The sequence below is a fragment of the Eublepharis macularius genome, chromosome 1, assembly GCF_028583425.1.
Source record: "Eublepharis macularius isolate TG4126 chromosome 1, MPM_Emac_v1.0, whole genome shotgun sequence".
Classification (NCBI taxonomy): Eukaryota; Metazoa; Chordata; class Lepidosauria; order Squamata; family Eublepharidae; genus Eublepharis; species Eublepharis macularius.
The window spans coordinates 99883049-100119549 of record NC_072790.1 but is presented as its reverse complement, the minus strand read 5'-3'; the positions used below and the strand labels follow the sequence as shown (position 1 = coordinate 100119549).

At 42.2% G+C, this 236501-nt stretch overlaps 2 protein-coding genes and 1 long non-coding RNA gene across 8 annotated transcripts; 2 read left to right on the top strand and 1 right to left on the bottom strand.

Annotated features, from left to right (window-relative positions):
• The first annotated feature begins 35671 nt into the window (after positions 1-35671).
• On the top strand, positions 35672-79752 carry TRAF3IP2 (TRAF3 interacting protein 2). 5 transcript variants are annotated; one of them, XM_054976358.1, is made up of 12 exons: positions 35672-35823; positions 40182-40326; positions 42250-42320; positions 49741-49785; positions 50176-50934; positions 54949-55138; positions 61068-61264; positions 62837-62925; positions 64335-64403; positions 73935-74051; positions 76141-76215; positions 79158-79752. In XM_054976358.1, the coding sequence occupies exons 4-12, from the start codon at positions 49770-49772 to the stop codon at positions 79302-79304; spliced, it is 1659 nt and encodes a 552-aa protein (XP_054832333.1). In that variant the 5' UTR covers positions 35672-35823; positions 40182-40326; positions 42250-42320; positions 49741-49769; the 3' UTR covers positions 79305-79752. The 5 variants fall into 5 exon arrangements, with proteins under 5 accessions (XP_054832333.1, XP_054832327.1, XP_054832339.1 ...); XM_054976352.1 differs by having other exon boundaries at positions 42217-42320; XM_054976364.1 differs by lacking the exon at positions 42250-42320 and having other exon boundaries at positions 50176-50910.
• On the bottom strand, positions 71644-105490 carry LOC129327616 (uncharacterized). Its single transcript, XR_008596843.1, has 2 exons — positions 105128-105490; positions 71644-71992 (listed from the first exon to the last, which is right to left on the bottom strand). It is a non-coding gene; the product is annotated as an uncharacterized LOC129327616 (long non-coding RNA).
• Positions 105483-228398, top strand: REV3L (REV3 like, DNA directed polymerase zeta catalytic subunit). Of its 2 annotated transcripts, XM_054976325.1 has the most exons (32): positions 105483-105880; positions 115707-115896; positions 117965-118039; positions 127520-127680; positions 142350-142434; positions 149396-149490; positions 151767-151871; positions 158515-158599; positions 158688-158839; positions 161254-161379; positions 167702-167939; positions 170018-170157; positions 170914-175030; positions 175664-176580; positions 177004-177086; positions 178447-178572; positions 187544-187742; positions 190832-190943; positions 199534-199649; positions 202856-202974; positions 203673-203791; positions 206966-207107; positions 207878-208122; positions 208888-208996; positions 211545-211751; positions 215665-215774; positions 217703-217817; positions 218757-218894; positions 219049-219239; positions 225040-225286; positions 225805-226014; positions 227089-228398. In XM_054976325.1, exons 1-32 carry the CDS (start codon positions 105742-105744, stop codon positions 227227-227229), a joined length of 9354 nt encoding a protein of 3117 aa, XP_054832300.1. In that variant the 5' UTR covers positions 105483-105741; the 3' UTR covers positions 227230-228398. The 2 variants fall into 2 exon arrangements, 1 of the variants encoding a protein (XP_054832300.1); XR_008596842.1 differs by lacking the exons at positions 219049-219239; positions 225040-225286; positions 225805-226014; positions 227089-228398 and having other exon boundaries at positions 105655-105880; positions 217723-217817; positions 218757-218799.
• Positions 228399-236501: the final 8103 nt, after the last annotated feature.

Below are 236501 nucleotides of genomic sequence, written 5' to 3'. Positions count from 1 at the left end.
TTCTGTTTGGAAAGAAATACATCTTCCCCCCACCCCCTCCAAGCATTGGCAATTAGAGCTCTATCCCAGTTGAGATGAATCAAAGCAAAGAGATACACCTCTCAAAATCAAAAAATAATCTAATGTAATCTAAGCAAAGAGACCTTTTTAAAGCATTATAAGACACTTTGGGGGTAGTTTGCTTGCAGGAGCGTTAATAGGGGTCACTGGAACTTCACTGGTGTAGAGCTAGTTTGGTGTAGTGGTTAGAGCGGCAGGACTCTAATCTGGAGAAGCAGGTTTGATTCCTCACTCATCTGCTTGGAGCCAGCTGGGTGACTTTGAGTCAGTCACAGCTTCTCAGAGTTCTATCAGCCCCTCCCACCTCACAGGGTAATTATCGTGAGGATAATAATAACATACTTTGTAAACTGCTCTGAGTGGGCATTAAGTGGTTCTGAAGGGCGGTGTATAAATTGAATGTTGTTGTTTTGTTGTTGTTAAAAATACCAGAAAAAGTTCCTTCTTAATATAATAACATTATTATGGACATCAGTCTCTGTAACATATTCTACAAGGCGCCTATCTTCCCGGAGGGAGGAGCAAATCTAAACCAACTTTCCCTCCTGGACAGTTAGTCAACACTATTACTGCTTATCTGATGGAAATGGAACTGTGTGTACATAGCCCCAGCTTCTGAATACTCAATTCATTTGTGTATTCACTTCCCCATCCAGCGGTGGATGGATGGATATTTGCATTTTGCACATATGATAAAATTATTGGGTTGTTTATATTTTGTATAGTATGTTTACTTTCCTTATCACTTCTAAATTTTCACATTAAAAATTTTGGGAAGTTGAACCATTTCAGGAAATATACATAAAGTATCTCTGTGAAATACAATCTGTAGGTTGATATTATTTACCTGCTGCTTTCATGATTTTCCCTTTCCATGTTTGTTTTTAGTAGGAGAGCTTAACAGTTCCTCCATAAACACTTTTCTTTACTAAGTAAATGATGCGAAACAATCATAGATACATTCTGCCACATAACATAGGTAGGATATTCTCATTGTTTAGCACTTTGTTTTCTGTGGAAGATTTTTAATTTGTCTGTTAAAAATATTTTTAATTTGTCTGTTAAAATATTTTTAATCCTCCTATTGTTAAAAGAGGGTGAATGAGACAATTCTTCTCAGAAGAGTTTCATAATTTTTCTCTCTTTGATGGAGCAGAAATTTTCCCTGCATTTCTATTTCATATCTTGCTTTTGATGAATTTGTCAGGAGATCACAATTGACTTAATGCTTGAGGTCATCTCTAGGACCATTGTATGTTTTTTGTTTAACGTACTGAAATTTCTAGATCTGCCACAAATGTAGATGATTGCATGTTTAGATCCTGCTTGATGAGAAAGTCTGGAATTATTCTGGTACTATTACTTAGTGAATGAAAAACTAAAAGCATATCTAAATGTCCGATGAATTACTGGTGGAAGATTAAGATCTGATGTACAGAACCTTATTCTATACTGGTACTTTCTCCCAGTTACACTGAATTAATTTCAATCCAATATGCTGTCATCCCAGGTTATCTACATTGTGACTTTAACACAGGGGAGGGAATAAGTGATCCAGATGGCAACTTCAATTGCACCTCTGTTGCTTCCTGTGTCATAATATGCCTGCTTTGTAAGGTATGATGGTGTATCATGCAATCCCTCTTTATTTCTCCTGTTTTACTACAGCAGTAGCAGTGAAAATGCAACCCTAGGATCCACAGTATTTTCTCAGTGTATGCTTAGGGCGTGTAGCACAGACTGTTGGAGGGGTAACATGGAACAATACCATTTATCTGACACTATGCTACCAGAATATTTTGCTGTGTATGTGAAGGTAAAGAAACTAGCAAACTCTGAAGACAAACTATATTAGGTCCCATAGAAATATCCTTTTCTTGGAGTGTTGACTTTTTCTCCCATTAACTCAGCTAAAATGGTCTGTTTTGTCAGGGTTACTCAAGTACACCAACATGTTCACAATTGGCTGTGTGTCAATTACACAACAATTAGACGTGCCCATCTCTATTAATGAGATGGGCACAAACTGAAGTACGAACCAAAATTAAGCACGAACCAGGTTGGTTCGTGGTACGTGAACCAGAGGTTTGTCAGATCCCATTTTTGACGAACCGCCACGAACTTTAGGCTGGTTTATTTGGTTTGTCTTTTGGTTCGTCACTGCAGACATCCTGGTCCCAATCAATCAGTTTCCTAGGCAACGGGATGGACTTCCTGCAGACCTTCTGCTGACCCGGAAGTGACCTTCTGCTGACCTGGAAGTGATGGTTTTCTGACCTGGGTGTGACTTTTTCATGAACCAAACGAACAGGTTCACGAACCAAGGGCGGCAGGTTCGTGAAAATCTGTGGTTCATGAAATTTGATGAACCACATGGTTCAGTTTTTTTCCGGTTCATGCGCGTCTCTAGTAGAGGCTTGTAATAGTCTCTCTGCATAGCCCACATGCACTCATGATCTGTTACTGGGTGCAAATGCAAGCCAGGTTAACATAAAAAGATTCCCAAAAGGGACTCAAAAATGCACTGGGCCCTCATTATGGTTGGAAGGCATATGAACTGCAATCTTGCTGAAAATAAACCCATCTGAGTTTGGTCAGTGATTGAATGAGAGTTGTTCTGGGTTCCACTTTAGTTCTATGATAAATGAAAGTGGGATATAAATGTAACAAATGAATTGTATGAATTGGTCACAAGTTTTTAGAAGCAAGACCATACAACTATTTAGTCTGTACAACTATTTAGATTTAATAGTTTATTTTAGCATTAGCCTTTGTATGCAACATAATGGTTTTCTAGCACTTGGGTTTTTGTACTTGAGTGACTGTCGCTTAAGTTCAAATTCTATTCAAAGAAGCTTGTTTGTCTGAGTGGTTATAAAGGCTTTCTTTGATTCTTACTTGATCAAACCAAAGTCTTCCTTTTGAGGAATGATACCATAGCTTTGTGGCACATGCAACGCCTATTCAGAATCCCAGATTCCTTTCTCAAGTAGCATAACTGAGAAGACCTCTGCTTGAGACCCTAGGCAAGCACTGCCAATGAGAATAGACACTACTGGTCTATATGGGCAATTATTCTCAGAGAACATGACAATTCTTTATATCTTCTTCATTAGCCTGCCTGATAGCTAAACTACTTGTAAACTACAAAGTCAAATGAAGCCATTCTTTGAGGCCCATTCATTGTGGGCCTCCAGATGCTTCTAACCTCACTCCCCAAAGAAGCAGTAAAAACAGGATGTTTTCTGGGCTTCTAGCAGGCCACAATGAATAACTGATAATCTGAGCTCAACTTTGTGGGTCAAAAGGTAACCTAAAGCAAGTGGGTAACAAATATATCTGATACCCCAAAACAAGTCTTCAAAGCCCACTATTGTTACATTCTCTGCAAAGAAGCGAAGATGTATCTTTAATAATACATGGAAAATGGGAGAGAGGTATAATTGTATTAAACAATTTCTCAGTTAATTGTTTGGAAAGCACCTCAAGCTGATGGAAGGCAATTTCCCCATTGATAATGAAATGAGTGCAAGTCCAAATCCCTTTGGTTGGAAAAGGAAGCTTTCATCTTCTCAGTCATGGCTCAGAGAAGACAATCAGTCTTCCTGTGATAATTAGAGAATTTTTCATAATGCTACAATGTCACAGCATTATCACAGTCCCACTAGAAAGCAATTAAACTTATGGATAATGAATAAATATACAGGGGATTTAGTGCTGAAAGGATATATATATAACGTTATCATTATTAAATTTTAAGCAAAGTTATTTTTGTATTGTTTACATGATCTCTGTTGCTAATAAAATACCTTCTGTTTTATTTCACAGCTGAATGGTATGATGAGGAGAGGGGTCTCAAGAAGGATTCCTCCACATAATGTTATTCCTGACCAAAGTTATTTCCAGGGGTAAAAGATCTCAAGTGGCTCTAGATGTAATTACCTCTAGCAAAACCCTTGTTCATCTTTGAGTACTCATGCAAGGACTGATGAATTATCCCAGAAGCCAGGGAGAAATTCCAGGAAGCTTGCATTTTGTATGAAGACCCCCTTTAGATGTTTGGGGTGGGGGACGCAAGGCTAATGAATTCAGTGCTGCTTTAGAAAACCTGAACAGACCATGCCAAAAAGAGAGAGAAAGAGAAGGAAATTAGTACAGTTCCCAGGTGCCTGCTAGTGGCGGGCAAACTCTCAGGGGTTTGCCTCCTTGCCCACCGCCCCGCCAGTGATTGGCAGGAGGTGGAAAGCTCCCAGAGCTTGCCCACCACCTGCAGGCACCCCAGGAACACATACTATGTGCGCACAACATCACTCCCAGAATGTTGTTGCGCCAGCCGCCCGAGCTCTCTCGTGCTCATTTGGGACAGATTTTGGCCCCAACCGAGCAGAATTGGCCCGCATGGAGCACAGGAATGCTCACGTGGCCAGCATGATGACATCACTTCCAGGAATGATGTCATCGTGCAGGCACTGAGGCGTGTGTGCACTCTGCACACAGGCGCAAAAGAGCACCAAGCTGCTGGCACGAGGTAAGTACCAGGTCCCTCTCCCTCCTGCCAGAAAGGTATAGGGACCTGGCAACCCTAGAAATTAGTAGTGTGCGCACACACACACACACACACAGAGCTTTAGGTATTCTATACTTTACCCAGGCTTCTACCTCAACAGCACCTTCCCTTTGGGGTTTGAATCCCACTGCTAACATCAACTGTGGCGTTTTGCCCTGTAGGTATAACTTATATATTGCTGTCTCCCTGAGTCCCTCAGTGTTCTGAAAAGGTTTTCACTGCTCCCCAAAGGCTTTCACTTTACATCTCTTCAGTTTAACTGGTATTATAGGAAGGCTTATTTATAGATGGTAGTATGAAGTATGGGGTAGCTTTGAGGTAAGCTTTGAGCTTATTGGTTTCAAAAATACTTACACATTTATAATACATAAGGTATATTCACAGACCCACTTACAAGGATTTACTTTTCACACAGATCTTCACTAACAGAATAAACAGTCTTCTCATCCACACAGACATAGATTCAGTCAGACCTTTCCACACAGCATGCCTGACCTAGATAGAATAACCTCTCTTGAGATAAACACACAGACTGATCTAAGCTCACACACCATTTGTCTGACATAGACAGAATTTCTCAGAATTCCACACAGATTCACTGAACTTAACAGAAAGAACACTTTTTCTCAGCACTCAGAACTCCAGTTTCTTATCCTCGAATAGAAAGAGCAAGGCCCACTAAACCCCAGACATACACACAAACCTTGTACTAGGTACATTCATTTCAGCATTTTTCATGTAGCCCGAGCCTAACTTAATTCACTGTCCAATATCTATAAAAGAACAGGTGGGCTTGCTTGATGAAAATTAGATCTAACAGCAGAACACAGTGAGACAAGGCACAGGGTATAGACTTTATATTTGTAAAAAATATATACCCCCACTCCCTTTTATATGAGAGTGTGCTGACCTAGCTATATCAGATCTCACAGGATTGCAATTAGAAAAAACAGAGATCCTATGTCCTTTTTTTAAATTTTGGAAGCTGGAAGCCTCTGCAGCAGGCAGGCAGGTAGCCTACCAGGATGAGGGGAGAATGGATCCACAGCAGAACTCGCTCTTTGGCTGCACCACAACAGATAACAAGCAAAGCCTTTGCCTCTTTTTCTGAAGATTCTTCTGGTATGGAATTAAGTTTCTATTCAAAAACCTGCCTCCTGGCCTAACTTCTACCATATTGCTAGCGACTATAAGTAAGGCATTTTCTAATTCCGATCATCAGGCCTGATAGACAGAATACCTCTAGCAAGAGCCCCTCTACTGATATAGAAGAGGACTCGGACCAGCAGTTTGAAGGGAGAAAAATGTGCTAAGTACTCTGGTTGGATGGCATGCTCGTCAAGCACATACCTGCTTAATTTCTCTTTGTTCTCATCACTCCTTCTCTACCACTCTATTTCTCCAGGGAAATAAATATAGGGCAAACAAGTCCAAACAAAATACAGTGCAGTGCCACTAGGAAAAATAGATGGTTTCTCTAAAAATCAGAGAAAGTGTTACTCAGATTACTTACTCTGCCAATGTTAAACAAGGCACATTCAGCTTGGATTTTGATTACTTTCTGAATGAACACCCATAATAATCACTTTTGTAACAGACAATAATGGCTGTGACCTACCAATACTTAAAATTCTCAGATTGTAAAAAGCACATAGTATTGAAATCATGGGCACCAGTAGGGCACTTTGATGGCTGGAGCTTGAGTGCAAAATCCTTTTACATTCTCTGGCAACCTCAAGATGTTCCCTTTGATTACCTACTATTCAAGTCTAGTGTACATCAACTACACTGTCTCTGGCTCTTACAGCTGCTCATCCTCCAATCTGATATATGCCCTCATGTGCCAACAATGTCCTTCTGCTCTGTACATTGGACAAACCAGCCAACCTCTACGCAAAAGAATAAATGGACACAAATCTGACATTAGAAATGGAAACGTCCAAAAACCAGTCAATCTACCAGGACATTCCACCAAAGACTTAAAGGTCGCTGTGGTTCAACAGAAACCTTTCAAAAACAAAATCGAATGGGAGGCTGCTGAATTGGAATTCATATGCAAATTTGACTCTGTCAAGCTGGGACTGAATAGAGACTATGAATGGTTATCACATTATCACAGGTAACAGATTTCCTTTACAGAGGCGTGGTCTGGGGGAGCCCAGTGACGCCTGGTGTGGGCTTTCGGGGACCACAGTTCTCTTTGTCAGATGCATCTGGCAGGGAGAGCTGTGGTTATCGAAGGCTTATACTACATAGGAATTGGACACTTTTACTGCTGCAAACTAACACAGCAAACTGACTCCACACCAAAAGGAGATGTTTACATTTACTAGCAAAGGAATATTTTGGTTGCCTCCCCGCTAATTGCATCCTGTTCCCTTCTGATATATGTCTCCTTCTCTCCCCTATCTCCCCTCCTCTTCTGTATTTGACCAGTTTGGATCATGCATCTGACGAAGAGAACTTGATTCTCGAAAGCTTATGCTACAATAAAATTGGTTAGTCTTGAAGGTGCTACTGGACTCTTTCTGATTTTGCTACTACAGACTAACACGGCTAACTCCTCTGAGTCTATTGCTGGTGTCTTTAACTTACAACAACATGCATTCAGACTGTTCCAGCTTTTACAAAACAATATACTCCTGTATCACAGTGCCCAGGATGTTCTCCAAGGCAAAGCAGGTCACTGTCTCGCTTTCCTTGAAATATGATCATAGTGTGCAAGTGATGTAAAGGTTATGGGGTCAACTGGGCTCACAACATCTCCTTTGAATGCTAGCCAGGAGCCAAGTAATCAGATTTACTACAGCAAAAAGGACATCTGACCTTGTCTGTTTCAGTCAAATGGCATGGGCACTTAGCCTTTCCTGCTCATGGCCTTAATCCAAGTCATGGGGCCACATGTCTGGAAATTAAGTTTAAAATATTGCTGGGAGCTCTGGGCACAGAAGTGTTCGTATATACATGATTTTGCACTGAGTAAGTATTTGAACCCAGTATTTGAACTGGCAGCATACCATCTCCCTGCTGATTCTGGTCAGAACTCTGACATCAGTTCTTTGCAGAGCACAGCCTCCTAAGCTTTGACACCTGCTGACATATGCAGCTAAGCGTGATCACCCCTCAGCCTATTTAGATCGAGACTTGGTAGAGCTTTAGTGTTTGATCTGGTTCAGTTCACATTAGCATTCTGTTTCAGCTCCAAGTTCCCTTGCAGGGCAACTGGCTAGGTAACCACCTCCTGAGGAGACCATTGAACCAGGCACAGGACAATTACAGCAGAAAAGTAATGAGCAGATGCATGAATCACTGGCATATCGGCTCTCCTTGCTTCCTCCTAACATGGGAAGCTACCCAAGGGCACGTTTGCAAATTACAGAAAGTGCAAAAACAAGATGTATGAGTCACTTGAGCCTGAGATAGACAATAGTTTTGTTCAGAAAGCTGAGTTAATATGAAAGATGGTGTCTGCACATCCCATTTTTGTAGGGTTTTAATATATTGTTTCAAAAAACCTGAAACCATGACAAGATTGCAATCAGACCACAGATCAGCTCCATCACATCCATGTCTGCAGCCCAGATGATAAAAAATTCTGGCTGCGATCTAGATACTTGTGTAGGCAAAAATGGGTGTACACGTAGTAGCCATGTTAATTCAGTCCCTTGGAAACAGGTAGCCAAAGAGATGGCACCCGTCATATGTATGGCACAAAGAGAAGAGTTCCTTGCATGTACCAGCATGCAACCAGTGCACTGCTGTGCACGCGGACATCTGGATTAAGACGAACCTCCACAAATACCATTCTATCTTGGATGCAATTCCCAGTTCAGAAAGACAAGAAGCCTATATCCATATATAAATCATCCTTGCTAGACTGGAGCACCCTCAGTATATAAAGTCTAATCTTGTATTAAACATCAGAATAGCTTTTCTTAAAGCTTCATGCACTTGATTATGAGTGAGGCTTTCCCCCCTGTGCAGTACATTCCCGGCTGCCTCAACCATCGTAGTGGTTCCATCTTTCTTTACTCTTGAAGCATGATTTCTAAGCAAGCCTCTGTCCTATTGTTTATTTTGCTCTACTTAATTGTCAAGTGTCAGCTGAATAATGATCAATGAACAGCTAATTAAAAGCAAGAGGGAATAAAGCAAGCATTCGTTCATTGCAGATCTTAATTAAAGAGTTATGTATTGCTGTGGGGAAAACTTTAATAAATAGTGAGAGGTTTTTTATCATTAAGAGAGAATTAATTGGGTGTTGCCTATAAATTAACATAGAGGCTTTGTTCATGCTTTTGTAGGTATTTCACAAACGTGCTTTGACTAAAATGAGAAGGGTTCGGCATTCTAGAAATTGTAGCCAAAACTGAAACGTTTTGATTTCTTTATCAATAGAAAAATTGTAAATAAGTGACAGAAAACAAATCATGCAGTCTCCTCTTTTTACTATGTCACTGATCCTTAGACTACTTATTTGGACATTAGACTTGCACTGCAGTGTGAGTATTTCCAGGTATGTAGATTCAGATTACAGCCCCTGTGTCCAGTATCCTCTAGAGGCTAAACACAGGTTCTCGCCATTTGGGGACCAGTAAGTAGAGTTAATGGTGCTCCCAGTTCCAAACAGTTGAAGATTTCTAGTCTAGGGAAGGTGATATTGTCCTCTGATTGCATACAAAAAGGGATCTGAGCAGAGGGCAATTATAAAGCCTGCCATATTGCCGTGAAAACTGGAAATTAACCAGATGACAGTCTTTTTACTTGGTGCCAGTGAATCTTCTGGCTCAGAGTTTAAACTTTCTGTTTTTGTTTTTTAAAAAAGCATTGTTCCAGGTTTAGTATATGTGCTGCTGAAGCATGCTTATAGTGTGCTTATCTCATTGTATTTTCTGCCAACATGTTATTTTATATGTAACGTTTTTAAAAGATATTTGCCACGATCACAGATACTTCAACATGGCTTTTCTTTAGCAGTGTTCTGTTTAATGTCATGCTTACTTTATTTGAATGGGGTGTGACCTAACCAGGAACATGTGAGAACCCCTGTGCAACTGTCTGGATCAGCAGACAGTTGTCATCATTAAAGTGGCTTGGTTTTGCAAGGGGTTCAAAGCAAACAATTATCCCCATGAAAAAGGAGTGGATAGAAAAAGTTAAGGATTTTTTAAAATGATAAAACAATTTTCCAAAGAATTGGGGTGGGGAAAGAGACTTGCATGGATATTTGAATAAAATGGATTCTGTGTAAACTCTTAAATGAGAATTGTTTCTGTATGTATTTATTATTTTATTATTCTACTTCTTTTTGTGTATAAAGATGAAAATGTAAAAAACAATATAGAAGATTTGCTAGTGCACCATGGGAATACATTAAATAATTGAATGCTTCTGTGCGCCTAAAGTACTCCATTCACAGAAGAGACTTCCCATAATTTCTGTACATGATTTAAAGTGTCATCCTAACCAGAGTACATCCCTCTAAATCCATTGAATTCCAGGGGATTAGAAGAGTGTAACTGCCTAGGATTGTACTGTAAGAAGGCTATCCTTACTTCTTGGTAAGTCTGTGCAGGGCTTTGGTATTTCTGCTGGGTCTCTTTAACAGTTGTGTCTGAGCCATTCAACCACATACTGAAATTAAGCTTGTGAAGCTTATCCTCTCATTTTAACCCTCATGCCAAGAACAGTTTCAGGTACTAAATTTCTGTGCACCAGCTTGTTAATAAAGGTAGAGATAAAGTCAATTTTAAAAAAAAACTTAGAATGTACTGAATCAGTCATATTAAAAAGCAGTCCAAATCAAATTCACTCTGAACATGGAACATTTTCTAACATTTTCTAATAATCAGGTGTGTGGAGGGTCAGTCATGACAACCTTCTGGGAATTGCAGGTCCCATGTTCATTCTGAGCTGACAGGGACCTATGAGAATTGTACTATGTTCCAAAACCTATTAATGGGTTTTTTTAAGGCCTAGAGGAGCAATGCTATTTATTATAACTAGTCATGTGTAGAGAGGGATGCTGACAGCTATCAGAGATCCCCAGAAAATTATTCCCTCTATACCCCTTCATATGACACAAGTTCAATTTAAACATCATGAAAACAAATTATATGACTTAGACAGCTCTATGGAATTGTTTCCTCTTAGTCTCCCTCCTCTTGGCAGCTCTGTCTATAGCCTGAAGTAGCCCCAGCTGATTAGGTATACAAAACTCAAGATGAGACCTGGAGTTCTCCTAAATTACAACTAATCTCCAGACCAGAGAGATCAATTGCCCTGGAGAAAATGGCAGCTTTGGAAGGCAGACTCTACAGCTTCACTTTCCTGCTGAGCTCTCCTCCTAATTCCACACTCCACAAGCACGGCCCCCAAATCTTCAGGAATTTCCTTAGATGGAGTTAGCAAGCCTACCACTCATGCAAAAGGCAGGGGGCAAAATACTTGGGGAAAATAACTTCAGACAGGGTTATATGCATATATGATCTAACGTAGTGTGTTCTATCCTTATCCACAGTTAGGGTTGTGAGCTCTGGGTTGTGAAAGTTAAGGATAGTTGTGGATTTTCCGGGCTGTATAGCCGTGGTCTTGGCGTTGTAGTTCCTGACGTTTCGCCAGCAGCTGCGGCTGGCATCTTCAGAGGTGTAGCACCAAAAGACAGAGATCTCTCAGTGTCACACTGAGACACTGTGACTGTCACACTGAGACTGTGACACTGAGATATCTCTGTCTTTTGGTGCTACACCTCTGAAGATGCCAGCCACAGCTGCTGGCGAAACATCAGGAACTACAACGCCAAGACCATGGCTATACAGCCCGGAAAATCCACAACAACCATCGTTCTCCGGCCATGAAAGCCTTCGACAATACAAAGTTATGGATATTTTGAGAGTGGAGCCTGGGGGAATTGGGGTTTGTTGGGGAGGGGACCTCAGCAGGGTATAATAACAAAGACTACACACTCCACAGTAGTCATTTACTTGAGGGGAACTGATTTTTGTCATTTGGAGATCAGTTGTAATTCTGGGAGATGTTCAACCACCAATATCTGGAAATTGGCAACCCTATTCACAGTGTTAGAAGATGAGGGAGGCAGGGACTTCTGCATTGCAGGAGAGATTAGCATCCCCGGGACAATGTCTCGGCACAACCCAGAAATGACATCACCACACCGGGGGGGGGGGTTACATTCTAGCATTCACCCCAAACTCTGTGGTTTAACCATAGTGTTTTGGGCAAATGCTAGAGAGTCACCTGCTGTTATAATATAATTTACAGGTCACACTGGGAGAGACATCACACTGGGGCCCCTAATTATGGCTCCCCCATTTTGTCCAGGCATTTCCTCCCCCAACCCAGTTGAGCTGCAGGAGGCAACAGGAGGTAGGGATAGGAAATCCCTCACCCCCAGTGGGAAGCTGGCAACCCTAATTAGAAGCCATTTCTCCATGGTGCAATCTTGTATTGCTGAGAAGTTAGGTGAATATGTTAAAACCATTGAGTCTCTATAATATAATATCTCCAGTAGGACCATTAGTATCGTCAGTCTGAATATCCTGGGAGAGAGATATTATGATTGACTCCCCCCCAACACACACACACACACACACTCTGTTTGTTTATTTATTTACATTATTTATAGTCTGCTTTTCTCACTGAGAATCAAGGCAGCTTATACAGTGTAAATTATTACAATAAACAACTGGGACTTTCAATAAATCATACAATAGAGTATGGATTGCAGAAATTTGAATATGTGCAGAAATTTAATACAGAGCCAAAACAGTGCTAAAGGAAAATATAAGCAATTAGCTAAGTATAAACAATTAGACACAGCATATTAAATGACACGGAAACAATTCAGTAGGTACACAGTAGTACAGTTCATAGCCCTTGTCCCTTAACCACAACCTCTCTTTCTGAACTATTTCCTTACAGTATGGCCTTCCTACTTGTATAAAGAAGCCCTCCTGAATAATCAATTTTTCATAGAACATGGAAAGTTAGTAGAGTGAGTTTTTTCCTGACCTCATCAGGCAGGCCATTAAGATGGAAACCACAATGGAGAAAGCATGTTTACTGACTGTTGTTGATTTTGACCATTTGCAGGGTGGCACCTGAAGAAAGTCTTGTTCAGATGAGCAAAGCTGATGATGTGAAGACATTCCTTCATGGTGCAATCTTGTATTGCTGAGGAGTGTGTCTGAATATGCTAAAACCACTGAGTCTATATAACATGAGTCTAGACTAGCATGTGGCTAGTATATTCACATAACCCTCCACAATAGCGTAGGGTCACAGCAGGCTTAAGACAAGCTGCCCTAAACTATGTGAAGTTTAAAAGTCCCCATAACTAGGCTTCCCATTCCACTGGTGGCTGGCAGGGGAAAGAAAGGTGTGGGGGTGAAGTGCCATGCTGCGGTGAAGCATGCTCCCATGTGCTGTGGAGCACCCCTACACTAGGCTTCCCAGTTGCCTGCTACTGGTGGGCAATCTCTCAAGGGTTTGCCCTGTTGCCTGACAATCGCTGGCAATCAGCAGGAGATGGCAAACTCTCTGGTGATTGCTCGCCACCAGCAGGCAACCCAGGAAACTGCACCTTAGGCATGCTCCTGGCAGGGTACAATGATGTCACTTCCCAAAGTGATGACATTGAGACAGCCGTAGGCATGCTCCCATGCTTCACTGGGGCCAATTTTGGCCCCAAACAGGCCAGAATTGGCCTCGCGCAAAGCACAGGAACATACCCATGGCTGGCATGATGACATCATTTCCTGGAAGTAACGCTGAATGCCAGCCTTTGCTATATTAGAACATGTTTTCTTTTTCATTCATAACTTTCTGGGTGCTGGAAAGTAGCATGTGTTCAGCCAGCTCACACAGTAAAAATACTCCTGCTGCTGACATGAACTGCCTAGAGATGAAGCTGATTAACAATTTATGATTTCAACAAAAGTCACTGAAGTGCTCAGGCTTCCCTCTAGTTGATCCTTTTAGGGGATCCTCCTGACATTGTTTACTTAGATTAACAAGGGTGCTCAGAGTTTTAATAGAGTTGTACAAGAAAAATTATTTCCAATACCAGATCTTAGCCACAAAATAAGTAAAATAATGAAAGAAGTAGGAAGGTATCTTTCTCCCACCAGTGTATAAAATGAGAACAGGAAATGCTGGTAACACTTTCTTTGGTAGTTTAAAATATTTTTATTCTGCATTCTTAGGCAATTGAATCTACTCCAAGAAGATCCCAGAGAGGCCATGCATTCCCCCAGTTACAGTTGCCAACTCCAGCATAGGAACTTCCTGGATATTCGGGGGTGGATCCTGAGGAGAGCTCAATAGGGGTGTGATGTCATAGACTTCACTTCTAAAAGTGCCAGTTCCTCCAGGGGAACTGATCTCTCTAGTCTGGAGATCTCCAGGTCCTACCTGGAGAATGGCAACCCTACCCACAGTGCTTCAGTCAAGTCCCAGTAATGTCTTTCTGCTGGCTTCTCTCTCAGCCTCTTCCATAACCTAATAATTCCTTCTTCATGCACAGACACACATCTACCACGTTCACAGAAACCAGACTCCAAAGCCACGACGCTTTCCACTGAGACGGGCATTCCCTGTGTTAGTTCCCCTCACCATAAATTTGTTGTCAAGTCTGGACTCTATCTTGCAAATAAAGCCTATGCTCTCCAAATCTATGATCTTTCCCATTAAAAAGCCAATGGAGCCATGAAACAGTCACAAGGACAACAACAGTGAATAGCATTCCTCTTTAGCTGGCATATTACTTCCCACAGAGCCTGGAAAACTTCTGAGAACTATCAGGGAACCAGCAGACAGCTGTCACAGTGAGATCTCTGCCTTGTATCATTCTCATTTTTATTGTTAGCGAAATTGCCTGAGAAATAAACATGTTAAGTTTGCACACAAAAAAAACCCCAGCATTTTTTGCTCTAGAATCAGTACATTTTCCCAGTTTCAGTAGAAGAGGTAAACTTAGCTCTCCTGTTGTAATTAATGGAATTTTAAAATGTAATCTTTTTATTGATTTTTGTTGTTATTATATTTGCATAGTGTATTGCAGCATGGTTTAAAAAGTTAAAGCCCAAAAGTTACATTAAATAGAATTTTCTCTCTAGCAAGCAAGTTTAGAACTGCAGCCATAATTTGCAGATGTGTGTACAGCTTTGTCTTTCATGACCTTTTGACCTGTGGTTTACAATTTTATTTCTAGCTCACACCTACATAGTCTGTGTGTATCTTTGCATTAAAGACAAATCATAAACAACAGAATAAAAAATCATAAACAACAGGATCAAATAGATTTAATAATGTAATTTAATATGTGGATTTCACTACTAGTGGTCAGTTCAGCCACACATGAATTTGGGCTGCTGAATTTCTGAAAAATAAAAATCTCCCACTTTTCCTCCCACCACCACCAGCATGTGTGCAAAGTTCTGGATCTGGACCTGGTCTGTTATACTGTTGGGGATGGTGATCTGGAGATGGGAAAGTTAAAGAACCGCTCATTACCTGATAGAGTTTAGACTTACTGCTTCCTCTTTCCTGTCTGAACTTCTAAGTGCAGTTTTTAACTTACAACACAGAAGAAGAAGTAACAATTCAACTTGTGGTGAGAAACAGTCTCTCTTCTAACTCTGATATGTTTGTTTCTTCTTGAAAAACATGACTTAAATAAGATAAATATCTACAGGAATTTTCCTTATATCAATATTGGAAAAAAGAAAGTTTTAAACAGACATTGGGCAACACTTTGCCATGTTTTGCATTTTTATATGTCAATAAGTACTTGGAAAATTGATCAGTTTGGCTTGGAGAAAGGGAAAATTATTATTACAGAGACTGACCTTGAATGAAGGATATAATATAAACAACAGCTGGGGGAAACATGCTGTAAAAAGTCTTCTGAAATACTGTCCAATCTTCTGAAATAAATTCAGATTATAGAATTTTGAGTTAATAGTGCCACCCACTGGACTTAAGCAAAATAGCATTCCAATGTTTTGCTTTTAAGCATTTGAATATAAAGAATTTTACTTCATTTGGCTAAATTAAAAAAAGATGGCTCGAGGTACACAATGAAAAAAACCCATAGATCTGTCACCCGCTCTAGATGCGATTCAAAAGATGTGTAATACTCTTTGCAGTAAATTGGACTTACTAGAGAATAAAATTTCATGGATTTGAAAGCTGAGCTGACACATCGAATGAATGAGATGGAGAGGGCTATTAAAGAAAATAAATTGCAGATACGAGCAATGGAGGAGAAAATTGAGATAATGGACAGTAAAGTAGAGATGCTTAACATAGACGTTGAGACACCGAAATAATTTGGCTTTACTCGAACTAAGAGAGAAGGAATTCTCAGTGAGACTAAAAATATTCTCATTGGGATCAAAGAAAGAAAAGATGAAAATATCAGACAAAGAGTGGCCGAGGCATTTTCTGGTCTTTTACAAATAGATACCAAAAAAATGGAAACAGAACTTGATAAGGTGCACAGGATTTCAACCAGATATGCAACCGAAAGAGCCCCATGGCACAGAATGGTAAGATGTAGTACTGTAGCCCAAGCTCTGCTCACGACCTGAGTTTGATCCTGGTAGAAGCTGGGTTCAGGTAGCTGGCTCAAGGTTGACTCAGCCTTCCATCCTTTCGAGGTCGCTAAAACGAGTACCCAGTTTCCTGGGGGTAAAGGGTAGATGACTGGGGAAGGCAATGGCAAACCACCCCGTAATAAAAGTCTGCCAAGAAAACGTTGTGATGTGACGTCCCCCCATGGGTCAGTAATGACTTAGTGCTTGCACAGGGGACTATCTTTACCTCTATGCAACCCAAAACAATTTAGCAAGAGAAGATATATTCCATTTTGTGACGAAGAGGGTCAGAGATTGAGTACTGCAGACACATTATAAGAATATATTGAATATGGACAGAGTGGGCGTGGCGGTCATGAAAGAGTTAACCAATTAGAATTCTACTCAAACGAAAGGATTACAAATTTTTAACTGATAAGCTGAAACAGAAGAATATCCCATTTAGATGGGACAAATTAGAAGGAGTGATCTTCATCTTAAAGCAAGAGAAATTCAAGTTGAACTCAGTTCCAAAAACGAGAATTCTTTGAAAGATACAAGAAAGAATAAGAACCAAAGGAAGAGCTACAGCATTCAGGGCCGGAAGGGGAAGAAGTGGAGGACCAAGAACTGGACAGTAAAGACGATCTGAGAGATAATAAACCCAAACATAAAATGCAAATGTAAAATGTGGAATATAAATGGGGCACCTGATGGATCCTGATGGTTTCCTGACAGCACTTGGGGATTTCCCTGCCTCAGCTGATGCTGATTCTGTTGAGGCGACTCCTGACTGCTATCTAGAATAAGGAGATGGCCTGGGCTGTTGACACAATGTCCCCTGAGAACTCTCTCTGCCAAGATGGAGCCAAGCAGTCTCACTGGTCTACTGGAGGAGTGATGGCAATGAAACAGGAGGGAAGATGGTTAGAATGCTGCTGGCAAAAAAATCAAAGGGAGGCTGATCGAACACCGCATAGAGCTTGCATTACATCTTATTCTATGGTGGTGGCTTTTCTGCCACCATTGTGTCTATGAGTAATCATCCAGACGAGCTGTTTCATGTGGTTCAGGGGCTTCATAGCCCCAGGAAATTGGATTTTGACTACACAGTGGCCTGCTGTGATCAATTTGCTACCTACTTTGCAGACAAAATCACCCAGATATGCTCTGAGTTAGATGCTGGCATGGATGTATGTTCAAATGATGTACCTTTGGCATCTGATTGTCCAGTTTATATGGATACCATTCAACTTGTGAATCCCAAGGAATTGGGCAAGATTCTTGCAGAGATGAGACCTACCCTTCCTGACTGATAAAAGCTGTCAGAGCAAGACTTGCTGAATAGATAGGGGAACTGGCTGAACTAGTAGGGGGAACTGGCTGAGTGGGTAAATGCCCTTCCTAAGCCCTACTATTTTTGAGAACTTTTGGCCAGTCTCCAATCTCTTGAGCAAGGTGCTACAGCGGGTGCTTGCTTCGAAGCGCCAAGGGCTCTGGGAAGAGACTGATATTCTGGATGCATTTCAATCTGGCTTCAGGCCAGGGTTTGAAACACATACTGCTTTGAGCACCTTGGTTGATGACCTCCTCTAAGAACTAGACAGGTGGGATGCTGGATCTCTCAGCGGTCTTCAATACTATTGACCATAATATTCAGCGGAGCTGCTTTTTAACTCTAGGAATAAGGAGTATTGTGTTTCAGTGGTTTGAGTCCTATCTGGGAAGTCAGTCCCCTGGATAGTGCTGGGGGATTCATGCTCTACCTCTTGGCCACTGGCCTGTGGGGTCTGCAAGGTTCAATCTTATCCCCTGTGCGATTTAATATCTATTTGAAGCTACTAGGAGTGGTCATCAGAAGGTCTGGGCTACAGTATCACCAATATGCAGATGATACCCAGTGATACCTTCAGGGCAGTTGCCAGGGTTTCTGGTGCCTGAGGCGAGATATCTACTTGTGCCCCCACCCCCGCTAACCAATTTTAAAAAACAGAAGAAATGTAGTAAAAATGAAAAGCACAAAACTTGAAACTTTTTACATTTTAAATTTAATTTTTATTTCTTAATTTAAATTTTAATTTTTTTAATAAGTGTGAGAATAACAACAATCTTTTTCATATTGAGAGCCAAAAATCTGTTTTGTGAGCAGAAACAGCAACTTGCATTGAAGTTTTGAGCACACCTCCTTTTGTGTGTGTGTGTGTGTGTGTGTGTGTGTGTGTGTGTGTGTGTGTGTGTGTGTGTGTAAAAAAGTTTCCCTCTCTTTTTCTTCCCACCTCTTTCTGAACCCAGAGACTCTTGGCAGTAGAAGGAGGGCTTCTCTTACAGGGCCTGCTTGGAGGAGAGAGATGTTTGGAAGGGGGACTGAGCTGAAGCCTTCTCTTTCTCTCCGACCCTCTCCAAGCCTTAAAATATTGATCACCTTTGACAGAGATCCCTTTTGGGAACTACCCTCCATGCTCATCCTTCTCCCCCACCCTTGGGTTTGAAGTGAATGGCAGCTGACAGCTAAGCATGTGGTGTATAAATATTGAAATAAACTATTAGGGAAGAGGGGGAAGGTGGGGTGATATATGTAAACTAGGGAATGAGAGAAGGACGGTGATAAAGAGGGAGGGCGCAGTGTGGGGCGCTGGTCTGCTGGAGTGAAGGGGGAGCAGCATTGAGATCGGAGAATAGCAAGGGGGAGGGAGAACAAAAGGGAGAAGGGGGGAAGGAAAGTGATAGAATTTAAAACAACTTTAAACCCAACAACAGTGTTTTGCTCCTACCTCTCACACAGGGACTGAAAGGGAATTGTGTGTGTCTCACCTCACTTTCTCCTTCCTCTGTGGCAGCCACTCTTTCCACCAAAAGCATCCCCCCCCCAAAAAAAGCCTGAGGAAAGGTAAGAAGTAGAATTGATGCCAGCTGGGGAGGGGAAAAGGGATGTACTAAAAGGAATGACAGGATTGCCCATTGGAAATAATGGGAGAGGCTTGAAGGCTCACTGGAGAAAATGGGAGCCAGGAATGGCAATTTTCTTGCATGGCCTCCATTGAAATGCATCACAACACAAAAATAGTGCAAGGGTCCAATAGTGAAGCTGTGTAGGTGCTACTGGACTCTTGCTTTTTTCTATTGCTACAGACAAACACGGCTACCCATCTTGATCTATCAACACAGGCCCCAGAGTGGAATGATAGTCCCTGGGAGAAGAATCAGTGGACTGGGAATGGAATTGCAGTGGGTGTGGAATGACAGGGGGTGTCATTCCAGTCCCAGAGCCCTGACCCTATTCCCAGGAGCAGTCGTTCCACTCTTTGACCTGTCATTCCAGTCCCTGAGCACAGGTTCTATTCCTAGGGGCTGTCATTCCACTCTGGGGCTGTCATTCCAGTCCAAGAAAAATTCTGCTACTCCAAGGGGCTGTCATTCCATTGTGGTGCCTGTAGTTCCACTCCAAGTATGCTTCTCTACTACCAGGGGCTGTCATTCCACTGTGCAACCTGTCATTCCCAACCAGAGCACAGATTCTGCTCTGGGGGTCTGTCATTCCAGTCTGGTGCCTGTCATTCCAGTCCCAGAACGCTGCTTCTACTCCCAGGGGCTGTCATTACACTGCACTCTGGGGGCTGTCCTTCCAGTCCCAGAGCACTGAGCCTATTCCAAGGACTGTCATTCCACTCTGAAGCCTGCCCTTCTGGTCCTGGAGCACAAACTCTACAGTTAGGGACCTTCATTGCACTCTGGGGGCTGTCATTCCAATCCTAGAGTATTTCTTCTGGTCCCAGAGACCTTTATCCATTCCACATTTTCTTTGCAACTTTTTTTGTGTTGTGATGCATTTCAATGGAGCCCAGGCAAGTAAATTGGCATCCCTGGCTCCCATTATCTCCAATGGGCCTTCAAGCCTCTCCTATTATTTCCAGTGGGCAATCCGCCTGTCATTCCTTTTAATACATGGTGGGGGGGGGGGGGAAGCAAGAAAGGAGGGACCGAGGAGGACAAAAGGTCAGAAGGGAGCTCACTGCTCCTCAGCCAGCTAGAGTGTCTCTTGCTCCCAGAAGCCTCGTCCAAGGCTTAAATGAGAGAGAGAGAGAGAGAGAGAGAGAGAGAGAGGAGGAGGAGGAGGAGGAGGAGGAGGGGGGAAAGGCAAAGAGAGAAATGTCCCTGCTGATGGGGCTGAACTCAAAGCTCCTCAGGCACTGGCTGAGCAGGAAGACAGGGCTGCCCTTCTGAACTCCAGAAGAAATGCCTTGCGCCAAGAAAGGAGAATTCCTGTGCAAGTGCACGAGAGCACGCACACTGCAGGGAACTCTGGTCGTTGGGGAGCCAGCACGGTACCTCCTTCAGAGTTCAGTGCCTAAGGCGGGGGCCGGCTCCGCCTCAATTGAAGAGCCGGCCCTGGATACCTTTCCCCCCCACACACACCTAATTCCAAGGATGCTATTAATGTTTTGAACTGGTGCTTGGATGGTGAACAAGCTGAAACTGAATCCTGACAAGACAGAGGTTCTCTGGGTTGGTAGAAAGGCAGACCAGGAAGTCGAGATCTCCCCTGTCCCTTGAAAAGCCAGGTTTGCAGTGTAGAAGTGCTGCTCAACACAGCAGTCACCATAGAAAATCAGGAGGCTGCAGTGGTTCAGAGTGCCTTTCCCAGCTTTGGTTGGTGTGTCATCTGCTCCTATTTCTGGCTTAGTCAGATGATCCATGCCTTAGTTATATCTATATTAAACAATTGCAGTGCTCTCTAGGGTAGAAAAACTAGTGCAGCTTTTCTACCCTTGAGAGCTACTAATATTTGAGCAATTACACTGGCTACCAATCCACTCCCAAGAATAATTCAAGGTGTTGGTGTTAGCCTTTAAAGTCCTCCATGGCTTGGGACTGGGGTATATAAAGAACCATTGTGACCCCTTTTCATACTGCCACCTGCCATAAACCTCCCTATACAGGTTTGGGGGCTTCCTGGGTAGTTAAGGGTAGTCACAATTTCACAAACCACCACTGTCTAACCTCTGTTTACTAGGAAGAGAACCCTAACACAAATCTACACTGGGTCCCCTCCCTCCTTTTCCCATAGGCTCCAACAGACAGGCAGCCAAGTCCCTATATCCACTTCCTGTCACCCAGCTGCTGCCAAGGACTATTGGGGAAAGGGAACTTAGTGTTCACTTTCCCTAATATGCTACCACCGTTTTATTAATTAAGGTATATTGGTCGTGACCAGAGTGGTTGAGGTTTGTGTGTGTTAGAGTTGCCAGGTCTCCTGGAGTCAAAACTGGGAGACAGGGAGATTTGAGGGGTGCACACATCAGGAGGACTTAATTGGAGAGCACACACAGCATGCATGCCTTCGGGAGCATTTCCTTGTCATACTAGGAATGATGGCATTCCTGGGTGACAAGCAAGTGAAGGCCCCCTGCCACAAACCCATGTCCAACTCAGGCTTAGGCTGACCTTTCCCTACCCTGAGGTAAAATTTCTCCTCTTGAAGCCTATGAAACTGTATACTGGGCTGGGAAGCCTCTGGTAGCGTGGTTGATGTTAAGCTTCAACTTTCCTCCTTGTCCCACCCTTAAGAAATATTAAAAATGGTTACCCAGCCAAGTCTTAGTAGGGGACAGATCAGGGGTTAGCGCTTCACTTTAGCAGAAACTGGCACACGAGGCTTGGGGAGGTTCAAAACATAACTGAAGGTTTATGTACAGAAGGTTAAAATCAAAAGGCAGGTAGGCAGATGTTTGAACTGACGTAACAGAAAGGTTTTTATACAGCAACTTCACTGGTGTGAGGCACAAAACACTTGGTTTAAGACTAGGTTGCTGGCTTCTTTCAGAGGTTGACACTGCTTCACAAATGTTTCCCTTTTAAAGCACAGACACAGCACAGCTTTCCACCCTCTCCAGACTTAAGGGTGCTCCACTGAGACAAACCCTTACTAGATACTGGGCAGGCATTATAATTATGAGCTATAACCCTGTTCCTGGCACTGAAGGGGAGACTCCTTTCTACCTACTTCCTTGGCCCACTATAATTCCTAGATCTCTCAAGTCTAAGCAGGAGTTAGTGCTGGTTTTCCCCCCACTTTAGTCCAAGGACTAACAGTGCTTCACAAACATTATTTCCTTTCACAGAGGATTCTCTGGCTGACCCTCTCTGGTCAAAAGCCAGGCTCCAACTCCCTTTCACTCTCTTGTTTACCCTCAAACTCCAACTGATGGCTTCCCCAACATTCCATCCCCAACTGCCATTTCAGGCTAGCCACATTTGGGGGGGGGGGAGACATGTCAATCATATGCTCATTGACTGGAAATCTCAGCCTCTGAAGCTGAGTCCGTCACACCCCCATGCAATACTTCACTGGATTGGGGAAATCCCTAGAATGCCGCAAATGTGGCAGCTGGAAGCATTGTTGTGGCATCTGTGACACCTTCCCACCCATTTTTCCCATTACATAATTGCTTGAGAGTGGACAACTGGCAGCCCTAATAATCTATGAGGGAGTGACTGTTATATTTCCAAACATACTGTAGGCCTATTAAAACAGATATCTGTTGAGAAGTGTCAGAGGCATTGGGCCTCCCCTCCCCAGATTTACTGCTGCCAGGTCCTCCACTGTTAAGAAGGGATGTCACTGGGCCAGGGCCATCTGAAGTACCAGCCAGAGAGGAGGACTTGGACAGCAAGCAATGCAGAAGAGGCCAGGGAGCCGCCACGCCATGCTGCCAGGAGAGCAGCTGAGGCCACCCGATAAGTCAGCGCCCATGGCGGCAGCATTCCCCACCAACAGCTCCAAGGCAGCGACACTTCCCACCAGTGACAGCAGAACTGATGGGGCAGCCCAGCTGACATGATGCCAGGAGAAGCCCAGCCAGTCCCGCCCTACAGGAACATGCAGATTGTGCCAGGGGGACAAAGGGGAGGGGATTCTCAGGAGCCATAGGTTGGACTATCAACCCCTCAGTAGGGAGGAGAGGGGAGTCTGGGGGAAGTGTGGGAGCTTTTCAGGGCAGCCCCTACAAAAGCGGGTCACCTGGGCAAGCCAAGAAGAACAACCACAAGGTGGAAATGTGAGAGAGAGTGAGAGCAGAGTGAGCGGTGGGAGGGAGGAGAGGATGCAAGGATACTGTAAACCCCCTTCCTCACCTATTTCTGAAGCCCATTGCGTGACCTGGCCAGAGCTAGCAGGCCAACCTAGAAGGCATTTCCCCTCAGGGTCCAACACCCCTAAGTATGGAAGAGCCTTATCGTCCTCGTGCTGAAGCCCAATCGGACAACCTGTTTTTGAATGGACTACCACAAGGTTAACAAAGTGGCCTGGTTTGATGCCTACCCCATGCCCTCTGGCATATCAGGCAGGACTGGCAGTGGGCCTTCATATCGGCCGACACAGAGGGCCAGAAAAACCCATCCAGGACCTTGGTCAGGCCTTCGTGCTGGCATACATCAACGACATCATCATCTTCAGCCCAGACTGAGCACCCCCCTGCAGTATCTGGAAAAGGTCCTGGGGGCGCTGCAACAGGCAGAGTTACAGGTTAACCCAAAGAAGAGCCATATTGCGTTTCGGGAACTCCAATACCTTGGCTTCGTGGTGGGGGAGGAACTGCTGAAGCCCCCACTCGACAAGGTGGACTCTTTGGCTAACATCCCATGGCCCGCCTCCAAGAAACAAGTCTACTGCTTCCTGGGCTTCTTGGGCTATTACAGCTGCTTCATTTCGTTCTTTGTCTCCAAAGCAGCCCCCCTGATGGACTGCCTAAAGAAGGGGATGCCAAACCACATCTGATGGACACCCAGGCAGGAGGTGGCCTTCTGCAAACTCTGCATCATTCTCACAGTGAACACTGCCCTGTGGAATCTGGAATTTGACCAGCCATTCATGCTGTACACTGATGCATCTGACACTGGCCTTGGAGCCATCCTTATCCAAGAGAGAGGGGGGTCAGAAGTTTCCATCCTGTTCCTCAACTGGAAGCTCCAGTCCCCAAGGAGGCACTACACCATGATGGAGCAGGAGGCTCTGGCCATCAAGTGGGTGGTGGGCACTCTGCAATATTACCTTACCAATAATTCTTTCATCTTCATCACCAATTATGCCCCCTTGTAGTGGCTCCACCACATGAAGGACCATAATCCCAGGATATTGTGTTACTACCTCTCCCTTCTCCCTTTTAGTTCTCAGTCAAGTAGTGGTCCAGCCCAAGACACAAGAACACAGACTTCATGTCCCAACTCTTTGAGGCTGACACCTCCATGCCCACAGCCATGCTGGGGCGAATGTCTGGGGGTATTGGGCCTCCCCTCTCTGGACTTAGGTTGTCAGGTCCTCCACTGCCAAGGAGGAACATTGCCAGGCCAGGGCCATCTGGAGCGACTGCCAGAGAGAAGGTCTCAGCTAGCGAGAGATGCAGAAGAGGCTGGGGAGCGGCTGCACCACCGGGAGAATAGCTGAAGTTGCCCGATGAGTCATGTCCCATAGAGGCAGTGCTCCCTGCTGATGGCTCCAAGCTAGCAATGCTTCCCGCTGGTAACAGCTGCAGGCTGGCCCACAGAGCTCCCTCTAAAAGTAGACCCAGTGCGGTGGCCCAGCCATTGGCACCAAGAGAAGTCCAACCAGTTCCATCCTACAATGACGCCTGGATTGGCCCAAGGGAGGGCTGAGGGTGGGGGTGGAGACCCTGGGAGCCACAGATTGGACCATCAGCCCCTCAGTCAGGGGGTAGGGGAGGGAGAAGACCATACATCAGAGCCTGGGGGAAGGGTAGGGGCCTTTCAGGGCAGCCCTATAAAAGTAGTCCACCCCAGCTGACGGGAGAAGAGCAACCACAAGGCAGAAACAAGGATACTGTCCTTCAGTCCTGTCTATCACAGCCTAATTATGTTTCTCATAAACAAGATCCAGTATGGTCAAAGAAACTTAATCCAGGTAATTGTGCATAGAAAGATAACCTTAGCTTTGATCTTCTTGTGCATATTTATTTGGAAAAAGAAATATGGACCACTAATGGACTTATTTTGTGTAAATTTGCATAGGCTCGAGAAGCAAAGCAGTTCAACTCTTACGGGGTAGTCACTGAGGTATAATGGTTAGATTGTCGGAGTAGGTTCTGGAAGATCCCAATTCAAATCCCCAGTCTGCCATGGAAGTTTACTGAGTGATCTAAGGCTAGTCTTACTTTTAGCCTAACCTCACAGGATTGTTGTGTGGACAAAATGGAGGGAAAATGAAGTATTCTACAGGTCTCCACTGGGGAGAAAGGCAGGATATAAATAAAGTAAGTTCATCTTCGTTCTTCTGTGCCTCCACACATGGGACTGCGCAGGCGCAGGCCAGCCGCCGGAGAATTTTCTAGAGCTTCCATGGCTCCGAAGGGGCCGTTTGTCGCGCGCCTCAGCGACCGTTTTCCCGCCCAAACGGTCACGTGATCCTCCAGCGACCAACGGCCCCTTCCCTCAGTTCTCTTCTTGCCGCCGCTTGGAGAGAACGTGAGCTTCGTTGCTCTGTGCTTTTGTGCTTCGTGCTTTATTCTGACTGATTGCTTGGCTTTTGACTTCGGACTTCGTGACCTCGACTATTCTTCGGATCTCGTTTGGACTTTGTTGTGGACTCGGTAATTTGACTCGGACTGTTTGTTGACCTTCCTTTTGCGTGCCCCTGAAGATGGCCTCAAAGGCTCTCTTCAAGCATTGCCTCCAATGCCACACTAAAATGGCCAAGACCGATGGCCATGAACTGTGCCTGTTCTGTTTGGGGGAGACCCATAATGTAACGGCCTGTAAGATTTGCCAGGGCTTCACCAGCAAGGCCCGACAGGAACGCAAGGCCCGTCTTAACTCCTCCCTGTGGCAGAAGGTCATGTCCGGAGGCGCCCCGTTGCCCTCCTCCAAGGCCGGCCCTAGCCACTCTGCCGAACGGCATTCCGGAGCTGGCTCAGTGGCCTCCGCGAGGTCGGGGTCGAAACCGCGTCCCCCGAGTGCCTCGGCGTCGAGAGCGGCCTCTCCAGCGCAGGGACCGGTGCGGCCGCCCCGTAGCGCATCTTCCACCAGGTCGGATCCGAGACCGACATCGGGACCGAGGATCCGTCTACCGAGTCCCCGATCGGAACCGACGACCGGGTCGATTCCGGTAAAATCTAAGAGATCGAGGCCGAGGTCCCCTTCGAAGGCGAGGAGCGCGTCGGTTCCGAGGTCTTCTTCGGAACCGGCGAAGAAGAAGAAGAAGACCAAACATCACCGGTCGCCGCATCCCGCTCCCCAGGAAGAGGTCATCGTGCTTCCTCACACGCCTTCCCCTCATCTGGATTCCCCGGAGCCAGAGGACATCTCCGTGCCGGTGCCGGATCCGATGGCCTTCGAGACGGTGCCCGCAGAATTCTCTTCGGGACCGGAGCCGAGCCCGCGCCGTCGGATCCGAACATCGCCTGCTCTTCGGTCGCCGAGGCTGGAACCGAGCCCGTCTCCTCGTCGGAGCCGTCCGTCGCCTGCCCGTCCGTCTCCACCAGCTGCCGGTCGTGAGCGACGTCGGTCTGGGGACAGTGTCCGATCGGTCCGGTCCACTGCGTCCCGACATCGACAGGCCTCCTACCTCCCCTCGCCATACCATTGCCAGTGGGAAGGGGCACCTGCAGGTTTCTCCGTGTCGGAACCGAGGCCTTCGACATCGAGGTCGACGTGGGCTCCCCCTCCGCACCAGGTTCCGGAATCCCAGCTCGGTTCCGATGAGGAGGATGTGGAGAGCTTTGGCGGCTACCAGTCGGAGTCCTGGTCCGAACCATCGCCAGCTGAAGAGCTTGTACCATCTGCGGACTCGCCATTCGAGGACCTCCGCATCTACGCCGACCAGATGGCGAGGATGGCCAAGGCTCTCGAGATGGACATCTCCTCGGCGGTTCCCCAGACCAAGGACAAGCTCCTCAAGCGCATTTATGGAGACAACCCGGCATATGTTGGCTTCCCCATGCTCGAGGGTCTTGAGGAAATCGTGGAGAAGGTGTGGCAGGTGCCCTGCGATCAACCTCCAACATCCAAGAGGATTGAGCAGCTCTACAAGATCAAGCAGGGTACCTGGCCGGCGCTGGTGAAACACCCTCCACCTTCCTCCTTGGTCACAGAGGAGTTCAACCCCAGGCGATCGGGTCACTCCTCGGTACCTGCTGATAAGGAGGGCAAGAAACTGGATGCCATGGGCAGGCGCCAATACATTGTTTCTTCCCTAGGTCTGAGGATTGCCAACTATCAGACCATCATGGCAGGGTACCAGCTGTACCTCTGGGAGAAGTTGGCATCCTATACGCGAGACCTCCCTCCTGAACAGAAGGCTGTGGTGTCCCTGCTGCAGACAGAGGCTGTGAGACTGTCTAAGCAGCAGATGAACGCTGGAAGCCACGCTGCTGACACTGCTGCTAGAGGAATGGCTTCGGCGGTGGTCCTCAGGCGCCACTCCTGGTTGCGGTCTACGGCCCTGTCCCAAGAGGTGCGTTCCAGAGTGGAGAGCATGCCATTTGAGGGGGACTCGCTCTTTTCCAAAGCGACCGACGAGACCCTGAAGAAAAAGAAAGAGGACCGGCAGACGGCGCGGTCTTTGGGCCTGGCTCCAGCGGACAAGCCCTCCTCCAGGTCACGGTACGCTCCCCGATCTGGTCCCTACCATTACCAGGGCAGATACCATCAACAGCGGCCAGGCTACCAGCAGTATCCTGCCTACCAACAGCGGCCTTACCCTCCCGCACAACAGCAGAGGAGGCGTCGGCCCTTCAAACCTCGTCCGGCACAACAACCGGCCCAGCAGAAGGATCAGCAGGGCACCGGGAGGCAGTACTGACGGGTCACGCCAGCCGTATCCCCGAACTTTTCGGACAGACTTAGTCCACTCCTCTCTGAGTGGGAGTCAATAACATCTGACTCATGGGTCTTAACTATTGTTGAACTGGGATACGGGCTGGAGTTCGTTGAACTGCCTAGATGCAGTTCACCCCTGACAGCTGTCAATAACACTATGGCCGAGCTGGATGCGGAGATCGTGTCGCTCTTGGCCAAAGGTGCTGTGGAAGAATTGCCCTATGAGGACTCTGTAAGGGGATTCTTCTCTAGGTTCTTCCTGGTCCCTAAGAAGGATGGGGGCTTACGTCCCATCTTGGATCTGAGGGGCCTTAATGCCTTCCTCAAGGTGACCAAATTCAAAATGGTTACGTTGGCGGCTGTGATCGCCTTGCTGAAACAGGGGGATTGGTTTGCGGTTCTTGACTTAAAAGACGCATACTTTCACGTGGGCATACGGAAGGAGCACAGGAAGTACCTGAGCTTTGTTTACCGGCAACGGGTTTTCCGGTATAAGGTGCTCCCCTTTGGCCTGTCCACTGCCCCACGAGTGTTCACTAAATGTGTGGCCCCTGTAGTTTCCTTCCTACGGGAAGAAGGCTGTACCATCTTTCCGTACCTCGATGACTGGCTCATCGTGGCTGAATCGGAGTCTAGGCTGGTGCAGGACATTGGCTTGGTACTTAGCACTTGCCAACGCCTGGGGCTCCTGGTGAACTTGGAAAAATCCAAACTGGTGCCCAACTGCAAGGTGTCCTACATTGGTGCACTGTTAGACTCTGTGGAGGGTAAGGCCCTGCTCCCCTTGGAGAGGGCTCGGTCCCTAAGGGGTCTAGTGTCCATGTTTAAAAGGAACCGGTTCCAGTCTGTGCGCACTATCCAGTGCTTACTAGGGCATATGGCAGCGGCCACCTCTGTGGTGCCTTTCGCTAGGCTGCGTATGCGCCCTCTACAGAACTGGTTTGTGCGGAGGTATGATGCTCTACTGCACCCTCCGTCCCTCAAATTCTCTATCCCGAGGGTCATCCTCTCCTCCTTGGACTGGTGGCTGTCTGATGACAACTTGTTTAGAGGGACCCCTTTCGGGTATCAACACCATGACATCACGGTTACCACTGATGCCTCTCTGTTGGGATGGGGGGCTTACTGTGGTGATGTGTCGGTGCAAGATGTCTGGTCTGACAGGGAAAAGACCCTCCATATCAATGTGCTTGAACTAAGGGCCATTCGTTTCGCACTTGTGTCTCTTACAGCACTGCTGAGAAATCGTCATGTCTTGGTGCAGACGGACAACACGACTGCCATGTACTACGTGAATCAGCAGGGGGGCACAGTGTCCATGGCCCTGTGCCGGGAAGCCACACTCACTTGGCAGTGGGCTATCAAGAACGGCGTGTCGCTCCGTGCTATACACGTGGCTGGGTCGGACAATGCCCGGGCAGATGCCCTCAGCAGGGTCCCCTTGCTGGAACACGAGTGGGAACTGAACGTAGAGTGCGTTGGGCCGATCTTCCAGATGTGGGGTCATCCAGTGATAGATGTGTTCGCCACTGCGGCGACCACCAAGGCCCACACGTTCTGTTCCAGGGCAGGGAGCGACCCCCTCTCTATTGGGGATGCCTTCCAGTTTACGTGGACGCAGGGCTTGCACTACATGTTTCCTCCGTTCCCCTTGATTCCCAGGGTCCTGTGCAAGATAGAGGAGGACGGGACGGACTGCATCCTAGTGGCCCCCTTCTGGCCACGGCAGGTTTGGTTCCCGAAGCTCCTGCGGATGTCCCAACGGACGTATGTGAGTCTGCCCCCTCGGCAAGACCTTCTCCTGAACGGGAGCCTAGTCCACCACGATCCCAGGAAGCTGCATCTAACGGCTTGGCGGATCGTTCCTCCCCGATAGGCTTTACTGACGAGGTGCAGAGGGTCCTCCTGAATGCTCGTCGGCCATCCACTAGGCGCGCTTATGCGGCCAAGTGGCGCAGGTTTGAGCTCTGGGCGCTTGCCAGAGGAGTGGTGCCCGAGAGCAGTCCCTTGGGGGTTGTGTTCGAGTATTTGTGCCACTTGCGTGGCCTGGGCTTGAAGGTTTCCTCCCTCAGGGTCCACCTGGCAGCGATATCAGCTGCTCACACCCGAGTTGAGGGTGCTACGGTGTTTTCTCACTCGCAATCCCGCCAGTTCCTTAAGGGCATGTACAATCTTTACCCACCTGTGTCTGCGCCAGTGCCTCGGTGGTCACTGTCCTTGGTGCTCTCACATCTCATGTTGCCCCCATTTGAACCTATGGCTACATGCCCCTTGGATATGCTATCCTACAAGGTAGCATTTTTGGTGGCCGTCACGTCGGCCAGAAGGGTCAGTGAGCTGTCTGCACTGCGGTCTGACCCTCCCTTTCTTGTGTTTCATCCCAACAAGGTGGTCCTGCGTCCCTGCCTTGAGTTCCTGCCCAAGGTGGTGTCCGCCTTCCACCTCTCGCAGGATATCTCACTGCCTGCATTCTTTCCTCAACCCTCCTCTAAGGGGGAAAAGGCCCTCCATACCCTAGACTTGAAGAGGGCCCTAGCCTATTACCTGGATAGGACGAAGGGATTCCGCTCCAGTCCTCACCTGTTTGTATGTTTTGGGGCCAAGGACAAGGGTAACAGGGCTTCCTCACAGACCCTGTCTAGGTGGATTGTGACGGCCATTAGCAAGGCCTATTCCCTAGCAGGGGTGGCTTGCCCGCTTCATGTCAGAGCCCACTCCACGCGGTCCCAAGCATCCTCTTCGGCACTCCTCAGGGGGGTGCCCCTGGTTAACATTTGTAAAGCAGCCACATGGTCCTCTGCAGACACCTTTGTCAGGCATTACGCCGTTGATGTCAATGCGGAGCAGGATGTATCTGTGGCCAAGGCTGTCTTACACTCCCTCTTTTCCTGAGGGAGTTTTGGTATGACTTTCTTGGCGTACCTGTTGGGTACCCTTGAGTGAAAGTGTGTATATATGTACCTGGGGGTGTGTATATATGTAAATATTGGGTATTTATGTGTCCTTACACAGTATCTTTACATAGATGTATATATGCATATCTATTTGTTGTTGTTCTTGTTTGCTTAATAAAATTGTGTTGGACTTCACCCCCGCCTTCCTTATTGTGTGAAGCTTGGTACACTCCCATGTGTGGAGGCACAGAAGAACGAAGATGAAAACAGGGTTAACATACCTGTAACTTATGTTCATCGAGTTCTTCTGTGCTGACACACAACCCTCCCTCCTACCCCGCTGTGAACTCCAATGCACAATACTGTGATGGCTGTAACGGATATTGGTGTTTTTAAGGTGTTACGGCTGAAGTGTGTTGGTCAAGCGGCGGCAAGGGAGAACTGAGGGAAGGGGCCGTTGGTCGCTGGAGGATCACGTGACCGTTTGGGCGGGAAAACGGTCGCTGAGGCGCGCGACAAACGGCCCCTTCGGAGCCATGGAAGCTCTAGAAAATTCTCCGGCGGCTGGCCTGCGCCTGCGCAGTCCCATGTGTGTCAGCACAGAAGAACTCGATGAACATAAGTTACAGGTATGTTAACCCTGTTTTACTTAGATACACTAAGATTGACCCCATCTTGGGACAGATATTATCTGTTTGTTGATTTTATGATGAACTGTTGTTTTATGAACTGTTTTTAATATTTGTATTATATTTTTATAACTGCTGTACCTCGCCCTGAGCCCGCTTGTGGGAAGGGCGGGTTAGAAATGTAAGTAGTAGTAGTAAAAAAACCATCTTCACAAGATTATGGGTCCAAAATCTGATTTTTTCAATTCTCAGATTGTTTAGTTCTACATGATGTAGTGAACTCCCAGCATATGCAGTGCAGTCTGAGAGCTGAGACATACTCAGCCCTAATGGTCATGTGACATCTCTAAATCCACGTGACAAATTTAGAAACTGCTTTAACTATCCCAACTTCTCCAAAGAGTCCCAGGAATTATGACATTAAAGCAATTCCAGGTACAATTTTCAGTGTTCCTTCATGGGAACCATGGCAGTTAAACACTATTGACATTGTTTGTATTTGTTGTGTGGCATTCTGGAAGATACTGTATACTGAAATAAATTCATTCAAACTAGGTTGCTTGGTATTCCAGTAAAGCCATACAGTGCTGCATGAATAATGAAGAAGTATGATGAAGGAATAGGGAAGTATTGCTAGATCTACATCCTCAGGATTAAGCAGGCAATCTCTCAGATACATTTGGAAAATAATGGCCCAGCTGATCTTCTGTCTCTCCCTGCATATTCTCAAGGAGAAATCAATAGTGCCTTGTAGAGATCAGCAGTCAGATACTGCCAGTCCAATATTTTGTATTATTGGGTTGTATTGGCAACATTCATACCACCTCTGCCCACTGATAATATTCCTAATTCTGATATTACCACTCTCAATAATACTGGAATTGGGAATCCTATCAGGGAGGCAAGAGCAGCTAGGAAGGAGGGAAACATTCTCAAACCTGTTGGTGCACACCTGCCCTTTAAACATTAAAATGCCATTATTTTGAATGGTGAGGTCAGATCTACTGCCTCTGAAAATAATGTCCCTTTAAAAGAAAGGTACGTCATGACCAGCTGTGGAGGGCACTCTAAATAATAGGTGATAGAACTGGTGTCTAGACTCCAGATGCCAGATCTACTACTCATTTCCTATGGCAGCCAAGCCTGGTGGAACTCTGTGGAATTAGGAAGTGGGGGTTTAGTCACCTGTGATGTCCATGGTGCCTTAACAGGCTTGGAAGTGGCCCCAGCAGTCAGGAGGGCACAGCATGGCTCCAGATCCCCCAGTGGGGCCATAAATGGCCTGAAGATCAAATGTGGCATGGGCTATTGCCCAGGGTTGATTCTGGACATTCTTCTATAAGCAGCAGACATGGTCTCCAGATGCCAGAGCCCAGGTCTACCATCCATAGGAAACAGTGACCATTTAAGTCATAGTAGATACTGGTGGGCAGAACTGGTCTTTACAGAACAATAACAATATGCCCAATATATTATTAAAATGATACTCATGCCCTTTCCAATTTTCTGAAATGAAATTAAAATAATATTTTATATGTATTATGTGTATTCCTTCAATACAGTTTGATACTGTGTTAGTACATGAATGGTATATATAGTATATGGTTAGTATACCGTATATCTATCCACCTCTTTTTGATCTTGCTGATTTCTTAGCTGACAATGCTGAGGCAAATCTACTGAGATCTCAAACTTCTGGCTTTGCAGCATTTTCTTCTTCTAATAATCCCCAGGCTGCAATGGGTTCAAATATTGCTGGCACTTGACTTCATACCAAAATTGAACACATGCAGTGTAGATTGAGGGGTGGGGGGAAGCTTTCATTTCTAATCATGGCCGCCTCCGTGGGATATCCTATTACTGGGTGAATGTGGCCAGTCTCCACTCACAGACTGCCATCCTCCGCCTGCATGTATTTGTTATCTGTTTTGCAGACAACATGTTTTACGTACCTTGGAGCTCTTGAATACAGAAGTAGAGTTGTGTGGAAAGGAACAGGAGGCCCACAGTGAAATCCTAAGCAGAGGTACAGCTTCGACTGGAATTAATGCTTTGACTGGAGTGCTTAGGATTTCACCACCAGTGTTGTAATACAGATCAGTTTTGATAACTAAATGCCCACCAAAATGAAAGATGAGCTTTCCAAGTTATCAGTGAATTAGATCCGTCCTCATTGTTAAAAGCACCAGGAAGTAGCAGAGTCTTTTACTGGACAAATAATTACTCAGTTGACTCTCTTAAGGAGAATGAGGGGCTGAGTAAGACCAAACTATTAGTGATGTGGTCCCTGCTTAGAAAACATTCCCTCAATTCAAACATGACCTTTTTCAAAGGATAACTTTCTGTTTACTTTAATAGTATAATAATTCCAGAGAAGAAGCTGTTAATCTGTCACAATAGTGATAAACAGGACATTTGTGTCACCTTTAAGACAAAGAATTTTTTATTCCAGCAGGTACCAGGCCCTGCAACAGACCCAGATGCCAGCTCTGCCCCTATATCTACCCAGGGAATACAATTACAGGACCCAATGGCATCAACTACACTGTCTCTGGCTTTTACAGCTGCTCATCCTCCAATCTGATATATGCCCTCATGTGCCAACAATGTCCTTCTGCTCTGTACATTGGACAAACCAGCCAACCTCTACGTAAAAGAATAAATGGACACAAATCTGACATTAGAAATGGAAACGTCCAAAAACCAGTGGGAGAACACTTCAATCTACCAGGACATTCCACCAAAGACTTAAAGGTCGCTGTGGTTCAACAGAAACCCTTCAAAAACAAAATCCAACGGGAGGCTGCTGAATTGGAATTCATATGCAAATTTGACTCTGTCAAGCTGGGACTGAATAGAGACTATGAATGGTTATCACATTATCACAGGTAACAGATTTCCTTTACAGAGGCGTGGTCTGGGGGAGCCCAGAGACGCCTGGTGTGGGCTTTGTTTGTCAATTATCTCAGCCTGAGTACGTGTGGGCTTTCGGGGACCACAGTTCTCTTTGTCAGATGCAGCTGGCAGGGAGAGCTGTGGTTATCGAGGGCTTATACTACATAGGAATTGGATACCTTCACTGCGGCAAAGTAACACGGCAAACTGACTCCACACCAAAAGGAGATGTTTACATTTACAAGCAAAGGAATGTTTTGATTGCCTTCACACTAATTGCATCCTGTCCTCTTGTGATATATGTCCCCTTCTTTCCCCTCCCCTCCTCTTCTGTATTTGACCAGTTCGGATCAGGCATCTGATGAAGAGAACTTGATTCTCGAAAGCTTATGCTACAATAAAATAAAATTGGTTAGTCTTAAAGGTGCTACTGGACTCTTTCTGATTTTGCTACTACAGACTAACACGGCTAACTCCTCTGGATCTATGACCAATAGGTGTGGTTTCTAAATAATTTATGTTACCCGAAATGACATTGCTGAGGCAGGGTTTAGGGCTTGTACCAGGGTTCCCTAAAAAATCTCAAGTTCTAAAAGGATTTCTCAGCACTTAAAGACTGGCAGCATTAAAATCCAGGTCATTTTTTAAAAATCATAAAGTTTATGTTGAAAAATAGAAACACATTGCTTGAAATATTCATAAAAATTTCAGAGAAAAATTAAGCATAAACATCAACACGATTTTATTCTTCTGGATTTCTAAGTGTACTTTCGTTGTGCACCATTTAAAGCCATACATGCTCATATATACAAAATAAGAACTTTTGATATACAATAAATATCCACTGAACCATGGCAAAATATCCTTCAGATATTTAGGTTTATTCAGTATAGTGATAAATATTACTACTATGGTTTGATGTACTTGCTTGACTTCTCTGTTTATTTCAAAGTTGGCTGAGGGGGTGTTTATATGTTTTGAAGTTTCAGAATTTAAAGTGAGTTCCTCTTCTCCCTACATGTGAAAGGATAACAGCTTTGCCTCCTCAGACAATTTCCGTCAATTTTTAACTTTCAGAATAGTTCTTTGTTATCGATTGCGCTTTCCTGATTGCCCGGCCTGTTGGCTTTTCAAACGGAGGCCCAATCTGTATTGGTGTGATTTGCATATGAGTTCTACTTCCTGGTGCAGAGCCTGTTCAGCAACTTACCTGACAGGGGGAGAGAGGCAGAGAGGAAGAAAGGAGAAGCAAAAGCAAAAAAAAGGGAGTGACAGCTCCACAGGAGGAGAAGAGAGACGGGACAGAAAAGTCGGGCTAGTCTCCGCTGACTCCTTGGTTTGCTTTTGGAGTCAAGGTAAGCTGTTAAAGGCCTTTCTATCCCACTCCCCGTGCGGGCTGTTGACCCACTTTCTCGTGTGTGTTTCCTTTTTGATTGCTAATTCTTTCCAGCATTGTAGTGGTTGAGTTTAAGATCGTAGTCTCACCCCCTTAATATTCTGCACTTATATCAGGTTATCAGTGAAGACATTTTGAAGATGCAAAGCATGGCATTCAGATCGTAATCTGAAACATGTCAACGAGAGGCCTAGCTGGGCCTCTTAGGTGATGAGACATTGGTAGCGTTGCCAGCTGCAGGTTGAGAAATTCCTGGAGATCCTGAAGAGGGTGGGGTTTGGGGAAGGGATGGACCTCAGCAGGGCATAATGCTGTAGAGTCTACCCTCCAAAGCAGCCATTTTCTCCAGGGGAACAGCTCTCTGTTGGCTGGAGATAAATTGTAATTCCGGGAGATCTCCAGCCACCACCTGGAGGCCGGCAATCCTAGACATTGGCCTGGATTCTTTGTTCTCACATGCTCCTTTGCTTTCGATCCCAATGCTAACAGTATTAGAAAGGCAGGGCCACTGTACACATCGTTTTCCTGACGCAATCTCTCTCACACACATGCACACACAGACCCACTTTTACTTTGCTGGGTCCACAGCTAAGCTGGTAGTACATCAGAGTCACTTTTATAACAGACCTCTGAAATTGGTCTGAATTACAGTCCCTTGATGTAATACTCAAAACAGACAAATGCTGGAATTGTGTCTTTAGTGACATTATGGAAATCAACAGAGGCAGTATTCAGAAATCACTAGATAAACAAACATGGTACAGTTATAGCTTTTATTGACTTGGTGAAGAGGGCATGCTTTTCCTTTTTTGAGAACTTTTTGTCCAATAAAATGGAAAAGTTGGTTTAGTCTGTGGTTCTGAGCAAGTTAATTCCTGTTGAACTCTGTGGAATGAATTCTACCTGTAATCAGGCCTGTAAATCTTTAGCATAAAGAGGGCAAATATATAACATGTTTATGGCTTTTAATGTGTAATGTGTTTAAAAAATGGTCTTAAGATGTGTTTTTACATAGCTCAAGAGTGATCATTAGGTTTTATTGCTACAGGATTAAAAAAGCTAGATAAACAGGTATGTCCATCTGTGTTCATAGCTACTGATCGTATGCACATTCATGGGGATGGTGTATGTAAGTCTTTAAAAAAATAAGATAGAGGGATCTGCAGTTGAACATATTAGTGCTTTTTCTAAGCTAAGTGCTAATTGTGTAAAGCATCTAGAACTGCATGGAGACAAATAGAATAGCAGATTAATAGGACTGTGAGAAAATGGCTTTCATTTAAACCTCTCCGATGCCACAAACACTACCCCCCATGTCATGTAGTCCGCTTTCTGGCTTTTTTCCTGAGCTAGTATCCTAGCTATGAGCTTGCCTCTTAGCAGTATTAAATGGCATGAAATATAAGCCCTTTTTGAAGTTGGAATTTATCTAGAATGCCATTCTTCACTGTACATTCTTTCTGTCTTTCTGCTGTCAGAAACTGTTTAATCAGAAACAGCTTAGTTTAGTTAGATCATTCTTTGGGGATCTGTATGTTGACACAAGTCTTTAAATAGAAAACTACATAGAATTCTTCGTAGCTAGTTTTAAATCTGTTAAAAACTAAAAATGGCTTGAGTACAAGGATTGAATTCTAAACCTATTGTGTTTAATTTGAGCTGTCTGTCTGGACTCATTCAAGATATATTAGATCACACTTTTTTCTCTCCCTGCTCTTATGAAGAGCCTATAATGGAGATAGTTTGGTATCCAGAATAAAACATTGAGGCAATAATTCTGTCATGAATGTTGCTGTATAATATGGGCAGGTGCTCCCTTGGCTCTGTGCTACGCTGTAGGCGAAATGTAAGTCTGGGTTTTTTATAGATCAGAGCTTGAAGAGTTTGATCACAAGAGTCTGCTGCAAAACAACTCACTTAAGCCATGAAACGTTATTTGCAGACCCAATCTGTGTTATGTAACTTGGTGCTTGAGACAGAGAAAGGGGGAGAAAGCAAAAGCACTATAACTGGTTTTCATTCCTGCTCACTTCCTGCTTGCTGCTAGAACACAGCCTCGGTTTCTTCTGCCCTTGGTTTCCCACATAGAGAAATGTATCTGAAGAGTTCAGCTGTGGCTCACGAAAGCTCATGCCCTACCACTAATTTTGTTGGTCTTATAGGTGCTACTGGACTCTTGCTCTTTTCCACTGCTACAGACTAACATGGCTACCTATCTTGATCTATCCCACATGGTTTCCTTAGATTCCTAATCTTCAGGCCATGTTTTACCATGTTGCATCATACTGTAAACTTTTACTGATGTCAGTTAGTTTTCTTAAGCTGCAGACTGCTTCCTCCTCAGCCTCTCTAATCATCCATTATGTGTAACAACAACCTAATCCATTCCAGTCCCTTACACAGAGAGTTGCACCTGGAAGATTTATATCGGAATTCACACCAAGCATCTCTCTACCCCAACCCCTCCCTTCCTCCTTCCTTCTGTAATTTCTCTTATGAAAATGTGAAAAAGTATTTCCTTTTAATTGCATCTGAAGAAATGAGCTCTAACTCATGGAAGTCCATGCTGGAATAAATGTTTTTAAAGGTGCCTCTGGACTTTATTTTTCTTCAGGCCACAGCCAACATTGTCCTATTTCCTTTAACTTCCCTTGCATAGCATACATAGAATTCCTCTTGAATTTATATTCTCTGAGCTATTTTTTTTAATTAGTCTCTTCTCTGCCACTTTCATCTGCCTCATTCTAGACCTTTTTTCATCCAGGTTGTTCTTTGTCAGTACCTTTCATGCTATTTATTCAGGCTTCTTGTCTCTGGACTTCCTGGCCCTCAGCTCTTCAGAGGAAGGGACCGCTAGGTATTAGTCTCAACCAAATTGGTAATTTTTCTTTTGTCACAGAATCTGCGCAATAACCTTTCAGATCAAGGGAGCATTCCATACCATCATATCATCTCAGCATAAGATGCAGAGTTGCCAGCCAACTGTTGGCACCTGATGGGAGGTGGGGGAGGCAGCGGCATGAGGGGCACTGTTGGTACAACATGTGCTATAATACTCTAATAGCAGAAATTGCAGGAGAAACAGGATCTGTTTTAGCATAAATAGATCCTAATGCATTCCATTTAAAGAAGGGTGTCAGACAAGAAGCCTCCAAAAGAGGATGAAAGGAGCAATCCTGATCATTAGTACAAATTAACAAATAAGTCCAGTTATATACACTGGATCAGAGAAAGCAAATCTTCCTTCATTAAGTGGAAGTTGCATCCTCTTTAAGGAAATTCAAGGTAGTGTCAATGGCGCTTCCACAAGGCAGGTTTCCCTGCCCCATTACCCCAGGAGCTGTCATTCCCCCCTCCTCAGGCTATTGGGACCTTTTTCAATTTTTTAAATCAGCAGTTGAATATCATTATAATGATAAAATGTTATAACGGATGTGTAACAGGTTTTCTGAATTCCCAGCTTTCATTTCCTTTTCCCTTATATCTAAATGGAAGGGGCTAGAGATTTAAATGTTTTAATTTGGAAAACCTGTTACACATTGTTAAAATATTTTATCGATATAATGATATCCAGCACTCTGTTTCAAAATTTCTTCAGCTCTGTGCTGGATTTCTGCAGGTTTTTTGAAATCTTTGCAAATTTGCATTTAGATACCTATTACGTGTTTTATTTAAATGTCTTTGATATGGAAGGGGCTTAGATTCTCCGTTAGATCCCCCCTTGTTTGCTTATTGAAAACATTTGCAATTCACTTCAAAGCTGTTAAAATAAGAACACAATAAAACCAGTAAAAATCATAGGTATAATTAAAAATGAACAATTGTGCAGAAGCATAGCATCTAACAAGATTAAAAGCAGGGAAAGCAAGAACAGTCAAACCAACAAATGCTACTTGTTATTGCTAGAATTACTGGGATTTTTATTTTTAATTTTTTTTTAATCTGTTACCTAAGTCTTAATAAGTAGTTGCTGAGTGAATTATTCTGGGCAGATTTTTAGTAACAATGTTATTTGATTGTACTGTTTGCTGCCAGCAGTTTTCTTCAGAGGTTGGATGAAACTCGGGCTAATAGTTTTGAGCTTACAAAACAAACAGCGGGTACATTTTTTTCAAGCAAGTCACCATGTTTCCTATAAGATTTTACTTAGGGAAGAATTTTTATCACATCTTGATGAGTTATGACTAGTTCTGAAGATGTGGAGATTTTTACAGTTAAAACCTACAAGACTCTTGATATATGCGAACACTTTTCAGAAGCTGAAGAAGTTAAATTTGTTGTGTTTTATATTGAACTTTTCCCTGTGTGCAACTGTAGAATGAGCAAGGCTTGGAGGGACACATCACATCATCTGTGCTGGAACACATTGTTATTCATCTGAACTTGGCAAGAAAATTAACTATGAAGAACATGCATTTCCTCAAATTAAATGCACGGGTTGTTGGACCAGAGAGCTGAACAGGTCAGAATGGAGAAACATTCACTTGTCAAAAACATAGCTTTATGGGATTGTCTACTCATCAAGGAGTTGAAAGACTGAATCAGAAATTGTTAATTCAGATTATTATGTTAAATTATTACATGGGCTGTGAAATTCAGAATAAGTACTATGTTCCCAGATCTGGTTCTACCTTGATGATGCAACACAAGCAATTGGTTTGGGTGCCAAATGTTTCCAAACTAGGTGCCAAAATGCTTCTGGGTACCAAATGTTTCTAGACTTAAAGGGGAGGCATCTCTTGTACATACAGGCTCCTCACTTTCACTGTGTGCCTTCTTGGTTGTGACTCTTCCTTTCCGGCAGTGCACAAGCACAAAAAACACACAGGAGGATCTCTCCTGCTTTTAATAGTTTGAGTTCTAGTCCCTCCCCAGGTATTCCTCCTTCCTGTTCCTACACTTCCCAGCGTACCATCTGCCATCCCCACCCAGTCTGTCATCACCATCTCAAAATTAACCAAGGTGTAGCTTTCTGAAGTCAATAGCTTGCCATGCACAGCTTTTGCCCATGAAGATTGGAAATGATCTCTGAGAATAAGTGTCAGGCCCTGTGGGAGATGATTTACTTTAAGCCAAAAATTAATTGAGGCAAGTCTTACCCTCGCCTTCACTTCGACAGTGCTGGACTCTAGATGCAGGCTTGCATTAGAGACGCAATTGGGAAATTGAAAAGCTGCTCTTAGAAATTTTGCTTGTATGTGCTCCAGTGGGACAAAGTGCAAGGAAGGGGGCCAAGTACTGTCCCGTACAAAAGTGGGGATATATTTTAAGAGCAGATGGTAAGTAATACCAGTACATATGAATTTTATTATGCCCCAGACTGATTCTTGACCAGTCCTGGCTATGTGTTCACAATGAGCTTTCCTGGACCTAGATGAGTGTATTACTACCCCCAAATATTTAAAACATTGCACCTGCTCCAGCCTATGCCCATTTATAGACCATGACCTTATTTTCCGTCTCTTGCCAAAGGATATTATTTTGGGTTTTTTATGTTTAATTCCTAACTGGTTGTCTTTGCAGTAACGACTGAGCGCTTTAAGCGCTATTCTTAGTCCCACTGGGGTTCTGGAAAAGTATGACCATATTGGCTGCATAAATCAATGCTGGAATCTTTCTGTTTGCTAGGATAGGTGGATGTTTGTCAGGTTTATTTAGATTGCTAACCAAACCATTTATAGAAAAAATGAAGAGTAATGGTGTCAAAACACAACCTTGTTTCACCCCCTTCTTTGATACAACAGAGTAGAAAAGTTGGCCTTTCTTATTACACCTATAGCTTTCTACAGTTCCCATCCATTTCAAATCCTCCCTCTCATTTTTGTACATTTCCCTTCAGAAGTAAGGCAGGTGGTAATGAAGAATGCGACCTCTTCAGCAGCTGCTCCCTCCCTCCCCCTTTGGAATGTCCTATTACTCTCCTTGTACCTCATACCTTCACTCCTTCACTGAGTATCAAGACCTTTTAAAAAAAATATCAGCTTGGTTTTCATTAATTTATCTGAAGATTGTTCCCTTGTTTTTGTTGTTGGTGGTGTTTTTTTCCCCTCCATCTCATTTGGTTTCAAAAGTACTGCTGTTTTTTTAGTTGATGATTAACATTTTTTTAGTATTTGTTGGACTTGATTGATTTTATGTTGGAGTGTTGTGGGACTGATTTTTTGTGGTTTTGTTGTTTATCACACTGTATATTGCCTTGTTCACATTATAGTGGAGAGTATATACAAAATACAGAAATTATACTCCACCTGCTTCATGTTTTCTGCCCTGCTTTTCTATATTCCTAACAATCTGTTCACCCCAAGACCTCATTTAATGTACTTTCCCATTTCCCCCAATCTCTCCTTCTCAGCTAAAGAGGATGTTTTCATCTCTGATGTTTCAGGCCATGATCTTAAGGATATTTGCAAGGAAGTTTGCAGAGATGGCAAGCAAGTTTGCAGAGATAAAATGGTGGTGAGTAGAGCCAGCATTGAGTTGCTCTCTTTTTTGCCTTTTCTGGGAAGAAGCAAAAATGGAATCAAACAACTGAAAATGTAAACGCTGGTAGTTGGTCAAATGTCAAGACCAGCCTGAAGATGTGTTCAGAAGAACTTGAAAGCTTGCAAACTGTTTTGTGTTATTACAATTTGAGCCTCTGGGTACTTTGGAAATGGATGAATTTAACTGATAAAGAGAAAGATTCTTCCCCTGAAGGAAAAAGGACCTGGGATAGGATTGTGCTTATGCTGGTTTTCCTAATACTTGGTAATATTATCCAGTTTGGCTCCGATTGACTTTTTCCCAGCACATCACATAAAATTAATCTGTAGTATTATTAATATTGCCCAGAGCTGAATAGCCCAGGCAAGCCCAAACTCATCAGACCTTAGAAGCTAACCTTGGTTAGTAATTAGATGGGAGATGGCCAAAGAAAACCAGGGATGTGGAGGCAGCCAATGGCAAACCACCTCTGTTAGTCTTTTGCCCTGAAAATCCCAAAAGGGGTTGCCATAAGTCAACTATGACTTGAGGGCACTTTCTACCACCATTATTAATATCACAACTATTGTGTTTTTCCTGTTTGCAACCTTTTAAGAGATCTTTGTGTTCCCTTTGGTGTTAGACATTTGATCAACTACTGGTTTTTATATTTTTATTTGGATGCTTCCAGTTTTGCTCCTTCTTCCCAGAAGTCCAAATGTGTCTTGCCTGTCACCTCTTCCACCCAGCACCATTATCTCTGCAACTGTGTTTGCTGTTCTATACAGAATGCTTACAAAAACCTTTTAGATCCTTCCCTGAAACATCATCCATCTGTCCTTTCCGCCAGCCTTCTAGTTGTAGAACATTCTGAAGTTTGCCTGTTCACTTTTTAGTTGGTCTTAATAATAGGTATTATGGCTTTTATTTTACTATTTCAGTACAGTTGTCAGGTCCTTTTACCCTCCCAGCGAGAGGGGGGAGAACTGGCTATTATCTTGTTCTTCCCTTCTTTATTTTATACTTGTGTGCGGTGTGCGTGTGCGGCCCCATGGCTAAGCACTGACATAACTTCCAGTGACGTCACCACGCAGGCGCAGGGGTACACACTTGCTTCATAGCAGGCTGATTTGGGCCTCAAAACAGGCCCAATTCAGCCCGTTCGGGGCCCAAATTGGCCCACAGCAAAGTGCGGGAATGCTCCTGCAGCAGTGCGATGATGTCAGTGATGTCATTGCGCCGCCCCGAGAGTGTGCCCAGGAGGCCCATTTCCATGCCTTCCTCCTCTGCTAGCCAGGTAAGTAGAGGGGGGGAGGGTGAAAGTGGGGGATCCCCCGCTCCCACTGGGGGAAAGGGATCCCTATATTTCAGGGATCTCATTTTTAAAGTATTGTTCTCTGTTGTCTTTAATACATCCAACTGTTTTTTATTGATTGATTTTTGTAGTTGGGGAGTAGGGTTGATTTTGTATTTAGGGCGGAATGACAACAATTCTGTTTATGAAACTGAAATTTTGATCTGTTCTATTCTGACCCAGTTTATTTATGGTATTGCGCATTTATGTATCTAGTATCTACATGAAGTGTTTTTGTTTCATTTTAATGGTTTTTAAGACTTTTAAAATTAATTTTTTAATCTCTTAGTTGTCTTGGTGGCCCTGATGAGGGCGGAAATGCTGAGTATAAACTTTGTAAATAAATAATGAAACCAGCATTTCAGAAATATCAGTATTTTCAGAGCCAACATGATAAAGCTTGAAGGGGAGCAACAAGTGTATCTGAAGGTATCTTAGTTTTTATGCATAAAGGGGTAGGAGTTCATTCATCCAAATTATTGTTTATTATGTGCTCTTGCATATGACAGAATAATCAGAGGGAAAGAAAAATGTGTAATTTAGCTTATGATATGTAAGTTTTGAACTCTGTTCTGCTGAACACTGTTCTCTTTGGGTTCATCAGCATATGACAAGTGGGGAAGGCAGCAAATTGTTTAAGGAAACAATATATGTTGATGGTTGTTGTGGGTTTTCCAGGCTGTATTGCCGTGGTCTTGGCATTGTAGTTCCTGACGTTTCGCCAGCAGCTGTGGCTGGCATCTTCAGAGGTGTAGCACCAAAAGACAGAGATCTCTTTTGGTGCTACACCTCTGAAGATGCCAGCCACAGCTGCTGGCGAAACGTCAGGAACTACAATGCCAAGACCACGGCAATACAGCCCGGAAAACCCACAACAACCATCGTTCTCCAGCCGTGAAAGCCTTCGACAATACATCAATATATGTTGAGCCTGCATTGTACACACTCTAACTGGCCTTTTCTGCATGGGTGATTTTTGCTGCTTTTTGGCACCATACCTCTTCAGATTTTCTTTCAAATTCCTAATGCTTAACTCCCCCTTGAGATTTCATTGCTGTATTTTCAAGATTTCTCTTCAGATTTTCCACCTGCACTTATTCCCCGATCAAAAAGAGTCCAGTAGCACCTTTAAGACTAACCAATTTTATTGTAGCATAAGCTTTCGAGAATCAAGTTCTCTTCGTCAGATGCCTGATCAAAACTGGGCCGATACAGAAGAGGAGGGGGGGAGAGAGAGAGAGAGGAAAGAAGGGGACATAAATCACAAGGGGACAGAATGCAATTAGCATGGAGGCAATCAAAACATTCCTTTGCTTGGAAATGTAAACATCTCCTTTTGGTGTGCAGTCAGTTTGCCGTATTAGTTTGTAGCAGTGAAAGTATCCAATTCCTATGTAGTATAAGCCTTCGATAACCACAGCTCTCCCTGCCAGCTGCATCTGACAAAGAGAACTGTGGTCCCCGAAAGCCCACACCAGGCGTCACTGGGCTCCCCCAGATCACGCCTCTGTAAAGAGAATCTGTTACCTGTGATAATGTGATAACCATTCATAGTATCTATTCAGTCCCAGCTTGACAGAGTCAAATTTGCATATGAATTCCAATTCAGCAGCCTCCCGTTGGATTTTGTTTTTGAAAGGTTTCTGTTGAACCACAGCGACCTTTAAGTCTTTGGTGGAATGTCCTGGTAGATTGAAGTGTTCTCCCACTGGTTTTTGGACGTTTCCATTTCTAATGTCAGATTTGTGTCCATTTATTCTTTTGCGTAGAGGTTGGCTGGTTTGTCCAATGTACAGAGCAGAAGGACATTGTTGGCACATGAGGGCATATATCAGATTGGAGGATGAGCAGCTGTAAGAGCCAGAGACAGTGTAGTTGATGCCATTGGGTCCTGTAATTGTATTCCCTGGGTAGATATAGGGGCAGAGCTGGCATCTGGGTCTGTTGCAGGGCCTGGTACCTGTGCTGGTGACTCTGCTGGCCGATTCATGATTGTAAGTGAGAAGTCGTTTAAGATTGGGGGGCTGTCTGTAGGCAAGGAAAGGTCTTCCACCCAGGACTTCTGAGAGAGAGGTATCATTTTCCAGGATGGGTTGTAGCTCACTGATGATACGTTGGATGGGTTTGAGCTGGGAGCTATAGGTGACAACCAGTGGTGTTCTGTTGTTAGTTCCTTTAGATTTGTCCTGGAGCAGACTGTTTCTGGGTACTAGTCTGGCCCTGTTGATTTGTTTCTTCACTTCATTTGGTGGGTACTGTAGTCTCAAAAATGCTTGTTGTAAATCTCTTAGGTGTGAGTCTCGGTCGAGAGCATTGGAGCAGATACGGTTGTAACGTAAGGCTTGGCTGTAGACAATAGACCGAGTTCCACCCTCCTCCCCCCGCCCCATTTTGCAGGCCACTTCTTGCTGATTGGTCTTGACTTCCAGAAAGCTTTTGACAAAGTTCCTCATCAAAGGCTCCTAAGTAAGCTCAGTAGCTATGGGATAAAGGGCCAAGTCCTCTTGTGGATCGAAAACTGGCTAATTAATAGGAAACAGAGAGTGAGTATAAACGGGCACTTCTCACAGTGGAGGGTGGTGAGCAGTGGGGTGCCACAGGGGTCGGTATTGGGTCCAATGCTTTTTAACTTGTTTATTAATGATTTGGAATTGGGATTAAGCAGTGAAGTGGCTAAATTTGCAGATGACACGAAATTGTTCAGGGTGGTGAAAGCCAGAGAGGATTGTGAGGCACTCCAAAGGGATCTGTCGAGGCTAGAAGAGTGGGCATCCATGTGGCAAATGAGGTTCAATGTAGCCAAGTGCAAAGTAATGCACATTGGAACCAAAAATCCAAAATATAAATACAAGTTGATGGGGTCTGAACTGGCGGAGACTGACCAAGAGAGAGATCTTGGAGTCATGATAGATAACTCACTAAAAACGTCAGCACAGTGTGCGACTGCCATAAAAAAAGCTAATGCTATGCTAGGGGTTATTAGGAAAGGGATTGAAAACAAATCAGCCGGTATCATAATGCCTCTGTATAAATCGATGGTGAGGCCTCATTTGGAGTACTGTGTACAGTTCTGGTCGCCACACCTTAAAAAAGATATCATAGCAGTGGAAAAAGTACAGAGAAGGGCAACTAAAATGATTAAAGGGTTGGAACACTTTCCCTATGAGGAAAGATTGAGGCGCTTGGGGCTCTTTAGCCTGGAGAAAAGACGACTGAGGGGAGACATGATAGAGGTTTACAAGATAATGCACGGGTTAGAGAAGGTAGAGAAAGATGTGTTTTTCTCCCTTTCTCACAATACAAGAACTCGTGGGCACTCTATGAAATTATTGAGCAGTCGGGTTAGAACAGATAGAAGAAAATACTACTTTACACAAAGGGTGATAAACACATGGAATTCGTTGCCACAGGAGGTGGTGGCAGCTACAAGCATTGCCAGCTTCAAGAGGGGACTGGACAAATATATGGAGCAGAGGTCCATCAGTGGCTATTAGCCACAGGAGATAGATGGTATTCTCTTTGTGGGGAGGTGGTGCTCTGTTGTCTTGGTGCTGGAAGGAAGGCAGTGGGAGGGCTTCTGGTGTCCTGGCCTCACTGACAGTCCTTTAGATGGCACTGGATTTCTAGCCACTGTGTGTGACAGAATGTTGGACTGGATGGGCCACTGGCCTGATCCAACATGGCTTTGCTTATGTTCTTATGTTCTTATGTCTCTCCATTCTCCTCTCAGCTCCTCCTTCCCCTTTCCTCTTCCTCCTTCCCTTTGTCCCCCTCCTTTCCCAAGGTGTTTCTTTGTTGTGTGTGTGAAGAAAACGTAATGATGTTACAACACTGTAATATTGTTTGGGATCAAACCAAGTGTTATAACATCATTATGCTTGTTTTTTTTTAAAAAAATCCTTATACAGGACAGCTGTGATCTGGGTAGACATTTTTGTTTATGATTTAAGACACACACATGCATTCTGTGGTCCAAACCAGAGAGACCCGCACAGGCTGAACCAGAGCTGGGAAGCAGAGGCTGGCACCAGGGTAGCAAACCAACACAGTGCCATAACAACCACGTTACAATGTTATAACGTTAAGTTTTCTTCACAGAAAAAGAAGTGAATCATAACAATATAAACTATGGTTAATTTGTGTTGTGGTTACATGAATCTCCTTTAGGTCTCTATGCTTTTTAGGTTAAAAGTTCTGTGTTTGCGGTGACTGTGTGTCAACACTGCATTCATACCATGTTGGGTTTCTTTTCTGGTATGCGGAAAGGTAGGTGGCCAAAATGAATCTGATCCTTGAGGAGTGAAGGCTCAAAAAGAGAGGTGTAAATTGCCAGGCAGAAAAGGCCACTGTCTTGTGTTACTGTGGTTTTTTAAATTTCCACATTAATGTTTGCACAGCTGCCTTTCCAAGATTGAACACAAATGGGATAAATGCACCTCATTATTCAGGGGATCTTCCTCACTTTCAGCTAATTTCCACCTTCAATAAATATATGTGAAAAATTAATTAAAAAGCTATTGCCCTTGAGTAGCTGTACATATTTGAGATCTCATTTAAAATATCTTTAAAATTCTTAGGTCAGCAGACTTGAGGATTTGTTGGAATGAATATGACACCTGGATAAAGATGCTTTACCGTCATTGGAAGTATTCTTGTTTCCTGTGCTTGCAAATATTTTGCAAATAAATTTAAACCCAAATTTAGTGGAGAGAAGGTTTCTATGATTGTTTTTAAGTCAGACTAATAATCTATTAAACTCTGCACTACCTTCACTTACTGGTGGTGGTTTTCGGGCAAAAGTCTTTCTAAGATCAGTGCTAAGATCTTATGTATTCATTTATTTAGCACATTTGTATCCTGACCTTCCTTCAGTGGTTTTAGGGTATCATGTGTTAGTTACCTTTCCTCCTTTTTACACTTACAGCAACCCTGTGAGGTAGGTCAAGCTGAGAGTGAGTGACTGGCCCAAGGTGACTTCGTGAGCTTTATGGCAGAGTGGGGATTTGAGCTCCCAGGTCCTAGTTCAACACAATAACCACTATACACAACACTAGCTGTTGTTCCTGAAAATGTCTAAGACCAAACCAGAATTGTTACAAAAGCAAAGCATCCATTCTACTACTGAGCAACATTCCTAGTTATTCTTGGGAGGGAGAACTTTTTCTGTTGCTGAGAATTATGCTCTGGTTCATATGATAGTTATGTTGTTCATTTTGTCAGTGCGTATGAAACCATACCTGCCCAAACCTGCCTTTTTTTGTAGTGTGTTTCCTGTTTTGTGACTGAGCCAGTATACCAGTGCTTTTGAATCTTTTCAGTCACCTTGTTGTTTGGTATAGTTTTAGACACATTTTATCCTAAAACACTTCCAAGCTTGTTTTGTCTGTTTATTGTCCTCCTCATTGGTTATCAAGAGAAACAAAATAACTTTTGCAAGATCTTAGATGTTATTTCAAATTGAAAGTGCCTCAATTCTTCTATAATGTTAAGAACAGCAAGGGTTATGCTAAGTGCCACTATTGCTGTTTCGAAATATAAATATTTTATGCCCAAACAACTTCTACTGATCTTACTTTTTCTTTGGGTTCATGAAACTGGATCCTTTGGGTTGGGGGACCATGGCAGTGGTTTCTGCATCTTGAGTTTTCAAATGTTAGCACATGTACTGTGTGTCATGTCTTGAGACAAAGGCCTGAATCTCATAATTGCTTTTGAGGTGCTTCGCTTTGGCTGGATTATGTTCCATCTTTTTTCTACAGTTCCATATTTTCATATTGTCTTGCTTCTTCAGCTGTGCTTCCCACAATAAGTGATAGCGGAGCACACATTAATACAGTGCTTTATCAGATTAACATTTCTCTATAACTGAAGCAGACTGTTCTTTGGGACAGAAGGAAATTGCACTTTTAGTACAATTTCTCTAGATTCAAGCCATTATTCTGATCTGTTGATGATAAAAACTTTTATCCATTTTTTTCCTCTCCAACATCTGGTGTCGTTCTCAGTGATAATTGTTTTGTCTTTTTCCTCCTGCCCTTTCACCTTTTTCAATTTATACAGACTTCCGAGAATTTCTTCACAATATTGAAATGGCCTCTATAACAGGTAAGTCCTTTTGTACCAGCGTTTTGAAATTCTTGAAATTTTTCAAAAGCTATTCAGCTGATGAAACACATCATGTTTTTATACCTCTTGTCTATCAAATCTTAAATCACTTAACTAGCCAGATTCAGAGTCTCTGTACACAAGACATCTTACACGAGGAGGGAGAAGCAATGTTAGCTCTGTCAAGGCTCTGTCAAATTAACAAATCATCTCAGGTGTGCTCTCTGTCGGCTCTGTGTAGAGAGGTTCTTTTTGAACTACACTTCCCAGCTAACATTGCGTCTCCCTACACTTGAGTGTCCTTGTGTAAGAGGTCTCATGTAGAGAGACTCATAATCTAAGAGGCAAATCAGGAGATTATATCATACCATATTTTTCCTCCTATTTTAGGAACTATGATAGGTCGAAGCATACCTGTTGAAGTTGATGAAACCGGAACTTGGTCCCCATTTCCAGAACACTCTTTGGAAGAGGCACTGGAACCTTCTGGTGAAAATACAGAGAACTTGGTACCCATAGGACCTTACCCTTCTGAAGTATCTTCTCATTCTCTGGCTGGGCAGTCACATTTTTACAAGTTCCCTAACCATATAGATTGTCACAATGTCATGCTAAAAACGTGTGACTACTATCTCCAGAAACAATGCCAGGATTCTGGAAGGCAGATACCACCTGTCCCATGCAATGAATCAGCAGCCTCATCAGAAATTCATATTTTATCTATGGACAAAACAAACCAGCTGCTGAGGTCTGAGTCTTCATCTGAGTCTCCTAATACCAGACACAATTCTAGTAGTTTGCAGAGAAGTTCATCTGATATTTGTCAAGATTCGTTTGGTGAAAGTCAAGAGAAAGCAAACTCAGGTCTGACCCAGGATAACAGACCACCACTAGATCTACCAACAGAAGATGCAGGATATGACTCTCAGCTTCTGGATGTAATGGGCATTAGGCAGCTAGAACCTCCATTGCCACTGACGTCTGTATTTAACCTGCAAGATTATCCAAGACCGCTGATGTCCAGAGAATTTCCACAGATGGGCCCTCAGCCATATCCTGTGTTCCCATTAATGCCCCATCCTAATGCTTCCCCACAAGCTCAGTGGCATCCTAGATACGTTCCAGGTGATATGTGCTGCCATAATCCTTGTAAGTTAATGTCAGTGTGCATTTTTTCTGTTTAGCAAATGCTCACGTTTTTGCAAAATATTTCTATTGTATTTCATTATAGGCACCATGTGTCGCTGATTTCTATTATGTATTGCTGGCCATCTTATGTTCCCAGATCTTTCCTAAGTAGAGGCAGAACATCCAGTTCAATAAACCAGTGCCAGGTCTCAAATGTCACAACTCAGTGTAAGGCAAAGACCCTCTGCTAATGTATGTAGTCTTGGAAATTTGCACTGTGGCAGTAGGCTTCCTGTTGTAGGGCTTCATCTCCTGATAACATGACTTCAGTAGCTTGCCTTCCTATTGCATCCTATCAATATTATCAGTCAACTTAAAAGTGCGTAAATACTAGAATAAGGCAATACAGAATTTTACAAATTCAGTTGTTATAATTTTTAGTTTGTGCGTGGGGGTTATCTATTGTTTATTACCGAGTTTAAGATTGCTATTAAAATAGAGTTCTGTGATTTCTGTTGTAGTTTGCTATCATGCACAAAGATAAAGTGATTGATAAAGCACAAGCTTTGCTAGACTGGAGGTTTTTCCCACTGGAGCTGAAAAGGAGTTTTGATTTATCCTGAAGTATTTAGTATGGGCATTTAGACTTAATACTTTCTATAATTCACAGTACACCCATCCTGACCCGTATTTTAAGAAATGCTGTGGAAACTAAACTCATCCCAAGCAAGAGAGGACCCTTATCAGCTTTGGGCCATTTCCCAACAGAACAAGTGTTCCTGTTTTCCTACCTCTCTGTGCTTCGTCTTGTCTAGAGTGGGTGGGTCTCATGACTTTTGTAGCCATCTTAGAAGGAGACTTTCTCAGAAGTGATATCAGATTGCTTGCTTTCCCCCCTGTGCTTGCTAACCCTCCAGGGCAACTGATCGGCCCCAGTGTGAGACAGGATGCTGGACTGGATGGACTACTGTGGTGATCCAGCAGAGCTCTTATCTCACCTCCCCTCTCTTCCCCTCCAAGCCAACTTGCTGGCTTCCTCAAGCAAGTTGTTTCTGGCTAAAAGCAATCCTAGCCTGTAAACATGACTCGTCAAGTAATTTGAACAATTTCAGTGGGAAAAATTATACAGTTGGTCATTCAGGCAAAGTGTCTTTGAAAAGTTAGGAGCAGGTAATAAGAAATGTTGTAAATTAGTCAAATCCTATATTGCCTCATAGGAGTACCTAATGTCTATTAATCCCTAAGCCTGGACAATTTGGTCTGGTATTTGTGAATAAAATATACTTCTATAGGAGTACTGGAAGTATGGACCCACATCACACCAAAGAGTTGGACTACGAAGTCATATTAAACTGTGGTATATTGTAACAAATTCTAGTTAGTCAACCAGATGTAAGTAACAAATTCTGGTTGGTCCTGATTCTCCCTTCCCCTCTGCCTCCCAGCAAGGAGGACATGCTCTTTTGTATTAATGTACTGGTGGCAAGGCAACTGCAGTGCTACTCAACAAACAGTAATTTAAAAAAAAACAGTCATAACAACAAACCACACAATTCAAACTGTGGCTAATAAACCAGCTACAAATCTTTGTTTGAAAGCCCAGTTTGGTGCCAACCAATTTTAGTTTGTTCTGTTGTTTGCATTCGGGTGTCATAACTATCTATGGCAGGAATAGCCAACCTTTTCTAGTCCCAGTGCCAAAAAAGTAACATCTACCTGTGACAATGCTGGCAGACACAATGGGGCGAAAGGGAAAATGAGGGTTGTACTTGGTTAGATGCATTTGGCACAAGCCACGCTCCAGTGGTGCTGCCAAGATCTCAGGGATTTGCCTTGGACTCAGCTGGTAGCTACACAGGCCTGGGAGCCAATGACAGGCAAAGTTATGCCTGAGGTTTTCTTCTGCACTGCTGGCCCCATCAGTGCTGCCATGGACCAACATCTGACCTTGAGTGCCAAGCAAAATGGCCCAGTGTGCTTCTATTGTCACATATGCTGTGAGTTGCCTATTCCTGATCTATGGTTTGGTCAAACCATGGTTTATAAACCATGATACTTTTGAGACTTCTGAATGTAGCCCAGATTTGCAGCACATACTTGAACCAATCACTTTGTCATTGGAGCTGGTGAAATTTACAGCATAAAAAACAAACATTAGTAAATCAGATCTAAATTCATATACCATGTCCTGCTTCTTCACACCCCTTTTAACATTTCTTGGTTTAACAGCACTGCTCTAACAAAGCTTTCTTTAAAACAAACCAGTATGTAATCTGATCTATATTTCACAGGGCCCCAAAATAAACCATATGATTAGTTCAGAACTGGAGGCAGTATATAGCTTTCTACCTTCCCACCATCCACATCGAAGCACAAAATTGCTTCCTGACAGCTTTTCACGTTTCCAGTGATTACTAGGCAATCATCACTCACAATAGGGTTTTGCACTTAGTGTTTTCTAATATGTACCTTCTAGACAGAAACAATCTTGTATGCAGTGCTCACAGTCAGCAATCTAGCCATGGACGCCTGCTCCCTGATATTCATAATACACCTGCAGCTGAATTTCAAAGATATTCTCTCAGCAGTATTTCTTAGGAAATGAGCGTTACGGTTGCAAGGAGGATTTCTGATATCAAACTCTGATATGTGAGTACTGCAGTTGGAGAGGGAGAGAAACCAGTGCTTACTCCCATTAAAATATTATGGTTATGGAAGTGTAGCATTATCATTTCTTGTGCATTTGTAACTTTTTGAGTGTACAATCTAGCCAAAGTTAAGCACTTTGAGTCTCACTGATTTCAACAGGGAATTAAGTGTATGCTGAACGCTCTCCCATTATAATCAGTCAAAGTGAAAAGTGCTTAGCTGTCTGTTTCATGTGCATAGGGGTTTCTTGAATTAAAAAGCCATAGTGGAACCATGAGACACGTAGGGCACAATCCAGCCAGAGCTACGCATGAGTCCCATTGATCTGAATGGAATGGTTAAGCATGTTCTTCAGTTTTTGCCTCTGAAATCAATGAGACTTGCTTTACTTTGGACTGGTTTTATACCTAAGATAATTTCACATGTCGAGAAACTTGATTGCAGTGTGTACTTTTAAAAAATTCTCTAGAGTTGCTGATCATAATGTTAAATATTTCATAGTATTTTGAACTCAAATCTCAACGTTCTTAATTTTAAAATGTCTCTGAATTCTGTAATCAATATGTCTTTGAGTGCAAACTGACTTATTGGTGTCACTCTGTGGAAACTGCCAGGTACTGTTTAATTTACTGTTAATCTTTCAGTGCAATCCTAAACTGAGTTACTCCAGTCTAAACCCATTGATTTCAGTGGGCTTAGACTGGTGTAACTCTACCTAGGATTGTGCTGTGAGTCATTTATTCAGGTGGTGAAGGTATTTTTTTAGCACACAGTGCTTCCTAAAGATGTCCTCAGATAATCCAGGGCAGAGTTATGCTTGCTTCAGGTTTAAGATTTCAGTGGGCTTAAGTGTTCTTAATTTAACTCTGTATTGGATGCAGGGGCGGCGCAAGGGTTTACCACGCTTGCGGCCGGCTGGCTGGCCGGGCGCCCCTGCGTGCGCGCGCGCGCACGCGTGCACCAGCCTGCGTGATGACGTCACGCGTGACATCATCACAGGAGCGCACGCGCCGCCGCCGGCCCGATTGCTGCGGCGGGCGGCCTCCGAGCTCTCCCGCTCGGTTGCCTGCGCCGCCGCAGATGCCTGCCTGCGGTGGCTGCGCCTGGCCGGGGGCTTGTGCTGGCGGCAGCAGCGGCGCAGGGTGGGAGGGATAGGAGGCTGGTGCTTTGTGGTGCGCACTCCTGCGCGCCACACCTCCTCCAGCGCTCCCTCTGGCACCCCGCGTCTGCAGCCACCGCCTACCTGGCCTCAATAGGCCCGCCACCCCTGATTGGATCACAGCAATTTGGTAGCATACTAAAATCTCTTGTGTGGCATGGTTTAACTAGGCAGTTGCTTGAGGGATTTTTTTTGGTTGAGTTTATTTATTCTTAATTTTATTCTAGATGGTCAAACACCCTACCAGCAGTTTGTACATCAACCTCAACTACAACATCCTATTCCTGGCCCTTATGTAAGAGGCATCAATCCTGCTCGACAAATTATCCCAAATTATTCCAGTCCTTATTCTCCCAGATGCAATGAAGAAAGACTTCCCCAGAGAGAAATCTCTTCTCCAGAAGTTCACAGATTCCAGTAAGTTTGTGCTACTGAGAAATCAATCAGTAATCTCTGCGAAGGCTGGAGCTGTAATTCCACATATTACAAGCGTATTATGGTGACTGAAGTAATCATCTCTACTATTGAATGTGGACCTGGTTTGCGTGACTGAGACCTGGATGAGGGAGGGCGAGACGGTTGCTTTGAAAGAACTAGCCCCCCCAGGTTATACGGTCCTCTACCAGTCCCGGACAAGTGGTTGGGGGGAGGCGTGGCTTTGCTCATTCGGGAGTCTTTCTCCTTCAGACCACTCCCCACCCCAAAAATTACTGGCATTGATTGTGTGGGCCTAGCGTTGGACGCCAAGGAGAGGTTGGCAATATGCGTGGTGTACTGACCGCCTACTGCACCTGCATCTTCCCTGTCTGGTCTGTTGGAGGCGGTGGCCAGCTGGGCCTTGAAATTCCCGAAACTTTTGGTTCTCGGGGATTTCAACGTCCATGCTGATGACGATGCCTCCATGCAGGCCTTTGACCTGGTGTCTTCCATGGCGGCCCTAGGACTCTCCCAGTTTGTTTTGGCTCCCATGCACCAAGCAGGTCACATGCTGGATTTGATTTTGGGAGCAGGGATGATGTTGGTCCTGGATGCCTATGATGCAGTGCTATGGTCAGATCACTTTGTTCTGAAGGCTCGTCTGAGCATGCCGCTCCTTTCCCAGGTGGGCGGTGAGCGGATTTACGCTCGCCCGCGGAGACTTATGGATCCAATTGGTTTCCAGGCGGCTTTGCGGGATCCGATGCCCCCTGGCAATACATTAGATGAGCTGGTGGATGATTGGCATGGCCGACTTTCCGAAGCCATCAACGTTATTGCCCCCTGCTGTCCTCTCCGAGCCCGCAAACGGGTAGCTCCTTGGTTCACTGAGGAGCTTTGCCAGATGAAGCAGTCTCTGAGACGACTAGAGCGAGTGTGGAGGCGGGGGTGCGACGAAGAGGCAAGAACATCTTATAGGACGTTTATGAAAGCCTATGAGGTGGCAGTGAAAGCAGCAAAGAGGGATTTCTTTGCTGCTTCCATTGAGTCCGCTAGCTCACACCCAGCTCAATTATTTCAAACAGTTCGGTCCTTGGTCTCCCTCTGTCAGGGAGACCACCAAATTCTTAATTCAACTATTGGCTGCGAGGCTTTTGCGAGCTATATTGCGGGCAAAATCTTGTCCCTTCGCCGTGGCCTGCCGCCCACTGTTGATACAGTAAGGGAACTGGAGACCCCTTGGCCATCTTCTGGGTCTGTATTAGATCATTTCAGGCTGTTCTCCCGGGACGATGTTGATAGGATCCTGCAGGGGATGAGGCCAACCACCTGTCCTCTGGACCCCTGCCCATCCTGGCTGGTGAAGGCCAGCTCAGAGGGGCTACAGGACCATTTGGAGGCCATTGTTAACATCTCCCTGAGCTCTGGGGTTTTTCCAGGAGCGTTAAAGGAGGCGGTGGTGCAGCCCCTCCTGAAAAAACCATCTTTGGACCCCACCGACCCATCCAGTTACCGCCCAGTGTCGAACCTCCCATTCCTGGGCAAGGTGATTGAGCGGGCGGTGGCGGTACAACTGCAGGAATTCCTGAATGATGCTGTAGTCCTGGACCCATTCCAGTCTGGCTTCCGTCCTGGCCATGGGACGGAGACGGCCTTGGTTGCCCTCACAGATGACCTTCGCAGGCATCTGGATCGAGGCGGGTCAGCGCTGCTCGTGTAACTCGATCTCACAGCAGCGTTTGACACAGTTGACTATGATTTGTTGGCCAGTTGCCTTGCTGACGTGGGGATTAGGGGGACAGCCTTACGGTGGCTGTTCTCCTTTCTCCAGGGTCGGGGACAGAGGGTGGCGCTCGGGGGAGATCTATCGCTCCGTCACCCTTTGGTGTGCGGGGTTCCCCAAGGGGCGATACTCTTCCCGATGTTATTTAACATCTACATACACCCCCTCACCCAGTTGGTGCGGAGGTTTGGGCTGGGCTGTCATCAATACGCGGATGACACCCAGCTTTTTCTATTGATGGACGGCCGGCCAGACACGGCCCCAGGCAATCTGGCCAGAGCTCTGGAGGCTGTGACGGCATAGTTGAAACAGAGCAGGCTGAAATTGAACCCAGTGAAGACGGAGGTCCTACAGCTGGGACAGGGGCTGCCAGATGTTGGGATCCAGCTCCCTGCCTTGGATGGGACACCACTGGCAACTTTGCCAGTGGTGAAGAGTCTGGGTGTGCTCCTAGATGCCTCCCTATTGTTACGTGCAAAATTTTGTACCTTTGTGGTTCGTTTTCCCTTTTCTGACCAACCACAATAAAAATTAAAATAAAATCCAGGAGTCCTTCTTGAATTGAAGCAAAACAGATGGTTTTTATTTACCCAGTGGATGAGCCCTTTTTCTTACACAGAAGTAGATGGTCTCCTTGTGTGTAAAGGCTCAACCCCTTACAATAGAAGCGTAGAACAATTAATACTTTCAGATAATCATAACAATATTACAGTATTCTAATATCTGTTATCTTATTGGCTCGTAAAGTATCTAGGGTTAGTTCTGATTTGAAGATGCAATTCTGGGTTGGCTCTTCTACTTGGGAGAATTCCAAATCCTGCAACCCCCTTATCTTGCCCTCAGTTTAGAAGGACATCCTCTAACCTCTTACCTACTTTCTTCTGGGCATAATACTTTCAATAACGCCAATGCGTCTCAATCTGGCAACATTGATACCCTCTGATAACTGAAGTCTGTTGGTAAGAAGGGATGTTTTTTTCCTCTGTGCCCTTTCCCCCAGTGGAGGCCCAGGTCATGGCGGTTGCCAAGTCTGCATTTTTCCATCTTCGTCAGATCAGGCAACTTGCCCCCTACCTGACGCCCCAGGACCTGGCTACAGTGATCCATGCAACGGTCACCTCCAGGCTAGATTACTGTAACTGGGCTACTATGCTGGGCTACCCCTGGGCCTGATCCGGAAACTGCAACTGGTTCAGAATGCAGTGGTGCGGGTCCTGACTGGTATATCTTACCAGTCACATATCACACCTGTCCTGCGCCAGCTGCACTGGCTTCCGGTTGAATTCCGAATCAGGTTCGAGATATTGGTTCTTACCTTTAAAGCCCTGAGCGGGTTGGGACCGGCATATCTTTGGGACCACCTCTCCCTGTACGTTCCCCGGAGACCACTTCGATCAGCGGATGTTTACTGGTGGTCCCCAGCCCTAAGGAAGCCCGCCTCGCTTCAACCAGGGCCAGGGCCTTTTCAGTCCTGGCCCCAGCCTGGTGGAATGCTCTGTCAATGGAGACCCGGGCCCAGCGGGACATATTATCGTTCCGCCGGGCCTGTAAGACAGAGCTGTTCCGCCAGACGTTTGGTGGTTGAAGGGGGCGATGTCATGTCGGCCTTCCACCTTTGGGGTGGGGGTGGGGGTTCTCCCCACCATTGCACTTGGTTAATTTATTTCATTATTGTTTTGTATATTGATTTTAGTATTGTTGTTTTCTTGTTTTTATTGATTTTAAACTGTTCACCGTCCAGAGCCCCTGGGGATGGGCGGTATATAAATTGAAATATAAATAAATAAATTGCCTACTATTTGCATGCAGATTGGGAGTAAAGCCTATCCTGTTCGGTACCTGTTTAAGTAATTTCACATGAGGACACTTTTTCCCCAGAGTTCTTTTGGTAAATTTTTTAAGGCTCTGCCCAGCTTGCATGAAGAGATTTATCGAAGAGTTTTAATTGCAGCATAGCAGTCTTTTTATGACAAATTGTTCCTGTGTCTTAATGGACTAGAACATCTTAGGCATTTTCCTGAAATAATTTTTGTAGCCTCCACTGTACTCTGCAATGTACATATGCCAGCCCTCCAGCTGTGTTGGAGAAAAATGTGTTTGTGTCGCTAATGCTAAAGCAGGGGCTGGGATCTTGTCCCTCTGAGCCCCAACTTCTCTCTGGCAGGCAGCATAGCCCCAATAGCCCCTTTGTCAATCCCTGGCAGTTGGGTCCCCAAGTTCTCCACAGTTAACACACAGGTGTTCCAGCTGAAGTAACTTTATTAGAGATCCATTCAGTACATGGTGCATCAACAGTTGAAAATTGGCAGAAGTGACGTATATGGGGCTAGCGATGTTAGTTATAGAGAATCTTCCCACCAAGGGAAAGAGGACTGTTAAGGGGGGGGGGAGGGGGTTGTAGTGAGACATCGTTTTAGAGCAGACAGTGAGAAAGGTGAACTTATCTTTGGTTCTCAGAAGAAGCGCCCTACGAGCCAGCTTCAGCTGGCGCAAAAAAGAGAAAGTAAACATATGTAGCATTGATAAGATAACCCACTGGCATGGAGCAATAAAGAACTTCCCACACTCTCAGAAGCCAGAGGCAGAACTCATACACATTCATGGCAGATATGCAGGAGGCATATGTGACACCCTTGCTTTGCTCCTCTTGCCCTTTGGTCCTTGTTTACCCTTCCTGTGTCCTGTATCATTTCTTTTTCCAGCTGACAACATCTGTCTATGCAGTAAGGCAAATTCTGTGCATGTCCCCTCAATTCAGCTTTTCCTGCTTGTGTGCCATCTTGCTCCATTTTTTCTTTTCTTATCTCAGCTCCCTGGACATGCCATCTTAGACTTCTGACACTGGAAGGACTTTCTCTGCCTGCCTGCTACACCATAACCATATCTTTGCCCTTCAAAATGTGACTGATCATCCCCCTTGGTGAAATTGGTGTACCTTTTATGTTTTACCTGGCTGCTTATCTCCAAAAGGCTAAGCCATTCAGGGTGCTTTGGTCCTGCAGGAAGATGCTAGAAGTTGCATGTTGCGTTTGAAGCTCTTCTCCATACATTCATTCCAGGATGGAAGGTCATTAAAGAAAAATTACCAAGGTTGTGACATTGCTTTAAATTCCTTATTGTCCATTTCTGTTCCCTGCTATATCAGAACTGTGGCGCATTGCTGGTGCAAGGGCCCAGCTTGTGGGAATGGTCCTTTATCCCTGCCTACTCTGGCTTGTATAAAATACAACATCTGAATCTGGAATAAATTCATTTTGAAACTGGTAGCTCACAAGACTCTTGAACAGATTAAGTAGTTCCCGGAATCATCAAGTCAGCCCTCACCTGCAAAAGACAACAAAAAGAACAAAACAGTACATTTCTTTCAGACACTGGTGGTCTCTTCTGGAAGTGGTGGCATAAACTTCCTGGGGCTGGTCTTCCCCTTAAGACACACAGGCGGCCCCTTAGATGGTGGGGGGCTGTCTGGTACACTCTTCAGGAGCTGATGTAAAAGATAGAGATAGAGAGAGTATTGTATTTCATATTCATTCTAACTGAAGGTTTCTCTACCTGTCAAAATGTACCTGTATGTGATAGTGTCAGATCATCATTTTATATGGAAATGGACAGACCCAGGTGTAAACATGGGTTTACCTCCGTCATATCTATGTAGCAGTTTTAACATGATGAAGGAAGCCATGGCCTTCACTTTACAAGACCAAAGCAAGGCTATCAATGATAGGACATTAATTCATTCACCATAAGTCGGAAGTGACTTGACAGCACGTAACATTCACATTTTATAATAATAATAAATAACATTTGATTTACATACCACTCTTCAGGGCAACTTAACACCTACTTGTTTTAATTCATGTGTTTAACTGTGTTTTTAATTGTGTATGTTTATAATTTGTAAGCCACCCTGGGCATTGTGGAAGAGGAAGATATAAATATTTTAATACATAAATCTAGTTTGAGCTTTACTTCTCTCAGTAATTTCATTACACTCTCCTATTAACCATGTGCTGAACTATTAGAACCTCTGTTTTCCCTCTCAAAATTTGTCTCACTGCTGAAGTGTCTTATTTTTTTTTAAAAAGACACCTATAGCACATCTTCAGCTTTAGATATTTTCCAGATGACTATTCTCTTTCTTCCCAGGGGCCAATTACAGAATCAGGTACTTGATGGAAGAGCATCATCCAATGCACATGGTGCCTATGAAGATATGAATAGGTACCCACTTGATTGCTTGGCTGGAATTAGCAAACCTCCATACCCAGCTGTTGTCCCAAGAACTCTGAGCAATTTTGCAGTCAGGGGAACACTGAGGACAAGTAACTTGCCAGAAGAGTTGCGTAAGTTGTTGCCAGTTTTTGTTTTTTACAAGTTATGTTTAATCTTTGAAAGCTGTATATGAGGTCATAGGATTTGAAAGAATGTGAAGATCTCTTATCCTCCTGGAACAAAAGTAGACCCACATTAGAACCACACCTAGTTGACTCCTTTTGCTAGCTGTGATTTTTCTAGGCATATCTCATTACAATATCTTTTAATAGTAGGAATAATCTGTGGCCATCTAAAGCTGTTTTCTGCCACTTGTTATGAGGTTTGATCTTCCCACTACCTTTTCCCTGAAAGCAACCTAATGGGGTAGGGGAGGTGAGAGGAGTCCAAACCAAATGAGAGGATCCATGATTCATCTGGTAGTATTCCAGATGGAACCTGCCTAGAAGCAACTTGTTTAGTTTTAGTTATTCCCCATGTTCTAAAGGAAATGTATCTAATGCATGCTAACATGGAGGAATGGATATACAAAGGTGGTGTGCAAAGTAATCTACAGGACCTTCCATGTTTATTGCCAATTAGCTGTTCCCTCACTTTTAGGGTTTTAATAGTAAAAGCTTGCATTTTTATAGCAGTTTCAGCATTCTGGTAAGGCTGTTGCCAGTCCTATAAAGTAGGCCAGTAATACACCTATGTAGTAGAGTAGGATCTGAGAGAGCAGCTGTCACTATCTAAGGGGAGATAAGATTTGAATGAGGGAACCCCTAGATCTCAGCTCATTTTCTTAGCTACTGTACTACACCAGATTTTCCTGGGGAAGACAAGGCAATATAACACCTTGAGCATTCTGCTTCGAATGGGGGTGAATAATGACCCCCCCAGCCATTTCAGCCCAGGAAAAGTGGGGAGGCAAGAGTCCCTCCTTCCCCCAGCACTAATGTCCTGAGCAGAATTGGGCCCCTGCAGCTATTTGAAAAGCAGTTCCCCATAGTTCCTCTGTGACTGCAGGGAATGTGTCAGGTCCAGATTTTTCAGTAAAAGACATAACATCTATTTTGAGTCTAATTCTCAGTCACTCTCCTCTCTATTCAGCCCTTGTCACATTCTTCTAAATATTGCAAATAATTTTCTGGATTTGGTGCATTTCTGATATTTGCAAATGGGCCTTGGGTCAGCAACGTTCTTAGTAAAGTTTTGACTGCATATTCCTGTTGTGTATCCTTTGGGGGAACAGATAGTTATACGAATCAGAATACTGAGTCGGATGAAGAAACTTTGTTATTTCCTTGGACCGTAATACCTCTCTTGTAGAAATTGCTTTAGATGCTACATCTGGGAACCATTTAATTAGTTAGAGGATCAGCAACACTTGACTATCTAACGTGCCCTTTTATTCCCAGGACTCATGGGAACAGAATGTGGGACAAATTAATGTATGATCCAGAGGGTCCCTGGGGAGGAGGCTTGCCATGATCATAAGACTACCAAGCCAGCTCAGTTTCATTATATCAATAATCAAATAAGGTAGAGGTTTGTGGTCTTCACAGTAAAAGTAAAGCTGGGAAAGTTGCCGCTCTTTTTCTTTTTTTCTTCCTAGGGTTGCCAATTTTGACTACTCACATTCATGTGAACATCTCTTCTAGGTAAAGTCTTTATAACCTATTCTATGGACACAGCTGAGGAGCTTGTGAAATTCGTGAAGTTTTTATCTGTAAATGGATTTAAGACAGCAGTAAGTACTCCATCCTGGAAGAATGAATTGCAACCAGGAAACTAGTGGGAGCTGGGGAAAGGTTACCTGTGTGCAGTGTTCTGGTTTTTGTACTGGTTAGTGTTTATGCCTGCATGGCTGTGTGTTGTATTTAAGAAATGTAGGGAGGAACTGCTTTGAATAGGATGTTGAAATCCAGGAGGGGGCCAGGGCAGAGGGAGAAGGCACAAGAAATAGGGACAGCCAGCCATCAGCCAACCAGACAGCTACCTTACCGGCAGGACAGCAGAAGCAGCACAGGGCCACTCCCCAAGCTGCAAACAGGGAGGAAGGGAGTAATAGAGACCAGTTGAGGCTGCTGGAAGCTCAGAGCCGAGGAGGCTTGGCAGCCAGCCAAGAGAGCACAGCTGTAGCTGTCCAACGCAGCCAAACTAGCTACCCCAGGTGCAACTGCTTGAGGCAGCCTAGGCCAATGCAAGGAGGTAAAAGAGGGGTGTGGCCTGGCAGGTGGAGCCTGTAATGAGGGACAGGATATAAGGGAAGTCCACCCACAGGGTGTGGTGGGTTGTGTAGGAGTGTGATGGAGTGGAGGAGCGAGAAAGAAGGAATGAACAAACAGCTGGAGCTTGGGAGCAACGGCTGGATGAGGACAGCTGCCATGGAAGGCAGCCGGGACAATGTCAGGTTGAGGGGACCTGCGAATGGACTGTGAGGGTGAGGTATACCCCCCCTCCTTCCACAGAGTGGGATCCTGCATATTCCCTGAAGGTCCTTTAAGGCAGAAGGCAGGCCGGCCAGCGTCTCACAGGGAAGCGCCTAGGGCAGAACCTGACAACTATTTCAACTTTTAGATTCTAAGGGCTAAACTAGCAGTGACAGAGAAATGCATCTGCTTGTATTTATTTACATGACTTCCTGTTGAGCTTTAAAATAGCAGTCAGGGCCTCTGGCTCATAGAAAATGGAGTACCTGGGTGAGGGTTGCTAAACTCTGCCTCTTTTCCTTCCTTACCATGCTGCAGTCCACTATTCAAAGCAATTTTTTTTGCTCTTAGCCACCTCCAGTACCGTAACTGAAGCAGGCTAAACGAAAAACATTTTCAGCAACAAAGTACAATGAAATAAGGATTGGCAAGAGTTTGGCTCTACTCACCTGTTTTTTCTTTTAAATCCAAAAGCATTCCTCCCATCTCCTTTCCCCACTTCACACTTGAATATCAAAACGTGACTAAATAACATGACTACCCCCCACTCACCATCATGTCTCGTTTACCCTAACAGGAGGGCAAATCAGGGCAAAACACCTGGAAATTGTGACAGATTTCTAGGTGTGCCCTTACATGTTTGCTACAGCCAAAATAAAATCTTGTGTCAACTTAAAGACTAGATGCTAGCAAGAGGTAAATCAAGTCTGGTTTTATTTTCTTATAGATTGATATCTTTGAGGACAGGGTTCGAGGTATTGACACTATTAAATGGATGGAACGATACCTGAGCGATGTAAGTAAAGATGAAATGTAATTGTGCATGATTATTCTCCCACACCGGCAGCTGAAACAAAATCTGTAAGGTTGCCAACTAAGATGCCACAAACTAATATAGAATTGACCCTCCCCTGTGGGTTAATTATTCATGTTTTCCTGCCTTGTGTTCTTCCCCTTCTCTAATTTAAAATATGAGACTTTGTGAGAGAGACAGCTTTCTTAGGTCAGTAAAATACTACATACCTGTACTTAAAAACGAAATAAAGTATACATGAATAAACATTCACATGCAATAATGTGTATAATTTTAGCCCTACTCCAGAAATACTTATAAGAAGGTATCTACTTCTCAGCCATTTAGTTAGCAGTGTCATTTTTGATCATACCAAGTCATCTGGAGGGGAAAGGACTCCATCCCCAAACAATGCCTTCCTCTGGGCATTGACCAGGGGTCACTGGGGGAATAGCTCTTAATTTCCTGGATTGTGCAGGGGATTGGACTAGATGGCCCTTGGGATGCCTTCCGACTCTATGTTTCTATGCTTCTAAATGCTCAGCCTTATCAGGCGCACATGACTGACCACTTGAAAACAAAATGCCTGACTAGAGGGACCTTTGGCCTTAACCATCAGGGCTTTTGACATATTGTTAAAGCTGACAGCCCATTGGCATTTGTGTTCCATTCCTTATCCAGTACCTGGGTGCACAGCATCTATGTGCTGTTCTGAGTCCTGCAAGAGACGTGTGCAAGAGACATTTTTTGTGTATAGCTCTCCTTTGAATTATCAAGACCTTCTGAGAACTATGGTGAAGGATCAGTTTGGCCCCATTTCCCCCCAGACGTAACTCCTGCATTTGCCTTTGTTGTACTTTTTTGATGTGTCTCAGCCATGTCTCCCACAGCTGGCCACAATTCTTTCTGAGGCTAATTACATTGCTCTTCTAATCTATCAACAATGGCTAGTCCTGTCCCAGCTTCCCTAACTCCATGAACTTTCTGCTCCTTCACTGCTATTTTTAAGTTTCACAACACAGACATGCTTGTACTTGGCACAGTAAAAGTCTAAGGACAAGAAATCCAACACAGCAATGAACGTGGAGCTCTCCCATGCAATATTAGATGTGGTAGATTTTTTTTTCATCCCTCCACTTGAAATTGTTTCTTTTCAGTTACAGGGAAGAGCTTTATGATTTTTGGAGGGAAGGCTGCTTGACACTAATTTAAAAGCCTTTCTGTTTGAAATATATAGATATTGTTACAAGTATAGATTTGAAATGCAGCATAAATATAAGCTGTTACAATTGGATCCAGAAGGGCTGAGCCTTTTTGTTTTCATTTACATTTCATTCAGTTTTGTTCATTTTTACACATTCCCATTGTGAATGAAGAAAATTCACCTCCTCTTTCCCCTCTCCCTCCCCGCTCCCACATCACTTACTGTACAGTAGTGATGGCTGTGATTAGTCTTGCTGCTGCAGCAAAGCAACTGAGACACAGAGCAGTGGCTGCCCAGATATTGGCAGGTTGTCCAGCTATCAGGAGGGCAAAGGATTTCTATCTTCCCCTCATCTCCAACCCTCTGTCTTTTGGCACCTCAGTATACCTTGGGAAAAGTAGTCTTCAGGGTATGTCTGACATAATATACCCAGAGTGTGCCAAAGTGCTGCTATAGGCAGGTGGGGGAGAAGCATCTGCCACCTGGCCTACCATTGTGTTGGAGGGAAAGGAAAGAATGAAGGAAACAGATGGGAGGAGTAACCATGAATTTATAAATGGTATTTGTTTGGTTTTCATTATTCCCTTTCATTAACACTCGCTCTGAGTGGGTGTTAAGTTGTCTTGACGAGCAGTATATAAATCAAATGTTGTCGTTGTTATCCAAACTAATGGAATGTTTCCCTATTCATTTTGAATGCTGGGGTAAAACAGGCCAGTAGCACCTCAGTGTTAAAGCCTGTTTGCCTGGATATTTCATCCCAACAGGGCACTTCACCTATCTGTACCTACACAGTGCAGCTGCAGAATGAACACATGCGTGGCCACACACACACATGATATTCTCATTTTATACAGATGCTTTTTGGAAACTTTAGTGCTTGATCTTAACAAACACTTATAGACCAGAATCAAAAAGAGTCCAGTAGCACCTTTAAGACTAACCAATTTTATTGTAGCATAAGCTTTCGAGAATCACAGTTCTCTTCGTCAGATTCTCGAAAGCTTATGCTACAATGAAATTGGTTAGTCTTAAAGGTGCTACTGGACTCTTTTTGATTTCGCTGCTACAGACTAACACGGCTAACTCCTCTGGATTTATAGACCAGAATGTTCCACTCAACTCAGCAGCATGTAGCACATACATTCCAGTGGTGACATATCTTTAGTCGTTCTGGCATCAAAGATATCATGTGACTAGGAGATGCATGCGATAAGGAGCAGTTAAACAATACTGCTTTTTACATAGTGAGAGTGGCAACATCTAAACCACCTTTCACCTCTTGACAATTACCAGGTCCCAGAGGAATATGGGAATAAAGGTTTATTCGTTACATTTATTACAATTACCATGAGAGAAAAATACAGTAACTGCTTTATTCATGATGATATTCATGAATACAGAGATTTGGGGATTTTATACTCTGAAATTAGAAATGTACATTTGTGACAAAATGACTCCACACAATTTTAGATGTTTTAAATATGTGTTTTAGCTTTTTAACATGTCCATTTAGAATGAATGAGAGGGGAACTGCAGTATTCACAAGGGAGGGAAATTCTGCCTGTCCAACCCCCAGTTTTCCCCTTCTACCTCCATTGCTGCTTTCTCCCCACTCTCCATTGTCTAGGGCATTAAACAATAAAAGGTTTAGAATCTGTTAATGAGATATGATACAGTTTCTCTAGCTGGTTGAGAAGCATGTATAACACATGTATGCTAACTCCTCAATCAATCACAGAATTCAGCATCCTGGATATCTTGTCTTCCTTTTTTTATAATAAGGATAACTCTAGACCCTCTGGTACTGAAAATAGGCTTGAAAGTATATATGCAACATCTGTTGAAGTCTCAGAAGACAAGAGAACAGCTGGGCAGGACCTTTCTTGAAGCTCTGCCACCTCTTCAGTTCCCCCATGGCTCCTTATACTACCGTAATGATTTGTAGAAACAAGTTAAAGTATACTAAAGTACAGAAAGTAATCATATTTATTTGCATATTTTTTTCAATTGGTCACAGAAGATGGGCTTACTTTACCAGAAAATTCAATGTATTTTTTTAACATACAGGATATGCTAGAATTTGTGTCCAACTAATATAGTGACAGAGGCTGGTGCCATGGGGGCGGGGGGGAGGGCACGAATAGAAAGCTGCAGCAAGTGGGATGGAGGCACAAAGGACAGCATTCATACACCCTATCCCCACATTGCTCACTGATGGTGTCGCCTCCCACCCATGACAAAAGCACCACCTTGAGGAAAATCTTGCTGAGTTTCCTGCAGCCTAGCAGTTCATCTTTGTTCTGTGCAGTCCCACATTGGGACTGCGCATGTGCAGGCTGCTGACTGGAGAAGTTTCTATCACTTCCATAGAGCTCCATTAGCGGGGTCTCTTCCCCTAGTTATATCCCAGCCTGTTTTCCTGCCTAAAAGGCAACGTGACTACCTGGGAGAAGCGACCCCTTCCCCTCAGTTCTCTCTTAGCCGCCATGAGAAGAACTTAGCTTGTGAGCTCCATCTTTTCATATCTTTTGTCTCCTGTGTTTTCGGTTTGATCTTGACCTCTGACTGTGTTTGACTTCCCTTTACGGTTTGTGATTGGGCACGTGTGTTTCTTGAATTGCTTCAATTTCACGTCACCCTTTGAACCTGTTCCTCAAATGTCTCAGAGGGCATTCTTTAAGAAGTGTGCTAGATGAGATGCTAAGATGACCCACACTAACGAGCATAATCTCTGTCTACTGTGTTTGGCAGTAGGCTATGATGTTGCAGCCTGTAAAATTTGCCAACAGTTCATCCCTAAGGCCAGAAACAAGAGGGCTCTCTGTTTGAAGGCCGCATTAGAAGAAAGTGTTATCTGGCTCTGACCTTCTGGCAGCTAAGTCATCTGCCATGAAGGAGCATCCATAAGGCTCCGATCCCCTGGCAGCTAAGTTATCTGCCATGAAGAAGCGCCCATTTAGGCCTGGATAAGTGTCCCCCTTGAGGTTGGAGTCAAGGTCAAATCTGACAGGCAGAAAATCCTGCTGTCCGAAACCTCCTTCGCATCTGAGACATTCTTCGGAACTACCTCCCAAGAGACCGAAGAAAACAAAACAAAGGTCTCACTCCAAGTCTAAGGCTTATCGGAGTTGATCTTCTGCTATGGAGACTGAGATCAAGGAGGTTGTCCCAGTCACCCTGAGGACTCCCTCGTCTCAACTGAACTTCCCAGAGCAGTCTTTCTCTGATGGCAAGACTGAGCTCCATGACTCAGCTTTATCACTCAGAACAACCTGAGGAAGAGGGCTGGAGACAGGGATCCCAACCTGCACCTGAGCACAACTGTCCCTGACACCATTTCTGGATCTGAGAACTTCCAGGGTTCAGACAGAGACCCCTTGATCCTACTCCCCATCCAATCAGAGAGATCATGGTCGCCATCAGACGGATCCACACCCTTCACTGGAACCGGCAGTGTTATCTTTTGCCCACAAGCATCACTGTTCATGTTGTATTCCTCCATCATATCATTGCCAGTGGCCAGAGGGTCCAGGGAGGCATGCTTCTGTGGATCCGATGCCTTCAATTTCATCGGGTCAGAGAAGGCAACCTCTACCCTATCCTTTCAACTGCAAGCCCAGTATGACTCGGAGGATGAAGATGAACCTGTGGCAACCACCTCTGAGGTCAGATCCAAGACAGCGTGCAGAGCTCCCAGCTACATCCAAGAAGATTGAGCTCATGTATAAGGTCAAACACAACACCTGGCCATCCAGTGCCCAGACAACAAATATGGTTTCTTCTCCAGGATTTTCCTGGTCCTTCAGAAAGATGGGGGCCTTTGGCCTATACTTGCAAGATGCCATATCTTGCAAGGTCACCCTGCCCCTAGGGCACAGGCAATTAAATCTATGTTAGCCATGTTCTCAAATCATTTGGAAGATACAGAAGTTAATGGCAGCTACCATGTCTGTAGCGCCAGTTTGGTGTGGTGTAAAGCAGCGGGACTCTAATCTAGAGAACTGGATTTGATTCCCCACTCCTCTACTTGAAGCTAGCTAGGTGACCTTGAGTCAGTCACAGCTCTCTAGAGCTGTCTCGGCCCCACCCACCTCACAGGGTGATTGTTGTGGGGATAATAATAACATATTGTCGAAGGCTTTCACGGCCGGAGAACGATGGTTGTTGGGGGTTTTCCGGGCTGTCTTGCCGTGGTCTTGGCATTGTAGTTCCTGACGTTTCGCCAGCAGCTGTGGCTGGCATCTTCAGAGGTGTAGCACCAAAAGACAGAGAGATCTCGACACTGAGAGATCTCTGTCTTTTGGTGCTACACCTCTGAAGATGCCAGCCACAGCTGCTGGCGAAACGTCAGGAACTACAATGCCAAGACCACGGCAAGACAGCCCGGAAAACCCCCAACAACCATCAATAATAACATACTTTGTAAACTGCTCTGAGTGGGTGTAAAGTTGTCCTGAAGGGCGATATATAAATCAAATGTCATTATTATTATAGTGCCTTTTGCAGACTGAATATGTATACTTTGCAAAATTGGTTTGTAAGAAAATTCAAAGCATCCTCACACTCCCCTAAACAAAAATTTTCTATCCCAAGACAAGTTCTCGGTGCATGGACAGCAATTTGTTTATGAGTATACTCTTTGGCACTAGGCAGCATCAGATCACTTTAACAACCAATGCATCATTGCAGGGCTGGAGTGTGCATTGTGTTGATGTTGCTGTACAAAATGAGTGGTCTGACAGGGAAAAGACATTGCATACTAATGTACTGGAACTCAGAGCCATATGATATGCTCTTGACTCATTCACAGCTATGCTCCAGAGCAAAGACATTTAAGTCCAAACAGACAACACCACAGTGATGTACTACCTCAACAAGCAGGGAGGCACAGCATTGCTAATCCTTTGGGCAGAGGATACTGCCATCTGGAATTGGGTGATTCACATTTCTATGCAGGCTTATCCACATTACTGGCTTAGGCAACACGGGAGCATATGTGCTGAGGAGGGCTCTAAGTTCCAGTCACAAATGGACCGTGAACAATATCTATCTACATCCAGTATTACTGCAGTGGGGCATTCCAGATGTGGATCATTTTGTGACTACAGCCAATGCCAAAGCACAAGTGTTTTGTTCTATGGCAGGGAGCAATCCCCTCTCTTTCAGGGACATGTTCTAACATGTATGGGCATGTTGCCTGTTTTACATGTTTCCACCAATCCCCTTGGTATCCAGAGTCATTCGCCAAATAGAGAGGGACAATTCAGATTGCATCCTCATAGCCCCCTTTTGGCCCAGGCAAATTTGGTTTCCAAAGTTACTCGCTCAGTCCAAACAGAAGTATATTCCATTTCCCCAGACTCCAGATGTGATTCAGTTTGGAACACTGTTTCATCACTTGAGATCCATTCATTTAACAGCATGGCGCATTTGACCATGAATTTTTTGGTGCAGGTACAACAAATTCTGCTGAACCCTAGGAGTTCTTCAGCTAGGAGGTCTTATAATTCTAAATGGAAACAAGTGGGCTCAGAGTAACGGCATGATTGCAGATAGTAAGGCCCCTCGTCCTTAATATTTGAGTATATATCCTAAGTTCAGAGGGTCTGGCTGCCATGTCTCTTAAGGTTCACCTGGCAGCCATATCTGCCTTACATGTTCAGGTCAAAGTCCATGTTCTCCCATCAAAAATCCTCTCAATTCCTCAAAGGAATGCTCAATCTATATCCCCTAAGGTCACCACTAGTTCCACAGTGGTCCTTGACCTTAGTGCTGTCACGTCTTATGTTAGCACCCTTTGAACACATGGCCACTTGCCTTTTGGAGTTACTATTACTGAAAGTGAGTTTCTTGTTAGCTGTCACTTCAGGTAGGAGAGTATGAAAACAGGGTGTTCCTCCATCCAAGCCTCTAGTTCCTACCAAAGCTTCTGTCTCCATTTCACCTGTCTCAAGATATCACCCTGACATACTGAACAGGCGTACCTTGCCTGTATTTTTCCCAAACCCACAATCCATGGCAGAAAAAGCACTACACTACAGAGAAAGCATTGTCATTTTATTTGTATAGAACAAAAAGAGTTTCATACAGACCCACATTTATTTGTCTGTTTTGGTGCTCCAAACAAGGGCAATTAGCCCAGACCATTTCTAGATGGATTGTATCCACCATCCAGTTGGCATACCAACATACTGCCGTCCAGAGCCCTCTTCATCTGACAGCTCATTCTACCCGATTCAGGCATCCTCTTTGGCCATTTTGCCAGATGTGCTCATAGCAAAGCAGCTGCCTGGTCGTCATCAGACACCTTTGTTAAGCACTATGCTGTAGACGTCAATTCTATGCGAGGTGCAGCAGTGGCCAGAGCAGTGCTTCAATCTCTTTGCTTAAAAAAATAAAAAATATAAAGTGGGTTTATAAACTATGCACTTTATAGCATTGTATATAATAGACCAGCACTTTTTTTCCAGCCAGAACAGGGTAGAACCGTGTTCCAGCACCTCTAGAAAATGGTCATGTGGCCGGTGACCATTAAGCTTTAAAATCCAGTCAGCTGGAGCAAGGGGGGAGTTTAGATTGTCCTCCACGCTGGCACATGTCTCCCCCATATTTGAAATACATCTCCCCTGCTGATTGGGCTGTCGCGTGTCCACTGGAGAGGCAATTGGTGGCTAAGTTCTGGGGGGAGACATGTACTTTTTGTGCTTGTTCCACTCATTTTTTTAAAGCCAAGCCCAGAAAAGGTTAAAATGCTGCTGCTTCATTCCTCCTGGCAGCTTCCCTGCTGCTTTGTTTCACAAACAGCAGTGCAAAACGTTTGGTTTTTTTCCCCCCTCTTTTTCAGGAGGGAGGGGAAAGCAGTCATTTAATCCTTTCCTGGGTTTTAAAGCCAGGAGGACTCTGCAGTTACAGCCCATTCCTGACTTTGAAAAAAAAAGAGAGTGTATGCATACCCTTGAGGGAGGAAGGGAAAAGCAGTCATTTAACCCTTTCCTACGTTTTAAAGCCAGCAAGGAATAAGCAGCAATGTTAACACTCTTTCCTAGCTTTGAAAAAAAAATAAGAGTGTGTGTGCGTACACGGGAGGAAGGAAGCCAATGGAGAAGCAGCCTTATGACCCTTACCTCACTTTACTGATAAAAATGGCAGAAAAGGAGTTCAGAGAGCTGGGGAGGATAGGAGTGGTTACCTGCAGACAGACCAATCAGCTCCCAGTGAAAGGAAGGGGGGAAGAGAAGCAGAAGGAGATTTTTTTATTCTTCATGGCCAGAACGCGTGCCAGCAGTGACTGGGCAGCAGCTTAAAAAAAAATCGCAGAATGTGCACAGCAGAAAAAAATGGGGGGCAGACAAAAACCGTTTCTGCTTCCCATGACTCCCTAAATATAGAGCAACACTGCACCTATATTGTGACTGTATATTATAATTGTGAACAAGGCAATTTAAACCCTGTATAGGAAAAGTAGTGTCATAGGATGCCTGACCAGTAAATGCACTTTAATTGTAACAATTATAGCACTTGGAGCACGTGACACTTTAATAGAATAATTACAGGACGTCTGAAATGCCTATATGATTGAGGTTGAGGGGGAGTGCAATATGTGGTACAGTTCTTGAATGTGCTAAGAGAGATAATTTGAAATACAAGTTGTTTAATATACCCCTTATATATTGGTGAATAAATAATTCTGGAAATAATATTACGCGCTTTATTGTTGATTGTGGAGGCATTATAGTACACGGGAATTTTTTTCTTGTCTGATCCCATGACTCCCTTGCAGGTGCAGAACTCAGGAGAACATGGGAAGCAGAATAGATTCTGAAATGCTGTAAACTGACTGTGTGGAAAACATCTAAGTCAGAACAAAAGAGATTTTTCTTTGTTCCTTCTTTAAAAGGGAAAGCCCTGGGAGCCCCACAGGCTGTGCTCAGTTGGCATTGCATAGAAGCGCCAATATAAATTGGGGCATGTTGAGGAACCAGCCAGAGTTTCAAGCAATTAAGGTGTACATGCAAAATCACACCAACACAAGCTATAAAGAGTAGCTTATTTTGAAAATGTTTTACATTATTAATTAGTAAGCATTTGGGAATAACCTGATCAACAACGAAATACACTTTCCATCCCTTTTTACATTTAAGTAGATTAAAACTTGTGGCATACAGTATACAGAGATTAGTGTTGCTTCATTGCCAAAATGTGCTGGGTTGGCTTATCCTTCCAGAGAACATCACATCACGTAAAAATACAGACTGGCAGGTTTCCAAGCTGCGTTGCCTAACCATACTGTGTTTTACTATTTCATAAAAGCATTTTTTCCTTGACAGAAGACAGTGATGATAATCATAGCAATCAGTCCAAAATACAAACAGGATGTTGAAGGGGCTGAATCCCAGCTGGACAAGGATGAACATGGCTTACATACTAAGTACATCCACAGGATGGTAAGTAAGGGGACATGTGCGTGCCATTTCAAAGGAGGCTTGCAGCTTTCTCTCTCCCAAAGAAATGCCCTTTGTGTCTTGTCTTCAGTAAATCTAACAGTTAAGCATTGATCTGTCAGTGTTTAAACTCTCCTCCCTGTTAGTATTGAAGGTATTCTATAAGCAGTTCTGTATCCTTGCTCAGAAATTCAGGCTGAAAGTGACTGTGTTTAACTTGCTGCTTCACTTTCTTTATGGTTTTTAGCTTAAATGTCTTTAAACCATTCTCAAGACCTTTAATATTATTTCATGCCTGCACTTCCTCAGATTGACTCTCTCCAAAATGACAGTAAAACCCAGAGAGGACAATAAATCTGTCAGACCTGAGAAATTAAACATGAGGCGTGGAAGGAAGGAAATTCACATCTGTGTATTTTCATGCATTTCTGGGCTGGTGATATTCTCTGCCTTGGTGTATTTGATTATGTCTCTCTCCCTCTGGCCTCTTTATTGCCACAGAAACTCAGCTTGCTAATACTTTAAAGAATTCTCTCTGGAGTTTCTCTTTTGATCAGACCTAATAAGCCTTCCTGCAGCTGGAGAGAACAGCACAATGCTATGCCAGTACCTAGGAGCTTCCTCCAGTTGAGGCGAATTTGAATTCCTTATGCATCATTTTTTAAAGTTTTACAAGCATAGAGGTAGGCCACATTGTAAGAAAGCTCAAGACCTGAGTGGCTTAAAGCATTGTCACAAAGACCTTTCCTAGAGGGGGGAAGTGTCTAGCCCACATTAATACCAATGGCGCATTGATCAGTCAAAGACGATATTGGACTAGAAGCAAAAGGCACAATCCAGAAAAACTTATTTGGAATTGTTCCATTCCATTGCTTTCAGTTTGATTTAGTCAAGGTTAAATTTTATTGATAAACTCAAATCTCTGCTTGGCACTACATTAATAATGTCTGAAGTGTCCTCCACCTAGAGGTGCCAACTCCAGTCAGAAAAGTCAGGGTGATTTGAGGATGGAGCCTGGGATGGGTGGGGCTTGGAAAGGGGAGGGACCTCAGTGGGTATAATGCCATAGAGTCTACCCTCTAGATGAACCATTTTTTCCTGGAGAACTGATTTCTGTAGTCTGGAGATCAGTTGTAATTCCTGGAGATCTCCAGGCTCCACCGGGAGATTGGCAACCCTACATCCACCATGCTTAGTTCTGTGCAAGGGTCTAAATACCATTTTGTCATCATTCCTGCACAAAAGGGACTGGAGAGCTCAGGTGCCACTGCAAGTTCGAGGCTCTAGGTCAGGCTCTTCCTGCTCCTCCCTGAAACAGAAGGAATGCTTGGGAGGGCCTACTAGGCCCCATGCTTAACTTGGGCCTTTGATACTCATGTGCATATATATTGCATCTGAAACACATTGTAATTGCCACTAATCTGGATTCATTTTCAATTGGCCAATGAGTCTAAATAGTCTGAAGTATAATCTAAACTTAATTGAGGGGTGGGGGCAGATCCACCAAATCCAGTCTGGCTTAATTTAGAATTCAAATGTAATTCTGTTTTGCATTATTTGTGCACAAAACACAGTTCCATAGTAAACAATTTGTTCTTTTAAAGGGGCTTTAAAATAATGTCTTTGGAGATTGTATTTAGTATATCTGAACAACTGTGCAGATGTGAATATATATACACAGACCACAATCTAACCCACAGACAGGTGTCTATGGATTTTAATCCAGAGAGAGCCACATGCATCAATGGATTCCTTGCACACTATGCTGTGATTCATACCTACGTGGCACCTGGGGTTGATTGCATTCAGTACCCACATTTCCAAACAGCTGATAGGCACTCTCAAAGTTGACTTCATTGACATTTGATACGGGCAGTGTAAGTAAGTTTTGATCTAGTATCATGTATGCTTCTGCAGTGTCATGTATGCTTGTGCATCATGGTGCTTATGCAGTACACAGTCCAGAACAGTGAACAGCCATCATTAGATTGGGATAATCCAGTACAGCAGTACAGAATTCTGATTCTGCATGTGGAACGCTTAGATACAGATATAATCTAGATTAGTTGTAAGAATTGTGCTTTTCTTTTAGATGCAGATTGAGTTTATACAACAAGGAAGCATGAATTTTCGATTCATTCCTGTGCTTTTTCCAAATGCAAAAAAGGTAAAACAAAAATTTATTGAATTAACTTGTTTTATTTTTAATGAAGGCACAAGCTGAGATACAGATAGAAAGCTTTCAAGCACGTTGCTGACCATCAAATAAGCACGAGCGCCCGACTTACCGGGCACTCGGTTTGCTGCCGCCGGGGTAGGGAGGTGGAGGGCGGGCGCAGCGGCTGCAGGGTCGGCTTGCCCGGCGTCCATTGGGCAAGCCGACAGCCAATGGATTCAAACCCCGGCCAGCCAATCCGCGGCGGCCGGGGGGGGGGCGGGGCTGGCTGCCGGACCTCGGGGAGGTAGTGTTCCCTCAGGTCCGGTGGTCTCTTACTTAACCGGCTCCCGGCTGGCCTCGCCTCATTCTGTTCCAGGCTGCGAGGAAGAGCAGTGAAGACGAGGAACAGAAGCGGCAAGGCAGCAGCGACAGAGGCGGAGGTTGGAGCAGCTGGAGCTGAGCCCTCACTCGACACCCGTCTCCGATGCCGGTCGGCTCCCTGCCCTCGGCTTTGCTCGGAGGCAGGTGGGAGCGCTGTGCCTGAAGGCCCGGAGGTCTAGCTGAGCCCTGGGCCCCAGCGCAGTGAAGAGGGCGAGGAAGACGCTCAACCCGGCAACAGCGACCACTGTGGCGATGCCATCCCGGAAGAGGGCCGGGGGAGCTGGAGGGAAGGCTCGGGGAGGGGGAGGTGGAAAGGCAGCTGCCCCCTCCAGGGCTGGCAGCAGGGCTGGGGCAGCCTCCTCCGGGGCCAAGGAAAAGAGGGGCTCTCAGCAGAGTAGCTCCAGGGACAGGATTCCCAGCACGGGGAGGGGGAAGCGGGCTGGGGGTGCCCAGCGGCGGGGGGCCTCCGGTGCTTCTCACCTCTCCTTGGGCCAATCTCAAGCCCCAGCGCGTCCTGGTGGGAGCGGGCAAGCAGGGAAGATCAAATAAAATTCTCTTAGCATTCAGAGCAACCTCTGACAGAAATGCTGTACAGCATTTTTAGATTAAAGTCTAGTTTGAATCAACCTAAAGCGTTATAGGTGCTGACATCTTTAAAAGCTGGCGCTAATTTTCACAAGCCATTGGATAAAACTGAATTTGAGACATTTTTGTCTAGTTTCCCCATATATCTTATTTTATAATTTATTTAAAAAATATTCTAGTGCAGACACTGATGTTGATGAAGGAAAGAACCTGGCGCAGTCTTTCCTTATTGCAGAGTTAAAGGATGGTTAGCCAAAACTAGGGTTTTGAATGCCCCAGTTTAAGGTGATAGTTGGTAAGACCTGGTCACCAATACTGTTTAAAGCAGGAGAGGCTTTTTGAGTTGTCATTATTATACCAAGAAGTTCTACTTCACCATTTCTATGTAGCTAGTATTTTGTTAAAAATAGCTCAAAAAATCAGCCAGCCTGCCTTAAGCCTTACCTATCAAGCGTAAAAGAATTAAAGATACTTAAATATTTGTGTTCTCATAAACTCTGTGAAAGTATTTCCTTTAAATTAGTGTCCTCTTCTGATTTACCTTACTTAATAGGCTTACCATTCTCCCACCACTTAGTGGGTCAGCAGGTCAAGGGGAACGGGGGGAATATTGTCAGCATCTCAATACAATGACATCGCTCCCTGCGCACCCGGAAGTGATGTCAGCAGATCACCAGTGGGACTTGGGATGCTCTAGTGTTTGAGGAAAATTATACAGTTAGACCCTAGAATTTTCTCCAAATGCTATAGCATCCCTTGTGTCCCCTAGCAATGCACTGTCACTTCTGTGTGCACAGGGATTGATGTGAGCACATCACTGATGATGTAATGACATCATTGGCAAGCTCCTCTGCAACCTGGTAAGACCTCTCCACTCTCTACAAGTTGCCAAGGAGGACCTGGCAACCCTGCTACTTAAGCACATCTAAGACTTAATGGGAGTTAAGTACATACTTTACTGTGCAATCCTAAGTGGAGTTGCACCTTTCTAAGCCATTTACTTCAAGGGACTTAGAAGGCTGTAACTGTTTTGGATTGCACAGCAAATCTCTGCTGTTGAAATCAATAGATATTGTTCAGCCAAACCTGTTTTATCCATTGCCTTTAGTGAGAGAAAGGTAAACGTGGTTAACTTTTCCTCTGAAATCAATGGGGTTTAAGTTTGGCTTACTGATGCCTGTTCTGGTGTTCTTTCTTGCATGTCAGTGTTAGTCAGACTTTTTAAACAAGGGGGCTGGGCTTCTAAGCATATGTTACCTTCCACCTCGACTCAGCCCAGATCATCTGTTGTACTGGTGACTATACAGACATCCTTGCATGCAGTTATGTGTGAACAACCTGCTGCGATGGTCAAGGATCTGGACTTGCATCATAACTCCACAGTGACATCAAAAGAAGACTAGACCAGAATATCTCTGACCTCTTCCTAAAGCCACATACAGGGAACACAAACCAGCCATTTTTGAATTCTTTCCTGCCCATTCTCCTTACGTGATTGGGAAGAAAAGCCACAGTCACTCCTACAAATACAGTGAGGGTCAGGAGGCATTCTACCATTCCAGTTTTTGGATGGTAGAGTAGGAAGGCACCATCCACTCAGGATCCTATCCTGCCCTAAAATGTCAGTTTTTCTCCAAGTGTTTCCCATAGTTTGAGAACCATGGGAATATGGTGCCACATAGTTTTTGCTGCATCTAGATGGTAGGAGTGGCTGGTGCATTTTAACAGATGGAAGTTAAAGGGAATTAAAATGTGAGTGATGGTTAATATAATGTGCTGACAAAATGTCACACCCAGGTGACTTCCACAGTGAATTATTCAAATTGCACCTTAAGCTTAGAGAGACTACTTGCATGTTGTGTTCATGCAAAGGCCCATGAAACAGTGGCTTTATGGATGAATCTCTGACTGGTAAGGAATGGAAGTTTCTGGAAAATAGTGGTACTGAAATAAAATTATTTTAACCTCCCTTCCCCCCTTCACAGGAACATGTACCTACCTGGCTTCAGAACACTCACATCTACAACTGGCCCCAAAATAAAAAGAACATTATGCTACGGTTGCTGAGAGAAGAGGAATATGTTGCTCCTCCAATAGGCCCTTTGCCGACACTCCAGGTTGTGCCATTATGAACATACATTAAAGTACACATGAAAAAATTGTTGTATGGCTCTGATGGCTGGCAGCCAGGATTCTCCTGGCTTCCCCTTCTGATTGATGAAAAGCATGTGCTCGCTGTCTCTCTCCACCCCTGCTAATAGAATTGTCCTGGATAATGCAAGCCCATGTGTTTTCTCTTATCCTGAATGTTTCCTTCTGTGACTGATCAGGCATGCTACTTCTCCCTCTATGTTTAAACAAATGGCAAATGGAAAGAATGTCCAATCATTTCTCTTCTGTTTCCAGCAACCTGCTTTCCAACTCTGCAGCCAAGCGAGCAAATACTGTAAATGATGTTGCAATAAGAAAAAAAATGCATTCTCTTGCTTGTTTTGGGTTTCTTTTGTTGTCAGCCAGATGTTCTTGTATTGTACAATGATCTCTAACAGTCAGTGTTCACAATAAAATATTTGTCTTTCATGTTGGCTGCTGTATTTATCACTGTTGAGAAAGACGTGGTGGTGGAGAGTGCCCTCAAGTCAGACTTACTACAGCCCCTGCTGGGGTTTTCATGGCAAGAGACTATCAGAGGTGGTTTGCCATTGTCTTTCTCTGCAACCCTGATCTTCATTGGAGGTCTCCCATCCAATTACTAACCAAGGCCAACCTTGTTTAGCTTCTGAGATTTGAAAAGATCAGGCTCACCTGGGCTATCCAGGTCAAGGCAAGAAATGCATAAGGGTGAAATAATTTCATTGTAGATAAACTGAACTCTATGGTTAATGTTTGGCTATGCACATTTGTAAGCTCTCATATTTGAAAAAGGCTTCTTTACAGCTATTTGAAAGCATGGCACAGTCATTTTATACAGAATTTGGACATCATCAGTGTAAGCGTCCCCTAGCTGGATATCTTACCGCATCACCCTTCTAAGGATGGAACTACATGTTATATTTGACCGAGGGTTGCTGCCAAAAATGCAGCCCCATACCTAGTTTCCCTTTACAATCTGGGAACACTAACCCTGCGATGTGAGTGTAGTATATGGAAAGGGTCCATGGCTCAGTGGTAAAACATACAGTTTGTGTGCAGAAAGTTCTAGGACCTTAAACTTCACATGGAGAAGCAGGTGGCAAGTTTTCAAAAAGGTATGTGTGCCGTGTTAATCCATGAAACCTCTATAATGATGTACCTTTGCTGGTAACTGTTCACTTCCCTCTGTGCAAGCGCCTTCCTTTTTAGGCTACATCTGGTACATTTTAAATAAGAAAGCCAAGACCTGTTACTGTATGGACAGCAAGATAAACAATGAAGATTTGCCCAAAGAGCAGCTTGATTGAAAAGGACCATTGTTCAAGGTCTAGCCTGCCTTATCTCTGGTGAGCACGACTGTGAGGGTAAAGCAGAATCAGGAATGTTAATAACAGGACTATTACTAACCACAGCCAAAGTTCAAAGGGAGACACAGTTTGTAGCTATGCAACATACAAATGAGACAGGTTGTTGAAGGGGAAAGATAATTACTATAATTTATCACATATCCACATTAATGAAGCTTGGGTGACTACCTGGTTTTAAAAGAAACAAAGCTATATATCCTTGTACAACAAGTTTACCATGGCAACACAGAGCAACTAACCTCTCAGTTTTCTATCTTTGTGGCGATGGAGCAGATTTGTTTTAACAGTTAAGAGTAAATATTAATGTACTCAATCTTGTGAGAATACAGAAGTATTATTCATATTGTCCTCCTTTCTCATCAGGCAGAATCTATTTATTTATTCCAGGATTGTTCTTTGTTACAAGGAAGCAAGCAGCAGGCTGCCTTGGGGCATATGGTTCTGATATTATTAAGAAGTCTAACTCACAGAAGAAGAGTCTTGCCTCAGATACCTACAGATAGTACTGCTGTCCACATTGCTAGTTATGGGGTTACATTCTGGTGTGTGGTGTGGTATGGAGCTAGGAATTTCTCCCAGATAGCAATAACCTATACACTGGTTTTGTACTCTGAATAGCTGGAACTGAAAGTGGAAACTGCCCATCTGCTGCTGTTGAAAGATTCCCTTGAATTGAACAGGAAGAGGAAAAGCAGCAGAGACAAATGTCTATTGTTCTTTTACTGTGTCTGTGCCATACAGGGCTTTTTATTCATTTCTGCTCACTTTCTAGAACTACAGAGTTCATGAACTGCACTGTAGCCGTACTTGTTTTTTAAAATAATATTTGTAGTCAAGAAGCAGTGACCCAGCTAAGATTTTTAGCACAGATAAAAAGTTCCCACTGGCTGTTCAGCAAGAAAGGTCACTTTCACCATCAATGCATAACAAAACTGTGTTTAAGCCAGTTGAGCAACCTGGTCTGTTATTGCTACTTTGCTGCTACAGTAATTGTTACTGTGATAATTGGCATTTGAACTAGGTGTTTTGCATTGTGCCAGGAATGCCACTGAGTTTTACTATATTACAATTGTGCAGCACAGCTGTATGCAGAACTTCATCATTCCAGTTTCTCTATTCCTGAGAGAATAGATTATCTTGTTTGACGCTTAATAATAATCATAATTTTCTTATAAATTCTTGGGTATTTTTCTGAGTCTATTCTAACCCATATACAAGATGATTATATAGGCTGGGAGAAATTTTGATGAAACCAATTAGATACCAACAAATAGTTTTATGAAAGTGGACATAGATTTTGAGAGGGGAAACTTTCTCTATATTAAGCTGAAATAGGTTATGATTCACATCTTGGTCGTAGCTAGCTATTTAGATTTCCTGAGCTGCTGGGAAAATGCGCATTGTTCCCGTTCTCATTTTTATGGAAAAAATATGATTTTTTGACATCAGTCAAAAGCACCAACTTTTTCTCAGCCTTTAATTTTCCCTTGCCACCAGAAAATATGAATCCAGGGGAACTCTGTCATTTAATTTGGTTTTTTTCTTATTCTGTTCCTTATTTTTTAATTTAATTCACTTATCAGATGAGCTACTTAGCTCAAACTAGAGCTACACTAAAGACAAATGGGTAGGCTACGCTTTACTTAGGCCACAGGGACAGGATCACAGTAGCTTTACAGTATTGCTTGCCAGCAGGTGTTCTTATATTCAAACTCAGATTAGGTGCCTTCTGTTTTTATGTTACTGTAACGTTTCTAATTTTTGTTTCCTTCTGGTGTTATCAATTGCATTGTGAAAGGCATCAATTACACAACCTCAGGCCACTAAGGAATGTCAGTTCATGGAGTGTGTTGAATTACAACCCAATAACAAAATGTGCTACATCAACATGTTTAGGATACAATGTACCAATTGCTGCAAAGCAGTAACATCACAAAGCATAGTGCTGTATAGATACTACTATGATACTGTGCACTGCAAATATTAAGAATGACAGGAAATGATACATGGATTTCTAGTGTACACTTCATTAAAAATGCCTTTTCAAGTTCTCTGTAGCTTCTTTGTGCAGTTCTTATTCTTTAGGAGCTTCCTCTCTGTTCTTCTGAATTAGACTGGAGGAGAATGAACTTCCTGCATCATTCACTTTGCTATAAAGGAATTCATTGTATAACCAAAATGATTGTACATCAGTAAACAGTTTGTGCTGGAACTCAGAAGACTCCTCTTAGAGAATAGCTTATTCTCCCAGATCCATTTGTCTAATGAAGTGGATCCTGTGATAAATGTGCATAATGAATTTTCTAAGTTGCCTAGCCAATAAAACATGGCAACTCACAAGCATTGCTGTGTGCATAAAAAGCTAATAATAAAGAGACCAAGTCATTCAACAGATACTTCCTTTTCTTAACTAAAATTAAGACACCAAAGAAATAGCTTGTTTTGCAACATTCTATTTCTTAGGCATATTGCCCAAGTACATGCACCCTCTATTAAGTGGGTGTTCAGTGGGGCTTTCTTTCTAACATGCTAGAAATTGGTTCTGAAAGGGTGTATTGCTGCCTAGACAAGAGGAGCCAATACTTTAACTGGACACTTTGCTTCATTGCTATGAAAATACTTCTTTTTTTTCTTTATTTCACTCAGAAATTTAGTTCCTTTATCCTAACATCCTTAGTGTTATACCAATTTTCTTCATTGGTGGGAAGGGGAATGTGAGCAGTGCTCATGAGTGCATTTTTTGTTCAGTGCAATGGCACTGTCTCCTTGCCAATCCAGTCATCAGAAGGGGAAGAGAACAGACCCCTCCCTCCTGCCTGTTGGCTTTGGAAACATTCCCTTAATTTAACTCCATGGAGGGAAGTTGCATCTTTTTAAAAAATCCCTGGAGGGAAGGTGCAGCTTAGTTTTTCTTTGGTACTACCTGGGCAACAGTATTGTCTCCCTGCTAATTTGGTCCCAGCAACATGACTGCTATTTGCCAAGCAGCTTCAAAATACAGGGATATGTAATATTTTTATTTAATGCCATCATTGCACTAAGCTGGTGAAGCACTCTTTTGCTTGAGCACTGCCCTACCATCACACTGCTGCTACCACTTTCCCAATCAGTTTCCTGCCATAGCATGTGCCCACCAACACTCGCCTTCATTGGGCTCCATTGTTGTGTGTGTGTGAGGGGGGAGTAGTGTACTTGAGGAAAAACTTGGTAAGTCATTGTTTTAGAGGGAGAATTGTGTTCTGTGCAATTTTGGTGCTGTAATTGCAAAAACGGTTGCCCCAGGGCCTCATTTCCCCAAACCTCACTTTAAAAGAATAAAGTGCATCTGTGCATGTAGAGGCAATTCTCACCTTGCATGTGCAACAAGGCTGAAATGTATGATAATGGGGGGGAAACAAATAAATTAGATCCAAACTGGCAATGGCCCAACAGAAACCAACCAATAACAGAAGTGTGTACATCCAGAAACCCTAGTGTTATGATCTTTACTTTCTTTAGGGTAGATTTTTCTTTCAATCTATCCCTTAACCCTCTGGGTAGTCTGCTGCCACCAGGAATATTTTATTCCAAGATATTTTATTTAAATTTTCCCTTTGGTAACGTTCCCAAAGCGTCAGGCTCCTTCGTGGTTCTATGTGGCCCTGAGGATAGGAATGGGATATAACAATGACAGCTACTCTGGGATATAACAAAACAAAATAAATTTTATTTTTCAAGAAGCGTATTGGTTTCATAAACATAGTTCCCGGTTCTTAAAGTTACTCCATTTACTCTCATTCACACAGATCTCTTCTAAGGCTTCACACACAGTTAGCCTCTTTCTCTAACTCAATATTTGTCTCATAGAGACGCTTAAAACTCCTCAGGCAGCACACAGCCAGCCTCTCTTTCTCTGACTCTCATTCACAGAAATATTAAACCTGCTCAGGCAGCACACAGCTGGCCTCCCTTTCCCTGACGGAGTGTCCTTTCACAAACATGCTCAGTTCAGGTTCCACACAGGTTATATTTTTCTCATAAACACTTCAACATATTCCGGCAGCACACAGCTAGCTTGCTTTCTTCTGACTGAAACTTTTCTCTCCCTACTGTCAGTCTCAAACTGCATTCACTCCACCCACACTCTCAGTCATCAACCAATCACATCACTCACTCATCCCTCTCTCACCCCCACTCTTCACCTAGCTCAAACCAAGCATTTAAAGACACATGCACCCAGTTCTTGAAATCATTACACCTAGATTCTGTAACAAAAAGTCTATAACAAAAATGTTCTCAGTGCACACCCATATTGGTGACCCAGTAACAACAGCCGCTATGAAGCATGTTAAGCAAGGTATTGTAGACATTCACAATTCAATACAATGATCCACTTTAGATGACAAAAAACAAGGAAACCGATGTAAATGTTGATTACTATTTTTCTTAGATTGCCTGTGACCACAGGTGCAGTTTTAGTCCATATTATGAGAACTCATGCAAATCACCAAGCTAAACCAGAAAATGTGGAAAATTCACCCACACGCCTAATCTGTAAGCAGTCATGGACTCCCCAAGGCTTTTGTCAAACATTCCTCACACTAAACATTTCTAAATAAACTTCACACTCTCTTATGGATTTGATGTCAGGCTAAATAAAACCAATTAGAAGGCAGAACTAAATATGGAAAGATGTAAGCAGTGGCACCTGTAAGAATCTTTTTTTGAAACTGCTGCTGTTAACATTCATAAAGGATCTGGAGTCAGCAGTGAACCGTAAGGTAGTCAAGTTCGCAGATGAAACCAAACAACAAGGATGGACAATTATATAAAAAAGAGGAGATCTCAGTAGAAACTCAAAAGGGATATTTACAAAATCAAGAACTACCGAAATTATCAGAAGAAGAAAGAAAAAGGTTAAATGAGCCATTTACAGTGATGGAAATAGTAGAGGCAATACAGAAGCAAAACAATGGGAAAATGCCTGGTCTATATGGACTTCCAGCAGAATACTACAAAGCATTAGAAGATATTATTATACCATATAAAAAGATGATTACCACAGCATTAGAGGAAACATCTTTACCTGAATCGTGGACAGAGGCAACCATCTCCTTAATACATAAAGAAGGAACAGACGCAAAAGAGATTAAGAATTATAGACCCATCTCCCTGCTCAATTGTGACTATAAAATATTTGCTACAATATTGGCTACAAGGATAAAAAAAATACTATCCGATATAATACATCCAGATCAGACAGGTTTCCTTCCCAAAAGACAACTGAGAAACAATATTAGAGTTGCTCTAAATCTACTAGAGTTTTATGAGGCTCATCCAGAAAAACAGATGGCGATGATATTCCTTGATGCTGAGAAAGCCTTTGACAACGTTAATTGGCAATTTTTTATTAAACAGATGAAAGAAATGGACTTTGGAATAGAATTTATAAAAGCTATTGAAGATATATATAAGAAACAGAAAGCAAAAATAATTTTGAATGACGACTTGACAGAAGCCATTTTAATAGAAAAAGGGATGAGACAAGGTTGTCTACTCTCACCACTAATAGTTATTTTGATGCAAGAAATATTGGCAAGAGCAATAAGAAAGGACTACTATAAAAGGAACATCGGTTAGAGGACAGATATAAATTACAAGCATTTGTAGATGACCTGCTATTTATACTAGAGGAAACATTGGAATCAATAGATCAACTAATGAAACATGTAAAGGAATATGGATCAGTGGCAGGAATGAAGATTGCACTCACTCACTCACTCACTCACTCATTTTCTCTCTCTCTCTCTCTCTCTCTCTCCCCTTCTCTCTCATGAGTCACAAATGAAAATAAAGCAGCAGAGCAGAATGAATTCAAAGCAGTTTACGTTCCTTTGGAGCCCAGCCCCACTCAACTTGCACTCACTCATTTTCTCTCTCCCTCCCTCTCTCTCCCGAGTCACAAATGAAAACAAAGCAGCACAGCAGGATGAATTCAAAGCAGCTTATGCTCCTTTGGAGCCCAGCCCCACTCAGCTTGCACTCACTCACTCATTTTCTCTCTCTCTCTCTCTCTCTCTCTCCCCTTCTCTCTCATGAGTCACAAATGAAAATAAAGCAGCAGAGCAGAATGAATTCAAAGCAGCTTACGTTCCTTTGGAGCCCAGCCCCACTCGGCTTGCACTCACTCACTCATTTTCTCTCTCTCTCCCTTTCTCTCCTGAGTCACAAATGAAAATAAAGCAGCAGAGCAGAATGAATTCAAAGCAGCTTACATTCCTTTGGAGCCCAGGCCCACTCAGCTTGCACTCACTCTGCTGCCTGCTGCTAAAGACAAGGACAGCCAGGAGGAAAAGGAATCACGTGGGCAGGGCCCAAACCACGTGATCTCTTTTCAGATCTACCGGAACGCTGTTCTGGTGCGTTTCGCTTCCAAATGAGCCCTGTGAAGAACTAAACAAGAGTATAAGCAAATTTATTTGGCAAGGAAAGAAACCAAGAATTAAATAGAAAACACTTCAAGGTTTGAAAGAGAATGGGGGCCTTGCTCTACCTGATTGGAAAACTTACTATCAAGCGTGTTGCTTAGTTGGGTGAGAGATTGGATTTTATTGGAAAATCCAAGACTTTTAGTTCTTGAAGGCCATGATCTACAGTTGGGATGACATGCATTTATGTGGTATGGAAAAGCAACTGGACATAAATATTTTAGAAATCACTTGATAAAGAAATCTCTTATAATGACATGGGAAAGAGTTGTGCTGCAAATATATGTGAAAATCCCACAATGGGTCTCTCCATTAGAAGCATTTACACAGCCAAATGTATTCTCCATAGATAAGATTATTAGATATAAAGAACTCTTAGATGATAAAGGAGTATTAAAAACGAAAGAGGACTTACAAAATCAAGGTATTAACTTAGACTGGTTGTCAAGAGCACAGACTGAATCTAGATATAATAAAAATAAGAAAATGGGAGGCTTCTATCTAGAACAAAAAGACTTTGAAAAACTTATGTGACTCAGATGAAAAACTGATTAAGAAAATGTATCTATTTTAATGCAAATGAAACTGAATTAGGGGGTGGAAAAGTGTAAAACTTTATGGGCTCAGAATCTAGGAGATAATATCAATTCAGCACAATGGAATAAGATATGGAAAGTGAATGTAAAAATCACTAAATCTGTCACATTTAAAGAGAATTTATACAAGATGTTCTACAAATGGTATCTAACTCTGGATAGATTGGCTAAAATGTATAAGAATATGCCAAATAAGTGTTGGAAATGTGGGACACGTACAGGGACATTTTTTCGTATCTGGTGGTCCTGTAAAGAGGTACATAGATTTCGGATAATGGTACATACTTTAATACAAACTATTTTACAGATTTCAATTACTTTTAAACCAGAGATATTTTTGTTAAATTGTATGCCAGATATGAGTAAAGAACAGATGTACTTTACAATTCATGTGGTAATTGCGGCTAGAATATTATTTGTGTTGTATTGGAAATGACAAACAATACCGCAGCAAGAGGAATTAACAGTGAAGATAATGGAAACTGCAGAAATGGACAAATTAACTTCTTTAATGAAAGGACAAATGGAAGACTTCACTACACCTTGGAACCCCTTCTACAAATGGATAAAGAACAAATATAGAGACTAAAATCTAGTAACAAGGCAATACTGTATGCTATATTAGAATTCACAGTTAAAGTTGTATTAGGATAAAATATAAATCTGGAGAACTAGAATGTGGATACATGCAAGCTTAATGAACTTTGCAAAATTGCTTTGTTTCTTTTTCTACTCTTTTACCCACCTTTTTTCTCTTTCTTACATTCTAAAAATTATATATATATACATACATATATATATATATATATACACACACACATATATACATATATACATATATACATATACATACACATACACATACACACACACATATATATATATTAAAAAGGATGGACAATTTAAGGCAGATTGGTTTTATTCCTCTTTTCAAATTTAAAACAGAGAAAGGTTTACAAGTATTTTAAGTACTTAAAGCTCCATAACAGAACCAACAATAAAACAAAAAAACAAGTACCAAAACATATGAGACTCAGCAAGAAAGGCGGACTAAAAATAACATAAATAAATAAAATAAATACAGCACTTCAATCAACACACTAACTACTCAGATTACAAATTCAAAACAGATTGTTAAAAAACCTCCAAAAGGTTCTCTCCAACTGCTCTTAAATTAACCAAAATATTTTTTAAAAGAGAGAGAAAATATAACCAAAATGGCCTGATGAGGACTTTGAATGTGCGAGGAGGCATGGGATATTAAGAGCAGTCAAAAGTCAATTAAGGGCAGGAGGAGATATGGTAAAATTTGCCTGCTCAAGCCCCTGAGACTAGGGCTTTTAGAATTAGAGTGCAGAAGGATTTATTCCCCCCACTCCCATGATTCCTCACAGGCCCCCAACACAGTCAAAAAGTAAAAACATAAGATGAACAGCAAATGAAAGTTTTTACCATGTAAGACCCAAGTAACTAAATGAAAATGGCCTCTTAAAAACAGGCAAAATTTAAATCTGACCCTCTGTGTGTCCCCATTTGAACTTGCAGGCCTTGCAAATCTGTAAAGGATTACAACTCTTGCCATAACTAGACCAATATGAGTGGCTATTTTTAGCATTTTAGAAATGCAGACACTCCTTATTTAGCTCTGACAAAACAAAAGGTTTGTGTTTTCGTTTGGTGAAATAATGCATTTCTTTTTTCAGACTTTAAGCAATGTGTGACTTATGGTAAAAGGCATTCCATGAAACCACAAGCAGGACAATTTATGAAAACTAAACAGTAATTATTTCCAGATAGTTCTCAACTACTTAACTATTATTATGAAAAAACAAAATTAACAGAACTACTTTACTGCCAGAATTGTTGATAAACATCCAGGCTTTTTTTGTTACTTTGTACAACCAGTTAAGAAATGGAACTTCTAACTAAATGAGGCAGCATAGTAGAATATTGAAGGGCTTCCATCAATTAGCAAAAATCTACCAAAATATTTTCATCTTTCAATGCAAAACTCATTCTGGGTGTTTTTTAAAAAAGTTTAAGCTCAAATAACTACCTTGCTTTGAATTCTGTTGAAAGGAAGAATAGCCCTGTGTTCTTAGCCAAGGTCAGTTACCATCCTAACTGCCATTCTAAGCCTTTATTAAAACATGATTATTCAACATTCTTAATATTAGCTCAATCAACAGAAAATCATACCATCCATTATAATTACATAGGTTATTAAAAGAGAGCAATTACATGAGTTCAAGAAAGTATCTTACCCCAAAAATAAACAGGTTACAGGAAAGGAAGCTGCTCCAAGAATAAGGTCCCAAGCAATTCAACTTCTCATATTTTTAGGGTTTCAGAATCATCTCCTAACAATAACTAACTGTCCCGCTTCAAAATTAGTCACTTGGCTAATTATTGTCTAAGTTCACCATACAACGTTTTGAAATATATTTGAAAGATTTTCTTAAAGTATATAAAATTATTGTTTCATTCTTGTTACTTTTTATATTAAAGTCTAGGTAAAATTAGTGATTACAAGTCTCTCCTACACAGGAATATCTTTTAGCCCTCAACCAACATACCAATCCTTGAATCATATCTTCACTTGTGTGAAGTTGGACATTCCTGTCATTCTCAGATAGGGTTTCCAGGTCCCCTCACCCTTAGGGCAGGAGGCAGTACACCTGGCAGTCACCGTTGGTGGTGTCTGTACATGCACTCCTGAGCTGCACAATGATGTCACTTCCAGGAAGTGATGCCATCACTCAGGGTATCGTGCTGCTCCCTGGAGCACTCCTGTGCTCTGCATTGGGCTGTTTACAGCCCATTTGAGGTCAAAATCGGCCCACTGGGTAGTGCAGGACTGGCCCTGGAGTGCTCCCACGTTCCACTGCAGGCCGATTTTGGCCCCAAATGGGCCCAATTTGGCCCATTACAGAGTGCGGGAGTGCTGCCAGGAGGGCCCTGGAGAGCTCCTGCACTTCACAAATGGCCAAATTAGGCCCAATTCAGCCCCAAACAGGCTGAAATCGGCCCACTGCGGAGCGCACTATGCTGCCCAGGAGCACACCCTGGGAGGTGCGTTCCCCTGCCTTTTTCCCTCACCAGTCAGGTAAACGGGGTGGTGGTGGAAGGGGGGATCTCCCACTCCAAGTGGGGGACTGGAAACTCTATTCTTAGACTCCCTCTGCACTGGGGCCTCAACACATAAATCTATTGAAACGGATCAGACAGCTCTTCTAATCTACATAAGGCCATACAACTGTGTCAATTCTTTATTTCATGGCCCTCACCACAGTTGTTCTGTTCTGGGCCTCCAGACTCCCTTCGTGGCATGTCTAGCTGTGGGGCCAGGTTAGTCCTGTTTCTGAGTGTAAAAACATCTTCTGTGATCTTGGTAAAATCCAGCAGCAGTTCCCCTATATTTCTAACTATATTCATGATAGTATGATAAAATCTGGTAAGAACTGGTACAGGATTAATCTATCATGAAACAATGTTTCAATTTTTATTGCGATTTGGGCTGATCAGTTAATACTGGCCTTGTATCTTTTGGCAAACATTAAAAACATGACTGTTTACAAATGCATTTTCTGCTGATTCCAGTTTGCTTCATTTTAATTTAATTTAGTTATACTGTTGAAATACTTTTTTATTTTGGGTTGTGATTCCTTTTCTGTTGTTTAATTAAAAGTTTTTATTGTTTCTAATATTGTAGACCACTCTGGGGGCAACTTAGAATATCAAGATGGCAAAGAAATACCTAAAATATTTATATCTTGCTTTCCCCCCAATCAATAGAATGCAAAGTGACTTACATTATTAAAACCAACTAACATTTCAATTCATAGAAATATGATGCAGAGAAGGAAGGAAGCTATTACTCATCACAATATCTGACCTCCTTTCATGAGCCACCAGCAGAAAACTTCTGCCTTACAAAGCCTCTAAATTTTTTGCAAGGCAAGGGGCCTTCCCTCACTTGTTCAGGAACCTCATTCCACAGACCAGGAGCGGCTGAGAAACCTCAAGCCAAAACAGCTTTCACTAACCTGACTGGAGGAGCTATTAATAATTCCCAGCATGATAATTGGAGCTGCCTTAAGGGCATATGTAGACTGAGGTGGTCCTTTAAGGGCATATATGCATAGAGGGCAGAGCTATTTGATCTTACTTGATTGGTACCATTTGTACATTCAACTCAGCTGATCACTGGGTGCTACACTGAGATGCTACTCTCAGTGTCAGTGACACTGAGAGATCTGTTTTTCGGTGCTACACCTCTGAAGATGCCAGTCACAGCTGCTGGCGAAACATCAGGAACTACAGTGCCAAGACCACGGCCATACAACCTGGAAAACCCACAACAACTAACATTCTCCGGCCGTGAAAGCCTTCAACAATATATTATGTAAACTGCTTTAGATCCCCATTGTGGAGAAAGACAGTATATAAATGAAGTAAATTAAGAAATATAGGTTAAGATGGGGGACACATAAAAGGTAAGTTGTTTAGTGATATTCAGGCTAGCAGGAGGAGAGAAAGAAGAAATAGTGAGGGGAAGGGGATACAAGGAAAAGCAAAGCACCCCCTGCAAGTTCTTGCAGGTTCTCCATCATGCAACTGGGCCATAGGGGAGAGGCTGCCGGGAGGGGAGGGGGAAAGGTGAAGACGGGAGCGGGGGAGATGAATGGAAAGAAGAGAAGGAAGTAGGAAAAGGAGAGACTATGGGGGTCAGGAAAGGGAACATGGAGGGGAAGGGGGAAATTATATGATCCCACAAGTCCTTGCAGGTCCCCACTTGTATCATGTTGCATCTCAGATGTCTCTAAATTCTAGTCCTATTACTTTGCTTATCATATGTCTTATTCTATTGCAGGGGTGGCCAAACTGCGGCTTGGGAGCCACATGTGGCTCTTCTAGACATATTGTGTGGCTCCCGGAGGTCTCTGGGTATCACCATGGCCATACATTTTAGTTTAGTTTATTTCCCTCCCTCCTTTCCCTCCCTCTCCTCCTTTTTCATGTCTTTCCCTCCCTCCATTTCCTTCTTTCTTTTCACGTCTCCCCTTTTCCTTTTTTCCTTCCTTCTTTCTTTATTTCCATGTCTTTCATATTTTCAATAAAAAAGTTGGGATTGTCGGGTCTGACTCAGAAATTACCTGGAGACTTTGGGGGTGAAGCCTAGCAAGAATATGACATCACTTTTGTGATTTCACTTCCAAGTCAAAGGTCAGGTGATGGCTCTTCCCAAACACCGCCCCTTCTCATGATGTCACTTCCAGCATATTGTGCCAAACCCCCACCTCTTCCTGTGATGTCACTTTCAGGACACTTCAATGCATCATGTCTTGCGGCTCTCAAACATCTGACGTTTATTCTACATGGCTCTTACATTAAGCAAGTTTGACCACCCCTGTTCTATTGAGTGCACTCTTTTGCGTAACATTGCCCAATATATTGTGCAATCCTCCTTGAATTTCAATGGAAAAATCTCAGTGGACTATAAATAACACAAAATAAAAATGCATGACTTAAGCAGAATAGTTTCACATGCAAATTAATCATACAACTCCTCTCCCCAATACAAAGACACTAACAATTTATCAGATTTTACTGTTCCTGTATCAGAAATCACACAGAATTGTGGGGGTAATAATGGCATACTTTGTAAACCGCTCTGAGTGGACATTAAGTTGTCCTGAATCGAATTTTGTTATTATTATTAGAATGAAGGATTTTAATTAGGTCAATGAAGAACCAATTTTTAAAAATCCAAGCAAAATCTAGCCACAGAAACTGTGGCACTGACTGAATGCCTTCACTGGGCAACATGTTTATCATGATCCACGCACCAACAATAGAGACTCTACTATATCTGAAAACCTCAAAAACTTTCCTGCTTTTAAAAATATCTTTTTTTAAAAAGGAGGGGAAGGATGAACATCATTCTGAATGTACAAGACTTGCTGAGTAATTGAGTACTATCCTAGGCAAGATAATTGGCTTCAAATTAGGAATCATTCACTCCAAACCTGAGTCCTGCCTTAAGGAAATTCTCAGCAATCTGTGCAAATGATATTTGCATGTTCTCTCTTTTTTAAATAATTGTATTAATTTTTCAAACACAACAACAACAAAACCCACAATCTAAACCACATACATAACATGCAATATTACATATAAGAATAGGGAGTGCGCATATAATACCACAAAAAAGATTAAATAACCAAAGAAAAATGAGAGAGAAAAAAATATGAAAAAAAAACAATGTTGAATCAAACTGTTAATCTCTTGGACGACACTTTTCTATTTTGTCCCTCCCATATTGTCAGGCAGGCAAGCCAACCTGCTTGCTATAACTGTGAATGCGTATATACTGGGGGGGGGGGAGATGGAATTTCTTCCTGTAGTGTAGCTTTCTGCTTTCGCTTTGCAGAGAGGTCTTATCAGTATGGGAAACCACCTTGAGAACGTAAGCTTTGCAGGACTTTTCGCTGACTTCAACTGACTTGTTTGGACTGGGGGGAGGGGACTGGGGTTATAACCTCTCGGGGAATACTTTGCTTCAGCATTCCAGCAATTTCTAGGTAACAGTGCACTTCTAGGGAGTTTTATCTGAATAAAGACCCTTAACTCATACAAACGTGTTGGATGAAGTGGAGAGTCTGAGAGACTCCTCTAGCCAGGCCTTAGGGTTGCCAGCTTCCAGGTAGTGGCTGGAGATCTCCTGAAATTACAACTGGTCTCCAGGCTACAGAGATCAGATCACCTGGAGAAAATGGCTACTTTTTGGGGTGGATGCCAAAGTCCTTTCCCTCCCCAAACCCCACTTTCTCCAGGTTTCACCCCCTAGATCTCCAGGAATTTCCCAACTTGGAGTTGGCAACCCTAGGCCTGACACATATTGTTAGCAGGGCCAGTGCTGGTGTGGCATAAAGAACTTGATGGGCCACTGGATCCTCTCAATAAGCTCCAGCAAACTTTCTCTCAAGATTCTCTCTCTTTCTCCCAGTGTACCTTCACCTGTGGTGTGACCAGAACTTGGACTTCCTCAAATTTCAACATTACTATGGTATCATGCCATGAAGTTCAGATTATCACTCTGTGAATCTAACGCTTTACCATCTTTACTACAACTAGTAATAGCTGATTCTTGTTTCAAAACTTGGCTTGCCCAATCGATTCAAAGCTTGCTATATTAAACCCAAGTTTGAATCATAGGGTTTCATTGAAAAAATCTTTGTAAGATGAACAAAACCAATTATCTAAGACTGGGCTATATTAAAATTCAAAGCTTATCAGAAATGTTCCCCAATTTATTTTCATCTATCCTGTCAGAAAATGTTCAAACTGACTAAATATTTCCCCTACTTAACAGTTCCAAAATATCAAAGCTCTTTCATGTTACTCAGATGCAATGCATTACTTTCTGCTGAGATGAAGGGTCATTTAAGTAGAATTCCTCCTGAGAAGCACTACTCTATTCATTGTATGGATCAACTTGATTCAATTGTCCATATCCTTTTAAATGACCCCTGTTACAATTTACTTCAAAATCAATATATTACTCCCTGGACTGAATGTCTACAGAATATTTCTGAACAACAGAAACTAAAGATCTTGCTGTCAGGCAAGGGGAAAATGCACATGTGATCTAATCATATTTATCTACAAAGTTATAAATCCTACCATATAAAAAGCTAAGCATGTTCCAGACAACTCACTTCCTACCCTGGTGCGCCATCAGAGGGCGCTGCTGTGGAGGGAAGACCAGGTGAGGCAGCCTGTCCCTCCAGAGAGTGCGCCATGGTGGAAAGACCAGGGATCAGGCACGGAGCACGCAGCAATGCCTGCCCCCTGCCTTCACGAAACTGGGATCAGGAGCAGAGCAGGTGGCAATGCTCGCCCCCAGACTTCACTCAGCTGGGATCAGGAGTGGAGCAGGTGACAATGCCAGCCCCCCCCCCCGCCTTCACTCGTCCAGGATCAGTTGTGGAGCAGGATGTAATGTCCAACCCCTCTTACCTGGCTGGGATCAGGAGCGGAGCAGCTGGTAGTGCCCATCCCCCCACCTTCACCCTGCTGGAATTAGGCATGGAGTAGGAGGCAATGCCCTACCCCTTCTCTGGCTGGGGTTAGGAGCGAAGAATGATGCAATGCCCGCCCCCCTTCACCTGGTCGGGATCAGTTGCAGAGGAGGCAATGCCTGCTTGCCTGCCCTTCCTTCCTGTTGTATTTTCCTCCCACAACGAGCTTTGTTACTAGTTACTTATAAAATACTTGATGTAGGGCTTGTAGGCTGTAAAGTTATAGGGAAAGGAAAAAATAACTTGATGTGTGATATTTTCTATTTCTATAAACATTTTACTCCAAAATTTTGATACTACAGGGCATGACCACAACATGTGTATATAATCGCCTGGTTGATTGCAACTCCTCCAGCAGTTTGTGTTACTTGTGTTATTTATTCTTGCGAAACGTACCAGGATGATATACCATCGGTGTAATAACTTGAAGGAATTTTCCCTGAGAGCTATAGATACTATTTTCCTGGTATGAGTTGTCCATAATTTTCCCCATATATTTTGTTCTATTTTTATTCCATTGTCATATTTCCAAATTGGTTTCAAACCATTTTATCTATTTCAATTAAATATAAATATATTTTGGAGATTATTCCTTTAGTGCTATTCATATGTTGTATTAAGATCTGTTCAAATTTTGTCATCTTTCTGGTCATAGTTTGCCTTACTGTAGAATTCACAATCAAATAATGTAATTAATAAAGAAGTATCCAATTAATTGGGATTCCTTACAAATTTCTTTTGGTTGTACAACAGTGAGGAGAGCTTCATTTTCGTAAAATCTCTCGTTCTGTGAATCCCTTTTTCCTTTCATTTATTACATTATGTAGGAAAAGTTGGAGTGTAATGTAAATGGAATTAATGGGGATATTTCTGGAATCAGTTTTTTCTTCTATTCCAGATTTTTAACGTGGTGTATAAAAAGGGATTCTCAGCCCATTTTATCTCTTACTTTTTCCCCTCCAAAAATAGTTTTTTCAATTAATTTCAGGCACTTTCTATTTGTTTCCATGCCCATCCATATCATATCAGGGGTACCCTCCAGATATGGTATCAATGTTTTCAGCTGGTTTACCTCATAGTATTTACTTATACTGGGTTCTCCCCATCCTCCTTAATCTAAACTTTTTTGTCTCAGAGCCTTTGTAAATTGTGGCCTTTTACTATGATAAATGAAATCAGTAAATATCTTTTGCCATTTTGCTACCTCTTTTGATTTGATTGCTATGGGAAATGTAATTTTGGCAGCGCTACCATTTTAATAGCATTGATTCTGCCCATGATTGTCAGATATATCTGGGACCATCTCTTAATATCTTTTCTTATTTGTTGAATTACTGGGTGGAGGTTCAGCTGCTGAAGTTTATATTCTCATGTTAATTTCAGATACAAATGAAAAAGGGGAAGGAGGAGGAGGTAAGGCAGCCTGTGCTGAACCTGGCCCCAAGACTCCTTTCCCTTTCAAAGACTCAATCCATCTGCTGCTTCTTAGCTTGCCCTTTCTTCAGTGGGTTGGAGGGCCACAAACAACTCCCTCTTTTAGCCACACAACAACCCCCCCCCCGTGCCGAGCTGTGCTTGAAGAGAGTGGTTGGCCCTAGTGGCACCCAGTGAATGGAAGGAAGGAGTTAGATCTCTGTCTCTCAGAACCTAGTAGCGCCCTAGCAGCACCCCATCAGGGGGGCACACTGCACATGTACAAAGGCCCCATTCTCTTCTCCCAAGTTACTTTAAGGCTATGCTTTTCTGCATAGTGCTTAACTTGGCTCTGAAATCCGTTGAACCAAGTGGGGCTACCTTGTGAGCAAAGGGATGGAGGAGCAGGAATAGAAAGACAGGAAACAGAGGCAGGATTGCTGGCTAACACTCTTTCCCACAGACTCCGTCTCAAATATTGCCAACCACATGTGTGAGAGACACAGAAAGAGAGAAAAATAAATCATGGGTTTTGAACCCCACCAGTGGGGAGGTTATCTGGAGTGGAGGAATGGCAGGTAGGAGTTAAGCATTTCTGTAGGTTCTCCCCCCTTCTCTTCCTCTCCCAAAGCAATTTTCCTTCAAATGGCTGCAGAACTAGTCTGCCCAGATCAGCAGCAGACTTTTTGCAAATATATGTCTCTCAAGAAACACATTTCAGGTGGGCAGCCCTGTTGGTCTGTAGGAAAGCAAGATTTGGGCCCAGTAGCACTTTAGAGAACGACTAACGAGAGCTTTCAAGAGTCAAGGTTCCCTTCATGAGACACATTCCCTTCATGAGACACACTGCAGCACAACTGCAGAGAGAACGTGTGATTTATCTGGGAATCTTAACAGGGAACTCACCGAAAAAAACGAAGTCGTTTATTGTATTTTCAATTGCAATAAATGAAAACACAGACGTTACTGATTTAGCACAGCTTGCAATTTTTATTCATGGAGTTGATGAAAAGATGCATGTTACAGAAGAATTTGTAGAAATAGTTCCAATGAAAGACAACCACAGGTGATGACATCTTCAAGAACATGGTAGGAGCTCTGGATAAAATAGGTGCCAACTGGGCAAAAGCAGTGAATCTGGCCACAGATGGAACACCACAGATGGGGGTGGGGGGGAGAGCTGGAAGCTGCTGCAAAAACTCAGGGGAAAATTGGTAGCTGCAAACCCACATCATCAGTTTTTCAATTTTCATTGCACTAGGAAATTCTTGCAGTAAAACACTGAAGATGGATATGTTGATTGTGGGCATAAAAACTGTTAATTTTGAGCCAGAGGTTTCAATCATTGACAATTTAAGTCTTCTGGAAGAAAGCGTGGTCAGACATGGGGTATCACATCATACTAAAGTGTGATGGTTAAGTCGGGGAGCTGTATTACAACACTTCTATGATCTACAAAGTGAAATATTTATGGATAAGAAAAGGAAGGCTGTCCTTGAATTACAAGATAATGAATGGCTTCAAGGTCTTGCTTTTATGGTGGATATAACAGAACAGTTGAAGCGTATCAACACAAAGATGCAGGGTCAAAACAAAATTGTGACAAGAGTTTTATGTCTTTGTGCCTTGGAGATGAAGCATCAGTTTTGGTAAAAGTAACTTCAAGAAAATAATTGGGTGTACTTTCCCACCATAAAATCTGTCTAGTTGTCATTTATCCACAGAAAAGAACATGAAAAAAAATTCTGAACTCAAAAATGAATTTCAAGAAAGGTTTTTCTGGCTTCAGAAACCTACTCAGAGATTTTGAAATTATCTGCAGTTCATTTTCTGTGGGTGTCCATGAAGTTCCAAAGGAGCTCCAGATAGAAATAACTGATCTGCAGTGTGATGTTGTGCTTAAGAAGCTTTCTGAAGTTGAGATTAGCAAATTTTACCATTTTGGGGGTCTGAATTGCCCCCAACTTAAGGCTGTTGCATCTAAAATTCTATGTCTGGGACGACGTTTGTCTTGAACAGCTCTTTTCTATAATAAATGCCAATAAATCAAAAGTATGTTCTTAGTGTACAGAGACACACCTGAAGAGCATACCCAAAATTGCTACAGCACTGACTTGACTTTAACTCCATATTCGATGAAATAGTTCAGAACAAGTGGTGTTTGTTATCAAAGACTATTAAATCAAGGAAATACTGTCAGAGTGTAAAATGTTAAAGCATGTTTGTATTTTGAGTAAAAAAATAATTAATTGGGTTTGCCAGTGTCCTTTATAAAGTTTATATCGCCAGTATCTAGCATTAAATTTTGTGGTACACATGGTCCTCAGCCTGACAAAGTGACATTTATGTCAGATCTGGCCCTCAAACAAATTAGTTCGACACCCCTGATCTACAGATTTAGCAGAACAGTAATTCCCCAAGTCCCCTTCCCACTGCAGGCCACTGAGTCTACCACCATTTTGTTTCTCAGAGTTAGTGGACCCTTAGGAATGCAAAGGGAGCAAAATGGGAGTCTAAAGCGGGGCAGGGGGGACTGGCAGAAATAACCACTTTTAAATACCCGTAAGTAATCAGATACGTGCTGCTGTTCTCCTGACACCTAAAAATGGAAATGAATAAAACATTATAAAGTCTCCAACTTCATAGCAATCCAGTTGTTTTAAAAAATAGGCTGAAAAAAATGGAGCTGAGCTAGAGAAGGAAGCAACAAATTGTCTAAGAGAATAAGTCCAAACAGTAAAAATTGTGTAAGATTCAATGATTATATGAAGGATATCAGCTGTTCCCTGAACAATCTTGTCTAAAGCCTAAAAATCAAAACATATGCAAGTGCTATATAAATTCTGAGCATTTGCTTTTATTGGATTAAAGCTTACTGAAATGCTAACACATTTATATAGTGCCTCACTTAGTACCACTCATTCTGCCCATGTATATTAGCAAAAAACAAATAGAACTGAAGCTCATCAGTCCAATGAGCTAGCCAATTTAGTACTATTGCACTAATGGCAGCTCCCAACCAGTGTTGCCACCTTCTCCTATCCTATACCAAAGCACAGCACATTGGTTTCCGGCATTCTAGTAACCAAAATGCACCAAACAGCATAACACCTGGAAACATCAGTTGGTTCAAAATGTAGCAGCATTACTGTCAGAGGGTATCGGATAGAAATATACCTTGCCTATCTTAAAATAGATACATTGGTTGCCAAAGTTGCTGGTTATGACCTTTCATGGCCTAGGACCCACATATCTTAAGTACTATCTACCAGAATCATGGTAGCGCCTTTTTATGGGTTTCCCCAAAGAAATTCAACTTGCATAAAATTAACTATCTTGTAGGGTCCAACAAGTCATTTTATTCTCTTATGCATTTGATGCACGAGCAGTTTTGACTGCTGCCTATTTTTATCTCTAGAAAAGGTTTTTGATCACAGCAACACAAAAACAAAAAGGGCTTTGTGAATCTCAAAACAGACACATCTTCCCAGTCCAATGGGTTAAAAAAGTGAACAGTGTTTAAGTATTCTTCTCTGACATACAAAATTATCATAAAATATCCCATGAAATTCAAAGTACTTGTTTGTTAACAAGGAGCTCTTAAGGAAATCCAGAATTGGGAATTTTGGATGCAGAATGAGCAAAAGTTTCTGGGAGGTACAGGGTCTATCTAGGCAGGTGAGAAGACATAGTGGCCTGAAAACTATACTAAATCCCCTTATTCTATTACTGAAATCTCTTGTGTACATTACAAACCCACAGTATACTACCTACCCCATGTAAGCAGAATCCCTCAATGTCACAGCATGTAACACAGTGTGTAATGCTATCCTGTTACTTTGTTAGGATCAGGTTCATTGGACTGTAAACATGTGGTCTGTGCCATGTCTGTTCTTCATCTAAAGAAAAAAACTGCTCTCATACCTCTCTAGCTTGAACTTAAGTGATTACTAACTTTAAAGTCGTTCATTTGAGATTCATTTGCCATCTTGCTTAGTGTGGCCTGAAAGTCCCTGTGTGCTTGGAGTTAAAATTTAACTGCCAACTCAAACAAGCTAATGATTTTATATGTGAAAGAAGACACTTGTTGGGGAAGTATCAAATCACCACTCCATTATTATGAGTACAATATCCTTGGCAATGCAAACTCACACTGTCTGTTAGCCACCACAGCCAACATTTCTAAAAATGTTGAAGGCATCAGTGAACAAACCCTTCACCACCCATTTTTTCTTAGAAAAACCCCCCAGAAATTTGAGGGTAATGAAATATATACGATACATATTTTCTTATAACCTTTTAAGGTTATGTTTAAGAACATAAAATGCACAATTTATTGCTTTATTACTATAGAATATTGTAGTACTGGGCATATTTAAAAGTATAAAAGCCTGAGACAGAGTCATACTGCTGAATTCTATGGATGGAAGTGAAGAAATTCCCCCTCCTCAATACAGGCTTCCCCAATCTCTGTGGATTTTATCCATAAGGATTCTGAGATCCCCAGTATCAGTCTTTCAGGGTTGCAGGTGGATAGTGACCAAATTCTGTTGGCAGGGTTAAACTCATACATCTTAGTTTTTAGCATCTGTGATGTATAAAAAATAATAAATTGAAAATAAAAAACAAATTTTGTTTTTAAAAAGGAACATTTATTACATGGTGTTAGCAACAGCCTTCATACAGTCACAATGTTAATGATTATCAGCACATTTAGATCCTAAGTTAACACTACAGCAAATGTTGACCATTTTGCAGTGTATCTCATCATACATACAGTATACAGCAAACTGTGAAGAAAATTAATAACATTTAAACAATTAAACTTAAGCTTGGAAATTATATACACACACACACACACACACACACACACACACACACACACACACAGTATACACAGAAATTACCTAGATATTTGTCATATTATTCAGTTCTATTCTGCATTTTGAACATTGAATTCATTCTAAAAGAAAACATTCCATTTTTCCAGTGCCATCCGTCCACTGGGAAAAAGTGTGCGGGATGGGGGGGGGGAGAACTGCCTAGTTTTTTCACTCTACTTTTCCCATTTCCCCCCTTGTTCTTCACATGTCTTAGCCTCAAAGGCCTTATCTTTCCTGGTCATTTGCTACAAAGCTTGAAAGAACTTCTACAGTAGACAAGACTAACTCATTCCTGTTGCATTCTCTTCTCTCATTCTCTTCCTTGTTTGACTGCATACACAAGAATTTTTATCTTCAGTCTTCAGCTGCCATGCTGATCACAGCTAAGGCATGTAACTTCTAAAATATAACTCTTAAAATGAAGCTAAAAGCCATATGAAGCTGTCTCATACACTATTGGCCCGTCTAGCTTTTTTATTGTCTATTGTAGTGGACAGCAATTCTCCAGGTCTTAGGCAGAGAAAGGTCACCTGTTGCTGAAAATGCCAGGAAGTCAATGTAGAACATCTTGCATGTAAAGCACAACCTCTACCTGTGAGTCCCAGATTTCCCCTTACTCAAAGCATCTACTCTTATGGTCTTGAAAGAATCACTCTCTCTCTCTCCTGATAGAAACTAGAAAAAGTGGTGCCCATGACCTAGAAGTCAAAAAACTAAAGTCCAGAAGCTTGCCACTGCTTACTGATAAGACTCTATAAGCTTGCTATCAGTGTTAAATGTTAATACATCTCAGTCTTGCAGGCCCGCCAAATGGATAGTAGTAACTCTTGGCAGGCCCATGTATCCACCGACAGAGAGTTCCACCAGGTTGGAGCAAAAAGGCCCTGGCTCCGGTCGAGGCCAGTCTTGCATCCCTTGGGCTCAGGACCACCAGGAGGTGTTTATCAGCTGATCTCCACACTCTCCAGGGTACATATGAGAGGTGGTCCCGTAGGTATGCTGGTCCCTGTCTGCTAAGGGCTTCAAAGGTCAAGACCAAAACCTTGAATCCCATCTGGAACTCAACAGGGAGCCAGTGCAGCTGCTGCAAGATGGGAGTAATATGTGCCCTGTATGGAGCACCAGTAAGGACACATGCAGCAGCATTTTGGACCAGTTGTAATTTCCGAGACAGACCCATTACTTGTAGCTTTACAGCAGGGGTGCCCAAATTTTTTGAACCTGCAAGCACTTTTTGGATAGTGGGCACAATCACAAAATGGCTGCCACAGATGACACAGCCAACCACAAAATGACTACCACAAGATGTAGAGCCAATCATAAAATTTCATGGATATTATGCATAAATCTAATAGTAACTTCAATATTTCAGGCAGAACCACTGTTTAACAGGAGGCCTTTTAAAATTTATATTTAAAAATATTTTCTTGCATACATACAGCTTACCTTGAGTAAAGCATTGAAGATGCTATGTTGGTATCTGCTGCTGACACAACCACACAGCCAATCAGATCTGCAAAGGCCAGTCAAATGCTCTGCTGGCTAAAATGGCCCCACCCACTTTCTAAAAACACTTTGGCAGACACCAGAAAAGGTATTGGTGGGAGACATGGTGCTTATGGTCACCACAATTGTTACTCCCTGATTTAGAGAGAAGTGTGCAGCTCTTCATAAGCCTAAATCTTACTTTGTGATTGAGGAAAAACAGATTATAAAGCGAACAAATATACCACCGTTGATGTCTAAAGGAAATTTGTGATTTCATACCATCGCTGATATTTGTTATATGACTATTTGTATGATGGAACAATTCATATGATGGACTTACTCGCACTGAGCACTTTTAGCACCTTAAATATATGAATTTGGGATAATTGTTGATTGCATTTTCCTAAAGGCTCTTTGTATTTTCTGCTCACCCCATGGGCAGCAGGTGCGAATTGCCACCATTGTGAACAGGCTGCTCAAGCTCTGGACACAATGGCAGCCTGTTCTTCCTCTTCTCTTTTTCCATTGGTGCAGAAAGGCTGTAAGTGGGTCATGGCCATTTTTGCCTCTGCTCCTGAACACTGGGTAGGGGCCAGCAGATTTGGGGTTGCTATAATCTAAACTGTAACCTAAAGACCAGCAATAAAGTAAGTTTTGTGTCTTTCACAGATTATGTGTCTAAGATCAGATGTGAAAAACCTTCTTCCCACCTCCTCTCTTTTAAAATTTTGTTACATCCAACCTCTGGAAACGTTCTGGTGACCTAAAAAGCTTACACAACGTTTTACATCAATTTGGTTTGTTCGAATAAAAACCACTCCATGGATTTTGTTACTGCGTTTGGATTCTGCATGGACCAATAACTCTGTGTAACTTTAAAAAAACTTTACGGATTCTGCGTTTCAATCTGGACTCTGTTTATCAATTTTCGAAGGGGCTGGGGAAGTAAAAATACACGTATGTAATACAAAAGGCACAGCGAGGTCTCTCGTGTTTTAGTACCTCACTCATAATTAAAATAAAAAGGCATGAACGCAACACTTCGGGGGGGGGGGTTTCAATTTTATCTACCCCACCCAAAGGCCACCAAAGCTTAACAAGCCATTCATAATTTCGAGCCCCCCCCCCCCGAACATCCTGTGCTGGACTCTGCCACACCACATAGGCCTCCGCAGCCTCCCATGAGAGCAGGTGGCCTCCAGAGCCAGGGGTGAGGAGAGCACACGCCAACATGCCCGCTTCTTTCGTTGTGCGTGTCAGGACGGGCCAGCAGCACGTTCGGCAGCGGCAACAGCCGCCGCCCTTACATAGGCCGGCCCTGCTATTCATTCATCCTTCTCTAGCCCTCCTCCCACCAGGGCTTAGAGCCAAAAGGAAAACGGGAGCGGGAAACGTCGTCCCGCGAAACTGTCGACAGCCCCGCCCCCTTTTCTCAGCTTCTCGTGAGCGTTACCGGCGCGAGATTTCCCTTTAATCACTCCCCCCGCAAACGCCACCCTCTTCCGAAGCTCTCCTAGGACTCACCTTTCCATGGCTTTAGAGGCAGCCCTGCCTCCGAAATGGCGGCTAAATAGGAGGAAAATAACCTCCCTTAAGCCCATCGGTGATTGGGCGTTCTGCAGCCTTTTCTCCTCAGCCCCAAGAAATTGAAAGCTGCGCTATCGATATCGCAGCTCGAGTACCAATAGGCGTTTCAATGCATTCTCGTAGAGTGGAGAAAGAACCTTCCCCGACAGTTCTCAACCAACCACCCCTTCCGTTACTCCACGCTCGTGGTTGGGTCCGTGACATCATCATCATGGCAACAACGGCTGCGCTCGAGAAACGACTGCTCTGGTCCTCCCGCTCTGAGGGAAAGGGGCGGTTTTTGACCGTGAAGCGCACACAGTTCGCCTGGTTTTAGGGCCCTGGCACGGCGGTGGCTGTCTCGAGGGCGCGCTCTCTCTCAGCCGCTCCCTCGACCCCCCCTCCCTTCCCCTCTCGTCCATGCGCGCGAGCGCGAGACGCGGCGGGTGAGGATAGGGAGGGGGCTGCGCTCGTGCTGCAGCGATAGCGGCAGGAGCTGGGGCGGGCGGAGGAGGAGAGAAGCTCCAGCCCCGGGGTGCGCCCAGCAGCTGCCCGCTCCAGCGACGGCGAACATGTTCTCAGTGAGGGTCGTGACCGCCGATTACTACATGAGCAGACCCCTGCCCGGCCTGGACCCCTGCCAGTCCCACTTCAGGGAGGCCCCGGTCAAGAGGGTGCCCGTGGTGAGAGTCTTCGGAGCTACCCCGTCAGGTAGGAGGCGCCGAGACCCGCCTCGAGAGGGGTGCTTCGTGCAGCGAGGGACCTTTCTCCCAGTCTCTGCTGGGTGCTGGTATCCTGTCGCGTCCCCCAGCCCTTTGGCTCAGGACTTGCCGTCCTTTGACTGGCAGACAGAGGAGCAGACGCGGCCCTCGCCTCCCTCCCTGCGGTGTTGGCGCGCGTGCCTCACCTACCCCCACCCCCGCCAGCCACTGCGGTCGAGTGAACTCGTCCGTGCCCGGCGCCCCGCCTGTGGGTAATGAGGAAGGCGAAGGCAAACCACCAGCGTGCCTGTGCCGTTCCGTGGACGCATGTAAGCAAGGGGCGAGTGTCTTCCCCTGGAAAGGGCCACGCCGCTGGCCCCTTTCGATGGCTCAGACGAGTGGGTGGAAGGAAGATATTGGGTGGTCGGTACTCGTCTGCTTTCCTGGGTGTGAAGCGTGTAATCCTTGTGCATACGCTGCTGGAAGCGGACGATCGCCCTCCGCTTTTCTCCCCCCGCCTCGCCCCCGTATATTATAAGCCATAATGAAATGCAGCTGTATAAACACTGCTTTTGTCCTGGTGGTTGTGCAGCGTCATGACTCGTCTTATTTTTCCACTTAAGCGCACACAAGATCCTCAGGTGTAGGAAGCTTGTGAACTGTACTTGAATGTTTCGGTGAGGGCTCTCCACAGGGAACATCCTAGAGCACTGGCAAAAATTGTTTTTAAACGGGTGTTCTCTAAAGCTTATGCATTTTTTCAGGATTATTTATTTCTACTTACAGGGCAGTTTGGTCCTGAAGAATCCCCAGAAAGGATATCATAAGCCCTAGGCACCTATTCCTTTCTAGGATTTTCTGTATTGTGAGTTTTTAAAATCTCCCTTTAAGCTTTCATGGGCTTGCATTCTTCTTAGTATGCCTCCCTCCCAATTAACACCTGTTACTGGTTACACTCCAGTCAGCACCTGTGTCTTCTTTGTTTTTCTTTCTGAAAGTGACCGCCATTGTTTTAACAAACTAGTTAACCTGTAATAAGTGTAAAGAGACTTGGGGAGCTACAATTTCTAGCTTTACAATATAATGCACATATATATGGTAATATTGATGGCATCGCTAAACTAAGGAATCATACAGAAAAGGAACACAAGTTGATATTAAGGGTTAGTGCTGAAAGTGGAAAAGGTTGATAACCCAAGATATGCTGATATAGAACAGTGGTAGGTTTTCTGTTACATTTTGCATGTATTTAGTATTTTACATGTTCTTTATAAGTGTATGTTAATATGTCATATTTCTGTAGTTTTCCAGCTACTTTTAGGAAAGGAGAATGTTCGAGTGTTACATAATGCTCTGGATAAATATTTATGTATAAATTATGCTATTATGAGTTTGCTGTTCTATTTCTTGAGCAGAAATGTTGTTTCTCATGAGGTGATTATTTTTAATTATTATAAATAGTGAGAAGAACTTTGGGTATGTACATTGTTCATATATTTAATTACTAGCAGCAAGTGTCTCTCCCAACCATGTATTCCACATGCCTTGCACGAAAGCTCTTATGAATTACAGAGAACTTGGGAGAAAAGGATGAAAGGTTTTTGCTTTAACTTTTGCAAAGCCTAACAGAAAGGCAGATAATCATGTCTTCTTTATATTAAATTCACTTTAGTTCATGGGTAACTTTGGGTAGGGAAGGGGTGTGTTTTCTCTTTCTACTGGTCTTTTACAGAAGGGAGAAGCAGAGTTGGTTTGCTTTCTAAAACAACTACTGTGAAGGTAGAGAGAGCATTCCAGTTCTCTGCATATATATCAGGGTTTTGAGGTGGAGTTAGTTTATTTCCACCTATTGATTGATATATTTACATGTGCTTTTCTGATATGCAAAATGAGTCATAATGTAAATTGGAAATAGACAAAACATTAAAACATCACGTTAAAAATATAGGAACACTAGTGAGGCAAAATAATTATCAAAAACACCTAGTGAATTCCTCAAAATAGTCAAGTCACCACTGACTTATGGTGACCTCTGCTGGGACTTTCAAGGCAAGAGATTAACAAAGGTGGTTTGCCATTGCCTGCCTCTGCATAGTGACCCTGCTTTGCCTTGGATGTCTTCCATCCAATTACTAAGACCAAGGTTCAGCTTCCAAAATCTGATGAATCTGATAAGATTGGGCTATCCTGGAGAGGACCAATACCACTTAACCCTGTGGAATAAAAAGAGCTTCGCTAGGCTTATAAGAAAGTGAAGGGAACTATACACTTCTGATTACATAAGGTTTGTGTAAGATTACCTGGGAGTAAGCATAATTGAATTCCATAGGATTTGCTATTTAGGAAAATGTGCATGGGGAATACATTAAAAGTCTTGCTGAAATGAATCAGAACTGACTTTAAGATTGGGCTGAACAAAATTGTTTTGGTATCCTGTGTATGATTGTGTCAAGTCTCATTACATGGTTTTCATATATTTGTACTGTTCTCATTTTTGTTAAGAAATAAGCTTTGTCTCATTAGCTTAATCAACATAGGCTGTGTTCACTTGACATTTATCATGAGATCTAACATGAGAACTTTGACCATCAATGGTGCAATTAAAAAAGCCCTTGAAGTTGCTAAGCCACAAAAGAACTGTTAGTCTTTTGAATGAAAGTTGGATACTTGTTTGTAGCAGAATGGTGGCCACAGAGGTGGGAAAAACCAGATCCTTTCAGTTCAAGAAACATTTCTCTGCTGAGTCACCTGGTCTGATGAAGGGAAAGCTTCCTGGAAATCTAGTTGGTCTCTAAGGTGCCACTGTACCTGAATCTTAATTTTCTACTGCAGACCAACACGGCTACCCACCTGAAACTATGGTTATCTTAATATAGATGGCATTTATAAGCTTGCATTTTGATTTATATTGGCCTAGAGGTTTCTATATGACATTGTCCCTGTGTTAACTGGTTCTCTGTAAAATGTAGTGTATAAATAATCCCACAGTGAATTATCACACTGTTTGAAATGATATTCATGTGAATGTAGTCAGAGACTTCTACATCAGACAGCTCATCTACATTCTAGCAAATACATTCCTGATAATATTGAATCTCTTCTACTAGTTGGGAACTTTTTTCTGATTAAAGGGGATATTCAGTATTACAGTTAATAACAACAACAACAATAATAACATTTGATTTATATACCGCCCTTCAGGATGACTTAACACCCACTCAGAGCTATTTACAAAGTATGTCAATATTATCCCCACAACAAAACACCCTGTGAGGTGGGTGAGGCTGAGAGAGCTGGAAGCTGTGACTGACTCAAGGTCACCCAGCTGGCTTCAAGTGGAGGAGTGAGGAATCAAAGCCGGTTCTTCAGGTTAGAGTCCTGCACTCTTAACCACTACACCGAACTGGCTCTCAGTGGAAATTATTATATGAGCAAACTGACTTAGAAGATTTTCCCTTGGTGAACTATGTTGCCTTCCAAAGTAGTCACTATAGCTAATTGCCAAGCACAAAAACAGCAAATCCAGGCCATCTGCAGGCAGGAGTCTGTACATATTGGGAAGGGGGCCCCTAGGTATGAAGAAAAATACAAATTAACTGAAAGGTTCCTTACTCCACACCCCAAAAGAATCTGGCCTGTTGAGGACTAAATATGCTCCAGGAGTACAGAATGCTGAGAGCTGATGAGGGTTAAAGGAATAAAAAGTGGGAGGGGAAATTAATCTGCACAAGACCCCAAGAATGTAATATAATCCCTGAGGGATTCCTTCACAGTTTCTTGTGAGCATCCTTCATCTTGTGAGGAAGTGTTGGTAAAACAAGCTTGTCCTGTGTTCTTGGGGAAAAAATCTTTAAGACTTTCCTGTTTTTACAGAGGTAACAGGCATAAAACTACATTAGACATAATATCAGGTTCCCTGCAGTGTTGATGTCTTGCTTGTGTTGCTAATTGTTCTTCATATTGACAAAGGTTTTTCTGGGTGCTTGACCTTGTTGCAGAAGGTGGTTTGAGTATAATACCAAACTGATGATTCTGTTTTCTTTTCCATTATCCCATTACCCTTTTCCATCTGGTAGCTGGACTTCTATCCGTTCTGTTTATGGTGAAGCTCTGCAGTATTGTATATTATATCTGTGGGTAATTACTCTGATTGACCATTGGAGTACATTGATTTTTTCTGAATGACCACAGAAATATATAGGAATGTGTTAAACCAAAGATGATTGCTTGTTTACATGTTGCTTTGTTTCTATATAGTTAAACAGGAAAAGTATTGATACTGAAATGCATTGAATTGGCTTGGAAAGATTTAACAATAATATTTCTAAGCAAAGGGCTAGGATAGTGAATTAAACCAAACTTATATCCAGAAAGTGGTTCAGAAAAGGCTTTTTTCCATTGAGTCAATCTGCAAAACAGACATTTACCTGGACATCTTCCAGTTTTTATAAAATGGTTTGAAGGAAAGTTTAAGCAAATGGCCAAGGCTTAAATTTAAGCAGAAGTGGTACACTGTATTTTAGCAGTGTATTCTGGGTTGTTCATCTTTGGTGATATATTGAAAGCCTTATCATTCTTTGGAAATGTTGGGAGTTTGGTACTGAGTTTCCAAAAAAGGGTATTCCAGAACTACGAAGGAGCCACATTTGATGTGCGTTGTTCTTTGTATTTGCTTTAGAGATTAATTCACTGAGGAGAGTACAGGCTTAGAGGCATGACAGTCCCCCCTCATCTGACTTTAAATTCTCTCCCCACATTTTTCTTCCTTAGCCAAATATTTTGCTGCTGCCTTCAAGGACCAAAGAAATTATTTACATTTTTATCTTTTTGCACACCTATGCACATGATTGCACAGCCTACTGCCGGTTTCTTGAGAGCCCTACACTGACTTCACTTCTTTTCTGATGCCATATGAATATGAAGAAAGAATTACTGAGCTTTTGGTTCAAACCTTCTCTTATCCATTCTATTGCTCTCTTGATTATTATTTAAAAGATTTTAACCTTGTCTTTCCACCAAATATGATCTTCAAAGAAAAAGGTTGCTTACAAAATTCATAAAAACAATACAACAATTTAGTAATTTTTTTGGAAGAAAGCAAAGTAAATAGCATCTTCAGTATGACTCCACAGGGATACACTCAGTGTCACCTTCTGTGTGCAATGGCTAAGAAGCAAACATTTCTCTCACAAATAGACTGCCAAGTTTATACTCTATGTAAGGCTGTATTCTGTTGTCATGATCATGCCAGAGTTGATTGATCTTTAGTTTGAATCTGGTTTATTCTTGTTTCTGCCCTCCTATTTTTTTACCTTTGTGCACAGATCTAGTATTAAAGACTTCCTGATTTGGGAAGTCTTCTATCTAGACTCAGTTTGCAGTGACATCTGAATTTAGGCACTTCAACAAAGTTGAAGATTTTATTTCTTGGCCACAGACATCTAAATCAAGGTCATGCTGCTGCCTCTATGTTGCAGAATCCACTTGTTCCTTCCTTGACAGCAGCCAAATAGTTAGTTACCGGGTGGTGTTAAATTCTGTTTCAGTAACTTCTCGCTGACTCCCAGGTCTTTCTGCCTCTGCTGCACTGGTTGCTCTTCTGCCTTTAAAGCTATGGCAGCCACACGGTAAGTTCAACCACTAATGCATACCCACTCCTGAAATAAGTTGCTAAGCTTACACTTGGCAGCCAGATGCTGTCATTCTTGCCATGGATCAGTTTTCTTCTTGACTGAAAATACTGTAGAACAGTTTTTAAAACCTTTGGGTTATCTTTGAATTTTTCGTCCCCTTTTCTCCTTAGCTCTCAGTAAGTATTCAGTTATGTAGCTTCTGGTTCCTGTTACCTTGTCTATTTGTGATATCTTTTTTTTAGTAGCCAGATTTTTTTGGCTAGAGTCCAGGTGGCTTGCATCTTAGCTGTGGTTGCATTTATTTTGTATTTATTATGTAGTTTATAGTCTGCTTATCTTGTCAAGACTTAAAGTGGATTACACAAATTAAAAGCTAGCAATAAACTTTAAACAAACATCAAAATCACAGCAGTAATCCTCTCTTCATAAAAATGCCCTTCTAAAAAGTTCTGTTTTACACTTCCTGCAGAATAACAATAACATAGGAGCCTTCCTAACTTTGTCTGATTACAGACAGGTTACTCCACTAGATGGAATCTTTATGGAGAACCTTAGGTATAGACAGTTACTGATCTTACCCAGTTGCAAGGCTGCACCTTCGAAAAGCCCTGCTCAGGTGAGCGATGCTGTCACAGTATAGGAACTAATTGTATGAGTTGGTAAAATTTCATCTCATCAGAACGTATTTGGTTTTTCTTCATTGTTTCACAGTATCAGCATAATATTTACAGTATGAGTCTGTGTTACAGATGGTGTATGTAGAACTTTGAACACTCAAAAGTGCTATATAAATGCTAAGTTTTATTAAACCAGCTGCTTAGCTCATTAGTATTAAATCAGCTGCTTTGTAGAAATGTTAGGTGTGTCCTTATGGCCCTCTTCAATGATTTGTGGTCCATTTTTTAATTGCAGCAGTAATTAATTTAGGTTTTACAAAGTATTTTATTTTGAATATTTTCCCTAAGTTGTTTGACTTTTAATAAACAAAGGCCATATAGTAGTATCCTTCAGTAAATCACTTGGCCCCAAAACCTTATTTATAAAATGGGTATGCAAGTCACCCAGGTTGTTAGTTTGATGTTTCTGCTTATCTCAAATGTGTTAGCAGCTTCCCATCAACAGAACTATGTTCTGTTCTAAGTGAACCATAATGGAATCTGTATAGTACATAAAAAGATGAAGGAGTTTGTCATAAAATTGTTCTGTGGTTACTAGTTTGTTAGCATTAGATTTGAATAATCTTTGTGTAATCTATGGCTGTACTGAGACTGGGATTCTAAACCAGAATTAAACTGTTTTGGAATTCCAGTTTTTTATGATCAAGATACACAACTACAGTTTATTAAAGGACACAAATTCAGGCTTCCCAACACATGGAGGTTAATCAGTCTGTGTCTTCCTAAACAAGAAACAATCAAACTTGGTTCTATGCATGAGGACAAGAGGGAGGGAGGAGTATATGAGCCTGAAAATAAGTCAGGTTCCTCATCACAAACAAACTGGAGCTTGTTTGACATCTGAATATAGCATACACATTCTTTAAAGATAGTGAAGAATAATGGAAAGTTTATGTATTACTGTGTTTTTAATTTCCTTTGGAAAGCTAGTTTAGGGCTCAGTTATTTATTGTTATTGGAAACTGCTGGAATTTTATTCTAGAAATACTGCTTTGTATTTGAGATAATAAAATAACATAAAATGAGATAATACAAATACAAACAACAAAAGTTAGAGTTGTTTTACCTGCTACAGTGTTAACATTCGGACATATAACATATTTAGGTATATACCTAAAACTCTTAAGTAGCATTTCTGCAAATGGATGCTTCCAACTGCGTGTGTAATACAAGTACATACACCAGGGAGCTGGGATTGGTCTCATCTGTTCCGTCTGCCCCCCCATGGTAAACATATACTATAGCTGCATAACATGAAATCAGCCCTTATTACAGTTTAATATTCTTTCCTCATGATAAGAACTGTTTTATTCCTAACCATTCCATAATATGCTAGTGGGTTTTCTATTTCAGCTTCTCTAACCTGTAATTAAAAAAAAAACAAGTACAAAAAAATTTGTAACACAAAAAACTTCATAATAAACTAATATTAGATTTCGTATTTTCTGTGTATATACTTTGACAAGTTTGCATTTTTCAATTAACAAAGAAAAAAAGAGGGAAGCACAGCCCCACAAAAAACGGTAACCAAAAAAGTTGGGACCAAACAAAATTAAATATTTATCAATTGTAGTACAATTAAAGTAAATAAATAACCAGTACAAAAATTTAATCAAATAGAAAATAGTACAAAAATGCTGTTAAAAGCTGTGTGGTTCACCATATTAGTACAATACCACTGTATATTAAAATAGACAGTTTCCAAATATACAGGTATTAACAGTATTACCATATGTATAGAACCAGATGCATTTTGACCTAAGGTCTTTCTCTGGTATAGTCTCATGCTATGCATCTCATAAATATAGCTGTTTAATGTAAAGTCTCTGAAACTAACATGGTGAACCACACTGTGATTGCTTTTGACCACATTTTTGTATTATTTTCTCTTTTATTAAATTTTTGCACTGGTTTTTATTTGTACTATGTTTTGCATATTTAATTTTACCCTCTCTTTTTTATTGCCGCTTTCATCTATATGATAAAATGCAAAGTTACCAAAAAAAGAGAAACAGATAAAAAACTGTTTTTACTCAAACTACATTCTAAAAGAACTAGTATTAATTTGTCATATTTATAATTTTCCTTTGCTTTGGAGAGTTAGTCAGCATACATGAGGCTATCCTTTTCCCCTTCCTACAACAAATGTTTAAATTAGGCCAGGTATGGAGACACTAACTTGCCCAATCACACCACAAGCTGTTTGTTTCTGTGATTAAGACTTATTTTCAAGCTTTTTGCGACAGAAGTATTTAAACTGAATTTTGGTTTGCCTCTGGTTTTGGGAGTTGCTGCAGCAGAATTTCTAGAGATACTTAGCTGAATGCATGAGAATCAAAACTGTTACTATTTACTTGAATTTTTTCCACTGGGAGTACTGCTATAATTGCTGTTTGCTCAGAAAAAATTGATCCCTTGATACTAACTAGCAGCCACTTGAAGGAAATGCATTATAATATGATATTAAGAAAAATGCTAGATACTCTCATTTGTGACTCCATTCATTTGAAAATTGCTTGAAGGCAAAAAGCAAAAGAAATCATACCAAAATACCAAGTATTTGTTATTTTGCCTAACTTATTTTGATTGCAAATTTGTATATTGGTAGAAGTTTCGGTTTTTTCAGACTATGAAATATTGAATAAAATTGGAAATTGGTTCATTACAAAATAAAACAAGACAGTGACTAATGCAATGAATGGAAAGTTTCTGTGAGAGATGATTCCCCCAACAGCTTTAATAGCCCTCCTTCACCTAATGTGAGAACATAGATTTCTAGATTCTTCTATTTCAGATAGCATCTCTAAAAATCATTTATATACATAAAACAGCATTATTTCTTGCTAAATGTTTATATGCTGTTCGGTTTCAATTTCTATTAGGGCTCTTTATTTACTAATCAAATCTAAAATAATAGTTATAGGGTAGACAGTTTAGAATTGCTCTAGGTAGAAAACACTTTGCGTTTTAAAAAAGAATATCATTATTATTCATTCATAAAATAAACATTCCTTATATCAATATATTTATGTTCCAATTTTTAATATTTTCCTGCATTCAGAATATAAATATCAAGGAGGGAAACTCTCAGGATTTGTTCTATTATTTATTTTTGTTATACATAGGAGTGCAAGAAAATGCAGCTGCCTTACACGAAGAAGGCAATCCCATTAGGTTGCTTTCGTCCACAGGTGGGATTTCTGCTGCCCCCAGTGCTGTGTTTCTTTTGGTTACCCTTGCCAATCTCTTGTACTACTTTTTCACATAGTTAAAGTAATTAATATCTTATTCCCTTGTGTTTTATTCAGATTGAGCGTACACACATTTGTTCCACATAGGAGCCCAAGTGAATCAGTAACAAGATTAGAACCAGGAAATGTTCCCATTTCCTGCTGTCCCCCCCATCCCTGCCCCCCCATCCCCGGTTTGCTTAGGCAGTAGAGTTAGAGAATAACACAAGTAAAGCTGATGGCTTTCTGGGTTTCTTGACTTTGACTCTAAAATATTGAACTTTTTTCTTTTGTAGGTCAGAAGACTTGTCTCCATTTACATGGTATCTTTCCTTATCTGTATGTTCCCTATGATGGTTATGAGCAACAGCCAGAACATTATCTTCGTCATTTGGCATTCAGCATTGACCGAGCACTCAATGTAGCTTTAGGAAACCCATCCTCTTCTGTTCAGCATGTGTTCAAAGTGTCACTAGTATATGGAATGTAAGTACTATTTTGTTATGCCTTTTTGACGGTGTGATTTTTTTGCTGCTGACAGTGTTGGAAAACTTACTTGCTGTTCAAGGTTTTAAAACATTGTTAGATGAAAAAGAGATGTGTGCTGGGGGTAAGGTAGTGACATGGCTTTTGCATGTGTTTATACTTGAAACATAGTTCTTCCCAACCACCTTCTGCACATCCAGTATCTTTTTCAGCGTCACAAGTGATCTGATAGAAAAATGATGTGTTTACGGTAATTTGGATTCTCTGGAAATATCTCAGGCTTCAGTATTGAGGGAACCTTCTGCCCCTTTTCTCTCTGATGGGGGTGGGGGTGGGGAGTTGATTGCCTAGATTTTCAGTACTGTTTGGATTTTAAACTTCAGTTCACCTAAGAAAAAAAATTGTTCCATGTTCTACCACAGAGTGAATTGTCCCTTAGTCCTTGTTTTCTAATTTGGAGGTTTGTGAGGCAGAGGGGGAAGGCAAGTGGCAATAAGACTGAAGAACAATGTAGAAAGCATGGTGGAGAAAGAGGGTATGTATATACACTTCTGCGGTTATCAGCTTGCAGGAACCCTTGGAACCTGAACAAGAAAGGTGGTGAGACAATGAGCATGGAGGAAGAGGTGAAATAAAGGGAAAACAACAGGAAACAATAAACTAAAGATTTTTGACAAATAAATACCTTCTCAGATTAGCAACAAGCACATACTTGGAGGTGGAATGCATTAACAGTGCAATCCTGTGCCAAGGTACTCCATTCTAAGCCCATTGATTTCAGTGGGCTTAGACTCGTGTAACTCTGCTTAGGATTGCATTGTAACTTTACCTGATCAGTTGCAGGACTGTTTCCTGTTAAGGTTTCTGCCCCATCCCACCCCTCTTAATAGTGTTGCAGTATATGCTTCCCAATTTCAGCCCTTTTCTGAATACTGATTATTGTGATATGGTTGTAGAGGTATTTCTTTCAGATCTGCAGAGGTAAAAGAATTAGCTGGAACCAGGTGAGAGTGTGAGCAAGAAGAGAAAGCACTTTGTTTTCTTTTAGCCAGGCCATTATGGGAGGAGCAGTCATGTGTTAGCTTAATATGTTCCACATGTCTAATGGCTCACCTTCTTCTTGCAATGTGTGGAAAGCTGTGGTGGTTGTGAACAGAAGAATAAAACATGATATTTATCTATTCCAGTAGCTAAAGTGTGATCATGAAACCTATTTATAACTCTGCTGGAATAAAAGGGCCAAATGTGTAGGTTTCCCATTCACTAGGAACTCTGTGGTGTACACTAATTATTTCGGTAAAAAGTGACACTACCCTGAGGAGGCTGCAAGCAAATTTAGCAGGTTCTTAAAAACATTATGATCTTCAGACCTAATTAATTTTGTTTCCTGTGAAACTGAAATGAAATAAACTTCATTTAATCTGAACTTAGTCTATAACTTTACTTCTCTCTGGTTCATTTTGAGCTCTTTTACTTTTATATAGTTTGTATGGTAATTGGTGGTATTCTGTTATTTGGCCCTTAGCTTAACTAGCAAAATACTATAATTTAAAAAAAAATTCTTTATCAATTTTACAATAACAGATTCAACAATAAGATCAATCATATTAAAGCACAATGATATTATTAGTATTGTTACATACCTCTTTAGTTGTCCATTGTATTATAATGTTCTCTCTGTTTTCAGATAAGCCTTGTGGATTGATGGTTTTAATTGATTTGTAGAGTTTTCAAGAATTTGAGTAGAATGGATTCAGATGTCTAGAGTTATAAGATTAAAAGTGACTGATAAAATTGATTAATTGGTTGTACATCTTTTTTGGTGATGTGTTCAAAGAAGGGGAGCCACTTTTCAGTAAATCCTGTAGTTCTGGGAAATAGACCAGCTTGAAAATACTGAAATTATAATGGACAAAGTAATTCTAGAATCAGAATTCAGTGGAAGGTGTGATGTGCAGGATTCCTGTTCATGTGTTGACTCTGCACATATGGGACCTACTAGGTTATAGTGACTGTCGAAAGAGAATGTATCCATGATATAACATCTTGCTGGATATTTGTTTTCTAGGCCTTTTTATGGCTACCATGAAAAGGAAAGGCAGTTTATGAAGATCTATCTTTACAATCCTGCTATGGTGCGAAGGTAATCAGACATTTCTGTTTTTATTAATGAAGAACATTTCTGCATTGATTTTAAATGGAGAGACTGCTATAATATGCTTTACTTGAGGCTGATCTTAAAAGCAGTTCAGAAGCTGTAAGCTGGTTCACAATGATGTAGTCTACCTGTTGCTGATGAACATAGATGGGTGAGAAAGTATGCAACAAGTTCTACCCCAGCAGTTCTGGATGCTGGTGAACTTCCAAACTAGAAATTCTGGTTATGACTAGAGGTGGGTGCGAACCGAAATACGAACCAAAATTAAGCATGAACCAGGCCAGATCCCATTTATAATGAACCGCCACGAACTTTTAGGCTGGTTCATTTGGTTCATTTTATTGGTTTGTCACTGCAGACAGCCCTGGAGCCAATCAATCAGTTTCCTAGGCAACAGGGGATGGACTTCCTGCAGACCTTCTGCTGGCCCGGAAGTGAACTTCTGCTGGCCCGGAAGTGATGATTTTCTGACCTGGTTGTGACGTTTTGACGAACCAAACAAACCAGTTTGCGAACCAGGGGCAGGTTGGTGAAAGCCTGTGGTTCGTAAAATTTGACGAACCACGTGGTTCTTTTTTTCCAGTTCGTGCCCATCTCTAGTTATGACCATTAAACCTTCAATGTCCTGAGATCAGTATAAATTAGATCAGTATAAATTAGAGTCTGCCTCTTTCGATATGGGGCTGCTTACCTTTAAAGTGGTGAATTCAAGAGCCTGATCTAGCTAACTTCCCCAAAGGAAGCTTGTCATCTTAAAGGCTTAGGGAATTCTTTGGCAGCCCAGGTTTTTTGGAATTATTTTCTTCAAGATATACTTTTGTTCTTTTTCCTTCTGCTATTTAGGCTGTTTTGTGTTCGAAAACCTGTGTGTATGGAGAAACCTGTTGTTGGTCTCTGAATGACTTATCCGTCTGTCTTATTTTATTAATTATTATTATTTAAAAGATTTTTATGCCACCTTTCTACCCAGTTCAGGGTCCCCAAGATGGGGAAAGTAAATATTAAAACAGTTTTTTAAAAAACAATTTAACAAAACACAAAACAGGAAGAAGTGTCACCCAAAGTCATTGAGGGATTGTTAGGTGGTCTAATGCGTAGTAGATGTCTGTTTTTATTTGGCTTTTTATATACGCTTATACCTATGTTGCAAGATGTCTTGTGTTGTGGAAATTGGAGTAAACGTGCTTTAAATGCTTGTAAACAGACATTTTGTTCAAGTGGGAGATGACTGATTGTGGGAGTGCAATATAGTTACATGTCTATAGTGTGGTCAAATAAGGCAGTGCTACATGTCTGGAGTCTGTGGCTCAGCCCCTGGACTTTCCAGGAGAAGGGGATAGGAGATAGCTGAGAGGCCAAGCCCCAGAGGGTCAGAAGGAGCAGGTGGAAGCCAGCCAGCCCCACCCTCCAGTGGAAGGCTAAGAGCCCTGACAGGGGAAGTAAAGACAGCCAGGAGGGGGCCAGGGCAGAGGGAGAAGGCACAAGAAATAGGGACAGCCAGCCATCAGCCAACCAGACAGCTACCTTACTGGCAGGACAGCAGAAACAGCACAGGGCCATGCCCCAAGCTGCGACCAGGGAGGAAGGGAGTAATAGAGACCAGCCGAGGCTGCTGGAAGCTCGGAGCCAAGGAGGCTTGGCAGCCAGCTAAGAGAGCCCAGCTGTAGTTGTCCAACGCAGCCAAACCAGCTACCCCAGGTGCAACTGCTTGAGGCAGCCTAGGCCAATGCTAGGAGGCAAAAGATGGGTGTGGCCTGGCAGGTGGAGCCTCGAATGAGGGACAGGATATAAGGGAAGTCCACCCACAGGGTGTGGTGGGTTGTGTGGGAGTGTGACGGAGTGGAGGAGAGAGAAAGAAGGAATGAGAGAACAGCAGAGAGGAGGTGGAGGAAAGGAGAGGAGGAGGAGGAGGAGAAGGAGGAGTGACGGCTGGATGGGGACAGCGGCCACAGAAAGCAGCCAGGACAATGTCAGGTTGAGGGGACCTGTGAGTCGACTGAGAGGGTGTGAGGGTGAGGTATACTCCCCTCCTTCCACAGAGTGGGATCCCTCATATTCCCTGAAGGTCCTTTAAGGCAGAAGTCAGGCCAGCCAACGTCTCACTGGGAGGCGCCTAGGGCAGAATCTGACGCTATGAATAAGACTATTTATTAAATAAACAACACTGCCAAAAATCACTCAGGAGATAAGAATATAATTTTATAGATATATCTTTGGAAAGTGTTAACTTGTAGAGTATGCCTGTACATCCATAGATACTGAGGAAAGAGTGTTCATACATAGAGCTGTGCCAAATGTTCTCTGGTGGTGAATTTTGATATTCACTCCAAAATAGCACATTTTATGAAGCTGCTGGAAAAAAAAATTATTTTGCCAAACATTTGCATTTGTTCTTCTTTCCACTGCTGCTTCTCGGTGCCATTTTTCCTTTGCCCTCATGGTTTTCTGCCTCATTTGTCAGCACTGCTTTTGAATTTGTCTGGTTGTTATGACCTGTATGATTTTGTTAGAACATCTTGATGATGTCACATCAGACATAGTGTAATGAAATGATTGAAAAATCACAACAATAAGATTGAATAATGTGAGCAAACAAGGCAGAGATCTGTCATATGAAGAAAACAGTATCTGCATATTCTCCCTCCAGGGAACTGATTGCAGTCAAGAAAATGGTGTAGAGGAGAGAAACTTAACTCCTTGTTCATCTTCGTTCTTCTGTGCCTCCACACATGGGGACTGCGCAGGCGCAGGCCAGCCGCCGGAGAATTTTCTAGAGCTTCCATGGCTCCGAAGGGGCCGTTTGTCGCGCGCCTCAGCGACCGTTTTCCCGCCCAAACGGTCACGTGATCCTCCAGCGACCAACGGCCCCTTCCCTCAGTTCTCTTCTTGCCGCCGCTTGGAGAGAACGTGAGCTTCGTTGCTCTGTGCTTTTTTGTGCTTCGTGCTTTATTCTGACTGATTGCTTGGCTTTTGACTTCGGACTTCGTGACCTCGGCTATTCTTCGGATCTCGTTTGGACTTTGTTGTGGACTCGGTAATTTGACTCGGACTGTTTTTGACCTTCCTTTCGCGTGCCCCTGAAGATGGCCTCAAAGGCTCTCTTCAAGCATTGCCTCCAATGCCACACTAAAATGGCCAAGACCGATGGCCATGAACTGTGCTTGTTCTGTTTGGGGGAGACCCATAATGTAACGGCCTGTAAAATTTGCCAGGGCTTCACCAACAAGGCCCGACAGGAGCGCAAGGCCCGACTTAACTCCTCCCTGTGGCAGAAGGTCATGTCCGGAGGCGCCCCGTTGCCCTCCTCCAAGGCCGGCCCTAGCCCCTCTGCCGAACGGCATTCCAGAGCTGGCTCAGTGGCCTCCGCGAGGTCGGGGTCGAAACCGCGTCCCCCGAGTGCCTCGGCGTCGAGAGCGGCCTCTCCAGCGCAGGGACCGGTGCGGCCGCCCCGTAGCGCATCTTCCACCAGGTCGGATCCGAGACCGACATCGGAACCGAGGATCCGTCTACCGAGTCCCCGATCGGAACTGACGACCGGGTCGATTCCGGTAAAACCTAAGAGATCGAGGCCGAGGTCCCCTTCGAAGGCGAGGAGCGCGTCGGTTCCGAGGTCTTCTTCGGAACCGGCGAAGAAGAAGAAGAAGACCAAACATCACCGGTCGCCGCATCCCGCTCCCCAGGAAGAGGTCATCGTGCTTCCTCACACGCCTTCCCCTCATCTGGATTCCCCGGAGCCAGAGGACATCTCCGTGCCGGTGCCGGATCCGATGGCCTTCGAGACGGTGCCCGCAGAATTCTCTTCGGGACCGGAGCCGAGCCCGCGCCGTCGGATCCGAACATCGCCTGCTCTTCGGTCGCCGAGGCTGGAACCGAGCCCGTCTCCTCGTCGGAGCCGTCCGTCGCCTGCCCGTCCGTCTCCACCAGCTGCCGGTCGTGAGCGACGTCGGTCTGGGGACAGTGTCCGATCGGTCCGGTCCACTGCGTCCCGACATCGACAGGCCTCCTACCTCCCCTCGCCATACCATTGCCAGTGGGAAGGGGCACCTGCAGGTTTCTCCGTGTCGGAACCGAGGCCTTCGACATCGAGGTCGACGTGGGCTCCCCCTCCGCACCAGGTTCCGGAATCCCAGCTCGGTTCCGATGAGGAGGATGTGGAGAGCTTTGGCGGCTACCAGTCGGAGTCCTGGTCCGAACCATCGCCAGCTGAAGAGCTTGTACCATCTGCGGACTCGCCATTCGAGGACCTCCGCATCTACGCCGACCAGATGGCAAGGATGGCCAAGGCTCTCGAGATGGACATCTCCTCGGCAGTTCCCCAGACCAAGGACAAGCTCCTCAAACGCATTTACGGAGACAACCCGGCATACGTTGGCTTCCCCATGCTCGAGGGTCTTGAGGAAATCGTGGAGAAGGTGTGGCAGGTGCCCTGCGATCAACCTCCAACATCCAAGAGGATTGAGCAGCTCTACAAGATCAAGCAGGGTACCTGGCCGGCGCTGGTGAAACACCCTCCACCTTCCTCCTTGGTCACAGAGGAGTTCAACCCCAGGCGATCGGGTCACTCCTCGGTACCTGCCGATAAGGAGGGCAAGAAACTGGATGCCATGGGCAGGCGCCAATACATTGTTTCTTCCCTAGGTCTGAGGATTGCCAACTATCAGACCATCATGGCAGGGTACCAGCTGTACCTCTGGGAGAAGTTGGCATCCTATACACGAGACCTCCCTCCTGAGCAGAAGGCTGTGGTGTCCCTGCTGCAGACAGAGGCTGTGAGGCTGTCTAAGCAGCAGATGAACGCTGGAAGCCACGCTGCTGACACTGCTGCTAGAGGGATGGCTTCGGCGGTGGTCCTCAGGCGCCACTCCTGGTTGCGGTCTACGGCCCTGTCCCAAGAGGTGCGTTCCAGAGTGGAGAGCATGCCATTTGAGGGGGATTCGCTCTTTTCCAAAGCGACCGACGAGACCCTGAAGAAAAAGAAAGAGGACCGGCAGACGGCGCGGTCTTTGGGTCTGGCTCCAGCGGACAAGCCCTCCTCCAGGTCACGGTACGCTCCCCGATCTGGCCCTTACCATTACCAGGGCAGATACCATCAACAGCGGCCAGGCTACCAGCAGTATCCTGCCTACCAACAGCGGCCTTACCCTCCCGCACAACAGCAGAGGAGGCGTCGGCCCTTCAAGCCTCGTCCGGCACAACAACCGGCCCAGCAGAAGGATCAGCAGGGCACCGGGAGGCAGTACTGACGGGTCACGCCAGCCGTATCCCCGAACTTTTCGGACAGACTTAGTCCACTCCTCTCTGAGTGGGAGTCAATAACATCTGACTCATGGGTCTTAACTATTGTTGAACTGGGATACGGGCTGGAGTTCGTTGAGCTGCCTAGATGCAGTTCACCCCTGACAGCTGTCAATAACACTATGGCCGAGCTGGATGCGGAGATCGTGTCGCTCTTGGCCAAGGGTGCTGTGGAAGAATTGCCCTATGAGGACTCTGTGAAGGGATTCTTCTCTAGGTTCTTCCTGGTCCCTAAGAAGGATGGGGGCTTACGTCCCATCTTAGATCTGAGGGGCCTTAATGCCTTCCTCAAGGTGACCAAATTCAAAATGGTAACGTTGGCGGCTGTGATCGCCTTGCTGAAACAGGGGGATTGGTTTGCGGTTCTTGACTTAAAAGACGCATACTTTCACGTGGGCATACGGAAGGAGCACAGGAAGTACCTGAGCTTTGTTTACCGGCAAAGGGTTTTCCGGTATAAGGTGCTCCCCTTTGGCCTGTCCACTGCCCCACGAGTGTTCACTAAATGTGTGGCCCCTGTGGTTTCCTTCCTACGGGAAGAAGGCTGTACCATCTTTCCGTACCTCGATGACTGGCTCATCGTGGCTGAATCAGAGTCTAGGCTGGTGCAGGACATTGGCTTGGTACTTAGCACTTGCCAACGCCTGGGGCTCCTGGTGAACTTGGAGAAATCCAAACTGGTGCCCAACTGCAAGGTGTCCTACATTGGTGCACTGTTAGACTCTGTGGAGGGTAAGGCCCTGCTCCCCTTGGAGAGGGCTCGGTCCCTAAGGGGTCTAGTGTCCATGTTTAAAAGGAACCGGTTCCAGTCTGTGCGCACTATCCAGTGCTTACTAGGGCATATGGCAGCGGCCACCTCTGTGGTGCCTTTCGCTAGGCTGCGTATGCGCCCTCTACAGAACTGGTTTGTGCGGAGGTATGATGCTCTACTGCACCCTCCGTCCCTCAAATTCTCTATCCCGAGGGTCATCCTCTCCTCCTTGGACTGGTGGCTGTCTGATGACAACTTGTTTAGAGGGACCCCTTTCGGGTATCAACACCATGACATCACGGTTACCACTGATGCCTCTCTGTTGGGATGGGGGGCTTACTGTGGTGATGTGTCGCTGCAAGATGTCTGGTCTGACAGGGAAAAGACCCTCCATATCAATGTGCTTGAACTAAGGGCCATTCGTTTCGCACTTGTGTCTCTTACAGCACTGCTGAGAAATCGTCATGTCTTGGTGCAGACGGACAACACGACTGCCATGTACTACGTGAATCAGCAGGGGGGCACAGTGTCCATGGCCCTGTGCTGGGAAGCCACACTCACTTGGCAGTGGGCTATCAAGAACGGCGTGTCGCTCCGTGCTATACACGTGGCTGGGTCAGACAATGCCCGGGCAGATGCCCTCAGCAGGGCCCCTTTACTAGACCACGAGTGGGAACTGAACGGAGAGTGCATTGGGCCGATCTTCCGGATGTGGGGTCATCCAGTGATAGACGTGTTCGCCACTGCGGCGACCACCAAGGCCCACACGTTCTGTTCCAGGGCAGGGAGCGACCCCCTCTCTATTGGGGATGCCTTCCAGTTTACGTGGACGCAGGGCTTGCACTACATGTTTCCTCCATTCCCCTTGATTCCCAGGGTCCTGTGCAAGATAGAGGAGGACGGGACAGACTGCATCCTAGTGGCCCCCTTCTGGCCACGGCAGGTTTGGTTCCCGAAGCTCCTGCAGATGTCCCAACGGACGTATGTGAGTCTGCCCCCTCGGCAAGACCTTCTCCTAAACGGGAGCCTGGTCCACCACGATCCAAGGAAGCTGCATCTAACGGCTTGGCGGATCGTTCCTCCCCGATAGGCTTTACTGACGAGGTACAGAGGGTCCTCCTGAATGCTCGTCGGCCATCCACTAGGCGCGCTTATGCGGCCAAGTGGCGCAGGTTTGAGCTCTGGGCACTTGCCAGAGGAGTGGTGCCTGACAACAGTCCCTTGGGGGTGGTGTTCGAGTATTTGTGCCACTTGCGTGGCCTGGGCTTGAAGGCTTCCTCCCTCAAGGTCCACCTGGCAGCGATATCAGCTGCTCACACCCGAGTTGAGGGTGCTACGGTGTTTTCTCACCCACAATCCCGCCAGTTCCTTAAGGGCATGTACAATCTTTACCCACCTGTGTCAGCGCCAGTGCCTCAGTGGTCGCTGTCCTTGGTGCTCTCACGTCTCATGTTGCCTCCATTTGAACCGATGGCTACATGCCCCTTGGATATGCTATCCTACAAGGTGGCATTCTTGGTGGCCGTCACATCGGCCAGAAGGGTCAGTGAGCTGTCTGCACTGCGGTCTGACCCTCCCTTTCTTGTGTTTCATCCCAACAAGGTGGTCCTGCGTCCCTGCCTTGGGTTCCTGCCCAAGGTGGTGTCCGCCTTCCACCTCTCGCAGGATATCTCACTGCCTGCTTTCTTTCCTCAACCTTCCTCTAAGGGGGAAAAGGCCCTTCATTCCCTAGACTTGAAGAGGGCCCTAGCCTATTACCTGGATAGGACGAAGGGATTCCGCTCCAGTCCTCACCTGTTTGTATGTTTTGGGGCCAAGGACAAGGGTAGCAGGGCTTCCTCACAGACCCTGTCTAGGTGGATTGTGTCGGCCATTAGCAAGGCCTATTCCCTAGCAGGGGTGGCTTGCCCGCTTCATGTCAGAGCCCACTCCACGCGGTCCCAAGCATCCTCTTCGGCACTCCTCAGGGGGGTGCCCCTGGTTAACATTTGTAAAGCAGCCACATGGTCCTCTGCAGACACCTTTGTCAGGCATTACGCCGTTGATGTCAATGCGGAGCAGGATGCATCTGTGGCCAAGGCTGTCTTACACTCCCTCTTTTCCTGAGGGAGTTTTGGTTTGACTTCCTTGACGTACCTGTTGGGTACCCTTGAGTGGAAGTGTGTATATATGTACCTTGGGGGTGTGTATATATGTAAATATTGAGTATTTATGTGTCCTTACACAGTATTTTTACATAGATGTATATATGCATGTCTATTTATTGTTGATCTTGTTTGCTTAATAAAATTGTGTTGGACTTCACCCCCGCCTTCCTTATTGTGTGAAGCTTGGTACACTCCCATGTGTGGAGGCACAGAAGAACGAAGATGAAAACAGGGTTAACATACCTGTAACTTATGTTCATCGAGTTCTTCTGTGCTGACACACAACCCTCCCTCCTACCCCGCTGTGAACTCCAATGCACAATACTGTGATGGCTGTAACGGATATTGGTGTTTTTAAGGTGTTACGGCTGAAGTGTGTTGGTCAAGCGGCGGCAAGGGAGAACTGAGGGAAGGGGCCGTTGGTCGCTGGAGGATCACGTGACCGTTTGGGCGGGAAAACGGTCGCTGAGGCGCGCGACAAACGGCCCCTTCGGAGCCATGGAAGCTCTAGAAAATTCTCCGGCGGCTGGCCTGCGCCTGCGCAGTCCCCATGTGTGTCAGCACAGAAGAACTCGATGAACATAAGTTACAGGTATGTTAACCCTGTTACTTGGATGCACCAGACTGTTTCCATTGACTGAAGGATTTCCACCCACCCAACCACTGCAAAATAAAAGGTCTTTAATGAAGAAAGAACCCTCAGGAGCAACATTTTCAAGGCATTTTGGGTTGCAGTGAATGGGAGAGGAAATATTATCATGCTCCATAGGCAGAAATCCTTCTGTCCTTGGAAATGCTCTAGATCGAAGCCAGTGGTTGCTGTTTCCTCTTAAATAGCAGAAGGATCTGATTTGCATATTTTCCAACAGTGCGATTACTTCAGCGTTTTACTGTATGATTTAAGGATTCTCTTTACATTCCCTTGAAGATCTGTACATAAAGATTGCCATAGTTCTTTCCAAAGCAGCAACACTGTCCAGTCGTGTGCACAAAATTACTTTAAACTAATGAAAACCTCTTATTTGCATATACATTTTAGAGACATATTAGTGATCTTAGCTATAGTGATCTTTTTTGTGTGTGTTTATAATCTGAATTTTATATTGGAGGATGTATGTCTTAAAAATATTAATATACAGTATCATTACTGAAACATTAATCCATTATTTAAAAACAAATGTTAAACAAATGCTAATAAACTTATTCAAAAGTGTTATTTCATCAACCAACGTGATAACTGTTTTATTTCTCACTGTTTTATTATGATTATAGAGTATGCGAGCTTCTACAAGGTGGAGCCATAATGAATAAATCTTACCAACCTCATGAAGCTCATATTCCCTACCTCCTCCAGCTCTTTATAGATTACAATGTATATGGAATGAATTTAATAAACCTGGCTGCTGTGAAGTTCAGAAAGGCAAAGCAAAAAGGTGTGTCCAGTTCATAAAAATATTCTAGATATCTCTTGGATAGATTTTACATGATATAAACCACTGAGAATAATTAACTCTGCCTTTGTAATAACTGATGTATATTCCATATTATGTTTTTTATTAATAAATGTCATTTGATATGCAGGATTGGGATTTGTATGAAAAATAAAACTGAAAAAGGAAACCGTTTTTTTAATCACATAACTGAAAACATTATGTTCCACTTGAAATCTGAGGTATTTTCAGGTGAGTTGCTGTGTTGGTCTGTAGTAGAAGAGCAAGATTCGGGTCCAGTAGCACCTTAACTACCAACTAGATTTCTAGGGTATGAGCTTTTGAGAGTCAGAGCTCCCTTCGTCAGAGATGAGGAGTGGAAAAAGCAGGGGGTCCTTAGAATCCAGGCAGAGGGTGAGAGTGGTACTGTAAATTAGAGTGTCAGAAAGCTAGCTATTAAATATGTTGTGTTTAGCTTGATAGAGCCTGGGTGTGAAGTGACCCTTGAAACTCATACCGTGGAAATCTAGTTGGTCTTTAAGGTGCCACTGGATCTGAATCTTGCTTTTCTGAGGTATGAAAAACATAAACCTTGATCTAACATAAACAAAGCAACTTTCCTGCCAGTGGATCATACCTTTCCTTGGAGTACATTGCCTATATGCTTTATGCAGGGGCCATTTTGTAGAAAAAGAGCTGCAGGAACTCATTAGCATAACTAATTAGCATATGCCACACCCCTTGCCATCACCAGAAGTGTGTCAGTAGCATAACTGGTTTGCATATGCCACACCCCCTGACATCACCTATCCTGGCTGTTTTGGACCCAGTCCTGGCCATTCACGGCCGAAATTGGGCCCAAAATGGCAAAAAGGGGGCTGAAAATGGCCAAAAAGGGGCCCAAAATGGTCAGGATCGGGCTGCTGCTGAGTAGGAGAGTGATCCACCACCCATCAGAGGCCCGATCCTGGCCGTTTTGGCCCCAGTCCAGGCCACAATGGGCCCAAAGTGGCCGAAAATCAGGTGGGCTGGGCCACCTGACGTGACTTCTTTGGAGAACTACCAGAACTGCATTCCTGTGCGTTCCCCCTCAAAAAGAGCCCTGGCTTTATGAAATCTGCCATTTTTTATCCCATTTGTGAAACATGAAACTATTCTTAATTAATTGTTGCTCAAAATGATCAAATATGTGTTTTGTACAATATGGATCAGTTATGACGGGCAGAATATTAATTGCATCCCCTCTCCCCAGTAGTTTCACTAAGCAATTTCTGGGCGACTGCTAGCATCATACTGTAAACGGTGAAATCAGCTTGAACCATCTAAGTGCTAGGATTAAGTTCAGTTCTCTGCCTATTTGTAACGTTTTGTGTTCCAGTCGATGAAGGAACAACAAAGTCACCAAATGGTAGTTTTGTAATCAAAACTACTTTTTTTTAATTAGGAGTTTTATATGATAAAAAGACAATACATAAAAATACAGTTACACAAGCAAAAAAAAGAAGCTACTAACCAACAAAAAAAATTACAAACACACAGAACAAAGGGAAAAACATAGAAAAAAACTATATAAACTAAAAGAAGGCTTCCGATTTTCTCCGTGACAATTATTGGCATTTTCACATTTTCTATTAATATATATAAAAAATAAATCCAGGAGAGTTAGCCGTGTTAGTCTGTAGTTGCAAAATAGTAGAGAGTCCAGTAGCACCTTTAAGACTAACCAACTTATTTGTAACATAAGCTTTCGAGAACCACAGCTCTCTATGATGCATCTGATAAAGAGAGCTGTGGTTCTCGAAAGCTTATGCTACAAATAAGTTGGTTAGTCTTAAAGGAACTACTGAATAAAAAACTACTACTATACTACTATAAAACTACTATAAAAAATAAAAACTCTCTTTTTTCTAATGCCCAAATTCCTTAGTCTATAAATCCAGAAATCATCAAGTCATTATTGTCTGTTTCATGTAAAAAATCTATTAGGGGTTTCCATTTATCACCAAATGAACTTACTGCCTTCTTTCTAATCAGTGAAGTACGTTTTGCCGTCACTGCAAGTGACCTCCAACACCTTTATCAACTAATCCTCCATTACAGACACTGTTCAAATTTTGTGCATATAATAGTCTTGCTGCCGTAGCCATATATAAAAAGAGAGTTCTGTGACTTCTTTCCAACGGAATATCCATCATTTTCAATAAGAAGGTATCTGGTTTCAATTGTATTTTAATCTTTAAAATTATCTGAATTGATAATTATATTTGTGTCTGAAAGGTTTTTGCCTTCTTTCCGCCACATATGGAAAAATGATCCTTCATGTTGAGCTCATTTCAAGCATAAGTGCAACGAACCCTTATACGTTCTAGCCAATTTCTCAAGGATCATATACCAACAGAACATCATAAAAATTCTACTTAAGAGTGCAACTTAATGTAAATTTCAACCTGCATATTTTCCAATTATTCCATTAATATATCATATTCAAAGTTTTAGCCCATTTAATTATACATTCTTTTACTTGCTCTTCCTCTGTCTCAAATTTCAGCACAGGTTTATACATTTTGGCAATAACGTGTTCATAATTTGTATACAAATCTCTGTCAAATCCAGTCGTAAATTGTTCGAAATCATATTGCTTCTTGTCAACTTTAAATCTTTCCAAAATTTGCATATAAATGCACCATTGGCAAGCGTGTCCCTTGATTAGTAAATCCTTTCTTGATTTTATTTTAACTTCACCTTGTGAGAATACTAATATATCTCGATACATTAACTGTTTAGATGAACATTTCCCTTCTTAAATAAGCTTCTTATGGTGATAGCCACAAGGGTATTTTCAAGCAAATCCTAATTTATATTTATTCCAGATTCTCAGAATGGCACGCCTAACATAGAGGTTATTAGATTCTGCATTAACCTTAGTTTTATCATACCACAGATAAGTCACTTCCTTCTAAATCCAATAGACTTCTTTTTTTTTAGCAAAATCCATTCATCCATACAAAACAACTTGTGGCAGAACACGATTTCAAATCCCAACCCTCCTCTTTCCTTTGAATCCTGCAATATCTTAAATTTAACCCTTGGTTTTCCCCCTTACCATATAAATACATTTTTCTGCCATTGTTTGAATGGTGCCTCCATTGTCAAAACCAGAATGGTCTGGAATAAAATAACTTTCTGGGTAAAACATTCATTTTAATCATAGCTATTCCCAAAAGCGATAAATGAATTTTCTCCCATCTTGCCAAATCTCTCAATTTCATTCCAGGTCTTAATGTAATTATTTTGAAATAACATGCAGTTCATATTTGTCAAAACAATACACAAACATTTTATCTTTTTCTCAGTTTTAAACCCTGTTTTTTTCCAGTTTCGATTGAGTTTTCATATTTTTGTTAACATTTTCGTCTTGTGTTTATTAACCTTAAAACCCGCTCCTATACCAAATTCTTTCAGTTTGGCCATTAACATTTTGATTCCCTTTAGATAATTATCCAAAACCAACATCAAATCATCAGTAAAGGCTCTTAAGTCTTTTTTTAACCTTTAGCCCTCCAATTCTTTCATCTTATATCTCTATTCAATACTTCAAGAACAAGTATAAACAACAGGGGTGACAATGGGCAGCCTTGTCTTGTTCCTCTTTGTATACCACATAGTTTATTCAGCTGTCCATTTACAATCATTTGTGCTATCTGAGATGTATAAATCGATTTTACCTACTTTATAAACTTTTCTCCAAAGTCCATATCCTCCAAGACTCTAAATATATTCCAATTTAACCTGTCAAAAGCCTTCTCGGCATTTAAGAAAATCAACGCAACTTGTTTTTTGTCGTTTTTCCAGATATTCCAAAATATCAATACTGTTCTGACATTATCTCTTAGCTGTCTTTTAGGCAGAAATCCACTTTGATCTTCGTGAATAATATCCTGATAGATTATTTTAAGTCTTCTAGCTAATCTCGTAAATAATTTGTAGTCATTATTTAATAATGATATATGCCTATAATTTCTTGTCAGAATCTGATCTTGACCCTCTTTTTGATTTTGCTACTACAGACTAACACGGCAAACTCCTTTGAACCTTTACACAAGCAAACTGATCCCTACACCAAAAGGAGCTGTCTGCATCTCCATATCAAAGGAGTTGTTTACATCCCACCTCTCCTCCTCCCCCCTCCCCTCCCCTCTCCTCCTCTATATTTGACCAGTTTCCTTCTGCCCTCCATGCATCTGACGAAGAGAACGTGATTCTCGAAAGCTTACACTACAATAAAATTGGTTAGTCTTAAAGGTGCTACTGGACTCTTTTATTTTGCTACTACAGACTAACACGGCTAACTCCTCTGGATCTATGACCCTCTTTTGGTATTAATATTATGTTAGCCTCTTTCCATGTCTCAGGCATCTTACCTCTCATGAGAATTCATCATGTTTTGTAAAGGTTGTAAGAGTTCATCCTCAGAACAGTTATAATAACTACCTGGGAGGCCATCAGACCCAGGTGCCTTCCCTGGCTTAATCTTTTTATAGCATCCACCACTTATTGATATAGGAATATTAATAATTTGTCTTTGTTGCTGTGATCCTGTGCAAGCTCTGTTTTCTGATACATTCATCTTTTTTTCCATTGGGGTATCTCAACTCTTATACGAAAGCATTATGATGAAATGTTTTCTGTATATTCAGGGTATGTGTCTTAAAGGTAAGGTTCTCTTAAGTTTAAGGTTCCGTTTCTCTTATGGTTAACATTTCTCTTAAGGTTTTTTGCGGTAAAATCTTGATTTGTGGCAAAACGTGTATATTTCCTGGGAATTTCTTTAGTTGTTCTTTAATTTTTATCTCATCCAAAATATTTTGTTTTTTCTCTGTTACTTACTCTTTAGTTTAACATTATGTTGTATTAAATAACCTCTAATAAAAGCTTTACTTGCATCCCAGACCACTCTCATATCCATACCATTATTCAAATTAATTTTTAAAAATTCCCTGAGTTTGGTTTTACAATCTTTTAACAGTCGTTTCACTTTGTAGCAGAACTTTTAATCTCCATCTAAAAGTACCCACTTTCTTCTTATAAGTCATAGTCACAGGGTAATGATCTGAAAAAATCTTAAGTAAAATCTCTACTTTGGAAATGTTGGTAGCTAAAATCATGTCTATTCTTGAGAAGGAGCTGTGTAATCTCTAGCATTACCATTTTTCTGTCTCCACTCTCCACATATTAATCAGTCCCAAATTATCCATCAGATCAGAAAGGGTTTTTTGGTAGTTTACACTGGAGCAGTTTAATATGTTTCTCAGAGCTATCATTTTGGGGGCAATCACTCCATTTCCATCCCTTATAAAACACTAACTTTCATAAGATAGATCTGTCAGGGAGTCCATAAGTTTTTTTTAAAATAAAATCCAGATTTGTCTTCATTTAGTGCATAGATTCTCACCACAAATGTTGTTGTACCATTAAAATCAACCTCTACATCAACATATCTTCCATAATTATCATTCAGTACCAACTTAGGTTTTAAATATGGTTTAATATACAAAGCTACTCTGTTCTTTTTAGTGTCAACTGAAATAAATTCTTCAGCCAATGGTTTATAAACCAGATATTTTGCATCTTTTTTTCTAATGTGAATTTCTTGTAGACAAATGATGTCCTTTTTTAGGTTTTTCAAATAATGAAATACTTTTTTTCTCTTGTGGGGGGAGTTTGCCTCATTAATGTTCCATGTGATAAACATTTGTAAGCCATATTGGAGTCAAAATTAAAAAATTAAAAATTGGAAAAAGACAAAAACACGGAAAGAAAGAGAGAAAGAAAGAAAGTTAATGTAATTTTCTGTTAAAGTGTTGCTACAGAACCTGCTCCTTTACATTCCTTCTTACAAAGTGAACCAGTATATCTCTTGAGACATTTCTTATTTTTGCAATCTTGGAATTGATTCTATATACTTTTATCAATTTCTTATTGTATATCTTCTTCCTCACTTTCTGAGAGGTTAGCCAAAGCTATAACTATCTTCTCCCTGATATCCTTACCAGCCTCCTCTGAAATTACTCTAAATCTCAACCCAAACTCCTTTCTCATTTCCAATAATGCTAAATTTTCTATCAGTCTTTCCATCTTTGTATCAGAAGTATCTATTTTGTTCTCAAGGACCACAATCTTTTCATTGGCTTGGCTCACATCTGCAGACACATGCTTCATAGAAGTGTCCAATTTTCTAATTTGATCTGATATTTCATCTTTTAGTTTATCAATCTTTTGGTCCATTCTTTTTTCAAACCTTTCCATTTCCATGGTTGTTGTGGGTTTTCCGGGCTGTATTGCCGTGGTCTTGGCATTGTAGTTCCTGACGTTTCGCCAGCAGCTGTGGCTGGCATCTTCAGAGGTGTAGCACCAAAAGACAGAGATCTCTCGGTGTCACAGTGTGGAAAAGATGTAGGTAATTTGTATCTACTCAGGAGGGGTGGGGTTGAGCTGAGTCATCCTGTAAGAGTTTCCCAGGGTGTGGAATGCTAATGGCGGGAGGCTTCACTGTATCCTGAGGAGGTTCTTTTGCATATGGATTGGTACTTGATGTGCTAATCTTCTCTGCAGGGCTATTGTCGGGGATAGAATGTTTTGTTAGCCTGGTGTTTTTCAGAACTGGAAACCATGCTCTGTTTATTCTTAAGGTTTCTTCTTTCCTGTTGAAGTTTTGCTTATGCTTGTGAATTTCAATGGCTTCCCTGTGCAGTCTGACAAAGTAGTTGGAAGTGTTGTCCAGTATTTTGGTGTCCTGGAATAAGATACTGTGCCCTGTTTGCGTTAGGCTATGTTCAGCCACTGCTGATTTTTCAGGTTGTCCAAGTCTGCAGTGTCTTTCATGTTCTTTTATTCTTGTCTGGATGCTACGCTTTGTGGTCCCGATGTAAACTTGTCCACAGCTGCAGGGTATACGGTATACTCCTGCAGAGGTGAGGGGGTCTCTACTGTCTTTTGCTGATCGTAGCATCTGTTGTATTTTTCGGGTGGGTCTGAATACTGCTTGAAGGTTATGCTTTTTCATAAGCTTTCCCATCTGATCAGTAATTCCTTTGATATATGGCAAAAACACTTTTCCTGTAGGAGACTGTTTTTCCTTGGTTGTTTGATTCATCCTGGGTTTGATTGCTCTTCGGATTTCTTTTCTGGAGTAGCCATTTGCCTGAAGTGCGTGGTTTAGATGATTAATTTCCTCATTGAGAAAGTGCGGCTCACATATCCGTCTTGCACGATCCACTAATGTTTTCATTATGCCTCTTTTCTGTTGGGGGTGGTGATTGGAGTTTTTGTGTAAGTACCGATCAGTGTGAGTTGGTTTCCTGTAGACCTTGTGACCTAACTGAAAGTTTGCTTTGCGGATGACCAAGGTATCCAGGAATGGGAGTTTTCCCTCGATTTCTTTCTCCATTGTGAATTGTATGTTCAGGTGGATGTTGTTGAGATGATTCAAAAACCCCATCAATTCTTCCTCCCCATGGCTCCAAATGATAAATGTATCATCCACAAACCGGAACCATACACTAGGTTTGTGGGGTGCTGATTCTAGAGCTGTTTTTTCAAAATGTTCCATGTAGAAGTTTGCTATAACTGGGCTGAGTGGGCTCCCCATGGCCACCCCATCCATCTGTTCATAGAATTCGTTGTCCCATTGGAAGTAACTGGTTGTCAGACAATGGTGGAATAAGGCTGTTACATCCTCTGGGAAAATCTGATTAATAAGTGCAATAGTGTCTTTTACTGGAACCTTGGTAAACAGGGATACAACATCAAAACTGACAAGTATGTCTTGTGGATTGAGTTTCAGAGAATTGATTTTGTTGATGAAATCTGCTGAATCTTTGATGTAAGACGAGGTTTTCCCGATGTGGTCCTGCAGGAGATCTGCCAGATGTCTAGCTAATTCATATGTCGGTGAACCAATGGCACTCACAATGGGTCGGAGTGGGACTGAATCCTTATGTATTTTGGGGAGTCCATATAGTCTAGGTGGCTGTGCTTCAGTCTTGCATAGTTTTCTGTGCGTGTCGGGATGTTGTGAGGAGTCAAGGAGTCAAGATGTTGTATCCCTGTTTACCAAGGTTCCAGTAAAAGACACTATTGCACTTATTAATCAGATTTTCCCAGAGGATGTAACAGCCTTATTCCACCATTGTCTGACAACCAGTTACTTCCAATGGGACAACGAATTCTATGAACAGATGGATGGGGTGGCCATGGGGAGCCCACTCAGCCCAGTTATAGCAAACTTCTACATGGAACATTTTGAAAAAACAGCTCTAGAATCAGCACCCCACAAACCTAGTGTATGGTTCCGGTTTGTGGATGATACATTTATCATTTGGAGCCATGGGGAGGAAGAATTGATGGGGTTTTTGAATCATCTCAACAACATCCACCTGAACATACAATTCACAATGGAGAAAGAAATCGAGGGAAAACTCCCATTCCTGGATACCTTGGTCATCCGCAAAGCAAACTTTCAGTTAGGTCACAAGGTCTACAGGAAACCAACTCACACTGATCGGTACTTACACAAAAACTCCAATCACCACCCCCGACAGAAAAGAGGCATAATGAAAACATTAGTGGATCGTGCAAGACGGATATGTGAGCCGCACTTTCTCAATGAGGAAATTAATCATCTAAACCACGCACTTCAGGCAAATGGCTACTCCAGAAAAGAAATTCGAAGAGCAATCAAACCCAGGATAAATCAAACAACCAAGGAAAAACAGTCTCCTACAGGAAAAGTGTTTTTGCCATATATCAAAGGAATTACTGATCAGATGGGAAAGCTTATGAAAAAGCATAACCTTCAAGCAGTATTCAGACCCACCCGAAAAATACAACAGATGCTACGATCAGCAAAAGACAGTAGAGACCCCCTCACCTCTGCAGGTGTATACCGTATACCCTGCAGCTGTGGACAAGTTTACATCGGGACCACAAAGCGTAGCATCCAGACAAGAATAAAAGAACATGAAAGACACTGCAGACTTGGACAACCTGAAAAATCAGCAGTGGCTGAACATAGCCTAACGCAAACAGGGCACAGTATCTTATTCCAGGACACCAAAATACTGGACAACACTTCCAACTACTTTGTCAGACTGCACAGGGAAGCCATTGAAATTCACAAGCATAAGCAAAACTTCAACAGGAAAGAAGAAACCTTAAGAATGAACAGAGCATGGTTTCCAGTTCTGAAAAACACCAGGCTAACAAAACATTCTATCCCCGACAATAGCCCTGCAGAGAAGATTAGCACATCAAGTACCAATCCATATGCAAAAGAACCTCCTCAGGATACAGTGAAGCCTCCTGCCATTAGCATTCCACACCCTGGGAAACTCTTACAGGATGACTCAGCTCAACCCCACCCCTCCTGAGTAGATACAAATGACCTACATCTTTTCCACACTGTGACACTGAGAGATCTCTGTCTTTTGGTGCTACACCTCTGAAGATGCCAGCCACAGCTGCTGGCGAAACGTCAGGAACTACAATGCCAAGACCATGGCAATACAGCCCGGAAAACCCACAACAACCATCGTTCTCCGGCCGTGAAAGCCTTCGACAATACATCTTTCCATTTCCCCTCCCAAATCCTTCTCCAAATGTCCATTTGCATAAAACCATCAGATCCATTGAAACTATTTTCTCTGCAGATTCATCAATAGATACTCTTCTTGCTGCATTCTTTCTCATGGTCGTTGTCAGGTAACAGGCAGCAAAAAGCCTATCCAGTTACACACTTTCAGTCCAACTATTTTCAACTTAAATTTCCTCTAACTTCAGATCTCATCTCCATGACAACCGAAGTCTCAGACTCACAGTTGCTCTTATATTTTATTGTGCAGTAGACAGTGTTCCCACTGCAGTCTGAATTTTTTTAATAGATGGCAGATATTTCACAGACACACTTCCTTTACCAGTAGAGTTAGAAATAAAAGTTCTTTGCAAATTTATTTCTTCCCTCTTCCAACTAAAGGCTTAAACTTTTTGCTCAAATTTCTTAAGTCCATGGATCTTTAAAATAATTTTTCAGATAACTTGTTGTAGTCCCATGAAAAAGGGCTTCTCACCAAAGGAATCACATCTTCATTTTGAAGAAAATTGCTCTTCATCTTTAAGGTAATTATTCCCATAAATCTTAAATAAATGAGGGGTGGGAGAACTTAATGTCCTTGTAAAGGCTTCATACACAACTTTGAGCACAGCTGGGTCCCAGGATTCGAGGTTGCTTGATTTGAGAGTAAAACAGCAGTGGCCTCTGCCTCTGAAGTACCCCCCCCAAGCAATCCTAAGGAATACTTATAGGTAATCTCATGATCTGACCTTTCTTCAAGCAGATTGGCCAGCTAGAGTTGCTCCCCCTCATTGGTAATTTGCTGTGATGTCCCTCCACTCTTGGTGGAGGAATCAGTTCTCCATTCTCCCCTCACCAGAAGCCCTGTAATCAGTTTCTTAATTTGTATCCTACATCCTAAGGCTTGCCCTGTTACTCCTAACCTGTCCTGTTCTGCCAACGTTATACCAAGGGGAAGGGATTAATATTGCTGCCTCTGTCATGTCTTTGGGATGTTACTTCAGTTTGAGTCCCTTCTCCACAGTGGACTGGAGGTAGACTAGGAGCAGCACCACATGCTGAAGCCAGACCTAGAACTTGTTGCTTAAAAATGGAACCCACATGCTTATTATATCCTTCCCACCTTGGAAGGACGCTCCTCATGAAATAACAAGTGATTGGAATGCAGTGTATTTCACATGGACAGAGAATTAGCTATCATCACTCTTTGTTTCATGATTCTGGAAAGGGTGTGCGTTAATGAGAGGGTTGGGGATTTTGTTCCCAGTCTTGCTTGCCTCCTTGTTCTTTGGACACTGCTGGTGAGTTCTGATAATCTCTGAGAAGAAATACTAGATCCGGCCCATTATATTCTGGAACTAATTGCTATTATACTATCATAATTCCTTTGTGTTAGAAAGCTGGAACTCTGATTCCATCTGTTATATTTGTTCTCCATACCAACATCCAGTATTCAGAGATATGAAAGGAGTAAACTCTTCATTATGTGTCCTTGTCAGGGCCGGCGCGCCCATTGAGGCCAGGTAGGCGGTGGCCTCAGGCGCGAGGGCACTGGAGAGGCGCTGGAGGGGGTGTCGGGGGGCGGAGGCGTGCGCAGCGGAGTTGGTGTGACTGGGCTGCAGCTGCTGCTGCAGCCAGCCAGCCCCATGCCACCACTGCCACCGCTGCCACACGCCCCAGCCAGGCGCAGAAGCCGCGAGCCGCTGCTGGGGCGGCGCACGGAGCAGCACGGAGCAGCCTCTGCGCGCCACTCCAGCAGCGGCTCGCAGCTTCTGCACCCGGCTGGGGCATGTGGTGGCAGTGGCGGCTCCGCTGCGCGCTCCTCTGCACCCACACACCCCAGCCGGGCACAGAAGCCATCAGGCTGCTGCTGGGGCGGCGTGCAGAGCACGGAGCAGCTTCCGCGTGCCACCCCAGCTATCCTGCGCTGCATGATGACGTCATCGCACGATGACATCACACAGTCCGTGGCGTGCATGCGCGCTCTGCGCGCGCGCGCATGAGTGGCCACAGGTGCCAGAAACTCTGGCGCCGGCCCTGGTCCTTGTTAAAATGCAGCTATCAGCTAATTAAAAATTCTTGAGGTCAGATAATGCAAAAGATACCGAACTATGTATCTTTTCTTTCTGGAGAAGAAAGTGACTGGGAGAAGCAATTCATAGCAGGCAAACTACGCACAAGGGAACCATTTAACACTCCCTTCCACCCAACCCTCTTTGTTAAAATTTGGATCATGGTCCTCCCCCTCATAAAGCTTCATTGAACAAACAAAAATGAATGTATAGAATCAGTTCACAATTCTCCCATTTTGGCTATGTTCTGAATCATTGTCAAAACAGAGCCCTATAATTATGTAGTTGAGCGTTTCAGCTAAAAAAGTTGGATTTCGAACAATGCATTGGGAGCAAAAATAAGAAAGTGCTAAGAGTGAAATGCTATTAACTTGAAAGATAATACTTTTAGCCTCTACTTAGTTATTCCCTTTTGAGATGTATAGATACTGAAATCTATCTTGTGAATGTTTGTGATTGTGATATTTAACTTACAAATGTGATGGGTGATAGTTAATATGAAACTTTTATTGGAGAATAAACAATTGCACAAGCCTCTTCAGTGAGGGTGCAGCAGCTTGTGCAATCTGTAGTAAGCATTTCTGCAGTATTGTGGGCTACAGTATGTATTCTGACTAGGGATGTGTGAATCAGGTTTCTGATTTGGGTAAAACACCTGAATCGGACCTGATATACAAATATTCGGGATTTTCAAATCGGGCTCAGGATCCTGGGCCTGATTCAGAAACCCCAAATCTAAGCTTCCTGAAGCAATTCATATGCTTCAGGAAGCTTCGGGACAGGGGTTTTAAATGCCCCTTTCCGTGCCGCTGTGCAGTGGCAGGGAAAGAGGCATTTAAACTGTGGATCAGCTACTTGGCGGGGAAATCCCCGCCAATCAGCTGATCCACGCCGACAGCCGCAGCGAAAAGGCCCTTTAAACTCCATCTGGGTCGCGGGGAGTATTAAGGGCTTTTTTTGTAAAAAGTCCCTTCCACGCTCTACCTAGGTTGCAGGGGGGTTTCCCCTGGGACCCAGATGGAGTTTAAAGGGCCATTTTTGCTGCCGGTTGCATTTCAAGCAGTGGCAAAAGGGCCCTTCCATGTTTCACCTGGGTTGCAGGGCTGATCCCCTGCGGCCCAGATGGAGTTTAAGGGGCCATTTTTGCTGCCATTGCATTCTATCTAGGTAACCTGACTCACAAGTATGCCTGATTTGGGGGGCTGTCCAGCATATTGGTTTTTTTAAAAAAGAGCTGTGATTAGGAATGTGCAATTTGGGTTTGAAATTCAGCAAAAATACCCAATTTTACCTGATTAGGTATTACAAAACTTAAATATGTATTACAGAATGAATTTGGTAATACCTTATTTAAGTTTACTGAATTTAATCAGTAAATTTTGGTAACCACAGCAGCACTGTTCTTTGCTGTTCTTTTGCTAAGGAACAGCAAAGAAACACTGCTATCTGCCTTTTTTACCAGATGGGAGGGGGAGGGAGTCAGAGGCAAAAGAGAGGAAGGGAGGGGGAGTGTGAGTGGCCAATCCTTGCAGCTGTTCTCCTTCCCTAGCCAATGGGATTCTCAAGAAGGAGAGTGCCTTTTTTTAAACCACTACGAAGAGTTAAATTAGGAGGCTTGTCTCAGTCAGTCTCCATTTTGTTCTGGTCTGGAGATTGAGAGAGACTGCCTGCTTGCTGTTGCTGGCTCTTTGCTTTTTCTTATGGCCTGCTTTGTACTGCAGCTGGATCTTGCTACCCAGTGAGTGGAGTGGATTCCTGGCTACTGCCTGGTTTGAGAGTTGTAGACTCACTGGGTTTTTTCTCTTTGGCAAGAGGAGGCTGGCCTGGTATTTGGGAGGGATAGAAGTGAGGGGGGAGGGAAAGGGTTTTTTTAGTTTGCATTTTAAAAACTGCTTTTTTGCTGTGTGGGGGGAGTGGCTTTGGTTGGACTGTTGGGTAGCGAGGGTTTTGATTTCTGGCTTTTGAAGTTGGTTATATTTACTGTTCATTTTGCTGCTTGTTCTTCTAGGGCGGTTGTTTTATCCTGTTGTTGGGCTTTCTTTATAGAAGTTTGGTTGATGGTTTTTGCTGGATTCTGTTTTCTGTTGGTACAGAAGTTTGTTTAGTCAGGTGTTCAGTTGTTGTTGGTTGTTCTTCTGCTGGGGCAGTGTTTGTTGGGGTGTTTGGTTCAGTTTGTTAACTTAACTAAGTGGTGTTTGGGTGTACTTTTGGGATATTCTGAGAGAGAGGTGAAATATGAACTTTTAAAAACTCTTTTTATGTTAGGCTTTGAACATTGGAAGTAATACTGTTGCTCATCAGCCTTCCCTTTCCCCCGTGATTTTATGGGGCAAGTTCACAGGGTTTCGGTTAGGAGAAAATTGCTTCTTGTCCCTATTACTGTACTCCTCAGGGTCTATGTGAGGGAAAGGGCCGCCTCCCATTTATGTTGTGTAGGAAAATGTAGCTTGAAATTCTAACAGTTACCTCACTAGGGTCTAATCAATAAATTTGCTTAAGTGAGTGATGAAGTAGCTAGGTTAGATGCCAGGAAGAAGCTTGCTGTAGCATGTACTTAAGACAATAAAAATTGTGATTTTGAACCTCAGAAGTATTTTGTCTTTATGAAAGTATTCCATTAATGCAGACAAAGTATCTAAATGAAGATCTTGAGCAGAAAACAAATCTGTTGATATAGTTCTCTTGCATGACCTCAAGCACCTCTACTTGAATAGAATTCTAAGAACATTATTTATTTTTTCCTCTAGGCTGGACAGGGTTCTACTTTCATTCACGCTGTGAAACTGGAATTTATTTCTTTATTTAAAATACCTACATACTTTTCTATCATGTACTTGCACCTATTGTATATTGAATGTTTAGTTCAATAGATGATACATGAATGAAATTTAAAAACTGCAATATTTAAAATAGTATTATAAATTAGAATCTAATTATAAGTACTGAAAAGCGCTTTTGTTTTCTCTTTTTAGGTGATTCACTTGATGAAACTGGATGTGTGAAAGATAATTTATCAGGACATTCCCTTCTTCGATTGGAAGATAATCAGATACCAAGGTTGGCACACCTAAAGACTTTTAGAAAAATATATGAGACTCAAAAACACATTTTTCTGTTGAATTAAACGATATAAAGTTGACTATCATAAATATGCTTGCAAGTTTCATCAGTTTATTATGGTCAAATGCTTTTGTTGGTTGATTAATCAGAGAGACAAATTTTAAACAGTGGGAAGGTTATACTTTATTTTTGAAGTCATATTGTCTCAGCTGTACAGCTATATAAAAAAAAAGATACTGAAAGTCACATTTTTTTCTTACAGTAGGTCAGTTAACTGTGTGTGACTGAAATTTATGAACAGAAACAGGATCGTATGCACCCTCCCTGCTGTGAAAAGCAATATTTAGCATTTTCAGTTAATTTTCATTGAAAAAGAGAAGGTTGATGGAGGAGCACAGAACTCTGTGGGCCTGCTCATGATTTCTTCTAGTGTAATCCTGAGAGCACTTTCCTGGGAATAAGCGTACTGAATAGACCTGGTAGGATTCTGAGTGGACCTGCCTAGGATTGTTCTTTTAGTGAGAGATCTTGAGCAACAGGACTTCTTAAACATGCTGCTTTTGTAGTAATATTAAGCATTCTTCTAACATAAAGTAAACACAAGGAACGATACCTACTATTTTGATGTTCAGTTCTTGGAATGCCTTTGGCAAAGTCTTTTACTGTGTTTATTCAGGGAAGCAGAGCATATAAAGAATAAATACACTATAAAAAAGTCACAGATATATACAGAAAATAACGTTTTCTCTTATTGCTCTTTCTGTTAATTCAAAGCACAAAACATAATACCAAGCAGTAATGTTTCTTTATATAATGTCAAAAGTTAGAAAGAAACATTATCATTAAATGAATACTGCAGTATACTATGGAAAACTGCTAATATAAAGTATTTAACAATTAAGTAGATCTGAGAGTCCTTTTATTTATTTTTATTTTATTATTTTAGATTTTTAGTCTGCCCTCCCCCTGAGCGGGCTGAGGGTGGAGCACATTTTAATTTACATTAAAAAGATAATTTACATAAAGATAATTTACATAAAAGCAGATAAAACATTACAATAATTTAAAACGCCACATACAATAAAAACTTCTCCTCAGATGGCGATGGAAGAGTTGCTTCATTTCAGACATGGTCCATATATCCATATCTTTAGATATATATAGGGTGGTGGACAGATCTTTTCAAGTCAAGTCAAGTATGGCCGGCGGGGGCCCAGCCTAGCCTCCACCATATGCCTGGTGGAACATCTCTGTCTTACAGGCCCTGCGGAAAGATTAATAAATCCTGCCATGCCCTGGTTTCATCAGACAGAGAGTTCCACCAGGCCGGTGCCAGGACTGAAAAGGCCCTGGCTCTGGTTGAGGCCAGGCGAGCCTCCCTAGGACCGGGGACCACCAAACGTCTTTTGTGTGTAGAACTAAGTGTCCTCTGGGGTGTATATAGAGAAAGGCGGTCCCACATTGGGCTTTATAGGTCAGCACCAAAACCTTGAACCGGACCCGGACTGGTAGCTAATGCAGTTGGCGTAATATAGGTGTTACATGTTCCCCTATTGGGACTCTTGCAATCACCTGCGCAGCTGCATTTTGAACCAGCTGTAATCTCCAGATCAAGCCCAAGGGAAGCCCTGCGTAGAGCGAGTTGCAGTAGTCTAATCTAGAGGTGACCGTTGCTTGGATCACTGCTGTTAGGTCGTGGTCGACAGGTAGGGGACAAGCTGCCGGGCTTGTCTCAGATGGAAAAATGAAGACCGGTCAACTGCTGCGATCTGTGTCTCCATAGTCAAGGAGGCATCCAAGATTACCCCCAGGCTCCTCACTCTCACAAGCGGCGCAAGCGGCGCTCCGTCAAGAGCAAGGAGCCAGAGTCCCATACACATGGACCCCAGACCCACATGCAGGACCTCCATCTTTGTGGGATTTCGTTTCAACCTACTCTGTTTCAACCACCCAGTCACAGCTTCGAAGGCACGCTCCAAGACATCCGGGGCAGAGTCGGGCTGGCTGTCCATCATCAGATATAATTGGGTGTCGTCAGCATATTGATGACACCCAAGACCGAAACTGTGTACCAACTGGGTGAGGGGGCGCATATAGTGGGGAGAGTATCGCCCCCTGAGGGACACTGCATACCAGTGGGTGGCGGGATGACAGTTTCTTCCCAAGCGCCGCCCTCTGTCCCCGACGGTGGAGAAAAGAGACGAGCCACTGTAAGGCAGTCTCTTGTATCCCCACATTTTTATAAAATGTCTTTATAAATGTCTTTATAAATGTCTTTTTATATGTCTTTATAAAAAGACATTTCTTTACAGTATTTTTGTAACAAAGTGATAAGATTAGTCCTGAGGTGGCAGAGTGTGGCCACTTATGTCAGATTAAAGCTGAGGATATGCTTTTAAAAGGTCCATCCTGTAAACATTTTCTTGGCTAGGAAACTAGCTTGGAAGGGGAGATGGAGAGAGGTTCTAGCCAGCCTGTCCTAATTTTCTGCTTGTATGGGTTTTTATATGACAGCATCCATAAATAATATCTGCTGTATGAAATGGTACAGTCCATTCTACCATCTCATCCTGTTGAATGTGTAGATCAAGCTTGAGAAGAGAGTATGTCCTTGTGAGATTTTATTGCTGTCCCACTGCTCTCATGCCTTTCTGAGCTGGATATGAATCAAGGTCAAACTAGGGGTGTGCGGGAGGGGGTTGATTCGGGTTTACCCGAAGTGGGGGGAAAAATTCTGAAATACCTTAATTCCAAAGCAGCAAGCTGCTTCGGAATTAAGGTACTTTATTCGCTTCGGTATGCTCTGTAAATATTCGGAGTATACTGAAGCGAGGGGGGCAACTCCCCCACCCCCTACCCCCACCCCCCGGGGCAACCCTTCACCCCCATCCACTTACCTTACCTGGCAGGAGGGTCAGCTGTGCTACATTGACAACAGCATGAGGCTGCAATGGCCTGGAGGTTCCAGGCCATCGCTGCAACCTCGTGCTGTCACCGCCTTAGCCTGCAGGGTGTTGGAGAAGGCCGGAGCTGCTTCCTCTGGCCCTTCCTACCCCTCAAATGGCCATGGTGGCACCAGCGCACCGCGGCCATTTGAGGGGCAGGAAGGGCTGGAGGAGGCAGCTCTGGCATTCCCCAATGCCCTGCAGGATCAGGTGGCAGCGGCGGAGGCGGCCGCTGCCGCCAACAAGGTTGGTGGGGGGGGTGGGATGATGTTTAAGCAGCGGCGGGGCCCTTTAAATTCAGCCCCGAAGCTTTCGGAAAGCTTTGATTCGGGATTTCCGAATCCTGCTAGCCCCAATTCGGATATCCAGAATCTTTCTGGATCGAGTCCAATTCGGGGAATTTACCCAAATTGGAAACCAGAAGTGCACAGCCCTAGGTCAAACAGGGATCAAAAAGCTTGTGAGTAACAGAATTCTTTCATTCATGCTGTCTTCTTACTACATAAGGAGCCATAGGGAGAGGGTTGGCAACTGATGGTGTTTGACTTTTATGCTTTTTTCCTCCCACTAGAGCTCACCATTTCACACCAAGTGCTATTCTTGGGGATCCACTGACATTCCCCATTTTGTGGGAGTACAGGGAGGGCCAGTACAATGTGAGGTGGGCAAGTTCCGTTCTGCTTACAATACTTGTTTGAATCCAATTCAGGTGTTTTTGTTATGAAGATACTTTCAGTCATATGGGGATACAAATAACATGGGAGGCATTTATGGTCAGTAATAGCCAGAGTGTTAATACACATACTGTATATCAGGAGTCCCCAACCTTTTTAAGCCTATGGTCACCTTTGGGATTTTGAGAGGGGAGCTGAGGAGATGGAGCTGTAACAATAGCAGTGAACAGCCAGGCCTGCCAGTGATTGCTGCCAGGCCTCTCCCTGTGAGTCTCCTTCTCAAAGGCCCAAAGCAGGACTGAAAAGAGCCCTGCCCCTGCCTTTTACTGACAAACTGGCTTGATGTTAGCAATACTGTGTGGTTGCTTAGCAGCAGGCTCTGATAACATGTGTTTTTTAAAGCTATAGGTGCTACTTTTTATTATTTGAGGGCTTTTAACCCCTAAGGTATTTTTAAAAAAGATTTCAGGGTTTTTTTTACAAACCTGGAGTGTTTTTCAGCTTCATAGAAAGATTTGTCTTATCTGTCCATGATTCTAGTCTCTGGATTTAATTATTCACAGATTTGGCCATATTGTTAATTTAGATATATTGATGACGGTGATACATTGTATGTGAAGTAGCACGGGTTAGGAAGAAGATTTATATTTTAAAAAATGAGTTATGACCACAAACATAGGAGCTGGGTTTTTTTGTGATGGTACTCACCTAGGATCCCCATTCCCTTGGTGGAGGCGAGGGATCCCCCGCTCTCAGCCTCTGTCTCTCTCCCCCCCCCCCACCTCTAACCTGGCTGGTAGGGGAAAGTGCGGGAATGGGTAAGCAATCCACTGGAGTGCTCCTGCATGCTCTGGAACATATCTGCATTGTGCCAGGAATGATGTCATTCCCAGTGTGATGCAGAAGCGTTCTGGAGTGTGCCTGCAAGCTGTGTGCACGCACACAATACCTGTGATGGTATCTTTTACTTACTTATTCAATTGACTTTTAATCCACTCACCTTGCAAGCAGGCTCTGAGCAGATTACAACCATATAAAAATGGTAACATAATAATATAAATAACATTAAAACAACAGCGCACATTTTTGCAACAACCCTCCAACATTGACAGAGCTTATGGGGCAAGGTGACCAGTCCTCATAAAGCATAACCCAAGGGGACTTGTGTCCCCCTATGGCAGGAGGCCAGTTTGACGGCTTGCCCACCTCAACCACCATAGAACATCTTGTCTTACAGGCCTGGAGGAATAATAGCAGATCCTGCTGGGCCCAGGTCTCCACAGACAGACCAGGTTGGTACCAGGGCCGAAAAATCCCTGGGCCTGGTCGAAGCAAGACAAACCTCCATGGGGCCAGGGATCACCAGTAGATGTTTGTCTGCTGAGCAGAGCACTCTCCGGGGAACGTATGGTGAGAGGTGGTCCCGTAGGTATGCTGGTCCCAGTCTGCTAAGGGCCTTAAAGGTCAGAACCAAGACCTTGAACCTGATCCAGAACTCCACTGGGAGCCAGTGCAGCTGGCTCAAGACCAGCGTTATATGTACCCGGAATGGAGTCCTGGTCAAGACCCACACTGCCTCATTCTGGACCATTTGCAACCCCTGGAGAAGGCCCAAGGGCAGCCCACAGTAAAGCGAGTTACAGTAATCCAACTTGGGGGTGACCGTTGAATGGATCACCACAGCTAGGTCAGAAGTTGAAAGAAAAATTACCCAAAAATAATCTTACAGAAACCTGTTGGAGGGCATGACAATGGGGCCCCAATGAATGGATTAAAGGAAATGGTTTATATATATTCTCATACTACATAGTTAAAAATTAATCCTTATTTCAGTATGAAAAACCTTTGGGCTATAATGTACCTTAAATAGAAAATCTAAAGATAATTTTCTAATTATCTAAACTTTTTCCTCAAAAAGCATTTTATCAAAAAAATCCAATTTAAATTTTAAAAATCCAATTTAAATTTAAAAATCTTATCTTTAATTTTTTTTAAAAAAAATCATTGATTTTTATCCCCCTTGGTCCTCCCAAGTCCTGATCCTCTTGTGCCAGCTTTCCCCACACAGCCAGAGGAAGGCAAAAATTAAACCCTCAGGAATAGCTTGCAGATCTGCGGGGCAGGGTGGGTGTGGAAATCAGCACAACCTTATATAAGATTACTGGCACTTAAAAAAAAAAACACCACTGTATAGGAGTATTAAATTTTAATCAGTTGATCTGTTGGAGAAAGACTAATTATCAACTAAATGTTCTTTACTTGATTGACACCTGTATATAATTTTCCTGTGTACGATACAGACAAAACTTAACCCCTATGAGTTAGTGGTGTCCATGTCATATAACGTGCACTGATTCGTGTGCTAATGAATATTTAAGTACGAAGCTTAGAATGGGAATTAAAATGTAGTGTTTTCTGTTTTAAAACTTAGTATTCTGTAAGTATAGTAACTTGTAGAATTTTGTAATTTATAATGTCAAAAAGTACAATTTGTTGCTTTTAAACATCTGCTTTCGTTTACAACTACTGTATTTAACTGAACCACTACTCTTAGACCCTGCATATAGTTCATTTTGCATAACCATATCCTTTGATTATAAGTATATTAACACACTCTTTATCCAGACTATGATGGGATCTTAACTTTGTTCTTCAGCTTATCCAATGTGACAGGATTCCATTTTAGCTTCTTTATATTCTTTTTCTTCTCTCACCTACAGGTCTTGATGGCTGTATTCAGATATCACAAACTGGAACTAGATGAGATTATACCTGGTTTATAAAGGCTCTCAAACTCTCATCAGTTTCCCAGTTGCATATGGAACTGAGATTGAAGATTTCCTAAATCACAAAGTCTTTAACTGTAATTTGTCATAATATTCAAATTAGAATCTGTCTTTTGCTTATAAAGCAGAATTCTAAACCAGGCTTTAATCCTGGTGTAGAATCTCAGTTTCTAAGTAAGAAACAAACAACATTTTTTAAAAACATCCAATGTGGTTAGTTTAAAAGTCTTCAAACTTTATTCAACACACAAGAGATATCTGAATGCAGCTTTTACCTCCTATTTTTCTGTGCTGCTGCATGTAAGTAGGAGCCTCTGGCTTGTTGATGAGGAAACAATGACATGTACGTTGAAGTATTTAAATGTATAACTGATGCCGTAGTCAGTCATCTGCATCTTTCTTACGAAAGGCAAGACTTTATCATTCTAACTATGGCCTAAAATGCTGTGAACCTGGACTGTTTATTTAAAATGTATTCTGATTTTAAAACTCCTAATGCATGTCAATAATAAATAATATACTTTAATAATCTTCCAATTCTAATTAACTGCAGCTCTTTAGTACTAGAGGACGTTGAACCACAAAGTACCTGTGAGTTGGAGGTGGATGCAGTGGCTGCTGATATTTTAAATAGATTGGATATTGAAGGTAAATGATATTTTTGTTTGTCTTTCAGGATGGTGACAGATACATATGTTATTATTTATACAACACTGTAAGTCTAAATGATGACTTAGGCAATGGGAAAAACAACAGGGAGATTGGTGAATGTGTGGCAGTTGATGTTCTTAAAGCTTAGTTGCAGTTAGGAGCAAGGGAAAAGAAGTAAAAATTGTTTAAGTAGTAAAAAAAAGTTGAGGATAGTAAAATTGAAGAAATGAAAACTGGGCAGGGACAAAATGAAGATGAATCGCCAAGAAGGAAAGGAGGACAGTGGGATAAGTCTATGGAGAACGAAATGCTAATAAAAGGGATACATGGAATAGTGTTATGTAGTCTGAGTAATAGGAGAAATTAACGAAGTAGAGATTTGGGTTGAAGTGTGAAAGGGAAAGGCCAGAGAAAAGGTTAAAATAATCAAAGCAAGAGAAGATCAGAGCATGAACAAGAGTTTTAGCCAAGGGGAGGGAGAATAATTATGGATTCTTAAAATGTATAGGGAGAATCAAGCAACTAATTGAGGGGGGAGGGTCCAGCGGTATAGTGAAAAGGCACATGATGCAACAGCCTTGCTGAAGTTAACAGATACACATCCAGTCAGTGCCTGGATGTGAGATTTCTTGGAGCCTATATGCCATCCTTGAGTTCCGTAATAGAAGAAAGGGGATATATAAATGCAATTCAATAAGATAAAGCCAAGGCTGGATGGTTGGTATTGAGAGTGGTGCTGACAGATACAGCAAATTTAATGAGCAGCCCATTTACCCCTTCATCCAGATCGTTGATAAAAATATTGAAAAGTACCAGGCCCAAAACCGAGCCCCGTGGCACCCCACTGGACACCTCCCTCCAATCTGATGAAACACCATTGACCACCACTCTTTGGGTGCAGTCCTCTAACCAGTTCCCTATTCACCAAACTGTCCTATAGTCCAGTCTGCAGTCTTCCAGTTTACTATTAGAATGTCATGGGGAACCTTATCGAAAGCTTTACTGAAATCCAGGTAAATCACGTCAACAGAGTTCCCACGATCCAGTAAGCTCATCACTTGATCAAAGAAGGAAACCAGGTTGGTTTGACAAGATCTGTTGGGGACAAAATCCCCAACAGATCTTGTCTGTTGCATGGTGTTAGATCGTCTGGAGTTAACCAACATGGTGGTATATGACTGACTGCAGCAATTGCTATATAAATGCCAATGAAGAAGTGAATGGACGAAACGGGATTGGACAACATATGCCAGCAAACCCGTAGGCGTGGCTTTTTGGAGTGCGATAGATGTGCAAGACTTCTGCAGGCAACTGATTTACAACAGAGATTCATTAATCGACTTGGTTTGAATGCCTGTGTGCATTTCAAATATAGTACATTTTGTATTGATTCAGGATTGAATATTTTTGTATAGAAATTGTATTGAATGTAGCACATGTATTTTTGTAATGAATCTTTATTGAATAATTTGGTATAGAAATCGATCTCAGATATTGTTATTTGCTCCGCCAGTTGGGTATTGTTAGTTAAATTGACTATATTTATATTCTGAATGAATTCACATATTCTTCGAGCACCTTTGCACTTTATACATAAAATAATTTATTAACATACTGTAATTGTGTACGTCAGGAAGGTTGATGTTGTTGGTTGTTCTCCCTTTTCCCGGAGCAGCTGTTTTTGTATTTACTCTCCAATTAGTAACAGTCCTCCTCTGCAATCAGCTCCAACTCAGGCAAAAAACAATAAGGTCACCCAAGGAGTGAATGTAGTGTTAAAATACCAGGGGATCAAGAATATTGAGACTTTCCCAGCAAAGATGGGGAAAGCAGAGGAGAAACTTCCCAAGTGTGCTTACTCCAGTTTAAGTTCTAGTAAGCAATCTCAGTATTATAATACAAATTGAATAAGCAGTAAACAAGCAGGATTGCAAATGCAATTAATGAAAATAATATTGTAGAACTCAAACGATAATGTTGGTAATGCCACTCATATTCTTGTTGGTTAATAAGGTATGGAAAAATACACATATTAGTAGTTCTTTAACCATTCCTAAGGGCATGATATTTGTATAAGAGGCTTTATATGTTAAAGTTAACATTTATGAATTCTTTGCCTCTGAAAAATGAATACTTATAATTATTTACTCTGTGTTACTTGCAAAGAAGGAGTTGATGGTTGTGAACAGCAGAGATTGTATTGGCTAAAATTAGTATTCAGTTTTAATAAGCTTCATATTCTGTTAATATTGCATTGTTTTTCACTTTTCCAGCCCAGATTGGCCGGAACCCAGGTTTGCAAGCAATATGGGAAGATGAGAAACAACGTCGTAGAGAGAATAAGGAGTCCTCTCAGATTAGTCCTCCTACTTCACAAGGTAAGCAGGGACAAGCTGTCTCTGTCTATATATTCACTAGATACCTTAAGCATTGTTCTTGATATAATCCATTTATTTTTTGTCAGGTTTTTATTGTAAATTGCATTAGGAGCCACTGTTACTGAAAGGTGGTCCATACATGGCATTCTCTAGCGGTTCTGTGAGTGGGACACATGGGCAGTGGTGTTCTGAGGGAATATTAATTAGTCACCAATAATCTCATTGACCTTTCCTCAGAGAAAGAAAAAAAGCAGGCAAATCTCTTAACCTTTACTTTTCCTGTTCGTTGTGGTTTTCTGTGCAGTCCCACGTGGGTACTGTGCTGCAGGGAAATAACTAGAGCTTTTAAGAAGATGTGAAACGTGTGCGCGCAGACGCTATATGCACCATCTTTTTTTGCCTTTTGACAAAAGTATGGAGGAATGTAGTACTGTCAATCAGTTCTTTCTCTGCCGCTATGAAGAAAAAATGCTCTTTGGTGGGCTCTTCTTTATTCTTTCTGTGTGATGCTTCAGTTATCCCACAGTTTGGACAAACTGAAATATTTTATTCTTGCATTAGCAAGAATCCAATACAGAGGTGAAGAAATACTGAAACCGGTGGTCTCTTGATAACTATTGAGAGATTTAGAAATATAAGATAAAACTTTGCCATAAACAACAGGGGAAAAGCAACTTAGACTAGAGATAGTTACTAGGGGGAAAGGGGTCAGAGTGCTGTTGGGAGTCAACAAGGGAAAAGGGGAGGGGGTGGGATAACATATATTAAGAAAAGGGGTATATTTGTTGTAAAATGTTTGTGAAATGTATGTGAACCCATCCAATAAAAATTTTATTAAAAAAAAAGAAATACTGAAACCGAACATAAGCGATTCTAGGACTAACATTAGACAACGTGAAGCTCGGGTAGCTCATAGGAGCACATATTTAAAGCAACAGGTAGTATGTAAGGCAACATAGTGGTGAAGTCTGTGGTCCCTAATTCATTAGCGAAGCATCTGTGACCCCCTTCCTACAATATAGCCTTCGTATCTGAGTAAAGAGCCTTTTTTGAATAATTTGATTTTGCATTGTTTGTGGAAAACCAGGAGAGTGGGTACTCTTCTGACCTCCTCAAAGAGGCCATTCCACAGGGTAGGGGCCACAACAGAGAAAGCCCTTGTACAGGCTGCTGTTGATTTCGCCCATGTGCAGGGTGGCATCTGCAGGAGACCCTGTTCAGATGACTGAAGTTGCCATGGAGGAACATAGGGAGGGAGGCAGTCATGTAGGCCGTGAAGAGCTTTGTATGTGATAACTAATACCTTGAACTGGGCACGGTAACTGATAGGTAACCAATGGAGTGATGCAGTATGGGAGTGATATTCATGCTCCTTCTCGGCCCTGATAACAGTCAAGCCGCAGCATTTTGCACTAATTGGAGTCTCCTAGTTAACTTAGATGGGAGACCTATGTTTACCACATTACAATAGTCAAGTCTTGAGATTCGGTTTCGTTTTCTCGGCCATGTCAGATGCTCCTCTCCGCAGGTCTGGGAGGAAGCGCCTGAGCAGCCTGACCGGGCGGCTGATCTGCGAAGATTAGCCCCCTGGACTCCCAGTGAGGGAGGCAGGGTCCGGGACGCGGCGGGAAGAGCCCCCTGAAATCGATGCGGAGGGTAAATTGCCCGTTTGTCCCTATGGAGGCCGGCAGACGTGCGCGGCACCTTGAGTGCTGCCGGGCCATGGAAAACGGCAAAGAGCAGAACTAGGCGGAAGCCTGTAAGTAAGCGAATCCCTTCTGTTATTACAAGCGCACGCGAAGGAGTGGTGGGATCTGAAGCTAAGAAGGCTCGTTCTTCCCCCTCGCTGAGTTTCAGAATTTGGTTGGCGGTCCCCCCCCCCCAAAATGGCAGCGAAAAAGCAGAGTCCCGCTTTGGGCAAGTCAATTTCGGCTGCCCTGCAGGGGAAAGGAGAGTTGCTCGAGGACTTGGTGAAGAGGTTGGTTATCGAAGCCATAAAGCCCTTTGTTGACAAGCTGAATGAAACAGATCAAAGGGTGGGCTTAATTGAGAACGAAATGAAAACCATCAAGGAAGCAGCGGGGGGGGCAGAGAAGTCTGCCTGGGAAAATGCGTCACTCGTGAGGGCAACGACTAAAGAGTTAAAGCTGGTGGAGAACCAGCTGATCGGGCTACAAGTGGAACGAACACAGACAATTTTGCGCCTCCAGAACGTGAAAGAGGAGGAAAATGAGGATTTATGGGGTCTGGCCTCGGAACTATTGGCAACACCCGCGAGGGCAACTAAAGAAGAGGTAAAAAGCGCCATTTTGGAAGTCCGTCGGGCTTCTTCAAAATACGCAACGAAGCGTCAGCTGCCTCGCGAGATCATCATCGATTTTTCATCTAAAAGGATCCGAGACACTATCCTATACAACTCATACAATACGGATCTGGACCTTCTGGGTAATAAAGTCAGGATACTGAAGGACGTCCCATTTTTAGTTCGGAAAAGAAGATTTAAGTATAAAAAGCTCGCAGCTCTTCTGAGGGAACGTGGAATAAAGTACAAATGGCTATTTCCGGAAGGTATCTGGTTCAGTTACAAAGATCAAGCTTACAAGATAACATCAGAAGATCAATTAAGGGATTTTGAGGACAAAAATCAAGCATTTCAGCAAGACACCAAGCAAGAAGAAAAGGCGAAGTCTGAAGGGGGGGAGGGAACGAGCACTGCGGCTGCAGTTGCTCAGAGAGAATTGCGTCCAAGGCCCGGGGGGGGGGGGGAGGAAGACTTAATTTGAATTGTAATTTGTATTTTGCAAGGTCAACCACTCCATCAATATCATACAAAGTTTTAATTCTTTAATAATGGCAGTATGAAGGGAAAGCATTATGTGTAGTGTAGTGTTGTTATATGTTGCTGTTTTTTTTTCTTTCCTTCCCCTGCCCCCCTTCTTTCCCTTTGTATTGTTAGTCAATGTAGTTAATAAAAAAAAAAAACAATAGTGAAGTCTTGATGTTACCGTAGCATGGATCCAGGTGGCCAGATCGGCCATGTCAAGGTTAAGAAGCCATCTCCCAGGCTAGAGTGATGTTGTAGAAAGCATTTTTTGCAGCTGCTTTAACTTGTTTTTCTAGTAGTAGCACTGGATCCAGTATAACCCCTAGGCTCTTATCCAAGTCTGCAAAGGTCAGACAAAATCCATCAAAAGTAGGAGGTATAATGTCCTTCAAGATCTCTGCCTTCCCAACAAGAATCACTTCCGTCTTATCTGGGTTTGATTTCAATTTGTTTGTTTTCATCCATTTCATCACAGCTGTCAGACAGTAATCCAAGATTTCTACTGCATCCTGTGGGGACCTGTATAGCGAGATACAGAGTTGGGCTTCATCTGCATATTGTCAGAGGAGTTAGCTGTGTTAGTCTGCTACTGGACTATCTGCATATTCGTGATATCTAACTCCACAGCTGCAAATGAGTTCTTCTAAAGACTTTATGTAGACGTTGAATAAAACGGGAGATAAGATTGCGCCCTGTGGAACCCGCAAGATAGCTCCCATTCTGGAGATAGCTGATCTCCAGTGGCAACCCTTTGAGTCTGTTTCATGAGAGATTATTTAAACGAGTCCAGGGCACTTCCTTTGATGCCCACTTCTGTCTCTAAAGGCCTCAACAGGATGGCATGGTCTTCTGTGTCAAAGGCTGCAGATAGCTCCAAGAAGAGTAATAAGGAGGCATGGGCTTTGTCTATATTCTGATGGAGATCATCCACTACTAGTGCTGCTGTCTCTGTCCTGTGCCCTGGTCTGAATCCAGACTGGAAGGGGTCAGAGCACTAGAGTTTTCCAAGAAGATCCGGAGTTGATCAGCTACTGCTCTCTCAATCACTTTGCCCAGAAAGGGCAAATTAGACACTGGGCAATAATTGGCCACATCATTTTTGTCTAGGGATGGTTTTTTAATTAGCGGACAGATAACCACCTGTTTGAGCGGCTGGGGGAAGATGCCCTGAGTTAATGATTGATTTACAATAGACCTCAGTGGTTCATTTATGTGGTCCCTACTTGATTTTAACAGCCAAGATGGGCAAGGATCGAGCACACAAGTAGTGGCTTTCATAGATGTCAAGATCCTGTTAAGACCTGTCATTGTAATTGGTTCGAGGCAGTCCAAATGTAAGCCAGATGGTGTATTAAGTATTTCTTCCATCTTGTCTGCATATCAGAGCATATTCGTGCTAATTTATCAGCAAAAAACTTAGCAAGGGCCTCGCAGCTGATTGTCTGTTCTTGAGACTGTAAAGGTTCAGATTTAGGGGTTAGGACGTGTCTGGATATCTTAAACAATTGGGGTGGTCATGAAGTAACCAACGCAATGGTTGCTGAGAAATAACATTTCTTTGCTGCTTTCATTTCCCATTCATAGGTCCTTCCTTCAGTGGGTTCTGTATAGCAGTGTACACCCCAAAAAGATTTGGGTAAACCTGAAGCGGGAAAAACCTCTGGAAAAGCCAGATCCCAAAGCAGCAAGCAACTTCAGTTTTGAGTATTTAAACTGCTTCAGGATTTTTAGGGAAGAGTTGGCCATTGTTTCCAATGGGAAACTCTGCTCCTGGCTTTCCGAGGGCCTAGGGGGACCATTTTCTTCCCTAATAATCCCAGATTCTCAGGGGATCTTCTCCTAACCCTCCTCTCAAAACTCCCAAAGTTTCAGGGAGATTGGACTTTGGGGGGGGATGTTATGCCCCCCCTGAAAGAAGGTGTCCCTGTCCACCGTCAATCTCTGTTGTTCCCTATGGGGAAAATGGGGGGGGAGGTCCTAGGTGGCTGGGGGTGGCATTTTGCAAGCAAAATGCACCAAACCTGCAGGGGACCCTCTCCTAATCCTCCTCTCACAACCACCCTTGGTTCAGAAAGAAAGGGAGCCTTTTGGGCCCTTTCTGCCAAGCCATTAAGTCCCTGCAAATGCTTGAGACAAGGAATCCAAATACAGCACCTTTGGAGGTTGGATGAGGATCCAGTGGCTTCAGGTTTCATAGAGGTATGTGTATGAGGAGGGATAGAACAGATGCAGGAGTGGGACTGAAGGAAAGGCCGAGGAAGCTGGGGGGGCATAAAAATGTGGAGAAGGGGTCTTTGACGCTTGAACCTCAGAAGACCCAACAAAATAGAAGCTAAGAAGAAGAAAATAGTGACTTTTATGTGGAAACCTTCCTGTTCAATGCTGTGCCCATTTGTCTATTGGAAACTGAATCCCATTCCATTAGACAGTTTCCACATGGGCTGGTTGCCCCTGGCTAGAAGCAGGGTTTTACCTGCTTCCCAGCAGCATCATGGCCCATTCACGCAACTCTTCCCAGAGTGGGTTTTCCCAGTATTCTCTGATCTTTCTCAAGCCTTCCTTTGGGAATGCTCATATCTTGCAACCATCTCTCTCCCTATGTTCTGCCATGGTAGCTTCGCTTATCTGGACAGGGCCTTCTGCAGATACTACTATGCAGTTGGGCAAAATCAACAGCTTCTTGCACACATGCTTTCTCTGTGGTAGCCCCCAACTTATGGAATGGCTCCAGGTTTTCTGCAAACTATAAAAAACGGAATTATTCAAAAGGGCTTTCTACCCAGATTATAGGGCTGTTTTGTAAGAAGTAGCTCAGAGAGATGCATTGGTTGGAAGAGGGACTATATACTACTCTGTTGGGCACTGTCTGCTGTGCTGTCTGCTGATGTGGACATGTGTCTACTAGGGAGTTTCCACGTTGCTAGACATGCCATGTAAATTAGGTATGCTTTGTTTCAGAAAGATTTCATCTCAGTGCTTGACTTTATGCTTTTTTTCTCCAAACTTTTCTGCTTCCATACTCTGTCTAAGTGTCTCCAAACTGCAGCTCATTATTGTGCTTTGAATGTCCTAACTGTTGAGTTTATTGTATTTTCACTTACATTGTGTAATCTGTCTTGGATCTCAGCAACAAATAAAACTGTCGCCTCCAAAAGGTGATATTCAGAAATTACTTGATCTCATGGCATCCACCACTGTTGTGATCCCAAATGCAAAGTTATGTATCAACTGGTTTATCAGAGCCTTCCACCCATTGCTTGCCCCTCAACACAAAAAATTTGGTTCCCAGATCCATCGTAAGGTCCCTAGGGTGGTGGGTAAGAATCAGTGAACCTCCTTGTGGGCAGTCTTTTTGGTATCACTGCCTCAGACAGAATGGTCAGAACTGATGCTTCTTTGCTGGAATGGGGAGCTAATTGTGGAAGATGCAGAGCAAGCAGCTGCTGGCGCCTAGTCCAGTGCAGGTTCTATATCAGTGTCTAGGGGTGTGCAACAAGAAAATCTGGGAAATCCAGATTTGGGATCCCGGAAAAATTTGGGATTCCTAATTCTCTGAAATATATTGAAATGGTCTAAAAGAAGTACAGCCACTTTGGACCACTTGAAACTTACAGACCATGTATTGCATGCCTGAACTTACATTATTAAAGACATTCCATAAAGGGAGATGATAGTTGCTAATTTTATTTATTTAGGAAATGTCTGTGCCTCTTCATCAGAGAACCTGCTCAACTATTAATTACCATCTAGTGAAGTTTATTTCTTTACAAATTCTCTCTCAGTAAACAATCCAAAATAACTCTCTTTTCTTATCTGAAGATCGTGGATTTGTGACTGCTACAGAGAGTGAAAAAATCTTTCAGAAGAGACTTAAAGAAATCCTCAAGCAAAGTGATATCTCTGTGTAAGCTTTTAAAAAAATATTTATCTAAACATTTATCATCTTTATTTGTGAATTTTCCATTCTGACAGTTTTCCATTCTGTTAATTAGGACATTATCTGGATCATTAAACTATGATAACAGTGGATCTCCGGAGTTCTCTGCTGAATTGACCCTACATTCTGAGGTAGAATCTCCAACAATTGTTCCATGTTCACCAGCCAATATGGTTGAAGTGCATAGAGATAAAGAACTGAACAAAGGTTGGTGTTATTTAGTACTGTACATTTTTAGCCTAGATTAGTCCTAGCTGTAATTATCTTTGTGAAGAAGCTGAGGAAAACATTGCTTTTATATCTGTTTCCTGCTAGGAGAAGTGAAATGGGGAAGAGAAACATAGAAGTATAAAGGAACAGTCTCTTTAATTTTTGTAATTTTCTCCCTATTTTCCTTTTTCTGAACCAGAAAATGGTTGGGAAAACAAAAGGGGCAAAATCGGAGTGCAGAAGATGTCTTCCTCTTCTGGCTCCTGATTTTCTCTCCCTCTGCCCACTTTAGGGAAAAGAGGGCTGCAGAGGATCACGAAGAAAAACATCCTTCTTGTTTGCTGTTCTGGATTTCTCTTTAAATTTCTGTTAGAAGTATGAGGAGATATGGACTGTGGCACTCCCCCTGCCCATGCCATTTCCTAGTGACAGCTCCCCCTTTAGCCACTGTTTCTCTTCAAGCTTAAACTTCAACATCTGTCAGTTTCTCCTTGTCTCTCCTCTTCTCCTTTTTCTGGCACTTTTCCAGCTGGGAAAACCAAAAGGGAAAATGACGAGAATCGTTTGAGGAAAAGATCTATTCATCTTTGTGCCTTCTGTGCAGGTGCACATGCAACTGTACATGTGCAGGCCAGCCACAGAGGTGATCCTTCTCAAAATTTCTAGCACTTTCCAAAGCACACAGAAGGCCACCCCTCCCCTCCGCTTGCACCAGTCTTTCCCACTTTAAGTGGCACGTCACGTGGAGGGGGGAGGGAGGGACTCCTCTCAGATCTCCCTTCACCACCATGGAAGTAGGATTATATTCTTTAGCTTTCTTTGCTTTCTGTAAGGATTTTATTCGATGTTTTCTGACGACTTTATTTTTTTAAAAAAGTGTACTGACAGTGGTACTAAAACAGCCCAGACTAACTATAAGAATTGGTGTCGTCGTTTGGGAGAGTTGCACAGTGTTTTGACCTGTGTCACGTGTAAATGATTTTTGCCAACAAACCGAGCATGAGAGGACTTCTTTCTTGAAGGCAGCTGTTTGGGAGAAGGCCAATTCAGGAGACTCAGCCCCATAGAGTGCCCCTCAGAACCAGAAAAATGGGCCTATACACCCTCAGAAGTGTCCACACCATGTGCAACCCTGTTTTCCTCATGGATTCTTAATGTCTGACACACCCACATACCCACCTTTGTGTTTACTTTTCCAAGTAAAAAATGGCAGAGAAAGGCAAAGGAGCCAGTAATTGCTAAACTACAAGAGATGAATTACACGAGGATGCTCATGTGAAGGGAATCAGAATGTTAGCCAGGAAGCCGAGTTTTAAAAGACAAATTGGAAAGCTCTGTTAATTTCCCCTGTCTACAGAGCAGCAAAGATTGCTCCTCAGAGGGTTTGTTTATTTTCTCTTTGCCTCCTAGAAGGGGAGGTGAAACTAACAGAGCCTTCAGGAGGTGAAGAGGAAATGAACAAACCCTCTGAGGAGCAATCGCTGCTTGCTCTGTAGAGAGGGGAAATTGACAAAGCCTTCTGATCTGTCTTTTAAAACTCGGCTTCCCTGCTAACATTGCGACTCCCTTCATGTGTAATTCGTCTCTTGTAGTTTAGCTGTAAGGCTAAGTCTGCTAAAGCCTAGCAGAATGAAGGGTTAGTAAAGAAGTTGGAGTGCATTTTTAAAAATTGTCCCTTCAGTAAAAATTAAAAAACCTCCCTGGCTTAAAAAATATTGGGACGTGGGGGGGCTCTCTAGATTCTCACTCTAACAAGGAGCTATGGGTAGAGGGCTAGCAACTGATAGCGGTAAATAGCAGTCTTCAGGGTGATGGATTGACTCTGGGAGTTTGTAGTTGCCAAACACTACTGTGAGGAGTTGTAACAAACATGGTTATAATAAACATACATCAGACATTAAGAAATGTCTTTCCATTATAATTCTCGTGTTCTCTGATCACTATAAGGAGTATGAAGTTACCCACAGAGAGCAGTTTTTTGTATACAACACCATGACTTTGGACCATAAAAGGAGGAGCTGAAATCCCTTCATTGCTGCACTGCCAATTGGCAGGGAAACTTCTAGGAGTTCCCTGGGGCAGCCCGAAAGCTTTCAACTTGAGAGGGAGGAGGAAATAGTGTGTTGGTACCTTTAGCCTTAAGCCTTCAACCTATATATATATTTCTTAAGTCTTAGTGTTAAGCTGTTTCCTTTTGTGGTTTGCATTATAACCTTTGAGATATATTCAATAAACTTTTAGATTTGGCTAAGCATCAAAAAAAAAAAGGAGTATGAAGTTAGTCCACTACATGTCTTTAACCATTTATTTTGAAAATCCTGTTCAAATAAATTGAATATGCTAGTGTGCTTAATAGGCGTAACCTGTGGTTTTTAAAAATTAATATGCTTAGTGTTTTATCTGATTTTTAGAGGAAAATAGTCAGAAATATAAAGAAGAAGAAGCACTTATTAATGAAGAAGCCATTTTGAATGTCATGGAAAGTAGTCAGCATTTTCAACCTTCATCTCGGAGATTAACTAAAACTCCAGTATTCAGTAAGTAGTCATTGTAACCTTTCCTGATTAAAAAGAATTACTGTTCACTATGCTGGCTGTTTTATCATGATTGTCCTATATATGATGTCTAAACTTAAGTTCGGCTACATTCAGACATCAAAACAAATTGTCCATTTTAGGTACAAGCATAGTTTGTTCTTATGTTCATGCATCCCTTCTCTAAACTCCATGAGCGCACAGTTTCCTAATGGGGAAGTCTTTCTCCTCTCCACAAACCTGAATGTTAAAATGCGATTTATTGTCAGTTTAGAATCACTGTTGTGAGGAGAAGATGAAACTCAGTTTATGTTCATTCAGATGCCATGGCAAATTGGAGTTTGAAGGCTTCCCAAAATAAGAAGTTTTCTGACACACTCTGGGCCAAACCACACATTTGTGTTTTTAAAGTGTTGGGTCTGGGGTCCCCACAGCCACAGAGCAGCTGCAGGATATGGATTTTACAAAAAATAAAGGAAAGCCCAAACAGGCTTGGAACACCATTGCGGGGTAGGGGTGGGGGTGGAAGAGCTCTTGCCTTTCCCACAGTCATTTCCCCACACTGAAACAGACCTTGTGGGGGTGGGGGGATTTCCTCATTTTTCCTGCTTCACATGGAGTATTCAGTGCATATGTTTAAGCATGATAAATTAGTTGTATGTGTTTGTGAACAAATAAAACATCATGTGGCCTGAATGTAGTCATCCTCTGCTACTCCAAAAATCAATTTTCTATAAAATTGTACTGTGTTCTCACTCTTCTCTGACAAAAGGGTTATTTAAAACTAGTACTCCTGAAGATTTTCTAGATCATGAGAGAACATCATGTTAGATGGGTGATTCTTCCTATCTACTTCAAAGAGGCAAGACTTGTAGAGGTTTCTGGAATTTCCTCTAGGGGGAGTTGTCATTTCAGACTTTTCACCTGTTTCCACTGGCTGCTGCTCTTGGAAGCACAGATTTTTTCAAAGGCTTCCCCCCCCCTTTCCCTTTCCTGATTGAATTAATCAAGTTAAGAGCTAGATGGAGATGTTTTCTTAGTTCCTATTTGAATTAATGAACAACAATAGTAGTGCCGCTCATCATAAAGGAGAAGCAACTCTAAGCCTGTCAGCAGGTTAATAAATCTCAGTCTGAGGGTCTGCCTGTAGGCCTCGGGACAATACAGTGCTTTAGGGCAACTCTTTCCTTCAGCTGAAGCAGCTTCCCCTTGGCTTTTTTCAGCTGGTATTTAACGGCATTAAGGCAACTTCCCTCATCTGCTTTGTTGAGAGTTCAGCATCCCTCAGATATATTTCTTCCTGTGGCACAACTCTCTTCTACCACTTATATGTGGCTTTTACTTTGGTTCTCGGAATACAAGTGAGAGACACCCTAATGCAGAAGGAAAGCCTGCCCTTCAGCCAAAAGGTTCAACTGAAGAGACAGCTGCAGGCCATGTGATTCAAATGATCTTGTTGTGCTCATGGTTGTAGCCTAGATCGAACCCCTCATGGTCTTTTAGCTAGACTCTGTTACTAGCCTGTGAATGTACACAGTATAGGGTTACACAACCCTACAACTCTTAAAGTTCTGCCCTTACGTATCTCTCAGAGAAACTTCCTGAATAGACTTGTAGATTTGAACCATCTTGGGTCAGAATATCCTCTTTCAGATTCAACCAAGAAGAGAGAGCAGCAAATGTTACCATTTAACTTCTCATAAATTATTCCACCATGAATGTATTGTGCCACTGTTAAGGCACCGAAAGTGCTGAATGAAACTAAATTAAATGTAGTGACACTGAAAGATCTCTGTCTTTTGGTGCTACACCTCTGAAGATGCCAGTCACAGCTGCTGGCGAAACGTCAGGAACTACAATGCCAAGACCACAGCTATACAGCCCAGAAAATCCACAACAACCATAAATTAAATGTAAGTTAAACCAAGTGGGATGAGTGAATCTGTCCCCAGGGTTGTCCTTTCAGGTCTCACTATTTCTTTTCTTGAAATGTTTGATCAAAAGCTAAAAGAACGGAATACCCATGTTCAACAAAGATCTTACTAATATAGCCAGAATATTATGGAAGCGGTTAAAGCTATGGAGGGGTCTATAACTGTGTTAGTTTCAAAAGCTATGGAGATGAGCAATTTACTTATTCTGGCAAAAAGAAAAATGAAGCCATGCTTTGCAAAACACACAAAGCCAATCTTTGGCTTATGAGCATCTTCAGCTAACTCTGGTTTTCGAGAAATAGCATCAGTTCTCTGATCTAGAAAACTCTTAGCTGAAATTCTGTCAGAATTAAAGCATGTTAGCGGGAGTGGGAAAGTAGGCTAAAGCAGCTGCATTTCATGACAGCTTTTAAAGTTCCAGACCTGAGAGCAAGTTCCCTTAGTAGATGTTGTATAGGTTTGATCTGAGTGGGAGGACTTACCCATGAGAAGTTGTCCACTTCCATGACAGGCAAGAACCCGTGCCATTAAGTCCTTTTATTCTGGTGGAATCTTGAACCATTAATGCAATCCATAATCTGTATACATAAAGACAAGTGTCCTGACTGATTCATCATCATCTAGCCCAAACCCCTGGACCTAGAAATATGAAATTTGAGAACATTCTTTTCATGATGTAAACACCCACTAAGAAAGGATTTTAAGAAATTCGCCCCCTAAAGGGGTTAAAAAGGGGTAAAATGTGTTTTTCCGTAGGGATACAGCTTCCCTATGTGGCTGGCAGGCTGCTACCTGCTTCCCCCCCTCCCCACGCCCACTGCCAACTTGGCCACTCTTCCCTGATTGGGCCAGCCTTTCAAGGTCATTTGCATTCTAAACAGTATGCAGTTGCTACTGGGAGTCATTGAATGTGTCCTGAGGTCAAATGCACCTCCCAGTCGTCCCCTAAAAGTTCACTAGGTCTGCCAGTCTCCCTGTGGGCCTGGCTTTCCTGCATGGCTGGCAGACTCCTGCCTGCTTGCACCCCCATCTCTCTGATCGGTCAGCTGTGGAACTCTGTGTTCTGAGGTAAAAATCAGGTCAAGGAAACTGCAGACAATTGAAGGAAGACAGTACAAGTCTCTTGAAAAGGAATTTTATATAAAAGTCAGTATGGCCACTGAGTTTTTAAATGTTCATGGGGAGATGGTGAACCTCTCACATGAACCTGCCAAAGTGCCCAACACACCACCCCTCCCTCAGTCCAACTTCAACTCAAAACTCTCGCAGCCATCACCTCTTACTGCCCCCAAGAAGCCTCCTGGCAGACGTCGTGCAAGATACACCGACGCTAAAAGGAGGAAGCAACTTAGAGATACAGCAAAGAAATACGCACTTCATACTCCTGCGGCGCACCAAGCAGCAGTGGCCAAGTACCAGCAAGATCACCCCGAGATGCACAGAGCAGCAGAGACTCTCTATGAGCAAAGCAATCCTGGAAGACAGTTAAAGAGGCACTCACTTCAGGGGAAGGTGAAGGCTCCCTCAGGCATGGTATATGATCCTTTGCTACCTTCAAGTTGCATCTTAACCTCATCCATGCAGAAACACCCCTGTTCAGCATCTCAAAACAAAGCAACATGGCCCAAGTGTTGTGGAGCTGTAATCTCATTGTTTGGGATGAGAGCAACATGGCGCACAAGGAGTGTTTTGAGGCACTGAGCATAACCCTCAAAGATGTCAGGGGCAACGAGAGTGATGAGGGGAGTCACTGTGCTGCTGGCTGGAGACTTCCGGCAGACACTGCCGGTAGTCCCAAGGGGAACTCGAGCTGACGAGGTTACCGTGCGTGTCAAGGCATCGTATCTGTGGCCCCTCATCTGGAAACTCTCACTAAGAAAGAACATGAGGGTCCAGTTGAGAGGAGAGGTGTCCACTGGGGAATTCTCTGAACTACTGAAAATAGGTGACAGAGAGTATCCTGAGACTGAGGGAAAGGAGACCATCCCTGCAGGCCTGGGAACAGTAGTGACAACCCTAGCAGACCTAACAACCACAATATACCCTGATATCACCACTGTCATGGAGAAGTCCATAGGCTGACTGTGCAAACATGCCATTCTGACCCCCAAGAATTGAGAAGGCTGCCATCATTAATGAAACACAACCTAACTCCCTTGAAGGGGCAGAAATGGAGTACAGATCTGTGGACTCAGTGGTGCAAATGGATGATGTGGTCCATTACCCCGTGGAGTTCCTCAACACGCTCAACCCTCGTGGCTTCCCAGACCACAAGCTTCTCTTCAAAGTGGGGGCTCCAGTGATGCTGCTCCGGAACCTCAACCCAGCCAAACTCTGCAATGGCACCAGACTGCAAGTGAAAGCCCTCCATAGGAACGTCATCAAGGCCACATTGTTCACCAGTAGTTCTTGGAGAGTGTCGGTGTTCATACCACGCATACCACTCATATCATCAGATAACCTCTCTGAGTTCAAGAGACTGCAGTTCCCCTTCAAGGTCTGCTTTGCTATGATGATCATCAAGTCCCAGGGTCAGACACTGAAGGTGGCAGGAATTAGCTTTAGGGAGGACTGCTTCTCACATGGGCAGTTCTATGTGGCCTGCTGCAGAGTGAGCTCACCCAGCAGTCAGGTGATCCTAGCACCTGAGGGGAAAACCACCAATGGGTTCTACAAAGAGGTCCTTCAATAGAAAAAAACAAGTTGTACGTATTTTTCAGTTTATTTCTTGCACTATAATCTTTTTCTTTTTAAAATCTCTTCAATAAATGTTACATTTCACAATTCACTTCGTCAGTTTTTGGCATCAATACCCTTCATTTTATTCAAACACCTATGCGAAACTCGGGTACTATGCTATTATATTACAAAACCAACTCAAAAAAACCTTCACAAACCAAAAAATGTTACATACCCATAAATACTATAAATGAATTTAAAGTAGTTAAATACAGTAGTGAACACGGGTATCAAGCTATTTTATATAAAACGTTTCTGTTATTTTTAAAAGTGATAAATGATCATTAGTTTCTTTAAATGGTCAGAAAAGTCAACTTCTTCTCCCAAAAAAAGAATTTGTGTAAAATTTGTCTAATATTGACCATTTTTAATATTGGCTTGGTTTAGACATTGGCCGTAACCATAATTTAATTCAACTATGAACAACAATTAATCTTAACTATGGATTTGTATGATGTGAGAACACAGATATTTCAGCATAATCCTGATTTGTTCCTCAGTGATGCCACTCCAGGCTGTGAAGAGAAGTCAGTAAAACTAGTGCTTGACAAAATAAACCAAGGCTCGTATGATCATCCAAGAACTGAATTCCTTGGTTCACAAACTAAGCATATTTAAAGTACAAAATAATTTCATGTGATGTCTTAACTGAGCTGTGTTCATCTTGCAAATATAAAGCATGTTGTCCACTTGAGAAAAAGAAGAAAAGTCCATCTTGGCCTCTCTTGGAAGCTTCTTGTTTGGAACCACTTTTTAAATGGAATTTATTATGGTCTACTTACGTTAAAATGGATTCCATTAATTCTGCAGTTTGAGAAGTATGGCACATAATATCACAACAGTATCAATTTGACCTATTCTCTTTTGCTAAACTAACATTATGTCCAATCCAGATTTAAAAATTGGGAGGAAATCTTTTTTGTGGAAGGCTTGGACAGACAAAGGAATTTTTCACTTTAGATAAATTGAAAGGCTATGTTGATGAGTTTTGTCATTTTCTTAGCTTAGGTCTATCCATGATTTGAAAACTTTTGCTGAATGGCATTATTTACAACTGCAGCATTTGTTGGTTTTCAATTATGGCCCTGCAGATTTATATGTTAAGCCTATGCTTTGGACATGTCCTGTTATTCGGTCCTTTTGGCAGGAAGTCATTACTCATATTAATTTTGTATTAGAATACTCATTTATTTGTGAGGATTTTTATGTACTTTTAAACTATTTGCCAGTCTCTAAGAAACTAACTGATTGCCCTTACATTTGCTAAAAGACTTACACTACATCAGTGGAAAGACAAAAGTCCACTTTCAGTAACTAATTGGATTGAGGACCTTATAAACCTATCAACATTTGAATGTATCGCATATAGACTTATTTTTTAGATAATTGGAGACCTTGTATAGAAGCTTATATTTAGATTTGCTAGCATTATTTTTGTTTTTCTTTGCCAGCTTTGTTTTTCTTTTTTTCCTTTTGTTTGTTTACACAAATAGTTTTTTTAAAAAAGAAAGAGAACAGAACAAAAGTATAGCAGTGTATCTCAGATCAAAGAAGTAGTCAGTGAACATTAAGGGGGAAAGCATGCAAAGAAAACAAATTTTGCTTAAAACTGACAAGACACATGCCTGAATTTATTCTTGTTTTTACTGCAGTGGACAGTAGCGCTGATCATGCAATGATGCATCTCTTGGCTGATTTGGAGGATGAAGGTTATGAAGTTGGAGAGCAAAGAACTTTATTTCAACATTTTTCTCCTGGGAGTTGTAGAAATCCACACAACAGCGATGATGAAGAAAATGAGCCACAAATTGAAAAGGAAGAAATGGAACTCAGTTTGCTAATGTCTCAACGATGGGACAGCAACATTAATGATGCGAGTGAAAAAATAAGGTACATTCTTTTTGTTGAATTTATAAATTTGGAGGGTACTAATATCTGATCACTCAACTACCCATACTTCCAAGAGAACGCCATCTTGGGAACCAGATTCAAACATGCTATGAGGACAGGAAAATAGGATATGAAATATATTCAGTGGCATGAATCTAGGTAGCTCAGACAAATAGGCCAGTTAAAAAACCTAAGAACTAGTAGTTAATCTGACCTTCATTGGACTGAGGTAGATTGGTCTAGGTAGAGTATGCTGGAATAGTTTCCTATAGCCAATATTACTGTAGGGACATGTTTGCTAAAAGAGTACGTATTGGCAAAGAATAACAGAGATAATGCATTTTTTATGTTCATGAGTCAAGATTTTTTGTATGCCACGTTTCTCCTTTTAAAATGATTTTTTTTCTTTCCTGTTTTGCATGAAAACAGTGATGTGAAGCAGGATCTGCCAGCGTTAACTATAATTTAGCCCTGTTTTGAGTGTCATAAAAAACTGGTGGAGGCAGCAGCGGCGCCAGGGTTTTCGATGCTCGCAGCCCGCCAGTGGGCTGGGCACCTGCGAGCGCACTTGCGCCTACGCGCACTGGCCTGCATGATGACATCATGTGTGACATCATCACGGGCACGGCACACCCACCGGCCCGATTGTTGTGGTGGGCGGCTGGGACGGCGCATGGGTGGCGTCCCAGCTCTCCCGCTCGGTTGCCCTGCACCTCCGCAGATGCCTGCCTGCGGCTGCTGCGTCCAACCCAGGGGCATGTGCTGGTGGCGGCGGCGCAGGAGGGTTAGGAGGCTGCAGCTCCATGGCGCTCGCTCTCGCCCCTGCGCCTCCTCTGCCGCTCCCTCCGGTACCCCGCACCCTGAGGCCACCGCCTACCTGGCCTCAATGGGCGCACCGGCCCTGGGTGGAGGTAGGGAGATGGCATGCAAAAAGAGTCCATGAGCATATGGCATGTTTCTATTCTGTAAACTATAAACTGTGGCTTGGGGATTGGGAGATTGGGAAACAACATGGGTTTGGATCTACCAGAGCATTTCTGTGGATAAAGGATTCCCCCATGGACTGTGATTCGCTTACCGCCTCCTGCTACAACCCGAAATGTCCCCTGAAGTGCAGCATTTCAGGAGGCATTGGAGGCTGCAGCAGGAAGGGGAGATAAGAAAATCATATAATGCGGATAGGAGTCCAGTGCTTCAGTCGACCCACTCCTGAGTTTTTCTAATTCTAGAATTTTAGTTTCTAGAATACAGATTGCATCCATATGGTGAGGATTCTCTGTTTCCTTGTCATTGCCGTCACAAATGCAGAGGCATGTGTACTGGCAACAGCACATCCACACTTGAGTTTTGTGTGCACTTCCTCATCAGCTGCCATTTTTCTGCATATTTCCCTGCCACATGACTAGAGGGCTCGTTGAGAGTTCTCTTCAAGATTACTGTTGTGCTATAGTACAAAACATTAAACAATCTATTACAGTTTGTCTGAATTCTCAGCTTCTTTTTTTTAACAAGTGTTTAGCCTTTTTGCAATCCAAAACAAAAATGGCGAAGAAGCTTTTTTAGAAAAGAAAGCAAGCAAATTGGGAATTCAGTTGAGCTAGTAAATCATTGGGCTATAGGGCAATCGCAACTACTGTTTTTTTAAGTACTCAGAAAGCCTTTTATTAGCATAGCAGGGAAAATGGCAGCTGTGACAGGTTTTTAGAAGGAAAATGGTTTATGAAAGCAATGTAATGTTCATGCAATGTAATGTTCATATAATAATGCTAGGCATGATGATGAGGAATTAAAGTTACGATAAGGATAAAAGTTATTTGGATTATAGAATTGTTTTACACATCAGCTCATATGAATCTACAAACCACTATAATTTGTGCTTGTACACAAAAAAAGGCTGTTTTTTCCACAGTATTTACACAGAATACTGTGTATTTCTGCACAATAAAAGGATATGACATAAATGAGAAGATAGCAATCACTGTTGGAAAAGCTGATTCTGGGGAATAGAGAGAGAAGAATGTTCCTATCAAGAGGTAGGCCAAAATGTTTTGTATATCTAAAATAGATTTCACTTTTAGGTCAGTAAGAAGAAGTAAAACTCAGAGCTCAACTGAAGACAGCTCTTCGGAAGATGAGATGGATTGGAGTGGTAAAGATGATTTACTTCTGTCAAGTTTGTCTATACCTCAGTTAGATGGAACAGCAGATGAAAACAGTGGTAAGCAAGATTTTAAAAACCTTTGGAGTTTCATTTCCTCCATTAAACAGGAAACTTTCATCTGTATTTAATATTTTCTGCAAGATGTTAATAGTTAAAAGATTTTAAGCCTGTATCATTTCATCTTTTTAACCTGCAGTCTGAAATGAAGATTGTTTATCTTGCAGCATATAGTAATTGAGGTAGGCTTATAAGGCTTAAGCTGTGGTTTTGTATGTAATATCAACAAGTATGAGATCTTGCTCCTGTTTCAAGTTTACAAAGGATATATATTATCCAATTGTCAGTTATCAGGCATCCTGAGATTTTAAAAATTGTGACAAATTTTGTAGAGGCAAACTTGAAAATGAAGCTTAGTAGTCATAGAACAGAGTTTCCTTGGGGTGGATCCAAACTACTATCAACAGAATGAAATGGCAGAGTGGGATTTCACCATCTCAACACTCCTATTGCAGTCTATTTAAATTCTGCTCTTGGGGGGTCACATAACCTTCAGAAAAATATGGGGGGCACAGTAGGGGGTCTGTAGTGAGAAAGGAAGTAGAAATTGTCCTCCTATCCATTAGTATTACCTCAGTAGAACCACCCATTTGGATCCAACTCCTTGTTCTGTACTTCTCTCATTGTACTTTTGGCTGCCCTTCTGATAGCTCACATCATTATTTGATCCAATATATTTTTTAAATGGTTAGTATCACATATAATATCTGAGGGAGAAAAACAGTAAAATATCTTCTTGTATTTATTCTGTTTCAGACAATCCTTTGAATGATGAAAGGTCTCGAACCCACACATCTGTAATTGCATCAAGCAAAACTTCTGTAAAGACTTCGGTTTTTCACAAAGATGATGCTACTCTGGAACCCCCATCTTCAGCTAAGATTACTTTTCAGTGTAAACACACAAGTGCCCTTTCTTCTCATGTTTTGAATAGTGATGATGACTTCGAAGGGCTTTCTCAGCCAAACAAGATAGACATAAGGCCTGACTTTTCAATCAGCTCTTTTACAAAAGACAACACTTACAATGTAAAATATCCAACATCCTTCAACTGCATCCTCCATTCTGAGAATTCACACCAGGAAAGTAATAAAAGTGAAACACTCCAAGTTTTGGGTGAAACCGCTTATGAAGAGCTCTCCTCAGCAAGCAGACACCTGCCTAGCAGGAAATACACTGGCATCAGAAAGGCTACAAAGGACATCACTTTGCATGTGAGCCATCCAACTGATGAAGGCATTTTGGTTAAAAATTCTGACACTTCCAATTTGGGCCACTCCAAAAATAAAATGTCACCTGAAGTAAATAATAAATCCAGTAGTACAACTATAAATAGTCTTTTCTCACCACCAGAAAATTGTGAATTAGTGCCTTGCTCTGAGGTTAATAGAACTATTATTCATTCTGCTATAAATAACACTGATGAAGACAGTCTTAATAACCTTAAAGTTAGATATGAAGAATTTCAGGAACATAAAGCAGAAAAAACAAACCATAGCCAACAAACACCACATTATATGTTCTTTCCTAGTGTTGTTCTTTCTAATTGTCTCAGTCAGCCACAGAAATTAGGCCCTGTGACATACAAGCTGCAACAAGGCAAAAAGCAGACTAGGTTAAAACTAAATAAAAAGAAACTGAGTCTTATTAATCAACAGGAGTCTGCAAATCTCAATGCATCCACAAAAGAAAGCTGCTATATACAAGGTAATGCTAGCAACAATATTCCAGTTAAGGATAGTTTGCTACCAAATGATATCATTCAAGTTCCTCAAGGTGCTTTTGTAAACAAAATGGATACTAGTAACTGTATTGACTGCCACTTTGGAACTGAAACTCGAGAATCTGAACAGTCATTTGGGCTGTGTGGAAATAAGTACACGCTCCGTGCTAAGCGTAAAATAAATTATGAGACTGAAGACAGTGAATCTAGCTTTGGCATGCACAGTTCAAAAACAAGCCTACCTCATTGCATAGAAAATGATGAAAATTTAGATGGGTCTAAAAAGTCTCAGAAACGAAGAAAACTTTCTAAAAAATTACCACCCGTTATTATAAAATACATTATTATTAATAGATTTAGAGGGAGGAAAAATATGCTTGTTAAGCTAGGGAAAATAGATTCTAGTGAAGAGCGAGTTATACTTACAGAGGAAAAAATGAATCTATATGAAAAGCTTGCACCTTTAAAAGACTTTTGGCCGAAAGTTCCTGATTCTCCTGCAACCAAATACCCTATTTATCCATTAACGCCAAAGAAAAGTCACAAAAGGAAAGCAAAATGTAAGTCTACTAAGAAAAAGATTGGAAAACTACAAAATATGAATAGTAAGACTATTAAGAGAACTCTGTATTTCAGAAAAAGAACATATGCTTTTCTTTCTCCACCTCTCCCATCATATAGTGCTGAAGCTGAAGACTGTGATTTGAACTATAGTGATGTTATGTCTAAACTAGGTTTTCTCTCTGAAAGAAGTGCAAGTCCCGTTAATGTATCTCCACCTCGCTGTTGGTCTCCTACTGATCCAAATGCAGAAGAAATTACGTCTAATCTAGAGAAAGAAACTTTGGTGTTCAAAAATGCTGTTTACAGCAGGAAGACGGTTACTCCCATGCATAGAAGACGTAGTCAGTCAAAAACTCAGGTTAAGAAATATAAAAAGCAATTTGCTGGTTCTACTGTAAGAAGTAATAAAAAGAGCAAGAACAATCTAACTAATAAACCAAGAAATGATGTTAAGAAAAAGCCTAGAGCAAAACTGAAACAAAAAATAGAAAAGGTCTCAAAGTCTATAGCAGCTACAGATGAAAAAAATAATATTCCTCCAGGAGCAGAAGTTAAACTTGTGCTGAAGCACCATGATTTACCTGAGAATGTTCAGAGCTTGGGGAACTCTCAGTCACTATTTACACAGAAAGATATTCCTCTCACTGGCTATTCAGCAGGACATCTACCATCAACACAGCTCCCACTAACAGCTAATGCTCAAGGAAATCCATTGATTTATTTCCATTCACTGTTGGAAAACGAAAAACCTGTAGGGTGCCAAGTTTCCCATCTGACCCAGGAGAACCTTCATCCAGCCATAGCTTCTGTGGTGTCTGGTAGGGAAAAAGCCAAAATAAACTTCCAAAGATCTAATAGTCAAAGCAGTTTATTTAGAACAAAAGAATCCACCTTGGTTCAAAACAATGTGTTTGATCAGTCTAACCACGTATCTCAGGTAGCACTGAATGCATACAGTTCTAAAGACATGATGTCTAAAAAAGCAGAAGAAATTACAAATTCACAAAGCAGACTTTTATGTCCTGCTGGTAAGGTAAATGAAAACATCACTGCTTCAGAAACAATAAGGACTGATCAGATTCATTCTAGTAATTTTTTGCACTGTAAAGATAGTCAGCAGCAGATACTTTACCTTCCAGAAGCAGCAAAACATGCTGATCATATTTCTTTTTTTAAAACTTCTGAAGAAAGCCATGGACCTTTTCAGTTGCCAAAAAAATGCTTTGTTGCTTCTTTGAGAAGTCCAGTTAAAAAACTAGGATGGGAGCAGAAACAGAGAGGGTTTATTTTGGATATGACACATTTTAACCCTGAAAAAAACATAAAGCAACATGGTCTATCAGATACAATCGCTCAAACAAAAACTGATTCCCAGTGTATAGGTAAGACTCTGGTAACGCCTGCATTTAGTGAGGGACATTCTGGGTTAGCTGTTTTAAAGGAATTGCTCCAAAAGAGGCAGCGAAAAGCACTTGTTCACAATATGCATGAACAAATGTCAGTTAAATCCCAATTGACTTGTGGTGTTTCTTACCCTCTTGATCAAAATAAACTAATCAAAAGATCACGTTCAGTCATGTCACCAAGAAAACCTCGAGCTCCTAAAGATAAAAAGTCTAAAGAAAAACCACTCAAGCTTTTAAAAGAGCCTGCAAAGCAGCAAAACAATAGTAAGACTGTCCATTTCATATCTGACAGTCCTGTTTTTTATTCAGACCCAGGTTTTGAGAGCTGTTACTCGCTTGAAGACAGTCTGTCTCCTGATCATAATTATAACTTTGATATTAATACCATAGGGCAGACTGGATTTTGTAGTTTGTATTCTGGAAGTCAGTTTGTTCCAGCAGATCAAAATCTGCCACAGAAATTTCTCAGTGATGCAGTTCAAGATCTTTTCCCAGGACAAACTGCAGAAATTGAATTTTTGAGTCATAATAGCAAAATGTCTAAAGAAGAAAATCACTATTCAGATGCAACAACATGGTTAAGATCTGGTCCACTAAGTCCTCAACTTTTTGAGAAAAGGCTTTTGGATAATAACGAAAACCATCTTCACAACGCTTGGAAAAATAATATACTTCCATCAACATCTCATCCTAGCTCACCAGTAGATGTACAACAGGCAGAAATGTGCCAGAAAGAACAGTTCCAGTTGGACAGAAATGCTGTGAAGAAAGGGATATTTCTTAATCTTTCATCACCAAATAGTGACTGGAGCCAAAACCATTTTAGAAATGAAGCCGCTTTTGAATCAAATCAGCCACTTGATTCTGTTAGTATCTCTTTTTCTTCTATATTATCTTCACCAGATGGTGAACTTATGGATGTGGCTTCTGAAGATTTAGAATTATATATTTCAAGAAATAATGAGGGATTAACACCAACCCCAGATAGTTCACCAAGATCTACAAATTCACCCTCTCAGTCAAAAAATGGAAGTTCTCGTGCTGCACACATCCTTAAACCTCTAATGTCGCCTCCAAGTCGTGAAGAAATCATGTCAACTTTACTGGATCACAATCTTGCAGAAACAATATATCAAGAACCATTTTGCAGCAATCCTTGTGATGCACCAGAAAAGCCCAGGTAATGTGGTTATGTGTTTCTTTCTGTGTTTCTGTAGTTACCTTGTATCTGTTGTTGAATCTGGACCTTTGGGGTGTAAATAGAAAAACCCGCTTGCTGGGCTAGGTACATAGGTCACAGGGAAAGAGGGGGTGGAGTGTAGGAAAGCCACTGCCAAGGGAGCATAAGAGAGAGGGAGGGAGCATAGAGAGACAGGAGAAGCATGATAAAAGGAGAGAATTCCCTCCTGCACAAGTCTCATGGGCCCCATTGATGTTTTGTATCAATATATTTTCTGAGCCTCTTAAATTTTGCAGTTAATATGAATTTCACGCACAAATTTAATACAGCCTTTTCCCATGCTATGAGAGAGTCTGTGCTGTGTAATATTAAAATAATTATTTTACTTTTTTGCTTCATTTTTGCAGGTTCTTAGGTTTGAATCACTGTGGGGAGTTTAACATATGTTGTTTATAAACTTTAGCCTTTGTTATTGGAAAAAATACTAAAATAAAATCAAACTTTACATGCCTATTTTCTAATCAGTGCCCACTTTCTATTCAGTACTGATTTTCTACAAAACTGCTTTAAAAAAACCAGTAATTTTTGGACTCCATCTTGAAGAGAAAATAACTCCTCGCCTTATCTTCACAGAGAGATCGGAGGAAGACTACTTACAGTTGAAACAAGACTTGCAAATGATCTGCTTGAATTTGAGGGAGACTTCTCACTGGAAGGGCTACGGCTGTGGAAGACTGCTTTTCTTGCAATGGCTCAAAGCCCTAGACCTGGATCTCCCCTTCGCAGTAGCCAGTCCAGTGCTGATAAAAAACAAAGAAATAGCCGTAAAACTAGTGAAGAAAAAAAGATAGTGATTATGCCTTGTAAATGTGCACCAACTTGCCAACAAGTTGAATCATGGCTTCAGGCCAAAGAAGATTATGAACTCTTCAGGAAAAGACCTGTCATTAAAGTGACCGAGATAGCAACAGCTACTGACAGCTTGAAGTGTATGTCTTTACCTAAAAATCTGTGTTATGAAATGGCCAAGGCAGCTGAGCATTCTAACATACCCATTGCAGAAATTAGCAAACCACCTATGCGTTCAGCAGTTTTTTGCATTTCATCAGATCCTACACCACCACAGACAATGGGAAACTGTGATACAAATAGTACAGATTCTGAACTGAGTAAGACTGCAATCAAAAATAGGACTCTGCCACTTGTCACTGCAGTAGTAGAGACAGAGAGAAATAAAGAGGAAGATTATGTTGATTATAGCTCACCTGATTCACCAGTTCTTCCTCCGTGGCAAGAAGTAGCATGTCCAGATTCCAAATGGCCTTACTCAGAGGATTCAGAGGATATATTCTCTGTAGAAGAAAGTGAAACACTAGCTGAGAAAGTACAGAAGTTTGACAAAGAGGAAGGCAAGATACCCTTCAGTGTGTCCTCATCAAAAGAATGCGATAGCAATTCTGAAACTGTTTGCTTCCACAGCACACCTATTAGGGAGAAAATGTGTCAAGAAGGAATACAGGAAGCCCTTGCATTTACTCCATTATTACCAGGTAAGCTTTAAAAAATGACTGGCGAGCATGGGCATGCATAAAAAGTGCATGAGTGGCATGCATAAAAAGTGTAAGAAATTTAATTTCACAATAAAGGAAAAATCAGCAAATGATTAAAATGGTTACTAATGTATCTCCTGTTAGAATATGTTGAGTTCTCTAAAATAAATATAGTGAGTAGTTAGTATGACTTGAGTGAAGGAAGAAAAATGACCACGCTTAGACTAATTGTCTCTGTTTTTCAGTACAGGCATTCTTTAAGACCAGCAATATAAGAAGCTGCAGTGCTTCAAGATTGTGCCTAATAGTAAATGATTAAGAGTGCAATAAAAAACAGTTTTTGTGCACATCGTTCACTGTATAAACATAGTTTGTTATTTTATTATATTAATACCAATTACCTATTTTCTACCCCATGGCCAGGATCAAAAATCCGGAAATTGAATCATAGAAGAGGAAGTAATGTTGATGCCCTTCGAAAAGTACTTTTAACCACACAAGTTAAGGTAAAAATGGAATGGGAACTTTTAATAATAATAACATTTGATTTATATACTACCCTTCAGGACAACTTAACACGCACTCAGAGCAGTTTACGAAGTATGTTATTATTGTATTAGGTTCTGTAGTTCTATACAATAATTCTCCTATTACATTTTCTGTTTTTCCAGATGTTTTACACTTTGTTCTAGCAATTGTGCATATTGCTACAAATACACATGTATGAAATAAGTGTGAATTGTTCTTGAAAGAAATAGGAAACAGAACAAGATATTCTGTTGATGGTAAAATACTGCCAAGTGGTAATGCTTCTATTTAAGGAGAGAAATCAGTTGATGTGGATTAAACAGTGGTTTCAGGGAACCATGATTGGAAGGAGAGTAATTCATAGCACTGTTCTGCACAAGAGCTTCTACAGTACTTTGAGTAGAGCTGTAATATGTACGTTCTATAGAAACTTGCATATTCTGCTTTCACAACAGCTTGCACAAGCAGAAGAACATCTTTGGATATAACAAAATGTCTGTGAGTGAAAAATAACTTTGGAATTTATGGATACAAATCCATAATTTGATGCCAACAATGAAAGATATGCTAGCACATAAATGAAGCTGTGCAGTGTTAAGTTATATAAAGGCATTAAAAGATGGTAATGAGGAATGTTAGTGTAATTATTTTTGTGCAAAATTTTAAATAGTGCAATAGGGTTGCATATCTTGCATCCCAAGCCTAATCTTAGTAAACCAGGAGTCCCCAACATGGTGCTGGCCATGTGTTTTTAGAAAGTGGGCAGGGCCAGGTGGAGCTTTTGAACAGCAGGAGTTCTGATTGGCTATGCAGATTTTTTAAGGTTACTTCAACAACACCTGCCAATGCAGCACAAGGATCTTCACTGCATGACTGAAGGTAATCTGTATGTATGCAGAAAAATACTGTAAAACAATATGTTCATTTTCAGAGGCATCCTATTAAACAGAGATTCTGCCTGAAATGTTGAAGATTTACTATTAGCGTTATTCATTTCGTGGTTAGCTTTTCCTCTTGTGGCAGCTATCATTTGATTGGCTCTTCCTTCTAGGGAAGTCATTTTGTGGTTATGCCCACCACCCTTTGTCAGAGTTCCAAAGGTAACCAAAAACAAAAAGGTCTCCCAATAAGCAATTAACAATGAGAAACAGGAGTCAGTGTGGGCTTCCTTGTTGTTGTTGAGATTTCCAAAGGAATACTGTGGTTCTTTTCTCAGAAATTTGTATGAGTAGTTAAATTTGATACTTTAATAAACTTGAATAAATTTGAATAATGAAGTAGCTAGATATGTAATATTTAATGGAAAGTTTATTTTTTGTGCATGCTTTCTTTTGACAGAATCAATTCACTGCCAGAAATGTCCCAAAGAAAGAGACATCTCAGATTGAAGGACCATCTTTAAACAATTCTTATGGTTTTAAAATAAGTATGCAAAATCTTCAGGAAGCAAAAGCTTTACATGAGGTACCAGGTTCTTATCACTGAAAATAATTTAGCATTTGGTTTCTTTCTCTGTTAACTTTTAGCATTCAGGGTTTCATTGGTACAAGAACTCTTGTAGTGATGGTGAAGTTTTGTCTTTAAAACAGAAAAACCAAGGTGATGTCTGAAACTCAGAAATCCTTGTATCCAAATGAACTTCCTTCATTTGTTATTTTATTGATAATAAAAATAAAACAAACATTAAGAACGTCTTGACTAAGAACAACATATTGGTAAAAACATTAAATTATAATAAAATTCAAAAATAAGTAAATGAAACTGATCCATCAAATGTTAGTGAAGAAGACAAAAGTACAATGTTGACAAACCAGTAAACATTAAAAATTGTCAAAAGATATAAACTTTGATAACTAGTAGTAAATAGAATCTTAACCATAATAGTATAAACATTAAATACCATTCATTTGGTATTTAATGGTGAGAAGAAAGCAATATGCACATTAATTCAATAGGTGTGTTAATAATAGACCAAATAACACTTTATCATATATTGTAGTTAAAATTAACTAACATACAAGATCTGCCAGAAATTATAAGCCAGTATCCTCTCTAGATATACTGTTAAATAAAATTCATTAATTCTGAAGAGATTAATATATGGAAACCATTTTTTAAAATTACTCAGTTTACCTTTTTCCTTTTACACTTATGAAATTGGTTGTCATCAGCATAGAATCCCACAGTTTACTTAAATGTTCTTAAGTTGGAAGAAAGTCTGTTTGACGACAGTGTCTTAAATAATTCTAGAGGCTAGTTCTTTGTCTCTGATACATTTCAATCACAGATAAAAAAATGGATCTAAATCAGATTTGTAGCCCAACGTTTTTTCATTAACTTCTGAATGCAGGGCTCGTAGCCTAGGGCAGCGAAGGAAGAGGAATGCCAGTCAGCCTATAACGTTGGGTCTGCCATGACAAGCATCAGCCCTGAAAGGCACCCCCCACCCCACCCCCAGTGGAGGGCTTTCAAGGACCTGCTCCTTCCCTCCATCATATCGGATGCCCTCTTCCTTGCCTCTCCTTCTGTGCAGGTATGGAGGGCATCCTCCTGCACTGCGGTTTGGGAGTTGAGAAGAATGGGCAATAGCTTCTTGCAGGCAGTCGCTTCCCACTCTGCTGCATGGTGGCAAAGAGGTGCATGTTGGCTTTGCACTTTGCTGTGGTGGGGGTTGAAGATGGTGGGCAGTCTGTAGGAGGCAAGGAGGGCAAGCAGCAGCTTTTCACTGTACCTTGCCTTGCTGCTGAAATGTAGGGGTAAGGTAAGTAGGGTAGGGGGAAGAATGAGTGGTGGTGTCCTCATGATATGGAAGTGGGTACAAATTCATTTGTTCCCTAGGGTGCCAAAAGTTCTTGGGCCAGCCCTGTATTAATGTAGCCTCAGAATATTTTAGCATGGGAGATCTCTATCAAAGGTAACAAAAAAAATCTCCTCTTCCATTCTGACTCGTAAAGAAATTTGCACTACAATTTTGGCTATCTTATTTTAAGATTTCAAATATAATAATATCACCATAGGCATCTAAAAGCAAGTTTTCTTACCCACATTAGGAATAAAACCCCTCTTTCCAAAGATGTTACCTGGTATATATACACTTTAGGATAGACTTCTATGCATCTTCATTCTTGCTTTCTTGTGTGTTTGTCGACCCTGAATTAGGTAGAAATAGATATAACTAGGGCTGTGCAAGCCCTGGTCGCTTCGGGTTTCCAGCTTTGGGTTTACCCGAACCGGGAAACAGCTTTGGGTAAAGCTGCTTTGGAGATACAGCTTCGTATAGCTTCGGGTTTGCCTCGGAAAAATTCTGGTGTCAATTTCACTTCCAGCTTTCGGGTCCCCTGGGGGGGGCAATTTCTTTCCGAGGCAAACTAAACTTGGTGGAGACCTTCTCTTACCTCTTCCCTAACAACCCCCCAAGTTTCGGAAAGTTTGGACTTTGGGGGGACATGTTATGGCTCCCCAAAGACGGTACCCCTATCCTCCTCCATTTGCCATTATTTCCTATGGGAAAAACAGGCGACCTTTCTAGGTTGCTAGGGGTGGCATTTTGCAAGCAAAAAGCACCCAACTTTCAGCGGCCCTTCTCCTACCTTTCCTCCCACCCCCCCACCAAGTCTCAACCTGCTCCCACTTTGGGGGGCCATTTTATGGCCCCTCAAAGAAGGTACCCCTATCCTCACCTCCATTTCCTATGGGGAAAAAATGAAGAGGCTTGTGTGGCTAGGGGTGGCATTTTGCATGCAAAATGCCCCCAACCCTCAGGGGACCTCCTCCCACCTGTCCTCCCACCCCCCACCAAGGCTCAGCCTGCTCCCACTTTGGGGGGCCATTTTATGGCCTCCCAATGAAGCTGCCCTCAGCCCCCCTCCTTTTCTCCATTATATCCTATGAGGGGGGGGGAGAAGAGGCTTGTCAGGCTAGGGGTGGCATTTTGCATGCAAAATGCCCCCAACCCTGAGAGGACCTCCTCCTACCTGTCCTCCCACCCCCCACCAAGGCTCAACCCGCTCCCACTTTGGGGGGCCATTTTATGGCCTCCCAAAGAAGCTGCCCTTAGCTGCCCCTCCTTTTCTCCATTATATCCTATGGGGGGGGAGAGGCTTGTCAGGCAAAATGCCCCCAACCCTCCAGGGACCTCCTCCTACCTGTCCTCCCACCCCCCACCAAGGCTCAACCCTTTCCCACTTTGGGGGGGGCCATTTTATGGCCTCCCAAAGAAGCTGCCCTTAGCCCCCCTCCTTTTCTGCATTATATCCTATGGGGGGGGAAGAAGAGGCTTGTGTGGCTTGCACACATTTTGTGTGTGCAAAATGCCCCCAACCCTGAGAGGACCTCCTCCCACCTGTCCTCCCACCCCCCACCAAGGCTCAACCTGCTCCCACTTTGGGGGGCCATTTTATGGCCTCCCAAAGAATCTACCCTCAGCCCCCCTCCTTTTCTCCATTATATCCTATGAGAGGGGGGAAGAGGCTTGTGTGGCTAGGGGTGGCATTTTGCATGCAAAATGCCCCCAACCTTGACAGGACCTCCTCCCACCTGTCCTCCCATCCCCCACCAAGGCTCAACCTGCTCCCACTTTGGGGGGCCATTTTATGGCCCCTCAACGAGGTGCCCCTATCCTCACCTTCTCCATTATATCCTATGGGGGGGGGAGAAGAGGCTTGTCAGGCTAGGGGTGGCATTTTGCATGCAAAATGCCCCCAACCCTCAGGGGACCTCCTCCTACCTGTCCTCCCACCCCCCACCAAGGCTCAACCTGCTCTGACTTTGGGGGGGCCATTTCGGAGGGGGCTAACCCGAAACCCCCAACAGCCCCAAAGACACCCTCCCCAATATTCCCACACTTTCCCCCTACCCCAAGAGCAGGCTGGTCAGCCATCTCCCATTGTTCCCTATGATGGGAACTTTTAAACTCTCTTTCCCAGGGCAATTATGCACATCCCAGGGGTGCTATAATGGAGGGCACAGTCCTGAGTGCAAGCTTGTCCCTGTGAAAGCACACCTGAACCACAGACACCCTCCCCAAAATTCCCCCACCACCTACAGAGAGGGCTGGCCGGCCAGCTCCATTGTTCCCTATGAGGGGAACTAACCTAATACCAAAGAACAAAACCACAAACACACTGAATAAAGTTTAAAATCTTTATTTTTCAACCTTAAAATACAGAAAAAAGGCACAGTAGTGTGACACAGCACACCATTCCCACACCCCACCCCAAAGGAACACAACTCACTACACACCAGAGAATCTGAAAAACACAGTTGCATGCAAAAATCTTTATTTCCTGTTGTGATTCAAGTTACACAGCATGAACACAACACAAAGGGCATCACAGCCGCCCGTCACCTCAAAGGAACACAACTCACTACACACCAGAGAATCTGAAAAACACAGTTGCATGCAAAAAATCTTTATTTCCTGTTGTGATTCAAGTTACACAGCAAGAACACAACACCGAGGGCATCGCAGCCGCCCCCCCCCCCACCCCAAAGGAACACAACTCACTACACACCAGAGAATCTGAAAAACACACACACACACACCAGGAAACACCCTTCCTCCCCCCCCCCCCAAACCCTCAAAAATCATAGCTTGGGGCAGACACACAGACACTCACACACACAGTAGGAAACACTCCTCCCCCCAACCCTTTAAAATCTTAGCTTGGGGCAGACACACAGACACACTCTCACACACACACACCAGGAAACACTCCTCCTCCCCCCCTAACCCTTTAAAATCTTAGTTTGGGGCAGACACACACACCCGCACCAGGAAACGCTCCTCCCCCCCCTCTAACTACACACACACACACCAAATGTAGAAAAAAATTGATTTTTTAAAAAAAATTCACTCCCACCCAGTCAAGCCCCTAATCCTCCCCTCCCCACACCCACCAAGACAATCCCCCCCAAGAAAACTTAAAATACTTTAAACAGGTACAAACCCCCTCCCCCAACCAACAACAGTAAAAATGAATCAAGAAAAAATTCTGAAAAAATGTAGAAAGATATTAATTTTTTAAAAAATATTCACTCCCACCCAGTCAAGCCCTTAATCCTCCCCTCCCCACACCCACCAAGACAACCCCCCTCAGAAAACCCTGTGAGTCACTGACTCGCTCACCACTCCTGCAGTCCAGCGATGGTCAGGCGACAGGCAGGAATTCAACGGGGGAAGTCCTCCTCCACAGCAAGACTGCAGAGACAAGATGCTCGACCAGCCACAGCAGCAGCAGGAGTCTCTCAAGTCTCTCAGTCTAGGAAAGAGCAGAATGGAAACTGGTTATTAAATAAGTATATTAACTGTTTAAAAACTACTTCTAAATTCTAACCCCTCAGTGCCAGTGTGTGGAAGCCAGAGTAAAAAACTAGGCCAAAGCCTTGGCACACACCAGGGAAGCCACCCACTGTAGAAATGAAAGGCAGGCACAGTAAAAAAAACTTTACAGAGCAGCAGTGGGCCAGCTTCAAGTTAAACCCCCCACCACCACCTAGGCCAGAGCCTTGGCACACACCAGGACTTGGCATGAGTCTGCCCCTGGGAAGCCACTGTTAAATTTAAAAAATAAAAATGAAATGCAAACTTAAAACAAATCCTTTCCCAAACCCATTGCCCCCCAACCATCCCCTCCCCCAAAGATCAAAGAATCTTGTGAGTCAGTGGGACTCACTTACCAGTGAGATGCAGGGCCAGTCAGCAGCGCTCTGCAGCAGGGTCCTCCTCTTCCAATTTCTGTCCAGGCAAGACGCTCTGTCAATGTCAGGGTAAATTGGAAGATTCCTAAAGGGAAGCCTCCAATTTATAGCCCTGCACGCCAGCATTTTAAAAAAGGCACTCTACTTCCAGAGAATCCCCATTGGCTGGGCTGGAAGGAGAGCAGCAAGCAAAAACTCCCGCCACTTTTTCAGGGATGGGAGGGGGAAGGAGGAGGTTAGAGTGAGTCACTCACTACTACTCCCCCTCCCCTCTCCAAAGCCGGAGCTGGAAGCCTTGAATAGGCTTCAAAAGTTGCCTTTTTTTTTTAAAGCAGGGGAAGGGTTTTGCTTGCTGCTGCTGGTCTCCATTGCCAGCTGCTTGCAATCGCAAGCAGCCGGCAATGGAGATCAGCAGCAGCAAGCAAAAAGCTTTATGTGCAAAAACAAAACAAAACACGGCGCTGGGAGCCCAAGCGACATGAATCACTTCGGGTTGCTTAGCTTCGGTATTTCCGAAGCGTGGCCATCTTGCTGGCCCCACTTCGGGAAATTAGGAAGCTACACGAAGCGGGTAGCTTCGGGTAACTTTACCCGAAGCAAAACCCAAAGCGACCAGCCCTAGATATAACTATAGGCATAGATCCAGAGGAGTAGGCATATAGGCATAGAACATCACATAATTTAAATCTTGTTCCTCAGTTTAACTTCCATCTGAAAATTATATACAATTTGTGACCTCACCCATTATTTATTATTTATTTATATACATTATTTATAGTCCACCTTTCTCACTGAGACTCAAGGTAGATTACACAGTGTGAGTCAGTACAGTCAGTTTCAAAGACATTTTGATAAACAATTTAATAGGGTATATAAATGCAATTTTGCAGAGATTTAAAACTTATAAAAATCCAATACAAAGTTGAAGAAATGCTAAAACAGAGCATAAGCAATTCTAAGATTGACCTATACATATGTAAAAACTATCGAGTAGGATCATACTTAAAGCAACATATAATACATAGTAATAAAGCCTATAGTCCTATCTTTTTACTTATGCATCTCTTTTGAGACCAATTCCTTACAGTACAGCCTTCCTATCTGAGTAAAAAGCCCTCTTGAATAATTCAGTTTTGCATAGTTTTCAGAAAGCCAAGAGATTGGGAGCTTTCCTGAACTTCTTCAGGTTGGTAGTTTGATATCTTGTCCCTTCGCTGTCGCCTGCCGCCCACTGTTGACACAGTAAGGAACTGGAGACTCCTTGGCCGTCTTCTGCGTCTGTATTAGATCATTTCAGGCTGCTCTCCCAGGACAAAGTTGACAGGATCCTGCAGGGGATGAGGCCAACCACCTGTCCTCTGGACCCCTGCCCATCCTGGCTGTTGAAGGGGGGGCTATGGGACCATTTGGAGGCCATTGTTAACATCTCCCTGAGCTCTGGGGTTTTTCCCGGAGTGTTAAAGGAGGTGGTGGTGTGGCCCCTCCTGAAAAAACCACCTTTGGACCCCACCGACCCATCCAGTTACCGCCCAGCGTTGAACCTCCCATTCCTGGGCAAGGTGATTGAGTGGGCAGTGGCAGTACAACTGCAGGAATTCCGGAATGATGCTGTAGTCCTAGTCCCATTCCAGTCCGGCTTCTGTCCTGGCCATGGGACGGAGACGGCCTTGGTTGCCCTCACAGATGACCTTCGCAAGCATCTGGATCGAGGCAGGTCAGCGCGGCTTGTGTTACTCGATCTCACAGCAGCATTTGACATGGTCGACTATGACTTGTTGGGGATTAGGGGGACAGCCTTACAGTGGCTGGTCTCCTTTCTCCAGGGTTGGGGACAGGGTGGCGCTCAGGGGAGATCTATCACCCCGTCACCCTTTGGTTCCGAAAGGGGCGATACTCTCCCCAATGTTATTTAGTATCTACATGCGCCCCCTCGCCCAGTTGGTGCAGAGGTTTGGGCTGGGTTGTCATCAATATGCGGATGACACCCAGCTTTTTCTGTTGATGGATGGCCGGCCGGACACGGCCCCAGACAATCTGGCCAGAGCTCTGGAGGCTGTGACGGCATGGTTGAAACAGAGCAGGCTGAAACTGAACCTGGTGAAGACGGAGGTCCTGCAGCTGGCACGGGGGCTGCCAGATGTTGGGATCCAGCTCCCTGCCCTGGATGGGACACCACTGGCAGTGCTCCTGGATGCCTCCCTGTTGATGGAGGCCCAGGTCATGGCAGTTGCCAAGTCTGCATTTTTCCATCTCCATCAAATCAGGCAACTTGCTCCTGACCTGATGCTCCAGGACCTGGCTACAGTGACCCATGCAACGGTCACCTTCAGGCTAGATTACTGTAACTCACTCTACGCTGGGCTACCCCTGGGCTTGATCTGGAAACTACAACTGGTCCAGAATGCGGCGGCGCAGGTCCTGACCGGTATATCCTACCAGTCACATATCACACCTGTCCTGCAGCAGCTGCACTGGCTTCCGATTGAATTCCAAATCAGGTTCAAGATGTTGGTTCTTACCTTTAAATCCCTGAGCCGGTTGGGACTGGCATGTCTTCGGGACCGCCGCTCCCTGTATGTTCCCCAGAGACCGCTTCAATCAGCGGATAAAGGTTTACTGGTGGTCCCCAAACCTAAGGAAGCCCGCCTCGCTTCAACCAGGGCCAGGGCCTTTTCAGTCCTGGCCCCAGCCTGGTGGAATGCTCTGTCAATGGATACCCGGGTCCAGTGAGACATATTATCGTTCCGCCGGGCCTGTAAGACAGAGCTGTTTCACCAGGCGTTCGGTGGTTGAAGGGAGCGGTGCCATGTCGGCCTCCCACCTTTAGGGTGGGGTGGGGGTTCTCCCCACCATTGCACTTTAATTTATCTGGTTAATTTATTTCATTATTGTTTATTGTATGTTGATTTTAGAATTATTGTTTTCTTGTTTTTATTGATTTTAACTGTCATTAACCGCCCAGAGCCCCTGAGGATGGGCGGTTTATAAATCGAAATAATAAATAAAAAATAATAAATAAATAAGGTGGGGGCCACCACAGAGAATGCACGTGTTCAAGCAGCTGTTGGTTTTGCCCATGTGCATTATTGCAGAAATGACTAAAATTACTATAGAGGTTTACTTGAGTGCAGTTCCTTGATTACAGTTCCATGTATGGCCATTTGTTAAATCTCTCATTATTCAATTTTGGCGTTCTGTCAACAGCTTCTTCTGAGAAGATAGTTTCAGGAGGGTAGCCATATTGGTCTGTAGTAGAACTGCAAGATTGGAATTCAGTAGCACCTTAAAGATGAACAAGATTTTCAGGGTATAAGCTTCTTGTTCTGGGAAGACAGAAATACGGCATAAACTTTACAAAACGTTAACATAATCTAATGCACCAAAGGACATGACTAAAGCTTTATTCTTATCAAATATCCTCTGCAATATCAGTATTGCCTGAAGCCTTTAAAAATAAGTTCTATACCAGTAAATCTTTTGTAGTGGAAAATGGAAAGAAGGTGATTTCAAATTACTGCTTTTCTTCCTTTTGACCTTGATTATCAAAATGATAAGAGTACAGCCACAATGTGTAGTCTTTACATTTCCACAATTGAGTCTTACAAACTTATTAACCTGTAAATGTGTAAAATAAATTGTTCTGCAAGCATTTTATTACTGTTTATATGCTTTCATTCATAATATTGTCTATTTCAAAAGATGTTAAAAGACTAACAATGCATAATTTTCTACCTAGGTTCAGCACCTTACACTCCTCAGTATAGAATTACATGCTCGAACAAGAAGAGACTTGGAGGCAGATCCTGAGTTTGATCCTATCTGTGCTTTATTCTATTGCATCTCTTCTGACACCCCAAGACCAAATACTGATAAAATGGAAATTACTGGTGCTATAGTGATTGATAAAGACAGAACAAGAACAACCATAAGCCAAGGTTCTTCTTTTTTGTTTTCTCTAGAAGTTTTTATCAACATGTTCATTTTATCACCTCCAGGTATTAACAAACAATATGATAAAATGTGGTTGAAAGGTTTTCAGTAGTGCTTAAATTCATGTCCTCTCATTGAATGAAAGGTCCATAGGAGGCATAACAGAGGTTTCCACCTTACATCTTCCTATGAACTTTTGCAAGGGCTATAATCTTGAAGTGTCAATTTAGTATATATTAAACCTATGTTTAGGGAGTAGGTGGCATGCTCCTGCAGAAGTCGTGAAGCTGTAAAGAGGAAAGTGTGTCTGATTCAGTCCATAAAGCCCTTTGCTGGAATGCTCTCTTAGTCTTCAACTGGTCTGTTCAAGAATTGCAACTGTGGTAATTTGACAAATTTGGTTTATATTGACATAGAAATTTAATTATATTAAATGTAAGGGTTGGTGGTTTTTTTTGGTTTTCTGATCTTTGTAGGGTCTAAACAAGGCCCTTATTGTATTGTACCTTTTTGGCTTTGTTTAGACCAGTGATACTCAACCTGTGGCTCTAGAGCCGGATGCTCTTGAGGTCCTACAGGCGGCTCTCGCAGTTTAGGCACCTGATCGGCGCTCCACTCTATCAGGCAGCGCGGGGAGCACTGACCAAAGGACCGGCAGTGTGGGAGTGGCTGAAGTACCTCCTCCCATAGGAGGAAAACGAAGGAGCTGCTGGGATCCCCCCACAGGTAAGAATAGAAATTGCCTCAAACCCAGCAGCGATGGAAGAATGGGGAAGTCTTCCTCTTTTTCCCAGCAGCCAACAGGTCATGAACATAGTGGTTCCAGAAAAGATGATGGTCATGTAATGTTTCATTATGTGATTTTAAGTGGCGGCATACCACCATCACACATTGGAGTAAAAATATGATGCAAAATTGCAGTGTTAGTACTTAATATTATGCAATGGTAAATTGTTGAAGTGGCTCTCCAGCTGTTAAAGGTTGAGTACCACTGGTTTAGCCTAGTTAAAATGTTAGATGTGATCTTGAGTAAAACATTAAACGGTGCGAAATTTATCATTAAACAACTGTATATTGCATATCATTAAGCATCTGGGCAAAATGGGGAACTTGGCATTATTGACAAAAGCTTTATCTCTCAGTTTTATTTCTGCAGATCAAGAAAAAAAATATTAACTTAAATCCCGTATCTTCCTTCTGCTTGTTCACCATGATCCTCCACTGTGAAGTGCATTCCTCTGGCACTAGGTGCTGTCTACTTCAGTGTCTAATGCTGTAGGACTGTGCTGTGCAAGTTGAAGGAAGGTATACAATCTGAGCCATTATTCTTCACTGTAATGTATTTGGGTAGCAGTTTTCCTTAATAGATATTTAAAGGTAACATAATAGATAATTTGTCCTAAACAGTCCTGCTAGCTTGATAAACTGAAGAAATGATTTATGAATCAAATTAGTGTAAATGTCACATTATATTGAACACAGTAATATTAAATTCTGCAAAATTATTCTTTGTGTTGGTGTTGGTATTTTTCTCTGAAGAATCTTGGGGCTAGGATACTGGATAGCAAAGTGACATCTAATTTTTTTAAAAAAAAATCATACCATGTAACTATTCAAATTCTGAAAGTATGGTTGGCTGTTCATGTTTTGCTATAACAAAATCAATGACCCAACTAAACAGATACTGAAATGAGGGGGAAGGTCTGTATTGACTTGACTTAGCTTTTGTCTTTTAGCATTGTTTCTGACTTATGTGACTGGGAGTTTTCAGCATTTTAATAATAATAATAACACAACCAACAACCACAGCATTCAATTGTATATACCGCCCTTCAGGTCAACTTAACAGAGTGGTTTACAAAGTATGTTGTTGTTATCCCCACAATAATCGTCCTGTAAGGAGATACCTAAATACTTTACTTGAAATTGTGAAAACACAATTGATAAAATCAATGATAATATTTGTTTGGATTGAAAAATAGCACTTTTCTAATGTTTTGAATATTGCTTACCTGTCCTGCTTACCCCACGTGCAAGAAGCAATGTAGCTTACTCAGTCTAGCATAGCCAGCCCCTTGTTCAACAGGTTGCCTCAATTCCTGTTGATGTAGTGCTTTGTATTTTATACAAGTTTCTATGCACTTTCTACTGTCCTTTCTTTTCTTTTTAAATAAAACTTTTATTATTAAAAAAAACCCAGGTTTCCTCAGTTCCTGGCAATTACCATTCTGTGTGCCCAGTCTTAACATGAGCATTCACTTCAAACACAGGCTCTCTCTCTCATACAGAGCATTAAAAATATCTTCTACCATAGCTGCTCTTCTCTTACTTGGGTCAAGGGCAGCTTGCACACCAGGGGCTTGAGCATAAAGCAGTCCCAACATGTTTCAGTATAAGAGGTAGGAAGTCTCTTTTTGAAGTGAACACTCAGGTTGAGATGGAATTTGCGCAGGAGCATTGTGGCTGGACTCCAAAGCAGCAGGGATGGAGGTAAGGTAGAGCTATATTAACATCCTAGTGTAGGCTTTCCTCAGCCTGTTCTCTGCGTATGAAGCAAGCAAGATTTGTACTTGTGTTTGTTTAATTTCGTAACTTTGTTTTAGATGAGTAAGTTAATGTATACTTATCTGTGTGATGATATAGGTTGTAGTTTAGAGCGCAGTCTTTAAATGTACTGGTCTCACTGTTGCAGTTGTCCATTCTTTTTGGGGTCACACAAATAAGAAATGGAAGAATGTTGAAAGAATGTATTTAATTGCAAAATGTGAGTGTTGTTGAAAATACAGATAATTTTAACATTTTTTCAAATGAGGTTGGTTGCTTTCTTAATGTGCCACATATCTGATTGTGAAATTACATAAACATGTGAGTATTGGAAGGTTCCAATCAACATTATTGAAACATACTTATGGTAAAAGAGAGCATATGTATAATACAGCTTATGTATTATGAATTTATTTAAATGAGATTTCCATCCATCGTCACATTCCATGAGTATTACAATCGGGAGGTGGTGTAATGACAAATTAGAGTTATTTCTCAAAAGAATATTGAATTTTTTCTAGAAATAAATATATCTTAATTTGCTTTTTAGGTAACAGAGAACAAGCACCTTTGCTTGCAAGATCTGGTATCTCAGGATTGGAAGTCACCTACGCTACTGATGAAAGAACACTTTTCCAGGAGGTAGTGAATATTGTTAAAAGGTAGTGCATTGTGTTCTCCATTTTGTGGTTTTTTCCAGCCTTGGAATTGTTAACTTTAGCTTTTTTTTTTTACTTCTAGCCACCCTTCTTTTTCTCCTTCCCTCCCCCCAGTGTAAATTTCTTGAAAAAGTTTGATTTCCCTGCTGACAACAAATATATTTAACTTCTGAAGGTATTTATGTAAGTCTCCAAACTGATCTCTCACATCGGTCTTCTTGAACTTGTAATACCCCTTTTTGATATCCGGAATACGTATCAATATTAAAACTAAAAGACTTCTGAAACTTAGCTCTTCTTACACTAGGAATGAAAAAAGCTCTAATAAGTAGGTGGAAGTTTCTGTCAGAATGTAGGAAAAATAATTCTTTGCAGTAATACAGATAAACATTTATAGGTCTGAAACGATCATCCTTGCACATATTTGACTTCTCCCAATGGGAAACTCATGCTTCCTCAGGTTTGGAAAACTGCTTGGTCTGCCATTTCCAAGTTTCTGACCTGTTTTTAAGAACTCTGAGGTCATGCACCTGTGAAACTTTCTTCAGGTCAACTGCCAAAGCTTCAAATTACCTAATTTTACCAAGAAAACTAAACTTTGAAACATCTGGCTGGAATACATTCTCAAGGAAAATGTGTACTAGGCAGAGTACATTTGCAATTCTCTCTCTCTCCAGCTAGAAAACTTCTGATGAGAATGGCATTGACAAAACCCAGGAAGCCAGAATACAAAAGAGTTGCTGAGAGCAACCAACACAGGGTGGGTCCTGACGAAGCAGCGGATTCCTGTTCAGAGAAGACAAAATTACAGGTAAGGAAATTAATTTTATCTTTCTCTTTTTTGGGAATCCGCTGCTCCGTCTGGCTTGGGAAACAACTAGGAAGTAAAAAGCTGCTGCTTTTATTTTATTTTTGTAAAATCCTCCACCATTTGGGAAGGGTAGGGGCAAACATCATTTGAGTATACATAAAAACATGCTAAAGAATAGCACTCTACAATTTGTTTTTGTTTCTGAAGATCACCAGAGAAGACTGAACTGCTGAAGGTTTCATTGGAATGAAGAAAGTAACAGGATTTAACATCTTCATGGTAGAAAGTCATAGCAACTGGGTTGCTATATGTTGAGTTGCCGTGCATCCAGTTGTCAATGTCTGTACAACTGCTGGAATGCAATTTGTTCCTACAAAGATTATGATTAGGAGATTTTTGCCTCTGAACTGGGAGGTTAATAACCCTGCTACAGAAATCATCGTGAAACATCAGTTTTTCTCCTCACCTGAAAAATAATGAAATTTACCCTTTTTCATTCTTTGTTAATTTCCACCAGTACTGATCCTATTTAGGAAGATCTCAGTTTTCTGAAACCAAATTAAAAGGCAGTGTTCAGAAATCCAAAATTCTATGTAGCTGTTTTGAAAGTCAACAGTTTCTCCTGCTATTATGTTTTCATATTAGTAATATTTCATGGTACTAAGTAAAGCGCCATGTTAAGCCAAATTCTGTACCATCATTTCCTCTGAAAATAATGAAATGATCCATTCAAGATTTGGTTAGGAGGCTCTGATATTTGGCCTTGATACTGAATGATACACAGTTTCAAAGCAGAAGGAATATAGGAATTGGGTCGAGGGGATGTCCTTTAACAATGTATCTGGTGCAAACTGATTTGTTTGCTGCCTGAAATATATCAGCAATAGGATGCAGGAACATAGTTCAGGAACTGAATATCTAATCAGTAGGTTAATTAATGGTATAAAATGCCTGATGGACAATTTTAGATGTCCCTATGGGTATCACTATTGATACCTTTCTTGGCTATAGCTGAATATGTCTGTTGGCACATTTTCCAAGAGTAATTTGGAGCAGTGTTTTATTTTAGCACAAAAGTAATCTTGAATGTTCCTGGATTCTGAACAGATTTTGTTAATTTAATTCAATTCGATTATATGTTATGGAAGTGACAAAGCAACAACATGCTAAACATTACTCAGGTTCCGGGTGCAGATGTGTATCTCCTCAATTTTGAAGGTGATGAAGTACCTTTAGTTGGAAAAGCTTTGCATTTTGATACTAAACTGTATGTTCAGTATTGTAATGAGGCAGTCAAATGATCCAACAGATTTGTATATTTTTACCAAAATGTTACCTAGGAAGAAGCTAACCTAGACATCCTTTTGTCAAAAACCAGATGTAGTTTGGAAAAAACACATAAGCTGAATAATGAATGGAGCAAATTGCAATAAAGTTCAAATGCTAGAGCCTGTTGACTCATTATTAAAACTAAAATTAAAAATTCTTCTTGAGGTTCCTGGGACATTAAATTGTAACGTTTTCTCCCAAATTGTCACGTTTAAGGCTGAATATAATCCCTCTACCTATTTGCACAGATATAGCAAAAGTGATTTAAGGCTGTTTATGATCCAAAACAATACAGTGGTTGCCCCTGGTAGTTGGAGTTACATATAAACCTGAACCCTATACCCAGGCAATATCTGACAAAGGTTTCAGTGATCCAGAGGGAAGAACCAATTTCACCTTGAACTTCTTTTTGGCACATGTGTAATGAAAACAGAACATGTTCCCAAGAATCCAAAATAGTGGAACTCACAATAAAAATGGCAGTATTCAAAGATGCCAACCTATCAGCATTTCTGTTATGAATTCTTCATATCGTGATGAGAAAAACTAAAGATGACAGCATCATAATTACTTGACTATAATTATTCATTTTAGAATAGTACAAAGGTCCCAAAATGTTTTGAAATATCCAAAATACCCTAAAGTTAGTAGTAAAAATCTCACCAAGTAATTTTCTATATGGATGTCTTGTTGCCGCTTCTCCTGTAAAGTGCAAATCTCTGTGCCTGTTCCAGAGATGAAAAGGCATCTGACCCATAGAAGAATGCCAAGAGAAGAGAGGAGAAAAATAGAAATCTGTGGGAATTACGATAACCTACTCAAGTGGTTCTAGGATTCTGAATTGTTAATTGCAGATCCACAAACATGTCTGTGCCTATCAAAGTTTTCATTATAACAATCCAAAAATATCTAGCGAGTATAAAATTTGTCATCCCTCCCAATATAGTCAGAATTATGATAAACTTGGATTATGATAAAGTCCATTTTCCCCTGTACCCCCCTTCCTCATACTATTTTCTCTTGGTCTTCTCCTGGAAGCCCCCATATCCTCACCCTTTTCCCTTCTTCCTTCTCTTTTTCCCACTCACCAACCAAACTTTTATCTGTTTTCTCCCAGTCCTCAGCTTTATAATTTATTTCATGTATATCCCACTTTTCCCCAAATGGGAATCTAAAGCAGCTTACATTTTCTCCTCTCCTCCATTTTATTCTCACAACAACCCTTTGAGTAGCTTAGGCTGAGAGTGTATGACTGGCCCCAGGTCACCCAGCAAGCTTCCCTAGCAGAGGGAGGTTTCAAATCTGGGTCTCCCAGATCATAGTCTGGTACTTTAACTCTACACCACACTGACTCTCAGCTTTCCCTCCTTCCCTTCCCCTGGCAGCCTCTTCATGGGAAAAATTACACTGTAGCAAGTTGCTCAGGGAGTTGTGTGGTGGCCATTGTCGGGCCCAGCTAAGTTGTGGGGAGCTGGCACTACCCCAAGCAAGTTGTGTGGCATCAAGAAATAGCCACTGCTGCACCTGTCTGAGTATTGAAAACTACGTAGTAGGAAGTTGCCTGGTGGTTGCTGCTGGGCCTGGCCCCAGTGTTTTCTCTCAGGGAGGAGGGAGAAGGAGCAAGGGTAGACTGGGAAGCAAAAATAACCTTGGAAAGGAACCTTCCCCCTGTCCCTGCCTTTCACTGACATATTCCACTGTTTGAAGGCTGGCGATATTGTGGTTTTTGAGCAACCCCTGCAATGGCTATTCTCAACTTCTTAGAAGTTCAGCTGCTGCTTCTATAACTTGGCGTTTTTCTAAGATTTCAGATTTATCTGCAAACCTGAGGTTTTTCTCAGGTTTGTATAAAGATCTGTCTTGTCCTTCATGGCTCCAGTCTCTGGATTTATATATCCACAGATGGGACCACATTGAAAATTAGATGTCCTAGTTCTAGGGGTGTGCACAGGAAAAAAAATGGTTGATTCAGTTCGGTAATACTCAACAGGGGGAAAACTTGATGCCATTATCCTTGTGTTCTGTAGGACCCAGAAATAGGTTACTCAATACAGAAAGCAGTGGTTGCTCAGTAGAAGTTTGTTGTCTATTCATCTTAATTGATCTGTTTATCATCATTTGGGTCAACACTTACTCTGGTAGGATTGCTTACTTTTTGATTGGATCTTGTTTTCACACATGGCATTGAATTGCCATCACAACTGTTAAATTGTTGTTGATGTGTAAAATTAGACTGAAAGGATTCTCCAGCCTGTAGGTCAAAAAGTTTGGTGAGGGGAAACGACAGAAACATTTGGAATTTTAATAAAACTGCTGGAGGAGATGGTTTAGGTTGCTGAAAAGAGTGAGTGGTATCTCTACAGAAATACTTTAGAACACACCATACCTTCCATGGAGAGAGATCAGTATATGACACACCAAGATTCAAGTTTCTTCCTTCTGTCCATAAAAGTAAATAAGGAAAACAGGATAGTCAGGCAAAGGACTGGTGATAAGGATCAGGACTGTAGAACATTGGCTGAGGCCATGGCTGTCAGAGGGCTGGTTTGGTATGTCCGTTCCCACCAGGAATGGGAGATTGCCAAAGGTGCCTGAAATATTGTGGGTACCTTTGGGGTGAGTTCTCTTTTGGTAGCTGCAGGTGAGAGTAGAGCATAACTCTAGAAATCCTTTGAGCCCTATTGGCATCAATAAAGGATCATGAAAAAATCATTACTGTTGTGATTCATAGAGTTTCAGCTTATCCTGTGATGTCAGAGACTGCATCTGATGTGATTTACCAAGGCTGCTTCTGAAACTGAAGCCTTAGAAGGCCTGCTCTGTGTTCATGGTTCACACAATGAGATTTCAATGAGAATAGTCTCTCTACTTGTTGTCTCCCTCCAGTGGTCCAAATCGTGGGGTTCTTTCATACAGCAAGAGTCAGGTTCACTTGAAAGAACTGTCAGAGGCTAGAGTAGGAGACACTTCCTACTTTCTCTCCAGAACCAATCTTTCTCCTGCTTCTCTCCTGAAAGCTTGTGGGGGAGGGGGGTTGGTCTGCTTTGATTATGTTAGTATGCAGGATATTTACTGTATGAAAACATGAAATTTGTATGTTGATCCTAACTTATTTCTGCAGAATTTTTCTACTCGGTTCTTACCACTTTTCAAACTACCATTTTAAAATCCATTCATTTGGATTTCATCTATTGAAAGAACTTGCGGGAAGTTTACGCAAGTTAAGAGTTGATATAAGTTACATTTACCTTGCAGAATGCACAGCAGGAATGCTGTCTTTTGCCTTGTGATGAAATTATATGTTCTTCCCCTTGTCATGCATATGATTTAGAACTTTACTCTCACTGAGGTGATAAACTTGTGTCTGAGTTGTTCCACATAGAAAACTCAGCAAAGTCATAGGGTTACCACCATCTTAATGAGATCAAGACCTCTGGTATTCTGAATACTGCATCAGGATAGAAGTTTTCTAAATAAAATGATTAACCCTTATCTTCTTTTAGTGAATATGAACCCAGTGAAAAACCTGTACATTACTAAAGTGATTGGGTTTGAACCACTATTGCCTATTAACCAGACCAAGGATTAATGAAGATGTACGTGTTCTTATCCCTCAGTTTTCTTATTTTTAAAGTGTGAATAATAATGATATTGGATTGTCTGCTTAGTTAAAGATAGCAGAATATTGAATGCATATTAAAAATGATATATGCCTATTTGTAGGCCTGGTAATGGACTCTTCACAAGGAATGTGCTGTTTCATATTGTTCCCTGGAATGCCTGCTTGGTTGAAGACACAGCAAAATGTTGAATGCACATTTTAAATGATATATACATCTATGGGCCTAGTAATAAACATTTTCCGCAATATCTGTGGAAGGCAGGGAACAAAGAAGTGTTTCTTGGAGTAATTGTATGTGTAAGAGTTACTCAGGTTTGTAAGGGGCAGATCTTAACAAATTCTGTCCCATCAACGCAAAACTTTTCCTGCATCTAGAAACAGTGACCTGCTACTAGTCAGTTTCCAAGAATATTGGCCAAGAGTAAAAATCCTTTCTTGTTAAAAATATATATTTGTCTTGTCGAAGGCTTTCACGGCCGGAGAACGATGGTTGTTGTGGGTTTTCCGGGCTGTATTGCCGTGGTCTTGGCATTGTAGTTCCTGACGTTTCGCCAGCAGCTGTGGCTGGCATCTTCAGAGGTGTAGCACCAAAAGACAGAGATCTCTCAGTGTCACAGTGTGGAAAAGAGAAGAGATGTAGGTCATTTGTATCTACTCAGGAGGGGTGGGGTTGAGCTGAGTCATCCTGTAAGAGTTTCCCAGGGTGTGGAATGCTAATGGCGGGAGGCTTCACTGTATCCTGAGGAGGTTCTTTTGCATATGGATTGGTACTTGATGTGCTAATCTTCTCTGCAGGGCTATTGTCAGGGATAGAATGTTTTGTTAGCCTGGTGTTTTTCAGAACTGGCAACCATGCTCGGTTCATTCTTAAGGTTTCTTCTTTCCTGTTGAAGTTTTGCTTATGCTTGTGAATTTCAATGGCTTCCCTGTGCAGTCTGACAAAGTAGTTGGAAGTGTTGTCCAGTATTTTGGTGTCCTGGAATAAGATACTGTGCCCTGTTTGCGTTAGGCTATGTTCAGCCACTGCTGATTTTTCAGGTTGTCCAAGTCTGCAGTGTCTTTCATGTTCTTTTATTCTTGTCTGGATGCTACGCTTTGTGGTCCCGATGTAAACTTGTCCACAGCTGCAGGGTATACGGTATACTCTGCAGCTGTGGACAAGTTTACATCGGGACCACAAAGCGTAGCATCCAGACAAGAATAAAAGAACATGAAAGACACTGCAGACTTGGACAACCTGAAAAATCAGCAGTGGCTGAACATAGCCTAACTCAAACAGGGCACAGTATCTTATTCCAGGACACCAAAATACTGGACAACACTTCCAACTACTTTGTCAGACTGCACAGGGAAGCCATTGAAATTCACAAGCATAAGCAAAACTTCAACAGGAAAGAAGAAACCTTAAGAATGAACCGAGCATGGTTGCCAGTTCTGAAAAACACCAGGCTAACAAAACATTCTATCCCTGACAATAGCCCTGCAGAGAAGATTAGCACATCAAGTACCAATCCATATGCAAAAGAACCTCCTCAGGATACAGTGAAGCCTCCCGCCATTAGCATTCCACACCCTGGGAAACTCTTACAGGATGACTCAGCTCAACCCCACCCCTCCTGAGTAGATACAAATGACCTACATCTCTTCTCTTTTCCACACTGTGACACTGAGAGATCTCTGTCTTTTGGTGCTACACCTCTGAAGATGCCAGCCACAGCTGCTGGCGAAACGTCAGGAACTACAATGCCAAGACCACGGCAATACAGCCCGGAAAACCCACAACAACCATATATTTGTCTATTGAAATCCATTATGAAATATATGAATCTCGCCATAACATTTTTTCTGAATCATGGTACATTTGTTTTTTTCTGATGCATTCCTTATATTTTTAATAAGGGATGCATGCATCCTCTGATCACAGAAAAAAGCCTTACCCTTTTTTCCTAGGAAACTGTCAACTATGAGGGACATTCTCTATTTGTCACTAATAGGACTGGGGAAAGGTTGGCCTTTTTCAGGTCTTTTCACCATTGATGACTTGCCATCACCACTGTTTCCACCCCTGGCTAGTTATTTGTAGCCAAATACTTGTATTTCCAAAATTATCTTTGGATTTGTGGCAGTAAATTGAACTACCATGGGAGCTGGACACAGTTACAGAGATATCTGTGTGAGAGCCAGCGTAGCCTGGGGTAAGTGGGGCATGGAGGGCAGGCATCAGCATGACATCACTCCTGGGAAAGCTTGGGAGTAATGTCATGTGTTTCTAGGAATTGCCATAAACTCTACGGTAAAACTCTATGAGAGCCACTTTGGTGTAATGGTTAAGAGTGGCAGGACTCTAATCTGGAGAACCAGGTTTGATTCCCCACTCTTCCACTTGAAGCCAGCTGGGTGACTTTGAGTCAGTCACAACTCTCTCAGCCCCACCCACCTTACAGGGTGATTGTTGTGAGGATAATAACAACACACTTTGTAAACCACTCTGAGTGGGTGCTAAGTTGTCCTGAAGGGCGGTATATAAATTGAATGTTATGTTATTGTTGTACACATAGATATCAGTGTCACACTCAAGCTTGTATATAGGCTTCCACATGGGATACATATGAAGTTGCACCTACGCTGCTAAGTGGCTGAACACATTGTGTTTAAATTTTGTATATGCTCTATCACTAATCTCTGTGGTTGTCAAGCACCTATTTTGTATGTTTTATACTTTGGGGATTAAAATCAGCAGTTCAACTTTATCTTGATGTGCTGGCTTTAAATTCACTTAAAAATTGTTAGAGCACTTTATTCTATGAACAAAATGTATTTTCTGTTTTTAGGTATGATCCAGATTTTTTATTAGGCTATGAAGTCCAAATGCATTCTTGGGGATACCTCTTACAGAGGGCTGCTGCCCTAGGTGTTGATTTATGCCAGATGATCTCTCGTGTTCCAGGTGTGTTTGTTTAATGCTCTGTCCCTCTTAATAATCGTGAGAAACTCTGACTTTATATAAAGTAACATAGAAACATATCCCAACTCCTTCCCCACTCTGCTTTTTTTTCCAAAATGAATGCTTTTCCAGCAGCCACATACGCTACTTCTATTCATCAGCTCAATAAAGAGTGATCAGGGATCTTTACCATTTGTTCCTTTATGTTAGTAACTGTTTATCCTCAGTTTGAGTAAATTGAGCAGCATTAGGATAAGAAGCTAGCCAGGAAGCACTAAAAGGGGTAATATATGAGTATATGAGACACTGGTTGCAATAAACATTACTTGGAAGTTTATGGGAAACTTACCCTTGTGGAGCCTAACCACAATACATGAACTTAAGGAAGTATGAACCGAAACCAGCCAGTGACAGTAGCTGCATTCAGACATTGCAATAAATTCTGTAGTTCATAACCATAGTTGTACAAACCTTGGTTAATGTACCAGATGTACATAAAATGAAAGTCCAGGGCATCTTAAAGTGTAACAATTTATTCCAGCATAAACTTTTGTAAATTAGGAATGCTATTAATTAGATGCTCTCAAATGTACATTCATAGCAGTTAAGCAGATGTACATCACAGACCTGTTTTTGTAAATCCAAGTTAACCTGCTGCTTGCCTCATATACTGCCTCCAGACAGAATCTCCAGATGCTTTCCTGAGCTCCTTTTCATTACTAGGCTGCTGCCATTGTCTAGGTGTGCGTGCAGCTTGCTTGCTGTTGATCAGCTGCAATGAATAGGAGGGAACAGGATGTGGGAGAAGTCTAGGGCATGCCTATCCTCCTCCTCTCTGTTGCTAAGGATTATTAGTCTTCCTTACCCCTTTCCATCTAGCTGCTTCGTGGAATTTCCTATTTTGTGTAGCTGCGAAACAAGATAAACCCTTCAGATCCTTCACTCCCTTATCTTTCCAATAATTGGCTGTCTTCCCCTCCCCCTTTCTGTCCAACCACTGTCAGTGCATCCTCTGAAACAAATCTTATACATACACTTTTCTGTTGTATTCTACTGCTTTTTAAATTTCCCCTGAGAAAAGACAACTCTCTGAAGCACACTCCTGCTTGGTGAATCATCACTAGCAGGGAGGGAGCATGAAGAAAAGGCAGAGAGATGTCCCAGGAGCACCATAATAGCTGTATGCTGCTGAGCAGCAAGGAGTTCTATTAGTCTATGGCTTCGCTCTCTGTATGCTGGAAACCAGGAGGGGTGGTGCTGGCATTTCTGCATTCAAATGTCACAACAAATCATGGTTAACAAGCCATGTGATCTAGAATGCCAGCGAAAGACTCACCTGTAAGCTACAGTTTAATAGCCTTTATTCAAATATGGGACTTCATTTATGTCAGCCTTAATTAAGTTGGTAGGGTGAAGCATATAACCTCAGCACCATATTACCAAGAAACTAAGAACATCATTGAACGTTTAAAATGGAACCTTGGGGGAAATACTTAAAGCGTATGCAGCAGACCACTCCAGTGACTGGGATATGAAATTGCAACACTGGGAGGTCCTAAAGAGAATACGGGCTTTAGACCTTCAAATCCTCTACGGGACCACACTAAATGAGTTTAACCAAATCATGGTTTATAAATAATGGCTTGTCATGATGGCTGAATGCAGCCTGTGTGAATTCTATATGTATATGAACAGAAGATACAGTCAAATAGCAACTATCAAGATAGCAGAGTAATTCAGTGAAGATGTAAAGACCTGTTCTTAGTATACTTAGTTCTTAGTATACTCTTATTCTTAATTCTGTTTGGGGGCAGTGCCAAAAATATAGCCTTATAGTTACTGCTATATCAGTTTGCCTTCATTCCTTACTCTTACTGCCTGTGGCTCTGTGGTGCTCAAAAATCTGTCTTGAAAAGCTTGTTTATGCCTATTGGTATTAATTTACTTTGTTTTCAGTTATCATTCTGAAAGTGCTGCTTGCCTTAATTTTAATGTGTCCACTATTATGCTTTCATTGGAGTCCAAATTCCCTTTCAGGCTCATTGAGATTTTTTTTCAATCCTTGGTTCCATTTTTTTTTTACATCTCTGGAAAAACATCATCCTTGAGGATCTGTGTTTGAATCTATTTAGTTTATTAGTTTTCAGAGCCAATCTATATCCCATCAGCTTACTAAACTTCCAAGATATGCAATATTGTAGACCTCAGTCCTGAAACTCAGAAGTTCAAAGAATCTGGATAGTAATCACCTGTCAAAAATGTATCAGCATTAATGTAAAAATTACATAGGAAATTACTAGTAATTGACATTTATAGAAAATGTATATCTGTCTTGAAACATTTGTGTAATAAAGAATGTTGTTTGAAGTATTAAAAAGATCAAATTAATATGAATGCATCTGATTTTATAGTAGTGTGTATTCCACTGACAGATTAGGCAATGAGCTTTTTGGCAATTTGTAGACAAGAATAAAGAGAGTTTGCAAACATTGCTATTGGCTATGGGATGTGGTCAGCGGGGTCTGGACAGAATTTCTTTGGACCTAATACAAACTTGTAACATGGGCTGTGTGCCCCATCTCATCCTTTAATACAATATCAGTACAATCCTAAGGAGTTACTCCAGGATAAGCCCATTGAAATCAATTAACTTAGACTGAAGTAACTCTTCTTAAGATTGCACCATAAGAGTCATGAAAGAAAACAGTCTACTTTATTACTGAATACCATAAATCAGCCATACCAGATCTCTGTAAGGTAGACCTGTTGTCTCCTCCTTTCTCACACACACGCACATGTACACATACATGTGCTTGAAGGTCAGACCTACATTCCTTCCTACATCTCTTGCTGTACACTACTATGTACTCTCTGGTTCGGTGACACTAAAGCACTGAACAGTGGAATCTTACATGATAAACGAGATGTGGCATACTTTCCAAACAGATTGGTCACCTAGTTGTATAGGAGCTGAGAATTTTTGTTACATTTATATTTTACCTTTCTTTCTTCCATGGAATTTGAGATACTTTATATTCATTCCCAGGCAAGCTTCCATTGAGGCGTTAACAGATTAGCTTAGCTTCAGCACACTTGCTGCATCATGTGCGTTCAGATCATATCCTGGCATGACTGTTTTCTCTTGATTAAGCTTTTCACTTTTGCAGTGATGTTGATTGAGTTATAAAAATATTCTCTCAATGTTTTAGATGATAAAAAAGAGAATAGATTTGCTCCAGAGCAAGATGAATATGGGTCTGATACAATGAGTGAAATAAACATTGTTGGACGTGTTATCTTAAATATCTGGAGAATTATGAGAAATGAGGTAAAGTCTGGCAAAATTATATTGAAGATAGTAAATTGATTTATAGTTGCTAAATTTAATCTGTAGTATACTGATTTCATTTGCTGTACACTGACTTCAAACTAGTTTTGCAAGCTGTTTCCAGTCATATTTTCAGTAATAAAAAATTCTCTGTTAATATAATTTACCAATTTTCTATCGCCCTTCCTTCACATGATTCTATCAATACAGAAAATGTGAAATCTTTTTAAAAGTTTTGATAAATCATAGTCTTGCATTTTTTCAAGTGTATATCTGTGTTCTGTAATATATTTCACTCGGTTTCCTGACCAAAACTAGTGCCTGCAGTTGACTGCCAAAATTTCATTGCTTCCATCTGTATATATATATTATTTACACTTTTCTGTTGTTACTGTTAGTAACTGTGGCATCTTCAAGTGCAATCCAATGCAGAATTTCTCCAGTTTAGGTCAAATGATTTTCATGGGTTTAAATTATGTGTAGGATTATGCCATTAACGTCTTAACCAATTTATTGTGGAATGACTGTAGACTAAAGCACCTCATCATCAGATGTAAAGTGGAACATCTACATTGTGGACTGTAGCATGCAAGTTTATGCAACTGTTCTTTTTCTGTCTGAATAATAAAATACATTGGGATTCTTATATTTATGGAAAGGTTTTATTATGCACATGATCATGTCTGCTCTTATTCTAGGTGACTCTAACTAATTACACCTTTGAGAATGTGGGCTTTCATGTACTTCACCAGCGCTTTCCGCTGTTTACCTCTCGTATTCTTTCTGATTGGTTTGACAACAAGGCAGACATCTATAGGTAATTATGTTACAAGTATTTTAAAAGTATTTTTCAGTTTGAAAATCTATTCTGCATGTATCAAAGATGTATCAAGGATGAAAACTTAAGCAAGATTTGAAAAACTACGTTCCTAAAGTTCTGTAAGTCCCAGATATGTAGACTCCATGTCCATTTCTCTCAGATTAGTCACATAAAACATTTTATAAATAACTGAGGGACCTGCTTGTTAATTCATGGGGGAGATCCCGTCCACTTTGCTTGCTTGCCTGTCTGCCCTCAAGCTCCTACTTCTCTTTCCCCCTCCCCAGATCTATGAGAATTTCATGAGGAAAGTGTAATCTTGCATACCACCAGGTTGTGCCATTTGTTTCGCTAATCTTCGTTGGGGCCTGCAGAACATAATTGTCAGCGAGTGGGGCATGGGGTGTTAAGATAAGCTATCGACCTTGTTGGCAGGAATAGGGTGGGTTGCTTATGATAGGTAGGGTTAATTTTGGGGGTTTCCTTCAGATTGGCAATGGAGGGGGTGGCTGCTGCTCTGCCTTCCTGCCCACCCTTTTCCCTGCCCATTTTTCTCCATCGAGGGAGTGGTGTAGAAGTGGGGGGGGGGGGGCAACAGTGCCTTCCTCGCTCACCTTCCCTGCTTACCTTCAGTGCTGCTTACATCTAGCTCATGTAGCAAAAGCTCTCCCTCTACCATTTCCAATGGCAGCCAACAGACTTGCACTTGTGTAGACAGCAGGGGTGTGCACTTCCAATTCAGGTTTTTAATCCAAGTCAAGCCCGATTTGGAAGTATTCGTGATTCCCGAATCAGCCCAAGCATTGCTGAGCCGATTTGGGAATCCTGAAGCAAAGCTTCCTGAAGCGGTTTGTATCACTTTGGGAACCTTTGGGCAAAGCGGGGCCAGCACTTTTCTAGCTGTTTACATTGGCTAATTCATACATATCACTTTCAATTTAATCAGTCAAAGGTGGCGTCCTCATGCCTGAGGACTGAGTGCCATATATGATTAACTATTATTAACTCTGTGGTGGAATTAGCTGATGCCCCTGAAGAGGTTATTGCATGAAACATTGAGTCTCAAGCCAATGCTGTATGTCTCAGGCACCACGGGAGTCCTTGCTTCATCCTGCTAATTTCATTTCCACCTACAACAAAGAAAAAAATTTATTAGAATTGAACTTGCACAGCTCTTACCCGTTTATACAACATTATGGAACTTACCTGTTGAATGTCTTCCTGAACTGGAATTCTGCTGTACCAACCAGATTGTTCACTTACCTGTTGGTCGTCTTCCTGTCTGTAAGGCTTTTTGAAAGTCTTCTGTTTGAAAGACTTTATACAGTGTTACTTTGTTTGTCTGGTTTGACAGAATCTTTTGAACTAAGTAATTTCACTTTATATGACGAATATATTTTGACGACTTTAATTATTGGTTATTTATGTTACCCTGCTTTTGGTATTCTACTCTTGCTTTGTGCTTATCAAGCGGGTTCCTCTTTATTTTTTGGAGCTTTTCCCCCATCAGCTGAAAAAGCTGTTTTCAAACTCCAGCAGCTTTTTTCAGTGATGGGGAGGGGTGTTTTTCGCTGGGTTCTGTTTTCTATTTGCAGAGAGGTTGGTTTGGCCACGTGTTCAGTTGTTGTTGATTGTTCTTCCTCAGGGGGATGTTTGTCGGGGTGCTTGATTCAGTTTGTTAACTTAACCTAATGGTGTTTGGGTGTCCTTTTTGGATATCCTGAGAGAGGTGTTGCACAAGATCTTGTGCAAGCACAAGTGCACTAAGTTTGTTTCTTGCACATTGCTAGATCCAATCCTATATGCCAAAAATTGTTTGGAGATTGTCTCTAGGTATACTGCATCCTGCACATTCTTAGAAGGTGGCATGCTTCTCTTACTGTTTCTCTCAGTAGTTCCTCTGTAAGGCTAACAGCAAAGTTGCCTAAATACAAAATTCATACACATTATTTCAGGAGCACTTTGAAAGGATGAACGCTTTCTACCCATGTCTCTTCACTCCAAAGTCAGTGCTTACCAGATCATTCTACAAGCAGGTGTTTCTGCATGGTTTCCCAACAACTGCCATTTTTCCCTCACATACTGCACACTGCTAGCTGTTTCTGTCATCGCAGTTTGGGCCAATTTCTCAGAATCGCTATAGGGCACTGAACTAACTCATTTTACGGTGGGTTTTACCACAGAATTGGCACAGCTTACTAACATTACTACTAAGATGCTGTTTGTTCCTACCTTTGTATATTTGAGCTTGATCTTGAGAATCACTGTAGCACATCAAGATCATCTTTGCATTGATTATCTTGTAATTATCTCCAGAAGTCTGCTCCTTCAGTGTTAACTTTTACAAAATATCAAAGCTTTGGGCTATGAAGGCTCATGGGAGATTGACAGCATCTGGCCTGCACCAAATAAAGTGGCCCCAACTGTGGTGTAGCCTACACATCTCTTTGCCCTCACAGATATGTTAATAGCTCAGAAATTAGATCTGTGCCTTTTGATATTGCATTTGCACTTTTACTACAGAGCGGAATAGTGGATTTAGGACCCTCTTCTCAACACATCACAGTAGGGGGGGGGGTGATCAGTGCTTTCAAATGTGAAGAGCATCATCGAAGGACACAGTTAATAATACCCAAAAATTACACCATATAACTGCCTCACTTAGGCTTTTCCTAATCAACTGGCAGAGTTATTTTGAAGAATCTTTTTCATACACCATTTACTCAGTGGTATGCAAGGGTATTCTGACTACTGTCAGGAATCCAGACCTGGGGTTTTCATCAAGATCATTTGGAATCAAGAGTCTCAACCCTTCAAGGATCCACGATTATAAAAAGTATTCGTATCATATCTTAGATATACTTCTATCTCTTTCCATGCCTGGTACCAGAATAATCAATTGAGGGGGGGAGATATCTGTCCAGAAGGAAACTAATGATAGAATCCACTCCAGTTTAAGGGAATACAGGCCACCTTTTGTTTCTGAAACAACAGGTTATGAAATTAAGTTAACTCTCAAGCTAGAAGTCTTTCTAGAATTTTACTGGAGAAACTGGCATCTTTTTTGAAAAAAATCTTATTTGTAGGGAAACAAAAAAGAAACCTTTTTCTTGAGACTATCTCTTGTTTTTCAGACTCTGAAGTTTTTTTCCCTTTGCTTTGAATTTAAAGGTGGAAAATGGTGGATTACTATATTAGTCGTGTCCGTGGGAATCTCCAGCTGTTAGATCAGCTAGACTTGATTGGCAGAACAAGTGAAATGGCAAGGCTGTTTGGCATTCAGTTCTTGCATGTATTAACAAGGGGATCACAGGTAAAGTAACTTTATTTTTGAATAGTCAGCATGTCTTCAATGGTTCTCTTTAATTTATAGAGAAGTTTGAAAAATTTGACTCTGACCTATTTAAAAGATTGTCCGATGGGTAGGGTTGTGCCATTTCTTTCAGGCTGTAGTAAAGATCATTGTTTGAAGGAACAGACCAATAAAGTGCCATCAGTCAAGGCTACAAGCCCATCCTTCATATTAGAGGAAGGCTGAGCTTTTGTTTCCTCTACTGTTACAGATATTTAAGCCTGGGTGTGACCAAAGGCATGTGAGCCTTTTGGTGAAAGCCAAAGGGCAAAAGACCCTTTGCTCTTAGCCCATAGCTTGCAGCTTGTATTCCTGAGTGGATCCAGGACCAGCCTAGGATATGGTGTGTTGTGTCCTGGGTTTTTCTTTTCCTGTTTTTGTGTTCAAATTGTATTTTTGTAAGTGGTTGTAAGTCTCCACTGGAAAGAAAAAAGCAGGGTAAAAACTCAAAGAGAAAAGTTTCCTATTTAAGCACTCCTTAGAGGATCTAACCCAGAAAAAAGTAGTTTCCATTTGAGTCAGTCCTAAGATATCTATCTTTTCCTTTTTTGTCTCATGCCAGTAGTTCATATAGAACTCATATCATGCAGCTATTGCTAACTCAGACCTACTCATTTTTTGCTCAAGGAAAATCTGTGATGTATATACAGTACTTTTAGCACAATGACTGAAAAAATACAAGTACCATTTAGCTTTGACCAGTAATTCTTGAATATCGTTTTATTTTGTAGTACCGAGTGGAGTCAATGATGTTACGCATTGCTAAACCAATGAATTATATTGCCGTGACTCCTAGTGTCCAGCAGCGTGCTCAAATGAGAGCCCCACAGTGCATTCCACTGATAATGGAGCCAGAATCTCGTTTCTACAGTAATACTGTCCTCGTCCTTGACTTTCAGTCTTTGTATCCATCTATAGTAATAGCGTACAACTACTGTTTCTCCACGTGTTTGGGACATGTGGAGAACTTGGGAAAGTAAGTATGAATAATTTAAACTTTGACACCAATCTGCACAAGACATAAGCTATCAATGTGGATGAGAATAGGAACTAACAAGAGAGACAAGACTCTGAAAGAAATGATAAATAGAAGAAAAAGAGAGGTGAGACAAGCAAGCCAGAAAGGGAGAGAAATGATAGCCCCATAATGAGGTTTCTGAGATTGAATCTGGAGAATAAGAGATTCAAGTTGAATAAGTGATTCAACTTATGACAAACTGTTATTTTAGGAACAGGCATGGGGGATTCTTGAGCTCATGAGATACTGATTCTTCTCTTTCCTCATTTGTGGCTAGGAAGCAAAATTCTTCTGCAGGAAGTAATAGTTTGCCATTTTGAATTGCAGACTCTGGTTTATTCTTAATTTCCCACACCAGGATTCTAACTACAGTTTATGTTCAAGTTTGGAGGACAGAGAACAAATTATAGTTTGTGATTTGGACAAAACATCTAAATATGGTTTACCACATAAGTGTTTTAATTTCCTAGCTGTGCTCAAGGGAGAGGAAGGAGTGGAAGAGAGAGTGAGAATCATAAAGTGAGTTCAGACTCATCTCTGCAAAGTGTAAACAATGCAGCTGGGCTGAGGGAGGGATGAAGAAAAAGTGAAAAGTCATTATACATTGTTTCCCTAAACAATGTACAGAATAGAAAACAGACCCAGCGGTAGTACTGTAGAATCAAAGCAGTAGTTGGTATGTATTGTTACTCTGCATTCATTTCTCTTTCTCTTATTTTGTAGATATGAGGAATTTAAATTTGGCTGCACATCTCTTAGAATAACTCCAGATTTACTATATCAGCTTCGGCATGATATCACAATATCACCTAGTGGAATTGCTTTTGTCAAGGTAATACTTTATTCAGAATAATTATGCTACATTGACAGTGGTGCAGTAGATTTTGTTGCCTAAATTATGTTTATTCTTATTACGTTTATATTTATTTCAATTAAAAACTTTAAAACATTACTAATAATTAATCAAAGGTAGCATTAAAGAGCGCTCTCTTAAAATATCTTAGATCTAGGCTGTATCTTTAAATTCTACCTAGAAGTAAACTGGTAATCAGTAGAGCGGGTATTAATATAATGAACTTTGTGCATCCAGATCCATACAGCAGTTGAGCTGCCACATTCTGAACCAGTTGAAGCTTTCAGTCTACTTTTAATCTTACAACATGTTGCCATAATATTTAAACTAAGGCTGAACTAAAACAGCCCCCAGCTTTGCGGCCCGGTTAACAACAGACATGATCTCTCTTCCCTGACACCTCTTGCTAGTGAAAGCAATATTTTCTGCCTTTATTTTAAATCAGTTTTGTGATGTTGTCACAGAGTCAAATCTACATGGTTTCATTATGATACCAAATTATGTTAAGAGCAGGAAAAATTGCTCATGTTCTCAGCGACTCCATTATGAGCAGTCAGTTGGAGAGAGAAAAGACATAGGGGTGTGTTTGTTTTCAGTGGTACCAACAAGCTAGTGCTCAGAATTGAAGAAAGGTAAATATTTGAGAGACTTTCTAGAAAAAAAAATTGAGGTCCCTCAAATGCCGTTTCATGCCAAAATGATAGATTGGGAACATTTGTCAATGTCCCAGCTTAAACCTTTTTAGTTGAAATATAAAATTAATGGCATGTTTTCAGCATTGTTTAACCCTACAATGCTGAAGATATTTTGCTTCTTAGGTCTTCATTGTATGTTCAGTGTGTACCACAGATGAAATTTGCTTTTGCTTTTTTAGAACTCAGGTTTAATTATAACTCATATTAATCAACTAAAATATTGTAATTGTATAACAGCCTTAAGAAAGGAAACACCTTTTGTCATTGGGTTTAATGTGAAAAATTATTTAGCCAATTAAGAGGTACATCATTCCCTATAGAAATTAGAGTTAGTACTTCTGATTCCTGGTCTGGCTGCATTTCCACTAGTGCCTTGTATCATATTTCAGTCAAAGGAACATTCTTCAGTTTAAATATATAGGCTTCTTGTTTGGGCGGAGGGAGTTGATGTTCAGGTTTGGAGAGTGAAGTCCTTAAATTCTGTTGTGTTCATGCATTTATAAAGGACATGCTGTGTGTATGGCATCCAACTATGCGGGTTTTCCTACCCTCAATGAAATCTCTCCAAATCATTCTGCTAATTAAAAAAACCCCTGTGCATTGGTCACAGAATTCTTGGATTCTGTACAATATTCTGGGGCATGATCCCCCAGGAGCTGTTGCTTTAGACAGGACAAAAGCAGTCTACTTGTGTCAGTCTGTGCCTCGTTTTACTGTTAGCCAATGATTAGATGTAGTGTTTGAATGGCAGTCCAAGCACACTGTGATAGTCCAAGCATATGGCTTTTCTCTGTTCCGCGTTCCACTAGAAATGTGACAGCACTACTCTTGTCAAAATTATGAAATCTAGAGGCAATGCTCTTATAGAGGGGGACTCCTGTTCTCCTGAATGGTGTAATCTAAAAATATAAAACAAATAGTGAATCAGTCCCTAAACCCAATACTTCTGTGCTATTGAATTTAATATTAAATAATGGAGATTACAAAGCATACTTGAGAGTATCTTGGGCAATTAAAATAAAAGCTTCAAGTGATTGTCATTTTCTGTCGATGGACCGTTTCTCACAATTACATTTAGTTCAAAAGTAATAAGTCAGCCTTCATAAACAGGTATGCTGAACAACGTTAATAGTGACTTTATATCAGAAGCTTTTTTATCTGGTTTCATAGGATATGGCGGTTGCAGGTTAATCAAATGTGCCAGATATTCAAGTTTATTTTTCTGCCCTCTACCTAGAGAAATCCTCAGTGACCATACCCCTCACCACATTGGAAATCTGAAGAATTAGTATTTGAAGAAGTGAGCTGAGACTCACGAAAGCTCATACCCTATCACAAATGTTGTAGTCTTATAGGTGCTACTGAACTCTTGATCTTTTCCACTGCTACAGACAGACTAACATGGCTACCCATCTGGATCTGTCACACTGGAAATGTTATGGCGACAGCCTCCACACTAGGCAGAATCCTTCCTTTTCCTCTTAAACCACAGAGTCATCCTGTGCAGCAGGCAGAATAGCAGGCCAGATGCCTTGGCTGCTGAAAGCTCAGGACAGGCTAAGGGAGAAGGAGGCGCACCCAAGGACGATGTAGGTTATCAGTATCAGTCGTCAGAAACCCAGCAAGAGCTAGATGCATGAGGCTGGCCCGCTGTAGGGGTATGATCGCTGAGGAGGCTCCTTAGCTTTGCTCTGTGAGCAGGCTGGTAAACTCAGCATTCTGGCTAATCAAGTGCTAGATAAAGTGTTTACTGTATTTATATGGCAAACAGAAATTGTGTAATCAGCAAGAAGAGATGATAATACCTAATATTTTTCTTGGTTTTGTGGCAGCCTTCTGTAAGAAAAGGTGTATTGCCAAGAATGCTAGAAGAAATTCTGAAGACTAGAATAATGGTGAAGCAGTCAATGAAATCTTATAAGCATGACAAAGCTATCACTCGAATGCTTGAGGCTCGCCAGCTTGGTCTTAAACTTATAGCTAATGTCACTTTTGGTTATACTGCTGCTAATTTTTCTGGAAGGATGCCATGCATAGAGGTGAGTCATTCAAATGCGAAGATTTACAGGTGGGCGGGGGAAGCAGCTGAAATACAAGGCTTTGCTGATTCTCAGTCTTGAGTCCTTATATGTCACATAGGAATAATGATCCTCTTCACAATGTTCTGATGAGGATATTTTAGTTAAAAGTTTAAAACACCTGTTGTAAAAAGGAGGTGTGTGTTTGGGTTTGGAAAAACTTTCTAAAAACTATTTCCATTCATTTAAATTGTTCAATACTGCCTGTCCAAAAAGCTGCTTTAAGTGTGCCCAGTGGACAGCAGACATTCTTCCTTTGAACTTCAGCTGAATTTCTCAAGCAGCTTATATGGGGAGGAAGAGTTGTGATTGTGAGACTGGTTGTGATTCTGAGAGTATATTCTTTAAAATAGAAGGGAGAGCCAGTATGTAGTAAAGAGTTACAGGATTGGATAAAGACCAGGTTCAGATCTCCATTGAGCCGTGAAACTTACTGGGTGAACTTTGACCCTAACCTACTATGGCAGGGCACTAGCTCACAGACCCTTTCACAGCCTGCCACCTGCCCCAAATCTCCCTTCATAGGTTTGGGGCTTCCCAGACAGGTAAAGGCTGAGTGACCACATGCCTCCTGTGTAACCTCCACTATAGTAGGCAGAGAGTCCTGACCCAAATCCTCACAGGATCCCCTCTCTCCTCTTCCAGAGGCTCCACCAAACAGGGAGCCAGTTCTCTGTATTTACTCCCCTCACCCAGCTATAGCCCAGGGCTGTTAGAGAAAAGGGAACTTAGAGGTTCCTTTCCCAACATTTTTTGGTTTGTGGGGGGTTTTTTGAGTTGGTTTTGTAGTATAATAGCATAGTACCTGAACTTCACAAAGGTGTTTGAATAAAGCAAAGTGTGTTGGTGCTGAAAACTGATGTAGTGAATTTCAAAATTTAACAATTATTGAAGAGGTTTTTTAAAAGGAAAAGACTGTAGTGCAAGAAATAAAGTGAAAAATACATACAGCCAGGGTTTTTTTTCTATTGAAGGACCTCTTTGTAGAACCCATCGGTGGTTTTCTCCTCAGGTGCTAGGATCACCTGACTGCTGAGTGAACTCACTCTGCAGCAGGCCACATAGAACTGCCCATGTGAGAAGCAGCCTTCCCTAAAGCCAATTCCTGTCACCTTCAGTGCCTGACCCTGGGACTTGATGATCGTCATAGCAAAGCATTCCTTGAGGGGGAACTGCAGTCTCTTGAACTCAAAGAGGTTATCTGATGGTATGGGTGATATGTGTGGTATGAACACTGACGCTCTACAAGCACTACCAGTGAACAATGTGGCCTTGACGACGTTCCTATGCAGGGCTTTCACTCGCAGTCTGGTGCCATTGCAGAGTTTGGGTGGGTTGGGGTTCTGGAGCAGCATCACTGGAGCCCCCACTTTGAAGAGAAACTTGTGGTCTGGAAAGCCAGGAGGGTTGAGCATGTTGAGGAACTCCTCGGGTTAGTGGACTGCATCATCCAATTGCACCACTGAGTCCACTGCCCCTTCAAAGGAGTTAAGTTGTGTTTCATTAATGATGGCAGCCTTCTCATTCTTGGGGGTCAGAATGGCACGCTTGCACAGCCAGTCCATGTACTTTTCCATGATAGTGGTGATATCAGGGTATATTGTGGCTGTTAGGTATGCTGGGGTCGTCACTACTGTGCCCAGGCCTGCAGGGATGGTCACCTTTCCCTTGGACTCGGGATACTCTACGTCACCTATTTTTAGTAGGAGTTCAGAGAATTCCCCAGCGGACACCTTGCCTCTCAAGTGGACCCTCATGTTCTTTCTTAGTGAGAGTTTCCTGATGAGGGGCCACAGATATGATGCCCTGATACACACGGTAACCTCATCAGCTCAAGTTTCCCTTGGGACTACTGGCAGAGTCTGCCGGAAGTCTCCAGCCAGCAGCACAGTGACTCCCCTCATCACTCTCTCGTTGCCCCTGACATCTTTGAGGGTTATGCTCAGTGCCTCAAAAACCCCTTGTGCGCCATGGTGTTGTCATCCCAAACAATGAGCTTACAGTTCCGCAGCACTTGGGGCATGTTGTTTTGTTTTGAGATGAGGTTAAAAGGCAGCTTGAAGGTAGCGAAGGATTATAGGCCATGCCTGAGTGAGCCTTGACTTTCCATGGAAGTGAGCGCCTCTCTACTTTGTCACTCTGCGCACCTTGGGGTGATCTTGCTGGTACTTGGCCACTGCTGCTCGGTGCACCACAGAAGTACGATGTGCATATTTCTTTGCTTTGCTCTAAGTTGCTTCCTCCTTTTAGCGTTGGTGTATCTTGCATGACATCTGCCAGGAGGCTTCTTGGCAGCAGTAAGAAGTGATGGCTGTGAGAGATGTGAGGTGGAGTTGGACTGAGGGAAGGGTGGTGTGGTGAACACTTCGGCAGGTTCATATGAGAGGTTCGCATTGAAATGGCCCCTAGAAAGGTCGTACACCATCTCCCCATGAACATTTAAAAACTCAGTTGCCATGCTGACTTTTATATAAAATCCCTATTCAGGAGTCTTGTACTGTCTTTCTTCAACTGTCTGCAGTTTCTTTGACCTGATATTTACCTCAGAACACAGAATTCTACAGCTGACCCAAAAGAGAGAGGGGAGTGCAAGCAGGCAGGCCTCACAGTAGGGTTGCTTGGTCCAGGTTGGGAAATTCCTAGAGATTTGGGGGGTGGGGTTTGGGGAGGGGAGTGGCCTCAGAATGGTATAATACCATAGAGTCCACTCTTCAAAGCAGCCATTTTCTCCAGGGGAACTGATCTCAGAGATCAGTTGTAATTCCGGGAGATCTGCAGCCACCACCTGGAGGCTGGCAACCCTACACCACATGGAGATTGGCAGCCCTAATGAACTTTTAGGGGGAAACTGGGAGGTGCATTTTACCTCAGAACACATTTCATGACTCTCTTAGCAACTGCATACTGTTCCAATCAGGCCACATATGCAAATGACCTTGAAAGCTAGCCCAATCAGGGAAGAGTGGTCAAGTTGGCAGTTTTGGGGGGAGCAGGCATCCGTCTGCCAGCCACACAGGGAAGCTGTCTCCCTATGGGAATACACATTTTACCCCTTTTTACCCTCTTAGGGGGAGAATTTCTTAAAATCCCTTCTTAGTGAGCCTCGACATCATGAAAGGGACATTCTCCCCAATTTTCACATTTCTGCGTCCGGGGGTTTGGGCTGGGTGTCGATGAGTCAGTCAGGACACTTGTCTTTATATATAGAGATAGATATGCTGCCACCAGTTAAACTGTCCATTTAACGTGACCAGTGTTTGAGGCCTGTGTGTGGGAAATTTTCCCTCAGCCAACAATTTCAAGCCAGCTAAGATTAAACAAAACAAAAATAAACTATTTACAAGATGGAACATACAAGTGAATGGATTTTAAACTAATAAACAAATGGAGCTAAACAGAGGATGTTTCAGTGTAACAGCCAGCAATGTAACAGCCAGCTATCTTTCCGCTGCCTCTCTTAAAAGCATCTCAAACCCTTCTCCCTTAGCAGCTCCCAAAAGCCTTCTTTTCCTCCAACGGACACTAACTTTCATTGATCCAGAATTCTACCCGCTCCTATCTGTCAGGAGAGGCAGGGCTGGAGCCAGTCCTGTCCATCACACTTACCTCACAAGGTTGTGATGATAAAACTGAGGAGGGGAGGACCATGTATAACACCATGAAGAACTATTGCGTGATAAAAAATACACACAAATCATTTTTTAAAAATCAAAAGATTCCACAGGATGTATACAGAGTGATTGATGTAATTATGTGGATTGTTTCTGGAATATCATACATTTATTTGTTATTTCTAGACTGTCTCCCATAAAATTCATGGTCAATCCAGAAGGAGAATTTTTGTAAGCATTATTTTCAATCTTTGTGTCTACAGATTGGTGACAGTATTGTCCACAAAGCCAGAGAGACTCTAGAACGAGCAATAAAACTGGTGAATGATACAAAAAAATGGGGAGCACGAGTTGTATATGGAGACACAGACAGGTAATTAAAAACCAAACTTTCACTTGGGAAGTTTATTAAACAGCTGTTTTTCCACTTCATCACCATCTTGTCTCTACATCTGCCTGGTTTTTGCAAAATACTCCAGTATAAAGCTTTACTCTGTATCAACCCAGAATCTTTTTCTCCCCTTTGCACACTACCACCTAGGAATATTGCTGTCTTAGTAGAACCGATAGAGGCTCCGACAGCCCAAGCACACCCATATCAAACGTTTGAGCCCACAATAGAAAAGAGTCAGTTTCTTTAACCCTAAAGTTTCATTTGAGAAAGAGAAATGATCAGAGGTGGCAAGTTGGATTGGAGATCAAGTTTTCCCCCTCCTCTCTTCTTCTGCCTTTAAAAAACCACACCATTTTTGAATCTCTGATGTTGGATATCCATGATGATGAACAAGAATTTGTCCTGTCTTCTCCCCTAAACAAGTGTCTTTTTCTTGGACAGTCACACAACCACAATCCAAACTTTAATTGGCAACCTACCTTTGAGAAAAATACAGTTTCTTAGCAGTCAAATATTGCATTTTGAATTATGAGGAAATTAACTTTTCCTGCAACAGATGTGTTTCAAGGAAGAAGTCCTGAGTAACAACAATTGAATTTATTGTGTTAAAAACTGATAAGGCCTTCAAACATTCTAAAAGTTATCCTTTGACATTTCTAATTATCAGTTACATATTCCCAGTTTTTACAGAGAGAGGGCTGTGTTATGACCTGTACTTTCTTTGGGGTAGATTTTTCTTTTAATCTTCCCCTTACACCCTCTGGGTAGTTTGCTGCCACCAGGAATGTATTATTCCAAAATATTTTATTCAAATTGCCCCTTTGGTAACGTGTTTAAGCATCAGGCTCCTTCGTGGTTCTATGTGGCCCTGAGGATATGAATGGGATATAGCAATGACAGCTACACTGGGATATAATAAAACAAAATAAATGTTTATTTTTCAAGAAGCGTATTGGTTTCATAAAAGTAGTTCTTAGTTCTTAAAGTTACTTCATTTACTCTCATTCACACAGCTCTCTTGTAAGGCTTCACACACAGTTAGCCTCTTTCTCTAGGCTCTTTATTTCTCTCACAGAGAACTCCTCAGACAGCACACAGCAAGCCTGTTTTCTTTTCACTCTCAATTCTTTCTCTCTCAGGCGCACACACAGTTTGCCTGCTTCAAATAGAGTAAATATATAGTCTCCCAGACACACTCAGTTCAGGCTTCCACTCAGGTTGCCTTTCCCTCACAAATACATGAACACACTCAGGCTGCACACAGCTTGCCTCTCTTGCCCTAACTGAATCTTTTCCTCTCCCTCAGTAACTGAAAACTGCCTTCACTCCGCCCACTCTCTGTCATCAACCAATCATATCACTCACTCATCTCTCTCTTTCACCCCCCCACTCTTCACCTATCTCACCAAACATTTAAAGACACATGCACCCATTTCTTGAAATCATTACAGGCTGACTCTCATGCTGTTTTCTGCCCCTTGAGCATTCCTGTGTCTTGAGGCAATGTGTATTACACTCTCATTTGCATGGTTCTGTATGAACAGTCACTTCAAGAAAGCTGTCCCTTTTTTCTTATGATATTTGAGTTGTGTCAGTATGATGATAGATGCTGCTGTAAGAGGGCTTTAACGTCAGAACAGACTGGGACTAGAAAACTCTCAGTCATCAGCAGTTGCAGAGAATCTGTGCGTGGTTGTACCCAAATTATCTTTTTAGGAGATCTATCATCCAGTATTGCAAAAGGCACAGATATCAAGAGCAATGAGTTTGTGACAGATCTCAAAATATCAGTTGCATGCTGGTCATGTTTCTCAGTTTAGTCCTAATGAAAGAAAATCACACTATATTATCTTTAGTTAAGAAAATTTTAAAATAGTAGATTCCTGATTTTCAGCCTCTTATTTCAGCATGTTTGTACTTCTGAAAGGCGCTACTAAGGAACAGTCTTTTAAGATTGGCCAAGAAATTGCTGAAGCTGTAACAGCTACCAACCCCAAGCCAGTAAAACTGAAGTTTGAAAAGGTAGGAGAACTGCATTTTTACACAAAAAAGGCTGAACTAGTATTTGTAACTAGCATTTTATTAGGACTATATAGAAATTATCCATAATGTGTTAATTCTTAGTGTTGCTTGATTATCAGAGAGAACATGATAGGCATGCTTAGGAATATATTTTGGAAATGGGGAATCAAGACTCTATCACATTTAAAGACTGGTTTGTACTCTAAAGCAGGTATCTGTCTTCCTGTCAACTCTTATGACAGAGAGCATGGCTTCAGAGATATCCATCTTTGATTTTTTTTTAAAAGTAAATGAGTGCAGTGAAGTCCTGCTGTTTAATGAACGTGTCAGTAATTCATATAATTTCAGTAACCACAATACTGAGACCAATCATAATGTATATAGACTTATAAATCTATTTCTAAAGTTAACTTCTGCTCTTATTTTTGCTATTTGTACATTGTTCTAGGCTCTATATTATTCCTGCTGTGGTATTTTTAATCTGTACTATTTTACATAAATGGCAGCTTGACTGATGAAACCTTTATTTTACTTGAACAACCATCACTGCTTTCAGGCTTAGCTTTTTTAAAATAGAAAATGGAGCGAGAGAGTTGTTTAATTATTACTGCCTTAAAGCTTAGTGGGCATTCTGTGCACACAGTAGCCTTGCAAAAACAGAATTTTCCTTTATGTCATTGCTGAAGAAACTATATGCATTTGCAACATAGATATAATCGTTAAAACTCCAGCTATGTGTACAGAAAGACACTTACCACTTAGCTTTTGGACTTAAGGCCAAAATCAGAAGTGTTACTGAAAACTGACTAATGTTTAGATGTGTTCTGCTTTTATTTTTAAAAAAGTCTTTTCTGAAACGTGTAGACAAAAAATTCAATCCTGTGGTTTTCTTACATTTCTTAATAGCTAGCCAAATCCAAGTGTGTTTTAACTTTATAGGTTTATTTGCCATGTATTCTACAAACCAAGAAGAGATATGTGGGTTACATGTATGAAACACTGGACCAGAAGGACCCAGTATTTGATGCCAAAGGCATAGAGACTGTTAGAAGAGATTCTTGCCCTGCTGTTTCCAAGGTAGAATGGCACAGACATTTTGCTATTTAAAATTTATTTTTGATTGATTGCAGTAGTAGTTCTAAACTACTTCATAAAGCAAAAGCACTCATTGCAGGATTCAGAAGAGCAAGATTTTACCCTTTAAATAATTAACTTCTGAATTGTTTTTCAGATACTAGAGCGTTCTATCAAACTGCTGTTTGAAACACGAGATATAAGTCAGATCAAGCAGTTTGTACAAAATCAATGCATGAAGTTATTAGAAGGGAAAGCCAGCATGCAAGACTTCATCTTTGCAAAAGAGTACAGAGGAAGTTCTGCTTACAGACCTGGATCCTGTGTACCAGCACTAGAAATCACAAGGTAATAAGGCACATAATAGTGAATGATCTTTAATGATATTAAGTCACTCTCATAATGTAAATTCTACAGCAAATTCAAATGTGAGTTCATTGCCTGTTACCTTTTCCATTCAAGGATGCTTTCATTTACAATAAGCATAAAATAAGTCATTGTTACCAAGGGAAGTAAACAGTCTGGTGGCTTAGTGACTAGGCTTTGCAGCTGGCCAGATCTTAACACTGAAAAGGCCCCTGTACCTTTTTCCAGTGTACATAATGGGGAACTATGCCATTTGTGACTGTCAGGCATCATAGTGCTGCAGTTTGACAACACAATGGAAGTTACAGTATATTCTGTTTCACACTTAGTATGTGTCAGTTCTAGAAGGTCAAATAGGACATGCTGTTCGATCCATGTGTGTTTATTTATTTGATATTTATACTTTATGTCCAGCCATTCACATCTAAAGCCTGTTTAACAAAATGGGAGTGCGGGTGAAGGAAGCTAAATGCTGCCCCATCCCCTTGCCTTACTTCACTGTGGTCTGGTGTCTTCATATTTGTCTGCCCTGGCTCAGGAGTTGGACTACTGAAAATAATGAAAGCACATGGCAAGAGGGCAGGGTCAACGTTTAACTCCCTTGCCCACACCCACTGTTTTTGTTAAATAGGCCTCCCACCCTGTAGTTTAATCATGAACTAATGGATATGTATGGGTTTGCACTCACCCCCAATCATGTCTAGTTTGTCCCTGTAATGATTTTAAGTATGTGTCTTTAAATGCTTGGTGTAGTATAGATAAAGAGTGGGAGTGAAAGAGAGGGATGAGTGAGTGATATGATTGGTTGATGACTGAGAGTGCGGGCGGAGTGAATGCAGTTTTAGACTCAGAGTGGAGAGAAATATATAGTCAGGAGAAAGCAGGCAAGCTGTGTGCAGCCTTAGCATGTTTATGTTGTCTGAGAGAAATATAACCTATGTGGAAACCTGAACTGTGTGTTTGTGAAAGAACATTCAGTCAGGGAAAAGCAGGTAAACCTCTGTGTGCGCCTGAGAAAATGTCTTGTAATTGAGAGAGAAATTAATATCAAAAGCAGGCAAGCTGTGTGCAGCCTGAGCTTGTGTATGTTGTCTGAGAAGTATAACCTGTGTAGAATCCTGAACTATGTGTTTGTGAAAGAACATTCAGTCAGGAGAAAGCAGGCAAACTTTGTGTGAAGCCTGAGAGAAGATCTGTGTGACTAGGTTTAAGTAAAGTAACTTTAAGAATTCTCTTTTGAAACCATCAAGTTTTAAAAATAATATGAAACCGATACGCTTCTTATAAAAATAAAAGTTTTCTTTGTTTTTTTTATATCCCAGAGTATCTGTCATTCGTATATCCCATTACTTTCCTTAGGGCCACATAGTACCATGAAAAAGCCTGACCCTTGGGCACATTACTAAAAGGAGAAATTTAAGTTATTTTGGAATTTAATTCCTGGTGGCAGCAATCTACCAAAATGGGGTCAAGAATAAAAGGCTTAAAAACCAAATCTACCCAAGAGAAAGAAAGGGTCGTAACAGGCCCTAAAAGAGATATTTTGCATTCAGGTGTGAATCCCCATGTACAAAATACATAGCATGTGAAATGTGACCAGCACGTCCATAAATCACACAGTAAGAAGAAAAGGCTCCCCTGTCCATATGTATGTTAAAAATATAATTCTATTTTTTTAAAGCTTCAAATAAGAGAATGGCTTACAATTTCATACATGCTCCAAAAGCAAGGAAATTGTAAATTACAAACAGAGACCTGCAAGGACTTGCAGCAGTCGTTTCGTTTTCCTTTCCCCCACCATGTCCTTTTTCCCATTCCTGCACCCCATAGCCTCTCCCCCTTTTCCTGCTTCCTTCTCTCCTTCCCTCCCACCTTTATCTGCCTCTGTCTTCACCTCATCTCCCAGCAGCCCACCTGTGTGATGCTCACTGAGCCAGGCCAGATGCATAGTGGGGAACCTGCAAGAACTTGCATGGTACTTCACCTCTATCCCCTTCCCCATATTATTTCCTCCTTCCATCCTGCTGGCAGCCTCAATATGATCACCTTTCCCTATGTCCTTGTCTCTTTCAAACTCACTAAATAACTTACCATTTATCTGCCCCTCCATCTCCATCTATATTAATTTGCATCATTTATATACTGCCTTTCTCCACAGTGGGGACCCAAAACAGTGGCAGAAAATCTGCCACCTCACCTCCCAGTACCAGGCACTGACCACAGGCAGGACACATTCCATTTATTTAAGAGACCAAAAGCTCTTCTTTTCCTAAAGGCAGGCTTTCCAACCTCAAGTTCATTTCTAGGATGTACCCACACACAAGACATGAATTCCAGACTCAGCTTAGTAAATTTATTAATTAAGGAGTGTCTCCAAAAGCATGAAACACTCTTACTTAAAACAGGCATTAAAAATACTTTTGACAATGACAGAATTAGAAGAGATTGAAAAAATAATGGATTGTGCCATTACTACAAAGCCAGTAAAATATTTAGGGATAAATGTATCAGCACGAAATGAGAATCTTTATAAGGATAACCATCAAAAAGTGTGGACAAACATTACTGAAGATTTGCAAAGATGGGAAAAATCGAACATTTCATGGCTAGGAAGAATCTCTGCTGTTAAAATGAACATACTACCAAAATTGAACTTTTTATTTCAAATGTTCACAATTCATATAGATCAAAAGATCTTAAATAAGTGGCAGAAAGTAATAAATGACTTCATATGGAAAGAAACCAAGGATAAGATTTAAAGTATTACAGGATGACAAAAAACGAGGACTGGCAGTACTGAACATCAAATTGTATCACCAAATCTGAGTAGTAGACAGCAATGGCACTAGTTTAGATAACAGACTGGATTACAAATCTGAGTAGTAGACATATTAAATTGGAGATAGTGGATGCTAAAGAAGGCATCCACAATGATTTATGGCTTAAGAAATCAATGAAATCTATTTAAAAACAGGACAGAGATGGACTACTTAAAACATGGTTTCTGTGCAGAAATAGACTGAGCCCACTGATCTCCCCACTGATGTTGCCAATAAATGCCCATTACGATGCTGCCACTAGAAATAGAATTGGCCAGCTCAGCTACAAATCTGATTGCTAAGAAAGGAAATGTAAAAACTTGGCAAGAAATCCAAGTTCAATGCAAAAATATTCCACGTCTGATGTACCACCAAACAGTATCAAGGTTCAAAGAACAAACTCTTAGAGAAGGCTGCAGGTTAAGAGAAAAAAACAGAATTTAATATTAATACCTGGAGATTTGAAGCATCTGTTAGGGAAAAAATTATTGCAATACCACACAGAAACAGAACCTGTATGATAAAATGGATGAAAAACTTCAGAAAAGCTATTCCAATGAATCTATGGGAAGAGCTATGGACTAAGGATATTAAATTTACAGACTGTCAGTTATTAAGAGAGAATTGGTACAAAATGTTTTTTAGATGGTATACTACTCCCAAAGACATTGCGAGAATCAGTAAGGACTATAGTGGTCAGTGCTGGAAATGTCAGTGCTCCGATGCAACATTTTATCATATGCAGTGGACATGTAAGAAAGCACAAAAATACTGGATAAAGTTACATGAAGAGATACAGAAGATTTTTAAGCTTAGGTTTGAGTTAAATCCAAAAAACATGCTATTAAACATTCTACCAAATAATGTTACAAAAGAACAGGGAGACCTTTTTCGTTCCATGGTGACAGCAGCAAGAGTGTTATATGCAGTGAAATGGAAAACAGATATGTGCCTTGATTTGTCAGAAAGGATATATAAGATATATATAAGAATATGCATCAGTGGCCAAATTAACTGTTTATGTGCATGATAGACCAACTGCTGAATTTGGAGGGAAATGGAAGGATTTCTTTGACTACTTAGGCTAAAATTAAGATTAATTAAGGTAACTTGATACAAAGATAAAACACAGGGGAAATGATTAATTAAAACAGTTGATATTAAAGTTTGGGTATAAGTAACTAAGGAGAGGGAAGGAGAGCTACTATACAATTAGGGTGTGTTATATATTCTGATTTTATCTTTCTATTTGTTTAATCTAATTTCAGATATAATGCGTGTAAGTTTTTATGCACTTTCTACTGTTACATCTTTTTAAATAATTTTTTAAAATTAAAACAGTTATTAAAACAAGAAATCCCACTGTTCTTATATATTAAAACTGCCTATCTAAAACTTAAGAGCTAGCTACTTAAGCATCTCTAAGTTGTTTCCGTTGTTACATATCTCACCCATCCGTTAAAAAGCAAGCCCTCTCTCATACTTGGTTGATTCAGCATAAGGACATGCTAAGATGATAAAATAGCTTAGAGACTGCTCCACAGTGTTTCTAATCAGCTCTGCAAACAGATTTCTGGGCTAGACCACAACCTAAGTTCAGCCTTTTTATCCAAAGACCTAGTCTCAGGTTAGCAACTTCCATCATTCTCCTTGCCTCCATTTTATCTTCACAACAATCCTTAGAGGTATGTTAGGCTGAGTCTGTGTGACTGACACAAAATTACCCAGTAAGCTTCCACAGCAGAGTGGTGATTTGAACCTGGGTCTCCCAGTTCCTGCTCTGCAACTCTAACCACTACACTATACTGGCTTGCGGGGGCTGGGGTGGGAGTGGCTGCTGTTGAACAGTAGCAAGCAGCCAGGCTTTGGTGAGTCATGTAAGTCTTGTAGTATCAAATCATCTAGTGGTTGCTTCTAATCCTGCTGCCAAGGAGTCTTCTCTCCAAAGCCAAAAAAGGCCTGAAACGGGCCCCGACCCCTCCCTCTGCCTGGAATACTGGCTTACCTGTTAAGACTGCCTATCAACAGCTACTGAAGGCATCTGGTTAAAACTACAGGTGTTCCTTTTATCATTTTGTTTTTTTTTTAAAAAAACATATTTTTGTTCAGATTTCTGATTTTTCTGAAAACCTGGGGCGTTTTTCAAGGTGTATAGGAAGATCTGCCTTGTCCGTTCATGTCTCTAGTTCCCAGATTTAAGTACCCTCAGATCAGGACCACTTGACTATTAATATATAAGATGGCTTCTTTCTTAACGTCATGCCATAAACGTTCTAGACATACAGTCTGACATTTTGTGGTCACTTAAAACTTTGGTAGGCTACAAGCAGTTACACTTCCCTTTGCTTTCAGATTTATAGGCAATTAGGCATTGATTCTTCTTGCTAAATTTCAGCATGATGAGAAAATTCTGTTTTCATAAATAACTGAATTTTCAGGGCATTATAATGGTAAAATTTTGAAGAATCCATGTGCCATAATATGCAGCCAATTTTATGGCTGTATAGTACATTCAAGGACAATTCATATTTCATGCACTGCTTATTTATGTCATGTCCTTGGGTATTCAAACCAGAGGATAAGAAGTTTCCTAGAATCCAAGCCTAAGGAGTGGTGCTAAGCGTAGTGTTCCTTTTTTCCCTGAAATAATTCAAAACATAGATCAATTCTGTTAACATTGATGAGGAAGAGCAACATTTCTCAGACTTGGCCAACATGCTTTATCTGTACATAATAAACTTGTTCTGGTTATAGTGGATGTCTGAGTGAGTGGGGGGGGTCATGTTTGTGCAAGTTAGAAGAATGATGGATTGTAGGAATACTTAGGAAATAAAATACGTTTCATATAATAAAAGAAGTATTTGGATGAGGCCAACTGTGAATGCAGTTCATACCTTTTGGTTTACTGTCTCTTTTATATATAGAAAATAGATTCTGAGATTAATTTTTTTCTCTCTAAATAGAAGGATGCTTGCATATGACCGGCGGTCTGAGCCTCGAGTTGGTGAAAGAGTGCCTTATGTCATTGTGTATGGTACTCCAGGATTACCTCTCATACAGTTAGTAAGGCGACCCATTGAGGTTCTGCAAGACTCTAACCTAAGACTGAATGCAACTTACTACATCACCAAGCAAATTCTTCCTCCATTGGCTAGAATCTTGACACTTGTTGGCATAGATGTTTTTAGCTGGTATCATGAATTACCAAGGGTAAGTACATGAAACTGTTATTCAGTACATGACTGCAGCCATGATAGAACTGAAATTAGTACCTTTTGTAAAATAGTTATAATACATACGTGTGGATCTAAAGGAGCAGAGGTCTGCCTCCTTATTTCCAGGAGTGTTGTGAGCCATGCAGATTTCTGCAGAATGTGTCAACCCATCTTGCTTGCTTCCATCATATTTGCTTCCCATGTTTCCACCCACTCCCAATACGCCAGAATAGCTCTATCCCAAATGTGCTTCCTGGTTCTAAATCTTTCAGGCTGAGGTGAGCTACCAAAATAGCATGACAAACATCCTCTGTTCCCTTGCATGTTCAAAGAAGTGTAAGACATACTGGTGGAACTTCACTTTTTTGTTTTTCTTGAGGATGTACATTGCCAAGATCCAGTCAGTAGTGCTTTGGGGAAGTGTGAATTTGATAACCTACCTTGACTAAAATTTCCTTAAATGAAAAAGCTATCATTCACATGTATTCTACCACATAATTTCCCCCCCTGTAGATCCAGAAAGCTGCCGCCACTTCCCACAGTGAACAAGAAAGCCGTAAAGGAACAATTTCCCAGTATTTCACTAGTTTACACTGTCCTGTTTGCGATGAACTGACTCAGCATGGGATCTGCAGTAAATGTAGGAGTCAACCACAGCATGTAGTGGTGATTCTTAATCAAGAAATCCGAGACCTGGAGCGTAAACATGAACACCTGACCAAGGTATGGAGAAAACCAGTAGGGTCGTGATCTTTACCCAGCAGGGTAAAGGCTTTTAAATCTCAGCAATTTCTTTTCAACTCAGCCACATCTGAGGATAATTAAATCCAGAGATTGGATCCATGAGAGCCAGGGTGGGCAGAGAAAGGAAAGAGGAAATAGTGGGGAAGGGGACAATGAGATTGCCCTTCACAAATCCTTGCAGATTCCTGTGTGTCAATATAGCTGATCCTCAACATGGCCCCATCTCTGGAAACATAATTCCAGTGAGTGGAACCATGAACAGACAAAACAGATTGTTCTACAAACCTGAGGAAGACCCTAGGTATGGAGAAAAATCTGGAATCTTAAAAAAATGAGAGCCAAAAAACCCAAAATAATAGAAGCAGTACCTGTTACTTTAAGAAACAAATACCCTCTGCAGTGGCCATTGGGGGGCCACCACAACCATGTTACCACCTGTTCAATTTCACCTATTAGAGGTTTGTTTGTTTCTCTTTTTTTTACAGTTTTCACTTCAGTTTGTTTTACTTAACTCTGCTGTGGAAGTATTGAACTGAAGGAGGAGTAACCACCTCCTCATGAGGCAGGATGTTGGAGAACAATCTTGCTTCCAGGTTCTGATTGGAGGGATCACTCATCAATTAGGGTGCTCTTAAAATCACACTGATATCAAGTCTAATTTTCTGTTCATTTTAAAATTTTGTACATTATTCCACTCATCCTAAGAAGGTATCTTACTGTAATTTGCATCTTAAGCACAGAGATTAGGTATCGCCAAAGAGTCATAAGGCTCTGTTATGCAGAGATTTGAGGAATTCTTCTCAATAGAATTTGGCCTGCTAACAAATTAATAGACACATGAGCTCAGCCATGATAAGGAGACATGAAATATTTAATGAAGAATGCTGATATGAGGAACTTTTTTACCTGTAAGGAAAAAGCCACAATAATTTAGAAATTATGCTCAGATAATAATTGTTCTTAGGATGTTCTGTTTACTTAGAAACAGATGTAATCTTATGCCTGATAATTTTACCAGTTACATGTATTTCAAATTTATTTGTTTTCTTCTAGATATGCAAGAACTGTACAGGTTGCTTGGATCGACAGATACCTTGTGTTTCACTGAACTGTCCAGTACTTTTCAAGGTGTCCAGAGTGAGCAGAGAATTATCTAAGGCACCCTATCTTCACCAACTACTTAGCCAGTTTTAGATTACCTTTATCACAGGATTCCTGGTGCTATTTTTTCAATGTTTACCATTCTGTCTATCTTGCATGGTCTTTCAGTTTCATCTTGTCCAGAATTTTCATTAACTGATGGCTTATTCTTAAGAATTAATGTTTGTCCTAAGTAAATTAAAAGACACTTATTAATCTGTGAATTCTCACTTTTTAAGATGTACAATTTTATTCATTCTGCCTTTTAAACATACTGTTTTATAAAGCGGATGTTGAAATAGCTGTATTAACATCATGTAAATCCATTTCAAACTAAAAGTTTACTTCCCTGTGGGCTTCTGAGAAAGAAGTTCTAAAAACTTAGGAAAAATACCATTGTGTTTTATCAAACTGTCAGTATCAGGACGTGTTACTTACTTACAGATATCTCATTCACTTTATAATTTTGACTGCAGAATATTTTGTAAATACACTTTTTTACTTTTCAAACTAAGTAAAATAATGTGCAATGAATTTTATACAGACAATTTTAAAGTTGATTGGGGTATTTCCTCTTAAGTTTTGCTTGACTCCAAGTAGATTTGTTGTTTTGACCAGACTGTGCAAACAGTAGTATGTGTAGCATTTTTGAAACACTTTCTAAAAATCACTGTCTTGCTTTAGCTATTAATTGGGCATTGTGAGGAACTGTGCAAAGACATTTTTGTTACAAACCTGTGGGACTGTTGCAATACTTTAAATAAATTTATTCCATTTTTGCTTTTGTATAGAGACATTTCTATTGCTTCTAAATATGCTTAATATTTCATTATGTACTGTACAGTTAAATCTTATTTGCCATCATCTTGACAAAATGTGTATTTAGAATATTTGTATAACTGTATAAAAAGAAAAGGAATTATGTGGTCACGGTGCATTGTTTTTTAAATTGGAAATCATTTTGTTTAATTAATGGGAACATAGTAAAATTGAATAAAACAAAATGGTAAATGTGCATTTTTTAAATTCATTATGAGACTCTAATTGTACTAATGTGCAACCCCCTCATAAGACCCCACTGGCCTTGGTTCTCTTGTACTAGCAGGGTGCCACCATAGCACAGGCACTGCTAGTTGGCATGCTATGACCATTTGGCAGAGAGGAAAGAAATTTACAAAACCCCTTCCTCAAGCTCCACACTAGAGACCTTATCAACCCCAGGAACTCCAGTCAACAAAGCAGCCATAATTTGCTCCTGTCCCACAAGTGGCAGACATGGGCATAGTCAACTCCCATCTCTACCAGTGGTTGCAGGTGTCCCTCGTGTCACTCAGTAAAGCATTAGAAGAAGGCAAAAAAGAGCTCCTGATCCTGCATTTCCCAAGGAGGTTGGTGGCATGAGTAGCAGGAGCCCCAGAGTAGATCTCCACAGACGTGGTACTGAATCCCTGCTTGCAGAAAATTTCCCTTCTGCCAAGCAAGGGATTGCAGCAAAAAGGAAACACACAAAAGCACCCCTAAAAACCACCCTATTCCTCCCCACAATAGCTCAGAAGGGAAAGGCACCCATGTAGCAAATGGGAGAAAGATCAATTCCCACAAAGGGAGGCATGTGCTGGCTAAAGGCAAAGCTTGCTTTTCCCCCAGAAGTGGGCTGAGTGATGGCAAAACACAAGACAGAGGCTGGGCTTGAAACCATACTTCCTATACCAGGGCCAGCTTCCTAAACACTCAGCCAATTGAGTATGCATAAATGAGATTCCACATTTGGTAGTTTTTACCAAATGGTATCCTTTCACTTGTCCAACTTGTTGAATTGCTGCCTGCACAGAGACCAAAGGGATATTGGCAATAATTATGTCCCAGACCAATGTCCTAACTTACCTATATGGGTGTATTATCCATGCATCGCCTCCCTATTGGGGAAGAGTCTCCCCTTTTTGATGTCTGTGTCCAGAAAGAAGAGTATCTGTAAGAGTTTTGAGCAGAAAAGTGTTAGGACTGACATTCCCAACTTCGAGCCTGTGGGCATCTTTGGAATTCTGACACAGTATGGTGGGTACAACCAGGGCCGGATCGAGGTGGGGCAAGGGGGGTAGTCTGCCCCCGGTGCCACCAGGGAGAGGGCGCCGGAAGCAGCTGCCAAAGGGCGCAGGCAGCAGTGTGGGCAGCCTTGCAGCCCCCTGCGCTGCCTTTCGCCTGCCCCGCAGGACGGGGCAGCTGGCTTGCCGCGCACCCCCTGTCCTGCAGGGCAGGCAAAAGGCAGCGCGGGGGGCTGCGGGGCCGCCCATGCCATTCTTGTTTGTCTAAGGCACAAGACCAACATTTTTTTCTCTATGGAGAAAAAGACTGCATGAGGAACAACCTCCCTGTCCAAAGCCTTGAGCAAAGGAGAGAGGCAGATGAGAGCCATGCTCCCCATGGCAAAGCTGCATGAGGAACAAACCCTCCCCGTCCAAGGCTTCAGACAAAGGGGAAGGGCAAATGAGAGCCTTGTACCCTACTGCCCAACAAGCGAAACAGTCAGGAGGTCTCGGTTACCTCCTTGACCAAATTAACTTCACCCACGCCAGCAATATCAACATGGTCAGAGGCATTGGCAAGGAAAGGGTGAGGAGGAACGGCTCCACAGCAATATGGAGTCCTCAGGGCTGAGTCACAATTCTTTCACAACTGGCTGTTTTAGCCACATGTGTGGTAAGTCAATAGCTTTTCCGACAGCTAATACCCCCCTTAGCCTTTTTCTGGTGGGCCAGGACCCAGTTGTGGGGTTATTTCAGCAGGCAGACCTCCCTACTGGCAAACTCAGAATGCAATTTCAGGGATGCCGGCAAAGATGGGGACTGCAAATATGACAGGTGTGCCATTTCCCCCCCCCCCCCGCTCTCTAGGGACAGCTTCCTACTGTGGATTACACAGGCAATGATGATAATTTTAAAAACTGGCCTGGATAAACCCTCCAGTTTTCAGGCCCCAATTTAAAACCCTCATCATCCTGAAACTGGACAAACAGGTTTTAATGAGAGTCAGTGGAGGAAAATCAGCGGGCAAATGTACAGAGACAACTAAATGTCTTCACGCACAGCCCCTCCCTAACCACCCCACCAGTGTCCTCGGCATCTTCTATCTCATCCTCTGCTGAAAGACAACAGTCCAGGTGTAAGCATTTGTAAACCGCCTTCACCTTCTGATTCTTAAGAGGATTAGATCAGAAAGACAGAAATCTCCAACCCTTCTTTAATTGGCAAGATTCATAGAACCACACAGAAAGAGAGGTCCCACTCTCAGATACAGGACTGCTGTACTGAGGACAGAACTCCTCAGTTGTCATAACATCTGATAAAGAAGAGGGAGAGTGGTCCAGGGAGGAGTCTGATACAAAGGATAAGTCAGTCAGGCCTTTCAAACCAGCGCATTTTCAGAAGCTTCCGAAAAAGGTGGTAACCACTCTCAATGATCCCACTGAGCAGGGGGGAAAGCCTATGGCCACGGTTTCATCCACTTTGGATGTACAGGGTATTTTAAAAGCCCAGCCAAGAAGTTGTCGGGTTATCCTCTTCCTGAACATTTTTGAGGTCCTTTGTTCAGAATGGCCCATGCCAGGTTATGGGTCTATTCTGCAATCAATCACTAAAAGGTTCTACACCTTACCTGACGAGATTGTGTGTGGATTTTAAGGTTACCATTGGTTGATGCACCTGTGGTGGCCCTAATTAAGGTACAGTGCTGTCTAAGGAGGCGATATATTAAAAATTCTGGTAGATAAAAAGAGCAAGTCTGTTCTCAAGAAGTCACACAGGGCAGTGCTGGTAGCAATCAGAGCAGTAGCAGTCCTCATTTTATACAAGCAGCGGTAATCTGGACAGCTACCTATTACAACACCCTGAACCAGAGCCTTTGACTGTTACAGGGCTTCTGCTAAGGCTCAACAAAGCTACTCAGTTTGCGTCAGATGCCTCTCAAGACAGCATTTAGTATTGTGCCATAATTCAACTAGCCAACATGGTTGTAAGGAGAATCCTCTGGTTCAAACATTGGAAGGTAGTCACGTTACTGAAGTCTAACCTCTGCACTGAAAAATGTTTTGATCGGCTGCTCTTCGGAAAAAGAACACTGACAAAGCTCTAGTTGAAACAAAAGAGGGGGGGGAGCTGTACCCTCTACACCTTCTAATGAGGAGGAGGGCTATAGGTCTACGCCCATCCAATCCTTTTGTTTCTATAGATCACTACAACAGGGGCAGAGACAATAAGGAGAACTGGATGGCAGTCTAGATTCCAAAGAAGCAATTTTCCAAAGCAAAGAGTACATAGGGTAACTCATGCATGACTCAAAGTGCAAGTGACATGAATTGCCTTTCACAGATCAATGAAAAAAGACTACCCAATGTGGAAGCAGGACACAAGATGCAGTTAACACACCACTAACCCTCCTCCCTGGCTTTATTTCCTCTCCAGTTTTGCTGGATACCAGAGAAGCAAACTAGATGCAGGAGGCAATCCAACATTTCAAGGGATATATTCAGTTTTCTTTATAGTATCTAAGAAAGTGGGAGAATGGAGAGCAATATTGAACCTAAAAAAGATCTCAATATCTGGGCAAGTTGACAAGAATTCCGTATGCAATCCTTACATTCCATTCTCTAATCAATACAACAGGGAGACTTCTTGACTTCATTAAATCTCAACTTCAGGGAACAATACTATCAATACAAGGCTCTCCTTTTTGGTCTGTCCTCATCACTGAGGGTATTCATTAAAGTATTAGCTACCTTTGCAGCCCTGAGACAACAGAGTATACACATGTATCCCTATTTAGAAGATATTTTAATAAGGGCATTGGACTGGAGGACATGCAACCTCCGCTACAGAACTGTGATTCAGTTCTCCAAGCGCACGGGTTTCTGATAAGTACCCAGAAGAGTCAGGTGGTTCCATCACAGATATTAACACGTCTGGGAGCCAGGAGAGACACTTATAGGGCCAAAGTTTACTTGCCATTAAAAAGGCAGACAAAAAAAAAGCAAAAATCTGATATCAACCTTACAGCATCAAAAGCAACTAGATATGACGACGTTAGCACAACTATTGGGTCTGTTAATAGTGACAATAAGGGTCTGTTGACATAGCTATATTCCATACAAAAGCATTACAATAGAGACTGATTCCACATCAAAAGGACGTAAGGGAGAAACAACACACACATGCACACACACAACATCTTTCTGACCCTTCAGTTAAGAACGCTCTAGTATGGCGAGCATTATCACCTAATTAACACAGGAGTTTTCCCTTTGCCAAACCCAACAAATCATAGTGACAACATATGCCAACTTAGGGGATGGGGAACTCACTGTCTAGACAATCTGGTTCAGGTAAAGTGATCCCCCCAAAGAAAAACAAAACTGGCTAGAACTCAGAGCAATAAGGCTGGCATTCTTAGACTTTCAAAACAAATCCATAAAAAGTTTGTTCTGGTACAAACATCAGAGGGAAACATTCCCTCTGCATCAGGAATCAATCCAGATTTCCAAATGGGCAGAAGAGTATTTACAGGATCTCAGGGCCCAACATATCCAGGGAGTGTTAAACACTTGGGCGGACTGGTTAAGACAAGATGTGGACCAGATGGAATGGTTGCTGAATGACCAAGTGTTCCAAGAAATCACAAAGCATTTTGCAACACCAGTGATGGATCTTTTTGCATCAGTAAAAACAGGAAAATTCTGAGGTTCCTGTCCAGGTTCGATGAGATGGAGGCTTTACACCACACCTGGCCCAAAGACCTGCTTTATGCCTTTTCCTTGCTCCTGATTCTCAGCAGGAGGCTAATCAGGATACGACAGGAGAAGGGGGCATCTTTCTGCTAGCTGGATCCTTCTGGATTTCAAAAAACACTGTGGGATCTTAGAATTCCAAACTCAGACTGAAAGACATCTGGAAAGAAGCTGGTGGAAAACTTGTGCTCAGTGCGATAGAGCATGCTACAGAGCCCATGGGAAGACTTATGAAGCAGTAGTTATAGCAGCAAAATAAGATATTTTTCTGCTACCATTGCATCAGCTAATTCATGTCCATCCCAACTGTTTAAGGTATCTCACCTTTCGACCCCTAAATCTCAACCTTCACTGGTTCAAGAATAGACAATAAGCTGCAACATCTTTGCAAAGTTCTTTGCTGATAAAATAGCTCAAATATGCTCTGATCTGGATGCCACCAGTAATATAGGAGAGCCAGAAGAAATGCTTAACACACCACCCAAGCCATTTATGAATCATTTTAACTCAATAACAGTGATGGATACTGACAAAATTCTAGCATCTGTGAAGGCCACTACTTGTAATTTGGATTCTTGTCCATCCCAGCTACTAAAGTCTTGCAAAGACCACATAAAAGAGTCCTTGATGTCCATCAAAAATCAGTCACTAGCTCAAGGCACCTTCCCTCAGCCTCTCAAAGATGCTGTCACCCGCCCACTAATTACAAAACCACCATTAGACACAAATGATATAGCCAATTATTGCCCAGTCTTTAATCTGCCCTTTCTGACCAATTCCAGGCCTTCTTGTACAACTCTGGTGCCTTGGACCCTTTTCAGTCTGGTTTTAGGCCAAACTAGGGGACAGAGACAGCCCTAGTGGCTCTAGTTGATGATCTCCTCCTAGATATATCTGCAGCCTTTGTCACAGTAAACTATGCCATCCTGTTGAAGCGTTTGGAGGCAGAAGTATGTATCAGGGGATGTGCCTTACCATCCAAACTGTTCTTCACCATTATACTTTCCTCAGTGAATTTCCTAGCTATCAAATATATTGTAACTTACACTGTTGTAATCCACTTTAGATCTCAGTCAGAAAGGCAGACTATAAACGAACAAAAATAAAAATAAGTATGAAATTTTGAATAGAACCAGTGATTTTTGTTGTTTTTTAAAGGTGCTGGTACTCATATATATGGTTTCAACCAGATAGGGACTTGGGAGAGCCCCCAGAAAGTTGGCAGCACTCAGTACTCATGATGAGTACCATCACATAAAAAAGCCCTGAACTGTGCTTGGCCATTGGTTTCTGTGGAGAGTTTTCTGGAGAGGAAAAGGGGAACAAGTTATAAGAACCACACTGAATTTCTCCTCAACCCCAATCAATAGCAAGTCAATAGTTTCCCTTTCTCTCCAGGAGACCACACGTTCTCCCACAGACTTGCCTTTCTCTTTATGGTACATGTTGAAAAAGAATCTAGCACATAGTGCAGAGCTTGAAAATGGTACTTAGGCATGGTACCTAGGCTGTCTGGAAGATGCCAAAGATGATTACCCCTCTGGAATTATCGACAGAGGAATGGGAAACCAGGAGGGAGGTGTAGTAGAAAGGTGGCAGCTTTTTCTAGGATCCTTCAGATGGCTTCTGTCCTTTCTAGGGGTGACGAGCAAAACTACAAAACTGGGAAGTGAATCCTTACTTATCAAGGTAGCAGTCACCACCAGCCCCTCTAGATAGGCCACAGCTCAAGAGTCGAGACCAAGAGGCGAACCTCAACCCCTCTGGGCACTAAGCAAACAGAAGTCAACCTTACATGGTAGGCACCCTGCAGTCTTGAGTCCAGAGACAAATTAACTGGGTAGCATATGGCAAATTGGCAGAGGTACTGGATTCAGATTGAAGCAGGAACACAAAAGACTCCACACAAGATATAGCTAATAAAATTTACAGAATGAAGTGCAATAAGCCAAATTATAAACATTTAGGAGTGTGCAACAGGAGAAGCAAAATAACAAAGGCTAAATCGTTAGACTAACATACACTAGAAACCTATAGCTTAATTCAGATGCTACCTTCCAGCAGATCACAAAGCTCAACAGGGCTTCAAGATGGTAAGTCTTAAAGTCCAAGAGACAAAACCAAAGAGACACTGGCTATAGGACTTCACCTAGGGTGTAGTCTTCAAAGCAAAAGTTGATCTGTCAGACAAGAGTGGATACAAACAAAGGGACAAAAAGGGACCCCAAGAGTTACCAAGAAGGAACTCAGAAGGGAACAAAGACAGACTAAAAGACACTTTTTAAGGCAAGCTGCCCACAGCATGCCATAACCTTGTAGCCAAATAAAAGGACTCAAACATGTTAGGGTTGCCTAGCATCCAGTTTCCACCTGGACAGTCCAGTATTTTTGTAGACTGTCTGGGGAAAAACTGAGTTAAAATACTGGGCATATATACATCCAGTATTTTTTGTGTGAGAGGAATGAACAGTTGGTCATTATGAATGAGCTGGCAGTACCAACAAAACCATCATGCAACGCCTCCACCTCTGTCCCCTCCCTTCTGCTTCTGGGCAGCTCCATCACTCGCTTTCCTGCCCCACACAGTCTCCCAGCCTCCTGCATGCTCCTGCTGGGGGAGTGGCCAGCCACCGGGTCACCCGTCCTCCTCCCCACCAGGGGAGGGCCAAAGCAGAGCTCCCTGCAAAAGCCACCCAGCTGTGGGACAGCTTAATGATATCACTTCTGGTAGCGATATCGCACTGGGGCTGGAAGTACATGTGTACAAAAGACTCTACAATGGTGAGTACTGGTGTGTTGCTCCCCCTCCCCCAAGTATTTTTTAGAAAGCCATCTGGCAACCCTATAACGTGTGACAGCAGTTCTGCAGTAAGCAGACCTCAGAGGTGAGCAGGAAGAACTCATCACTCCACTCCCACGAGGCCACGCCAGAGTTGGCCTCCCAAAAGTTCTGTCCTTGAGAACTTAGCACCTGCGGAGACAAAGCTCTGCTTTATCAGGCTGATAGCTGGAAATGGCATCTCAGCACGTCTTAAGAACTCTCTCTCGAGAATGAAAAGGGGGGAGGGGCATAAAGAGAAAGCAAAAAACTTAACTGTATTATCTTAGCCAGGCAAAAGCCTAATTCAAAGTGATTGATTGAAACAAGAAATGAACTAAGCAAGCAAGTTTATTATTTATTTAATCAATCACATTTCTAGACCGCCCTCCCCGTCAGACGGGCTCAGGGCGCCCTTTTCCAGCCCGACCTCTATTTCAGACTAGTAAGTGACTTTGGAGCTGGAGCTGAATGATATAAATAAATGCATTCACACTGAACTGTGTGCTTATTCCTCTCATGCATGACTTACAGTAAAGATTACTTAAGAGTTGTGTTTCTGTAACTAATTTGTTTTTGGATAGGAAAATGAGTATCCTAAAATAAATCTCCACTTGTTAAAAGCACAACCAGGCCTGAAAGACTACAATTTGCTTGCCTTCTAAGACAGTGCTCTGGTTGCTTACTCTAGGAAGTAAACTTATAAATCAGGTTCCTGGTTTCAACATGTTG

Excerpts from the sequence above, each read along its gene's own strand:
- TRAF3IP2 (XM_054976345.1), top strand. Across the intron at positions 55,139-61,067 it reads CCAGAAGTTCACAGATTCCA|GGGCCAATTACAGAATCAGG; the intron begins GTAAGTTTGTGC and ends CTTTCTTCCCAG. Across the intron at positions 74,052-76,140 it reads CTAAGTACATCCACAGGATG|ATGCAGATTGAGTTTATACA; the intron begins GTAAGTAAGGGG and ends CTTTTCTTTTAG.
- REV3L (XM_054976325.1), top strand. The coding sequence starts at position 105,742 with ATGTTCTCAGTGAGGGTCGTGACCGCCGATTACTACATGAGCAGACCC. Across the intron at positions 151,872-158,514 it reads TAGTCCTCCTACTTCACAAG|ATCGTGGATTTGTGACTGCT; the intron begins GTAAGCAGGGAC and ends TCTTATCTGAAG. Across the intron at positions 190,944-199,533 it reads GTAGTGAATATTGTTAAAAG|GTATGATCCAGATTTTTTAT; the intron begins GTAGTGCATTGT and ends TTCTGTTTTTAG.